This window comes from Puma concolor, chromosome B2, assembly GCF_028749965.1.
Source record: "Puma concolor isolate L17-30 chromosome B2, mPumCon1.1.hap2, whole genome shotgun sequence".
In the NCBI taxonomy this organism is placed as follows: domain Eukaryota; kingdom Metazoa; phylum Chordata; class Mammalia; order Carnivora; family Felidae; genus Puma; species Puma concolor.
Window position 1 is genome coordinate 15361532 of NC_141671.1, and position 287229 is coordinate 15648760.

Genomic DNA, 287229 nt, shown 5'->3' on the forward strand with positions numbered 1-287229 from the left:
GAGACACAAACCCCGCCGTAGCTGGTTTAAACAAAAGCAGTTTGTCGGTTTTTAGAAATAAAAATTTCAGTTTCAGGTTAAGCTAGAACAAGACATTTCTCTTCATCTTGCCGGGATGTTTTCTCCATAAAGGCTTCAGTCACAGGCCACGTGGTAACCCCAAGAGCTCAAGGCTTAAAACATCCTACACCTAGATATCGACAGAAAATAAGACCTTCTCCTTCCCAATAACTCTTAGAGAAATTCTAGTATCGAAGCTCATTGACTCTTAACCGGTGACATGGCCACGCCTATGGCCTGGAGAGAGGTTGGCCTACCCAAACCGCATGGACTGAGCAGGGACCAGCATCACCCCATGGAAAGCTGAGGTGCTGACACCAAACACAAGAAGGTGCTTTGGAAAGCAAGTAACATGTGTCCCTGCTTTATCTAAGGAAAAGTCGTATCCAACCTGTAATTGGTACTGACATTTGCTAGGCTTCAACCCTATACCAGGCACTGTGCTAGGCATTTTACATATACCACTGCATTTAATACTGACAATAACGGTTTTTAAAACAACATGGAAAGGTACTCTCAGGGGCGCCTGGGTGGTTCAGTGGGTTAAGCGTCAGACTCTTGCTTTCCGGCTCAGGTCCTGATGTCATAGTCATGAGATCGAGCCCTGTGTCAGGCTCAGCACTGAATGTGGAGCCTGCTTGTGATTCTCTCCCTCCCTCCCCCTCTGCTTCTCTCCCCCCACTCATTTGCATTTTCTCTCTCTCTCTCTCTGTCTCTCTCTCACTCAAATAATTTTTTTTTTAAAGGTACTTTGGATATCATTATTCATCAAGAAAATGCACATTAAAATCACAATAAGATAGCATTCCATTAAGGACTGAAAATATGAAAAGTTGGCAAGGATATGGAACAACTGAAACTCATCTATTGCTGGTGAGAGTGTAAAGGGGTCTGATTACTCTGGAAAACATTTTGGCATTTTCTGTACAGTTAAATTACACTGAACATATGAATCATCAATTTGACTCCTAGGTTCTTTCCCAAGAGGATGACGAAGATTTTGTCATTAACCAAACCCTACTCAGGTTCCACAGAACTGCTTTCCAACTAGGCCTGACTTTCAGACTTCCCTGTTCCTCTCTGTATGATCCAATTTTAGCAAAACTCCCGATAAATCAATTCAACCAGGACCTCCCATCCTCCATACCTGATCACCCTGATGGGCTGTCGGCAAGAATCCTGTTAGGTTGGTTTAGCCAGAATCCATCTTCTGATGTTTCCTATCCCCACCCTGCTCTGTGGCTATGAATTCCCGTCTGTCCCTGCTGTGTTTGAAGTTGACCCCAATCGCTCTCCCCCACTGCAAAATTCCACAGTAGTGCTCCTTAGACCTATCAAGATAGCCCCCCACCCTTGAATAAAGTTTTCCTTACTGTGCATTAACAAGTGTCATTGAATAACTTTTTTCCTTTAACAAGGGATAAATGCACATATCCACACAAAGATGTATATAAGAATGTTCATAACAGCCGTATTCATAATAGCCAAAAACTGGAAACAAACCACCACATGCTGTCAATTTATGAACATAAAGGCTGTTGATACACTTTGCTAAACTGCTTTCCCTACCAGTTCTACAAATGTGTAACTCCTACTAACTTCTTATGGAAGTGTCAACTTGCACCTTAACATTTTTAGTTATTTGTATTTTGATAGCTACTTAAACCTTCCTTCCACCCCTTTCAACGCCATATGCACTCTCTTCTCTCTTACCAGCACTTTGTAGCTCTTAAGGCTCATTAAACATGCTTTCCTTCCATCATGTATGTGGACGTGTGTAAGAAAACTCCTGGAGGACAAGGACAACTCATTTTTCTTTCTCTCTCCAAGCCTTGAGCTTTGTGCGTTTCATTCCTTCACTCAGGAAACACCGCGTTCACACAACAGACCGACCTGTAACCGAGACAGGTGCGCTAGGCATTCAAAAAGTTCACTGAACTGAACACCACTAGTGTCAGATATCCTACGCCAGTAGCTCTCCGTTAACATACAAACCCCACGTTTTAAATTCCCCAGATTGTGTACTAATCCGAAAACAAAAGCTCTGAAGTTTATCCTTTAAAATGTATTGACTAAGTAAGCGCCGCTCCCTCGGCCCTGTTAATTCCTTAACGTGCACACCACACGCTGGGGGACTTCGACCAGAAAAAATGATCAGGGCAGCCTGGTGGTGCGGGGACTTTTCAAGGGATTCTGAAGGGCGCCAGGGTCATTAATTTCTTTGTAAGGACACCAGAACACTGAATATGCAAATCGTGGCAGCCCGGCAGGCAACCCAGATCCCGTAGCGCCCGCCGCCTCCACCCTACTGAGCTGGTCCGGGGCAAGTCATTCTCGCGGTGCCTGGGACCGTGCCCCGCCCCCGGCCCCGCCCCCTGGCCCCGCCCCTCCTCGGCGCGCGTCGGGAGCCCGGCAGCCCGGCAGCCCGGCAGGAAAGGGCGGGCCGAGGCCTCCGCCCACGCTCGCTCCTGCCGTCTGACACCGGCCGGCGCCGCGCGAGGGGCGACATGAGCGCGCGCCCAGGCCGGTGACCGCCGTGGCGATGGAGTGCGGCTTCGTCGCGGGCGGGAGGCCGAAGCGCCCTACAGGCCGCCGGCGGCTTCTGCTCTTCCTGCCCTCCGGCCGCTGCGGAAGCCCGGGCGGCCGCGGCGTCCCGGCGCGCCACTGCCTGTCCGCGCTGCCGGGGGCTTTGGGGGCGCTGCGGCCCCGCGCCCCGGCGGCCCGCGGCGGAGCGTCACGTGCCTCCCCGCTGCTCCTCCTCCTACTCGTGCCCTCCCCGCGCCTGGCCGCCGCCGCCTCCCCGCGCCGGCCCCTCGCGGAGCGGGAGCGCTCGCGTCCGGGGCCCTCCGTGCCCCCGGCCGGTCGCGGCGGCGCTGGGAGGTGCCCGCGGGGCCTCGCCCCGGGCGTAGCCTCGGCCGCGGGCCTCCTCCACCTGTGCCGCGGCCGGGTGGCCCCCGTCGCTTGCTCCAGGAGAGGTGAGGGCCGCGCGGCCGCGGGATGCGGGAGCAGCTCTGGCTTTAACCTCCCGAGCTGGGGCAGGGGGGAGGCTCGGCCACCCACAGGTCGGGTCTGCCGAGGTCGCCGGGCTCCTCTGGGGCGTGGGGACGAAGGTCTGTGCGGTGCCCTGCCCTGGTGACCCGCGGTCGCCTGGCCTTGGCCAGCCGGGAAGAGCCGAATGACGCGGAGTCCCGGGCACCAGGTGTGTGGCGCGCTGTTGGCTCGGGCTGCAGGGAGGACCGCGCGCTGGGCGGGGAGCCGGTGCTCCGGGATGCGGGGAGCCGCCTCGTGGGCGCCGCTGACTCGTGCGTCCTGTCGCGCCTGGGGTGCGGGCGGCTGCGGGGGTCTGCGAGCTTATTACCATTTTATTTCCGACTCTCATGGATTTTTTTTTTTAGGTTTATTTATTTTTAAGAGAGACAGTGGGCGGGGGAGGGGCAGGGAGCGAGGGAGACAGAGAATCGGACGCAGGCTCCAGGCTCTGAGCTGTCAGCACAGAGCCCGACTCGCAAGGAACTCACAAACGGTGAGATCTGACCTGAGCCACCCAGGCGCCCCCCCCCCCCCGTACCCCCCCTACTCTAACGGATTTATTAACTCCTTAACCACTAGTTGCCTGTTCTATGTTTCGCACTTTTCTGGGTCCTTGGGATGTATCAATTGACAAAATCTCGGATCTTCACTCTAGCAGAGGAGATGATACGGCTTGATAGCTTTAACTTACACATACACATATAATTTACATATACGTACGTAAATACTGTAGGGGAAAAAAAAAACAGAGGTGGTAAGGGTTAGAAGTGAGGGGGGCCTCCAGCTATGGATTTAAATGGGGTTATCAGAATAGGTTTCATTCAGAAGGTGGCATTTGATTAAATTCTGGAAGGTGAGGGCAGTCACTGCCCTGCATAAAGATTAGGGAAGTCCAAAAACAGGCTCAGTTTACTAGACAGCAAATGGTTGCTTACTAGATGCATCATTTGTGGTCATCTTTATTAATTAGCAAAGGGCAAACATATCACTTTGGGTGGGCTGTACGTATGAGTCGGTAGCCATCAGTAACTACACTGATGGGTATTTATTTATTTATTTATTACGCTTTTCTCAGTGGAAGTGCCCTGTGAATGTTGACCGTGTCTAAAATTTGAGAATGCCTGTGGCTGGGGGAAACTGGGAGAGGAAGAAAGTGAAGGGAGGAAGCTTTATGTATAAAGGGTGGAGAAAGAGTCGTGAACTCTGTCAGTGTCCTGCAGTAATTCTGAGTTAGAGATGGCTTTGGTCTTTATTTCAGTGCTTTTGCTACTTGCTTGCTTGCTTGCTTGCTTTTCTTTTCTTTTCTTTTTTTTTTTTTTTTTTTGACAGGCTGGTAACTTGTGATTTATTTTCATTTCATAATTCAAGATGCTGGGGCAAAGGGGAAGAGCCTTTTCTCATCAGTTTTCTGAGCGTGTGTCAAGAAGGAGGTCCTATTGGGTTAGTCTCAAAGGATCTCATTCTTCACAGTGAGAACGGATGCCTAACTATGGGGAAACAGACAGCACACACTTAAGGAGTGTGTGTGCCCATTAACTAGCAGCATAAGTTTTGGTCCTTTTTGCCTCCAGCCTCATGCTGTGTTCAGTACCAGAGCTACTGAGACTTGAGGATGTTACGAATAGGAAGTTTGTGCCTGGCTTCCTCCTCTGTTCAAGGCCAACTTTGGGCTGCTTTTGTATGTATTTTTAATATCCTTTTGATAGCCTGTTGGTGCCTCCAAAGGAGAATTCCACATGACACTTTAGCATAGCTCTCTTTACTTGCTTCCTGGTTATTGGTAGGAGTTCCCAGTTCTTGGGCCTCACTGCGTTGTCACCATAAAGGAGAAAAAATGAGTCAGAGGTATTCCACATGCCAGAATATTGGTCGTCCTCAGGCTCTGCCCTTTGACAGAAGGCAGGACATGCAGCTTCTGTGAGCAGAGGTTGGCCTGCCAAGTGACAAGTGGCCAGTCCTTTTCTCCACTTTTCAGATGGCAGTACATATTTTGCGACCGAAATAAGTTGTTTTTGGACGAGAAAAAAAAAAATCTGCGGTATCGAGGTTTGGAATTAGCTCTTGCTTCGAAAGTAGTTGTGATAGTTTATTGTGTGTGTGTGTGTGTGTGTGTGTGTGTGAGAGAGAGAGAGAGAGAGAGAGAGAGAGGTTTTAAATCACACAAGTGATTATTTTTGTTGGTTAAACAAGAAATTCGATACTAGAAAACTCCATCACTCTTCACAAGCCCCCTCTAGACTCCAGTGTTTTCAACTTGCGACCCATGGGACAGTTCAGCACAGTTGAAAGATGGGTGGGGTAACCTCTAGAGAGCCCCGTAAGAGATTCGGTCATTCATTTGTCCACCCCCACTGTTTCTCGAGCTAGGTCTGTTCTGTGTCAGGCAGACATTCGGGGTCTCTTCTCACGGAGGCCACTTTTATCTCAGGACTGGACAGAAAGGATGAAAAAAGACCAGATTTAACTGAGCAACTTAATGTAAAAAAGAAAGATCATTGGTGAAGAGGTGAAAGGAGTTGATTTCAAATTTTCTTTCTAGACAGTCTCATAATCCAGATCATAGAGTTCCCTTCAAAAATTTCTGGCGGTACCTGGGTGGCTCAGTCGGTTAAAGCATCCAACTCTTAATTTCCATTCAGGTTATGATCTCATGGTTCAGGAGATCGAGCCCCACGTCGGGCTCTGTGCTGACAGTGCAGAGCCTGCTTGGGATTCTTTCTCTCCCTCTCTCTCTGCCCCTCCCCTGCTGACACTCTCTGTCTGTCTCAAATAAACATTAAAAGAAAAAAATTATTTCTGGCCTGCAGCATGCCAGGCCTTCTGCTAGATGCTAACAACGCGAACGTGACTAAGACTGGCTGCTCTTGGGATGTTTGGACTAATGGATGATACAGATGTGGGAATAATACAGGGAGTGCTGTGATCGAGCTGTCTGAACTGGGCTGAGAACGCAGATAAGGAGCAATCAAGGCTGCCCCCTGCCCTGGGTGGAACTAGCAGACAGAACCATACAGAGTAGTGTAATGCTCTGCCCGGAACTTAGTATGTGCTTAGCAGATTGTAAAATTAAATGAAAAAGCGTAAAAAGGTTTCGTAAAATTTACCAGTTGAAAAAGGGGGGCAGAGCAGACTTAAGGTTGGAGTACCAAGGTTATGTAAGTGCAGGAAACGGAATAGCTTAAGTGGCTGGAAAGAAATCTGAAAGGGCAAGTGTGGGCTAAATTAGGACAGGCTCTGTATTTGTATGCTTTGCCAACGCCTTTTTTTTTTAAGTTTATTTATTGAGAGAGAGAAAAAAAATATGAGTGGGGGGGGCAGAGAGAGAGGGGAATACAGCAGGCCCTGTGCTGACAGCAGAGAGCCCAATGCGGGGCTCACACTCATGAACCATGAGATCATGACCTGGGCCGAAGTCAGACACTTAACCAACTGCGCCATCCGGTTGCCCCTTGCCAAGGACCTTATACTGTAGGCTAACAGTTCTCTGAAAGTAAGGGCCTTTTTTTGTTTGTTTAACCCGTAAACTCACACATACATATGATAGCTGTTGCATTTTGTATTTCATCAGTCTGCAAACCGCGCTTGGTACAAAACGATTATTGGATTTCTTGTACCTGATCCCGACTGAGCCTCTTTCCAAGGTGGGAACCACTGCTGTAGCTTACAGACAAGCATCAGATCTGTAGGGTCCTGTCCATGCCACACTTTTGCTTACGTGCAGTTTCCTTTAAAATGTTTGGAGGTGAAGGACTGACTATAGGAGCTGATTAGCTGAACTATCTTTCTAGTCACTTAGGGATCTTACTGAGAAAACCTTTGAACTCTGAGTAGTGACTGTTCTTTCTTCTACCACCCTTCTCCAAACCTGGCATCGTAGAAAAGCAAGGACAAATATGAGGCAATATTTTCATACAGCTATGTTTATTACATTTAAATGAAAGGGTTTTTTTTTTTATAACTTTTTTAACATTTATTTATTTTTAAGAGACAGAGAGAGACAGAGCATGAGCAGGGGAGGGGTAGAAAGAGAGGGAGACACAGAATCCGAAGCAGGCTCCAGGCTCCAAACTGTCAGCACAGAGCCTGACACGGGGCTCAAACTCCAACCGTGAGATCATGACCTGAGCCGAAGTCGGACACTCAACCGATTGAGTCACCCAGGCGCCCCTGAAAGGTTTTTTTTTTATATTGTTCATCTCTTTTTTTTTTTTTTCTTTTGCTGTCAAAGTGTCTTTTATAGTATGATTGTAATAGTAAGGAGCTATTATGTTTAAATGTCCTTTTTGACAGAATTACTCATTGGCATTGCAATTGTTACATATTTTTTAAAACTATTTTTATGGTTCATGAAATACAAAAGCCAGGGAACCTCGAAACAAGTTTACAAAATGGGTTGGATCTGTGGCTAAATGCACAGAAATTCGTAGAAAAGATAATATACAAATTGTTAGGACACCTCTCTCTAAAGATAGGCTTTTACAGAGACATCACAAAGAATGAAAACTATAGACCAATACCTCTTCTGGATAAAGACACAAAAATCCTCAGCAAAATACGCAACAAATCAAATCCAGCACTATGTAAGAAAGGAGTATACATCATGACAAAAGGGGATTCTGTCCCAGGAACTGCAGGTTCATTTAAGATCTGAAAATCAGTTCACGTACTGCACCGTATTAAAAAAATAAAGAAGAGAAACCACATGATCATCTCAAAAGACAAAGAATTTGACAACATTCAGCACCCCTTCAGATAAAAAGGTGAAAGGCATCTGTGAAAAACCCACAGCTAACATCATACTTAATAGTGAAAGACGAATACATTCCCACCAAAGATCAGGAGCAAATCACCATCCATCCAACATTGTACTAGAAATTCTGACCCGGTCAAGACAAAAGGCATCCAGATAAGAAGTAAAACTATCACTCTTCATAGATGACATAAAATCTTGTACATAGAAAACTCTAAGGAATTTGCTAAAAAACCATTAGAGCTAATTAACCAGTTCAGCAAGATTGCAGGATACAAGATCAAAATGAAAAATGTGTAAAAAAAAAAAAAAAAAAAATCAGTTGCACTACTCTACACTAGAATGAACAATCTGAAAAAAATCTAAAAAACAATACCCTTTATAGTAGCATCAAAAAGAATAAAATACTTAGGGATAAATTTAACATAAAAACCCACAAAACTTATATTCCACATGGTTGAAAATCTGTGTTTAACTTCTGACTTCCTGAAACTCTAACTGGTAATAGCTTGGCCAGAAGCTTTACCTAATAGACAGTTGTGTATAATATAATATTTTGTCTATGACATGTGTTCTATTCCATATAATAGTGTAAGCTAGAGAAAAGAAAATGTTATTAAGGAAATCATAAAGATGGGGAAATACATTTACAGTACTGTACTATAAAAAATCTGTGTATAAGCAGACCCATGTGGTTAAAACCTGTGTTCAAGTGTCAGCTCTTTTGTGAAACCTACATAACATTATTAAAAAATTAAAGACATAGGGGCGCCTGGGTGGCTCAGTTGGTTAAGCATCTGACTTTGGCTTAGGTCGTGATCTCACAGTGCGTGGGTCCGAGCCCTGCTTTGGGCTCTATGCTGACAACTCAAAGCCTAGAGCCTGCTTCAGATTCTATGTCTCCCTCTCTCTGCCCCTCTCCCACTCGCGCACTCTGTCTCTGTCTCAAAATAAATAAACAGTAAAACCAAAAAAAAAAAAAAAAAAAGAAATGGAAAGACATCCTATGTTCATGGATTGAATTTGTACTCCCCCAATTAATATATAGATTTAAAACAATCTCTCTCAAAGTTTCACGTGTCTTTGCAGAAATTGGTAAACTGATCCTAAAATTCATATGGAAATACAAGGGACTCAGAATAGCCAAAGCAATCTGGAAAAAGAACAAAACTAGACGACTCTTCCCTGATATAAAAACTTATACTACAGAGCTACAAGTAGTTAAGAAAATGTGGCATTGGTATAAGGACAAATACAAATCAGTGATATATAATGGAGAACCCAGAGATAAGCCGTTGTATTTTCAGCCAATTGATTTTTGACAAATTCCAAGATAATGCTGAAACAACTGGACATCCACACTCAAAAGAAGTTGAACCCTCATCTCACACCACATAAAAGTTAAATGGATCAAAGACCTAAATATGAGAGCTGAAATTATAAAACTTTAGGAAAAAAGTATAGGTGTAAATTTTTGTGTCCTGGAATTAGCCAGTGGTTTCTGAGATATGACACCAAAAACACAAGGAACAAAAAATAAATAAATTGGATTTCATTAAAATAAAAACCTATTGTGCTTCAAAAGTCACCGTCGATAAAGTGAAAGCCAGCCCACAGAATGGGAGAGAATATTTTCAAATCATATAAATAAGGAACTTTTTCTAAAATGTATAAAGAACTCTTAACAACCAACACAATAATAAAAAGATAACCCAATTTTTTTTTAAATGGACATAGATATTTCTCCAAGGAAGATATACAAATGGCCACTAAGCACATGAAAAGATGCTCAACATCAGGCATCAGGGAAGTGCAAATGAAAACTACAATGGACTATCCCTATGTTTATTGCAGCATTAGTTACAACAGCCGAATTACGGAAGCAGCCCAAGGGTCCATCGGCTGATGAATGGATAGAGAAGATGTGGTACAGATATACATCAGAATATTATTTAGTCATATAAAGGATAAAATCTTGCCATTTGCGAAGACATGGATAGAGCTAGAGAGTACAGTGCTAAGCGAAATAAGTCCTATGATTTCTCTCATATTTGGAATTTAAGAAACAAACGGGAAAAAAGGTGAGAGGGATAAGCCAAGAAACAGACTCTTAATCATAGAGAACAAATAAGTAAATACCATAGTTGAAGAGACATCTAAAGAAAATAATAATAAAATTGCAATGGGATACCACTTTATACCCCCTAGGATGATTGTAATAATAATAAAAAAAAAAAAAATTTCACGTATTGAGGATGTAGAGAAATTGTATCTGTCAGACACTGCTGTTGGGAATGAAAAATGGCATAGCCACTTTGGAAAATAGCCTGTCATAACCTCATAAGGTTAAACACAGTCACTATATGATGCAACAGTTTGAATCCTGGATATATACCCACGAGAACTGAAAACTGGTTCACACAAAATCTCATACACTAATGTTCCCAGCAGCATCATTCCTAATAGCCAGGAAGTAGAAACAACTCAAACGTCCTTCAACTGATGAGTAGATAAGAAAAAAATTGGTATATTCGTGAAACACAATGTGATTCAGCAATAAAAAGGTATAAAAAGTGCACGTAATTACAAGGTGGGTGAACCTTGAAAACCTCACCTCAGTGAAGGAAACCAGTCACAAATACCACATCCCTTATGATCTCTTCCTATGAAATGCCCAGAGTAGGCAAATGCGTAGAGACAGAAAGTAGATAAGGCGTTGCGTGGGGGTCAGGGAGTAGGGAGATTGGGGCGTGATACCTAAAGGGTATAGGGTTTCTTTTTCGGATGATGGAAATGTTCTAGAATTAACTGTGGAGAAGGTTGCAGAACTCTGTAATTACAGTAAAAATCGCATTGAACACTTGAAATGGGTGAATTGCATAGTATGTGAATTACATCTCAATAAAGCTGTTTAAAAAAAAGAGGGGTGGGGCGCCTGCGTGGCGCAGTCGGTTAAGCGTCCGACTTCAGCCAGGTCACGATCTCGCGGTCCGTGAGTTCGAGCCCCGCGTCGGGCTCTGGGCTGATGGCTCAGAGCCTGGAGCCTGTTTCCAATTCTGTGTCTCCCTCTCTCTCTGCCCCTCCCCCGTTCATGCTCTGTCTCTCTCTGTCCCAAAAATAAAAATAAAACGTTGAAAAAAAAAAAAATTTAAAAAAAAGAGGGGTGCCTGGCTGGCTCATTCAGAAGAGTGCGCGACTCTTGATCTTGGGGTTGTGGGTTTGAGCCCCACTTTAGGTGTAAAGATTACTTTTAAAAAATAAACGTAAAAAAAACCGGGTAGGCTTTTGAGGTATGCCATGTTCTTTCATGGCTTTCCTTTACCACCAGGTCCTGTTTTGAGCTTTATTGTCCTGTCCTTTCTAGAACTAAGCCTGTCTGCTGGAAGCCTGCAGCTGGAACACAGGAGAGATGTGGAGCACAAAAGGAGGGAGTTCACCTCTTGTGGGAACAGGAAGCTCTACTTCGACACCCATGCCTTAGTGTGTTTACTCGAAGAAAATGGTAATCCTTTTGTGCCAAGCTCAATGCCACAGAAAAAAAACACTGTAAAATATGACTTCTCATGATCTTATCTAATTTCTCATATTACTCTTTGACTTGTAAGTCTACAGGTAATCTTTTGGTCACTCTGTGTTTTTTAAGTTCTTTTTTTTTCAACGTTTTATTTATTTTTGAGACAGAGAGAGACAGAGCATGAACGGGGGAGGGGCAGAGAGAGAGGGAGACACAGAATCGGAAACAGGCTCCAGGCTCTGAGCCATCAGCCCAGAGCCCGACGCGGGGCTCGAACTCACGGACCGCGAGATCGTGACCTGGCTGAAGTCGGACGCTTAACCGACTGCGCCACCCAGGCGCCCCTGTTTTTTAAGTTCTTATTTTTTGCTTAAGGACATTTTCGCTTCATTGGTACAGTTGAGACTTTTCCCACCCATTTTCTCTCTGTCTGAGAGAAGTGTATTTTAAAAAAATTATTTTAATGTTTATTTATTTTTGAGAGAGAGAGAGAGAGACAGTGTGAGCAGGGGAGGGACAGAGAGAAAGGGAGACCCAGAATCCGAAGCAGGCTCCAAGCTCTAAGCTGTCAGCACAGAGCCTGATGTGGGGCTCGAACTCACAAACTGCGAGATCGTGACCTGAGCCGAAGTCGGACGCTTAACTGACCGAGCCACCCAGGCGCCCCAAGAAGTGTATTTTTTATGACATCATTCTAGAAGTACAGCGTTCTAGATAAAAATTTAGACACAAGTTAGCAAAAGTCAGGAATGGTTCCTGTGACAGCTGTCTGTAGCATAGAAGGGGTAGCTTTATTACTGTGCATGATGTGTGCTTTGAAGACTTCTATGAAATTAAAATTTTCCTGAGCAGCAATTGCTAATAATTCTAACTTGTGGCGTTTTTAAGTAGTCTAATATTTTCCCTTCTTGCTGTTCATTAACATGAAAGGTAGCTCTAACATATGTGACATTTACTGAAAGTGCCTTCGGTACATAAGTAACATTCTCTTTTATTTATGTTTTATTATTATTTTTTAAATGTTTATTTTTGAGAGAGAGAGAGAGAGAGAGAATGTAAGTGGAGGAGGGTCAGAGAGAGAGTGGGGACAGAGGATCTGAAGCGGGCTCCAGGCCCTGTGCTGACAGCTGTGAGCCCGACGTGGGGTTCGAACTCACAAACCATGAGATCGTGACCTGGGCTGCAGTCTGACACTTAACTAACTGAGCCACACAGGCGCCCCACATTCTCTTTTTGTCTCATCTAGACGGACACACCAATTCTCATTCTCTGTACTGTGACCCTTTACTACACTGTGTGGCTGTTTCTCCGGGCTACCCTGTGCTTCACTTGCCCAGGACATGCGATGGTGTGAGTTCTGCTGTGCTTGGGCAGGGGAGTTAGAAGTTCTGGGTTCAAGCTCTGCCCGGGGCCCCGCTGCACAGCCAGGCAGCTCTGTCATTCTTCCCAGTTTCCATCTCTTCATCTCATCGGTAGCGTCAGCACAATAAGAATTCCGAAGATCCTTTTGAGAATTAAAGGAAATACTGTGTACTTGAACGCACTTTGGAGAAACGGTCAAGCACTGTATCATAATTTTCACCACTTTGCTTCTCAGAGTTGAAACATTAGGCCTTTCTTTCACCAAAGTGTCTTTCAGCTCAGAATTTGGAAAAGAGCATAAGTGAGAAGAGGGGCATAAGAATTGTCTTGATAAGCAGAAGTCTTCCTACTTTTTCCTTTTTTGGATGGACCTCGTGTTCTTGCATTGAAAGTAACCCAACGTAAAAAGACACGTTCAAGATAATGGGGAGGTTTCGCTCCACGCAGGTGCGTGGGGTTGGTGAGGAAGCGTCACAAATTTTGCTAAGTGGCAGGGTAGCTGCAGTGGCCTCGAGATGGCCTCAGAGCTACGTCCCGCTAACAGGTGCGGTTTATTTCCCCTCCCCCCACATACAAGTCGATTTGGTTAGTTTTGATACATAAAAATTGTTCATGTTTAAAGTGTCTTATTCCGATGGATGTACTTCCTGCTTTTCTTGTTTTCAAACCTTGACCCCTGAGTGTTTGCATCTCTCAAGACCGGTGTTGGGAGGAACCCACTGCAGTGTAGGGCGCGAGGCCTCTTAGAGGAGCGATATGGGTCCCCGATGCCGTAGGGTGAGGCCCAGAAGGACCCGTCCAGGAACACCCCACCCTCTGTCCTCTTCTCCGCGGCTGTGTCTCCTGCTTGAGAGAAGTTCCGTCCGTCTTGCAGCTTCCCTGACCCTGATCGTGTATTGGTCCGTCCTCCTCACAAAACATTGATTTGTACCTGGTAACCCGGCAGGTTTTTAGGCCTAACTTCTGCTTTTTCTTATCCCTTTCTCCTCCCACAGCTGGCTATAAATTATAAGGTTGTGCAGTTGATCATCAGCATAAGTTCTCCTCCGGTTTCTCTTTCTCTTTACTCATCGCTGCCAAACTAATTATATTTAACTGGGAACCTGTCATAAAGTTTCAAAACTTGTGAGACGCATTTTCATTTTCATTTTCAAAAAATGGGGAAGGCAGAAAAGAAACAACAAAAAAACTGTCTTGAATCCCAATACCCCAGAGCTAAACAGCATTAACATTTTGGTGGGTAACCTTTTAGATGATTTTTCTAAATGTGCATGACCCACGTGTTGAAAATTTAAGGATTTCGAGTCAAGTGAAGGGAGTAGGTCTTTGGAGGTCCTTTTTTGTTTCTTTCAAGTCTTTGCCTTTGGTTTTTAAAAATTTTACTCCCATGCTTCGTCTGATCCAAATTGTATCAGTTATAACTTTATTCAGAGTGCCTTTAATTACAATAATCAGTAGATTCTTCCGTAGTTCTTATGGCTGGAAGTGTTTAATAGAAAAAAAATTACTTTCCAGGGACTTGGTTTTAAGCATTTTTATTAGGATTTCCAATGTGAAATGTAAATTACCGTCTACAGTTACTGGAAACAGTAACACTGCTGAGTTGGATGTTTATATAATTTAATTCAGTATCATTTACTGAGTAGCACCTGGCCCCCTCTCCACAAGTAACCCAAGAGACTTGTAGAGGAAACATAAAAGAATGATTTTGTCTTTTTAACATCAAATAAATTAACAGCTGAATTACTAGTTATCTTTATATGGTCAGTGATTTGACGGATTTATGCAGGTTATAAAACAGTTGAACTTTCCTACTTAGGTAAATTATTCTTTACTAACATGTACATTTTAAAATTCAGGAAAACATGTCATTCTAGAAAATGTAGACCACACAGAGAAAAAGAAAAATTACCTAGGGTCTTTGTTAAATTACAAAAGCAGTAAACTGCATCTGTAATTTTGAGTCTTGCTTTCCTTCCCTTGACCCCACACTTCAGGCTTCCTCTTTGTCATGAGACATTCTCTGGAAACATGATTTTTGACAGCTGGGTGGGATGTTAGAGGACACCAGCCCAACCCTTTATCTTACTTGGGGAAATAGACTCCGATGTGTCATGCTTGTCCAGAGTGACAGACACATCACAGCCCAGACTCTGGTCTCCTCACCTCCTGCCACACTGGGCTTTCTGAATTCACTTTCTCCCTTTCTTTGCATTGTCTCCCTTTCTGTGAAGGGTTTCTTTCTGGGTTTTGTTTTGTTTTGTTTTGTTTTCTGACAAACGGAGTCTCCAGAGTGTGACTGTCTGTGTGTGTTCGCTTAGGGTTTACCACCCAGCAAGCAGAAATCACTGTCTCTGCGTTGGTCAAGATCACCGATGCCAATATGGAGATCGTCTACAAGGATATGGTCACCAAGATGCAGCAGGTTAGTTGGGGCACTGTAGCAAATTTAAAGTCTGAAGCTGGGATGTTATTTGTGATATATATTTTTGGATAATATTCTATTGAAAAGCATATGGTACTTTTTTTTTTAATTTCTTTTTTTAATGTTTATTATTTTGAGAGAGGGAGACAGAGCACGAGCGGGGGAAGGGCAGAGAGAGGGAGACACGGAATCGGAAGCAGGCTCCAGGCTCCGAGGGGTCAGCACAGAGCCCGAAACGGGGCTCGAACTCACGAACCATGAGATCGTGACCCGAGCCGAAATCAGTCACCCAACCGACTGAGCCACCCAGGCACCTCTGAAAAGCATATGGTACTTTTAACCAGTAGTTGAGAGGCGAATGATTCCAGTGGCATAAAAGATATTTATTTGAAGCTCTTTTGTCCACTGTTGTAGAATCGTGCTGGAAAACTCACTATGCTTGAAAACAGACTGTTGCAGTCCACCAACCATACGCAACAAATGGCGATCTGGCCAGCACTGTGGCGGCGTGTTCGTGAGCCGCTGGCCCTCAGACTGCCACCCTTCTAACCGTGGCATGCTTGATGATGATACTGGACTTGGTCTTTACCGTTTTCCTTTCCTCATTAATAGAGCATGGCCTCGCTGCACTGCTTTTCTCACGTCCGCGTTCTTCTGGTTTCTCGCAAAGATGATACCAGGTAGGAGGCGGACGTCCTAGGCCTGCCCAGGTTATTGATCTGTTTTGTTTCTCTCTTCCTAGGAGATCACTGTTCAGCAAATCATGTCTCAGATTGCTAATGTGAAAAAAGATATGGTTATTTTGGAGAAGAGTGAATTTTCAGCCCTCAGAGCAGAAAATGAGGTAACACTGAAGAGCCCTTCATCCTTACAAAATAGTATCGAGACGTTGAGACCCAACACGCAGAGACAAAGTGCACGATAGACGTGTCTTCACCAGGTGCCCGCTACCAGTCAGGTCGAGAAGTAGAATGTTACTGGGACCCCAGAAATCTGCTGACCCCCACCCTGCTAGGAAACCACTAGCCTGGCCTGTGGCACCGTTGGCCAGTTTTGCCTTTTCCAGAACCTCATCTGGGGGAAGCATCCATTGTGGCTTGCAGCAGCAGGTTTTGCTCTTGTCCACTGTCTGTAGGGTCATGTGAATGTGCCACATTATTTTCCTGTGACGTACAGGCGATTGACCCCTGAACAACGTGGGTTGGAACTGAAGAGGTCCACTTACACAGTTCAGTGAATGTGTATCCTGTTCCTTAGGATTTTCTTTACAACATTTCCTGTTCTGGGGCACCTGGGGGGCTCAGTCTGTTCAACTTCCGACTTCAGCTCAGGTCATGATCTCACGGCTTGTGAGTGTGAGCCCCATGTCGGGCTCTGTGCTGACGGCCCAGAGCCTGGTGCCTGCTTCCAATTCTGTGTCTCCCTCTCTCTCTGCCCCTCCCCCTGCTCACACTGTTTCTCCCTCTCTCTCTTTCTCTCTTTCTCTCTCTCTCAAAAATAAACATTAAAAGATTTTTAATAACATTACCTTTTCAGTGGCTTACTTTATTGTAAGAAGATAGTATATAATACATATAACGTGCAAAATATGTGTCATGTTATTGGTAAGGCTTCCAGTCAACAGTAGGCTATTAGTTAAGTTTTGGGGGAGTCAGAAGTTATATGCAGATTTTTAACTGTGTGCGGGTCAGCGCCCCTAACGCCTGCGTTGTTCAAGGGTCAAGTGCATATTAAAATTGTTTCCAAATTTGGGTTCTCTTGACCAAGTGGTGCTGTAAAGAATCCCGTGGTTTGTAAAGTGCGGCCCGTGCTGTGTTTGCATCCTTCCTTTTGTTTTCAGTCCTCGTTAGAGTTCCGTAGAGGAAGTCCATTTATTACCGGCTCATCCTAGTCTTGTAAGAAGCCTTCTAGCAAAAGATTCCTTCTTTTGCTAGAAAATGGTAAAGTTTGAAACTCTCACACTTGTCCTTGAAATCAGCTTGTTTGAAGGCAGAATTCGTTCAAAGTTGAAGGAGGTATTAAAGAAAGCAGGGCCTCTGGAGGCAAACATGTATGTTGAAAACAATTGCATTATTGATTTTATGTAACTTTCGAAATGAATTAAAACTGATCTCAAGACAGGCACACGCGTGGTCTTACCCTCCAGGCCTGACAGATTTCTGCTGCGGGGGCTGTGCGGGTCACATTTCATTCTGAATGCGGCGAGGTTCGTGTTCAATGAGAAAAGAATCAGGAAAACTCATGCACATACGTGTCCTGATGTGTGTATTACCAAGTTTTGTGTATTTTTTTTCTAACCTTCTAAGCGTACCCTTGACTTTTTTTTTTTTTTTAATGTGTTTTTAGAAAATAAACCTCGAACTACATCGGTTAAAACAACAAGTAATGGTAAGATCCTCACTCCTGCTTTCTTGTTTGTACTTACATAAATGTAGTAATAAATATAATGTCAGAAGCCCTTTAATTCTATGTTAATTATTTGTGTAATATGTCTCAGAAGTACACATTGGAAGATTTAGCTAAGAACATAGTCACGGAATAAGTTAGCCATGTCTGTAACCAAATTCGTTAAGAAAATTGTGTTCTAGGATGAATCGGATGAGTTAGGTCATTTTTAGGTTAAAAAATTCTTAGGTAGCCATTTGGAACCTCTAGATCCTCTTAGAAGAGACTGGCCTTGGAGAATTACCTGTGGTTTTAAATGCTTACTGTGCCAGCTGTATGATCTTTTTCTTTTTTAAGTGGAAAGGACATGGATGTTAAGGAAGAAAAGGTTCTGGTGAGTGTCAGAAAGAAGGCTTTATTTAAACCAGAATTTAGTATTTTCCTTCTTTGAGCCCAACTCTGCTTTCCAGAGTGGTCCGGGGAATGACTTTTGCCACGAATTCTGTAAAGAGATTACACTGGGAATCTTGAGGTTAAAGGCGACAGTAACCCCCCCTGGACTGACTTGAGCATAAAAGGGGATTGTTTGTGTATACGACTGGGGACTCCCAAGACAGGGCTGAGTGCAGCCATGGCTTGGCCAGGGACGGTCCTCCTGTCTCCGTATCTCTGAGAGCCCCTGGCCCCGCCCCGTGCCTCAGCCTGTTGGCTCAGGAGAGAACCAGCAGGGTCACCATTCTAGGCTTCGCACCCCAAGGTTCCCCTTTCTCACTGTGGACTTCTTTCTTTCTTTCTTTGCCCTCCTCCTAGGATGAAGTGGTCAAGGTCCGGACAGATACCAAACTAGAGTTCAATCTAGAAAAGAGCAGAGTGAAGGAACTGGTATGTCCTTTCTTTAAAAACCGAGTGCGAATTCATTTCTCCGCAGGATGCGTACTTGGTCAGGTCTGAGTTTATTTACAGCTCAGCAGTGCTGTCACACACTTACCCAGGTATTGTTGGTAGGCAGCTTTCGCTTTAATTCTGTTTTTGGCTTACAGCTTAAATTTGATGCTTTCCAAAATGGCATTAAAATGCAAATTTTGGAGGGATGCCTGGCTAGCTCAGTCCGTAGAGCCTGTGACTCTTGATCTCAGGGACACGAGTCCAGGCCCCACATTGTGTGTAGAGATTACTCAAAATCTTTAAAAAATCTTAAAAAAAAATTTTTTTTTAATTAAAATCTTGGTCAAATCAAGTTTGAATCTTATTTCAGAGAGACTAAATTATGTGTTACTTAGATGTTACCAAAGAAACCAAACTCAATCTCGCTCTATTTAATCTGACTTAAACCTCCACGGGTCCTGATTTCTCAAAAGTTAAGTTGATGATCTGTCTTGAATATTAAATTATTAATATCAAATTGTACACTGAAATTCAGGATTAAAAAAATATTCCCATGTAAGCTTTTTTTTTTAAGTTTATTTATTTTTGAGAGAGACAGAGAGATGCAGAATCCAAAGCATAGTCTTTTTTTTTTTTAATAAAGACACCTTAATGACTTTATTGCATTGTTTTGAAATGCAAATTCTAACTGATTCTTTAAGTTATGTTAAATTGAAACTTTTAATTAGGAAAAGTAGTTGTATACATTTGTTACAAAAAAGATACTAGAGTAAGTAAGCCGACTAGTACTCATACAGCAATTTGTGGGATCACATACGGGGACCCAAGAAAACTGGAAATACAGTTCTGCTGCCCTTGCTTTTTTCTTTTTTAAATTTTTTTTTTTTCAACGTTTATTTATTTTTGGGACAGAGAGAGACAGAGCATGAACGGGGGAGGGGCAGAGAGAGAGGGAGACACAGAATCGGAAACAGGCTCCAGGCTCTGAGCCATCAGCCCAGAGCCCGACGCGGGGCTCGAACTCACGGAGTGCGAGATCGTGACCTGGCTGAAGTCGGACGCTTAACCGACTGCGCCACCCAGGCGCCCCAGCCCTTGCTTTTTCCAAACACGATGCAGATAAGTACTTTTTCCCCCCTCAGAACTTTCACAGTAATACTTTTTGAAAAGTTTATTATATTATAATCAACATATACAGCATTATATTCATTTCAGGCATACAAGATAATGATTTCATATTTGTATACATTGCAAAACCATCACCACTGTGAATCTAGTCACCATCTCTCACCATACATTGTTACAAAATTTTTTTCTTGCCATGAGAACTTCTACGATCTGTTCTCTTAGCGACTTTGAAATATACACTATAGTACAATTACCTGTAGTCACCATGCCTTAAGTTACATCCCAGGACTTACAGTGTTTACGACTGTAAGTCTGTACCTTTTGACCCATTTCACCCACCCTGCAGCTCCTACCTGTGGCAGCCACTAATCTGGTCTGTGTATCTGTTAGCTCAGGTTTTGAGGGGTTTCTTTTTGGTTTGGGGGCAGTTTTTTAGATTCCACATGTAAGAGAGATCATACAGTATTTGTCTTTCTCTTATTTAATCACCCGAGGTCCATCCGTGTTGTTCCCAATGGCGGGATTTCCTTCTTTTTATGGCTGAGTAATATTTCATACACACCCATATATACATATACACACACACCACGTTTTCTTTTTTTCTTTTTTCTTTTTTTTTGACGTTTATTTTTGAGAGAGAGAGATTGCACAAGTGGGGGAGAAGCAGAGAGAAAAAGAGGAAGACAGAATCTGAAGCAGGCTCCAGGCTCCAAGCTGTCAACACAGAGCCTGACGTGGGGCTTGAACCCGCGAACTGTGAGATTATGACCTGAGCCAAAGTCAGATGTTCAACCAACTGAGCCACCCAGGCGCCCCATACACACCACATTTTCTTCATTCACCCATCAGCAGACACTTACCTCTTCCACGTCTCAGTGATTGTACATAATGCTTCAGTGAATATGTTCTAATAAAGATACATGTTGAGTTGCCTCTGGCGATTTTTAAACCATCCATCTTCTTCAGGCTTTATTTCAATTTGATAGCAGTAGTTAGATAGTGTCTTTATTCTTAGGATAATGAGAAATAGGGGGTGCAAAGCATTTTTCACAAACGGAACCGGATACACCTGTAGAAACTGAGTATGCATTGGGGCGCCTGGGTGGCGCAGTCGGTTAAGCGTCCGACTTCAGCCAGGTCACGATCTCGCGGTTTGTGAGTTCGAGCCCCACGTCGGGCTCTGGGCTGATGGCTCGGAGCCTGGAGCCTGTTTCCGATTCTGTGTCTCCCTCTCTCTCTGCCCCTCCCCCGTTCATGCTCTGTCTCTCTCTGTCCCAAAAATAAAATTAAAAAAAAAAAAAAAAAAAAAACGTTGAAACTGAGTATGCACATTTGTCCATTGACTTCGTGTTTTTCACAGTCTGTAACCAAAATGTGCTGCAATGATAAATGAAGCCAGCACTCAAATGCAAATAGGTCCTTGACTTTATTTTAGAACTGTGTCTGGATTTCAAGAGTTGAGCTGAGCCTTGTTGTCCAAAATAATTATGAGGCCCATGTCACCTGTCTTTCTTGTCTTAAAAAACACGTCTCAACCATGAAGATTAAATCACCTCCTCCCGCTAAAATAGTTGACAATCATTAGCATACAATTAGTCTCTAGAAGAAGAGAAACTCTTTTAATTACATTTGTCCCTGTGGGTTATGTACCTAGCAGAAAATCGGAATGCACTTGATTTAGCCCATAGCTAACCAGGTGGGGAAGAAATACATCTAGGAGATGGGAAGGTATGGGATTGATAAACATGGGCTAAAGCCAGTGAATTTATGTGATTTATTAGCCCAGCTGAGAAATGGTTCTCAGTAATCCTTAACTTAGAAGACTCTGAAATGCAGGACAACCGTATATACTGTTTCGCAGCTGGCGTGGATTCAGTGTGCGTTGGGGAAGATGAGTTATTTGACCCTCCCTTTCCTCGTTTAATAAAGTTATCATTCTGGGCCGCCTGAATGACTCAGTAGAGCATGCGACCCTTAATCTCAAGGTCATGAGTTTAAGCCCCACATTGGGCGTGGAGCCTACTTAAAAAATAATAGTAATAAAATTAAAGTTATAATGCTGATTCAAAGATATAACTGGTGGCACTTCCAGCCAGTTTCAAAAGCAGTACAGCCTATAAGCTGCTTTAGGGTGGAGGAAGATGGAATCCCATAGAAGTTACTCTAAAATCCATGGCTATGTCAAGATTTAGGCTTTTCTTTTCTGTTTAGTCAAGACTGACTTAGGGAAGACTGGAGCCCAAGGTTTGCAGAAAGATCCAGTCCACCCTGCCCTCTTGTGGTGATTTGATGCATAGCTCTTTCCTTTTCTGAAACCTTGACATACAGAGAGGCGATGAGCAGTCTTTGGTCCTAGGCTATTCCTTGATTTGGGGTTTTGGGTTTTGTTGTTTTTTTGGTTTTTTTTTTTTGTCTTCTTTTTCTTTCCTTTTCTTTCTTTTTTTTTTTTTTTTTTTTTTTTTTTCATTTCTGGGCATCACTGTTTTTATACTCTATCCCCCTGGTATTGCCCGGAGAACATTTTATAGCTAGAACATTTCTAGATACTAGAGCATTGATTTTCTCTCCTATAACAATGTTAATTTAGTGACAAATTAAAAGCTAATTTTTCACTTAAATTATAGGTTTTCATTAATTCAGTTAAATCCTAATGCCCATTGCTAAGGTGGTATGTCTGAATTTGGTCTCAATGACAACAAAATTGCACTAAATCTTTGCATAAGCATTAATAGCCAAAGGCAAGATACCATTTTGATTCTGGGTAGTGCTAGTCTGTTCCTTTATTAACCCTGGATTGTGACAACACCCAAGTGGGTTGTTGTTGTGTAATTAAAACCCAACATGTGATGGTTTGTGCATTTCTTGTATTGATGTACTTAAATTGTATCTTTAGGCAACATGTGCGTCACAGAATAATATTCTTTGAAACTGTTTTTCCCCCAACTTTATAAAATTCCTATCTTTGTCTAAGCCTCAGCTAGTGACCAATTTTGTAATTGTGAAGGGATAGCTCCCAAACTACATCCTTCCCCACTTTTTTCAACCCTCACAACCAAAAGGCATCTGACTCAGCAGCCATGCAGATTGGTCCCCTAGTGGGAGGGGCCTAATGACATCACAGCGAAGCGAGCACAGGAGCAGGGGAGAGAGGTAGGGGGTGACAGGGTGATGAAAGGAATCCAGATACTGGAGCAGTGAGTGGCTAGAAATCAGAAAGTTGAGCAAACGCATCTACAGGAGAGGGGCTAGCAGCAGAGGTGATCTCTAGTGTTCTGTGTTCTTGGAAGTACGGAGAATGCAGAAGGAGGAAAGGGAGAAAGGAATAAATCAGAATCTGACCTGGGTTACATGTTTGTTTCAGTATTCGTTGAATGAAAGGAAGCTGCTGGAAATGAGGACAGAAATGGTGGCATTGGTAAGACATGAGACTTTCCTTGATGGTTGTGTCCACCTTTGCTTCATCCCACGCATGGTTACTGTCATTCGTGATGTGTCATAGGGAGGATGCACGCAGGCTCAGCGTCCTAGGGGTTTTCTTTTCAGTACACATGAAATCACCACCTGAACCACTTCTAAGTGAACAGTTCGATGGCATTAGGTACATTCACATCATGACACAACCATCACTGCCGTCCATCTGCAGAACTCTTGACCACCTGTAGAACTGAAACCACCTGCTACACGCTAGGTCGCCATTCCCTTCTCCCCTGTTCTACTCTCTGTCTCTATGGGTTTGACTACTCTGGGGACCTCATGGAAGTGGAGTCATACGGTGTTTGTCCTTTTGTGACTGGCTGGCTTATTTCACTCAGCACAATGCCCTTAAGTTCATCCGTGTTGTAGCACGTGTCAGAATTGCCCTCCTTTGTAAGGCTGAATAATATCCCATTATATGGACGTGCCACGTTTGGATTATCCTGTCCGTGGACACTTGGGTTGCTGCCGTCTCTTGGCCACTGTGAATAATGCCGCTATGAACGTGGTTGGACACGTACCTGTTGGAGTCCCTGCTTTCAGTTTTTGGGGTATGCACCCAGAAGTGTGGAGCATCCTGGGGATTTTTTTTTTTTTTTTTGCAGTTAATAGAATATTTGATTATCTTAATGAAAGTTTAAATCTCAGTGACTGAAGAATAAGGAATGGAGATTTTTTATTTTTTATTTTGTTTTTGAACTTAGGGCACGCATTACTTTTTTTCCCTCCTATGTTACTTGGGACCTCTGAAACTCACAAGACGCTTCCATCAGAATAGCATATTCCTCCAGAATATTTTCTACTCATCCAGGCATTTATTTCCTTACTCATTCCCTGAATTGTTAGCCATAAGGAACTACAAGTGATCCTTGAACGATAGAGAGATTAGGGACCCTCCCATGCATCAGAACTCTGCATATAACTTGTGACTCCCCGAGCACTTCACCACCAATAGCCTCCTGTTGACCGGAAGCCTTCCCAGTAACATCAGTAGTCAGTACGTATTCTGTGTGTTGTATGTATTGTATACTGTATTCTTACAATAAAGTAACAGGAATATTAAAGGCCCTGATCAGTGCACATAGTGTGAAGATAGAAGAACAGAGACCAAAGCCCAGGTCTCCTCAATCTTACCCCAGCTTTCTCTCCGACTGCACCCTGCTGGGGAGGGTCCCTAGGAGGGAGCCATGGGGACAGAGGTATCCCAGCTGGTCTAATGCTGTGACTCTCTGTTTTAAAAGCATGCCCAGCAAGATCGGGCTGTCACCCAGACCGACAGGAAGATAGACACTGAGGTCGCTGGCCTCAAAACCATGCTGGAGTCGCACAAGCTTGATAACATTAAATATTTAGCAGGTAAGCTATTTTGTGCCGAAGTCGTTCAGAACAGCTGAAAATACATAGAATTTAGAAAATAAGTCAAAGATGCGCACTTTGTTGATTCTAACACATTTTTTTCACATTTTAACGTCTCTGAAATTAGAAGGCACCTTACAATTTCTAATAGATGGATCATCATACCGTAATTGGCCTTTTTTCCCCTTAGTAGCATAGCGACGTGCTTTACGATGGTCAGAATCTTAAATTTTGTAAGTTACTCTCATTGAACAGTCGTTACTTACTTGAAAACTTTTTTAGTGAAATTCAAGATAGAACATTTTATGGATGGAGTAAAAGGCTTTTGAACTGTGATCTCTCTGCTTCAGTTGGTCCCACTCCCTGTGAGGAGCTATTTTGGTTTTTTAATTTTTGAGCCCAAAGAGGAAATGAAGACTCACGTGTGAATATAATTAGCCATCCGTTGCAACTCCTGTTTAACATTTTGGATTAATCAGTATTTCAAGTTTCTAAAGCATTTAGAAGTGGAATTTTGTTCGTGAAGGTTTAAAGGGTGTGTCCCTGTAATATACATGTATTTTGTGACCACAGAATTTCTGTGATTCTCAGCTTTCATTAAAAAGTTTTGTTGAATATGGGATAATTTGTACTTTGAAGATGATTTGAAGGAGTGGAGGGGTTTTTTTTGTTTTTTGTTTAACGTTTTTATATTTATTTTTGAGAGCGTGCAAGGAGGGGAGAGGCAGAGAAAGGGGCGGGGGGCACAGAGGAGCCAAAGCAGGGTCCACACTGACAGGAGTGATCCCAATATGGGGCTCAAACTCACAAACCAGGAGATCCTGACCCGAGCCAAAGGCAGACGCTCAAGCGCCTGAGCCACCCTGGTGCCCCAAGTAGTGGAGTGTTGTCGTGGGCAGGTGTCTCGTGGAATGTGGCACATTAGCAGATGATCTGAGTTTCTTGCGTTTGTTCATTGTTTTGCTTGGTGGGTAGGTGGATAAACAGCTGTGTTTTCTTAATGAAAAGTTGTTCCTTAAGTAACTGTTAACTAATACTATGTTCGATTTTTTTTTTTTTTTCTTACAGGGTCTGTATTTACGTGCCTAACAGTAGCTCTGGGATTTTATCGCCTGTGGATGTAATAAAGTGTCTGTTTAAAGAAATCCTTATCATTCTGCCTTAAGAAAACCAGACTGCTGTCCTTCCCCGCCCCCTCCCCCATTTCCAGATTTTAACCCTGGTTTCGATTTAACATGTATTATTTATTTTATGCAGAGTATGGACATGTGACAAAGGAAAGGAGTCAAGAATTTCATAATTGTTCCTTTCGTCTTTTCTGTCTAGTTGGCTTTGTAACGCTGAGCGGTGGTGGACAAAGCGTGGGAGACCCCGCTCAGCTGGACCAGTGAACTTGGTCTAACCTGTGGGACATATCAACAGTAAATATTTGCGTAATTCTCCACAATTTTAAATCTTTTGTCAGAGGACGTGGGGGTCTCCGCCTCTTCACTAAGTGCTGAAGAATCACCGAAACTGAACCAAGAGCACCAAATCCTCTTTACCTGAGGACCCGGTCCTTCCCGTCAGCCAGTCCCCACATTAGGGTAACTGTGTTTCAGGCCCAGTTGTTTGGGGTGTTAATGATTCCCCTCTCCTGTCCATCCAAAGCAGACTTTTTTCCTCTTCATTTCCATTGTCTTTGTTATTGTCATGGTTATTTTTTACGTGCCTTCCAGCTAGAAAATCTTGTTGCCTAATGAAGTTTTGTAATGGTACTGGGGACTCTCTTTTACCTCCCAGAGTGCTAGGTTTCTCTCCCACCCTCTCACTTAAGTCTCCATGATGTGAGAACTGTAAGGTAACTCCCATTTGTGGCATTGCCTACCTAGAAAACGCGCTAATTCTCGGCATGGAAGTCTAGTTTGTGCAACACGGTCTCCTTCCTTCTGGTCTTCATCTGCTTTGCATGCAAGAGAACCACTCAGTTTTCCTTCTGCAGCAGTATCTAGATCTTTAGATAGCGGATGCACTTTTTACACAAGTCTTTCTTTAATGAATATGCTTGGAAGTTAGAGAACCGTCATGCTGGCTCATCGTCCAAACCTGGGTCTATTCCTTTGGTTGTTCAAGACTTTCTTATACCTACCTTACCTCTGGTTTTTAAAACAAAGAAATGCCTACCGACAGGGTCCTTTTAGAGAAGCACGTTCTCATGTTATTTGAATGACTGATGTGGGAGAGGAGAAGCATTTTTAAAAGGAGGACACGGAGACCATGTTTTCCATCTCTCTCCACACGCGTGTGCACACGACCTGGTACGGTGGAGAAGACAAGTGTCGCTCAAACAGGTGGAATAAATCACCCACCGCCACTGTAGGCAGACAAATTACCTTTGTCCTTTGGATGTCATTTCGAAACTTCCGGAAATGTAAATCGTTGTCTTTTTTCAAAACATAGGTTTAGCACAGAGATTCTGAACTCCAAATAAGCATGAAAATCAAGTACTTTGGCATTGGTGGTATCAGTTTCAAAGTGAATGTAATGTAATCGTTTTCAACTTGATCCAGAATTCTCTCAACTGCTCCATAAACTACCGTGGCAGTACGTTCTTCCCCTTTCAGGGACGGAGCCCCAGAAAATACTGCACATTTAGCAATTGCCTTAATTATTAAAGATTTAAGTAAATGACATCCCATTAAGACCACGTTTGCCACTACTTAATGTAGATACAACTTTCGTTAATAAGAACTTGGAGAGAGGGCCTGGAGCGCAGACACTCCTCCAAAATTAAAAGAATCCCCAAGAGGCACAAGCACTGTAGGCAGTTACGTTTCAGAGCAAACAGTAACTCGTGTAGGTTAAAAACAAGTGAGGCGACCTTACTTCCCGGTAAAATATGTTTTTAAGTGGCATTCAGTGGGGTGACACTCTTTCATCTGCCAGAAAGTACTCCAAGTGCCATCCCCACTGTTTGCAGTAGTGGGCTGCGTCAGGCCCTGGATCCGGGGCCTTGGATTTTGCTCTGCCGTCGTTTGCAGCACAGGACAGCCTCCCCATCCCCGCAACCTTGGGAACAACCAACTCGCCTTTGGGTGGCTCAGGTTGCGTGCGTCTGTGGAGGTTACAAGGGTTCGGGACCGTGTTCTCTTTGTTTGGTCAGAGGTCTTCTATGGGAAAAGCATATGGGCCAGAAATACGAGCATGCCCTCCCCTCTGCTGGCTGGCCCAGGCTTCTGAGAGCAGCGTGACCGTTCCCTGAACTAGCCTGGCTCAGAGGGATTCAGATCACTTGGGGATTTAGGCCTTCGCCTAATTTCTAATCTCAGGAAGGGGGAGGATGCCCGGCCCGACTCGCAGGGAGCCCGTGTCCGGGCCCTGGGGAGTTAACCAGAGCTGAGAGCTGCCAACACGCCCCTGTGGGTACAGGTGCCTGAGCTATGCATGCCCAAGGCAGGGCATCGAACGGACAGGCTCCGTCTCCTTCGAGGCTGCCTCTGCATTCCTGCCTCCTCCCGCCTGCCCTGTTTTTTTTTTTTTTTTTTTTTTTTTTTTTTTTTTTTTAAAGAACCTAAACTCCAAATCGACTCCTTTCCTGCTCCATTAGTAAGCAAAACCTGCCTGTCTCTACGGTTCTTTCCAGGAAACAGCAGTTTGGTCTCGGGGCCGTTCTTACCCCTTCGGCCGGTTTTCCAGCTTCGTCTCTAACAGAACCAAATCCGAATGTATTCATTTTTTCCCTCAAGTACGCCAAGGACCTCAGTTGAGAAGTCAAGTTCGGGAAGAAAGGCTTGACTCAAACCAGACATCTCGCTGGAATTTGTCTCGGGAACACTCTAAAAATAAACACCCTGAGCCACAGCGAGCATGTCCCTGCCTGGGTTGGCCCCGGCTCAGCTCGTGCCCTTCCCTTTGTAGCTGCCCTTAGTGACAGGAGCCTCGCTTCTGTGTCTCTCGGCCTCCTCCCCGTCCCCGCCTCTGCCTGTGCATTAACCATGTCAGCACCGGCCCAGCATTTCTCTTCCGCCCCACCATGCTCCGTCGAACCTGTCGCCGTCCTTTGCGAACAAATCTAGAACCCCCGTCTAGGAAACTTCGGCCTTAACATACGTGTATCAGATTTGCAGCTTTTCTGACGCTAGAGCAAGAACGTGTTAAGCGGAAGCTATTCCTTCTGTAGTCTCTGTGTTTGGGAACGTCGAGCCTTTCGTTGCGCTTCTATTTTGAAAATACCTGTCCTGCTGAAGATTTACACTCCCGTTCCTCTGATTGTAACCCAAATCATTTGTTAACCTTTTCGTCACTTAAGCAAACACTCAATTCCATTTTATTGTAGAGTGGGTATAATATCTTTATTGTCTAAAGTAAAATATGTGATTGTTTCTGTGTGCCTACTTCTCATTCAGATTTTTCAATGAATGGAGAAGAACTAGAGCAGCCTGTGTCTGCACTGTATTTTAACTGTTACTCCCTCCAATTGTATAGGGTAATGGTGTATTACAAGAAAATCTAATACCCCCAAGATTGGGTTTGTATAGATGACAACCTGGGAAGTGCTTATTTGATTTACAAAATAAATTTTTTTATTATTCCAAAGAATCAGCATGCTTGTGTAAAACCCTTTACTTGTTTGAGGGGAAATGAGGTTTTCAAGCTCAAGTTTGAGAAGTATGAGTGTTAGGAATCCAAATCAGGCTAGCCTGAGCAAGAAGGAATCTGCCCTTTTAGCTCACAGAATCAAAGCTCAGGAGGGGCGAGACTCCAATGCCATCCGACCTCCTCTCTGCACCTCTTACCTCCCCTTTCTCTCCAGGTGGGCAAAACTCTCTCAGACCAGCTTCCTGGTGAAGAACCGGAAAGGCCCAGCACACGCCCCGAGGCTTGGTGATTGGAGAGCTCATTCCACTGGGACAAAGCCCGGAAGAACGTATCCAAAGCCTGCGGCCAAGGTGGCAGCCGAGCAGGAGGGTGCAGGGAGGGGTGCTGTGGTTCCTTGGGGCAGCTCCTTCCCTGGAGACCCGCTGGGCAAGCGTCCCAGCTCTGGAAGAGGGAGCTCTTCGCGAGTCACTGTGCAGGCGACCTTCAGTGTAACCGCGTCTGCATGCGAGGAAAGCAGACACCTTGGGAAAGCGGACCACTGAAATAGCTGAGAAATTAATGTTAGGTACCTTTCATGGTCTCCAACCAGAAATCTACCAACGGTAGAGAGTCAAATAAACTGGACTTGAGGATGAGCCTTAAAGTTGCTAAAAGGCCTCCAATGATTTGCAGACTCGGCCTCCGTGTTTACAAAGCAGGTGGGGGGCGTCCATCCACCTGGTCCTGCTCTCACATGCACGCAGTGCGGCAAAACGAAAGCCTTGGCTTTGCCTCCGGACTTTGATGTCCTCCAAAATAATGTTGCGTCGAAGGATGGCATTTTCCAGAAACAGCTTTCTTTCTGGAATCGAAGACTCTGCCTTTCCCCAGCCGAGCTCTGCCACGCATCGTACAGCCAGTGGCGTCTACCTTAATTCCGCAGCTTCCACGCGAGGGTCACAGACTGTGGGAGGCTGGGGAGCTTTCGCAGGGGCCACCGCCACCCACAAGGATGTGGGCATCTGCACCTTAACGTCAACAGCTTTGGGTCGCCTCTTACATGTTACAAGTACGTGCACAACTATTTCTAGGCCAGCACTCTCAGGAGGAAGGAGTTGAGGCTGGGTTGGGTTTTTTTTAATGTTTATTCATTTTTGAGAGACAGAGAGAGACAGAGCATGAGTGGGGAAAGGGCAGAGAGAGGGAGACAGAATCCGAAGCAGGCTCCAGGCTCCGAGCTGTCAGCACAGAGCCCGACACGGGGCTCAAACTCACCGCAAGATCATGACCTGACCAGAAGTCAGATGCTCAACCGACTGAGCCACCCAGTTGCCCCGAGGCCTGGGTATTTTATAAGGTCCTAATTTATATTTTTCTCTCCGTTTCATCCTCCCCGTCCCCTATCAGTTCATGATTTGGAAGCTTAAGATCGGCCCAGGGAGCTGCACTCCCAGTTGTAGTTCGGGCACTTCACTGTCTCTGGAAGATATTACGGTTCTTCCATGGCCAACTGAGAGCCCACGACGTCCGTCCTCCCAGGAGAGAAGAAACAGCTGCTGAGTGGCACCGTGTCCCTTACTGCACGAAAGCCAGCGTCTGTGCCTAACACGGAAGCATTTTTTTATTATTTCTTCTTTATAGTAGTTTGTGGTGTGTGAGCCTCATATCATTCTGAGAGGCGGTGTCTCTGTGGTATCTGTGAAAAAGGGTGATGAGACTTCACGGAGAAAGGATGGAAACCTGCGGGACCAAGGTATTCAGCGAACCCATGAGAGCACTTATGAGTATTATTTTTTTACGTCGTAGCGATCGGGTGCTTTCAACGGCAAGTAACGTAAAACAAACAGTGGCTTATGCCAGATGACTTTTATAGCTTAATTGAGTCTAGAAATACAGGTGATCCTCAGGGTTGGGTTGGCATGTCAGTGTTGCCTTTGAGGATCCAGCTGTTCTCATCTTTGCATTCTTCCCTTCCTCTGTATGTTAGGCCTTCAGCTTCAGCCTTGGGGTTACGTGATCACAATATGGCTGCCACAGCTCCGGGCCTCATATCCGCAGGTGGCAGCATGCAGAACAAGAGAGAGAGCTCCAAAAGGGCTCTTCTCATAGGTGTCTCGCCTTTTAGTCAAGGCGAAAAGTGTTTCGCCTTTGCAGCCCTTCCGGTGGGAGGCGGACAAGGAAGAAGGAGGCTGGCAGTGGTTGTCGGCTTGGCATTCACAGCGTTGGTTAAGCGTGCGAGTGACACGGCCTGCACACTTAAAGAGAAGGAGATAATCGCTTCAAATGGACAAATTCACACGCAGATGTATTTCTCAAAGCTCTTCCCCAATCTGCAGGGTTATAGATCCTCAGCTTTGCGGTATTATTTAGCAAAGCATGGCGTAACCCAGATACCGCTCCCTTCCCCTTAAAAAGAGCAGGGTAGGGGGGCCTGGGTGGCTCAGTCAGTCGGGCGTCAGACTTTTGATTTCGGCTCGGGTCATGACCCCTGGGTCATGGGATCAAGCCCCACATCAGACTCTGTGCTGAGCATGGGGCCTGCTGAAGGTTCTCTCTCTCCTCCGGCCCCTCTCCCCCACTGCTGCCTCTCTCTCTCTCTCAAAATTAGAGGGGCGCTTGAGTGGCTCAGTCAGTTGGACATCCAACTTCAGCTCAAGGCATGGTCCTGCGGCTCACGAGTTCCAGCCCCACGTCAGGCTCGTTGCTGTCAGCGCGGAACCCACGTCAGGTCCTATCTCCCTCTCTCTCTGTCCCTCCCCAGCTCCTGCTTTCTCTCTGTTTAAAAATAAATAAAAGAGGGGCGCCTGGGTGGTGCAGTCGGTTAGGCGTCCGACTTCAGCCAGGTCACGATCTCGCAGTCCGTGAGTTCGAGCCCCACGTCGGGCTCTGGGCTGATGGCTCGGAGCCTGGAGCCTGTTTCCGATTCTGTGTCTCCCTCTCTCTCTGCCCCTCCCCCGTTCATGCTCTGTCTCTCTCTGTCCCAAAAAATAAATAAAAAACGTTGAAAAAAAATTAAAAAAAAAATAAAAATAAAAATAAATAAAAGCATTAAAAAAAACCCTTTTTTTTTTAAGAAAGAAAAGTCCCTTGCATGTTAAAAAAAATTTAAATTAAAATTAGAAACAGAAAGATCAGGGTAGACTTCCAACAGGCATTGGACCCCTGGCGTCCTGAGGTTTATTTTTGCCTCGGTTGCCTTACGCTGCATGGCGAAGGCATGTGTCCCCCACTCCATTTGTCCTCCTCTGTTCCCAGCTTTCTGGCTCCTTCTTTTCTGACTCTCTCCTCTAAGAATAACTCAAAACACATATACTTGATCTGCAATTCGCAGGTTTGAGGGAAACGTGTAAAAAAATCAGCCGACACCCGGTAGAAGTCAGGGTCGGCTATGGCACGCTTGGTGGCCATCAGGCCTGTTAAGGGGGTGGTGGACCCAGAAGGCATCGCCTTCTCCGCTGAACGTGGTGTCCTCTGTGGGATGCTGCAAATCACTGGCGTATCCAGTCCCTTCACTCGGACCCTGGACAGGTGCCCCTGCAGAAAGTCTGCTTCCGAGGTGCGAGTACAATTAAGAAACAAGGTCAGCGTGCGTGAGAACCAAACAGCGGTTGAATGGAGCACGGCCGGCAACTTCCGAGTCTTCACCATTAATATTTATGCGAATGCCTCCCGTTGGTTATGAGCACTGCGCGTGCTAATAGACCAAAGAGTAGCAAGCCCTCAAAGGTTAAGAAAACTCTAAGGGAAAAAGTTTAAGGTTGAGAGAAGTCCATTAACTTCTTCCTGCCAATGAATAAACCCATGATTGTTTTGTTTTGTTTTGTTTTAGCGGCAGAGGATCACGGTGTGGTTGCTCAACACCCGTTTTTCTAAGCAGATAATTTCAAAACCACTAATGAGATGAGTCAGGAGCCCTGGGTTCAGCTCCCCAGCTTGCCACTTGCCATGCTCCTGGGAAAACCATCTAAGCTTGCCAAGCCACGGTTCCCACATTTCTACAGTAACAGCAGGAACAGTAACGGGCATGGGAATGATTATGGAGCATTTGTTTACCATATTCCAGGCACATTTCGAACGTCTTTCCGTGCTCGTTTAGTCTTCATCACGTCCCTATGAAGTAAGCGCTGAAATAATCTCTTTACAGATGAGGAAATCAAGGCAGAGACCGTCGAAGTAATGTGCCCACCAGCGCCCAGCTGAGACGTGGTGACTCCAGGTTCAGACCCAAGCGTTCTGACTCAAAGGAATACCTTTCCCTCGCCATCTCCCCAGAGTGCCAAGACACCAACACATACCAGGACAGGTTTAGTTTTTAATGTTTTATTCTTGTTTTTAAATTTTTTAGTTTCTATTTGAGAGACGGAGAGAGAGCGACAGAGCACCAGCAGGGGAGGGGCAGAGAGCTGGAGACAGAATCCAAAGCAGGCTCCAAGCTGCGAGCCGTCAGCACAGAGCCCGACGTGGGGCTCGAACTCACGAGCAGTCAGATCATGACCTGAGCCAAAGTTGGACGCATAACCGACTGAGCCACCCAGGTGCCCCCCCCAATGTTTTATTTATTTTTGAGAGAGAGCACACGTGAACGGGGGAAGGGCAGAGAGAGAAGGGGACAGAGGATCTGAAGCAGGTTCCACGCTGACAGCACAGAGCCTGGTGTAGGGCTCAGACCCACAAACCATGAGATCGTGACCTGAGCCAAAGTCGGACGCTCAACAGACTGAGCCACTCAGGCACCTGAGTCAGATGAATTTATTGAGAAAGATGCGGGGTCTTAGCAAAAAACAATAATTGCTTGAACAGCTAGGGTATAGATTGTAGAAGGTACGTACATAGATCATAGCAGGAATCCAGAAACTTCAAGGAAATGGGCATAAGCTGTGAAGGATTCTACTCTGCCTGCCCCTCGCATAACTCCCAGAGTGACTGTGAATGTTCCTCATTTTATTTGGGGGTTTTTGTATTAAAGGATTGATGTTGACATGAAGGCCACTGTCTAAGCCTTAGATTTATTCAAAGTTTAGGCCTTAAATAATTACTTACTATTTAGTTTAATGCCCTTTTTTTTGGTGGATCATTAAGTAGGGTATCTCATTTTTTTTTAAGTTTATTTATTTTGAGAGAGATGGCAGGGGCGGGGGGGGCGGGGGGGGGGGCATAGAGATAAGGAAAGAGAGAGTCCCAAGCAGGCTTTGCACCTGCAAAACCGACCTGGGGCTCAGACTCCTAAATCGTGAGATCATGACCTGAGCCGAAATCAAGAGTCAGACGCTCAACCGACTGAGCCACTCAGGAGCCCCATTTTAAGATTTTATTTTTAAGTAACCTCTACGCCCAGTGTGCAGCTCGAAACCATAACCCCAAGATCAAGAGTCGCACGCTCCCCTGACTGAGCCAGCCAGGCACCCCTAGAATATTTTGTTCTTAATCAACGAAGTCAACCATCTATCTGTAGCACTACGTGAGAAAAAAAATATATATTATATAAAATATATAATACATACCATATATATATATATATATATATATATATATATTCAGCCACTTTTTTTTTTTTAATTTTTTTTTCAACGTTTATTTATTTTTGGGACAGAGAGAGACAGAGCATGAACAGGGGAGGGGCAGAGAGGGAGGGAGACACAGAATCCGAAACAGGCTCCAGGCTCTGAGCCATCAGCACAGAGCCTGACTGACGCGGGGCTCGAACTCACGGACCGCGAGATCGTGACCTGGCTGAAGTTGGACGCTTAACCGACTGCGCCACCCAGGCGCCCCTATTCAGCCACTTTTCAAAAGTTTTCCAGAAAGCTGGGCTACCCAAATCCTGACAGGGCCCTTGGAAGCATTCGCCTCTTTTCCAAATTCTGTTTCATTTGCACAAAACCCCTCTTGCCTGCTCTCAGCTTTCCATGGAAACTATGTATCTCCTGCTCTTCTCAAAGCGGGGCCTCAGATCTCAGATCTCAGAGAGATGAGAGGGAGAAGGGGCACACGGGAAGGGCGCACTGGCTTTTCATCCCACCTTCTTGTGGGTTAAAAAAGTTACATTAAGAATAGGGGCGCCTGGGTGGCTCCGTTGGTTATGCAAAAGAAGGACTTCGGCTCAGGTCATGATCTCAGGGCTGGTGAGTTCCAGCCTCGCCTGGAGCTCTGTGCTGACAGCTCAGAGCCTGGAGCCTGCTTCCGATTCTGCGCCGCCCCCCGCCCTTCCCAGCTCACACTGTGTCTCTGTCTCTCTCGAAAATAAATAAACATTTTTTTTAAAGTTATTTAAGCATAAAAGGTGTGCACACACACAGACATTTCACCGGAATAAGCAAATCCATAGAGACAGAACCTAGACTGGGAGTTGCCTAAGGCTGAGGGGTGGGGGTGGGGTGGAAAGGGTGAGTGCGAAGGGTACAAGGTTTCTTTTTGGGGTGATGCAAATGTTCTAAACATGGATTATGGTGATGGCTGCACAACTCTGTGAATATACGGAGGACACACTTTAAATCCGTAAATTGTATGTCGAACTCATTGAAACTGGTTTTTATTTTTAATTTTTTTTTAACATTTATTTATTTTTGAGACAGAGAGAGACGGAACGTGAGCAGGGGGAGGGGCAGAGAGAGAGGGAGACACAGAATCCGAAACAGGCTCCAGGCTCCAAGCGGTCAGCACAGAGCCCGATGCAGGGCTCGAACTCACGGACCGTGAGATCATGACCTGAGCTGAAGTCGGACGCCTAACCGACCAAGCCACCCAGGCGCCCCGAAACTGGTTTTGAAAAAAAAACATGTCCATTCTACCCCTTCAACTTTCGGATGAAGAACCAAAGCCAGAAAATTGTGCAGTCTGCCACGTGGGTCACACGGCTGGTTACTGGAGCTCCTCCCACTCTCACCCCCCCCCCCCCACCGCCACCCAGGGACCCCGCGGGGGCCAAGTCCTCCTGTGGTGCCCTCCCTGTGTGCCACATGACTCCTGATCAGTCTCCCAAGAAGATGCTTTGGTTACCGATAAATCCTAAATTAGGTTTTTTATTAAGGTTCAGTGATAACTAAAACAAACTAACCTAGGGCACCCCTCTACTTCAAGTGTTTTACAAGGGCAGAGCCGCCTCCTGGTCTGCACCGGGAGAGAAACCGAGCTTGTCAGTGGTGAGTGCGTTGGTCTCCCCGGGGCCGCACAGCAGGCACCCCCAGGGAGGGGTCGGGCCTTCTGGCCTCTCATCCCCAGGGGCCAGCGTCGTGCCTGGGGCAGCCCAGGCGGGCGGAGGCCACCCATCCTGAGCACAGGCCTCTCTTCCAGGGAGTGAGTCAGCCTGCGGCCTGAAGGGGGCGCTACGAATGGCCTGAAGGCCCAGAGGGTTAGCCATCCAAGGAGCCTAGACCCCCCCCCCCCCCCCCCCCCCCCCCCCCCGCGCTCCGCAGAAAACTCCTCCCCCGGGACCTCCGCGGTGCTCTCCCCACGCCCCCGACTCTGAACTCATGCCGACCGAGGTAGGCAAGTCAAGATTCCCCAGCCGTGACCCGTCTTCTCAGACTTCCAGTATCTTCTGAGACGGGACGTCCCGTTCTGCTCCTCCTGTCCCTTGTCTGTAACACAAGGAGGGGAAACTAGGAGACTCTCTTCCTCCCCAGACCACAGTCCTGAGGCTACAGCACGTGAGTCCTGGGGCTCAGGGCACACAGGGCCCCAGTACCTGATGCTTGCGGAATGATAAAGGTTAGGGAAGAGGCCTCCCCCGAAGGAGGCCTTAAAACTAAGGAGTCATTAAAACTAAGAGGGTTAGAGGCGCCTGGGTGGTTCAGTCCGTTGAGTGTCCGGCTTCGGCTCAGGTCATGATCTTGCAGTTTGTGAGTTCGGGGCCACATCGGGCTCTCTGCTGCCAGTGCAGAGTCAGCTTCGGATCCTCTCCGCCTCTCTCTCTCAAAATAAATAAATAAACATTTTTTTAAAAAGTAAGACGGGTTAGCAAGAAGGGGAACCAACTGTCTTTTTTTTTTTTTTTTTTTAATCTTGCTCATTCTCACTCACCACCAACGTGGCCCCGAATCTCCATCATTCTTTGTGACCACTTACCTCCTCCAGGAAGCCACCTGGATCGACCCCATTCTTCTTTCTCTGTGTTCCTCGCCATTCGCGTCCTGTGTCAAGGTTGGAAGCACAGCCTCCAGAGCCAGGCTGCTTCCGTTTGAATCCCTTGACGTTGGGGAAATGACCCCAGCTCTCAGGGCCTCAGGTTCCTTATCAGTAAAATAGGGATAATAATAGTACGCAAGTCATAGGGTCATTACGAGGATTAAATCGGTTTACTTGCATCGCCACCCAATGCCTAGAAACCGTTTTGTGAGTCGGTGCATTTTCTCATCTGCATTTCCTGCTTAGTGAACATGTGGACTTACAGTTGTTTCTAAGCGCTTCTGGAAGGACTGTCCCCTAACCGATGTCCTTTCCCAGTGATGAAACGACGCCGTGCACACAGCGGAGTGTTCACTAAACGCTTGCTCTCTGCTTCCCGGCGCAATCTGTTTCAAACGTAGAGAACATTCGCTGGAAATTTTGTCAAGGCGGATCTGCCCGTATTTTAAACCCCGGGTGATTGTTGGAGGCAAGAATCGTCACCTTTTGTGTTTTCCCTCGGAAGTGTCCTTTGCAAGCTGCAGCCACCCTGGTACCTCGGAAGGGCCCCGAACTGGGCTTCAGGGTTACAGGTTAAAATTAGCCACCTCGCTCTCGCAGGGGGTGCCCGGAGATGCAGGGATGGGGCGGGAGTGGATGTAGCTGGCCTTCGATTGGGGACCCCCGCGGAGGGGAATAGAGGCAACAACCTCCCCCCCCCCCCCCCCCGCCCCGCCCCGCCATCAAATGTTGGCATCCCCGAAGGGCGCACAGAGCCTGGGGTTCCCCGAGGTTGTAAAAATCCCAAATCCGTGTCACCACATATGTCTTCTCTGCGAGGTCTGCTGCTGCTACATTTGAGCTGTGTTGACAACTGGAATCTTCCAGATTGTTCCTTTTGTGATTATAAACTGTCTTTGGAGTAGCGCGATGTGGGCGGATGCAGTTTATAGAACTACTTGGACCAATCAGCCTGCTCCCCAAAGGAACACTTGTCTTACCCTCTCCCAGCGTCTTCCTTACAAAACAACACAGCCTGATGATCTGTTTTGGGGGAAAGGAGAGGAGAAAGGACATCATTCAATTTAAGGACATGAGGAAATACCCGAGCACAGACCAGACCTGAGTCGAATTGGGCAGGAATTCTCTTTCATGCGACCCCCCCCCCCCCCCCCGCCCTGGACCTTTCCCCCATTCCATGGTATCTCTTCTTCTGTGAGACGCCCACTGCCTTCGTGTATTCTCAGTGCCCCAACCCACCAAAAATAAACCCAGAAACCTCTCCCCTCGGGAAGAGAGCAAATCTCAGCCCTTCGTTATGAGGGTGGGCTTTGACAGCACAGAGACCTGGGTTCAAACCCCAGCCTTTTCTGCTTCCTAGGGGTCTGAGCTCCTGCAAATCAGCCTGCCTGTCCCACATAAACCACAGATCATAACACTCACGGTGCTTTTAGCCACAAGTAACCAGAAAGCCAACCCAAATGGGTTTAACCAGTGAGGAAATCGATTGACCCCCATCCCGCCCTAATAATGGAAAGTTCAAAGGTGCAACAGGCTGACTGAACCCCGCTATCAGGGACCCAAGGTTCTTTCTGCTTCTCTGCATTCCATCCTCGGGATCAGCCGCATCTTAAACCTGGCTCCCTTCACAGAGTGGCAGCCAGGGCAGAGGAAACCACCCCCTTGACCACGGGCTAATGACTGGCACGAAGGGAATGCTATGCACTGACTGCCTCAGGCCTGGCTCCGTAAACCAGTTACTAGCAAGGCATGGACAGGATTACCATGGTTGGTATGCAGTGGTTGTCAAACTTGAGCGTACATCGGGGTGGCGGGAAGGACTTACAAAAACACAGATAACCGGGCCTCAGTGTCAGCGTTTCTGATTCTGTAGGTCAAGAGAAGAGCCTGAGACTTTGCCTTTCTAACAAGTTGTGGGGTGCCACGGAAGCCTCCAGATCATGCTCTGAAAACCACTAACATAGTCAGAGCAGGGGTACCCCTAGACTCGGGCCAAATGCCCCAGATTGCACGGTAAGGAAGGGGTGACATGGACGTTGGAGAATTAGCTGTGATACTCAGAATCTTGGAGAGTCGGTGTTTCAGTCATCTGTCGCTGAATAACAGACATCCTAAAACTTAGCAGCGTAAAACACCAACTTATTATTATTTTCAATGGTTCTGTGGGTTGAGCAGTCTCGTCTGGGCAATTTTCACTTAGGGTCTCACATGCGTTTGTAATCAGATGTCAGTTGGGGGCCGAATCCTCTGAAAACTATGTTGAGCTGGCATGGAAATGGCTTCTTGGTTCACATGTCTGGAATGTATATGGCTGGGATCGCTGAGGGCTGGCCAGCACCTGTGTCCCCTCCGCCACTCCACGTGACTTGCTTGGGCTTCCTTACAACATGGCTTCCGGAGACTTGGATTTCTCATATGGCGATTGACTTTTCCCAGAATGACCATTCCAAGAGACCAAGGCAGGAGCTGTGAGGCTCCTCCCGATCTAGCCTCAGAGACCACACAGTACACCTTCCTCCCCCCACCAAACCCCCCCCCCCAATTCTACTGGTTACATGGGAGGCACAGAGCCAGCCCAGATTCAAAGGAAGGGCACCACACAAGGGCATGTATATATAGAGGCAGGATCACTGAGGGCTCATCCTGGGGACCAGCTACCACGGGAATTAAAGGAGATCATTCATGGAAAGTCTTGAGTATGAATATAGCATTTACCATCAATAAGAGTTCAGGAAATCAGCATTATAATAATTGCTGTTCCATGCAGGGGGTTCTGCTTATTACACTTTCTATGTTGTTGAGGAATTTAAGGCTTTCTCAACTAGGAAAGGATTTTCAGGCAGTAGCCAGCAGGTGAAGCAGTATTTTCTTGGAGTGTGATCCTTCCAGGTCTCCCGAACCAGACGTACAAAGTCACTATTTCCTTAACCAGGAGAAAGACTACAATCCCAAGTGTATCTGCTATATGATGGAAATGTTCCTTTTCTGTTGGCTTCCATGTGGTTTCTATTTTATTAAAGTTTATTTATTTATTTCGAGAGAGAGAGTGGGGGAGGAGCGGAGAGAGATGGGGAGAGAGAGAATCCCAGGCAGGCTCCACGTGGCCAGCGCGGAGCCTAACGCAGGGCTCGAACTCACGAACCGTGAGATCACAACCTGAGCTGAAACCAAGAGTCGGACGCTTAACTGGCTGAGCCACCCAGGTGCCCCAGGTTCCTATTTAAAAAAATTTTTTTAATGTTTATTTATTTTTGAGACAGAGACAGAGCATGAATGGGGGAGCATCAGAGAGAGAGGGAGACACAGAATCTGAAACAGGCTCCAGGCTCTGAGCTGTCAGCACAGAGCCCAACGTGGGGCTCGGACTCACGGACCGCAAGATCATGACCTGAGCCGAAGTCGGACGCTTAACCGACTGGGCCACCCAGGCGCCCCTCCAGGCTCCTATTTTAGAATGCTGGCTTTCGATGAGAGATTTTTACCCAGGCTCCTGTAGATTGGCTGACTTGACTAAAAATTATGACAGCTCTTGTGTTCTGTATCGGTACTTAGGTAAAACCTAGTCCTCCAGTGTCCCCGTTCCCATGTCACTTATGGAAAGTCACTAGGATGACAACGACTCAAGTCACTCTGTATCACTCCCACCAGCCACCTCTATTCCGAAGCCAAACACGCCTTGCCAATTTGAGTGATTCCGAGCACGACTGAGTTTCAGAATGGCCTCAGAGAGAGGATGGGTTTTCTTATTTCTACCAAAGATGCACACATACGTCTTAGCTTTATACTTGCTGGTGCTTTTTTCCTTTCCTTTGGAGTGAGAGCGAGTTGGGGCTTTACTCAACCGCATGATGGAGAGAAACTTGAGGGGCTTTTGGCTTGTGTGTGTTGGGGGTGGGGAGGAGCTGGTGCATCCCAATCTGGACGAATCTACTGCTGCTGCGGAGAGAGAAGCACGGAGAGCTTCTAGAGTGTCTGTCTGTCGGCCAATGTACCCGAGCAGCCCTGCCAAGGTCTGATGTGTTTGGACTTGAGCTTGACGGGGAAGGTTGCACAAAGGCAAGTTCCTGGGATTTGTTCTGCCGTCTGAGTGGGCTGGGTGTTCTCACGGGGCTATTTCTGTACAAAAAGCTGTCTGGAACCATCTGAGAATCCACTCACCGCCGCGGTTTACTGGAATATACCTTCTAGTCACTCTGTTGCATCATTTCCCCTCCATTTTGTGCTTAAGAGGACGACTGCGTGTGTCCATGTGGATGTCCGTGTGAGTGTGTGTGTTCCAAAGTTATGTTACCATGGAGAGTTATTTGGAAAAGCTATCTTACCAACCGTTTCAGCCGAACGTATGAAAGTGCATTTCAAAAATCAAAGCTCCTCTTAATGTGCATAGACTCTGTTGGGAAGGACACGCAAAAAAAGTGGTAATCTTCGTTGCCGCTGGAGAAGGGAACTGGGGGTGCTGAGGGAGGCTTAGTCTTCATTGTGTGCTAGTTAATTTTATTTTACCATGAGCGTGTAATATTTTTTAAAAATGAACACTAGAGTTGTCGGGGGGTTTTTTCTTCTAATGTTTATTTTATTTTTGAGAGAGAGCTTGCGCGAGGAGGGGAGGGGCAGAGAGAGAGGGCGAGAGAGAATCCCAAGCTGGCTCGTCACTGCCAGCACAGAGCCCGACTCAGGGCCCGACCCCACGCACCGTGAGATCATGACCTGAGCCAAAGTCAGCAGTCCGACGCTTACCTGACTGAGCCACCGAGGCGCCCCGAACGCAAGAGTTAAATGCCAAAGCTTCTCCTGGGAACCATTCGCTGGACTCAATCGTCCCTCTTGACTCCTGCACTCAGCTCCCCAAGAGGAAACTGGGAATCCTTGAGCCATCGTGGGCTGAAGATGAAGAAGGAATCTGCCTTCTTGGATGCACACTGCACATTCTCCAGAACACCCTTCGCCTCTTTAGCCGTTGGAATGGATAAAGTATGTGGAGAGGGCACAATGTCTGCCAGATTCAATAATGACTTCGGACACATTCTGCCTGGCGGTATCCCAGAGAAAACACAGCGGGTGGTGAGTGGGGCAACCCGCTGAGTGCAGGGTGCTAGGCATACCTGGAGTGACCTGCCAGGCCAGCACGAAACAGCTCGTCCAAGTTGTGCAGGGAAGCTCTGTACCTGGTCACATAGAGGAACACTGAACACCTTCATGACGTGTCTACCCACGTTTTGATTCCCTCACAGACGATGGCTCAGGCTTCAGAAGTTATGGCGACCTTACTGTGTATTTTTATATTCTCTTTGCTGAGCTAATGACCTGCTTCCAAGCCAAGAGTACAAATGGCAAGTGGACAGCCCAATATTTCCTCTCCCGTCCTCGCCTTACTGGCAGTCCATTAACATAACGCGTGTCCACACGGCCCCTCTCGTTGGCACCGTGCGTGCGGCTTGGGCTAGCCGAGTCGCACCAGATAGAGCCTGCTCATTGGAAAGCATTAGCCAACTCAAGAGGGAGGAAAAAAGAATAAAAAAGAAAAACACTGCCCATCATAAAAATAACTTGAGAATTGCGCAACCCGCCAGCATGGGTCATTTGTGTTGAACTTGCTTTCAGCGCTCTGTTAAAGGTACCACACCCTGCCAGCGAAGAGATTACTCCCTTCCTTTCGAGCAGCAAAATAATGGGAACTAGAAAAGCTTCTGTGAATTTGGCAAGGCTTCGTATATACAGGTTTCCATGAGGTCGGGCAAGAGCCAGGATGGTGTTCGGTATATGTCAGTGCTCCCTGTTCATTAAAGGCTGCCTTTCGGAGGTAAAGCCACGCTTTCCTAGACGTGAGATTCTTCCCTGACCTGGTGCACTCGGCTGACGGTGTGGATTTTGCAGCGCAGGTTATTGTTGTCTTGTTTCAATATGCTTGAAATCATCATGGCACTTCACGGAGCGCTAATGTTTTCCCAAGGGAAATACTATGTTTTTGCACGCAGAGCTACCCAGACTCAGAGTTTCCTCCCGAGGACATTGTGCTATTCCACGGAACACAATAGGGCAGATGTTTCAGAGGATTTCAGTGCGGTCGGGAGAAGTTTGCTGACTGCCAGCTGCGTGCCAGACATTTTCATATGTCTTCACGTGTTGTTGACAGCCACCAAGCGAGGCTGATGTCACTGTGCTTTCCCGGGTGGGGAAGCTAAAGCACAGAGGAATGAAGGACCAGCACAAGGGTGTCCCGCTGTAAGCGACAGCTGGGATGTACACCCAGACCCTCCCGGCCCCAACGCAAACACCCTTTCCTACGGCAGTGACACTGCCTTTCAATGCCCCCTTTGACGCTGAAGATTAAGGTGTGGCCCAAAGTTTGGACATGGCTTTCAGGGAGGCTCTGCCAGACCACGGGTGGGACGTTGATGAGAATGGGGACTTGGGCTTCCAGGGGGAGGCTCCAGTATTGAACAGCACAAGGGCATCCAGAGAGCGAGAGGAGGGATTCCTGCTAATCGAATAGCAGATATCTAGGGACTAGACTGTAAGGGCAGGATCATATCTCCAGAAGGACTGACGAGGAGATAATGAGGCAGACCCTACGTCGTGCAGGAGACAATGGGAGAGCCACGAAACATCGACTCAGAATCAAAGGGATCAAGGGGGTCAAGATGGAGACCCACCACGCTGGACTTCAGTCCCAGAGGACGTAACAATGGCCAACGACTAGCATCAGACGGTCAGGGCACGACCAGCACCAGCCTGACTTGGTGCCGAGGCTCTACTAGGCGGCAGGGGCCGTGGGAGTAATAGTGGACAAAGTAGGTGGAGTCCCTGCCCCCGTGAGCTGGTGATGGGTGCCCGGGGTCTGTGTTAGGGAGTACTCTTGGGTTCAACTTGTGGAAGGGAAGGGGGGAGGGAGCAAGGCGGGGCGGAAGACGAGCTGTCTCCGGCGGGGAGTTTTGAAGGTAGGACGACCCTCCAGAGCCGCGCACCCTGGGGGAGGCGGCTGGGCCCTGGCACCTCCCCCCGCCAGGTCATTGAGCCTTGGCTGCCCCTGGAAAGGGCTGGGGTGGGCAGCTCTCCTCCCCGGGGCGCCTGAGGGCTATCGACCGGCCCCACTACCTGCCATGAGCCCGTGATGGGAGCAAAGCGAGTGAGAGGGCAGAAAACGAGCTCGGAGAGGCGTCGGGGGCCAGCTGGTGCGGACCTCGGGGACCTTCGTAAAGACGGGCTTTCGTTCCACCATTGGCGGTCTTGAGAAAGGCAGGCCGAGCTCTAATTCACATTTTAACCTGATCGCTCCTGTAGCTAAGGGGAACAGACTGTGGGCAAGCAAAGGGGAAGGAGGAAGACTTGTGTGAGTCTGGAATTCAAAGGAAAGGTCCCAACTGAAACATGAATTTGGTAGCTTTCGTGATGCATTTATTTATTTATGTATTTATTTATTTGAGAGAGAGAGAGAGAGAGCACGCACACGAGCAGGGGAAGGGAGCAGACGGGGAGAGAGAGAGAGAGAGAGAGAGAGAGGCTCCACACGCAACACAGAGCCTGATGTGGGGCTCGGTCCCACGACCCTGGGATCATGACCTGAGCCGAAATCAAGACTCCAACGCTCAACCGACCGAGCCACCCAGGTGCCCCTTTCGTGATGCATTTAAAGCCACGCGACCCCAGCTACCCCTTAGGGAGTGAATGCAGAGAGTGGAGAGAAGAAGTCTGAGGATTGAGTTCCAGAAGATTCTGCTGGCTGGGGGCCGGAGATAGGAGGAGGACTCCGCAAAGAGAGACAAGCGAGGCTGCAGGAACTGCCTGAGGGAGCAGCGGTCCCGAGGCCAAGTAAAGAAAAGGTTCCACGTCGGAGAATAATCAGCTGCTGAGAGGCCAAGTAAAGAAAAGGTTCCAAGGAGCAGGACCCGTTAGACCCGGCGAGCGCCCTGGACAAGAGCAGTTTCAGATGCTCTTGGTGGTGGTGGGGTGAAAGCCTGATTGAACTGCCTTCAGGAGATAACAGGCGGAGGGGAAGTGGACACAACCAGTACAAACAACTTTCTGAAGAGTTCTGTTAGAGGAGCAGAGAGGGGCGCATGGGGGGCTCAGTCAGTTGAGCGTCCAGCTCCTGGTTTCCGCTCGGGTCATGATCTCGTGGTTTGTGGGTTCCCTGCTGACAGCATGGCGCCTGCTCAGGATTCTCTCTCCCTTTCCCTCTGCCCTTCCCCTGCTCATGCTCTCTCTCTCTCTCCCAAAAAAAAAAATAAAAATAAATTTTAAAAGGAAAGAAAGAGAAGCAGAGAAATGGGGCAGTAGCATGGATGCCTTCAGGGTCAGGAGAAGGCCGGTGAGCCTCGGGTCCCCCGAAAACAGTTCCGGAGTCTGGGCCGGGTGGAATCCGTGGGTGAGCACCCAGAGGCCCACCTGAAGGCTGGAGATTACAGGGTTTGGGGCTGAGGAGGCCATGAAAATCCTGATGTGATGAGTAGAGGGAAGGAGAACAGAGCATTTCAGATGTGCCTTTTTCTACACTGTCCTCCTGCGGACGTTGAGAAGTTGGATATGGATTGAACTTTTGGAAAACTTGGTCTTGTTTTAACTACTTGGGGGAAATTACTTAGAGGAAACCAGTGGTGATTTTTTAAAAATGCTGAAAAAATGTTTAGTATTTTTGGGGGAGAGACAGAGTGTAAGCGGGAGAGGGGCAGAGAGAGAGAGAGAGAGAGGCCCAGAATCTGAAGCAGGCTCCAGGCTCTGAGCTGTCAGCACAGAGCCTGACACAGGGCTTGAACCCATGATCCGTGAGATCGTGTCCCGAGCCGAAGTTGGATGCTTAACCGACTGAGCCACCCAGGAGCCCCAGCGGTGATTTCTTCGTGTGAGAAATCCTCTCCGAGTATAACCGTGTTATGAGAATTTCCATGTATCAGTTTTTCCAAAAACTGGGTACACCTATAATCGCACTTTGGGTTCTTGGCTACATCGAGGATGAAACTGAATGTAATTATATCACATTTTCTTCAAAGGCTCTTAAAAAAAAAAAAAAAACTGAGGCTGTCACAATAGGACTGTGAGATTATAGAATAGCATGCAGTTTTTTTTTTTTTAATTTTTTTTTTCAACGTTTATTTATTTTTGGGACAGAGAGAGACAGAGCATGAACGGGGGAGGGGCAGAGAGAGAGGGAGACACAGAATCGGAAACAGGCTCCAGGCTCTGAGCCATCAGCCCAGAGCCTGATGCGGGGCTCGACCTCACGGACCGTGAGATCGTGACCTGGCTGAAGTTGGACGCTTAACCGACTGCGCCACCCAGGCGCCCCTAGTTTTTAAAAACTAAAACAGGGAGCAAGAAAGTTACTTTCCAGATGCCACAGAGTAAGCCTGGCCAAGCCTGTCAGGGGGACAAGAAAACAGCAATTCTGGGCCAGGCCCGTTGTCCTCAGGACCCAAGGGAGATCGGTAGGCATCAGGAGCCACAAGGCTTTAGGGAGGGCTTTAAAAGTTAAAGGACCAGCATCCGATATGAACAGGACCCTGGATAGCAGCACGGGGCAGGGGGACAGAAATTCCCGCCTTGGAAAGGCTGCAGGGCAGGGAAGGGGTAACAGCTCGGGCTCACACCGAGGAGGTGCCCAGCCTGTGTTTGGAGATTCAAGGCTGCAAGGTGTCCCCATGAAGACTCCTCGAAGACGAGCAGGCCCCCTCGGGGCCTTTGCTGTGTGGTCTCTCTGCTTGGAGGACTCGGCCCTCTCCGCCATCCCCAGCCGACTCTTACACAACCTTGAGATCTATCTCATCTGAAACCTGTCGAAGTTTCCTGACTCCCTTCCCCCAACTTTCTTTTGTTTCTTTTCTCGTGCAGCTGTGGTTCCCTGGCTTCCCCTTCGTTGCTAGGTGTTGGTGCACCTGCTGCCCTGCTTCTCTCACTCCCCACCCCCTACCCGGGCTCTGATTTCCTGGTTCTCCTTGGATTAAAAGCAAGCCCAACCCACCCCACCCCCCGGCCCCAACCAGTCTGTTCACACAGTGCGTTCTCCAGCTGCTCTCCTCTGGTTCAGGCTGCCCACGTGAGGTCAGTCCCGCCTGTTTTATGGGACAGGGCTTTTCAGCAAGAGCCATATCCAGTTCTTGAAGAGACGCCCTCCTGCTCGCTAGTCATGCTGGGGAAAATGTTCCGCTCTCCTGACCAAATAGTGACTACCAAAGGTTTTCCTGCAGATAAATATTCTGGATAATCACCGAGCACCACTTTGATTCCCGTAGAATTCGCCGAGACTTCCCATGGCTGCATGGAGATCTTCCTGTGGAGGATTTCAGGAACCCTGTTTTTGTTTTTTGTTTTTTTAATGTTTTATTTATTCTTGAGAGAGAGAGACAGAGCATGAGCGGGGGAGGAGCAGAGCAAGAGAGGGACACAGAATCCGAAGCAGGCTCCAGGCTCTGAGCCATCAGCACAGAGCCCGATGCGGGGCTCGAGCTCACGGACCGTTAGATGACCTGAGCCCAAGTCGGACGCTCAACCGACTGAGCCACCCAGGCGCCCCTCAGGAACCCTGTTTTGATGAGGTCCTTTCTAAAGCACCGGCAGGGAACGAATATAGGAGAGGACTCCATAGTCACACATCATTCACTATTTCAGATATTCAGATGGAAAGGGGAGGACCCCGGATGCTAAGGTGTCCCCGTTCTGAGGCTTCATGCTTTCCCTGTGTGTGATCAGGACAAGATAACAGGCGGTGTACCTTCGTGAGTGTGCCCTTCGTGAGACACCAAGCAAGGGCCCCCAGCTTCCCCTGGGCTCTACACTTCTGTCACGTTTTCCTTCTCCCAAAGACAAATGTGGCTTAGACACTTCAGGCCCTACTCACCAAAGACTTTCTGTGGCTTTGGGTTATGGTCCTGAGGCTGCTTCCTGGAATGCCAAGGAACCCTAGATTGCCCTTACCCACCAAGCCCTCAAGCCCCTGTTTGCTCCCGGGCTCAAAAATGCCAGCTTCCCTCAAGCCATCCTTTGTTTCCTCTTCGAGAACAATACCAGCCACAGGTATAAAAACTGGTGAGGATGCCCTTGCTGTTCCTGGGGAATTAAGACGTCTGACCCTTGCCTCTGTGGATGCAAATTAGACAAATCTTAACCTCTGGTATTCATACACATCTGAGAAAGGACTGCGATCCAGATATATTTCTTTAAAAACTCCTACAAATCGATAAGGCAGACATCCAATTTTTTTTTTAATGGGCAAAAGATTTAAGCAAACATCTCAGAAAAGGAGATGTACAATTAGCACATGAAAAATGCCCAACATTTCTATTTACCGGAGAAAGAAAATTAAAGCCACAATAAGATACCACTACACATCCCCCCTGAAATGGCTACAGTTTTAAAAACTGACACCACCAAATGTCGGCCAGGACGTAGAGCGACCGAACTCTCACACAAGCTCTGGTGGAAAACAAAACAGCACATCCGAGTTGGAAGACCGTTTGGCCATTTTTCACAAAGCTGCCCTAACCACACGACCCAGCAATTCTACTCCTGCTTGGTTTTTCTTACCCAAGAGAATTGAAAGTACATGTCCGCCCAAGGGCTTGTGCCTGAGCGTTTATAGAAGCTTGGTGCATAATAGCAAGGCAAGACGAAGTCGTGCATAACCAAAATGTCTATGCCAGCAAGTGAATAGATAAACAAATTTTGGTCAAGTCACATAACAGAACACCTCTCAGCAATGAAAGGGAACAAATTGGTCGTGTCCATGACGTGGGTGAATTTCAGAAACACGACACTCGGGGAAAGAAACCAAATACCCAAGAACGTATACTGTGTAATGCCATTTTTATGAAATTCTAGAAACGCGGAAGAAACCTATAATGACAGAAACGTTCTCAACCTCATACACAATAAAAAAAAAAAAAAAGCAAAACCACAATGAGGTGTGGTTTTTTTTTTTTTTTTAATTTGCAGGGCTGCAAAAATATGTGCTTTGAGCAAAGTACAAATCTAGATTAAAGGTCAGTGACAGAGTTTGGGGACTGACTGCAAAGGACCACGAGAGAACATTTTGCGGCGTCAGAAATGTTCTATGTTTTGATTAAGGAGTGACTACCCAAGAGGACACGTTTGTCAATATCCCACAAAATGTGCACTTAAAATGGGGATTTTTATTGTATATAAATTATACCTCATCCAAGGGGATAGGGGGTTACCACTTAATAGGTACAGAGTTCCAGTTAGGGATAACGGGGAAGTTCTGCTTTTTCATGGCGGTGATGGATGTCATTTTTAATGTAAATTTTATTTTATTATTTAAAAATTTGTCTTAATGTTTATTTATTTTTGAGAGAGAGAGAGTCAGAGTGTGAGTAGGGAGCGGCAGAGAGAGAGGGAGACACAGGATCTGAAGCAGGCTCCAGGCTGTGAGCTGTGGGCACAGAGCCCGACGCGGGGCTCGAACCCACGTCCCGTGAGATTATGCCCTGAGCCCAGGTCGGACGCTCGACCGCCTGAGCCACCCAGGCGCCCCTCTTCATGTAAACTTTTAAACAACAGTGTGAACATACGTAATGCCATAGGACCATACACTTGAAAATGGTTGCAATGGTGATTTTTTTTGCATTGTGTGTGTTTCACCGCAATAAAAGAATTCTGCCTCGTTAATGTCAATTTTACAAAAACGGAAGAGGGTGTTTCAAAGAGCGGCCTGGAAGTGCACTGTCTGGAAATGGATATGTAAAGTTTGGAAGAGTCTTACAGGACCTACTGGGTGCTAGCCGGATGTGAGATGCCCCTGGGCCGTCAGAGAAGATGGTCGAGGGCGGCCATGGGGCAGAAAAAGAACTGAGATGCAAAGCCAGACCTGTAGCTCCTGCCGGGCTCCCTGTGTGGCCGGAGAGTGTCACTTGTCCTTCTTCAGCTTGGGCCGCCTCCCCCATAAGGCATGGGGGCTGGGCTGGCTTGTGCCCAACGTCCGGCCTGGGGCTGACGCTGTTTTTATAGCCACTAGGGATTTCCTCCCCCTACAGAAGGGGAGATCCATAGCTTAAGTCAGACAGACCTAAACGTGTGCTTTAAAGAAGTGGGCAGTATTCACATTCATAATCATAATTACGATTACATAACATTATACAACAATTATTGTTTGTCTTAAAGAAGTCGTGCCAGCTTTTTTTTTTCCCAATTAACTTTTACTAAGCACTCGCATTTTGTGTCCAGGCCTCTCCCTCCGCGCCCTCCCTCCTTTTCGTTCTCTCTCTGTCTCTCTCTTTCCCTCCCTCCCCCACCCCACCCCTCAGGGCCCTCCCTCCCTTTCTGTCTTTTCCCTTCTTGTGACTCAAAAACCTGCCTATCAACACTCCCCCAAACCTGTTCTACAAAGGTCACGGTGACCTACTTCCTCATTGCTCATTCCAAAACACTCTTAAACCTTCATCCTTCCTGAGCTCTTGGCCAAACTTGACACTGTGGGTCCCTCCCAGCTGAGAGAACTCGGGACCTGTCAGAGCTGCCCCATCCTGCCGCGCGTCCCCAGCCTCCTCTTTTTTTCTCTTTACCCCTTCCGGGACCTGCAGACGTTTTCCTTTCTGCCGAGGGCCAGATAGCAAATACTTCAGGCCTAGCAGGCCATAAGCTCTCTATGGCACATTTTCTGGTTTTGGATTGTTAGTTGGTGTCTTAAAACCCTTTAGAATGTCAAAGCCATGCACCTGTCGCATGGGGTGCCCGCCACCCTGCGTGGGTTTCTGCCCACTGCCCCCACTCCAGCACCCACCTGTAACCCCGTGGCCTCACGTGACGGCCTAGGAGTTCCATCTTTCCCCAAGACGGGGAAGGGGGTTGAGGATGCCCCATTTTCTGCACTCCAAGAAAGCTGGTAGCTGCTGGAGAAAGGGCAAGGTCAAAGGGCCTGCACAGGTGATTTACAAAATCACAACTGTTGATGGCTTTGAAGCATATTAACGTTCTCAACCTCAAACACGATGAAAGAAAGGCAAAGTGAAACCACGACGAGATGTGCATTTTTTAATCCTGTACAACAACACAAATGAAAGAGTAATCACGAACTGTAAGATCATGACCTGAGCTGAAGTCGGACACTCAATGACTGAGCCACCCAGGGGCCCCAAGCATCATCCTTTCGGGTGGGTGATTTAGCCACGCATCGATCAAAATACAAAATGCACTTATCTTTTGACCCAAGAGGTCCATTTATAGATAGTTGCGTGCAAAGGCAGGCTGGAGGGTGTGCTTGTGGTATGTCACTGCCTGTATAAACGGGGCAGGGGTAACGCATGCGTATACGATACGTTGTTGAGATGTTAGAGCTCGGCAGAAAGCAGAAAGCTGGGAGTCAAGGGTGGAGGAGGAACAAACCTTTGCACTGTGTATCTTTTTGTATCATTAGAGTATTTTTATCTTATGCATACAGTATTTTCACCAAAATGAGCCATCATTGCATGATGGATGGATGGATGGATGGATAGGAAGGGAATATCTTATAAACAAAGACAGAGGAATCGTTGAGGTAGAAGGGACCTTAAGGTCATCTACACCAATGCCATCATCTGTTGACGAAGACGCTGAGTGCCGAGCAGGTCTGTGACTCTTCCGAGAGCTCACTGTTGCTGACTGAACTAGAACTTGAGCCCAGGCTGCTGGTTCTCGGTCCAGCACTGGTCCCTTTAGCTACAACACGCTGCATCCCATCTCTTAGATGACACTTTGATGCAGGAAATCTAGCTACATAATTTGAACTTGAGGAAGAAATAACAATATTTATAAAATTGATCATTTGCAACGTATCTTCATGGGGAAGAAAGGGCCCATTCTTGTATTTTAAAATTGCCAAAGTATTAGACGCTTTGGCATCTATAGAACTGGTAGAAAATTTAAATAATGCACACATGTCGTAGGGTTGTTTCCACAACAAACATTCCACCCCTCCCCTGTCATGTGGCAGCCACAAGTGATTTGCATAGGATCAACCCCACTCTCAGCTGCAGGAGACAGCCTCATTGATCTAAGCAGGATTCTTTGCCATAGTGGTTTATTTAGAGAATATAGGCCCAAGCCAATTAGCACTTGCCATTCCTCTGGCCCCAGGGGTTCATTCAGGGTTGATCCAACTGGTATTGAACCTGAAGACTTTTGCTGAGAATTAGGAGACAAGAACACATCTCTGCTTCCAGGTACTGTGGGGATGCATATGTGACGTTTGGACCTGCTGCAGCCTTTTTGCCACCATGAGGGAATCTTGTTTATGAATGCAGCAGACAAAACTGAAAGCAGAGTACAAAGATGGAAAGAAACCAACTCCTTGAAGACGTTATTAAGTTACCAAATCACACCAATCCTGGCCTTGTTAAACCGTCAAATCACACCAGAACTCCGAATTTTCCAGAGGCCTGAGTAAATATTCCCCTGTAATATTCAAGTTAATTGGAGTTAGGCTTTCTGTTACTTATGAAGTGAAGAGACCTGAATGATACATGTTTGTTTGTTTTTTTTCCAACGTTTTTTATTTATTTTTGGGACAGAGAGAGACAGAGCATGAACGGGGGAGGGGCAGAGAGAGAGGGAGACACAGAATCGGAAACAGGCTCCAGGCTCCGAGCCATCAGCCCAGAGCCTGACGCGGGGCTCGAACTCACGGACCGCGAGATCGTGACCTGGCTGAAGTCGGACGCTTAACCCACTGCGCCACCCAGGCGCCCCAGTGAATGATACATGTTTAAAGGAGTCCCCCTACTTCCACATTTAAGGAATAACCAGCATAAACAACCTGTTGTATGTCCTTTGTCTCAAACTGCTCTGCGGGGGCGGCTTGTCGCAGCAGGATATGTCCCTTCCCCCCCCCAACACACACGCGCGTGCGCGCTCACACATATAGTTGGTTTAAAAAAAATCCATTTTATCGCTCATGCTATTTACAACTTGCTTTTTTTCTACTCAATAAAATGACGCGAGAAGTTTCCCTACCCGTACAAACCAAACTACCTGTTTGCTGCAGGGTATCCCATGGTATGGCTGTAACTTACCTATCAAGCCGTCTTTCTAATTTTAGAACCTTAGGTTTAGACTCTATAGCACAATAATGCATCCTCATGCAGGTGTGAGGCACGTTAAAGAGAGTGACTTCATGTATGGGCTCTGGAAGCAGATTGCCCGGATGTAAATCCTGGTTTCGCTAGTTACTCACCGTGAAAACTTACTTTCCCTCAGCCTCAGTTTCTCGGAAAATGGAGGTGATTGTAGGTCATCTTGTGAAGCAAAGGAAGTTGTTCATGTAACGCGCTTGGCATGGGATCTGGCACGCAGCAGGTGCTCACGTAAGGCTAGCTGTTGTCATTGTCACCGGAATGAATCTCTACAATTGCGCTTTCTGGACACAAGCTTAGCTACCTTTTAAATCGTGATAGATGCTGCCAGTTGCACTCCAGAAATAAATCAAGTTCTCCTTTCTCCCACAGTGCCTTTCACCCCCGCCTTGACCAACACTAAATCTTTTTCTTCTTCTTTTAATTTTTGTTTTTACATGTATTTATTTTTGAAAGACAGAGAGAGACAGAGCACGAGCAGGGGGGGGGGACAGAGAGAGAAGGAGACACAGGACCCGAGGCAGGCTCCAGGCTCCGAGCTGTCGGCACAGAGCGCGAGGCTGGGCTCGAATTCACGAACTGTGAGATCATGACCTGAGTGCAAGTCAGACGCTTAACCGACTGAGCCACCCAGGCGGCCCCGCACTGGGTATTTTTCATTTTTGTCAATCCGGTGAGCAAAAAAGTTATTCATTGCTGTTTTAATTTGCACGTCTTGATCAGTAGCAAGCCCTTTCATTGTTTATCAGCCATTTGCATTAATACATGAATTGCTTGCGTATTTAGGATACTAAACCTTAGTCTACTATGCACGATATAAATATTTTATTCTGGTCTGTCCTATGTCTTTTAATATCTTTGGTTTCTTAGAAGTTTATTGTTTTTAAGTTTATTCGGAGAGAGAGAGACACACACACACACACAGCATGAGTAAGGGAGAGGCAGAGAGAGAGAGAGAGAGAGAGAGAGAGAATCCCAAGCAGGCTCCACACTGCCAGTGCAGAGCCCGATGCAGGGCTCGAACTCACCAAACAGTGAGATCATGATCTGAGCCAAAACCAAGAGTTGGACCCTCAACCAACTGAGCCACCCAGGCGCCCCAGAAGTTTATATTTTTTATGTAGTCAAATCTGTCCTTTTTTTTTTTTTTTTTCTTATGGCTTGTGGATTGTGTCTTTTTAGGAAGGTTTTTACTTAGAATTTTTGATACGCATTTGGCTTTTCTATTTAGAGCAGGATAGCATTAGCTTTGGGATTTTTTTTTTTTTTTCCTGGAGAAGATTGGGCCTCTTGGACATTATCATAAACTATTAATTCCTTGGTCTGAGAGAGGCCGTTCAGGACACCCAACCTACAGCAGGCTTTCTGAGCTGAGCAAGGGGGGTCTCTGGCCTTCAGTTCGTTTAATATTTACTGAGCACGGTGGTGAGCGGTGGGATCCCGGAATGGTACAGGATATAGAAATGATATAGTTCCTGCCCTGGAGGTGCCTCCAGGGTGATGGAGGAAAGGGGCATAGAAGCAGATCACTTCAGTCTTTCTCCCATGCTGATCAACAGTCCTCGCCACCCTCACAAAACATTTAAATACAAGCAGTGATACGGACGCTATTGCTTCACTTAGTGTTACGGAATTCTTAAAAAAAAAAAAAAAATGGGGGCCACCTGGGTGGCTCAGTCGGTTGAGCATCCAACTTCGGCTCAGGTCACAATCTCGCGGTCCATGAGTTCGAGCCCCGCGTCGGGCTCTGTGCTGACTGACAGCTCAGAGCCTGGAGCCTGTTTCCGATCTTGTGTCTCCCTCTCTCTCTGACCCTCCCCCGTTCATGCTCTGTCTCTCTCTGTCTCAAAAATAAATGAAAACATTACAAAAAAAATTAAAAAAAAAATGGTTCCAAGAAATTATGATCTAAGATTCCACAACGAGCAAAGCATCACCTTGTACGAGACCCAAATGCAAAAGGCAGGGGTAGGGGAGGCCACGTGAACAAGGATCAGGTCCTCGGACTCTCAGCTGGGCTGTGCAGGGGACATGCCACATGACTCAGAGAACTCCCTACACCTTTGGGCTTGGTTCTTTCCCGGTTGGCTTTTAGGGTCTTGGGGTGAGAAGCGTTTGGGGAAAAGGAGGGCGAGGAAAGGCAGAGGTGCGTAAGGGTTGTTTTGCTGTTGTTTCATTTTGGTTTTAAAATCAAACCTTTAGATGGAAACCCTTCAGATGAAACTTACACTTGGTTTTTACAAAGCGCTTTGCAATCCACTCCAGCCTCATCGTGACTCTCTTCCGCATATGGCCCTGTGCTCTCTAGTCTCTGCAGGGCCTTTGGACATGCCTCGCTGGCCTTCCTCCCATTTCTACTTCGCTCACTGGGATGATTTGTGTCGTAACTTCCAGTACCTTGGAAGGGGACCTTATCTGGAGATAGGGCACTGCCCGTGTCATTAGTTAAATTAGGATGAGGTCATACTGGAGTGGGGTGGCCCCTAAGCCACGAGGACTCAGTCCTTATGGAAAGGGAGAAATTTGGACACAGAGCCGTGAGGAGAGGGCCACGGGAAGACAGAAGTCACAAGCCACGAAAATAACCAGAGACTGCCTGTAAACCCCCTGAAGCTAGGAGAGAGGCGATGCAAAGTGAAAAAACCTGGCTTACAAACTGTCTTCACATGTAATCACTTGAATTAATTTGGATGCCGTTGACATAATGGTAATTTTGTAGACATTCAATTATATATGCATTTGATATTGATATTGTCATTCCCTTTCGATATTTTGGTCATGATACTTTTTTTTCCCCAGAACTCAAACATTTTCGTCGCTCCCGAGAAAGCTTGCAGGCCTGAAGCTCCTGCTTGTGGAACCCAACGAACCCCCCTTAACGTCTGGAGCTTGTTTCAGCCACAGAATCTGGCTCCTGCTGGGTAACTGTTATTCCCTTGTGTTTTTCTTTTCTTTTTTTTTTTTTTTTATGTTTATTTGTTTTTGAGAGAGAAAGAGGGAGCGTGAGCAGGGGAGGGGCAGAGAGAGAGGGAGGCACAGAATCCGAAGCAGGCTCCAGGCTCTGAGCTGTCAGCACAGAGCCCGACACAGGGCTCGAACTCATGGACCACAAGATCATGACCTGAGCCAAAGTCAGGCACCTAACTGACTGAGCCACCCAGGCGCCCCTGCCCTATGTTTTTCTTAAAAGGCTATAAATTCCTCGAGTACCAATCTCTACCTTATTTCTCTTTGTGACTATGTCTAACACGCGGCTTCTGTCCAGCAAGACTCATTTAATGAACAAATAAGCGATTATGTTTACAAATTCCATTTTTAAAACTTACTAAGTGGGGCAGCAATTAGTGTTTCTACTTTATTATTTTTTTAATATTTATTTGTGGGGGGCGGGGCAGAGAGAAAGGGAGAGAGAGAGAATCCCACACAGGCTCCACATGTCAGCGTAGAGCCCAATGCTGGACTCGATCTCACGAACCACAAGATCATGACTTGAGCCGAAATCAAGAGTCAGGATGCTCAACCAACTGAGCCACCCAGACGCCTCTCGTGTTTCTATCTGAAAGCTCAAATGCAAGGAATAGCTAAACATGAAACAAAGAAAAACCCAGGACATTTTTTTTTTTTTATAGTTGAGGATATTTACATATGAGGACATTATGAGGACAAAGCCACATTTTATATCGTGAGGACAAAACCATTGTCATTTTGTTATTCCTAAGGGACAGGAGCGGAGGCTAACTGTTGGCAAGTAATCTAAGTGCGGTTGCAACTCTCTTGGCCTTTCTTGGTTCCAGGAGATGAGTCTTGTCTTGGGTTCAACTCAAGGGTTTAGAGCAGGTGCTAGAGAGAAAATTCCAGACAGGAGAAAATAATGGGCCGACATCATAGGGGTGGGAATGAGTGCCCTCTGGCAAGAAGCGGGCATGTGGGGAAGAGGAAGGCAAAGAAGAAAACGCGGACAGTTGTCTCTGGAATAATAATGACGCTGCTACCGAGACCATAGGCAGGCAGGCAAGCAGGTGTTTGCTGGGCGTTTTCTAGTGCCCAAAACAGTGGGGAGTGCTTGCGGGCCTGGGTCCTTCTACCCTCCTGACCGCTATCATTCTGCCCACTACACTGATAAAGAAACTGAGGTTTAAAAGGGTTAATCTGAGGTGAGGGGGAAGGTCGTACAGTTGGTGATGGCAGAACTGGGATTGAGAGCCCCTGTGGCCCCAGGACCTGACTCCTCCGAACGACCCCGCCTCTGTGTCCATCCATATGTTGTGTGCCCCTGGAGGGCAGAAGTTTTGTTTCCTTCTTGTATGATGGGTGGGTTTTCTGGATTTTCTTAATGGGAGAATATATTAATCACTTACCAAACCAGGGATTTTGATTGAGGAAAGAACGTTATACTCTCCAAGCTCATTTCTCCTGTCGTTCCGTGCAATATTTATTTGAGGGCAATAATCCCTTGAATCAAGACCTATTCTGGGGGCACCTGGGTGACTCAGTGGGTTAAGCGTCTGACTCTTTTTTTTTTTTTTCTCCGTTTTTTATTTATTTTTGGGACAGAGAGAGACAGAGCATGAACGGGGAAGGGGCAGAGAGAGAGGGAGACACAGAATCGGAAACAGGCTCCAGGCTCCGAGCCATCAGCCCAGAGCCCGACGCGGGGCTCGAACTCACGGACCGCGAGATCGTGACCTGGCTGAAGTCGGACGCTCAACCGACTGCGCCACCCAGGCGCCCCAAGCGTCTGACTCTTGATTTCAGCTCAGGTCATGATCTCACGGTTCATGAGTTCAAGCCCCGCATAGGGCTCCATGCCGACAGAGTGGAGCCTGCTTGGGATTCTCATTTTCCCCTCTCTCTGCCCCTCCCCTGCTCTCTCTCTCTCTCTCTCTCTCTCAAAATAAAGAAACATTAAAAAAAAAGACCTATTCTGTTAAAATCATCGAATACTTAAACAGTGTTTCTTTGGCACTTGGCACAATTTCACTTGATCCGTGTCTGTCAGCTCATGTAATCCTCTCTGGAACCCTCCAAGCAGGTCAGCAGCCCACAACCATGCAGGCTGTGACCGGTGCCCCCAACCCTACACAGCTCTCAGCCTGCACAACCTGTGGTGACCCTGCCTATAACCCTTTATATACCCATTTTACAGGTGAAGAAACTGAGGCATGGAGATGTTCAGAGAAACTTTCTTAGTTCAGGGTTTAATCAAACTCACGCTAATTACAGAATACTCTATTCAAAGCTTGATAAGATAAAAATGCATCGATCAACCCAATTGCGAGGTGGGGGGAGTGTGGAATGGGGGTAGAATTTACACGACGTGGCAAGTGTATAAGAGAATCATTTCTAAGAAATTAGATCTCGTGCATTAAATTACATCAAACCAACTAAAGTACTACCAGAAGTCGAGCCAGAAAGCAATCATGTCCCCCTAACGAATCCCGACGTCTCATTTGCAGTCAAGAACCGTTACGGTACTAAAATTCTTAAAATTGAAAAAGAGGCTGGGCTGACTTTATTTAGTCAATGAAGCATGCCCCCTTACGAGCCTATTAACTAGCTAGACAATTTATTTACTAAACAATTTCTTAAATTTCTCCAAGACTTCACCATATTCCAAAAAGAACACAATTGCCTCTCAGAATTGAGTTCAACTTGGTAAGGTTTCACTATACTTTTACTTAGTTAAAGACTGAGTTTGGAAGGTCACAGGCAAGAGTTTCAAGAGAAAAACGTTTCTAAACTGACAAAATAACTCTTAAGCCAATAAGATAGGATGGAACCCGGTTTGTGGCCAATTTAATACAGATTTTTGTGTGTGCCTAGTTTCTAGAATAAACTGCTCCGTTAAAAAAAACAACAACAACAAAGTCCACAGAACTCTAAGTAAAGTTTACCTATGCATATATTAACATTTATTATTGTTATCAAACAGGCACTAAGTGTTGCCTGTAAGTGGTTAGACGTCAGTCCCCTGAGGCTCCGACGTGCCCAAGAACCCTTCCTGGATCTCGGTGCCTTGCAGATCTGATCCATTAGGTCTGGGGTGGGGTCTGTGAACCTGCATATTTAAAATCTCCCAGGTGAAGACGATGCCGAAGAGTCCAGAACTCAGACTTTGGGAGCCAGATAGTTGGAGCTGGGTCCAAATTCTAGCTCTGCCACTTCTTAGATCTGTGTCCTGGGGCGAGGCAACTCACCTCTCTGCGCCTTAGTTTCCTCATCTGCAAAATGGGGCGATGACAACCGTATATACATCATAGGGGTGTGGCAAAAGTAAGATGATCCAGTAAGAGTAAAGCAGAAAAACACGACTGGCGTTATGCTACATGTGTGGTTTACAACTTACTTTTTGTACTGGGCATCTTTTTACGTCAGTAGAATAATAATAGGCTCATCTTTTTACATCTTTTTACCCCATTCTTCCTAACAGTTATATGGTATTTCATGATTGGATGTATCTTGATTTGCTTCATTCCAATGGATTTTTTCCGCCTATTTTTAAAATTGTGGCCAAATATACCTGACAAAATCGACCATTTTAACCATTTTTCAGTGGACATTTCAGGGGTATGAGGTGCAGTCACACGATTGTGCAGCCATCACCACCATCCATCTCCAGAACATTCCATCATCCTACGCCGAAATCCCATATCCATTATCTCCATGATCTCTGGCACCTGACGATCTCTAGTCTACTTTCTCTCTCTATGAAGTTGCCTAATCTAGGTTCCTCACTTAAGTGGAATCATACAATATCTGTCCTTTTGTGTCTCCCGTGGACTTTGAAGGGCAAAAATCTTGCAGTTTGTCCTCTGAATCCTGAGATCTCTGAGCTTCAGGTCATCCCCCTCCACAGCCCAAGCAGGAATTAGGTCGGAGCCGCTGAACTTCTGTGACGTGCAGCCAGCCTCTGGAGGCTTCTGGCTCGGCAACGAACAAAACTCATCGTCACCTTTCTTCTCTCAGGGTCTACCTTGGGCCAGAAAGGTACTGAAGACCGCAGAGTGTCCCGTGGGGTTGGGAACATGCCCCCCCGTTTTGCAGACGCAGAAACGGAAGGTCAGAGAGGCTCCCTGACCCGTCTGTTGCAAGTCGGGGCTGTTTAGGGACAGAAGTGGGTTATAGGTAGGTCTGACTCCACCGTTCGAGCCCTTTCCCACCACCTACCCAGCCCGGCAAGTGAAAAAAGCAATTGTTGGTGGTGGTGTTCAACAACCGTCTGATTAAATGCAGGTGGAACTTAAACGAAGCAAGCCCGATAACTGAGCACGCAGATGTTTAGCCAAAATAACTAGGGGTAGTGGCTCACCGAAAGAATTCGACGCAGAACGTCTCTTGAGCATAAATAAGCTGCCCAGCTTCCCAGGTGGGGAACGTTTCCAACAGGTGTTGAGTTGGCCAGTCGATTTACACCCTCTGCTGCTGTCCAGCTCCCTTTCCGTGGGGTCTCTTCCTAATCCTGAGAGTATGTCGATTTCGAATGGTAGTCTAGTCGCTCAAAGGGCAAGGGCAAGGGCAACCTCAACGGGCCGTTCCTTACAGGGCTAACCCGGGTCCTCAGACACTGCTGCCTTTCCCTTCAGTGTTTCAGGAGAACCAAGAAGCCTCAGAGGCAACCACTGTGGTCCCTGCCACACATAAGGACCTCAAAATGCTCCTTCGATCTCCTCAGCTAGCCCCCTGGCCAACGAAATGGGCCAGCGGTGCAGGTGCGTGTATCCGATTGCTTTCTAGAACGAGACTCAAATGTTCCGCTTAAGAAAAGAAAAACACACCTAATTTTAAGTTTGGTGGGAAAACCCTCTACCAGTGGCCAGAACCACGGCATCTAAACATAGCATCTCTATCTCCTCCGAGGTGTCTCTTGTCCCTTGTTTTTTGCCAAGAAGAAAGAGCGCTGTTTACGTGTCGCCGCACCCTCTTCACGTGCTCCCAGCTGGGGATCCTCTTCACCAGGCTCACATGTTGCTCTGGCAGCCTGCACGCATTCTTTCGTCCTTCCACCCCTTAAAGGAGCCGTGTCCAGCCGAGCGGATCTGGGACTGTCAGCCCAGCGGCGGCGGTGAGGGGCGTACCGCGTGTTGGGATCGCATGAGCTTCCGCTTTGGGGCTGTGTCGCCTCGCTGGGTCTTAGATCAGGGCGATTAGCGAAGGCTTGATGATGCACCACCCCACGATGCACACCCCAAAGCCAGCCACTGGGGTACCTTTCATTGTGCACCCCAGCACGCAAAAAATAAAAAATAAATAAAAACCCACAAATAGATAACAGTAATACCCACGAGGACTCTTGGAAGGGGTACTGGTCAGAAGGCCAAGATTTGCCAGGTCTGATGCTTTTTAGTGACTTTGGTCAAGCTAGTGAACCTTCTGTGATGATGGCTAACATCTACTCCCTCCACAGTTACTAGGGGTTTTATTATCGGACAGACCCTCTGAGTTATGTGATAAATAAGCTTGAAATTTCAGTCACCTGTAGCTGCATCCACTGAGTCGCTCCGAAGGATCTACAAGAAGCAACCCCCTTAAACAACGGGGCCGTGACACAACAGACGGAGGGTACACGTCCCACTCGGAAATTGATCTTACTGCTTTCTTTTGCAGCCGAGGAAGCCGCCTTTCTTAACTCAGACTCTGTATCAGAAGAACATCTCACCCTTTGCTCCCTCTCTTCAACTGGTTCGTGAATATAACTGGGCATCCGCGTTCAGGGAGACTCCTCTAAACTGTGGGGCTTGTGTTACGTACAGGATCCAGAAAAACAGGGGTATAAATAAGCAATGCCTCAGCCTTCATATGGATGTCACTGGCCATCCATTTGGAGTCGGGGAGATACAACGCACATGGCTTCTGGGGCCCGCGTATTCTGGAGAATTGTGGTTACTGTATGCGCTAAGTTATAATTCAGTCCATATTTATTGAACGTTTCAACGCTGAGCGTGCCTTCTACTCAAGACACTGAACTAGACAAGAGGATAAGAGATGAACCACCTAGTGGCTGCTTTTCGAGGTAAGTTCCCATCTGTCCCTTTCCAGCCCAGTTTCTTTTTTTTTTTTTTAATTTTCATAATGTCGATTTTTTAGAGAAAGAGAGACAGAGAGACGCAGAGCTAGCAGGGAAGGAGCAGAGAGAGAGGGAGACACAGAATCTGAAGCAGGCTCCAGGCTTTGAACTGCCAGCACAGAGCCCGATGTGGGGCTTGAACCCACGAACCGCGAGATCATGACCTGAGCCACAGTCGGACACTCAACCGACCAAGCCACCCAGGCGCCCCTCCAGCCTGATTTCATGTGCCTACACAGAGTGGCTGCTTTCAATCACTCACCAAGCATGTGCTAGGCACAGTGAAGTACATCTTTAAGGAACTCACTCTCTAGTTCGGGAGAAAAGACACGTGTACATGAAAGAACTAGCGATCAATACGAGGGCATATAGAATCAAGCGTTAGAATGTGGTGACAAAGACGTGAGTATGGGTTGGAATTTTAAAAGGGGATAAAATGGCTGGAATCCAGTTAGTGAGGGTCTTTGTGGAAGAAGGAAGCTTGGGAGTTGGCCCTCGAGTGAAGAATCGAACTAATGCAAAGGACAGAAAAGTGAGCCTTGCAGACTGGAAAACAGATGAGCTTGAACAAAGCACAGAAGTAGAATGAGAGAGCTGTGCCTGCTTGTTTCTCTTTGTCCTTCCTTTATAGTTTCTTGCTGCCGCTTCGCCCATTAGAGCTCCTTCCACTCCAGCTAATAGGCTGCAAATTTATAGAAGAGTCACTTGCGTCTTACGCCATCTGTTCAGGGAATGTTTTGTACCTACCCTCCCAACTTTGGAAGGAGGGGAGGATGAATTGCATTTCACGAGGAAAAAAATGGAATCATGAAAGGGAAATGTGCTCTTTTTCTTCCTTTCCCTTCCCTTTCATCCCAAATGATTCAGACCTGAAGCGTTGGATGGGGCTGGACATCCATGGTGCGGGGAGAGAGGGTTAGCGGTGGTGTGTCAGATCTTAAGCAAGGTGAAGAGGGCCACCATGCAAAGGGGAGGTAGGGCCTCTGAGGGTGAGAGGGCATCCACATACAGGGTGGCTCCATGTGTGCGTCAGGGTGTGAGCACGATGACAGAGGCATCCTCACGTGAGGGCAGCCGGACACAGGATATCGGGGCCCGAGTAGAGAGGAAAAGCATCTGTAATGGAGAAGGAGTGGCAGAAGAGGTAAGGAACGGATCAAATAAATATATAGAGGTTTCTCACCATCGGGAAAAGAGAGCTACAAATACGGAAAGGAAGAAAACGAAAATGAACGGTGTGATGTTACATTGGAAGTAGGTGAAATAGTATGAAGCATGGTTTGCAAGACAGAATAGGTAGATGGATAGACTAGATGGATGGATGGATAGAGAGATAGATAGAAATATAAACAAAGACGTACATATGCATATACGTACTGTGGCAGATGGACTACAAGATAGCCCCCTTGCCTCTATCACTTAATAAGGTGATCGTAGTAGCAAGCTCTTAAGATAATCCCAAGTGATCCACACTTCCTGGTATTCATGCCTTTGTGTAATTCCCTCCCCTTAAGTGTGGCAGGACCTATGACCTGCTTCTAACCAATTCAATACGGCAAATAGGATGTCGTTTCTGTGCTTATGTTACGTAAGATTGTAATGCCCGTCTTGCTTGGAGACTCTCTCTCCCTTGCTGGCTTTGATGAGGCAAGCGGCTGTGTTTTCAGTGGTTCTGTAGAGAAGCCCACAGGGCAAGGAACTGAGGGCAACCTCCAGCCAACAGCCACTGAGAAACTGAGGCTCTCTGCCACCACATGAGCTGAGAAGGGGGGTCCTTCCCCAACCGAACCTGCAGATAAGATCACAACCCCAAACAGACATTTTGTGACACCCTTAAGCAAAGGAGTTGGCTAATCCATGCCAGGATTCCTGACCTCAGAAACTGTGAGATAATAACTGGGTGTTGGTTTAAGTTGCTAAGTTTGTGAAATTTGTTACGCAGCAATAGATAACTAGTTATGTGTAGTGCATGTACCTTAGCTTTCACTGAGAAGGCTTAAGGACAACTGCACTCCAATAGCAATACATATACCTAGTGCCCAGATTTTCTTCCAACGTCATTTCCAACTACAAGGAACCATGGCTTCTTGGAGAAATGGCTCATTCCAAGGCTGTAGTGTGGAAGGTACAAGACGAGTCTGGAGCATCATCTTGTGCCGGAGAGTAAGAAAATGCTCAAAGAATGACAGAGATGTGTCAAAAGGACCCACTAGCCAAACCACGGGTACTTTGAGCATCAAAATAAATGATAATAGTGGTGATTTATGAACCGATTGAATAAATAGGAAGTCATGTGTTGATAGATACATAAATAACTTTGTGAATTAAAAGTTTGATAAGGAATGAGACATTTAGTTCATTTATTTTTTATTTTTTTTATTGCTGAGTGATGTTCCATGGTATGGATATACTACCTTTGATTTATCTGTTCATCCATTGATGGGCATCTGGGTTGTTTCTACCTTCTGGCTATATTATGAATAATGCTGTATGCATATCTGTGTACAGACTTGTGTGTGGACATGTTTTCATTCCTCTTGGGTGTATACATAGCAGTAGAATCGCTGGGTCATATGGTAACTCTATGCGTAACTAACCTTTTGGGGAACCACCAGACTGTTTTTCACAGGGGCCGCCCCATTTTACATTCCCGCCAGCAGGGTGTGAGGGTTCTGACTTCTCCACGTTCTTGCCAACACTGGCTTTTAGTACATGTAATCTGGGCATCGTAATAAAACTGTGAAAAACTTCCTTCTGAGAATGAAAACCACGAGGTGCTCGTAAAGACCTGGAATCGAAGATTTTGAAACTAGCCCGTGTGTAGCACTGGGAAGTACTTAAGGAGAACATACTGGATGTGGGGCATTATAACAGGAAGTGGGCTCTTTGAAGGGGTTTCTCCTGCTTGTGTTAAGTAAATGGGGCACCTGTGACTCAGATTTCCCTGGCAAGCCAGGAAGTGTATCAGGCTCTTTAGATCTCGTTCTACAGGCAGGGTAGCGTGACTGAAAAAACTAATGTCCCCAATCACCGATGGTAGGTAGGTGGAGGCAAATAACAACACTTTTTGGCTTCTCAGTGAACCAGGCAGATGGGAGACGGCAGAGCACATCCAGGACATCTATAATTGGCCCCGAATGTCTGGCTCTGAGCTCAGGGTTGCCTTTAGGCCACTAACTGGTGACCCACTAACCAGATCTGACCCACAGAGAGATGTTTTGCCTGGCCCTCGTACTGTTTCAAACATTACGATTCGAATTTCTTTACACTCTCCATCTGTGACAGTCCCCACGGCTCCGTATGGTTTTAAACCTAACCTGGGTGACTCTTCTACATGATCCGTCTGGCTCCTGGAGGTATCTGGATGTGCACATCCTGTTTAGATGGTGCCTGAGTCATATGGTTAAAGCCTGGGTAAGTCATTGAGTAAAATATCACTGCCGTCATCACAAAGCAAACAGTCACGTCTCTACAGTGCATCATCAGCAAGAAGTAGTTATTAAGCAGAAAATTGTGCAACACGCGACATAGAGAACAAAAAATAGATGTGACCTGTGTCTACCAGGACCTTACAGACTAAAATAAACCCCTCGGACACAGACGGACATTCATGCGGCCAACAGAGAGTGGAAAAAGGCATGCAGGCCACGAAAATAAACACGGTGTGAGGTCAGCACTGAGCGTGGCAGCACAAACTCACAACTGTGCGGTTGCTCCCACAGGCATCCTAAAAACAGATTTCTCTACAAAACACACTCTTCCTAGATCATTCCTACTGAAAGTTGAAAGTGTTTGCTGATGAGGTCTTCCTCATAGGATTTGCAAGACGTGAATTTCCAGCCTTTCGGGAATGCAAACACGCTTGTTTGTTTGCTTTCTTTCAGCGAGTTCTCTTCTGGCAGGTGTATTCGTTGCAATGATCACCCGTGGGGCGCCTGGGAGACTCAGCCGGTGAAGTGTCTGACTCTTGATTTTGGCCCAGGTCGTGATCTCACGGTCCGTGAGTTCGAGTCCCATGTCAGGCTCTGCACTGACAGTGCAGAGCCTGTTTGGGATTCTCTCCTTCCCTCTCTCTCTCTGCCCCTTCCCTACTCATGCATGCGCTCTCTCTCTCTCTCTCAATAAATAAATAAACATTAAAAAAATGTGGGGCGCCTGGGTGGCTCAGTAGGTTAAGTGTCTGACTTTGGCTCAGGTCACGATGTCACGGTTCATGGGTTCGAGCCCCATGTCGGGCTCTGTGCTGACCGCTCGGAGCCTGGAGCCTGCTTCCGATTCTGTGTCTCCCTCTCTCTCTCTCTGTCCCTCCCTGGCTCATGCTCTGTCTCTCTCTTTCAAAAATAAAATAAACATTAAAAAAAGAAAAGAAATGATCAGTCGTGTGATTAGAAATGTAGCTTGGAGCAGAGCACACACATCCCTAAATGCGATTACTACCCTGACCAGTATCTGTCACCAGCCGGTTCACCCATCTCAGGCTGCTGGGAGCACTAGCTGCCAGTGGTTCACGTTACATCCTTCTCCAGAGAACTGCCCTTGCCTGAAGGGAGTCTCCTAGCCCAGAGATGCCAGGATGTTATGCTCCCCCAGGGAGGGAGGTGGTCAGCTAATGAGGGCTGAATACAAGTTATAAAAGTCCTGGACTCTTGCCCGAGATGGGGCAATCCTGCAGCATCGCACACACTTCAGAGCTCCCTGTGGGGTCAGGCAGAAGCCAGACTTCGCTGGACACTCATCTTTGCCTGGCTTCTTCCCCTGCCCTCTCCCGCTCCCCTTATTCTCTTACAGATGTCACTTGAGAGCACTGTCTCAAAAACCACGTGCATCGGAAATCCCATCTCACCGAACAGAGAGAAAAGAGACTAACATAAGAATAGACTCTTAGATATAAAGAACAGACTGGTGGTTACCAGAGGGGAGGTGGGGGGACCATCGGTGAAATAACGGGGATTAAGAATACACTTATCATGGGGCGCCTGGGTGGCTCGGTCGGTTGGGCATCTGACTTCAGCTCGGGTCATGATCCCACAGTTCGTGAGTTCGAGCCCCACATCGGGCTCTGTGCTGACGGCTCAGAGCCTGGAGCCTGCTTCGGATTCTGTGTCTCCCTCTCTCTCTGCCCCTCCCCTGCTCGCTCTCTGTCTCTCAACAATATATAAATGTTAAAAAAAAAAATTAAAAAAAAAAAGAATACACTTATCATGATGAGCAGTGAGTAGTATATAGAATCGTTGAATCACTACATTGCACATACACCTGAACTAATAGAACACTGTACGTTAATTATACTGGGATTAAAAAAATAAATAAAAAACAAAGAAACCCCATCTCAGGTTCAGCTTCTAGGAAATGTGAAATAGGACAACTGACCTGTCCTACAAAGTTATCCTTATGGGGTCAGATTTTTCAGGAGTCGTTAAAGCGTGATACGCATGACATCAGGCATCTCATGGTTAAAAAGTAACAGCTCTGAGCTGGGGCAGCCAAGGTGACCCTCTAATAGTGTCCTCAAGGCCGTTTTACGGCATTTATGCTTCTGACCCATGGAAGAGCCACTTCAGTTCATACCCCAGCCATAAAATTACTTTTCCATCAAACCAAAGTGCTTATAACCCCTTCCTTTACTGGAACTCAGAACCCGGAGAGAGAGGAGAGAGACAGAGAGAGAGAGAAATGAGGCTAAGCTATAAAATTATGAAGACAAGTAGTGAGCTTAGATTTGCCTTCTGGAGATAGACAATTAACATGACACGTGAGCTCTGAATCGTATGGCAAAGTACATTCCAGTAAGAAGCACTGCGATTTTGATGGGGGAAATGTGTTAATGGATCACTCTGGCTTCCACAGCACCCGGTATACTTAATCTTCTTAATGACTTGGTACAACTTTTCCCCCCAGAACCTAATAAGTTTGAAGTATATGTGTGCATGAGTTTCCTAGGCTGCCGTAACAAATGACTGCAAACTTGGCGTCTTAAAGCAAAAGAAGTTTCTGGGGCGCCTGGGTGTCTCAGTTGGTTAAGTGTCTGACTCTTGATCTCGGCTCAGATCAGGATCTCACAGTTCATGAGTTTGAGTCCTGCGTGGGGCTCTACGCGGGCGGCACGGAGCCTGCTTGGGGTTCTCTCACCCTTTCTCTCTGCCCCTCCCCTACTCGTGCTGTCTCTCTCTCTCTCTGTCTCGCAAAATAAATAAAAATTAAAAAAAAAAAAAAACAAACAACCAAGAGTTTATTCTCTTACAGTTCTGGAGGCCAGAAGTCCAGAGATCAAGGCACGGACAGGGCTGTACTCTGTCCATCTCTGTAAGGGAAGATCCAGGCTTTGCCTGGTGGATGTTGGCATTCCCTTTCCCCTCCTCCATCTTCACATGGCCTTCTGACTGTGTGCGTCTTCTCCTCATGGGTCTGTCTGAAATCTCCCTCTGCTTCTCTCACAAGGACATTTGCCATTGGATTTAGGGCCCTCCATAATAATCCAGGCATTACTTCATTACGTCCTTAATCATATCTGCAAAGAGCCTCTTTCCAAATAAGGTCACGTTCACAGGTTCACAGATGGACATTTTTTGGGGTGCTATTTTGGGGTCAACTACAGAGTGTGTGTTTGTGTGTGCACAGCCGCACCAAGATAGAGAGGGCCGTGCACCGTTGAGGAATCTAACCAGGGCAGCACTTACGCACCGTACTCAACTCTGAACGCCCACAGTCTCGGCTCTTTAGAGGCAGCCCGGAAGACTCTTGACGAAATTCAGGTTCGTAATTTTGCCCAGCACAGATTGCATCACATGTGCGATGAGGTGAGAGCACTACATGGAAATAGGAACTTGGTCATTGAGTAGTCACCCAACACCCACATGTTAGTGCAGCTTTTCTGTGCTCTAACCATGTCGATGATTCTCATTATGCTTAGTGTGTTTTATAGGGTGGCATGCTATGCTACGGTGGGATTTGGAGTGTAAGGATTTAGAAAGGTCTTTGATCTTTTAAGAATGCTGAAGGTCATGGTGCGCCCGGGTGGTTCAGTTGGTGAAGCGTCTGACTTTGGCTCAGGTCATGATCTCGCAGTTTGTGGGTTCGAGCCCCGCGTCGGGCTCTGTGTTGACAGCTCGGAGCCTGGAGCCTGCTTCGCATTCTGCGTCTCCCTCTCTCTCTGTCCCTCCCCTGCTCACACTCTGTTTCTCTGTCTCTCTCTCTCTCAAAAAAAAACAAAACAAAACAAAAAAAAAACCCAAAAGACAAAAAACCAAGCATTTAAAAAAAATGCTGAAGATCAATTGTCTATGGGAAATTTTCGGATAGTGGCACAAAGCATATGTCAGGGGCTGAGACAGTTGGTGACAGCAGGAGACAGGCCAGTAATTCCCAGCTAAGGCCACTCCTTTAAATAACTGCTATCTATTTATATAAGTTAAATATTTGTAAAGTAAACTGATTTCAGCTGAGGCAGAAAACTACTAAAGAAGTATTTGAAACCGTTTACGCTGCTTTTTAAAATACAGATGTTCTATAAAATATTTTAAAAAACGAAAAAGGAAAAAGGGGGCTCCTGGTTGGCTCAGTTGGTAGAGCGTGCGACTCTTGATCTCAGGGTTGTAAGCTCGAGCCCCACAATGGGTGTAGAGATTACTTAAAAATAAAACCCTTAGGGGTGCCTGGGTGGCTCGGTAGGTTGAGTGTCTGACTTTGGCTCAGGCCATGATCTCACGGTTCCTAAGTTCGAGCCCCACACTGGGTCTCTGCCATCAGCCTGTCAGTGCAGAGCCTACTTCGGATCCTCTGTCTCCCCCTGTCTCTCTGTCCCTCCCCTGCTTGTGCTCTCTCTCTCTCTCTCTCAAAAAGTAAATACAACATTAAAAAAGAAATCTTTTGAGAAAATACAGATGTTCTGACATCTTTGAAATATTATGATTTTAAAAAGCCTCACATATTGCCTGGCATATTTTTCCTCGCATATCATTAAAGGCACTTCAGGAAAACAAACAAAAAAGTTTAAGAAATTAATTACTGAGCATAAAGTGATATACAGCCGTGATGAAGGAAACAGTGAATTGCAAAATAAATTGCCTCACTAAATTACTTTCTTCTTGTATTTAGATTGCAAATTACACCTTGCACCTTCTTTGAGGGCCATTACAATAAAAAAAAATATGTGCATTAATTATGTCTGTGTGGTAACCTAGGTACAAAGAAACTTGGATCGAAGAATTAATTCATTTTACTGACAACAATGGGTTGGCTGGAGAATTACTTTTCCTGGGATATTAGAAAAATAGCCATAGTGCTTTCTGTCTCTATTACAGCACTTTTCCTACTCAACCTGAAAAATTGGTTATGTAAAAGCAATGTTCTTTCGCACACAACGACAAACTCCTCGAAGTCAAGGACTTTAAGATTTCTCCCCCACACCTCCCCCCTCCTTTGCTAGAAATGCCCATGTGCTGCTTAGCGCTGTGTATTGTATGTAATAGATACCCAATAAATGATGGCTGCAATGCAGCCCATATCCCAGGAAGATAGGGGGCTAACCCACAGTTGTAGGCAAGTTATAGACCCCAGGGATGTTTGGCACTTTGGGGAACTATCTACCATTGCCCTTTGAGGACCCATCTTTCTTTCTGTCTTTTATTTTTTCCTCGCCTATTTTTTCTGTTTTTGTCTTTTGTCTTCCTTTCACCTGTCTCTTCCCTCCTAACTATTTGCCAAACTCCAGACGTTGAGATTTAAACCCCCAATGTGATGGAATTTGGAGGTGGGGCATTCGGGACATCATTATGTCAGGAGGGTGGAGCCCACGTGAATGGGACCGGGTGCCCTTATAAAAAAGATCCCAGAGCACTCCCTAGCCCTTTCGGCCAGGTGAGGACGCACAGAGAAGATAGCCGTCTATGAACCAGGAAGAGGACCCTGGCCAGCCACTAAATCTTCAGGTGCTTTGATCTTGGACTTCCCCGTCTCCAGAACTGTGATCAGTAGACGTTGGTTGGGTGTTTATAGGCCACCTGGTCTGTGGTATTTTATTCTAGGAGCCCAAACGGACCAAACCAGCATGCCTTGGGCTGCCTGCATGATCTAGCATCCAATAGGCTTTTCCTAGGCTCGCAGGTGCATTGTCTGGACCTCAGGGAAATTCTGGGGCAGGCTTCTCATTTTATGATTCCATCAAGAACCTGATCACCCCTACTCAATAGCACTGAGGGAGACGGTGCAGAGGAAGTAAGTTCCAGATCAGAGCTTTACAGCAAGTTTTGCTCCCTGCTGATATGCCACCTTGCATGTGCTTTTGTGGCACTACCAGGAAATAGAGGGGACGCAGAAATCAACACGGAGGGAAGAGATGCGAGTTTTGACAAAGGAAGGAGGAGCTCCGGGAGACTAGAAAAAGTAGAAGGAAAAATTAAGAGGGAACTCAGATTGATAATAGATTAACTTCTGAGCTCAGCTTCTCTGAGCCAAAATTGCAATTTTTGTTCAAATCCTTCTAGAACCGATTAATAAAACATGTAGTTTCCTCTACATTTAATAACTTTTGGGTTTTCACATTTGTGTTATTAATGAACACTGAATTGTAACTGTTCTAGTCATGCATGAATATGAAATGGTGCATTTGTGTTATTCCAAGTGATTTTGCGGACCCTTTTCACCCCGAACCCTCAGCCGTAGGAATCCTACCTCTGGGTTTGCGATCATAGCCAGCACCACCTTCCTGGACTGGCCAAGACAGCATACAAATCCTCCTCATATTAGGTTTTGTCTACCTCGCCTTGGACTCTGAAGTCTCTGTTCATCCCCTAGAATCATCCCCTCCCCTTGAATGCGGGCTGCACCTAGTGACCTAGAGTGACTTATGTACTTAGCGACTTACTTTGAAAAAATAGATCATGGCAAAAATGATGGGGTGGAACTTCTGTGATTAGGTAGGTGACAAAAGACTGACTTCTGTCTCGCTGCTATCTGCTTTCTTGGCTTGCACACTTTGATGACACAAGCTGTTTTATTGGAGAGGCCCATGGGCCAAGTTACTGAGGGCCACTTCTGGCCAATAGCCAGCAGGGAACTGAGGCTCTTTAGTCCAATGGCCTCAAGGAACTGAATCCTGCCATCAACCAGGTGGGTGAGCTTAGGAGTAGAGCCTTTCCCAGTCAAGCCTTGGGATGAGGGTCGCCCAGCTGACACCTTGACTGCCCCTGAGAGACTCTCACGCAGAGGACTCTGTTAAGTTGGGCCAGATTCCTGACCCACTAAAACTATGTTATATGTTGTTACTTTAAGCCGCGAACTTTGTGGGTAATTTGCCAAGCAGCAGTAGATAACCAGTACAGACCCTGAAGCCATACTCTGGATCTCGGCATACTTGGCCGTCACATTTTCCAGTACCTAGAAGGATACTGTCACGGATATTTCCTGAAACTGGCTGGCCAGTGTCTGACCCTCTTTCCTAGTCCTGGGAAATCTTCAACTCTGGGCATCAGTGGCCCTTTTTCCACTAGGGCAGTGTGTGCTAACGTTTCTCATGTCATGCCAGGCATAGAAAATGAATACAAGAGGCGCCTGGGTGGTTCAGGCGGTTGAGCATCCGACTTTCGCTCAGGTCACGATCTCACAGCTTGTGAGTTCGAGCCCCGTGACGGCTCAGAGCCTAGAGCCTGCTTCCAATCCTGTGTCTCCCTCTCTCCATCCCTTGCTTGCTCACACTCTGTCTCTGTCTCAATAATAAACATTTAACATTTTTTTTAAAAAAAGAAAATGAATATGAGGTGTAAAGTATTCCATGAATGCATGAGGCTGCTCAAGGCCGGGAAAGATCAGCTCTGTGGGCTCCAGGCGTTCAAGGGCTACCCTCTATAACCCACCCATAGAATAAGCTGGGAATCTCTGCTCACAGGGAGCCCCTGGCATGATCATGCCACCTAGGCTTTGCCAACTTTGAAATTTGAGTGAGTGATGAGCAGACCGGAGGTCAGAGAGATGAGAGTCCAGGCAGTGGAAGTGGCATCTGATTGATGGTGGCTGCTGTGACCAGTGGTGGGGCCCTGGCCTGACTACCTTTGGCCTTTGTTTACAGGCTTGTGTCAATGCTGAGAACCATCTGATATCTTTCCAGTAAATTCTTTCTGCTTAAGAGAGACGAACTGGCTCCTATTGTTTGCAACCAAGAACCTCAGCAGAGACACCCACATCAATATTATTGCCATACATGGCAAAGGCTGAAAACAGGGGCCAAACGTGGTGGACAAGTTCAAGGCTAATGGATTTTTACCACATATACCTCTATGTACAAGCCGAATGTTTTCATAATTAAAATTTACTTTTAATCATGTATGATAATTACCCATTACAGAAACATCTTGTGATTTTTTTTTTTTTTTCCTTCAACTCTTTTTGGTAACAATTGGGTCCGGGTATGATTATTGGGTAGTCATTTCCCACGTAGCACATCATAATCTCTTTTCCAGGTCTTCAAAACCATATTTTTAAGGGGCCATATATTTATTTCACACTACGCCCGTGCAAGAGGCCTGGAGGGAGGTCTGAAATTGGGCCCAATATCCACTGACTAAATCAAGAGAACGGAGTGTCTGTTTCTAATTGGTCGGCCTCCTTCTCCAGGCAATTTCCGCTGCCCAGCGGGGTACATTTAAAAAAAAAAAAAAATTCAAACCAACGTGCTAAACACTCTCCTGCAGTCCTACTTCTACGGAGTGGCTTGGAGCGCATTTATTCTACCTTGATTAGCCAACATTTAAATAGAGTGTGGCTTACATTGGACTCGTTGTTACTGTAAATGTAAATGAAAGTTTTAGAACAATTTAAATACAATGACATCCTGTAATTTAAAGTGCATTGGCTTGGAAAAAGTCATCAAACAATAGGTTACAATGATCAGAAATTTTTATTAAAGAACCAGAGGGCATCAAGTTGTCTGGGTAATTGAGGGAGAAATTAGACTTGAGTGACTTTATTCGTTCTGGCCAGACATTAGGGGCCTTCAATTAAATCACCATTTACCTACCCTCTTCGAGACAAAATAAATACTTCTCTATTCAGCAAACTATTCGTTCCTTGCATATTTGGACAAACAATTACCACCACAATATCTTTGCAAGCAAACAAAATACCAGAATTTACATCATGTCGTTTACACGTGTTGAGATCGATTTTGCCAGCTAAGGAAAGGATAACCCAAACAAAGGGAAGCGAGGAAAACAAAATAGTAATGCTAGGATGGGTCAGAGAGCAACACTTGGCAAGTTGTGCCAAATTAGTCGACCAAGCAAAGCACTCTATTGGGAATTGCAAAGTAGGAAGTCCTATTTTCGACTCTGCTGACCTCGGTGAATATTTCCTTGTTTTAAAAATGTGCATAATTCTTTGCTACCTAACAAAGAGGCCTGTTATGAAAATTAACGAGTCTATAAAATGTTTTGACGTCTCTAGAAGCCCTTTCTAAATCCACACTATAATCTTGTATTCATATAGTTCGTGTTCCTGCTCTTTGAAGATATGCCAGTCTTTATTAGTATTCCTGTGCCACCTTCTACCACTCCAAGTTCACTTTAAGTCCTCATAAAATTAATTAATCAAATGACCACTATTTTAAGTGGGAGACTTTGCCTTCAGAAATGGTTTCCAGTCCCCACATGCTAAACGCTGAAGTATTAAGTCCCGTGCAGAATAAAGAGCAAGTAGGTTCACGGGGAGGGAGGCGGCGGACAGGGACCTCGCCCCGTCCGAGGCAAGCTCGGCCGGCAGAGCCCGGGCAGCCCGTGGGCAGTCTCGGGACTGCTCACCTCGGGGACCCAGCGGGGCCCCCGGAGCCCGAGCCTCTCCGTTCGTCCCGGGAGCCCGCGGGCCGGGCTCGCGGCGGCCCCAGCCGGGCTCGATTACTTTCGCCTGGGCGAGAAGCAGCACCGCCGCTCCAGCGGGAACCCTACGGGGGGGGTGGGGGGGGGAGGTGGGGCGACGACAACAAAAAGAAGTAAAGTAGGAGGAGATTCTCCCGGGAGGGCCGGGGCGGAGGGGGGGGGGGGGAGGCGGCGGGCTCGTGGGAGGAGGCAGGGACCGGCAGAGGGACCCCGCGCCGGTAGCCCCGCGCCCCGCCGGGGAGAAGCGCTCTGCCGCCCCCGCCGCGCGCCTCGCCGCCCCCCGGCCTCCCACTCCCGCGGCCCGCGCGCCGGGACCCCCGCGAGCCCGCCCCTCGCCGCCCGCGCTCCCCCCGCCCCTCGCGCCTCCGTCCCCGCCCCCTCGCCCAGCGCCGCCCGCGCGCAGCGTCTCGCGCCGGCCCGGCCCGCCCGCCGGGAAACAGCCGCGAGAGCAGCGGCCGCGGCGGCCGCCACCGCGCTTTCTGCGCCCGCGCTCACGCTTCGCCCCCGCCCTCGGCGCCGCGTCCCGGGCCCGCGCCCCGGCCAACGTTCTCTCGGGGCCTCCCCCGGCCCGCCGCCCGCTCCCCCGCTCCCCCGTCTCCGAGCCCCCCAACCGCCGAGCTCTTCCCTCGGCGCGCGGCCCGCCGCCTGCTTCCGGGGCGGGCGGACTGGGCGCCTGGTGCCGGCGGCCGCAGCGACAGCGCCCCCGGGAAGCAGAGGAGGAAGGAGAGAAGAGGTGGAGGTGGCCGCAGGCTGAGTCGCGGCCGGGATGTCCGGGCAGCCGCCGCCGCCACCGCCGCCGCCGCAACAACAACAGCAGCAGCAGCTGCCGCCGCCACCGCCGGCGGCCGTGGCCCCCGTCTCCGGAGTCGTCCTGCCGGCGCCCCCGGCCGTCAGCGCCGGCTCCTCTCCGGCCGGCTCGCCCGGCGGCGGCGCGGGCGGCGGCGGCGGCTTGGGGGCCGCGGCGGCCGCCCTGCTCCTCCACCCGCCGCCGCCGCCGCCGCCCCCCGCCACCGCGGCCCCGCCGCCGCCGCCGCCGCCCCCGCCGCCTGCCTCGGCGGCCGCCCCCACCAGCGCGCCCCCCGCGCCCCCGGGCCTCGCCGCGGGCCCCGGCCCGGCCGGAGGCGGCCCGGCCGCAGCCCTGGCGGCGGGCAGCAGCGCCGCGGCCCCCTTCCCGCACGGGGACTCGGCCCTGAACGAGCAGGAGAAGGAGCTGCAGCGGCGGCTGAAGCGCCTCTACCCGGCGGTGGACGAGCAGGAGACGCCGCTGCCGCGATCCTGGAGCCCGAAGGACAAGTTCAGCTACATCGGCCTCTCTCAGAACAACCTGCGGGTGCACTACAAAGGTACTGGGCGTGTGTCGTCGTGCGGTGGGAGTGGGGCCGCTGACCCGACGTGTCCTGCCGCCGCCGCAGCCGACTCTCGACCCGCCCCCGACCCCCTCCCGCCCGGGGCCCTCCGAGGTGACTCGCCGCCCGTTCGCGGCTGCGAGGGTGGGACCGGGGTCGCGGGGAACGGGCGAGATTGTTGGGCAAGGCAGGTGAGTAGCGTGTCCCTAGGTGTAATGGAGCCGGTGATCCTAGGCCAGGAGTGGGACACCTTGAGGGAATCCAGGATGACAGGACATAACTCGCTTTCCGATTTCCCTTGAAGATAAATCTTAGGGCTTGGGTGGAGGAATCCACGGACCCGGAGTTGGGTTACATTGTTCTCCAAGTGGTGGTGATGGGGTCAGGCGTTCTCTTCTTACGTGGGGGGGAGGGGGGGTGGACAGGCACGATCCTGAGGTATGATTTCTAATTAAGGGAGATCAGGGATATATAGGGGGAGGGGTAATCAGTGGAGGATTTTGTCCAAAATTAGGCCAGAGCTTGTCTACGGGGACAAAAGGGCAAGGGCCCCAAGTTTGCCATCAGTGTTTCTTACTCAGAGCAACTGGGAGGGGAAGAGGTGAAGCTCAAAAGTAGGTGTTTTCTTAGGGGAGTAGAAACCTACCACTAGTGATTGGAAATGCCCTATATTTATGTGCTCGTGTTATATGAAGTCTAATTGAAGACGGATATTTAAAAATGTTATATAGCATTTTAAAGAAAACGGCTTTACGTTTTACACCTGCAGTTAAAAAAAAAACAAAAAACAACAGCAGCCTTAGGCTTGTCCCCTCCTCCCTCACCTATCTGTTAAAACAAAGCTTTAAGCAGATCAGTTTTATATGAAATTATCAATTGCTCTGACAATTCTTGAAACGTAGCAGCCTAAATGAATAGCATGCGTCAAGTTTACTTGTCGGGAGAAAACAAAACCTAACGTGTGTCTGTCTGGAAGCAAATCCAGTTTTAGGCCCCAAACCTGAAGCAAGAGCTTTTCCATTTCAAAGCAGCCTCGTTTTGATTGGCTACAAAGGAAGGGGCTTCATCAGATCCTAGTGACAGGGGATGTAGAGGGTATAAACAGTTTTTGTGGATAAATTCCCGAAGTACACAGGACTAAAATCGGAGAAGAACCTTGATAAATAAGTTACTGTTTGATCAGAAAGGAGAATGGCGGCAGAAATCTAGCAAATGGTTTGGCTGGAAAGAATCACGCACAAAAATAGGCCTTGTTGCACATTCCTTCTTTTTCTCCATAGATCCACAGAAGTACTTTCCGTTTTAAATATTATGTTCCTTATTCTAAATGGCTGAAAACGACCTTTGCTTTCTTTTTAAGTTAGGACATTTCGTTAATGCTCTGTGACTGTGAAGGCTGTTATTTAATTTTGCGTTTTAATTCGTGTGAGCTGTGCTGTGAAGTGTTTACTTCTGATCTGGCTACCGGAAAGCTTTTTGTTAGACTTGACAAAACTTTATCTTAAATTTATAGTTGATGATTAATAGTTAGCTTATAAAATCAGAGGCAAGCGATATGGAAAATTATTGAACAAAGAATCCTACCTTTCTTGAGTCCCGCAGTTATTTGTGATTTTAGGCATGTTCCAGGACAGGGCCTCAGTTTCTTCCTCTGAGAGTTGAGTGAGTTGAGCTGGATGGTAAGGAAATTTCCAGCTCCGAATTTCCATGAGATCTAGGATTTCTGATTAGAGTCTCTTTAGCACTGTAACATGCCTCGATTAGTTTTACTGACTCCTTTTACGTAAAATTGATGATTTGGGTCAGAGAAAAGTGCATGCTTGTGTGAAATTGGTTGGAGTTTGGAATATTTATGATACTGCTGTCTCCCATTATTTTTCCTGTTGGCCTCTTATTACTTTTTTGTTGTGTAATACTAAGATTCACTTTCTGGAAACTTCACTCTTTTATAAACACAAGGCATTATTTCTGGAAGAACAGATTTTGTTGTTTGTCATCTTTTTTCTTTTCTGTCTCTCTCTCTCTCTCCCCTTTGTCTCTCCCTTCCCCCTTGTCACAATCTACTCCCCCCTTCTACTGCCTCTTCCTCTTGTCTTGTTATTTTAATGTGTGTGAGGTTTTGTGTTGTTTTTTTTGTTTTTTTTTTTTTTCCTGTTGTTTTTCTGTGTGCCTTCTGAGTGGACCACACCAAAGTACTGGGCAACTCTGTCCCAGTAAGAAGGGAAGGGAGCAAAGGGGGAGTGTCATAGGTATGGAGGATAAAATATTGAAGTCACCAAATTGGAAGAGTGAGTTTTATTTGACATATCATTGGGCTGCTTTGATTTGGACCGAAGCATTTTTCGCACCCTTTTAGCATGAAAACCACTGTTGATAAAATATTTTTGCATATAATGGAATTTGAAAAGATGGGTGTTATTTTCCAGAAGGATAAGGATTTTTCTTACCTTTGAAATAGAAATACGTTGGCTTCTTTTGCTCTGAACCATGCTCAGTTTTTAAGATGTTATTCTTCTGAGTCGGAATTACTGTTTTGGAAGCCATATGGTTCCTTAAATGATTTGAAGGGATTCATGTTAAACAATGCCAGACATGCAGACAAAGTTGATCGGATTGCAGTGGAATAGCAGGGTGTGTGTACTGTGTGGTAAAATTTTAAAAAAGACCCTTTGCTTAGCAGTCACACACCAACTGGCGAAACACTCAGGCATAGCCCCTTTTATTTTTAAAACTCTCGTCAGCCTTGAATAAGTACGAATGTGACAAGCTTAGACTCCGTTATAATGAGAACTTTATTCCAACTTAAAGCATTTTAATGCATATGACAATTGGATTCAATTAGTCCTAAATGCTTCAGTTGCAGATTGCATTTTTATATTTGTGAAGTTATCCCATTTGGATACTTTACAAAGCTTTTTAATACACACAAGTGTCTTAGTCGACTTGGACAAGGTAGTGGAATTCTCAATTTCAGATCTGAGAGAGTGGCAGCACCTGGAGGCTAGGTGTTCCCAGGCACAAGTAAGCCAGGCCTGGAAACTAGTTTTCACCAGCTCTAAATTTAGTGCTCTTTCCAACCCTCCAGTATTGCCTCTTTCAATATGTATGAGTTTTAGTTATCTCTAGTAGATATAATCCAGTGATCACGTTTAGAACTTTTTGAGGACTAGTTGACGTTAAAAGTACTTCCTCCAGGGGAAAAAAAAAACGTGGTCTGGAACACACTAATGCCTTGGAAAAGTCCAGATGCTTTGATTATAGCAATTTATGGCAGCTTAGAAGAAACGCAGGATAAGTGAAAGTTGGAAATGATAAGTAGCTATGAACTAGTGAATTGCTCTTTTTGATTGAGGCATTATTAACAGCATCTAATGAAATAGCTTGACTTTCTGGTGTGCCTCCTATCCCTCTCAGTATCCCTGGTCATCAGGCCTTTGACACTTCTGAAATTTAATTACTCACTGAATTCTTTTGTGCTTCTTCAGGTTGAAGAAATATCTTTATGATATTTGCTTGCCTACCAATACGAATGTCTTTCAGGACTTATGGGGATGATAGAAAAATGTTCCCTAATATCAAAGAATTTAAAAACCAAGCTGAGCTTTTCCCAGGGATCTCTTTGCCAGTATTAGGGAAACTGAGCTTTAAAAATGGTAGTTGAGGGGCGCTTGGGTGTCTCAGTCAGTTAAGCGTCCGACTTCGGCTCAGGTCATGATCTCACGGTTCATAAGTTCGAGCCCCACGTTGGGCTCTGTGCTGACAGCTCGGAGCCTGGAGCCTGCTTCAGATTCTGTGTCTTCATCTCTCTCTGCTCCTCCCCTGCTCTCTCTCTTTCTCTCTCTCTCAAAAATAAACATTAAAACAATTTTTTAAAAATGGTAGTTTATAACTACAACAATTAAGTGAACCTAATAATCACACTCATAGAAAAGTAGTAGTAATGGCATTCATTGAGCAGTTCCTATGGTGCAGATATTCTGCTAGACAGTTTGTGTTTATGCCCTGCTCTCTGTTCATTCATTTATTCAACAAGCTTTTATTTATTTATTTATTTATTTATTTATTTATTTATTTATTAAAAAATGTTTTTTAACATTTATTTATTATTGAGAGACAGAGAGAGACAGAGCACGAGCAGGGGAGGGGCAGAGAGAGAGGGAGACACAGAATCCCAAGCAGGCTCCAGGCTCTGAATGGTCAGCACAGAGCCTGACGCAGGGCTCGAACTCACACTGTGAGATCATGACCTGAGCCGAAGTAGGATGCCCAACCAACAAGCTTTTTTTTTTTTTTTTTTTTTTTAAATTTTTTTTTTTCAACGTTTATTTATTTTTGGGACAGAGAGAGACAGAGCATGAACGGGCGAGGGGCAGAGAGAGAGGGAGACACAGAATCGGAAACAGGCTCCAGGCTCTGAGCCATCAGCCCAGAGCCCGACGCGGGGCTCGAACTCACGGACCGCAAGATCGTGACCTGGCTGAAGTCGGACGCTTAACCGACTGCGCCACCCAGGCGCCCCCCAACCAACAAGCTTTTAAGTGAATGTTTACTTTGTACCAAGTTCTAGGCACTCCAAGGTGATAAGATAATGTCTTTGAAAGCACGTGTAAAACACTCAAGGGTAGTAAGGGAAGTGTTAGAGTCCTGTGGAAGAGTGGAGGGGCATCGACCCCTGGCTGATACTGGAAGTGATAAAGTTGGTGAGTCAGGGACAGCTTTTGGGAGGGATGAGGCCAGTGGTCAGTCTGGAAAGATGAGGAAAATAGGAGAAGGGGCGTTAGGAGTGAAAATGCATAACTAAGAGCCCAGAGGAGAGATTTACCCTGTATGTTCGGATTGACCAGCAGGTTTGGTTTGTTGGAATTTAAGAGTGTGTGACAAGTAGCAGCTGGGAAAAGATCATGAGAGGCCTTTGGAATATTTTACCAAGCTTAGATCTTCTTCTCTAGGACATGAGGAATCTTCAAAGGATTTTTTTTTTTAATTTTTTCTTTTAATATCTTTGAGAGAGAGAGAGAAAGAAAGAGAGAAAATGAAAGTGTGGGGGAGTAGGGGCAGAGAGGGAGACACAGAATGCGAAGCAGGCTCCAGGCCCCGAGCTGTCAGCACAGAGCCTGATGCGGGACTCAAACACATGAACTGTGAGATCCGGACCTGGGCTGAAGTCAGACCTTTACCCGACTGAGCCACCCAGGTGCCCTTCAAGGGACTTTATTTATTTATTTTTTTAATGTTTTATTTATTTTTGAGACAGAGAGTGAGCACGGGAGGGGCAGAGAGAGAGGGAGACACAGAATCGGAAGCAGACTCCAGGCTCCGAGCTGTCAGCACAGAGCCCGACGCGGGGCTCGAAATCATGAACCGTGAGATCATGACCCGAGCCGAAGTCGGACGCTTAACCGACTGAGCCACCCAGGCGCCCCAGGGTGCCCTTCAAAGGACTTTAACTAGGAAGTGACTGGCTCATATTTTCATTTTTGTCATACAACCAATTGGAAGATAGATTTAAGGAGTACAGGGCTGAAAAGAGCAAATTCATTTAGATGATTGTTTGGCAGACAGACCATAAGAAAGGCCTAGAACTTGGTCAGTGGTAGGATGGAGGAAGACCAGATTGGTGATATGTTTTAGAGTAACACTGATAGGAAGTGATGGAATGATGGAGACAGAAATCAAGGGTGACACTTGGGTTTCTAGCTCTGTTAGGTTCTTGCAAAGAACCAGGAATCAAATAATGATTGCAAGGAAGTATTGCAGTGTATTTGGAGATAAGTAGGACTGGGAATCTTAGTCATATGATCTGACTTCATGGCAACCAGCAGAACCCAGAGACACCTTACAGAGAGAGCAGGAACAGATCTTCTGGAGTTAAGGTGGCTCCAAGTCACTGCAGTGGCTGGAGTTCATGACTTTTCGTTTTATTCCAGTGCCAAAGAGACTCAGCTACAGTTTCTAGTTTCTGGTTTTCTTCTCTTTTCCCTGCTGACTGGTTTATCCTTTCCTTCCTATTTCAGATTCCTGAGGGACTTAGCAGATTGGCTTAGCTAATTGCCATCATTCTTAGTTGGGCGCAGCTTTTCGTTGCATGCTGTGGTGTGAATGGGTGGCCTTCACGTCAGGTGCTAACCTGTGTTGAGTCAGCTGTAGAGGTGAGAGGGTACTGATGAAATACAGAACACCCTCCGGGCATAAGGAGAGTCAGGGCCCCACTTGCTGTAGGGATGGTGTCTGAGGCCCTTTCTCCTAGGAAGGGTGGACACACGGTAACTGACCTGAGCTTGGGAGAGAGGTCTAGGTCGTGACTGATCTGGGAGTCACCTCTAGGTGGTGGTTGAAACCCAGAGAGGGAGCAGATAAAGTGAAAACAGTGGGCTAAAGATGGAACCCTGAGCAATACCAACATTAAAAGACCGGGTGGAGTCCAAGAAGGAATAGGTGAGAGGTACCTGAACAGGGCAGAGTGTGGTGTCCCAGAAGCCGAGCAGAGGACTATGAGAAATGAGGAAGTGACCTCAAGTGTCAGGTGCAACAGACAGGCTCAGTGAGACAGGCAAAGTTTTCCACTGGATTTGGAAATTAGATCATTGTGACCTGAGGAGAGCAGTTTGAATTTAGTGTTGGGGGGCGACGATCAGAGTAAATAGTAGGGACCAAGCAGAGGGGATAGTGAATATAGATTACTCTTGAGAAAATAAGTGAAGAAACCTGGAGGAGGATGGAGGTTAAGGCAGGATTTTTTGTTGTTGTTGTTTAAATGGTGGATGGTGGAGTTACATCGCGCCTGGTGATTAGTGTCTAACACCAGCATAGAAGATGAAAATCCACATAATCAAAATTATCCCTGAACACTCCATTGGAAGGTACTGTGTTCGAGACTATTGTATCATTTCCAAGTAAGTCTCGTTTTTGCTTGGCGGTGTGGGTAAAACTGAAGTGACGTGAAGTTAGATGAGAGCGTGGCGTTAGTCGAATGTACGGAGTCCCAGTAAATGTCATGTCCAAATTTAATGGACCTTTTGACAAAGTTACTGTCAACGGTACTTGCTTTTATTACCTTAAAAAAAAAAAGTTCATTATACTTACTACCAACCCCAGTGCATTACTGACCATGATGTGGCACCGAAGCACGGGGGATTCTGGGGACACCGCCTTTACAGATTGAGAGGAAGGAGAGTGACGAGGGGAAGGGGGAAGAAGAGCTTGGGAGGCTGACGCCGCTGGGCTGTGGGAAGGAGGGCGGTTCTAGAGCACAGCGTAGTCCCGAAGAAGAGAGGACATCCCACTCCCCTGAGACTCCCCCGATCGGGGGAGAGGTGAGGATTGCTGTGGACGCCGACCAGTTTGTAATAGGAGAGTGGGGACGAGAACATGACCGTGCACTTAGCAGAGTCCCAGTGTACGATAAAGGAGGCCAGGCGATTTGCTCGCCTCGGTAAAGTGGGTGGTGACCTTAAAGTGGGTGATGAGAATGTGGACCGGCCATCGAGGGGAAGGGGGCACGGGCCAACTAAAGCTTTCTCAGTACACCGTAGACAGCGGTGGGAGAGCCCAGCCGACGTCATTCCTTCATAGTGGTGGCTGTGTGCGAGGTTGTTGGACTTGACTTGGTAGAGGCCAACTGCCCCAGGGAGGAGGAGGGAAGTGGATTATAATATTGATCTAAGGCTGTGGTTTTGCTGGTTGCGTGTGGCGGAAGGATAGGCGTGGGAGAGAAATCAACGATATTTGAGAGCTTTTGAGTGATTACCACGTAGCCCGTCCCGGAAGAGGAGAGATGGGGCGGAGCGGAGCGCAGCGGGGGGAGCAGGGCTCAGGGAACGGGAGTTGGGAGTTCCCGTTGATCCCTTGATGTTGAAGAGGAGTGTGGACCAGGAATGTTTAGGAAGGGGAGAGCAGAGGGAGTTGTGTCCTAGAGGAAGATACAGGCATTGCAGCTCCTGTGCCAAAAATGTGTTCCTGGAAAAACCTTAGGTTTTCCACAAAATTGGGCACTGAAGGTAATGGGGCTTATGGGAAAAATAGGGCTGGGTCAGACTACTTGAAACCTATGGAACTTTGTAACCAGAGCCCCACAAAAATAACGGCCTAGTAAAACAGAAGCCCGGTTAAATTTCTGCTGGCGTTTGTGTCCGGCATCACAGGCTGCAGCCTGGAGTCCTTGGGTTTGGGCTTCCTTTTTAGAGAGGTAAGCGCTTGACAGCCGTCCGATCAAAAATAAAAATCTGATTCAGGGTTTAGCTCTTTTCAAATCCCCGCCCCCCCCCCCCCCTTCCAAACAAAGGAAGAACATACAAACTCGAGCTGTTAGGATGGCTGAAGTCCAAAGAAAACCTGACAATGCCAGTTGCTGATGAGGACGCGAGAGCGACGGGGGCTTGCGTCCTGCCGGCCGGGAGCGCGAAGTGATGTGGCCGCTCTGCACAGCGTTGGGTGGTGTCTAACAAAGCTAAATGTAGCTTCACCAGCAGTTGAGCTCCTACCCAGCTGACTTGAAAACTTGGCCCACACAGAAAGCCGCATGTGAACGTTCGAGCGACTTCTCCCATAATTGCCCCAAAGGGGAAGCAGCCAAGAGGTCTTTGAGGAGGTGAATGGGTGAACTGTGGTACATCCATACGATAGAATATTATTCAGTGATAAAAAGAAATGAGCTGTCCTTCCGAGCAAAGGCACATATGGATCTGAAATTCGTATTGCTAAGTGAAAGAGGCCAGTCTGAAAAGATTACGTGCTGTATGATTTCACTTACCTGACCTTCTGGAAAAGGCAGAAGTAAAGAGATAGTAAAAAGATAAGTAAGTGGTTGTCAGGGGTGTGAGGGGAGGGGAGTGGGGGGATGGGCAAAGCACAGGGGGTTTCTAGGGCGGTGAAAGCACGTTACGGTAACGGTGGACACATCACGCTGTGTATTTATCAAACCCACAGAACTTTACGGCCATAAAGAGTGCACTTTAATGTCTGTACATTTCAAAAAAAAAATGTATTAGGAGAGGGGGGAAATCCCAGGATAAAACGCAGAATGTGACAAACCGGTCTAACTGTATTACAAATCCATGGAATAGCCTCGGAGAAGAGGGGGAAAGGAGCTGCCCCAGGTAACTTTGGAAACCGATAGTCTGTAAACGTAAAGGTAAAAGAAACTACAAAAGCACTGAACTTTTACTGATCAAGTTGTGTCCCGTGGGGATATGGATTAACAATTCAGACGCTATTATACATGTACTGGAACTGCACAGTTAAATGGATGGCGGACGGTGGGAGCTAAGTTTCTTACTGTTGGGGTGGAATTTTACAGATGAGCAGAGAGAGAAGGTTGGAATGATCTGTGTGGTAATAAACTTGGAGACCTCAGCGTGACCTCATGTTTGGTTTAATACAAACACAGATGATTACATATAGAAACGTAGATACATGCAGGGTGTGTGTGTGTATGTGTGCATATGTATACATGTACGCATGTACATGTAAGGGTTTAGTATACATCCATATATTTCCCTGCTCTTGTCAACGAGCAAGCCTAAAAGCAGTGACACCCCAGTAACAAGGAGCACACCTGGTAGCTCCATCTTGGGTTCTGATGCTATTTGCCAGTGAAAGGAGCGAGCCCCAGGCCTCCTTGGAGAATGGCTGATTCTAGGACTAGGGTGGGAAATACACAAGATGAGCCGCCAGAGTCTTCTAGGGCCAGAAAATAGCAAACAGCAAGAAGCGACATAATGGAGGTATGTCAGGGGAGCCAAACGAAAAAGCTCCCAGAGGCTGGGCAGTTTGAGCAGCAAAACAAAGTAGTAGTGAATTATAACACAGAGTATAAAGTAAATATGCAAGAGACGCATGAGTCCATACCGATATAAACAAAGAGGGAGTATCTTCGTACTTTTTGATCAGTGTCGCGCTTGAATTTTTCCCCAGATGGCTTAATGCCGTGGCAGGTGTAGCTGTTCCTGAGGCCACTGAACACTGGACACCGTAGGAATGCACTTGTCGAGGGCCCCAGGTTTTTTGACTTAAGAGTTTTTTGCATGTTGCTAGGCTTTGCTCTTTAATTCATTAATGTACTGGGAAAAGCTGTGTTATGAACTAAATGACTTCTTTATTGTGCTGACATCATTCCTGTATTTATCAAGTACGTGTGAGCTAATTTGTATTCAAGAAACGTGTTTTGTAGCAGAACACACGTCATTAGAATTTACTGTTTCTGAGGCGGAATAGTTTCAGGTGCTGTCAGAATCCAGAGTGTGGCTCCAGGAAGGAATGATTGGAGTTAGAGTAGGAGGAGGTCAGTGGAAGTAAAGAGGCCCGGGAATTAAAATGTGAGAACAATAAGATAATCACGAGTAAGTGTGGAGCGTGTAAGTGTATGGGACGAACATGTGTTGCTGGGAGGGCACAGAACAAGGAGGTTAGACCCAGTCAGGCTAGAGGAAGAGTAATTGAGGAAGAAAAAGTTGAGCGGAGAGCTAAGGGGTGAGCTGCTGTAACTAGGTGAGGAGGAAGGGGAGAGCTTTCCAGTTAGGGGGAATGGTTTGGGTGAAGACTGGTCAGGCCAGTGTGGCCGGTGCTGGAAGGCGGTGGAAAGTGCTGGGGGGGGGGGGGGGGCGGGCCAGATCGACAGAGTTTTCAGGCAGTGGTGTATCTTTTTCCTGGCTGAACGGGAGGCTGGTGAGAAGGAGTGTTAGCGGTGTGAGGGGATAGTGGCACTAGGAAGACTGATTGATATTTCCAGAAAGGCAGTTGACTGCACGTTGGGAGAGCGGAGGGGGGTGAGAGGTGGGCTTAATTCAAAACCTTGTCCTTGTAGTTAAAAGGAATCGACAGGTTGTGAAATGAAAGAGCTAACCTTATGGTTTTGAAGCAGTAACTGTACTTTGTCTCTGAATCCTATAGAAAACACGTGACGCTGAAGACTTTGTGGGTTTAAAAGTTTATCCTTTCGTAGTGTGAAGTAGTGTTGTCTGGTCACGACAGAATTTAAGGTAACAAGCTTCCTGCCGATGAGCAATTACTAGAAATAGGCCCTTCGCTATTGATATTACGAGTCTTACCTAGGAGACAGTACGACTCCTTTAGTCTGACGTCGCAACTTTTGCCTAGGTCTTTCCATTTAAGTTTAATTTAATTTAAAAATGAGACCAATCCTTTTAACATTTATGGAATTTTTCTACAGCGTCTAAATAGAACATAATATAATAGAACCTGGAAGATTGATGATTGTGTAGTTTACAGTTATTTTTGTATAAGAGGAAAATGTAGGGCATTTAAAAAAATTTTTTTTTTAACGTTTATTTATTTTTGAGACAGAGAGAGAGAGACAGAGCATGAACGGGGGAGGGGCAGAGAGAGAGGGAGACACATAATTGGAAGCAGGCTCCAGGCTCTGAGCCATCAGCCCAGAGCCCGACACGGGGCTCGAACTCACGGACCACAAGATCGTGACCTGACCTGAAGTCGGACACTTAACCAACTGAGCCACCCAGGCGCCCCAGGGCATTTTAATTCATATATGGATTGAACACACGACTCTACTAATTAGGGGCAAGTTATACAACCTCTGTAAGAGTTTCTCTATTTTTACTTTATGTATGTATGTATGTATGTATGTTTTCGGGGTGGGGGCTGAGAGGGGAGAGAGAGAATCCCAAGCAGGCTTCGTGCTGTCAGCATGTGACAGTGTGGGGCTGGGTCTCATGAACCGTGAGGCCATGACCTGAGCTGAAATCAGGAGTCAGGTGCTCAACTGAATGAGCCACCCAGGTGCCCCACAGTTTCTCCATTTTTAAAGTGAGGTTAAATGATACCTGTTTCACAGATGTTGAAGGAGAAAATCTATACCAAAGCACCTAATTCTTTGGGAGGTTGTTCACCCTCAAAGACTAATTTTCTTTCTCTTTTCCCATAGAAGTAGCAAGAATAGGAGCTAGGAATACAAGTGAAGTGATCCCAGGATGCTCATTGAACCCTTCCTGTGGGTTCGGAGCTCACACTGGATCAGACCTCTTGAATTTAAATCCCAGCACAAATCCTGGTCTGGAATTCTCACACAGCAGTATGATCTTGGGCGAGTTTCTTCATCTTCCCTTAATTTCCTCAACTGTGAAATGATAATAAATAGTACCTACTTCAGAAGTTGTTTTGAACACTAAACGAGTGAACAAATATGGTACTCTTTGAGAAGTGCCTGTCACATAACACTAAATGTATGTTGACTATTGTCATTTATTATCATCATCATCATCATTATTTTTTAAGTTTATTGTGAGACACAGCAGGAGCAGGGGAGGGGCAGAGAGAGAGGGAGAGAGAGGATCCCAAGCAGTCTCCACAGTGTCAGCACAGAGCCCGATATGGAGCTCAAACTCCAGGACCGTGAGGTCACGACCTGAGCCGCAACCAAGAGTGTGATTGCTTAACCGACTGAGTCCCTGATTATTATTATTAAATATATACCTTGCGACTACTTTATCCCTCAAAGTTTTGGTCACTTCTCTTCCAGAAAACCCAAACTAAAAGTAAAAGTTGATTCAGGACTCCAGGGTTAATCAGGGTAGGGTTTCTTTAGATTTTTTTTTTTTTAACTGTCTGAATTTTAAAAGTTCATTTAGTTCACCCTACCATTTCCCAGGCAACTCAATTATTTGAACACATTCTTACTGAAAACCAAGTTTTGCTGAAACCATAATTTATTAAATGTCTCTTTAAGAATTGACTGGTATTCTACAGATTGATGTGTTTTGTTTTGTTTTGTTTTCCTTCTGCCTAGCTCGATGTAAATCTATTAGCTAACATATGTTAAAGCAGTTTTAGGGGCTTCCATTTTTATCTTCCTCACCAATTTTATCACCTCTCAGTGGTCACCACTTTTGCCCATAACGTACATACTTAAGAGATCTGTGGACACAGGTTTTCATGGTAACAGAAAGGAGTGTCTGAGATCACTCAGTTTCTTTTGGGCCATGTGAACACATGCTAGTTTGCTTTGCTAGTGTAAGCTTACCTGTTTAATGATGTAATTTGATTAAGGTGTATGTATGGTAAGGGAAGCTGTCTCATTGGTGCGTGAGGGTTATTGTATAGCTAAGAGAGCATTTTCTATTTGAAGAAGACATTTAGTTTTGAAACATGGTACATTTGAGAACGGGAAGTTTGCAACCCATGAAGGTCATATTATGGTGTGACTAAAGGGTAATGACCTAAGTTTGTGCTGGGGGAAACATATTTAACACCGAAAAAGAATTTAGAGTGTTGTTTCTCAGTCCTTTTGGGGATTGTGGAGAGTTGTTTCACTCTTGAGTACTTTCTGCCATCAGCTTATGTTTTTCTTCTTGTGTGATTTTTTTGGGCATATCTTGCTCAGTTGATTTTGTTCACATGCTAGCTTTAGGCTAATTTGTGTCTTGGGCAAGGGACAGGGGAGGCGATTGTGAGGGAAGGAAATCCTCCTGGATTAGAATCGAGGAATTGCTATTTTAAAGAGTTCAAAAGCCATTAGCTAACAGATTCCCTAAAGATTTCAGCAGTGGTATGGTGTTAGATTCCTTTCTTTAAAAAGAGAGAAAGAAAATACAACTAGAGTTTAGATATACTTCTCAGTAGGCTGTAACTGACCAAAGAAATTTTATGGATCAGACTTTGTATAGAATGAATGGTGAGAGTATGTCAAAGAACAGACTTGTAAATTCTTTTTTTTTTCTTTTTAATGTTTATTTAGAGAGAGAGGACGCATGTGTGCACACATGAAGTGGGGAGCCAGGTAGCGGCAGAGAGAAAATCCCAAGCAGGCTCTCTACGCTCAGTGTGGAGCCCCACACAGGGCTTCATCTCATGACCCATGAGATCATGACCTGAGCTGAAATCAGGAGATCACCCAGGTGCCCAAAACTTGTAAATTCTTCAAATAAGAAAGCTGCTCTGCCAAGTCCAATCTAATTATATAAAACTTCACTTAAAACTAATACTCTGTGAGGGGCTCCTGGGTGGCTCAGTCGGTTAAGTGTCCGACTTCGGCTCAGGTCACGATCTCACAGTCCATGAGTGTGAGCCCTGCATCGAGCTCTGTGCTGACAGCTCAGAGCATGGAACCTACTTCAGATTGTGTCTCCCTCCCTCTCTGCCCCTCCCCTGCTCATGTTCTGTGTGTGTCTCTCTCAATCTGTCTCTCTCTCGTCTCTCAAAAATAAACAAACATTAAAAAAAAAAAAAGAAAATTTAAATAAAATAATACTTCATGATATAGATGCTTCTGGTTTAAAAAATAGACCACTTGACAAAAGAGTGGGAATAGTATAAATTATATGCAATTTGGATCTAATAAAATTTCATCTTTTTCAAATGCAGCCTTTTTTTCCTCTTAAAATATAGTCTACCCTAAAATATTTAGTTTGGTAGGTTCTATGTATTCAGATTCTTAAAGTGTATTAAATCTAGTAATAGTGTGAAAAGTCCCGGGGCTAACTTGGGCTGTTTTGCATATTGCTTTGCGATAATAAATGTTTCACTAAGTCTTTATATGTACTGATGGGAGCAGAAACGTATATATCGTTCTAAAAACTGTATTTTTCCTGAATTGCTTAAGATTTTTGTTGAATATCTCATTTGAGGTGTTTTTCTCCCCCCTTCCTGTGTCCTGTGCAGGTCATGGTAAAACCCCCAAAGATGCAGCATCCGTTCGTGCCACGCACCCAATACCAGCAGCCTGTGGGATCTATTATTTTGAAGTAAAAATTGTCAGTAAGGGAAGAGATGGGTAAGTGTAAATTTTGGTGGGATGAACTGTTGGCTGTTCTTGCATAATTATTTTCCCTTGATTTATAATAATTGTGATGTAACTGGAAAACGGGGATCTTGGAAGTTTTGGTAATCAGTCAAGTAGGATCTGAACGTTCCACTGTAGCAGGTTGGATGTAGTTCTAGTTCTGTTTAAATACTGGTTGAAGCTAATACCTGAGTTGGTGAAATAACAAAGTTTCTCTGGTGGGTTTGTCATTAAGTTGGAGAATTGGAATTAAACGACAGAGAGACAGTGACTCATTTTCCATGCCTTGCCTTACACTGCCTTTGTCTGAATTCTGTTGAGAATTTAAATCTTCCCAGAGCTAGTTAACCAAGGCCAAACGGTGATTCATAGGTATTTTATGGGGGTTAGGAGTTTAACTTTTGGGTTTAGATCAGGGAAGTGTATGTTTATATGCTCTCAGCTGGAGGTGATTGGCAGGGATTAGGATGTGGTGGAACGGCCTCCAAATGAGAACTCCCCGTAGATCCTGGAGGCAACTTTGATAGCATTGCTTTTCAACTTGGGATCAGTGTGTTCTGTGTGTGTATACATTAGAGTCACTTACGGCACTATTGGAAACGTAGTAGCTTGGGCCTTATCCTAAAAGTTCCTAAATCACTATTTTCAGAAGCAGAGCTTAGGCAAGATGGGCATTCTGAGTAAGCTTTGCAGGAAATTTTGGTGCCTATCTCTGATTAAGAACTAATTACCTTGAATTATTGGATCTATCCTCTGGTATTTCCGGATAACTTCATTGTGGTACCAGAGGTCCCTTTTTAAAAAAAAAAAAAGAATTTTTTTTTTTTAATGTTTATTTTTGAGAGAGAGAGAGCATGAGTAGGGAAGGGGCAGAGAGAGAGGGAGACAGAATCTGAAGCAGGCTCCAGGCTCTGAGCTGTCAGCACAGAGCCTGATGCTGGGCTTGAACTCAGGAACTGTGAGATCGTGACCTGAGCTGAAGTCAGACGCTCAAGCTATTTAGCCACCCAGGCACCGCACCCCCCCCCCCCGATTTTTTTTTAAGTGTATTTATTTATTTTGAGAGAGAGAGAAAGCACAAGTGGGGGAGGGGCCCAGAAATCCTTTAAAGCATCCAGAGTCATTTGTCCGACTACCAAGATAAACTTACTAAGTTGACCTGTATTTGAAGTGAATCATTTAACCTCTTAGTGCTTCTTCTGTGTTTAACTGACAAAATAAGTATGTTTAATAGATTATTCCTCTTACTTTATTTGTGGAATAATTTCATTGTCAACAATATGGGAAGTAGAAAGTGAAACTTTGGAATTCATGATAACTTCTTATTTAACTGCCTCAGTTTCCCCAGGGTGATCAGGGCAAAGATAAAATCAGAGAAGCCACAGATAAAGTGGTTGAGAGACCCCAGATTGAAATAGGCACATGATTATAATCATTTTTTACTCGGCTGTTGCATACTCAGTAAGCCAATTCTGTTTTTACTTCATATTATACCATCAACCTCATTAATGCTGGTGTCGCTCACAGTGATTCCCAGGATTCTCTTTACCTTTTTATTTTTTTTATAATTTTTTTTAACATTTATTTATTATTGAGAGACAGAGAGACACAGAATGGGAGCAGGGGAGGGCCAGAAAGAGGGGGAGACACAGAATCCCAAGCAGGCTCCAGGCTCTGAGCTGTCAGCACAGGGCCCAACACGGGGCTCAAATTCATGAGCTGTGAGATCACGACCTGAGCTGAAGTCGGTCGCCTGACCGACTGACCCACCCAGGCGCCCTTCTCTTTACCTTTTCATTCTCCATATTCTGTCTCTTTGCATGATCTTGACCTTATATTTTCATGGCTGCAAGTGCCCTGACGAGTCTCAACTTTAAAGCTGCCCCTCATGTTTTTTTTTCCCTCGAGCCCCAGCCCCATACATCTGACCCGGTGTTTGCATGTGAGTGTCCCACACACATTCCAGGTTAGCTTGGTCAGTGGTGTCACTCGTGCTGGAAACTTGAGAACTTCCTGACTCTTAACTGACTCTGTGCATCTTTACGGCCTCCGCCTTAAGTCAGCTTCCCTCGTTTGTCCCCTAAATTACCGAGGTGGCTTGTTCACCGGTCTTACTTCAGTCTGTGACTGTTGTCAGTGTTCTTTCAGACACAGTTGTGCCTGTCCCCTTTGGGAGATTGTTTGGTGCTCTTGTTCCTTGGAGGATAAAATCTAAAACTTCTTAGCAGGGTCCTTCGTGGTGTGACTTAACTCCTTTTGTAGTTTTTCAGTCTCATCTCTTCGTTGCCGGGATCCTCATTCATTTTTTTTCCTCTCTTTTTAAAATTAGGTGATTTTTACATGTAGTAAAATTGATCATTTTTAGTGTGCACGTCTGTGAATTTTGACAGGTGTGGATAGTCGTGTACCCACCACCACGGTCAATATACAAGTGGCCTTAGAATGACACAGGTTTGACCCGCATGGGTGTACTTTATGTGCGGACATTTTTTATAACTGCAGTATAGTACTGTGAATATACTTTCTCTTAACGATTTTTTTTTTAAGTTTATTTGAGAGAGAAAGCATGAGCGGGGGAGGGGCAGAAGGAAAAGAGAGATTCCCAAGCAGGCTGCGCACCACCAGCGCGGAGCCCGATGCGCGGCTCAAACTCGCAAACCGTGAGATCATGACCTGAGCTAAAGTCAGACATTTTACCGACTGAGCCACCCAGGCTCCCTCTTATGATTTTCTTTTTCTTCCCTCTTAGGCTTTTCTTAATAACATTTTCTTTCCTCTAGTGTACTTTATTGTAAGAATACAGCATATCATACATATACAACATACAAAATATGTGTTAACTGTTTATGTAATCAGTAAGGCTTTCAGGCTACAGCAGGCTGTTACTAGTTAAGTTTTGGACATGTCAAAAGTTACACAGGATTTTCAACTGTGTGGCGGCAGGGGGGGTGGAGGGGGTGGGAGGTTGGTGTTCCAAGGCCACCATAGTTCAAGGATCAGTGATAAAACCATTCCTCCCCCCACCCCGATTCCTTCCTACCCCTTTGTAGACAATTTTTCCCCATCGCCAGCCCCCTGGCAACCACTGATTGATCTTCTGTCTCTCTCGTTTTGCTTTTTCTAGAATGGCATATAAATGGAATCATCGTATGTAGCCTTCTAATTCTGGCATCTTTCACTTAGTATGGTGCATTTGAGATTCATCCCTGTTGTTGCATATACTGGTAGAGCAGTCCTTTTATTGCTGATTGTATGGTTGAGCCAGCCACAGTTTGCTTATCCACTTCTCAGTTGAAGGACATCTGGGTTGCTGCCGTTTTTGGCAATTAGGAATATAGCCGCTGTCAACATTTATGTATAGGTTTTTGTGCAAACTTGAGTTTTCATTTCAGTTGGGTAAATATGTAGGAGTGAGATTGCCGGACGGTGTGTTAGGTGCACTTTTAATTTTATGAGAAACTGCCGAGTTGTTTTTGCAAGGCGGCTGTACTAGTTGGTGTTCCCAGCGGCAGTGTATGAGAGTTCCTGGTGCCTTGCGCCCTCAGGAGCACTCGGTATTGTCAGGTTTTTTTTTTTATTTCAAATTTGTAGCCGTTGTAATAGGTATCTGGTAGTTTCTTGTTGTGGTTTTGATTGGCACTTCCCTAATGACTAATGTTGTTAAAGGATCTTGAGTTCTTATCTGACCCCCCCTTTAACAAACTCCAAAATTACTTGATTTTGATTTTAATCATCTGCCAACCACTGTGGAAGTGGTTAAGAAACGACTTACAAACACACTTAAAAATCCTGAATGATGGCGAAACTGAGTGGAAAGTTTCATAGGGCAGTTTTCATTTTGTCATTCACGCCAGTTAAATTCAAGGTCCTTCTACCTCATCTCTTTTCTGAGCACTGTAAGCTGTACCTGGGGCATCCAGTTAATCTCCATTTCCACCTAATGCAAGCTTAGGTGTGGAGAAATTAGCCCCAGAAAGTAGAAAGTAGGATACGAAACAGAGTGGAGTCAATGTGAAATGACCCCAAAGAGGGATGGAACAAACTGTTTGTTTGTTTTTTTTTTAATGTTTATTTACTTTTGAGAGACAGAGGGAGTGTGAGTGGGGGAGGGGCAGAGAGAGGGGGGACAGAGGATCCGCAGTGGGCTCCACGTTGTCAGCACAGAGCCCTACGTGGGGCTTGAACTCATGAACCGTGAGATCATGACCTGACCCAAAGTCCAGACACTTAACTGACTGGGCCACCCAGGTGCCCGACAAGGACCTGTTTGTAATCAGAATCAGCATCTGTGAAAAATGCATTGGGTAGATAGCAGTGTAGTACTATAGTTTGCTGTGCATGTGGCCAAATATTTCTAGCTCTGTCTGCAGACTCTTCCTTTCTTTTTTTTTTTTTTTCCATAATTTTTTTTCTTAATGTTTGCTTAATTTTGAGAGAGAGAAACAGAGCATGAGCAGGGGAGGGGCAGAGAGGGAGACAGAATTCAAAGCAACTCCAGGCCCTGAGCTGTCAGCACAGAGCCTGACGCGGGGCTCAAACTCAGGAACTATGAGATCGTGATCTCAGCTGACGCCAGACACTTAACCCACTGAGCCACCCAGGGGCCCCTCTTTCCTTCCTTCTTACATTCACCTTCTCTTGTCTCTTTACCATTTGCCCGGCTTAACTAATTACTCTTCAACCCTAGTTTAAAGATTCCTTTTTCGTGGTACTTTCTCCTCCCCCAAATAGGATTATGCCTTTAATAATCTTCATTTACCTTTTGGCCAGACTGTAATTATAATATCCATACTGTTTCACTTCCTACCAGTGGTATAAACTGCAGAATCAAGGGTAAGGGACTATTTTATGTTTCTGTCACTCTAGTACTAGTAACTAATTTATAGCCGGCATTCATATGAATGAATGAGAAACAGTACTTACCTCTTCTTCTTGGACAGATCTGTTGTATCTTTAGGCAGATCTTAGTTATCTTTCTGGTGCACTTTTTGAACAAAATTCTAGGTCTAACTCCATGTTTTTGGCAGGGAAGCATGATTCCTTTACGAAGGAAAGCAAGTGGTATTGCTAACTGGGCAAGTAGTATCTTTCTGGAGATGTATTTAACTGTATCAAGAGAACTAAAAATTCCTAAAATCCCAGCATCTTTGTAAAGATGGACCAGAAAGAGCAGCTGTTACTTTTCATTTGCAGTGATATGTGCTCATCTGAGAGTTTATTATATTTGAAATTTAATTTTCTTTTAAACTGTGTTTATCCAGGATTAGAGCAGGCAAATAAATATTTAGATCCAAGACCTTGTCTTAAGATAAAGTGATAAATGCAGCATGTTTTCTCATGACATAGCATGAGTTGAGTATGAATTACCTCTTAATTTATATGTGATATGCATCATTTCTGGGTCTGCCTTGGAAAATTAGGAATATGACTGTGATAATTGTTACTTGTACTTTATTGCCTAAGGAATAAGGCTTGAAGGAAGCCTTTTATTGAGTGAAAGAAATAATATATTTTGGTTTTTGCCTTAGATTTTCATTTAAACATTTTGTGTATGTCCAGGAAAATAAGCTTATTTATTGGGACACAAGAGCCTAAGTTTTATAGTTAATTTAAAAATAAATTTTGAAAAAAAAATAAAAATAAATTTTGAATACATTTTGTAACAAAAGATTAAATCACCTGTCACCTGCATAGCTTTTTTTAGGAGTTATATAACTTTAATATATTTAAATAAACTTTAAACATATTTAAGGCTATATATTTACTTTGTGGTCTTGTTAATGATTGTTGACTCTCGAGATGAATTTCTCAAAGCTGTGTCTCATGAATGTACATGCAGTGCAGGAATTTCATTCAAGTTTTAGATTATCCATACTAATACAGGCAGTGAACATCCAGTCAGTTTTAAATGTGAGAAGTGATCCATTTTTTATTTGAGTATTTGTAGAATTATAATTTATTATGAGTGGTATTTTTAGCTTTTCAAACGAAATATTGATGCCATTCTGCCAGTGGTTCAAGAGAAGCCAGCAGGTAATCCAGTCTCTGTTCTGTTCCTAAATTCTTCTGCTGATAAGAAAGTGCAGTCCTTAGAGTGTTCCTTCTATGCTCGCTGACTTTCTGGATTATTTCTTGGGAGTGAGGAGAAGAAATAAGTCCTCTCTTCCCATTTAGTTTTAAATGGCTTTAAAAAGTCTTTCCTTCTGTTTTCGATGGGTGATAAGCAGCAAATGGAAACACAGATGGAAAAAGTGAACAAAGGCATCAAGTGACATATTTATTAACTTAGCAAATATATATTGACCACGTGTGACATGTGATGTGTCGTCAGGCATTGTCAGCGGCTGAATATAAAAATGAAATTATCTTATTCATCTCTGTCTTGTCCATAGTTTCTAGAGGACGCTGAGTGAACTAAATGTGGGTCCTTGCCCTCAAAGAATAGTAAATTCATTGGAGAGTACAGTGGGGCAGGGGAAGCGGCAGACATATACAGATCACTCTAAATTAAGATACACTACTCACTTGAAGAGCAAGAGAGTAAATGGGAGAACTGAGGAGAGAGTGATTAATTCTAGCTCAAGGAGACAGATTTATAAAGAAGGTAGTATGGATAGGCTTTACAAAATGAGTAAGAATTGAAGACGCTCTTTTGGGGAAAAATTCTCCCGACTGTGATAGTGGCGGGACTAGTTTCATTGGAGGAGTGGAGCCGTATGGTATCTTTGGCCGAGGTATGTGGCTCAGTATTGCTGGAGACTTAAGGGATTATAGGGAAGAGTTCCCAGAAGTGAAAATGGCAATAGAGAGCACTGCTCTAGAGAGCACTGGGGACAGTTCTCACGTGGAAGGTAGTAGGGAGCCTGGAGTCTTTTTAGTAGGGCAGTGATAGCGATACTGTTTCGAAAGGCAGTGCTAACTGGATGGGGTACGTTGGATATGGTGTGCGGTGGCAGCGTGAAAGGTGGCTACGGTTGGAGTTCGGTTATGAGGCTTGTGCCTTGGGATGGATTATGTTAGCGCTTTAAAAAAACAATGGAGGGGGCCGCCTGGGTGGCTCAGATAGCCGAGCATCCCACTTCAGCTCAGGTCGTGATCTCACGGTTCGTGAGTTTGAGGCCTGTATCAGGCTTGCTGCTCTCAGGGCACAGCCTGCTTTGGATCCTCTGTTCCCCCCCCCCCCCCCGCCCCCACCATCTCTCCCACGCACCCGCTCGCGATCTCTCTCAAAAATAAACATGGAAAAAAATAGAGGGACAGGTGGTGGTTTAATTTTTGGCGTACTTATGTGCTAGGAACCTGGGGTTTATAAAGACGAACGGGGTCCCTGCCCTCCAGAGGTTCGCAGGTAAGAAGGGACACGGACAGGTCAGTGAGTTGTTAAATATAGTATAAAATATATGTAGTAATGGAGGAAGTGACCAACTCTATCAGAGGATAGGGTGGGGAGCCGCTATAGACAGCTTGCTTATAGTTATGGAAGAGGAAGGTTAAATCTAAGTCTCTCACTGTCCCTTAGCCCTCATTTACCCTCCTTAGACTAATTGCCTGGAGATTCCCCCCGTCCCCCCCCCCCCCCCCCCAAGTCTATGAGCAGAGCTTTTAAAGACATAGCTGTTTTATGGGGGGCTTGGGTGGCTTAGTAGGTTGAATGTCTGACTTCGGCTCAGGTCATGATCTCACAGTTCCTGAGTTTGAGCCCCACTCAGGTTCTCTGTTGTCCGCACAGAGCCTCCTTCAGATCCTCTGTCCGCCTCTCTCTTTGCCCCTCCCCACTCACTCTCTTTCTCTCTCAAAAATAAATAATATTAAAAAAAAAAGATGAATAGCTGTTTTAGAAACTGATAAGTGACTTTTGCCAAGAAGTACAGTGTATGTTGGGATCGGACAGACGGAGATTCGAACGTTGGGTCTGCGCATGTAGTTTTGGATGAACTCTGTTGCCTCATCTGTAAAATGGAAATAAGAGTGCCAGCCTCAGAGGATTAGTGACTCGTTGAAAACACTTACTAGAGTGCCTGGTGCACATGCTTGATGCTGCTGTCGCTGGTGGAGAAAGAGCAGCCCCAGGTTTTGTGGGAGGATTGTGTGCAGAGGTGACCTCACATGGACTTCCAGTGCTTATGTGCGTGGCCCTTGGTCATTTAGTGTTAGTTTTAAGCAAGGGAATGATAGCGCTTGGCTTTGCATTTTACGGAGGTTACTCTGATGGTGATACAGAGAGGAGATCTGAGACTGATATGGACGGGACCATTTGGGCTATTGTGATTTTATTTTATTTATTTTTTTTTTTAATTTTTTTTTTCAACGTTTATTTATTTTTGGGACAGAGAGAGACAGAGCATGAACGGGGGAGGGGCAGAGAGAGAGGGAGACACAGAATCGGAAACAGGCTCCAGGCTCTGAGCCGTCAGCCCAGAGCCTGACGCGGGGCTCGAACTCACGGACCGCGAGATCGTGACCTGGCTGAAGTCGGACGCTTAACCGACTGCGCCACCCAGGCGCCCCTGGGCTATTGTGATTTTAAATCGAGGGCTTAATCTGTCCTGGAATGTGTCCTGGAGTTGGTGAGAACCTAGACAGATGTGGTTAGCTATTAGGACACGGAAAAAACAAAAACAACCTTAACTGAGAGAAGGAGGTGGCAAGGGTGGGTTTTGAGAGAGAGAGAGAGAGAGAGAGAGAGAGAGAGAGAGAGAGAGTGAGTTGAGGACACCTTCCAGGTTTCTGGTGACTAAACAAAATAAATACCGGAGGGAAGCTGAGCTTTCAGGTTGCAGATTGGAGCAGCATCTGAACTGCTGTGGGCCAGCCAGATGACTAACGGTAAAGCGGTGGGTTTTTCGGAGGGAGAGCAGAGCTACGGGTGGATTCTGGAGTCCTCAGAATGTACGTTGTTAAAGCCGTAGGGATCGATGTGATCACCCACGTATGTGGCGTAAAGAAAGGCTGGCGATGGGGGCGCCTGGGTGGCTCAGTCGGTTGAGCGTCCGACTTCGGCTCAGGTCACGATCTCACGGTCTGTGAGTTCGAGCCCCGCGTCAGGCTCTGGGCTGATGGCTCGGAGCCTGGAGCCTGCTTCCGATTCTGTGTCTCCCTCTCTCTCTGCCCCTCCCCCGTTCATGCTCTGTCTCTCTCTGTCCCAAAAATAAATAAACGTTAAAAAAAATTGAAAAAAAAAAGGCTGGCGATGGACACTTGAAACGCCACGTTTCTTGGATATATGTATGTATATATACATATATATCTCCTATACATACGGGAGGAAAGAAATCGACTTGAAGAGTCTAGGAAGGAATGGTCAGAGAGAAGGGAGATGGGAGACAGTATTGTGTCAGAAGCCAAGAAAGTCCGTAAAAAGGAGAACTGAAGTGTCCACTGGCTTGAAACAGTTTCCTTGAAGTCAGGACAGAGGCGGGCGCAGTAGGTCAGAGCTCCGAGTTCCGGAGGTGGGGAACGGAAACCACGGAGCCTGCAGACTCCAGGGCTGTGTTGCTGTCGTGGGAAACCATCCTGTCTCCATTCAGCAAAGTAATACGCAGCTATTTGAAAGATTCAGAGAGCACAGAAGAAAAATGAGGAAGAAAATTATAATCTTGTATAATTGCTATTAACAATCCAACTTGTTTCCTTCTAGTTTTTTTTAGATAATGCTCTCTCGTATTTTAAATACGATTATTCTCTACTTACAGATTTTTGCGTCCCGTTTTATTGGCTTACTTGTTTGTATTTATTATTACATATTTTTTACACAGTGACAAGCATTTTCCTATAAGATTAAAAGCCCTGAACATCTTTTTTCTTTCTCCTTTACTTTTTGGCTGCAATGTAGTTTGTCATACCTATATTAAGGCACATCTGTAGCTGTTCTCTTGTTATTTTAGTGAACTCCTTTGACTGTTATAAATAATTTTTAAGCAAGAAACCTATCTCTGTTTCCTAGGGAAAGATCTCTTGAAGTAGAATTATTGGACCAAAGGAAAAGATACACACATTTTTGAGACTTGTGATACAGTAGCCAAATGACTCTCCAGGAAGAGGAGTCCAGCTCCCTTTTAGGTGGGAGAGACTTAGTTATAGAAATCAGTTGATGAGGAGGAGTCCCTGCTGAGTCCAAAGAAGGATCGAGGGAGTGAATTCCTTTGCTAAGTGGATGGAGTTGGGGGTTTTAAATAAATTAGGAACATGGGATGGAATTTGAAATTGATTGGAACGTATATATCTCTGCTTTGGGAAGCCTTTCTTGACAGCCTTTCTTCCTCCCCACTAGGTGAGGCTCCTGTTGCCTGTTCTCATGGTACTTTGTGCTGCCCCTTCCGAGCATTTTCTCGTGTTTATAATTGTTTTTTTAAGGTCTGTCTTCCCTGTGAGAGTGTCTGCTCCATGAGAGCACAGACTTTTTGTCTATGTGTTGTCCCCCGACATACTTTATCAGTAAACAGTCACTGATCAGAGAAGTAAACGTATTGAGGAACTCTTGAGATTTAAAACCAGGAATTTGTGGGGCGCCTGGGTTGCTCTGTTGGTTAAGCATCTGACTTTGGCTCATTTCATTTCACAGTTCTGTGGGTTCGAGCCCTGCATTGGGCTCTGTGCTGACAGCTCAGAGCCTAGAGCCTGCTTTGAATTCTGTATCTCCCTCTCTCTGCGCCTCCCCTGCTTATGTGCGCACGCTCTCTCTCTCACAAATAAACATTAAAAAATAATAATAAAACCAGGAATTTGTTGTGACAGCAGTTTACATACTCACTACCGTTTTCCTCTATGTTCTTAGCTGATTAGGGAGGAAAGTTGAATTGCATGATTGATGCAGGTTGGGAAATGATTAGGTGAATTGGAAGAATAGTTGCAGTAGATTGTGGTTACTGGTGAGGGAATAATTAAACAGCCAGTTTTCGGGGTACCTGACTGGCTCAGTTGGAGCATGTGACTCTTGATCTCAGAGTTGAGAGTTCAGGCCCCACTTTGGGCATGAAGCCCACCTAAACTAAACTAAAATAAGCCAGTTTTAGTTCATGCTGGGTAGTGAAGAAATGAAATGAGTAAGGAACTGATAAACTCCAACAAAATTAAAGAGATGTATAGATTGCTGTCTGTAGTGAGGTTTAAGAAGAAATTTGGTGGGACTTCTGAGCTGGAATTGCTAAAGAGGCAGGTTGGATGTAGCAGTGAAGAACAACTTCCATGAAGAGAAAGCAGAAGGGATTTGGGGTCCGTTCTGCTCACTCCTGTTTTCTCCACAAAATCGGTGCTGGAGGAGTATGTTGACCAAGTGGAGGTAGATAGGGATGTCTTTTCTTCCATATCCCCCCAGCTCTGCCTTGTGCAGAGGGTAGGTATGTATTTAGAATGGATGGAGTGATTTTACCTGCCTTGTGAAAGGATCAGAGATTTTGGGAGCTGTGTTTGTGGTGGGGAGGACAGTGTTTAACAAAGGACCTGGGGAATATGGGAAAAGTGACCTAGAGATACAGCACCATTGTGTTTCTCAAATTATTCGTTTTGGGTTTTTTTTTTAAATTTTGGTTTATATATTTGGTTTATATATTTTATATTTATATATTTATATATTTGGTTTATATATTTGGTTTATAAATTTGGTTTATATATTTGGTTTATATATTTGGTTTATATATATATATATATATATATATATTTTTTTTTTTTTTTTTTTTTCCCCAAACGTTTATTTATTTTTGGGACAGAGAGAGACAGAGCATGAACGGAGGAGGGGCAGAGAGAGAGGGAGACACAGAATCGGAAACAGGCTCCAGGCTCTGAGCCATCAGCCCAGAGCCTGACGCGGGGCTCGAACTCACGGACTGCGAGATGGTGACCTGGCTGAAGTCGGACGCTTAACCGACTGCGCCACCCAGGCGCCCCGGTTTATATATTTTAGAGAGAGAGACAGAATGCAAGCAGGGGAGGGGCAGAGAGAGAGGGAGACACAGAATCCGAAGCAGGCTGCAGGTCCTGAGTTGTTAGCACAGAGCCTGATGCGGGGCTTGAACCCATGAACCATGAGATCATGACCTGAGCCGAAGTCAGACGCTTAACCGACTGAGTCACCCAGGGGCCCCATCTCAAATTATTCTTGAGTTACTATCTTCAGTGTAATGAATCTCAAATTGTCCTTACCCCCTACTCCCATCAGTTATTTTATACCCAGCAAATGCATATGGATTTTTTCAAGAGTCTTTTTTCTTTTTTTTTGAGGTATAAGGTAACACATTCTTAATGTAAAAGAAGTCAGACAAATTCTGTGAAGTAGAAAACAGCATAACTATTTTAAAAAGGATCTGCAGTCCCACCACCCATACATACTAAAGTGCAGTTGACATTTTGTGGTGTTCTCCAGGACTTTTTGTCTCTATTCAAACAAATTTTAACATTACTCTAAAAAAAAGACTTAGGATGTATTTGAATAATGAAATATATTATTCTTGTGTGTACCACTACTTACATTTTCACATTAGGATGAGTTTAATGAAAAATTCAGAGAGAAAACCTCTCTCTAAGAATGTCTTGAAAATACCCATAATCTTTCAATATAACTGCAAGGTTGCATAGCTTTGTCATAATGAAGATCTTACTTGAGGTCGTACTTCACTTTTTCAGAACGAGAAAACCGGTTTGTAACCAGTTTGTTTATGGTGACCTCAGATAGCGTGCTTGCTGTTTGCTGACAGCTAGAATCATTTAGGTGAAATTAAACGAATTTCAAAATAAGGAGAAAGTGGTCTGTTGGTCCTAGACCTTTTGCCTCTTTGTGGCTGACCTGGCGGTTCGGGTGGGTTGTTGAGGAGGAGCGGTCGAAGTGTTTGAAGTGATTACAGAGCAGTCCTTGTTCTCGGATGGAAGCCTGGGCTGGTTAAAAGTTGAGCTTCATCCCAGTCTTTCTCTCTTGGTGATTCAGACAGCGCGCGTTCTAAGCGTTTTCCTCCCCAACGTTTTCAGACACACGCAAGAGTTCAGGGAATACCTGTGTACACAGCACCTAGATTTTAGGGTTGGGACTGATGCATTTGCTTTATCACAGGTCTGTCTAGCCATCATCAGTCTGTCTTATTCAGTGCATTTCAAAGTAAATTGCAGTTTTCAGATCAGTTTTACTTGCATTTTCTAATTTTATACTTGTATCTCTTTTCTTAATCTGAAAATCTTTGCTTCCTACGTTACTGACATTTTTTTCATTTGTTTCATACTACAACATAGCTATATATTTCTTTTTAATTTTTTTTAATGTTTATTTTTGAGAGAGAGTGCACGCGGGCGAGGAGCAGAGGGAGAGGGATACACAGAATCTGAAGCAGGCTCCAGGATCTGAGTGAACAGAACAGAGCAGAGCCGGACATGGGGCTCAAACTCATGAACCGTGAGATCATGACCTGAGCTGAAGTGGGACACTTAACCGACTAAGCCACCCAGGCGCCCCCATAGCTTATATATTTCTAAATTAAAATACCAGTATCGTTACTAAAAAGAATATTACTCTATGATGTGTTTTTAGTTGTTTGTTTTTTTAGAATATATCCTGCTAGGGATAGATATTCAAAATACTGCGCTCTAAAGTCCCTTGAAGTAACTCTTTTCTTTGTGTTACTACAACTAACTTGACATTATTAGTTTCATTTATTTAAGTTTTTTAGGTTTTTAGGGGTTTCTTTCTTTTTGTTTTCTGTAATTATGTAAAACATTTAAACATTTGCATTGTTCCAAAATTAAAACTGTACAAGAAGGTACATCACAGAAGTTTCATTTTAGTGGGTCATCTTCCCCATGCCTACAAGTAATCATTTTTATTAGTTCTTGGTTTACCTTTCCATTATTTCTTTTGAAAATACATTTGACCCTTGAATAGTACAGGGCACTAGGGCTGCTAACTCTCCATGCAGTTGCAAGTACATAATTTTGTTTGTTTTTTGTTTGTTTTTTACCTGATCAAAAGTTACTTTTCGCCTGGAATGTTTGATACATTTGGAGATGACATCTTTTTTTTTTTTTTCCTTGGATGTATACTTGACTCCTGTTATGTTAGTTTCAGGTGTAGACTCTGTACCTTTGGCTATGCCCCCCACAAGCCTAGCTACCATCTTTCACCCAGCTATGCTATTGCAACATTGACTCTATTCCCTATTTCTTATCTTTCATCCCGGTGACTTATGTAACTGGAAGGCTGTAACTTCCAATCTTCTTCACTCATTTTGCCCATCCCTCTGCCCCTCTGCCCTCTGGCACCCATCAGTTTTTTCCTCTGTATTTATGGGTCTGTTTCTGCTTTTTGTTTGTGTGTTCATTTGCTTTTTTTTTTTTTTGTCTGTTTTGTTTTGTTTTTTAGATTCTACATATAAATGAAAGGGTATTTGTCTTTGGCTTATTTCACTTAGCACAATACCTGCTAGGTTCACCCATGTTGCCAAACGGCAAGGTCTCATTTTTTTTTTTTAAATGGCTGAGTAATATTCCACTGTTGTATCCATTCCGTGTGTGTGTATCATATTTTCTTTGCCCGTTCATCTGCCAGCGGACATTTAGGTTGCTTCGGTATCTTGGTCCATGTAAATAATGCTGCAGTTAACATACGGGTGCATGCATCTATTTGAATTAGTGTTTTTGTTTTCTTTGGTAAATATCCATCCATAACTGGGATTATTGGATCACATGGTATTTCTGTTTTTAATTTTTTGAGGAACCTCCATGCTGTTTTCCACAGTGTCTGTACCAATTTGCATTCCCACCAGCAGTGTATGAGGGTTCCATTTTATCTGCATCCTCACCAGTACCTGTTATGTCTTTTTGGTTTTAGCCATTTGGACAGGTGTAAAACGGTATCTTACTGTGGTTTTGGTGTGCGTTTCCCTGATGATGAGTGTTGTCGAGCGTCTTTTCTTGTGTCTGTTGGGACATCTGTAGGTCTTCTTTGGAAAAATGGCTGTTTAGGTCCTCTGCCCAGTTTTTAATTGGATTGTTACCCCCACCGGTGAGTTGTATAAGTTCCTTATATATATTTTTTGAATATTAACCTCTTATCAGATACATTATTTACAGATATCTTCTCCCACTCAGTAGATTGCCCTTTGATTCTGTTGGTGGTTTTCTTTACTATGCAAAAGCCTTTAAGTTTAGTGTAGTCCCAACAGTTTAATTTTGCTTTTGTTTCCCTTGTCTGAGGAGACCTGTCTAGAAAATGTTGCTAAGGCCAATGTCCGAGATTTTTGCCTCTGTTTTCTTCTAGGAGTGTTAAGGTTTCAGGTTTTGCATTTAGGTCTTAACCCATTTTGAATTTATTTTACTTTTTGGTATTAGAAAGTGGTCCACTTTCATTCTTTTACATGTAGGTGTCCAGTTTTCCCAGCACCATTTAATGGAGAAACTATTTTTCCCCATCGTATATTCTTGCCTCCTTTGTCATAGATTGACAATATAAACATGAGTTTGTTTCTGAACCCTGTATTCTGTTTCATTATCTTGTGTCTGGTTTTGTGCTACCATACTGTTTTGGTTACTATCTTTTGTAGTGTGTCTTGAAATCTGGGATTACGATACCTCTAGCTTTGTCCTTCTTTCTCAACATTGCTTTGACTATTTAGGGTCTTTTGTAGTTCCATACAAATTTTAGTACTCTTTACTTGTGTGAAATTGCTGTTGGTATTTTGATAGAGATTACATTGAATCTACAGATTGCTTTGGGTAGTATGGACATTTTAACAATATTCTTTGAATCCATGAGCATGAGCTGTCTTTCCATTTGTTTGTATCATCTTTCTTTCATCAGTGTTTTAGAGTTTTCAAGAGTATAGGTCTTTCACTTCTTTGGTTAAGTTTATTCCTAGATATTTTATTTTTTGATACACTTGTAATTTGAATTTTCTTATTTCTCTGTTACTTTTTTATTAGTGTCTAGAGACAACCGATGGCTGTGTGTTAATTTTGTATCCTTCAACTTTACTCAATTCTTAGAGTTTTTAGGGTTTTTCTATGGATTAGTGTCATGTCATCTGCAAATAGTGACAGTATAACTTCTTTCTTGCTAATTTGGATGCCTTTTATTTTTTATTTTTTTGTGTGTGATTGCTTTGACCAGGTCTTCCAGGACTGTGTTGAATAAGCGTGGCTACACTGGCCATCTTTGTCTTGTTCTTGATCTTACAGAAAAGTACTCAGTTTTTCACCATTGAAAATGATGTTAGCTCTGGGTTTTTCGTATATGGTCTTTCTTATGTTGGTATATCCTCTCTCTGAACTCACTTTGTTGACAGTTCTTACCATAAAAACGTTGAATTATGGCAGGTACTTTTTCTGCTTTTATTGAGAGGATCGTATGGTTTGCGTCCTTTCTCTTGTTAACGTCGTGTGTCGTGTTGGCTTGTGTATGTTGAGCCGTCTTTGTTGCATCCCTGGCATGAATCCCACTTGATCATGGTGAACGATGCCTTTAATGCATTGCTAAATGTGGCTTGCTGATACTTTGTTGAGGAAATTTGCATCTGTGTTCATCGGGGATATTGGCCTGTAGCTTTCTTTTTTTGGTAGTATCTTTGTCTGGCCTTTGGTATCAGAGTCATGCTGGCCGTGTAGAACGTATTTGGAAACTTTCCTTCCTCTTCTAGGTTTTGGAATAGTTTGAGGAAAATAGGCACCAATTCTTTAAATGTTTTGTAGAATTCACCTATGAATCCATCTGGTCTTGGACTTTGGTTTGCCGAGGGTTTTTTGATTACTGATTTAATTTTGTTACCAGTAACTACTCTGTTCAGATTTCCTGTTTCTTCCTGATTCAGTTTTGGAAGATGGTATGTTTCTAGGAATTGATTGATTTTTTTTTATAGGTTGTCCAGTTTGTTGGCATATTGTTTTTTGCAGTACTCTCTTAATAATCCTTTATATTTCTGTAGTGTTGGTTGTTACTTCTCTTTCATTTCTGATTTTATTTGATTCCTTCCTCTTTTTCTTGATGAGACTGCCTGGAAGTTTATCAATTTTGTTTTTCTTTTCAGAGAACCAGCTCTTGGTTTCTTTGATCTTTTCTAGTGTGCGTGCGTGCGTGTGTGTGTGTGTGTGTGTGTGTGTGTATTTTATTTCTGCTTTTCTGATCTTTATTACTTCCTTTCTTATACTAACTTCGGGTGTAAGGTTAGATTGAGATTTTTTGTTTGTTTGTTTCTTAAGGTCGGCCAGTATCACTATAAATTTCCCTCTTTGAATTGCTTTTGCTGTGTCCCAGAGATTTTGGTCTGTTGGGTTCCCATTTTTGTTTCACGTGTCTCCATGTACGTTTTTTATTGCTTCTCTGGTTTCTTTGTTGACCCATTTGTTGTTTAGTAGCATGTTATTTAGCCCCCATGTGTTTGTGTATTTTCCAGTGTTTTTCTTGTGATTGATTTTTGGTTTCATACTGCCATGGTTGGAAAAGATGAATAATATGATTTCAGTATTCTTAAATTTATAGAGACTGTTTTGTGGCCTACCATGGGCTTTATCCTGGAGAATGTTCGATGTGTACTTGAAAAGAATGTGTATTCTGTTGTGTTTGGATGGAAGGTTCTGTATGTATCTAAGTCCATCCTAGTCAATGTGTTACTCAAAGACACTGTTTTCTTACTGATTTTCTGTCTGGATGATCTTTTAGTGTAAGTGGGGTGTTAAAGTGGACTATTGTCCATTTCACCCTTTTTATTCTGTTAACATTTGCTTTATGTATTTAGGTGCTTCAATGTTGGGTGCATAGATATTTACAATTGTTAACATCCTCTTATTGGATTGATACCATTTTTAATAAGTAGTATCCTTCTTTGTCACTTATCACGGTCTTCGTTTTATTTTTTTATTATTTTTTTAATGTTTATTGATTTTTGAGAGACAGAGACAGAGCATGAGTGGGGGAGGGGCAGACAGAGAGGGAGACACAGAATCTGAAGAGGCTTCAGCCTCTGAGCTGTCAGCACAGAGCCTGACATGGGGCTTGAACCCACGAACTGGGAGATCATGACCTGAGCCGAAGTCAGTTGCTTAACTGACTGAGCCACCCAGGCACCCCCACAGTCTTTGTTTTAAAGTCTGTTTTGTCTGATAGAAGTATTGCTACCCCTGCTTTTCTGTGTATAACTTTTGGCTCCCCAGAAACTTAACTACTAATAGCCTACTGTTGACCAGATATGTTACCAGTAACATAAACAGTTGATTGACATATATTTTGTATCTCTATTATATGTTGTATTTATGCACTAAAGGAAACTAGAGAAAAGGAAATGTTAAGAAAATCGTAAGGAAGAGAAAATACACTTACAGTATTGTAATATAAAAAATCCATGTATAAGTGGATCCATGCAGTTCAAACACTTGTTGTTCAAGGGTCAGCTATATAACCGAATATGCCTTAGAACACTCTGAACAAATACCACAAATAAATGGTGACAGCAGTTGCTTCTAGATAGAGGAAGTGGTTAGCTGGAGATAGGAGTGAAAGGAAGCTTGAAACATTTTTGTCACTTCTGAATTTTGTTTTTTATGATACCTATTTTCATTGCTCTCTTTTGGGGGGAAGATTATGTAGTTTTACATTTAGAAAGTTACTTTTATACTAATACCTCTAGTCCCTTCCTTTAAAGAGACTCTCTTTTGTGAGCAATAATGAAATCAGCCAGTAACCTCTTCTTCACTTTACCTCTCTCTTCCCTACTATCTTTTGTTGTTGTTTTTTGGCATTTAAAAATTTATTACTGATTTGCGTGCAGTAAAATCCACTTTTTGGAAAGGGTATATATGGTTCTGTGAGTTTTGACAAATTCATAAAATCATGTAACAACCATTATAATCAAGATACAGAACTCTTCCTCACCTCCCTGAATTCCATCTTACTGCCCCTTTATAATCAAATCTTCCTCCCACCCCTAATTTTTGGCAACCACTGATCTGTTTTCTATGCCTATAATTTTTTTGTATTTGAAACCAGAATGTCTTACAAATGTTACCCTTTGAGTATGACTTTGTTTTCGGTTAGCATGATGCATTTGAGATTCATGTAGGTAGTCCAATGTATATCAATAGTTCATTCTTTTTTTTTTGGCAGACTCCTCCATTTTGTTAGTTTCATTATATCTACATGTTGTAAAAGCACATAATATGTTTGCATCCACAGCTGTGTTACCTCATCTTTTAGTGTTAGTTAAAAATTCAGTGTTTAGTAATTCAGTACCAGACCTTATGCCAAAGCTTCTCTTAGGGTTTTTTGGTTTTTGGTTTTTGGTTTGTTTGTTTTTTTTTTTTCCCGGTTGTCTGAAGATAATTCTTTACTAGAGAACTCAGGAAGAGCTCGTGGGAACAATATTATTTTTAAGTCCTTTTTGGTTCGAAACTGTGACCATTACACTCATTTTATTTGAAGATTTGACTGGATATAAAATCGCTGGCTTATATTTTCTTGAGCTCCACAGTCTTGGATGTGCAGCATCATTGTCACAGTCTTAGGCCATCTTTTTTTCCTTATGAGAAAATTGGTCTTTCACTCGGATGGCCAAAAGATTTTTCTTTGAAGAGCCAGTACTGAATATATCTTGGTGTTAACCTTCCTGTATGGCCTTAAATAATAATTTCAAGCCCTCTTTCGTTTCGGAAAGGTTTAGTGTATGATGATTTTCATTCAGTACTTGTCCTGTTCCATTACATAAGTTTCTTTTTTAAGGACACCAGTCAAGAGGGTGTGTTGGATCTTCTTTGCCTGACTTCTATACCATTTGCTCACAAAACCTTTTACTTTCCTTCTTTGTTTATTTAGAAAATTTCTCTGTTCCATCTTTTTCTTTTTTTTTCTTTTTCAAAGATGTTTTGTTTATTGTTGAGAGAGAGAGAGAGAGCACAAGCTGGGGAAGGGCAGAGAGAGGGGGAGACACAGCATCTGAAGCAGGCTCCGGGCTGTCAGCACGGAACTCAATGCAGGGCTTGAACCCACAAATTGCGAGATCGTGACCTGAGCCGAAGTTGGACGGTTAACCGACTGAGCCACCCAGGTTCTCTTGTTCCATCTTTATCTATGGGGACTGTTCACTCTTGTGTTCTGTTTAGTTTGTCTTCATTTCTGATGCAATTTTTTTCTTCTAATTCTTACATGATGCAGGTAAAAACACTATTCTACTTATGTTTATGAAAAAATTGGGGACTTCCTATTAAAAAGTCTTAAAGATCCAATGTAAATTTTAAGTTCTAACACGTGTGAAGAGAAATGTTATTGCTGAAAAACCGTAAAATACACCACAGTCTGTGTAGTTTTGTAGGTATACCTCGCTTGGTACAATGGATAGTACCTGTAAAGTTCATAAGATTGAAATGTGAAGCCATTTCTTTTTCTTTAAAGATTTTAAGTAATCTCTACAGCCAACATGGGGCTCGAACTCAAAACCGCTGAGGTCAGGTGTTGCATGCTCTACTGACTGAGCCAACCAAGTGCCCCAGATGTGAAGCAATTTCTTATTAACTTATTGGCTTGATTTGGAATTGCTGCTATTTATTGTTTATTTATTGTTTATCTATCAATTTTGTAGGGACATGCTGAAAAATAAGAATTTTATGTATGGAGTACAATAGAAAGAATTGATTTTGTTAGCCAAAGATTTCACTTTATTAGAGTCATAATTTAGTGTCTGTGAGGGGAAAAGATCTCTTTTATACCTAAAATGTGATAAATTATTTTCCTTACTCTCTGTTTAACACTATGACAGGCTACTTTCAAAAGTCAGGAAACCAAGTTACATTTCGTTGTTGTAATTAACTAACTACAGATGAGATTCTTTGACAAAGAATTATTAGAGGAACTCTGAAACTAGTATTCTGCTTTTGTGGGTCATTGAGTTGGATTGTCTTAATTATTACTTAAAAGGCAGGATCAGTGAATACTTGAAGGCCACTCTTTAAGGTATTGTTTATATAGCTCTTTTAGAGGTAATGGGAGAAATCTGCATCTCGAAGTTTGATGTTCATTATGGTGGACTTTCCAGAGGCAAGTAGTAGAGCCTGTTAAGTTTGTTTTTCATGACCCTTCTGCTTTAGGAGGAATGGGGGAAGGGCAGTGCAGTGTAGAGAGAGATCGGTAGCTGCTGTGCTGTCAGTGGAGAATCAGAATTGGAACAACATTTTGCGTCACAGGGTGCGCTAGGTTTGAATAGTAATATTAAGGCTAATTATTTCCATTTTCTTCAGTTAAATTTCTTACCTCAGTCCTATTCTCTCAGATAGTCATCTGGTGATTAGTACTTAATTTGTAATATTTTAGATACGCGTGATCTTGAATTACCTTCGTATAGTAGCAGTGGCTGTTCTAAGAACGCACATGTTGGATACGATGGTAAAGGTGTCACAGCTGCAGGAGGAGACCAGAACAAGGCTTGCGAGGAAGTTTATGACACTCACAGGTCCTAGAGAGGGGAGGTCCCACATGCCACGAGGGGCCCCAGGAGAAGTACCGGGTTGTGGTCAGGGGGCAGAAGACAGGAGTAAGGGGAAGGCCTAGGCCAGAGCCTTTTTTGGGGTTTCCAAGGGAAACGATGCAACAGTTTAGGAGAGGCTTGTTTGAATGATTTTGGTGGGCTTTGGGCCGTTTTGGTGGTCTCCAGTTTTCTGGTGCCTGGCGCTGGGGGGATTTAGGTCAGGGGACGGATTGACGTGAAAATGAGATGACGAGATGGGCTGCAGACCGGGTATTGGCTGGTTTGTGTGTGGGAGACGTGCCCCAGGCCAAGTCCTTTGCCGTCTTGTCCTTGGCCAGCAAGCTCCTTAAGATGTTCAAGACCTCATATAGAATACGGTGAAAAGCATGACTATTTTAGTGGCCAAGTGAAGTTTCATGTTTTTCCTCATAATTTCTGATGTGTTCATAATCTTTCAGGACCGGAGCTCCCTAGACAGTTGCTTTATTTTTCTTTGTTTGCTTTCTTATAAGTTTTTAACTGATTTGGTTAGTAATTGTTTTTGTTTGTCTGGTTTTGGTTTTGGTTTTGGTTTTGTTTTTTTTTAACCCTGAAGCATGCATTTCTTAAAAACCTGATTGAAATATTTTCACGGGAGCATGTGCAACTTTTGATGAAATCTTGTGGTTTAATTTTACAGCACTATATGAGTCACCAGTTGGGTATATGTCTGCAGTTTACTTTTAACAGTTGAAAATAGTTAGATGTTTTCTTTCACATAAAGAAGAAATGGATGTTATATTCATATCTTTTACCCATGTTTTAGATTGGTACTTGTGAGTTGCAGATAAGTGTCCTGAGTTTCTGTATAGAAGGAGATATACATATACCAGTATATCTTGAAGCAGTAATTACTCTCTTTTGGTGTTCTTAAAGTAAGAGTTTTTTCTTTTTTTAAGTTTATTTGTTTTGAGAGAGAGAAAGCATGAGCATAAGTGGAGGAGGGGCAGAGAGAGAATCCCAAGTAGGATCCATGCTGTCAACGTGGAGCCCAACGTGGGGCTTGATCCCACAAACTGTAAGATCATGACCTGAGCCGAAATCAAGTGTTGGATGCTTAACCAGCTCAGCCACCCAGGTGCCCTTAAGAGTCTTATTATATTCATTATGCCTTCAGACAGATATAAGACATTCTAGTTCAAAAGATATTAAGTAATTTTTAAGTCTTGTGAGGCCAAAAGATCCCTTTTGTACCTAGAGTAACATGAAAAAACTATTCAGAATTTGAAATTTTAAAATTCAGCATCGAACAAGGAATTTGCTTGGTTACCATTATACCCACTAGATGAATGCTTAATGAAGAGCTAACATTTAGTGTAATTTGAAATTTTCTTTATTCCTGAGATTTATGAACACTTTTGTTAAGAAATCACAGTGATTTTTGTTAAGAATCACATTGATAAGATTGCTGTTGGTTTCGAACAAGGCGGTGGTTACATGAATTATTGTAATTAAATTAATATTAAATCTTAATTAAGATTAAATTAAAAGCTAACTCCAGCCCACATGACAGAAACATCCAGTTCACCAGTCTTTTTGAGAACTGCCAAAAGTTGAATTGTTTCACTCAAAAGGGCCATAGTTGCCCTTTTGGAAAACACTATCCCTGTACAGTTCCAGCAGATGTGCACACTGGTTCACAACAGGCTCTCCTCCTCCATTATTGTCTGATATCTTTACATTGTATTACATTTTTTTATGGCAGCATTTGCAGTAATCACATGGATTTGTTTCTTTGTAAGGTGTTGGGGAGTCCAGCAGGGCCTGGCCGCAGTTTGCTGACTTGTCAGGTACAGGGCCGTCTCTTCCTCCAGCCATCACGTTGCAGCGTGCAGGGTCCTGGGGGGACCTGCGTGAGATGGGGACTTGTGTGCCGCCTATTTGGAATGTATGCATGTAAAATGATTTATTACTTGTCCTTTATTGTTACCCATGGAGGAGAACGCTGGCTTTCAAATTACCCATTTTTTTGTTACAGTACTTCCTTTTTTAAAATTTATTTTTAGTTAATGTACAGTAAAACTTTTTTTTGTTTGTACAGTTCTCTGAGTTGTGACAAATTCATGGAGTCCTGCAGCCACTACCACAGCCAAGATATAAAACAATTCCATCACTCCCTGAACTTCTTCCCTAAAAGGGAATGATCACTAATCTTCTCTACACTGGTAACTCCTAAGAGCCACTGAACCATTCTCCTCCCTTCATGGTTTTCTTTTTGAAAAATGTGGATGGAATTGTGTCATAGGTAATCTTTGAGACTGACTGATTTCATTTAGCATAGTGCCTTCAAGATTAATCCACACTGATGCCTGTACCAATTCTTTGTTGCTTTTTCTTACTGAGTAGTGTTCCACTGTAAGCGTGCCCCACAATGTATTCATCCGTTCACAGTATGAAGGACTTTGTTAGGAGTACAGCTGCAGAGAGTATCTGCAAATAGGTTTCTTCCTTCACGATATTTTTAAGCACATTCTGTGTTAAGCATAATTCTATATTATGTATGTTGGAATATCACTCCTAACTTGTTTGCCCTTTGTATTGGGTTATGGTGTTTTTCTCCCTAAATGTACCTTCGGGTTTTTGGCCAGTTTTAGGAAATTTTTAGAAATTTAGAAAATTTGTACAGAAAAATTAAGCAGATACTACAAAGAATTCCTGTTTATACCCCTCACTCCCCTGGTTTCTCCCATTAACATCTTGCATGAATGTGGTACTTTTGTTCTAGTTGACAAACCAGGATTGATAGGTTATTACTAACTACAGTCCATAGATTACATTGGGGTTTACTCTTTGTTGTACAGTTCTGTGTGGTTTGGCAAATGCATAATATCTTGGAACCACCTTTACGGTATCCTACAGAATAGTTTCACTGCCCTAAAAATCCCCTCTGGTTCCACCTGTTTGTCCCTCCCCTCTCTGCCCCCCATCTCCAAACTTCCCGGCAACTGCTGATCTTTTTCCTGTCTCCATAATTTTACCTTTTCTCGAGGGTTATAATTGGAATCATACAGTATGTAGCCGTTTCATACTGACTTCTTTCACTTAGCACGCATTTTAAGATTCTTCCATGTCTTTTCGTGGCTTGATAGGTTATTTCTTTCTATCACTGAATGATACTCCATTGTACGGATGTATCACCGTTTGTTTACCTGTTTACCTAATGAGGGACATCTTGGTTACTTCCAGTTTTTGACAGTTTGAACAAAGCTGCCGACACATGCAGGTTTTTGTTTGGACATAAGTTTTCAGCTTATTTGGGTAAAAATACCTAGGAGCACGATTGCTGGAGCAGAAGGTGGTCTGTCTTGGTGAATGTTCTTGTGAGCGTGAGAAGAGTGGGTATTCTGCTGTTAATGGATGAAGTATTGTGTATAAATGTCCATGAAAACCAGTTGATTGATGATGTTTTTGAGTTTGACTACATGCTTGCTTCTTTTCTGTGTCTGCCGGTTACTAATGCATGTTTGTTGACGTCTCTAGTTGTGATAGTGGATTTAACTATTTTTCCTTGGAGTTCCATCAGTTTTTGCCACACATCTTGTGACGTTTTGTTACTGGTGCCTAAACATTAAGGATTATTATATCTTCAAGAATTGGTTCTTTATTGTTATGAAATGCTCTTTAGTTCTGATAGTTTTCCTTGTTAAATCTGCTTTGAAATTAATATAGCTCGTCCTGCTTTCTTCTGATTGGTGTTAGCATGGTATGCCTTTCTCTGTCCCTTTACTTTCCATCTATGTGTGTACCTATATTTAATGTGGGTTTCTTGTAGATGCTATATACTTTGGCCTTGTTTTCTTATCCAAACTGGCAGTTTTCTTAATTGATATATTTCGACTTCTCACATTGAAACTGACTGTTGTAGCTGGATTAGTGTCAGTGCTATTTGTACTTGTCTTCTGTTCATTGCGTTTGTTCCTTGTTGCCTTTATTCAAAAGAAAAATCTGCTTTCTTCCTCCTCCGGTTTTAATTGAGCATTTTTTTATGATTGCATTTCCTCTCCTAGTTGCCTCAGAGTTTGCAGTAGTCATTTTCATGAGTATAAGTCCATTTTCGAAAAACACTTTACCATTTTACAGGTAGTACAGGTTCTTTATTACATTATAACCACTTCCTCCCTCCCATCTCATATAATACTGCTCTCACTCATTTCACTTGTCCATAAACTGTAATTACCCAATTTATTGTTGCTGTTTTTATTTCCAACAGTTAAGATCAATTCAGAATGAGAAGAATGCAAGGTTTTATCATATCTTCATTTATTTCTTGCCTGATTCTTTATGTGGATCTGAGTTTCTCCCCAATACTTTTTCCTTCTCTCCGAAGAACTTTTAATATTTTTTGCAAGGCAAGTCTGTTGGCAGTTCTTGGGAGTTTTTGATTGGCTAATAAAGTATTTGTCCTTAACCTCTTAAGGATAATTTTGCTGGACACCGAATTTTAGGGGAATAGTTTTTTTCTTTCAGCGTTCAGGTATGTCACTACAGTCTCTTCTTGCTTGCATGGTTTCTGAGAATAAGTCATCATGTAATTCTTAATCCTTTTTCCTTACAGGTGAGGTTTTGTTTTGTTGTGCCCTTAGTTTATTTCAAGATTTTCTTTTTTTTTTTTTCTTTTTTTAAAAAAAATTTTTTTTTTCAACGTTTATTTATTTTTTGGGACAGAGAGAGACAGAGCATGAACGGGGGAGGGGCAGAGAGAGAGGGAGACACAGAATGGGAAACAGGCTCCAGGCTCTGAGCCATCAGCCCAGAGCCTGACGCGGGGCTCGAACTCACGGACCGCGAGATCGTGACCTGGCTGAAGTCAGACGCTTAACCGACTGCGCCACCCAGGCGCCCCAAGATTTTCTTTTTTGACTTTCTGAAATTTGAATATAAGCCTGGGTGTTGATGTTTTGGTATTTATCTTGTTTAGTGTTCTGTAACCTTTCTGGAATTTTGGTTTCATGCCGGTCATGAATTTTGGAAAAATTCCCAGCCATTATTACTTAAAATACTCGTTTCTTTCCTCTTCTTTTGGTATCCCCATTATGTGTGTGTTACACCTTTTATATTGGTCCTGCAGTTCTTGTATGTTCTGTTCTGATCTTTTTATTCCTTTTTTTTCTCTTGGCATTTCAGTTTGGGAAGTTCTTAATAACATATCCTTAAGCTCACTGCTGGCTTTCTCAGTTGTGTTTGGTCGAATGATGAACGCATCAAGAGCACTGTTTGTAATAATGTTTTTAACTTCTAGCATTAAAAAAAAATATATTTCTTATAGCCTACAGCCTATTAATCACAGTTATCTTAAATTCTTAGTTTGAAAATTCCCAAATCTCTGCCTTGCCTGAGTTTGATTGTGATACTTGCTTTATTTCTCCAGATTGTATTTTTCTTGCTATTTAACATGCAGTGTGATTTTTGTTGTTGTTGTTGAGAATGTTACATGATTTATTGGTTAATAGAAATTTAGGTAAATAGATCTTTATGTGATGTTTTATACCGTGGCTAGGAGTCAAGTTGTGTTTAATGTTTCCTTGGTGTATGTATTGTTTGTGTCAGGGGCTTCATTTTTCTCTGGTTTCCTTGTTTTTGTTGCCACTCTTATTTGGGGTTTCCCTAGAAACTCCTTAAATAGAGTCTGTGTCTTGCACCTCTGTCAGTTGTAATTGACTGTTACAGTGTTACACTAGAGCCTTGCTGATGTGATAAGGTACCAGGGAAAGGCAGCGGTCTGTGATTTAATGACTAAATCTCAGTTGTTATAGTGGACTAGTGTCCCTTTCCTGTGAATTTCAGAAGAATTTTAGTCTTTTTTTTTTTTTTTTAACCCCTTCTCTTCAGTCAGGAAGGCTAACAAGAACTGGCGTTGTCTAAATGCTCTTTTTCCAATTCAAATAAGGTTCTGATAAAGTAGTTTCTCTTGAAGGCAGGTCTTTGTTAAAGGGGACACACTGCTCTGGGTGTTATCTCTGAATGGTTACTTTTCCCCTTCCCGTGGACAGAACTGAAGAGCTCTTCTTGCTCCTGGGTGATAACCTGGTGACAAGGTAAAACTCATCCAAGTGTGGAGGCTTCTGGAAGACTGGGCCATCAGCAGTTTTAAAGCTTCAAGCTAGTTTATACTCTGCCTTCAGGAATTCATGGTTACCTTTTAGTTTTTGAAAATTTGTTTGTTTTGAGAGAGAGAGAGAGAGTGAGTGTGTGTGTGTGTGTGTGTGTGTGTGTGTGTGTGTGTGTGTGTTGAGGAGGGGAGAGAGAGAATCTCGAGCAGGCTCTGCGCTGTCAGTGAAGAGCCGGACGTGGGGCTCGATCTCAGAAACCATGAGATCATGACCTGAGCTGAAATCAGGAGTCAGACAAACTTAACCAACTGAGCCACCCAGGTGGTATTCGTACCAGTTACCGTTTTCAGAGACTCCTGCTCATGGTAAGCTCTGATTCTCTGTAATCACACAGCGTTGTAGCCTTTTTATTTGTTCACCTTTTTTTTCTTGTTGTGCGGAAGGGAGTGACAAGTTCCAAGCTCTTTACATATTCGCGCTGCAAACAAAAGTCCTCTCGTTTATGTTTTAATGAGAATCTTACTGAGACATTATTCATAGTTATAAAAATTCTCCCTTAAAAGCATGAAGTTAGGTAGTTTTTAGCATATTCACGGAATTGTGCAATCCTCACCACTGTTTAATTTTAGAACATTTTCATGGCGCGAAAAGAAATCCTGTACTCCTCAGCAGTCCCTTCTCCTGATCATAGGCAACCACTTGCCTATTTTGTTTCCACGGATTTACCTACACCCTGGGCGTTTCATATAAACGGAGTCATACAACACGTGACCTTTGTTTCTGGCTTATTTATCTTAACATAATGTTTTCAGAGTTGATTTCTGCTGCAGCATTTGTCAGTATTCCATTCCTTTTTCTTGCCAAATAGTATTCCATTATAAGGATATGTCACATTGTGTTTATTCATCAGTAGGTGGAAACACATTTCTGGCTATTTGGAATGATGCTGTTATGAACATTTGTGTCATGTTTCTGTGTGGATATGTTTTTGTTTCTCCTGGGTAGATAACCAGGAGTTGAATTGCTGGGTCAGAAAGAAACTCAATGATACCCATTTCAAGAAACTTCCAGACAGTTTTCCAAAGTGACTGCACTGTTTTACCTCGTCACCAACTGTGAAAGTTCTAAACGCTCATTCATGATTCTAGTGTATTCTTGATTCTTGTCCTCGTGGGGTGTGTGAAGTGAGATCTCATAATGATTTCGATTTGCATTTCCTTAATGACTAGTGATATGGAGCATCACTTCATGTACTTATTGGCTATTTGTATATTTTCATTGGAGAAATGTCTGTTCAGGTCCTCTGGCCATATTTTAGTTGGGTTTTCTTTTTATTGCTAAGTTGTAAGAGTTGTTTGTGTGTTCTGAATACAAGTCCCTGACAGCTTATTTGCATATATCTTATCCTGTTTTAAATTCCTTAACAATATTCTTCAAAGCACAAAAGTTTTATATTTTTATGAAGTCCAGTTTATCTTTTTGTGGTTGTTACTTGTGTTTTGGTATAATATCTAAGAAACTATTGCCTAATCCGAAGTTATGAAGATTTACTCTGGTGTTTTTGTCTAAGAGTTTTTATGTTCTCTAATTTATTTTGAGTTACATTTTATATATGGTGTCGAGGTATGGCTTTGTTTTCATTCTTTTGCCTAGATGCATCTAGTCCCTGCATCAGTTGTGGAAAGACTATTGTCTTTTCCATCCAATTTCCATTAAATCAAAGACTTGTTTTTTCCATGAAATTGTCTTCTCTCTCTTATCCTAATCACTTGGCCATAAACATAAGGGTTAATTTCTAAACTCTCAGTTCTGTTGCATTAATACATATGTCTGTTCTTAAGCCAGTAATAATACACTGTCCTAAGTACTGTAACTTTATAGCGAGTTCTAACACTGAAGTGTGAGTCCACCAAGTTTTTTTGTTTTGTTTTGTTTTTCCAGATAGATCAGTTCTCCTGGGCCCTGTTGCATTTCCATATGAATTTCAGGATCAGTTTCTCCATTTCTGCTGAAAAGCAAGTTAGAATTTTGATAAGGATTGCCTTGAATCTCTAGATTAATTAGGACAGCATTGCCATCTTACCAGTATTTACAGTATTCTTTCAATCCGTGAATGTGGGTGTCTTTCCATTTATTTAGATATTCTTTAATTTCTTTCAACAACGTTTTGTAGTTTTTGGCGTTCAAGTCTTGCACTTTTTTGTTAATTTTATTTCTAGATATTCTTTGATTCTGTTGTAAATGAAATTGTTTTCTTAAATTTATTTTCAAATTGTTGCTAGAGAGTAGAAATAAAACTGATTTTTGCATATCGAACTTGTATCCTGCAGTATTACTGAACTTGTTTAATAGTTTTTTGGTAAGGATTCTGAGGATTTTTTATGTATAAAATTGTGTTGTATGTGACTAGGGTATGTTTCTTCCTAACTTTACAATACGGATGTCTTTTCTTTTTCTTGCCTTATTGCCCAAGCTAGAACCTCCAGTCCTGTGTTGAATAGAAAGGGTAAAAGGGGTTATCCTTTTCTTGTTCCTGATTTTAAGGGGAAAGCATTTAGCCTTTTACCATTAAGTATGATGTTAGCTGTGGATTTTTTGTAATAGATACTTTTTACTGGGTTAGGAGGTTCCCTTTTATTCCTGACTTGTTGAGTGTTTTTGTAAAGAAGGGATGTTGGATTTTGTCTAATTCTTTTTCTCTGTCAGGGATCAAGTTGTTCTTATTCTCTATTCTGCAAGTATGGTGTATTACATTGATTATGTTTCAAAGCCAACCTGCATTTCTAGGATAAATTTCTCTTGTTCATGATGTACAGTCCTTTTCTGTGTGTTGCCAAATTTGGTTTCCTAGTCGAAGATTTGAGCATCTATATTTGTAAAGGATATTTTCTCTTGTTTTCTTGTGGTATCTGCTTGATTTTGACAACAGGGTAACATTGGCCCTGTAGAATTAGTTAGAAACTGTTACAAATTTGCAGGGAGGAGTCTGAGGATTGGTGATCAGTTTTCTTTATGTTTGGTAGAATTCACCAGTGAGGCCATCTGAGCATGGGCTTTTCTTTGTGGCAAGTTTTAAGATTGCTATTCAGTTTTGGTAGTTTATGACTTTTTAGGGATTTGTCCATTTTAAATAGTTTCCGTAGTATGTTGCTATATAGTTTTTCACAGTATTTTCTTATAATTCTTTTTATTTCCTTAAAATCTTTTGTTACTTTGGTAGTAATTACCGCTCTTTTGTTGCTGCTTTTGTTGAGTCTTTTTCTTTCGTAGTAGAACCACCTTTTGGATTCAGTGATTCTGTTGCTTTTCTGGTCTTTTTTGTGTTTATTTCTGCTCTAATCTTTTAATCCCATTGCTTGCTTGGGTTTGTTAGTTTTGGGGGGTTTTTGTTTTGTTTTAATTTTCTAGTTTCTCAGTGTAGAAAGTTGGATTATTCATTAGATCTATTTCTTTTTTTTTCTCAAGATTTTATTTTTAAGTAAACTCTACACCTAACAAGGAGCTTGAATTTACAACCCCAAGATAAGAGTCGTGCACTCTATCAACTGAGCCAGCCAGGTGCCCTGAGATATTTCTTTTTTTAAAATATAGGAAACTGCAGCTACAAATTTCCTTCCAAGTACTACGTTAGATGCATCCCATAAGTTTTGGTGTATTATGTTTTCATTTTCCTTCATTTCTAAGTATTTTCTAATTTCCATTGTGGTTTCTTTGTGAATTTTTGAAATGTGTTTAGCTTCCACGTATTTGTGTACATTCCAATTTTTATTGTATTTATGAGTTCTTAAATTTTTTTAGTGTTCATTTATTTATTGAGAGAGAGAGAGAGCGAGCATGCGCACGTGTGTGCACTGGGGAGGAACAGAGGGAGAGAGAATCCCAAGCAGCCTCGGTGCTGTCGGTGCAGAGCCGACGGCGGGGCTCTATCTCGTGAAAGGTGAGATCGTAACCTGAGCCAAAATCAAGAGTCAGACACTTAACCAAACTGAGCTACCTAGTACCCCATGTTTGTGATTTCTAATTTAATTTCTTTGTGGTTGGAGAATATGCAGTGTATGATTTCAATTATTTTAAATTTACAGGGGTTTGTTTTAGGGCCTGGAGATTCTTCTGTGTGCTCTTGAGAAGCATGTCTCACCATGGTTGGTGGAGAGTTCTATAGATGTCTGTTGGTTCTGGTTGGTTTACAGTTGTGTTCAAGTTTGCATTTCCTTGTTGATCCTCTGATTGTTCCATCCATCATTCAAAGTGAGTTATTGAAATTTTCAGCCATTATTGTGACTTGTGCATTTCTTTTAATTCTTGGAGTCTTCACTTTAAATAGGGCTCTCTTGGTAGGTTTGTATTTGTGTATAATTGTTATGTTTTCTTGATGTATTAACCCTTTTATCATGATAAAATGTATCCTTTTGTTCCTAGTAGCAGCTTTTGTCTTAAGGTCTATTTTGTCTGGTATTAGTAATAGATTACTTAATGTCTTGTTTGATTACTATTTAGTATGTCTTTTTTCCTTCCTTTTATTTTCATCTTGTGTGTTCAAATCTAAAGTGTTCCCCGTAGACAATATGTCATTGTTTGTTTGTTTTTTTAATGAAAAACACTGTTCTATGAGTCTCTACCTCTTAATTGGATGACTTTATCCATTTGTGTTTCTTATCATTGCTGATAACGTCGGACTTAAGTCTGCCATTTTGATATTTATTACATGTGTTGTATCTTTTTGTTTCTGTGCTCTTCCATTATTGCTTTTGTGTGAATTAGATGTTTTCTAGTATACCTCTCAATTTCATTGTGGTTTCTTTTCTGTAGTTTCTGAGTTATTTTCTTAGTGGTTGCTCTGGAGGATTACTCAGATAATACCTTAACATAAAAATATAATTTGGATTAATACCAACTTAATTCCCATAGTATGTTAAATTTTGCTTCCTAATATATCTAATTTCTTCCTTCTTTTCACTGTTATTGTCTTAAAATTTTATCTGTATGCAATTTAAACCTAAAGAGTTATTGCTTTTATGTTTTTTATGTAGGAGAAGAGAGTTAGAAACAACCATTCATACCTTCTTTTGTATTTACCTATGTAGTTATCTGTATTGATGTCCTTGCTTTGTATGGATTTGAGTTAGTCTCTAGTTTCCTTTCTTTTATCCCTTATCATTTCTTATGCAGGTTTGTTAGTGACAAGCTTCCAGTTTTTGTTTATTTTGGAATATCTCAGTTTCTCTGTTTTTGAAACATAGTTTTGCTCTATATAGAATTCTTGCTTTACAGAGTTTGCTTTTTCAGCATTGCCAAACGTCATCCCACTGCCTCTGGCTTCCATGGTCTCTGATGAGAAGTCTGTTGTGTGTCTAATGAGTTAAGTAGCATTAACTAAACAAAGCAAGAATGGTGCCATTCTTGTGGAGTGAGTGACAAAAATGTGGGAAGAGGTAAACGGGCTTTAAAAGTTTTGTGTTACATTGTCATCATGTAATAAATACACTAATTCAGTCAAGAATATGTGTGTTAAAGATGCATTTCTTAACACATGGTGTTCATTGATACACTATCAAAACATACAGCAGAAAGCTAATAACAAAGGGTAAATATAGAAAAATACAAAGAACGTAGAAAAGGATGAATGGAGAGAACAGATGGGAAATTAACAAGCTAATTGACTTAAACCTTAAACCTATAGTAGGAATATAAACTAATCTTCTTAGTCTCTGTTATTTGATATTTGGTGCAACCATTATTTTTAAAATGTTAATAACTGTATAATTTGAAATTGATATATTGATCTGAAAAATTTTTATAGCCATTTCCTTTGCTAAACACAGAGTATCACAATAATAAATTTCTTATTCATTGGAGCTCCTGGGTGGCTCAGGCAGTTAAACATCTGACTTTGGCTCAGGTCATGATCTCACAATTAGTGAGTTTGAGCCCCACATGGGGCTCTGTGCTGACTGACAGCTCAGAGCGTGGAGTCTGCTTCAGATTCTGTCTCCCTCTCTCTCTCTGCCCCTCCCCGCTCATGTTCTGTCTCTCTCAAAAATAAATATTATTAAAAAATAATAAAAAATAAATTTCTTGTTCATGTACTTTAAAAATCTTGACACTCCCTCATTGCTGTGTAATTCGAACTTGCTTTTATATGTCATGCCACACCTCAAACATCTACCAACTATGTTGGTTCACTGCCTGTTACAAGCCACACCCATCCACATCTGCTGTTACAGATTTGCCCGTCAAAGAACTTTCCTTCCACCACTTCACAATAAACCACAAGCTACGGTCCTGTGCCACCCACTTCCCCAAGTGAACTTCAAGTCTTTTTCAGTGCAGGATGCTATATTTATTGTTGTGTTTATGTATTTTAATCAATTTAGCTTGTGTGAAAATTTTTTTTTGAAAAAAAATTTTTTAATTGGGTTCTTCTCTTTTTTAAATGTGTTACTGCTAGAGTTTTGGAATGCCATGCTCTTACCCCATTTTTTCCCATAAGCCCTGTGGTTTTTATTGCATGATTTTGTATAGTGCAGTGAATTTAAGGAACTTAAATGTGATAATATAATGAGATCCCCTCCCCCAGTTTCTGCATTTATAGGTATTTTACTGTGAAATAAAATTTTCTTATTTTCATGTGAGAAATGCACGAGTATGCAGCTCAGTGTTCCTGTGACAGTAATAGGTTTTGTTTTTTTTTGTTTTTTCTGGCTGCTTTCACTATTTCACTTTGTTCTTCGTTTTCAGTAGTTTGGCTTGTGACTTGTGCATAGGTGTGCTTTTCTTTGTGTTTAACCTGTATTTAACCTGTTGATTATTGAATCTATAAATGCTTTTCCCAGATTTGGGAGATTGTTCTCAGATTTTTAAACCCATTTTCTCTTTCTCCTTGTGGGAATCGGGTTACATGTATGTTAGACCTTTGGATACTGCCTTAGGCAACTCTTTTTTCCCCTCATTTTTTCTCTCTGTTCTTCAGATCGCTCTGTCTTCATGTTTACTTAACTCATTTTGTCATTTCCAGTGTGCCGTTAAGTATGTAAGTGCTTATTTCAGGTATTTTTCAGCTCTAGAATTTTTGGGTTTTTTTTTTTTTATTGTTTCTTCTTCTTTGTTGAAATGATTACAAGCATATTTCCCTTTACATCCTTGAGCATTGTAACAAGAGTTGCTTTAAATTCTTTATATTTTAATTTCAACCACTCCATCATCTCAGGGTCATTCTGTTTTTTGTTTCTTTTCTCTTGAATATGGGTCATGTTTTCCTGTGTCTTTATATGTAAAGTACCATTAATTATATTCTAACGTGTTAGGTATGGATTATAGAATTTTAAAATAATAGTATTTTGAGGAATTATTTTTAGTTACATATGTCATCATTTTTTGTGCTGATTATTGTTTCTTTGACCCTTGCATTTCTTGTTTTTTTTTTTTTTTTTTTACTTTTTCACTTTCTGATAAAGCATATCTTGAAGTAGTTCTTTTGTGAGGGTCTGTGGATAGTAAAACTGTTAGCTTTTTAGTGTCTTTAAATACCTATGTTGCCCTCATTTTCAGTGCAACTTGATCTGGGCATTAAGTTCTAGGTTCTTTACCTTAAGTTCTAGACTGTTCTTTAGTGCTTTGTGCCATTGTTTATTGCCATCAACTGCCGCTGGGGCAAAATCTGCTGTCAGTCTAATGGTCTTTTCTTGGAGGGACATAAGCTGCATCTTCCCTTTGGAAGCTTTTAGGATTAAGTGTTACCGATATGCTGTAGTGTGTCCGCGTGCGGGTTTATTTTTATCTTCTTCAGTGTGTATGCGCTTTCAATTCGACAATAATAGTTTTCAGTTGTGGAAAATTAGCCACCTATCTTAATAAACACTGATGTTCTGCTTTAATTTTCCATGCTAATGGCTCCTTTTTCCTTTTACGTATCCTAAATGTCCTTTTTAAATTGTTCCCTCTGTCTTAATTGTCCACTTATTTGTGTCATCTAGAATGAATTCTTGTTGCAGTTGTATTTATTTCCTTGGCCTATGTTTGGTATATCCTATAGAGTTTTGCTTTTGTAGTCTCATTTTGATTAGAAAATTTAAAGTTTCTCTTCATTTTGTGCATCTTTTTCTATCCTGATTTTCTCCTTATGACAGTTGGTACTTTCTAACCCCTGGGCCCCCAAACAAAAGCAGGGAGAAGAGTCTTCCAGGTCTCTCTTCAGGGGGATTGGCAGCCTGGCAGATTCGGTCCCTGATCATTCAACAGCTTTGTTCAGGTTTAGTCAGGAGGCTACTGCTAGCCTTATCTAGGCCACAGTGTCCAGTAGGCTTAAGCCAAGGCAACAAGTGGTATCAGTATTTTCTTCTCTTCCTTTCAGGAGCGGAAGCCTGTTCCAGTCTTTGGTCTTAAGCAGTGAGCACGGCTGATGTGCCTCCTGGGGAGCATTTTTAGTCGTCGTTTTCCCAGAAGGGGAAACTCGTAGCCATTAATGGGTGCTCCTAGACCCAGAACCTTGCAGGTCTGCCGTCGTGTCCCTGCTCGCAGCTTCGTGTTTCTTCTCAAACACTTAAGTCTTGTACTTTATTAAGTCTTTTATTTCTCCCAATACTTACATTGCATGTAAAATACGTGCAATACTCTCAAAATCATTCTAGTTTTGAAAATCCATTGGGAATCTTTCTTAAATCTTATTACATGTATATATTAATTTTAGAAACATAGTCTTTTTTTGTACTGTCAGGCTATCCAAATACATAGTATATCCATGTATTTATAGCTTTTATTTTAATATATTGTTTTCATGCCGTGGGACTCCTGTTTTACGATTTCTGTAGTTTTGTGACTGTATATTTACACACACCACTTTTTTTTCTCTGGTTACTACTAAAAGAGAAATGTAAATGTTGGTCTCATATCTAGTCACTTTGCCAAAATAATTATAGTTGACCTCTGAACAACACGGGTTTGAAACTGCATGGGTACACATATGCAGATATTTTTCAATAAATGCAGCACGGTAGATGTATTTTTTCTTCCTTATGATTTCCTTGACATTTTCTTTCTTTAGACACTTACAACTGTATTGTAAGAGTACGGTGTATAATGCACATAGCATACAAAATATGTGTCAGCTGACCGTTCATGTTATTGATAAGGCTTCTCTGGTCCATAGCAGACAATTAGTTAGGGAGAATCAAGTTATACTTGGATATTTGACTGCATGGGGGTCAGTATTGCAACCCCCTGCATTGTTCAAGGGTCAGCTGTAATTCTAAAAGCTTTTAGTAGACTCTGTGGTTTTCTATGTATATAATCATAGCAACTACAGGTAAAGATTATATCTTTTAATATTATACTAGTTTTTTTTTATTATTTTTATTAAATCATCTGAAAACTTCAAAACCGTGTTTAACAGTTGTAGACAACTCCATGTCCTGATTTTAATGGAAATGGCTTCAGGGTTTACTGTTGAATATCTTCCTGTATTAGAGTTGGGCGGGGGGTGGAGTGGGGGGGGGGAGTGTGTCATATTTCAGTTTCCTTATACTCTTATTTTGCTTGAGTTTTTATTAGAAATGTAGCTAAAATTGGTCAAATGACATTTTATTTTAATGTTTATTTTTGAGAGAGAGCAGGAGCCGGTGAGGTGCAGAGAATGAGGGAGTGGTGGGGGAAGGGGTGGGACATACAGATTTTGAAGCAGGCTCCAGGCTCTGAGCTGTCAGCACAGAGCCCAACGCAGGGCTTGAACTTACCAACCGTGAGATCATGACCTGAGCCGAAGTCGGATGCTTAACCGACTGAGCCACCCAAGGCATCCTGTCAAATGCCATTTTAAATCCTGGTGCAATCATAGTCAGTTAGCCTTTTAACAAACTGGATTCAGTTTACTGTTTTATTTAGTTGTTGGGTTTTTTTGTGTCCGTATTTACAGGTGTATTGCTTTATACTTTTCCACTTTTCTCCTGTCTTTATAGGTTTTATTAATATTTCATAAGCTTTTAAAAATGCTTTTAAGTGTACTTTTATTAAATATTTCAGATGTTTTTATATGAATTTGACATCCTTTTTTTTGTGGTCTAGATCTTTACTGTGTCTTTTCAGAAATATATTTGTTTCCTAATTATTGTTTTCTTTTTCTTCCACAAGTCCCCCTACACTTTTTATTAGAAGTCTTAATCCTAAATATTTGTGTGGATAAGTTGAAAGGTTTTTCTAGTTGTTAGTAGAGTGCATAATTATTTCTAATAGTTGGGGTGTCTTTATGAATGAGTACTGTAGGAATTTACTGTGAATCTGGGTTTTATTGTGCTTAATATTGTCCTTTTTGCCATTTAATGAATTGTAATAACTTTTGTAGCTGTCCTAGGAGTTTCAACTTGGGCTGGGTTCTGGTGTTTCAGGGTGTTGGGTAATTTTTTTACATATATGGTTATAATAACATGCTTTTCTCCCCCCTCCCCCCCTTTTTTAACAGTTACATGGGAATTGGTCTTTCTGCTCAAGGTGTGAACATGAATAGACTACCAGGTACTTGTGATTGAATTATAGTACTGTCTTACAACTACTTCTTTCTGGTTAAATTTGAAGTAATAATTTGAAATCGTTAAATACTGATTTTTCTGTGTTTTTAATCACGTGTGTTACGAGTTCAAAGTGGAAGCCGAGAGGTTTTAAAAAATTCAAATTTTATGTTATTTAGTAAAACTTACGTGTACTATGCATGTTTTTTGTTTTTTTGTTTTTTGGTTTTTTTGCTTGTTTTGTTTTGGTATTTTAACTTCCAGTATATAGCCATATCAACTACTTTAACTATTTTCATGTGATTGGTTGGTTCTCTTTGCTACCCAGCACATTCCTGGCTTTTAACCTGTTGTCATTTGTTTAATGTTCTGGGAATGTAGGCTAATAGGAAAAGTAAACTAAGGAAGGTGTGAAAGTGATTCTTGGATTATATTTTCTGGTATCCCACTTACCAATGTTAAAAAATTAATTTGGGGGGAAACTTTTTGAAAATAGAAAAATCTTATATTTTATACTAAATGCTGTGTGTGTGTGTGTGTGTGTGTGTGTGTGTGTCTAAGCCAAATCAAAGCAAAATTCCTTTGGTCTGTTAGCAAAGGAAATATGCACGGAAAATGTGACTTTTTTTTTTAATGGTAGGAGTCGTGTTTAATGCATGTTTTAGTCTTCTGTGTGGCATATTTTCCTTAGTGTTGTGAGCAGTATTTTAATGTAGAAATCATGTGGTGTAATTGTTGAGAATTTAAATGTACATTTGGGAATTTATCTTTGTGCTCTTGTTTGTTGTACCATTCTTGCTTGTCGTAATCTTAGTGAATAGCTGTCATACAGACGAACCTGACTTTTCATTGTAAATGTACTGGAACTTTCTCTTTAGGCTGGGATAAACATTCATATGGTTATCATGGGGATGATGGACATTCATTTTGTTCTTCTGGAACGGGACAACCTTATGGACCAACTTTTACGACTGGTGATGTCATTGGCTGTTGTGTTAACCTTATCAACAATACCTGCTTCTACACCAAGAATGGACATAGTTTAGGTACTAAGATAATGTATTGCATGTAAAATAACCGAATATTGTGATTATTGTACTTAATAGCATGGTAGTCACATTTATTATGTAGTTCTCTATTATAAATAGTTGCCCGTGGACATTATTTCTTTGTTCCTTACAGGTGGAGGTTGAGGAAACGGTGAAAATTTGTATTCTGTGAAGGCCACATTGTATCACATGTACGGGAATAACTGTGAAAATAATCCCCGGGGCTCACGTGTTTATTCTAGTAATAGAAGTAAATGCTAAGTGTTCTCTGCTTTGCTTTGAGTAAAACACTTTGTAGCATGACTGAAGTCTCTAGGTAACAGGTGCTAAGGGGAAGAGAAGGGCTGTCAGTTGGTAGTGTAGTATGGGGGAATAATGAAGGAAAAGATTGGTACTATCAAGCAAACCAAAGGCCGTGACCTACTGAAAGGTCAAGCCTGCTAACAGTGTGATGACTGCAGGATGATGGCTACAAGTTAGTTCTGCAGAAAGGAGCAGAACTGAAAGGAAAAAAATAGCAGGATTTCTACGGATAAAAGACAGATGGCAAATACACAATAAACAGGTTAATGGAAACACGAAGAAGCCTGTCCATTGTAAGACGAGTAGGAAATTAGGCTTTTTTAGTTGCGAATGCACCCACGGCACTTCAAATTCCGAATCGTATGCGGTTGTTACACTCGCTTTTCTTAGAAGTCTTTTTGCTTTCGTTTTTATACAGAAAGTATAAGGAAAGAATGGTAAGACTGATGCTTTTACAAATAAAATGGTTTCACATTATTTGAAAAATCCTTGGCTCAAAGCAAATTATTTCTGATGAGGTAAAGCGTAAGGAAGCAAAAAGTAATAAGTAGCTTCAGAAGGCAGAAATTTCAGTTGGCTCATAAACAGTATTGAAAAATTAGACTGCAAATAGTGTCCGTAGGCAAATAAGAGATGTTCTTTGATAGAACACAAAAGCTGTTGTGTCTTTCGTTTCATCGTGGGAAATTCTAAGTGTTTTGCTACGTTGGTAATAGCTATTTCTTTCTAGTGCCTCAGCATCTTCGTGGTATGCAGTTAATGTCTTCACATTTATATATGGCTTCAATCTTTTCCTTCCAATTCTTAATATTGATCCTGAAGCCCTGTGTTACCTGACTAAAAGGTCATTCCAAGTCCATACTAGACCCTTATATGGTCCTTGGTACAGGAACGTTGATTCAGGACGCCAGGCAAAATGTGCGTGTTTAAGGTTGGGTTGCTGTGGCCAGCCCGTTTCCAGAAGGATGCAGCCTCTTCAGCTTCTTTGTTAATAACTGCTTTGGCTCTGACTTATCAAAGCAGTTAACTGGGATGGTCTCAGTGGCCTTGCTCGCGTCAGATATTTGGTCTTAAGTTAGGAGAAATCTGCTTTGAGGTATGACTTTCGATTCAAAGATGCAAAGGAACACGTGTTTTTAAAACTTTATTCCAGAGAAAAAAATTCTATTTTGGGCAGTGGAAAGATCATAGGTGATGTGCCAGTTTCCTGTTCGAGTTTCACAAACATTTATGTTGAGGTTTTCTCTTGAATAAGAAACAGTTTTTAAAATGTGAGATGCTTTTTAGGAAAAGGGTACTTCAGTGATGGGATCACATTCTAATTTTAAGTAAATTTGAGACATTTGTCATGATTCGTTTCTAAAAGTAATGGTTATTAGGCCCACAGAGAGGCAGTATAAGAGCGATTGAAATGGGTTCTTTCGTTGCCTGCGTTTGTCTCCTGGCTTAGGCCTTGTGACCTTAGCAGGTTAGTGTTTGTGTGCCTCAATTTGTAAAACAGGATTACTGTAATACCCACCTTTTTTTGGTTGTTCAAGTCGACTGAAATGACGCATGCGAAGTTCTGAGGTGATTGCCTGGCACATAGTGAGGATGCACTAAATGTTGTTTATTATCATTGTTTGCCAGGGTCTGGGCTAGATGCTGGAAGTCCAGTGGTAAAAAATGACTCCTCTAGGACAGAGGTCAGCAGACCATGGCTCATGGTCCAGATTGGTCTCCTGTCCTTTTTTTTTTTTTTTTTTTTTTTAAGTAAAGTTTCATTGGAACATAGCCACACCCATTCATTTGTGTAATGTGTATGGTTGCTTTCCCTGTTTCGGTGGCAGAATTGAGCAGTTGTGACAGAGGCCATACGGCCTGGAGAGCAGAACATACGTACTGTCTTTACAGAAGTGTGCTTACGTAACTTTGATCCGAATACTGGCATCTAGAAAATAAAATGTTATTTCCACAGTGTCGTTGTGTACTTCCTGGAGTGGATAATTACTACCCAAAAGCTGATACGTCTTTAGTTTCTGTTTCGTGAAGGTTTTCAAAACTGGATATTTACTGATCATAGAAATAGAAATGGAGAAGTTTTTATTTGAGGAAATAGGTAAAGGAGAAACAGTTCGGTATGCAGGTTAACTTAATTGGGAAAGTTTTTTACTTGTTTTATTGAATATTATCAACTGAAGATCACTTTTTGGAAAACCTCTTGCCAAGTCACAAAATGAGAAATATTAAAAAAGTGTCTTCTGTGTGAAATTTCAATAATTATACTAGTTACAGTGGCATCTTCCTGTGGTCTGGATGTGTACAGGTTGTGGTAGCTGGGTTTGGCCACGTTCAAAATGTTCATGTGTGGAATTGGGTTTTTCCATTAGAGTTTTTGGTAAAGACTGAAGATTTCGGTAATAACAAAAAGGAACTTTTGCTGAAACTATAAAAGTAGACAGACAGTCTTTGCTATAATAGACATCTTTGAGGAAAATAATTTATCAGGCTGCTAATTTATGGCAAATGGTAAAGATATGAATGGCAACTAAAATATTCTCTGATGTTTTCCGTATCCTGTTTAGTTTTCTGAAAATTTTAGAATAAATTTTCATATTTGGCCTGTAGTCCCTTTGCTTTCCATTTATTAATGAAGCCAAAAATGATCAGGATGTTTTACAGGGGACTTGGGGGAACCTCCAGCTTTGTTTGCCTTTTGACAAGCCAACATGAATTTACTAGTTTTTAAAAGTCATAAAAATAAGACTTTGACTACAAAACACTATTTCTACACATTTACTAAAAACCATCGAGTAGAGATGTATATAGTCTTTCCGTTTTATTACTTTAATATCAGATAATTGTGTTTTCTGATGGTATAGCACAATTACAGAGCCATAAAATCTCACGTGGGGAGAGACCATAAAGATAATTTAACAGAAACGCCCTCAATTTTTAGATGATGATCAGTCCCAGAGAGGTCATGGTATTGGTGTGGGTTTTTGTTTTGTTTTGGTTTGGTTTGGTTTGGGTTTTTTTTGCTTTGTTTTAATGTGTATTTAGACTGGAAGAACTGGGATTAACTGACTAGCCAACAACATCTCCTCCTCTTTTTGTAGAGCTCATTTTTTTAAACCTATCAGTGAGACCCTACAGAAATGTTTGTGGTTTATTTATTATTTTATTTTCCGCCGAGTAATGTATTTAAATACCTGAAGAGAGATTATTAAGTCATCACTTCGGGATGCCAGTAGACTTACTCCAGTGACGTCACGTTATTCAAGTATATTTGGAACATGACTATGTTCAAACTACTGCCAGGACATTCATGAGAAGTTCTCAACCGTGTAAATCTTGATTCTTTGAATGGGGAATTGACTTTTGTCACAGAATAGTCAAGTTATTTAAGAATGTACTTTCATGGGAAACGTTTTTTTTTTTTTTTTTAAGGAAACACAAATACTGTATTTTGCATTGTTCACTTTTCTTTTTCTTGGGAACAAAAGAAATCTCCGCGCCCCTCCCCTCCCCCCTCGAATTACTGAAAAACTAAACCCAGGTGAGGAAGATTAAGTGATAAGACTGCATAGAGCAGCTTGGGTGTTGGTCAAAAATCAGATGTCACTGTCATGCAACCAGTATTCTTGCAAGGGTCCTCACATAGCCTAGGAGATATATCTAAAACCATTTTTCAAAATGGTACCCCGTAAACAAACTTGGTGTGTGACTAAGAAGGATGTGGACTTTGAGAGGAGATAGCATTCACTCCAACCTCTGTTGGTGTTATTGAGAAAAATGCTGGTCTCATTATTTTATATTTAGCCTTTAAATTTTTCCTTTCCTTCCTTTGCCATTCCTTCCCTTGTTTTCAGTTACAAATTCAGTTCAGCTTTGTCACTGTTGTCTGCCTTTGAAAAACCATTTCTAATGCCACTTTTTTTGGTTTTTGTTTGTTTGTTTTTTAGGTATTGCTTTCACCGACCTACCGGTAAGACATAATTTCTTTTACAAGCAGTCTTGCATTTTTAATTAAAAGAATTTAAACTAGTATTAAGCATGTGTGGAATTCAGTCTTACTGATAATTATTAATTTTAGAATATCATGCGTACAATAGAGATCCTTTCTGTAGCCACCGCTGTTGTGCACTTTAGAAATTAAACTCCCAAGTTGCTCTGGGTGCCACGGCACAAGGGAACTTTGTTGTAGCTAAAAAAAAATAAATCAGGATTGATTCTTAGACTACACCTTGTAATGTCACTGCATTCACTTGGTATCCCTGAACTTTTCAGCAGGTGGCTGTGCCACAGTTCTGGTCATTTATTAATGCAGTTGTATATTGAGTGCCTGCTTGTGACAGGTTCTGTGCTTGGGATACGTCATTCATCAAAACAGGTGGAGGTCTCTCTCCTCTTGAAGCATTCACACTGGGGAATAGAGAATAAACAATTCATTAAAAACAAGTAAATTATAACCTATTTTAAGTACTTTTTAAAGAAAGAAAATGTGGGCATAGCAAAGACAAGAGGAGCTGTACGGTTTGCTCACCTTTGCTCAGGGTAAGTCTCGAGCAGAGACTTGTGGCGAAGTGAGGGAGTCAACTGAATGGGTATGTAGAGAAGGGCACAGGCAGAGGGCACAGTCAGGGGAGCCATACTGAGGCAGGAGCACAGAGAGTGCTAGGTGAGTCAGAGGTCATGGTGGGAGAGGACGAGCTAGATCACAGAGGCCTTGAGGGCCATTGTAGGGACTCGGCGTTTACTGTGAGTGGAAGGCAGAGACCCTGCAGGGTTTGAGGTATAACTTAAGTTTTAAAGGGTCACTGACTGCTGGTTGAGACCTAGACAGGGACAGGGAGGAAGGGTAGAAGCAAGCAGACCTGTGAGGAGGCCATTGAGAAATTGAGGCAGGAGATGATGGTGACTCCCCTCATTAGAGATGTGAGAACTGGTGTGATTCTAGATACATTGTCGAGTCAGAGGCTGTCCATTGTCATGTGCATCATGTATATATAACACTACAGTAAGGGAAAAAACCTAACAAACAACGACACGATGCTTTCTTGTCACTTAGAATTTTTATTGTGTATTTATTGAATTATCTATTAGCGTATTTAAATAGATGCTTTTAATCCATATCACTCGTTGCACACTTAAAAACAATAAGATCTGCAATATAGATTGAGGTATTCCCCAAACTTAGTGGCAAGAGTCCAACCTTTGAAATCACTTTTTTAGGGCGCCTGGGTGGCGCAGTCGGTTAAGCGTCCGACTTCAGCCAGGTCACGATCTCGCGGTCCGTGAGTTCGAGCCCCGCGTCGGGCTCTGGGCTGGTGGCTCGGAGCCTGGAGCCTGTTTCCGATTCTGTGTCTCCCTCTCTCTCTAACCCCTCCCCCATTCATGCTCTGTCTCTGTCCCAAAAATAAAATAAAAACGTTGAAAAAAAAAGAAAGAAAAAAAAAATTTGAAATCACTTTTTTAGAGTTGACATCTGGTTGTCTACATGATGGGGCTTCTGGGCCATCAAGAACATTTCTTAAGAGCTGTCCATTACGTCTCTGGCATTTTCTGCTAAGCTCCTGGTGCCATTGTGCAGGCTCTGATGACAGCCCTTTTTAATATTACCAAAAGGTACTAACCAGAGGTTTTCTGACAACAGTCAGGACTCTGATACTTCTTTCTTTGTTGGTCCATTCATGACTTGTTGACTAAAATTGCAGTTATCCATGTTTCACCAGGAAAAACATTGTTTTAACAAATTCACACTCTTGCGGGCACAGCGACAGCTGCCTGACCGGACACATGTAAGGTGCCACCGATGACAAGACACGTTCCAGTTTCCGAGAAGTTTTGGGAAAAGTGGCAGGAGAATCGGCAGAGAGCAGTCATCTGACCCGTAGATTGTTAATATTCCTGAAGAAGATTTTAGGGGAGGAAAAAACCCAGAAAGAAACCGAAGTTATAATAGAAAACAACTCCGCTAAGCCAAGGAGAATTTGGAGTCTAAAATCAACATGCTCGCCAGGAAGCATTATTTAATAATAAGCAGTGATGGAACAGGTGTTTCTTTTTTTTTTATTATTATTATTTTTTTTAACGTTTTATTTATTTTTGAGACAGGGAGAGACAGAGCATGAACAGGGGAGGGTCAGAAAGAGGGAGACACAGAATCTGAAACAGGCTCCAGGCTCTGAGCTGTCAGCACAGAGTCCGACGCGGGGCTCAAACTCACGGACCGCGAGATCATGACCTGAGCCGAAGTCGGCCGCTCAACCGACTGAGCCACCCAGGCGCCCCAAGGTGTTTCTTTTTTTGAAAAAACATGTCATCTTGGGGTTTTGTCTTGTGTTTGTTACAAAGTAAGTTCCAGGTAAAGAGTTAAATTAAAAAACAGAAATCAATATGATTGAACAAAACCCCAACTGAGAGCCAGAGGCAAGAGAATTTTCTGATGGATTGGATGTGAACATATGAGAAAGAGGATAGGACTTGGAGATTCTTGGCCCGAGGAACGGAAAGGATGGCGATGTCACTTACTGATAGAGGGCTGTGTGTAAGGGAAGCAGGCTTTGAGTGGGGGTAGATCTGGCGTTCAGTTTTGGAAAAGTGAAATGGACTTGCCAGGTATACAGCATTCGAGAGCATGATCTGAGCTGGAGACGAAAACTTGGGAGTCTTTGGCATTTCAGTATGTAAATTTAAAGTCACGAGACTGTGACGTCAACAAGGGAGTGTGTGTAGGCAGAGAAGAAGGGGCATGCGTGTTTGGGAGAAGAGATGGGAGCAGCAAAGGGAGATTGAGACGGAGCAACGGGTGAGGTAGGAGGAAGACTTAGAAGCGAGTGTGTCCACAAAGCCACGTGAAGAAAACCTCTCTAGAAGGAAGGAGTTAGCAGCTGTGTCAGATGTCCGTGTGATAGATCCCATAAGCTAAGGACTGAGAATTGACCGGCGGATTTAAGCGGAGTGGAGGTAGCTGGTGACTTTGACAAAGTTTCAGCCAACTGAGTGACGGGGAAATCCTCATTGGAAAGGGTTTAAGAGAGAATAGGAGGAGGGGAATCACAGAGTACAGACAACCTGGTGGAGAATTTGACTGCACTAGGGAGGAAACAAGTGGGCTGTCGTGGCTGGTGGCAGAAGTGGCAGCAGTGACAGATTTTTTTGATTTACTAGGATGTTTATTTGCTGGTGAGAATGATTCAGGAACAGCCAAACAAGCTAACGTAAAGGGAGAGGTACACCGTGAGTGGACAAGTTGGGGATCACATGACTCGTGGAGGGGAGGCTTCAGAGAAGAGCATCTGTGGAGGGGCCAGGGGTGGGGTGCAGCTGTGGATGCTGGCACGTAGGTCAGTGTGGTACAGAACCATCGCAGAGGCTTCGGGCAACACTTGAGTTTCATTTGCAGTTGGCCAAAGGGTTTCGCTGGTTGGGTGTTTGGGGGCGTTTTTTCCTCTTTTTGTGACCCAAAGTAAGTAGAACCAACTTGTCAGAACAAGCAGATGTTTTAAGAGCTCTTGTTCCTCACTTTCATGAGTGGTGACAATTTGGAAAAGACTCGCCGGTTGTAGACATGTTGACTATTTTTGTGTTGCCTTCTGGTTATTTTTGTCCCATTTTAGAATCACTGGTTATGTTTCTTGCCTTGTCTATAATTAGCTGGTGGTAACTTTTTACCAACAGCGGGTAAAGTGGTAGTTAGGGTAGTGTTACAAGTTTTGTTTTGTTTTGTTTTGTTTTGTTTTGTTTTGTTTTGTTTTGTTTTGTTTCAATATAGTGGTTCTGAGAGCTTTTTATTCTTAGGATTCTGAGATCTGCTGGGACTTCCACATGCAGCACAGCATTCCATTCCACTCCTTGAAAAGGAAAGGGAAAGTGAATCTTTCCCCTAAGGGCCCCACCAAAGAAGTGTTTCTGTGTTCTCTACCTGTGATCTCTCACTGGCCAGCTGTAGCATTAAATCCTGGTAGAGAGTGTATTTACAGAAAAAAAAAGTTTAGACTATATTCCATTTATCACGGAACCTAGGGTGTTTACATGGCTCTGAAAACCCTACATTACATCTTTTCCAGAATAATCTTTCTTCCCCAGCTCACCTCACCAGTTGGAGAAATATCCATCTATAAACTAATTCACTTTGGGATTACATAAATTCTTTCTTTTTTGTTATAGAAGCTGTCCTCATTTAAAATGATGCTATTTTCCAGCTCTTTAGGCTGATTTGAAATCTACTTTTTATAGATAACATTATTCTTTTCATTTCTTTTCATTTCATTTCATTTCTTTTCATTAGAAAACATCTTTAGAACAAGATTATGCTACTGAATTTGATTTTGTGTGTGTATTTAGTTTCTGAATATTATTTTTAATATCTTTATCTTTAATAGGTTAATAGAAATTATGAGATCTGTGTTTCTCTTCATAGAGACTTATTTTCATTTTTGTCTGATTCTACATGAGAAGGGGTGATCTTTTTTTTTTTTTTTAATTTATTAAGTTTCCCAGAAAACATTGTTTTACATAAATCCACAACCTAGATTCATGCCGTATCACGGAAGAACCTTGAAAGCATTTTGCTAAATGAGCGAAGACGGTCACAAAAGACCACATATTGTATGAATCCTGTTTGTGTGAAACATCCAGAATGGGCAGCTGCATAGGGTCAGAAAGTAGATGAGTGGCGGTCAGGGGTTACAGGATGGGGAGCAGGAGGTGACTGCTAGTGATAAAAATGTCATAAAATTAAGTAGTGGTGATGGTTGCACAGCTCAGTGACCATACTGAAAACTGTTGTGTTGCTATATTCTGTTTCTAGAAACCTGTAGTCCAGCAAGTTAGTCTATTAGATTTTTTTTTTTTTATAATGTATAGTTTAGCCACTTAAGCCATTCCTTTCTCCTCAATTCTTCAGGTTTGAAGTTGAGTAAGTGGTATAAAAAATACTGTTACTTTTCATTGAATCCAACTGACTTTACCACTTCTAGTTTTTTATCACGTCCTGATTACAGAAGTAATACACAGTGTTAAGTATTTGAATAATAAATGTTTGTAAATACAGAAAGGTACAAAAGAGAAGTTTCTCGAAATTCCAGCCTGTTTAGACATGATGGCTGCATTGAATATATATCCTTCCAGGTCTGTTTCTGAATTTAGGTTAGCCAGTATGTCCATTATTTAAATGTTTACAGCAGAGGTGAGGTCATAGTTTATGTACTAGTCTCTAGCTTGCTTTTCTGCATTTAGGAATATAACATCTTTCTGTGTCAGCATACAAATTTTTTACTCTTGTTTTTTGCTTGCTTTTGATATCTTATTGTATGATGCGCTACCACAATTTCTGAGATGCACATATTTTCATATTTTGACACTTATTTTTTTAAGTTTGTTTCTTTTTGAGAGGGAGAATGAGTGGGGGAGGGGCAGAGAGAGAGAGAATCCCAAGTAGGCTCCGCACGTCAACGCAGAGCCCAGTGTGGGGCTCGAGCTCACGAACCTGTGAGATCATGACCTGAGCCGAAGTCAGATGCTTAACTGACTGAGCCACCCAGGCACCCTTCTGTTTTGACTTTTATAAAATGTGGGTGCATCTTAGAATCTGTGGCCTCCCACATTTAATTGGAAGTATTTTTTCTTAGACGTAAAATGATGGTATGTCTTACAATTATTGGAGTCTGAGTTTCGATGAATGTGGTATGTAATACCACTTGTGAATGGACATTCTTTTTCATATTTTTCCATTAAAATAATGCTTCAGGACATTATGTTTGTTTCTCTGTAGGATTTAATTCTTACAAGTGAAATTGCTCTGTCAGTTTTAATAGATTTTGCCAAATTTCTTTCTTAAAAGATGATATCCGTTTACATTGCTGTGCACAGTGGATGAGAGGGTTTACTGTCTCAACCTTCATCAACATTGGGTATTCTTAGCTTTTAAAATCTTAATCTAATGTGCAAAAAATTCTTCTTGTTTTAATTTGTATCTTAGGAAGGCCAGTGAGGTTAAGTGTCTCTTCATATTTTCATTGTTATTTTACATTTCTTCTGCAAATTGCGCGTATAGCTGTCACCACTTTAAAAACAATTGAGTTGGCCTTTTAATCTTTGTCCTGTATCTTGAGAATATTGTTTACATTGGGAATGTTGATTCTTACATGTGTAGCAGATTTTTTTTCCCCATAAAGTCCATTGTCTTGACGTTTATGGCATGTTTTGTCATAGGGAAGTCTTAATCTGTGTTATGGCACAGTTTTATCAGAGTATTTCTGAATGTTGATTTTCTTTTCTAGTGTTGATATGATTATTTTCCCGAGTTCGCCAGGAAAATTTAGATTAGCACACCCTTTTTAAAGCGTCTCTGGGCAGTGCTGAATGTCAGAATCACATTCTGCTTGACAAATGGGATTGCCTTTCACTCTGTTGTTGCCTGTATGAACAGTCTTTGGCTTTATATACTTTTGTTTTAAGGTATGTCAAAGTTTGGTTCTGGAGTTCAGTGGAAAGAATCATGGGCCAAAAGTGGAGAGGCTTGCGTCCCTTCTTTCATGTGTCTCATTCAGAGATGTGTGCTGCCACTCCCTGGGTCTCAGTTTTCTGGGGGGTGAAATGAGAGGGCTGGAACAACTATCTCCCTTATCTCTGGCTTAAAATTGTAAACACTTGCTAGTTTGGTTGATCTGGAATCCGGGCATTTGCGTACATCGCATCACCATTTATTTCCTGAATCCAGTGCAATTCTGTTCCTCAGTATTTTGACACAGTATTCCCTTTGTTTCTGATTTTGGTTGCTTGATCATCGATGAGTTGTTGTTAAATACATCCTCTCAGCTTTTTGCTGTGAAATATATCTAAGCATCTCATATTCACGTCCAATTATCCACTCTTAATCTTTACCCAATTTTGTAGTGAAAATATCTGTGATAACCATTAAAGCACAGAAATGAGGCATAAATACAGAGAATAAAGATGAAGTAAGCCTTGGAGTTAAAACTAAAGTAAAACTAAACGTGGATTTGTTGTCAGATTAATCTGTGTTCCAGTCCCTCCTGTGTCGTGATGCATACCATGAGCAAGTTAATTTACCCCAAACCTCACTTGCTTTATCTTTGTAATGCAAATAATAATTATTTCACAGGATTATTATTGCGCTTAAACCCTGCTATTTAGTAGACATTCAGTAATTCATCCGCCCTTTAGGTAGAACAACTAGTGATAGACCCAAAAGGATTCCTGTATTTTTTGCATACTCGAAGCTATTAAACTTGATTGTTTAGCTTCAGAATCTTGGAATAGATCTAAATGCATTTCTCTGTGAATTTGATTATTGAAATCCCTTTCCACTCCCGGAACGTGTGCATTTGAGTCTTTTATTTTTATACACAGACCCCACTCTTAATGGCACTGTGTGTTTTGCTTATAATTAAGTTCTTACCACCGTCCCTTTATAATGGCATGCCAAATGCACAGAGAAATGAAATCAGTAAACTTAAAGTGGCGCCTGCCCAGATAGAGTTGTACAGTAACTAGTCTTCTCATGAAGTCTCTAGAAAATGCATCAGACATATCATATATGAAAGCATAAATCCGAATTAATGTGTTTACACTTGAATTAACATGTAACTAGTATGTGACATGTTCTTAAGAGCAAGACTTATGTTTTTGCTTATTAGAAGTATAATGCCACATGGTCTCTGAATAAAACAGGTGGTTTAGGTGGCTTTAGACTTTTTCTTGATGATTAGATTATAGGAAGTGCTACTTTTTGTCGAGCATATGGTCTCACCTAGATTATTTGCTTACCTTTATTTGTCTTTAGCTAATTTTCTTTCTCTGCTGGTTTTGATTGAGATTTTAAACTATTCAAGAAGTAAAATTCTGAAAGGTAGCATTTGAAAGAATGACTGAGTCTTTAAAACAGTTAGATAGACGCTAGTGAAATGTGTTGTCTTACAGCCAAATTTATATCCCACCGTGGGGCTCCAAACACCAGGAGAAGTCGTGGATGCCAATTTCGGGCAGCATCCTTTCGTGTTTGATATAGAAGACTATATGCGAGAGTGGAGAACCAAAATCCAGGCACAGATAGACCGGTTTCCTATTGGAGATCGGGAAGGCGAATGGCAGACCATGATACAAAAGTAAGTGAGGAAGTTTGAATGGACGTTATTCAAAAATATATATATATTTTTATGAAACATTCTTCTAGTATGAAAGAATATTTATTGAAGCATTTTAATCTAATTTCTATCCTAATAATTTTAGCGTATCATTGATTACATTTAAGTCTCTATAAAAAGTAATTTACTCTTCTTAAACAATTAAAACTAATTTTTATATATCCTAATAATTTTAATGTAGTGATGATATTTTAATCTCTATAAAAAGTAATTCACTCTGCTTAAGCGATTAAAAATAATTTCGTATCTGGTCTTACTGATTTGGAGGACAAAATAAAGTGACACTAGATAGCTTGGGTTCATTCATTTGCTATCCTTAGTAATAGGATTTAACGATTTCCATAGGCTGCTTGATTCTGTTGTTAATAGTGCCAACGCAAAAGACAAATTCAGGAAGATAATTTAGGTTGTATAATTCGTGGTTTTGGACATGAACTTGGCTGTGTCCAGTTCGCATATTTATGGGGCTAAAAAAAATAATCCAGTTAAAATAATGGTATAGTTAATGTACTGGAATACACATTTGGGATGTACATTTTGTATTTCAAGTTTTGACTAAATTTTTCCAGTGTGTGGGTTACTCTGTCAGAAAAATACCAGCTACTTTTGCTTACTAGGATTCCTGTTGTGCTAAATATTTACTATTTTTCGTGGAGATTCAGGGAGGCTATAATTGCCTCTGTTCTAAATAGGAAAATCTGACCAAAAGCATTCTATGGCAGGAATTCTTAAGAATCACTAATTATTTTTAATGTAATTTACTTTTATATGTTCTCATTAGACATTTAAGAGGAAGCAAAAAGAATGAAGATCAAAGAGTTAAGAATATGGAGTGAGGATTCCTAAATGCAGGATTAATACTTAGGATTTAGGATGATAACAGAATGGGTAGCAGCAAACAATGGGTGTCAGTAAAAGTACTCCAAACTGAACAACCTTTATCTTAACTCCTTTATGAAAAAATAGAATTTCATTATGGAAGTCAGCAGGAAAATGCAAGTCCTGTGACAGTCAACTTTGTAGACTATACCTTTGCGAAAAGGCTAGAGATGACACCTGGGTGTCAGTAGCACTAAACAGTAGCTCTGAAAGCTTGAAATGGTACAGACTTAAAAACTAAGTACCAGTGAATTTAAATAGTCATTTTCACTGCTGTCATCTCACCCAAGAAAATAGCAAAGGCTTGGAGATACCATCTATCCGACAGTGTGTCTTAAATGTCTGTGTAATTGCTTTGAACAGTTGTAAACTTAAAGATACAATAAAATTTTGTGTGTGTGTTTTTTGGAGGAGATAGTGATTGGAAGACATGATGGTAATTTGGAAAACATGCTTCTTCCTTGGAGCCGTTATCATCTGGTATCACAGAAGCTCTCCACCGGTAGTCTTTGCCGGCACACTTGACCCAGCGGTGAAGTCTGGCTGAACGTCTCGTGGTCACCATGAGTTAGAGCTCAGATAGGTTGCTGTCCCGGGGTCACCTCCCTTTCATGCTTTAAAAATGGGTGCCGCTGAGCATCCTTGCAGGGGAGTAGTAGCGGAAACCTCGTTTATCTTAATTCTGTGGTCAGAGTCCGGGGAGGACCCTCGCCGCCACCACGTCCTTTACAAAAGTGACACTCACCATGACCTCCTAGGGGGTCCATTTAAAACAGTTCTTCCCTACCCTTTTAAATTAATTTGACCAATTAGATGAAATAAAATGAAAAATCTTGTTTCTTGGAGATTTGCCCCTCTGCCCCCCAGTCCCTCCTTCCGGAACCACAGCTTCCTTCCCCATTTTGATAGGGCCTCAGTAGTGCCAGATGGAGGCAGGTTTAGGAGTTGAATACTTGGATATATTGGTTATTTGGGTTAATATTGTTGAGTTGAGTTTTTGTAACCTTTTGTGATTAGATGTAAATGTGTTTTGACCGCTTGATGGCCTTTTAAAAAGTACACTTGTTCTTTGGAAGTATGGCACTTCCATGTAAATCACAGCTGAGTCAGTTTTTTGTGTGTACAGTCATACTAATAGATTTAGATTAGAAGGGCAGTTTCTCATTGATTAGTAGAATTGCCCTCAGAGACTTTGTTCTGGAAGATTCTCAGGTTCACCTTAGCGTTTCTTGTGTTCACCTCCTGTGACCCCATCTCTTGTAACTGAGGAGCAGAGAAAGGAGTCGAGCTCCACACGACACAAAGAGTTAATCTGTTATTTAAAAATTACTGTATTGTATAAAATGCTGACACTTCACTGGGATAAGCCATGCAGTAAAGATGAAACCGAAATTACGGTTAGTGGGATTGAATATAAGGATGGGAATAGTAGGAAAGGCCCCGGGGATAACGGGGAGCCAAGAATCAAGAGCTGTATAATGTCCTTGCCTCTCTAGTGGTAGTTACTCCTAGGGAGAGCACTCTTCACATGGGATTTGCAGCTGCCTTGTTGGAAATATGACATGAATAGAACAAAATGATTTTTTTTTTTTTTAACTTTAAAGTTGAGGTTCTTAAAGCCTGGTTTCAAGGGAATAGGTTGGTTTTGTAACATCAGAGTAGATCTTGTTTTATATAACTTGTAGTATGAAGCCTGTATTCTCTTGACTAAAAGATGTGTGTTTCTTCTTTTTATTTTAAGAATGGTTTCATCTTATTTAGTCCACCATGGGTACTGTGCCACAGCAGAGGCCTTTGCCAGATCTACAGACCAGACCGTTCTAGAAGAATTAGCTTCCATTAAGAATAGACAAAGTAAGGACCCTGTGGTGCATGGATAACACTTGTTTTCAGATTATAGGTTTGGTTATATCAATTTTTAGAAATTTTATTTTTTAAACTAAGATCTTTTCAAATATATTAACTTAAAATGGATGCCTCTGAAATTTATTTTCACTGACATTTTTGAAGACCACCTTAAAAAACACTCACGTAAGACTGGGTTAGCGTTCCGGATGTAGAAAGAATTTTGGAGAAAGTTTTATAAGGAATGTTTACCATTTTTTCTTAAAAAATGTTTGCTTTAGCTTTTAGGAAGTAAACATTAAACAAAAAAAAAAAAATTTTTTTTTTTTTTTTTTTGTAGTTGGTAAAGTAATCCCATGATTAGAGACTAGCAGAGATAATATGTACAAAGCAATGTAAACCTTTGCATTCAAATCGCTCGCTAACCTTAAGGTAGTATTGGTCTTCCGTTGTACTGCCCGGGTCCCGGTGCTGTGGCCAGAGCTGTCGGCCCGGGCTACCAGGGGCACGTCAGTGTGTCGCTCCCACAGTTAGCCTCCTAAGTGACAGTGGTGCAGCTAAGTCCACCAGGGAGGGGGTGGCTTGACGAGACCCTAGGCATCGAAACAACGTGATGGGTGAAAGCGATGTTTTTATAGGTCGCGCTGCTATAAGAACACTTACTCCGTTGTGTTGTCACCAACTGTAGGCTTGTCTGTCTTTCTCGCTGTGTTTAAGCTCTGGCAAACCGGAGATGATCACTTTTTTTGTGTGCCCATCATGTAATTGAACAGCTTACCTGACAGCGGGGAACACTCAGTGAATGTTGAATTCAGACTTTACTCCAAGGCTACCCATTCTCTCAGTACTGGATTCAAAAGGTTACCATGTTTGATAAGGCATTTTGAATATTACCTCTTTAATGTTTGCTATGGTCTTTAAAAAAAAAAAACACAACACTCTACTGAGATATGATTGGCATATTAGATAGAAGCTGACGTATTTAGTGTGTAAGTTGAAGAGTTGGGGCTTAAGGATTCCGTGAAGCCAGCACCACACTGTATGCCGTAAACACGTCCCTGCTTTTAATCTTCGTGTTTAAAACTTCAGTAATGCTTCACAGATGTTTTTCTGTATTACTTGTATATTAATTCATGATTTTTAGAAATAGTTTATGAAAGTACTTGTTTTTCTAATTTTTTAATGTGTCTGAAATTGTTCCTTGATTGCCTGATAGAAAGTATGATTTAAAACAAAAAAAGAAATGGAAGTTAATCACCGTAATTTAAATACTTTTTTTGACTAACTCTTTTTTTGACGGTCCACTAAGTTTATGTTTCTACTCTTAAAAAATTAATCTTTTGCCTTCTTTTTCTAAATAGGAATTCAGAAATTGGTGTTAGCAGGAAGAATGGGAGAAGCCATTGAAACAACACAACAGTTATACCCAAGTTTACTTGAAAGAAATCCTAATCTCCTTTTCACGTTAAAGTGAGTTTGTTTAACAAAACGTTATTGTGTGTGTGTGTGTGTGTGTGTGTTATGTATAATCAGAATTGTTTTCATGTTTTAATAGTTTTTGTTTCACCTCGTGTCAGGTATTTACATATAATTCTGTGATACAGCACATCTCCATAACAGTTTGTAAAAAACACTTTTGTGGTAGGATTATAAGCAGATGGCATCTCTTGCCATGTTTCTGCTCTTCTGTGGTGCTAGCTATATGTTTAAAAATGTTAAAATTGTAGTTAGAAGGTGGATATCTGTTTTTCTTCCTGCAGAGTACCTTATTGTAAGTCTGTGTCATTTTGAAAGCTGTGGTAAAATATACGTAACGTTTGCCATTTTTGCACGTGCACTTCTGTAGTCTTTTTGTTTTAAGTTTATTTTGAGAGAGCACGCACGTGCACCAGTGGGGGTGGGCGGCGGAAGGAGTGGGGGAGAGAGAATCCCAAGCAGGCTCCGCCCTGTCAGTGCAGAGCCCGACGCAGGGCTCGTGTTCACGAACTGTGAGATCATGACCTGAGCCAGAATCGAAAGCCCGGCGCTCAACCGTCGGAGCCACCCAGGCACCCCGTGCTCTTGCGTAGTATTAAGTGGAGTCACATTGTTCTCATCGTCACCCATCATCCACCTCTAGAACTTTTTTCATTCTCCCAAATGGAAACTTGAAGTCCCCATTTCTCCCTTCCCTGCCTCCCAGCAACCGCCATTTTACTTTCTGTTTCTGTGAATTTAAATTCGGCTGCTCTGGGCGCCTCAGATAAAAGAAAGCGTAACAGTGTCTGTTCCTGTAACTGGCTCATTTCTCCCAGCGTATTGTCCTCAAAACCCATCCATGTTATATAGCATGTGTCAGTTTCCCTCCTTTTGAAGCTGAACAATTGATAGACATTTGGGTCGCTTCCACTTTGGTTCTTGTGAATGACGCTGCTGTGAACAGGGGTGGTGTATGAATATCTGTGCGGGGTCCCTGCTTCCAGCTCTTTGGGGTATATACCCAGAAGTGGGATTGTTGAACCTGTGGTAAATCTGTTTCACTTTTGGAGGAGATTAATCCTTAGAGCTCTGTAGCCCTGCACCATTTTACAGCCTCAGCCAGTGGTATGCAAGAGTCCTGGTGTCCCCACATCCTGCCGACACTTCGTTTCTGCAGCTTTTGTTTCAATAGCCATCATAATTTGGCGTTTCTTTTTTATTGGTGTTATGAATCTTTGTTCTTTTAAAATTCAGGTGTTATGAAGCCTAATATTTCAACTCTCTACGTACCAGACGCCCTTTGTGTTTGCTTTTCTTTTTTTTTTGAGAGAGAGAGTGAGCCGGTGGCGGGGGCGGGGGGGCAGAGGGAGAGAGAGAATTCCAAGCAGGCTCCGTGCCCAGCACAGAGCCCGACCTTTGCAGGCTTCGATCCCATGACCCTGAGATCATGACCTGAGCCAAAATCAGGAGTCGGACATTTAACCGACTGAGCTGCCCAGGCGCCCCACCAGAAACCCTTCCTTTGTAAGCCACTGTCAGAATGGTTTTTGCTTAAGAGTAAAATTTTAAGTGTGGCACATTTTGGTTAAGAGGTTGCAGATGGGAGTTGCAGTCAGGAAGAGCGTGGAGCAAGGCGCTTCGTCTACGTGACGTGTACACGAAAGCTGTACACGAAAGCGTATCGTGTTCTTGCACGCCATCGGACTTGCCGCCAAATGCAAATATTATTTGATTAAACTATTTTTAGCTTCAAAAATGAAGTCTTCTGATTTTAAGCTATGGATTCCTTCATTTTCTTAGTGAATCTTTTTTTTTTTTTAATTTTTTTAATGTCTGTTTAGTTTAGAGAGAGTGCAAGCAGGAGAGGGGCAGTGAGAGAGGGAGACACAGAATCCGAAGCAGGTTCCAGGCTCCGAGCCGTCAGCACAGAGCCCGACGCGGGGCTCGAACTCACAGACTGTGAGATCATGACCTGAGCCGAAGTCGGACGCTTAACCGACTGAACCACCCAGGCGTCCCTCTTAGTAAATCTTAATTAAAGGAGAGATAGTGTGTTTTGCTTTATACTCTGGTTTTTCCGGAAATTTTTAAATTATTCTAAGCAGTACAGTGTATGAAACTACATGTAGTGTTTTTAGCACACTATCTAAAGACCACACTTACTGATAGATACAAGTCCCTAAGGTATTTCCTTTCAGAGATCTGTTGTTGCTACTAAATAAACTGCTCTTTGAAAATGACCTAAGTAGGGGCGCCTGGGTGGCTCAGTCAGTTGAGCGTCTGGCTTCGGCTCAGGTCATGATCTCGTGGTCTGTGAGTTCGAGCCCTGTGTCAGGCTCTGTGCTGACAGCTCGGAGCCTGGAGCCTGCTGCGGATTCTGTGTCTCCCTCTCCCTCTGCCCCTCCCCTGCTTGTGCTCTGTCTCTCTCTGTCTTTCAAAAATGAATAAACATAAAAAAAATTTGAAAATGACCTAAGTAAATTTGTCTCTTATCTTTCTAGAGTGCGTCAGTTTATAGAAATGGTGAATGGTACAGATAGTGAAGTACGATGTCTGGGAGGCCGGAGTCCAAAATCTCAGGACAGTTACCCTGTCAGCCCTCGACCTTTCAGTAGCCCGAGCATGAGCCCCAGTCACGGATCGAGCATCCACAGCTTAGCACCAGGCAAAGGAAGCAGCGCCCATTTTTCTGGTGAGACTCAGTCTTATGACGTTACTTTGAAGTGTTTGCCCTTCTTTGTAGTTTTGAACCAAAATGAAAATTTTTTGAAACGTGGACGTTTCCACATAGCTGTTTTGCACACGCACATACTTGACCTCAGCGCTGCTCTGGAAGGAAAATTGTAAGTGGATCGGACTCGTGTGTTTTTAGTACCAGAAGGTAACTTGAAGCAGAGCTGTTTCTGAGAATGGATTATTAGCAGATCTTCATAAGCAAAAGTCGACATTCGAGCTGTCTCTAGAAAGTAAATCAGTAGATATTTGGTAAAGGTAAAAGGTAACCCGTGTGTTCTAATCCCATATAAATGTGAAGGCGGTGCCGTGGCCGTGGCGGCTTCGGCCACCGACCCCCACGCTAGCTGGGCCGGCTGCTTTCTCTTTCTTTCCCCACCGGGCCTCTGCTCTGCCCGCTTCATTTTCTCATGTCCCTCTCTGGGCTCACCGGTCATAGTCTCTCAGGCTTTTGGTGTTCTAGGAACTAAAATTCTCTCCTTTCCTGCCTTTGAGGACATCACTTCTACAGGTTTATTTCCAGCCTTCCTTAGTCTTCCTCTGCTGGTCTCTCTCATTCTGTTCTTCCCAACGTGTTCTCTTTCCTCTGTACATTTAACCTTCTAAAGCAAAAGTCACATCCTCTTTCCTTTCATAGAGTAACACCTTTGCTCTTCCTCAGTCGGCATGCACCTTTCTACATTACCACCTCTCGGTTTATTTACATCGCCATCCTGTGCACTGCATGTGATTCTCACGTTTGTCCCCTTCGCCACCTCCCCTCTTGAATTTCATACATTCACTCGGGCCCAGACGACTTCTTGGCCTCAGTGTATTCGTGCATTAAATGGGAGCGATGAGAACACAGGCCTCATGGGGGAGCTTGGGGGATTAAATAAGATCCATAATTAAGCCTTCAGTAAATGTTAGAGGAGATGATAATTACAGCCCACAATTAATATCCGTCTGTCCTTTCAGAGAAGTTATGTTTCTTGTTTAAGCAATGCATGGACTCTGCCACGTTATAAAAGTTTTAAATGCAAGATCAGAATATGGGCATATAGTCGTTACAACTGACCAGTAAGTTGGTGTTTGTTTCTGTTTTCATGCCTCTTTTTCTTGTTTTTCCCCAGGTTTTGAAAGTTGTAGTAATGGTGTGATCTCAAATAAAGCACATCAATCCTATTGCCATAGTAAACACCAGTCATCCAACTTGAATGTACCAGAACTGAACAGTATAAACATGTCACGATCACAGCAAGTTAATAACTTCACCAGGTGTGTGGTCTCCCCAGCTTTTACATTACTATAAGCAGCCTAATTATTAGCGTCGTCATTTTTAATCATTTGGAGAACTTGAATTAGATCGTCCATAGGGGGTGTGGGTGCTCCCAGGTCCTCAGAGAACAAAAGGGTGAGGAGTGAGTCCCAAACTCTCCGGGATCCCGGCGGCCGGCAGCCTCTTTTCCTCTGCTCCTTCGTCGTGCTCCGCATCACCTTTTCCCTCTGCCGGGCTGTAAGCATACACACCGGACTCCTTGCCTCTGGGCTTCCTGTGGGCAGCGGCCTGTACACATGGTCACGTAATGCTGTGCCTGTATTTCCAGGTTAAGTCCCAGTCGTTCATTTACTCTGTAGAAGTAACGTAGGGTACGTTTACAACCGTCTTTTTCTCTCTGTGTGGGTTTTTTTTGTGTAGATGTGCATCAGGTTTTCTGAATTCCAGGTAACTAACTTGACAAAGAATCTTTTTTGAAAGCCTGACTTTAGGGGGCGGGGCTTGCTTGTAGCAGCAGAGGGACCTTCGGCCATTTAGTAAGCGTACCATGAGCCCAGTGCGAGGACCCGTCGGATGTCAGACATTCTGCCGGGCCTGGTCTCCGGCTTCAGAGAGCTGGGAGAGAAGAGATGTGTGTGTCACCGTCCTGTCACATATATTCGGGTTGAATATTCACGAACCTCGAGGTTCACGAAATGTAATCGTTTGAATACGAGTTCTTATGAAATCAGCCTGCCCAGATCATCTAGTATCTGAATTCACTTTGGTTCAGGACTAGTGGCATGATAAAAAAAATAATACACGTGAAAAATGATGTGTAGATTTTATCAACTTGAGGTTGGTTTGGTCTTACAACATGAATGGTTTGGTCACACCCCATCTGGGAGGGGGAATAATGTTCATCAGTGCAAAACTTTCTCACTGAAGGAGAAAGGATGGGATCTGACTTTTGACATGGGAAATAGGATTCTGGAGAAAAGCGTATGTGTGAGAATCAGTATTGCAAATCAGGAGAGTAACGAGAGTATCAAGATGATCTGTCCCAAGCGCCAGCCTGCCGAAGTAATGGCGTGTGGTATATACAGGTTATAATGGTGGTCCACAAAAGTGGTGGGAGAAGAGTAGGAAAAAACGCCGTCTTGTACGGAGGAGATTTGGGTTGTCTTTCACGGTAGAAATGACATAGTGGAAAGTAGGTTAGAGGACTGTGTCGTGCTGAAAATTCTGTATGGAATATGGGCGTGTGCGTGCGTATGTGCTTTATATATAGCATGTTAGCACTTTGTTCTTGGTAGAGGCTTCTGCCATTGTTTGTGGCAGGACTGGGGGCAATTCGGGCAGTTTGTGGGTTTTTGTCTGAAATACCTCCTCATGGCAAAGAAGTTGCTAAAGAGACCTGTTGTTACCTGCGTTCAGGGAAGCAAGCTCACCGGAAGGGTTTGGCGACAGCATCTTCTGTGTGCCGCACGGACGAAGAAAGGGAGCTTGTGAAGTGCCCGGAACCGTTACACGGTAGCAGTTACTTTGTAGTTGCTGGAGGCTTTCCTTACAGCCCTACTGCGAAGTAGCGAGGGTGGTACTAACTATTAAAACATTGTACAGATGGAGAGCCAAAACCAGAAAAGTAAGCGATACTTTGTTGTTGTCAACAATACACGTCAATAATTCGTGGCTCGTAAGTTGCAGAACAGTGACTGCGTCCCAGGATTCCTGACTTCCAGTCGTGTGCTTTTTCTATTAGCACCCCCCTCCCCTGCTGCCCCATCTGCAACACTGCTCCCTCCGCCCTCCCTCATCCCCTCCTCTCAGTCGGCTGTAAAACTGAGTTCACTTGTCACTTTCCAGGATGATTTCCTTGTTACATCCCCAGCAAAGGTGGTGGCTCCCTCCCAGTGGGTCCTCTGTTGGCCCCTGGAGGGCGGAGGCCGTCTCATTGTAACCTTAGCCCGCAACACACAGTGTGGGCTCAGGGGCTCTTAAGTGTGTGTTGAATGAAAGAATCCCTCCCAAATACCGAATTGAATTGTCAAAAAAAAAAAAAAAAAAAAAAAGAAAGAAAGAAACAAGTGTTAGTATATTAAGATCACTAAGAGCTATGATCTCAACAATTTGCATTACATTAAACATTATTTTTTAAAGTTTGATTTTTCTTCTCATTGTCAAAGCTCATCAAGATATAGTCAGCGAGCTTTTCTGCCTGATGGAGTCATCCTGGGGCCCTTGCCCCCTCCTTCCTAGATCTGTGTCTTTTTGCCTCACACGTCTCACCGATGGAAGCAGTGCTCTCACACGCACACACTTAAACTCACGCACTCACCCCAAGGTGCTACCAGCGGTTACCTCTGGTGGTGTGTGTGCAGAGCGCGTTTTGCTTGTCTGCGTTCAGTGTTGGTTTTTTCCTACGAATGAATATAGGTTGCTTTTTTAATGAGAAAAGTGTATTTTCATTTAAATATTTCCTACACTGTCATCACGCGTTCCTTCTGGGCCGTATAATCCCTGCCTGGATCTTCACTGGAGAAGTCTTCAAGAGGAGGCGTTTGTCGTTTGTAGAGCGAGTGCGCGCGCCCACAAGTTCAGTGTGTGTCCAGACGCAGTTACTGGCACGGGGCTGTTCTTCAGTAAATGTGACCTGCGGGAAAATGAGGAGCAACCTAAATACCCAAAATCACATTTTTAAAATGAGGATATAGCAGTGCTTTTTAGATTCTGTAGCCAGCGAGAAAGCCTGCGAGAGAAAAATCACGGTGGGGGCTGGCCGGGGTGTGAGAGGGCGAGCCAGAGTGGTCTTCCAGATCACCGTTCACCTTGGTGGGAGGCGGTGTTTCTGAGTGGTGAGGACGGATGCCACCCCGTCCAGGCCATTTAAAGAAAACCTCGTTCCAGAAGGGATGAAGATGAGGGCACGAGAAAGGTGAAGTGGGATCCGGGAATGGTTTGTTTCGACGGGGTAGTTTTCCCCTTCTGTGCCCTGACTGCTCGAAATGCGTGTGGTGTGAGGCTGGGGCACCCGGGGGCAAGAGCTGATGAACACAGAACCAAGTGCAGATCTGACCTGGAAACACGGTGAGACGTATGTGAAAAGGAGTTTGTCCATACGGATATAGAGTCAGGAAACCGCTGCCTTTTAGGACGTACGCTGTTTTCCTCCTTCCAGGAGTACGACTTTGTTGCGAGTCGGCTACCTACTGGCTTTGAAGACATTCAGGATAGAACCAAATACCTTGTTTTTGCAGACTGTGTTGCCCTATGAAGTCAGTCTATGAGGAGGCTAGGAGTAGGAGTTTATTTTAAACTACGCTGCGAGGATGTGATTTCTAAAGTTAGGTGTTTCTTCTTTATTTCCAGTAATGATGTGGATATGGAGACAGAGCACTACTCCAATGGGGTTGGAGAGACTTCATCCAACGGCTTCCTAAATGGTAGCTCTAAACATGACCACGAAATGGAAGACTGTGACACCGAAATGGGTCTGCAGTGATATTTCTTACGTTTTTAATAAAAAATGGTGACTACAAGGTTATGCTTTTACTTCTATCGATTCACAGCTGATGAGCATAAATCACGTTTAGCGATGTATGTGCCATGGGATTTGACAAGAGCACATATCCCGTAAACTGCCTCGTGAGCGCGGGCTGCTGCAGGGTGCGGTGCTTTCCAGTGCCTTCTGAAGTTAAGTTCCAGCCGGTTTTCTGTGCCGGACTGTCTTCGGCTCAACTTGGTGCTGGCGTTGATGCAGCCGTACTCTTACTAGCGTTAACTGTCTTTTAGGACACTTGGGGTTGGGGAAATGAACGTTTTTACGCTGGCTTCAGTATAGCCAGTGAAGGCCAGATGGGTACAGCTGATTTTATAAATTCGAATCAATTTCTTAAGTTCATTTAATGTGAATATCTGTGACTATGCATAGTTCAGTGCCTGGCACATAGTAGGTGCTTCAGTATGACCCCCCCCTTCCCTCTCCCTCCCCCAGGCCCCCCCAAAATTATGTGGCTGAAAGGTACATTAGCACGCATAGTTTTGTTTTGTTGGTAACTTGCATAGTAAATTGTACCCTAATGTTAAACCATCAGCAAACTTTCCCATCGATTGGAGAATGAAAATGATTGGAGCTTAAAAATTCTTTTTTGCCTGAATTCGATGGCAACATTAGATTTCTGAGTATTTGGGAGTTAAAGGGTCCTTATTGAGGACTGTTGTTGAGGATTATGTGTTCAGTGTAAAATCCATTTTTCCAGCAAGGGGTATAGTTGAGAAGGCAGCCTAGTTTTCTTCTATCAGATACCAGCACCCTCAACATTCAGAGTATAATCGGAGCTTGGTGATTGAGAGTTCTGGAGCCAGATGACCTGGATTTGAATTCTGCAACTGCCATTTACAAGCTGTGTGACCTTGCTCAAGTTACTTAAGAGCACAGTGCCTCAGTTTCTTCATTTGTAAAATGGGTGTGGTAATAATAGCAACCGCCTCATAGGCCACTGTGAAGCTTAAATGGGCTAATTTGTGAAAAGCTAGTAGGCATAAAGGAAGTGCTTAGTAAATGTGAAGGATCGTCATCGTTAGGAATTTATATGTTATTAGGGATTCATACAGTTACGTTATTGATCAGCGGTTATTGTCAACCAAGATATATACTAAACAATTATTTTCTCAACGTGTGTAATTAATCCTGCCATTCCCTGGTGTCTTCTGTGTTTTTATTGGAGTCATTTAGCTTTTCACCTGGAGGAGTCCTTTTTTTCCGTCTCTGCTCTGTGTCAGAGTAGCTGGAGTGGCAGTGCTGTTTTCTCCTTAATGCTGCTTAATGTAGTTTTAGAGAACTGTCCTTAACTTCTTCTACACTTTTCCCTGATATACCAGGGGCATCCTAAATGGAGGCGATTTCAGCGGACTTTGACCTGCGTGCTGGAGAGTAGAGCCTAGATTCTTGAGACCTAGATAAAGTATACCTTTTAGCTGCAATGTTTCCTATTAAGTGAAAAAGAAAACCGCATATTTAAATAAACTATTAGGTAGTAATTACTAAATGAAACGTACAAAATGTTGTAAGCAACTGATGTTCATTTCTCCCTGGCACTCCATTTAATAAGAAAGTAAAATACTCGTTTGTTTTGCTTACAGAAGTTGATTCGAGTCAGTTAAGACGCCAGTTGTGTGGAGGAAGTCAAGCCGCCATAGAAAGAATGATTCACTTTGGAAGAGAGCTACAAGCCATGAGTGAACAGCTGAGGAGAGAATGTGGCAAGAACACAGCAAATAAAAAAATGTTGAAGGTAGATTTGTTTGTCCTTGAAAAATTATTGATGTGTCAGAGGAACTAAAATTTAATTTTGTAAAGCACTGAGCGCTAGGAATTCTTGTTGGGCTTCAGGTAAAAAGAATGGATCCAGGGCACCTGGGTGGCTCAGCTAAGCATCCGACTCTTTATCTCAGCTCAGCTCTTGATCTCAGGGTCGTGAGTTCAAGCCCCGCGTTGGACTCTGTGCTGGGCATGAAGGCTAGTTAAAAAAATAAATCAGTAAAGGTAGGGATTCAATCCCAGTTCTGCCGCCTGTCAGCGTTTTATGCCCTTTGTCGACTTACTGTAATTTTCTTAGCTGTAAAATTGGCAGACTTATTAGGAGACATGCGGGTTTGCTGATAAAACTATAAGTCTGCGATATTTTTATTTCCATAAACATTGCTCAGGGCTGCAGCAGATTGAACGTGTACTACGTGGCTTTCATTTTGACAGTGATTGCTGAGGCACTTTCACAACCCCAGATAGATAAAATACATTTTCAGATCTCTTCTGGATTGATGCGCATGACAGATGGTAAGATGGCTAGGACTTCAGCGGTTTAGTACGGTGGTCACAAGTTTGCGTGTCAGTTGCGGATGGAGTTCTTCCCTCCCTTAAGTCGCCGTTGCTGTTAGTTGTAGAGATGTTAAGACTCCAAGAGGGTTTTTTTTTGTACTCGCGTAAGTCCCAACAGCCCTGTAAGTCTATGACATGTTAACCTAGCTGTTGCATTTTTTTTGTAATCCTGCATCAGCTTGGGCTCAGAGGTGATTCATTAGCAACATTTTCTCCTGCGTGTTTAAAAGGAGAGACGCGTGTGCTGTGGCCCTGAGACCGATGCTGGGGTGCAGTGGCAGGAGCAAGGCTTCTGCCAGCCCTTCCTGACCCAAACTGAGCCTCAGCGCCACAGTCAGCACCACCTAGCAGCACCAAACGCGGCCTAAAAGCAGCCAAAACTCAAACAGCTACCTGCACCGGAGCCTCCGTACGGTGCCTGTGTAGACGGAACACCACCTGCTCAGCCTAGGATGGTGGGTGAAGGAACCACCCACGTACATCGCCAGTTATGGCGTGCGGTCTTGTAGCGTCGGGGGCTGCGACGGGAGCAGCGGTGTATTTGCTCTACGCGGTACTTCACCCGCTGGATCGCATAACTGCGGTTTCTGGTGGCGACCCTGAGCTATCCAAAAAAAAAAAAAAGGAAGTTAATTATGATTTTTATGCTAAATAAAATTGGTGGAATATGTAATTTAAACAGTTTTTCATTTAAAATGTCAAATCGCTTCGTGGGACCACAAACTGGTGCAGCCACTGTGAAAACGGTTTGGAGATCTCCCAAAAAATTAAAAATAGAATTACCATGTGATTCAGTAATTCCACTCCTGGGTATTTACCCAAAGAATATGAAAACAGTAATTCTAAAAGATCCATGCACCCCTGTGTTTATAGCAGCAGCATTGTCTACAACAGCCAAATTAGGGAAGCAGCCCGTGTCCACCGACCGGTGAATGGATAAAGAAGTGGGAGACACACACACACACACACACACACACACACACACACACACACACACACACACACGAATGTTCCTCAGCCATAAAAAAGAACGAAATCTTGTCATTTGTGACAACGTGGATGGACTTCGTATTCTGCTAAGTGAAATAAGTTGGAGAAAGACAAATACCACACAATTTCACACATATGTGGAATTTAAGAAATAAAGAAAACTGACCAGAAAAAGACTCTTAACTCTAGAGAACACACTGCTGGTTGCCAGAGGGGAGGTGGCTGGGGAATGGGTGAAACAGGTGATGGGATCAAGGAGCGCACTTGTGAGGAGCGCTGGGTAATGTGTAGAATTGTTGAATCACCATATTGTGCACCTGAAACTATTCTAATGCCGTGTGTTAATTATACTGAAGTTTAAAAAAAAAAAAAAATAAAGCCAGACACTGACCTATTAGGAATATGGCTGCCCACGTTTGCCCTATAAGGTGAAGAATTCCTTGAGGTCAGACTAGGTCTTTACTTAACTCCGCCCCCTTCAAATATATCCAGTGCGCATGGCACCTCGCTATTCATGAATGTTTATCAAGAGTTTTGTTTATATGGGTTCTGTTTATTGATACTTACCATACTAGAAATTAAAACAAATGATTAATCTCCTGACCAATAATCCTGGATCCATTGAATATTTTTACGAAAAATAACTTCCAGAAACTTTGGAAGAATGGCATCGCTTTACATTTGCCAGGCTTAATGGAGGGGAAGTTGGATTCTCGTCCCTACCTGTGCACTCGATGTGCTGTGCTGTCACTGTCACCGGCCCCGTGGCCCCTGGAAACCCCGCTGTGTGGCCGGGAGAGAATGAGAGTGAGGGTGAGGCGAGAGAGAGTTTTCTCAGTTTTATTACGAAAACAGTGTTGACGTTCCGGGACCTCCTGCAAGGATCTTAGATTGAACCCCGTGTTTCTGGACTGTACTTTGAGAACTGCTGTTTTAGGGGATATTTGGGGATACGGAATGTTTCTAAGAATTCATGTGCTTTTTGACGCTAGGTCATCTTGACTGTTTTCTTGTTAAAACTGTATGCTAATTGTGCATGATGAAGGAATGTGATTTATGTAGTGCCTTTCAGAATGTAAGATTTCACTTAATCAGCTTACTGTCTTTGATGCTGATGTGCATAAGCTGAGAAAATGGCATTGATGTGGCCTCTTCTCAAAGATAGTCCTTGATTATATATTGAATTATGTGAAGATGTAATTCATCTTCCTCATCTAAAGAGTGTGGATGGCTTTGATTTTGCACTTCTGACTTCTAAGCACATGCCAACTACTACTTTAAGAGACTTTCTTAATATTCTGAACTCCTTCCTTCCCATTCCCCAAACTTATCTTGATCCACGTGGGGACAAGATGACTGACTGATCCAAGTTACAAGTCCCCGAAGAACAGCTGGAGGATTTGAGGACAACATGAAGAGGTGGTTTTTTTTTTTGTCATCGTTGAGAAGATTTAGAAATCATCCCCTTTCATTTTTCATTTCAGGGCACGTGTGATTGTAGTGGGTAATTTTTATCTTTAATTTTGTGTGGATCCGCGTAAGCATCTGAATCACACAGGCATCTGTAGAGAGAAAGATTCCTTTAAATGTGAAGCTAAGAGTTCCCTAAATGCTTTACTGTCTTCTGCTTCCCAGGGTCCTGGGGAGCAGGCCTCGTGCAGAGCCTGGGGTGGCCCGTGTGCGGTAAAAATGGGTGGGAGGGGCAGGGCGTCCTGCAGCGCCCGTTTCCCTTGACCTTTCCCGGTTCTCTGTCTTCCTTTCCTCTTCTCCTGTTCTCTGTTCCTCACCTCCCTACGCCTGCCAGTGGCTTGTCAGACAGCTACCTGAGTTTGTTCAGGAGCTGCGTCCTGAGGCTCTGGCCGGAGGGACCGGAGGGACCGTGGAGTCGCACACGAAGCAGCAGCCCCGGCTGGCAATTGAAGCCAAAACAGAACGACTTAAGACCAGCCCTGTTTAGAAACTGCTGCAGACTTTAAGCCAACTACAAGTACAGTTTGAGAATCCTACCTAAATGACGTCACGTTTGCCTCAGAAGTTATTCCCGCTGAGATCTGTTTGTTTTTAAGTGAAAAGTAACCCACGATCCCACGCCTCAGAGTTTGAGTTTTGTGCCTTAAATACCCCGTGTGTATATTTTACATAGTAAGTATACCATTTTGTGGTGTTGTCATTGTCCTAAAAATGTACTCCCAGTTTCTGTGCATCCGTTCTTTTTAAATGGCTACATGCTACTCTCTTGAGTTGCTGTGTCAGTTCATTTAAGCGTTGCTTTATTCAATTTTTTGCTTTTATTCAGATGCTTTAGTGAATGCCTTTATACATGCGTCTTTGTTCCTTAAAATTACAACACGGGATAGAGTCCTGGAAAGAGAATGATTGAGTCAAAGCTTGGGATTACTGTGGCTTTTCCTATATATTGCTATACTGTTTTCCAGAAACCTTCCCCCAGCTTACAGCAGTAGTAAAGGAAAGTGCCAGAAGTACTCCTGTGTTAGTCTGTTTTAGTGACTTCAAGCTCAGACCTTAAAATCGCTTGTTTGCATTTCTTTGGTCACCACCATCAGTTAGGTTTTACTGCAGGATTTAAAACATTAATGTTGCTGCCCTAATTTCACTCCCTTTGGAAAGGAAAATTGTAGATATTCAGGGAACCTGGTGGCATAAGCCTTTTTTTTTTTCTTGTTCTTCTTCTTTTAAGGTTTTCTTAGTTTTCTTGCTTATAGCTTCACCTGACTTCCAAGCCTGTACCATTGTGCTGCGATGGGATCCTGCTGAAGTCAAGTCTTACCCACATCAGTCCTCCATTTAAAACTCCATTGTTGTATTGGAAAAAAAAAATGTAAGCCTTTGGGGACATTTTAGGATCTAACCCCCCTTACTTCTGGCTCCGTCCGTGCCTTTCTTTCTCTCAGCCCGTTTGCACGTAGTTTGGGTCTCTCTGGGACTGTGACATGTGACACAAAATACTGCATGTTCATAAGCAGTGCCCTGTCCATTGTTTATTTACATGTCTGACTTCGCCGTAAGACCACGTGGGTTCTTGGCACAATGACTAGGTCCTGGTGATTGCTCTCTGTGTCCTCAGGGTCTGGCAGCTGTGTGCAATAATAATTGTTTTGAAAATATTAGAGCTAAATTTTAGACTTTCTTCATCTTGATATTTAGATTGGCAGTTAAAAGAAGCTGCATCTTATTAAAAGAGGTTCTGTACTAACTGTGTGCCCTTAAGCTCTCACTGCCTCAGTTTGCTTCTCCGTAAGATGGGCATAACAGTATCCGTCTCCTAAGGTTATTGTGAGGATAAAATGAGATTCTCCACGTTAGGGCTCGAAACATTGCTTCACCCAGTATTAGTGCACGATAAATTATTACCATCATTACCTTTTTTTCCATGAGGTTTTGGTGAAATACTAGAAGAAGGTGTTAACAGAAGAACGGTCTGCCTTGAGATCTGGGACCGCAACCTTTCTCGTTTTTGGTTGGGTGTCCGGATGTATAGACCCAAGAGGACGGTTTTGTGCTTAGAGGTTTTTAGGTACCAGTTGTTCCTTGAACACTTCTTCGGTATACTTCGGGTAGCTTTCTGTAGCATGGGGATGGTACCTCACTAGGTGGCTGTGGGGTAAATTAAGTCTTGAGCGAAGATCAGTGACTAGAGTTAGCTTCCCAGGATACAGGACGTTAATGCTCTTTCCATCAGTAAATTCGGATGGCGGGGGAGGGGGAGCCAGGAAATAGAACGGGGTGGCTCGGTGCGATGCACTGGAAGAAGCAGGTCCTGTGATGGGCGGGTGTGTGAAGCTGCTTCCCTGTTCCCAGCGTCTGTGAGTAGCTGCAGGGGACTCAAAATAGTGGAAGAAAGAAATTTTCCTTTCAGAGACCTTTCATTATAAAAACTGGGGCGAGCCGTCTACCACCCATGAAATATTCAGCAGCGGAAGGAAGACCGTGGACCAGCCGCACGCGTTTTCTTTGAGAGGCGCGTGTATTCCCCGCCCGGTAGCCTCAGGCCACGCGGCTCCGGCTGTGTGGACAGCCCTCCTCCAGGCTCCCCGGTGTGCAGGCCGCGTGGGGTGAGAAAGGGCCAGAGCACAGCTGACCGGCAAGCCCGGCCTCCGAGGCCGCTCTGAGCAGCGGTGAGTTGAGCGGAGGAACGTCCGGGCAGCTGGACCTGGGATCCTTTCCTTCAGAAAGTCCAGTCTCCCACGTGTCCGTAATCCTCATTTTGAAAGTGGCACTGACCGAATTCATTGACGCTTTCCTAAGCACTGTCCTACGTAGGCCTTCTGAATCGGGAAGGCGTCCTGTCATTCGCCTCTCTCGGGAACACCGCCCCGGATTAGGGCATGGACTTTGGGCAAAAGAGGACGACCTCCTGTACCGAGAGGTTAGAACGAACGGACGCTGCCAGTGTCCCGGAGCGGTTAGTGCTTACTGACTGAGAGTCACTGACTGAGAAGACCGCGTGTCCGTCCCTTTAGGAAGGGTGGCTCGAGGATGGTTGGAACCACTGAATGTTCCTGAAGGGCAGCCAGTTTACCTTGTTGGTCCTGAGGTTGAGAAAATGACATCCAGGGAGATGGATCTCGGCCCCACATCTGTTTAAGAAAATAAATAGGCTCTGTCCTTTTAATGTCAGATTCATACCAGTGGCGATAAATTATAGAGCATCTGAATGTTTTTGTCTTCCTCTTTAATTAGCCCGTTCCACCAGAATTTAATTTTGCCGTTGTGTATGTGTTGTAGGGATGGGGGAAGATTCAGATTCAGATTGGCTGTTTACAGTAAAGAAGGAAGACCCATTAGGCTTTGTTGTATAATCTTGTTAAAAATATATATCATCATTGGGGTAAATGGGTTTGAGTGTTACCGTAGCCTTGTGCCGGAAAGCTGTGTATTTTACTCGTCTCTCAACTTTGTAGCCGTGGGGAGGACGGTAGCTGAAGCGTTTGAATTAAAAACCAAACTGCTGTGTTTTCAACAGGATGCATTCAGTTTACTCGCTTACTCGGATCCTTGGAACAGCCCGGTTGGAAATCAGCTTGACCCAATTCAGAGAGAACCTGTGTGCTCAGCCCTTAACAGTGCAATACTAGGTGAGTGAAGCGTCACTGCAGCCAGAGTGTCTGCATATTTGAGACGGGATTCGTATTTTGGTAAACTCTTCACGTAGAAACCATTTCTACATTTTAAAAAAGGTAAACTTACTTCAAAATACAGAAGCCTTCCCCTCCACCATCTCAATTCCAAAATTAAATGGATTCAAATAGAATAATAAAAAAAAAACCACAACGGTATATTGGGATCATACCCCGGGAAGTCTGGAAAATGGAAGTCTTTGTGTGCATGTTGTGTAAGCGTTTTTGGGCTGAGCCACACATACCGCAGCTTCCGCTGTGCTTAAGATACGGACACGAGGGACTTCCGGGTGACGTGTGACTGCCCTGCCAGCACCAGCCCTTGGAGTAGCACCGTATTTGCAGGAAAGTTCAGCATATTCAGCCGTATTATGCCCTTACCGGATAAAAAGCGAGGGGCGGGGGAAGAGAGCAGCAGTTTCGGTAGTGAGACTTCGCTAGAGGCGAGCACGGAGGGAGACCGGTTTGCCCGTCCCCTGGTCGGTTGCTGTCCCTGTAAGCAACTCACTACAGAGTATGCTTACAGGACTCCTGTCCCGAACAAATACTTTTTCTGTGAATGCTGTAACATTCTGTGCATTTATGTATAAACCGTACAGGGCGGTTTACGTGAAACTATGATCTTCTCTCGGAGATTCTTTTCAAAGGTAACTTAAAGAAGAGTGGCTTTTGACCAGACTTTACAGGCTAAATCCCCAGGTAAAATGAGGCTCCCACTCCTGCTCGGCCCTGTTACGTTTGGGAGCTTTATAGCAACACGTTTCAGACCATTTCAGGTGCGCGAGAGCATTGCCACGAAGAGCAGGGAGACCTGCAGCGGGCCAGGGACCGTATGGCTAGAATGTGAAGGGAGCAGGTGTTCCTACATGAGCCTTATCTGCTCTTACAAAGTTCATTACAGTTGACGCTGGAACCGAGTGGGGGTTGGGACACCAACCCCCCAGCACAAAAATCCGCGTGTAACTTTTGACTCCCCTAAAACTTAACCGCTGCTGGCGGGAAGCCCTGCCAAGAACGGGAGCCCTTGATAGACACAGATCTGGTATGTGACGCGTGTTGTGTTCTGGATTCTTACAATAAAGCTGGAGGTGAAGAAAACCGGAAGGGAAGAGCCGGCTACATCCCTGTACCGTATCAAAAACCGCAGCTGGAAGCGGGTCTGTGTAGTTCAAACTGGTGTTTCTCAGGGGTGAACTGTGAATTCTTTGTGTTAAAGTAGAACAGTGGGGGGGTTTGCAATAACGGTAAGGAAAAAAAAAGCGTCTTTGGTGGGGTTTCTATAAATTTAGAATCTGTATATAATAAATCACGTGAATTTTCTCTGGTTAACGTGTTGTATTCTCTTTGGTTATATGAAATCCACTTAGCTCTATTGGTAAAAACGGAACTCAGTAGTAATGCTGAGATTGTAGGGCAAATTACGGTTTACTGCAATGGTCTTTTTGAAATCACAGCCTTCATATTTAAGGATCAGATTTGTGAAGAATATTTGAAGTAACCAGTTTTCTTAGAATAGTTTGTGTCGAGTTCTTTAAGGTAATTCAGTGATTAAATATGAAATTTTGTAGGGCCATTAAAGATCTGTGTACTCTCACTGTGCTACCTGGTAGACAGGTTCAGCTGCACCTAGTGCTTAAGTTTATATTCATAGGATTCCTGCAAAATTAATGACAGGCTTATTAATATAAATTGCTGTAGATGAATATGTGAATATTTATAAATACCATGCTATTTTATGTAGTACCATCTGTAATTAGTGCTTAAAGTTGTTACATATTAATTGTATGTTAGTTCTTGTCAGTTCCAGATCCAAAAAGAATTTAAAGGTGCTTATAACCACATGCCTCCTGATGCTTATCTTCCAGCAAGGTTACTTCCCTGTGAACCATCAGACATTTTGGGAAAAAAAAGCTTCCTTTTCCATTTTTTATTCCTTTTCATGTTGATTTTGTGTAAAACTGAAATTGTTCTGGACTCAAGACAGAACTGTAAAGTCCGTCCTGCTTAGAGCTGGCAAAAACTGTAGCACCATCAAAGTTTAGCTAAACAGTGTCTCGCCAAAGAATAGCCAGGACTTTATTAATCCTAACCCGCAGACCATTTTTCAAACCATACTTTCTCACTGATCTGTGTACCTTTTCTTACAGATTTCCATTCTTAAATTCTTGATCCTATTTTGTGTTCTTTTGTACCTTTAAATCCTGAATTTGCTTCCTTTATTTTTTGGTGCCATTCTTTACGGAACGTTCTCCCACCCCACTGCAACCTTGGAATCAAAAGTAGAATTAAATTGGGGCACCTGGTGGCTCAGTCGTTTGAGCGTCCAACTCCTTGATTTCAGCTCAGGTCATGATCCCAGGGTCGTGGGGTCGTGCCCTGTGTCGGGCTCTGGGCTGAGCGTGGCACCTGCTTCAGATCCTCTCTCTCTGCCTCTGTCCCCTCCCCCACTCACGTGCATGCGCTCTCCCTCTAAAATAATAAAAATAGGATAGTATGGAGTGTGGCCTTACCTGCCAGTATCATGGTCTTTGCCCTTTGTTGTCCGCTATGCCTACAAAGGACTGAGGAGTGATTTTATTAATTGGGAATCTAATCAACTTAAAACTTGGACATCTCCACCCAGGGAGAGATCATTAGGAACTTGGCCAGTTTCACCAGTAGTTCATTTTTTCATTTCTGGCACAGAACTTGCAGACTTCTGGTATGTAGGACACGGAGAACAAATTTATCGGCAATTTAAAAAATATCTACCAACTGTAAGTCAACTCCCTCCAACGTTGTAGGGTGGTTTTGCTTTTGTCTTGCCTCACGGCCACCGTCACCATTTGCTCCCTAGAAGCCCAGGCAACATTCACCAATATGCCTTGGAGACAATTAGCCTCTGGTGGGTTCTATCCCCAGAAGGGGAGGAGTTTATCGGTGAAACTTTTACTTTAAGCCTGAGGCCTTTTCCTGTTAGGTCAAGTGACTTAAGTCAAAGAGAAATACTAAATAGTCCTTACTCCCCACTGTAAGTATCAGGTAAGACCGGACCTCTTTCCCATCATAGTTAATGTGGAAGTTTTTAAGTGTCGAATTCTGCAAGAATTTTCCTTCAGAGTCGAATACTCAGTAGCCATAGCACCTAGTCCGAGTAGCAGGGCCAAGACATTAATGACTGGCTTAGAAATGACCATTGCTAGTGAGGGAATTAAGAACAGTATAGGCAGGGGTACGTTTTCAAGTAATGCAGTATTTTCCCCGTTGAGAAGTTCTTGGGAAATGTCTTGCTAATTGCTGTTTCCATTTTTAATCATTTTTCCTCAGAAACCCACAATCTGCCAAAGCAACCTCCACTCGCCCTAGCAATGGGCCAGGCCACACAATGTCTAGGACTGATGGCTCGGTCAGGAATCGGATCCTGTGCGTTTGCCACAGTGGAAGACTACCTACACTAGCTATGCATTTAAGGAGCTCACGTGTACATTGTGGCATATAGTCAACCTGGAAGTAGACCAGCTCTGCTGATTTGAAATTTAGATTTTTTAATTATGTACTGGGGACAGGTTTTTGTCGCTTTACATTGCTTCCTAGTTTACAGCATGATGCAAATGATTTTCTAACTTGGTGTTAGGAGAAATTATTTTCCATCTTTAACCTCTTAGTTGTCTAAGAGTTCAATATTACTGAATTTCAGACGTTCAAATTGATCATCACAAATCCTTTAAAACAATTACCTAAAAGAAACCAAAAAATCCTGCCGCCTTTGTTTGGGGGAGAGGGGGGAAGGAAACGGAACCAGTTGTGTTTGTGTTAGCATGTGGGTGATGTAAACTTCAATTTGGGAGATGCTCCGACCCCCGCTCCCATATAAGCATTCAATCAGTGTAACTTGCAAAACGCATAAATATCCGACAGTTTGAATTTATAGTGTTGATGGAAGAAATCATTTTTAATGTGTACTGTAAAACTTGAAATACTCAGGAGCTGAGTGAATATGTTTGTTGCTACTTACAATCCCGACCTGTTAGTCCCAGTAGTTTTGTTTTAACATGGTCTTTTTCAACTTTGTTTCCTGTTTAACTACAGACGACTTCTGTTGTAGACTCACAAGTTTAACTGTTGTATTATAACAGTATTACATGTCAACAGTGTGGTTATGACCTTTATTTATATAAAAACCAAATATTTAGTCAATTTACCGTGTCTTAATTTAATCTTTGTACACCTTCCATTTTTAAGTGCTTAAATGAGTACTATATTGCAATAAAAATGTAGTGATATAATTAACCAGCCATTAAAAATTTACTATTACAGATACTAGAGTGTCAATTGAATTTATATATTAGGTGCCTGCACACTTCTAATACAGAATTAGAGCAATCCTCTAAATCCGAGTTCTGCGACGCAAGACTGCCTTCGGCTTACTGGCCTCCCTAGAGTAGGGTCAGGCCTGATGCTGTGGGTGCTGCCGCAAGAAAACAGGCAATTCATCTCCTGTTTCTGTAACTACAGTAGGAACGATGGCACGTGGCCTGCCACCAAAGCACACCCGCCCAACCTGGTTAGAAGTAACACTTAACCAAGATCACCAAATCCTCCGGCTAATGAACTCTGCACGGAGGCTTCCATCTTCCTCGAGAAGAAATACTTACTGCACTGAGATACTGAGCTTTCAGCTACTTCCTTCCTGTTCCATAGCCTGGGAAACAAATGCCCCTCAGAGCACCAAAACCTCTGCGAGACCAAGGCAGCTGAGAGCTGCAGCTGAAAACACCCCAGGGCCCACTTCTCTCGCCCTGCTGTGCACCCAACACCGCAGGTGGAAGACGAGCTTTCAATTAAATGCGCAAACGCTCATAAAAAAGGGAAACCATTCTTTTGAACCGGTTTGTCTTCCAACGTCGTTCTCAGAAACTACGAGGCAGGACTGTCCTGAAGGATGAGAGGTGATGGGGTACTTCCCCCAACAGACCTACGAGTTTTGCAGTAACCCTTCAAAACTCTTTATAAATCATTTATTAGATCTTTTTAAGAGCATTTTCTAACCCAAATAACTGAGTCCTATACATACAAGTTCTCATCCTTCATTTACTTCATTTGATTTACTTCTTAGAAGTTTTCATCTTTCTGACCATCCACCGTCTTTTAAACCTCTTGGCATTTTGTTTTTTCTGAGTTCCTAGAATAGAAAATTTTATACAGTAAGAATATTGGATACGAAATTCGCAAGAAACAATTCCAAAGTTTTCAAGATTCTATGAATGTAAACACTAATCAAATTGTACAGTAGATATACCACGCTGAGCTATGTTTTAGAAGCAACTAATACAGAAGCCACTGTAAGGAAAAAATGGATATCTCACGATTAAGTATTTACTACCTCCTTAAAAGAAAGTGTGCAATATATAAAAAGCTGAGGGAGCGGAGCTGGATCTTACCCCAAGCATTATTCAGAAACTGGGCTGCAGCCTTTTTCACTGGTAACCTCTTATGTTCAAGAGACAGGAACTTATTTACTAGAAAAGAGAATTATCTATCACTTCTTTGTTTAATTTGCAGTAAAAAGTGAGACAGACGGTCTGTAAAGAAATTACCAGTAGTTCTGTTGGTTCCTGGACCATATAAAGAATTCTGTACAAAGGCTTCTGCTGCCTGCTGTCTTGAATCTCGCAGATCTTGACCTTTTAGCCTTAGAGCCAAGTAGCTTTTATCCTGGCTGGTGACAAACACAAAAGGTCAAAATGAGCAAATCTGAGAACATGCTGAGTTTGAAAATAAAAAGTGTTTTGTTAGCTGCTTAAAGTGAAAAGGGGCGCCTGGGTGGCTCAGTCGGTTAAGTGTCTGGCTTTGGCTCGGGTCATGATCTCACCGCTCGTGAGTTCGAGCCCCGCGTCGGGCTTGTGCTGACAGCTCGGAACCCGGAGCCCGCTTCGGATTCTGTGTCTCCCTCTCTCTCTTCCCCTAACCCACTCACATTCTGTCTCTGTCTCTCTCAAAAATAAACATTAAAAAAAAAGAAAAAATTAAAAAAAACCCCAAATCCTAATTTTCTGTAAGTGCAGATCGTGAATAAAATGACATCCCTGGGCTATTTTACTACACACAAATAGACTAACGTTTCCATTTTAGGAGGCAGAGGTCTTATTTTTATGCAAATATCAGAACTGGTTTTCCCATAGAGAAGGTAATCTGAAACTACTATAATGAAACTATTTCCCCCCCCCCCCCCCCCCAGGCCAATACTCTCTCTCAGGTCAGCTTCCCATTCTCTGAAAAGAAGAAAGACCCTCCTTACCCGACAGACTGTACTTTTTGTACTTTAGCTTTCTTGGAATCACTTCCTTTGTCACAGTCTTCATTTTCCTTCTGCAAATTCGCTAAAAAATTGAGTTTATGTATGTAAAACAAAGCAGGAACATTTACTGGACTGTACTTTAAACATCCACTAGTACCAATCTGGGTGCAATCTTTATTTGTAAGAAATAGAGACAACGGGCCAAGCTACGCTTGGCCGGGCCTATTCCCACACTCTCTCCGGGCCAAACATTTGGCTGCAAATATCTGCAAATGTACCCGACACTTACAAGAGAAGTTATTTAAATGAGAATAGTTCATACCTTCTTTCAACTTTCCTGATGATTTCTTGATGCTAAGGAAGAACAATAAAAACACTGATTGGTAAGGCAGATAGCAAAGATGACCCCACTGGTTAACACAATTTCATCTGCTTTTACAAAGATCTCCCCTTTGCATTACCACCGCCCTCGGTTTTTACTCAGGGGTTTTTACTCAGGATCATTAATCAGTTTTGGAAGCAAAAGCCCTCCCCAGGGCACTGCTACCAATTCCCAAACTAGTAATACGCTAGGGAGGGAGTATCTTCTCAGAAGTGAAGATCTCAAAGCCTATGAGCAAACTTCAGCAGAAGCAGATTGCTGTGGTTAACAGTGAAGTGAAAGACTTCAGGAAAAACGAGTTCTGTAACACAGTATTCAAAATACAAAGTGAAAAAGTGGTAAGACCGCCTCGTTTTACTCGGAGGAATCACAAAGGGTTAATTCAGCAGTTCAGACACAAAGACAAGGATGGAGACCAGGACTAGCCTGGAAGAGCAGTGGTCTAACGAGAGACCAATGTGAACTGACAAAACACAACAGGAGACTCCCATGTGGAAACACCAGCACAGGAGAAAAGCTACACTAAGGATCTGAGCTTGGTTTTTAAGGAGGAAAGGGGAATGTGCCCCAGGTAACAATTGTTAGTATGTTTCCTGGTAGTGTTTACAGAACTTGAATAGCTCTTTGGAAAAGCCTTTTACTGAAAATTTTGAGAACCGCTGGCCTAGGCAAGAAATACAGGACTAGGGGTGTCTGGGTGGCTGTCCACTAAGCGAGCGGCTCAGGTCATGATCCCAGGGTCGTGGGATTGAGTCCCAGCTCGGGCTCCTGGGATTCTCTCTCTCCCTTTCCCTCCCCCTCCCCTCCCCTGTCTGCACGCTCTCTTAAATATTAAAAAAAGAAAAAACTACAGGACTAAACTTCTGAACTTAATAAAGCAGTCAGGAGAGGCCAGGAGAATATGAAAAAATTGCCAAATATCTGGCAGTCTAAATTTATTAAGGTTTGATTTCGAGGGCTAGAGGACGACGAGAACTACTGCACTGGCCTTTACACATTCGGCACAGGGCACAGCTGCTAAATGAGAGGAATGAAACAGAAGCCGGGGAGCAGCCAAGGCAAGCTGTCGAGGGACAAGAGGAGCCTCAGAGCCTGCGGATGTGCCTGCTACTCCACTAGCCGATACAGTTCAAGACATCATTTTACTCACCACCGTCTCCCCTGCCCTTAGTACAATGACAGGAGCACAACCGTCCCCTGACTGAACACACTGGAATCAGTAACTCGGAGGCTAGAGTTTGCTGTGGGAATGAACACAAAGTGGTGGGGCACCTGGGTGGTTCATCCGACTTCGGCTCAGGTCACGATCTCGCGGCCCGTGGGTTCGAGCCCCGTGTCGGGCTCTGTGCTGACCGCTCGGAGCCTGCTTCGGATTCTGCGTCTCCCTCTCTCTCTCTGCCCCTCCCCCGCTTGCTCTCTCAAAAATAAACATCAAATTTTTTTTTTAAAAAGTGGCAGAAGACTGAAAAGTGGAGTTAATTCCCTCCACCTTTCCCACCAAATCCAACCACCTACTGTGTAGCTTTCTGTCTTATTCTCTTTATTATTATGTGGATTCAAACAAAACGTGTATACCCGTATAGCATCCAAAGACAGGTGTCTAAGCAAGGCGTATATAACAAGATCTATTACTTACTTAGTCTGTCCGGCTGTAGTTAACTTCTCTAGAATGTTATCCGGAAGGAGTTTCCTTTTCTTAGATTAAAACATTTAAAAATTAATCAGAGGTGAGATACATGACACACCCTGGGCTGCTTCTCAAGTTTCTGGCTCTAAGGACACAGCTTTACACCTAGAGCAAGAAATGAATTAGGCTGAACCCTCCCTGCCCCTGCGATCTCTACGCTGTGGAAGGAGTGGGCCCAGGAAGCTCAGAACCTGTAACGCATTCTTGGGAAGACTGAGCCAAGCCTGGGAAGGCTGGCCCCTGTATTCCACCCCAGAGGTCACTGTTCTGCGATGAGCGCAGTCAAGTCACGTCCCTCTGAGCGGGCTGTCTGTGGCCAATCTGCCAAACGTCAGACAGCAAAGCAAAGATACTCCAGGTACAGCCTTCACTTTGCAAAGTACCTCAGCAACCCAATTTCGGGTAAAGAAACGACCTCCGCGAGACTAAACGACCAGGCTCGTCACGGTGAGCCGGTACAAGGGGGAGAACCCCATGATCTCAAACTCCCGCCTCTTCCCACTCCCGTTTTCAATCGGTGGACAGCAAAGAGCACGAGCGCCTTGGCTTTCGCCGCTGTCCCCAGAAATATTAGCGACTCTCCCTGCCAAACCCGGGAATTCTGCCCCGGCCGGGGTGCCTTTGAAACGGAGACGCCTCCCCCAGCCTCTAACCTTTTGTTCGATGAACAGCTCCTCGCGTCGCTTCCTCTTCTCCTTCAGGAGCGTTTTGTCCCTGAGAGAAAGAGTGACAAGTCAGTGCGGGGCGACACGCGCGGGCCGGGGTTGGGGGGGTGGGGGGCGGCTTCTCCCGGCCGGCTGCGGGCTCCGGACCTGCGCACCGACTCCCGAACCCGCCGCTCCTCCTCTCGTGCTTCCGCCTGGGCGCTGGCGAAAGTCAGCTCCTCCGGGGCCTCGTCGTCGTCCTCGTCGTCCCCTTCCTCGTCGTCTTCCTCCAGCGGCTCCGCGGCCGCGCCGCTGCTGGGCTGCCCGAGCAACAGGCCGTGCTCCGCCTCCTCCTCCTCCTCGGAGGCTGGCTGGCCCTCGTCCACCATCGCCGACGGCGGGACGCGGGACGCGCGCGGCCGCAGCTGCACCATGGCCCACACAGCGCCCGGCCGTCCGGCCTCTGACCCGGAAGCAACGCGCAAGCGCCGCGTGACGCAAAGAAAGAGCGACGCGAGTTAGGCCGCCCCCTGCAGGTGCAGATGCGAAGACGGCCGCGCGCCAGCAGAGGCGCGGGCGCAGAAGGAGGAAGGGCGTGGCCTAAAGAGAGCCGGCCGTGTTTCTTTCCTCTCTGTATGTAGGATGTTTTCCTCGCCTGGGATCCCACCTGGATTCCTCTCCGCCCCGCGGCAGTGGCTCGCGCTCCGGCTGCGAGAGCGGGCAGGGATGGGGCTCGTTTCCAGGAGGGGAAGAGCCATCGTGAGACGTCCTCCGCTGGGAGGCTGGCAGAAGGATTGGCTGGCTCCCCCCTCCCCCCACCTCCGGTCCAGTGGCCAGCTATGCCAGCCAGTGCCCAGAAACCTGTGACCGCAAGCCCCGGCGGCCCTAACCTACCACGGGGATCCGCTTGGTCCTGTTAATCTGAAAAAATAACACTGCCGGTTGTTTTACCAGCGAAAAATGGGTTTATTCAGGAATCGTAGAGAGTCGCAACCCCCAGCAAACAGGCGGTAGGCAAAACCACAGCAAGTACCCCCAAAAGCGTGGATCGCTCTTTATAAAGGAAAGGGAACCTTTGGGTGGGGCTGTTACAAACTAAAAGGCCATTGGAGTAAACTGGGAGTTCAAACTATAGTGGCTTCTCATTGGGCGAGTTGTCACGCTGTCATTGGCTGGGCTGTTGCTGGGGGAAGAGAAAAGCCTCTCTCCCTCCTGTGGGCTTTAATAAAGCTGTCTACACCTGCCAGGTCCACTGTTGGATTTGCAAGTAAGGGCAAGTGGTAGAGCGTGAGACCGCCCTTGCCCAACTTCCCAGCTCCATTTTAGTGAGGTTTCTCTTTATTAATTTTCACAGTCTAATTAATCAGTATTTGTAGAGTCAGCTCCCTTCACTCCCTGCAACCCAAAGAAGTGGCATTTCGAAGGGAAGAATTGTAGCAATAGGACCTCCATGCCTTCCAGTCCTCCTGTCGCCAACAGGAACAAGTTGACAGATGCAGGTTTCAATCAATCCTCAGCACCGAACATGTGCTTGGCAACCTCAGCCACCAGGCTCCCCTGACCACCTGCCCCCTGGACTGTCCACGCCTCTGTTCATCGTTGTTCCTCAACACCACTTCTGACAGCTGATCATCGGACACCCCTATTAGGATGTAAGCAATGTGAGAATAGGGTCCTGGTCGGGTTCCCTGCTTTAACCCCAGGAGCCTTGAAGAGTGGCGGGTGGTCGCAAATCCTGAATCTGGTAGAAGAATAACTTCACCGTTACTTAGTGAACGCAACCCGAGTGTTGTTTATATTCTCCGCCTCCGGGTATATTTTGTCTCTTGGCGCACAGGGCCCTTCCTGATCTCTGTGCTTATCTTCTCCCACCCATTGCACAGCACTAAGTGATTGGTCACTCTGAACAAACCAAGCTGTTGCACACTTGCTATGCATTTGTACACGCTGTTTCCTTTTCTGATACTCCTCCACGTGGAACTATTTATACTTCAAACATTGCCACCAAGGCTGACTTCCTCTTAGATCTTTGTTTTAACGTTTATTTATTTCTGAGGCAGAGAGAGACAGAGCATCAACGGGGGAGGGTCAGAGAGAGAGGGAGACACAGAATCCAAAACAGGCTCCAGGCTCTGAGCTGTCAGCACAGAGCCCCACGCGGGGCTCGAACCCACGAACCAGGAGATCATGACCTGAGCCGAAGTCGGAGGCTTAACCGACTGAGCCACCCAGGCACCCCAAGGCTGACTTCCTCTTAAAGTGCCTTAATATCTACCCTATCCCCTCTCCACCCATCTCTAATTGCATTCTTCCCTGAATCTTGGGCATATTACTTCACTGTAGTTGCCACACTGTAAAATAGTTTACGTAACAGTTGTCCCAACCATTCTGTGAACTCCTGGAGGGTAAGGTCCATATCTTGCCGATCATCTTATTTCCAGTGTCTATCATATGGGAGCCATTCAGTAAACATTAAATTGAATTAAATAATGCTACCTCACATACATTTTGTATTTTCAACTCTTTTTTTCCATCTTCTCTAACAAAACCAAAACGTGAACAAAAATGAAAAAACACGAATCAAACTAAAAACTAAAAATAAAAAAAGCCACTGGTGCCAAAGGCCCAGGATGAGAAGAGTTGCAAAGAACAGTTCCGAAATACGTGGGCTTTGGTCAGATAGAAATTACAGGTTAAAAATGTAATCAGACTCGCGGGGCATGCCTGAGTGGCTCAGTCAGTTAAGTGTCTGACTTTGGCTCAGGTCACAAGCTCATGGTTCATGGTTTCGAGCCCTGCATCAGGTTCTGCGCTGGTGGCATGGAGCCTGGTTGGGATTCTCCCTCCCTCCCTCTCTGTCCCTCCCCCACTTGCACATGTGCGCACTCTCTCTCTCTCGCAAAAAAAACTTGAAAAAATATATATAATCAGACTCACTGAGACAGTATGCTGACTTCTGACATCGCTAACCCTAGGAAAATGTATGCATTTAACTTTGAGAAGCCCAACAACAAAACTATTAAAAGTGAATGATGAAAAGTGGGAATCGAGCCCTCAAGATGCTTGGCTGGTCTTTCAGACTCCTTGTAGGTTATGAACACCCCTCTTGCCCAAGCAAAGAACCTCTGGGATTTATGAAAAGCTATGACTTGCAAATGCAGTACAAAGTTTTATGTGACCGTGTCTTGTCTATTTCTACGAGAGCCAACAGTGTAACATTAGATGTGGTTTTGTAAGGGGCTGAGGCAACGTGGCCCAAGTGTGTGATCACCCAGGGAACCCACCTCATCTAAGGGACCCAGGTAGGGCTGACTTCCCTCCACTGTTTCCTAAAGACCACTCTTCCCGGTCAGGCCAGACAGCAGGCATTCTGGGACCCTGGGTGTGGCATTAGATGGTGAGGCTTGAGCGGGAGCTGTATTTTTACTACTTTACTCCAAGGTAGAATGGGCATAATTTTTTTAAAGTCCACAGGGAAAAAAAAAAAAGCTTCAGAATTCAGTGTCTGGGAAAGCTTGGTGGACTTTTCCACCATACACAGACCATTTGCTTCTGTGTTTATGTTATTGAGAAACAGCGATCACGTCCCCCTTTCCTCCTTGGCTGCTAAGAAGGCCAGCGCTCGACTTTAGGCAGCTGTGTTTGCCCTTGGAGTCCATATATTTGCATCGTTTATTTTTTTTTTAATCCGGATTTTCTATCTTTTTAGAAAAATTTTTTAACATTTTTTATCTTATTTGTTTTTGAGAGACAGAGACAAAGCGTGAGCAGGGAAGGGGTAGAGAGGGAGGAAGACACAGAATCTGAAGCAGGCTCCAGGCTCTGAGCTGTCAGCACAGAGCCCGACGCGGGGTTCGAACTCGTGAATTGCGAGATCACGACCTGAGCCGAAGTCAGACGCTCAACCGACTAAGCCACCCAAGCGCCCCCTGATTTTCTGTCTTGTGCTACTTTTCTCTTCCTTCCTTGCATGACTTTTTGTTGTGGGGTTATCCCCCGCACTGTGAGGTAAGACAGACAAACGAGGAAAACACCGAAAAGGAAAATCCCCCAACAAAGACATCTCTTGGGGTAGCATCTTTATACAATAAATCACCTACCGTAGAGAGGGAGTTTATTTTCCACCAAAACTTGACAAAAATTAGAAATACCAAGGTTTGACCCCTCTACTCCTATCTTTGCCCAGATAGCAACAATAAAATCAGCACAACTGCTTCTTTAAAAGAAAATCTAATCACAAAAATATCCCCTTCCAATAACCAACCAAACACATCAGAGATATCCTGTGTTTAAGTTCACACAAAATAACACTGCATCAACTCCACTGTTCATTGACTTCTCCCTCTAACCACGTTTGCGATTGCTCCTTCCAAACTGCCATCACTTATCATCCGGTGGGATTCCAGCCAGGGAATTGGAGGTTATTTCTAGATTTTCTAACATTTAGCTCACCATCCCCATGATTGTTTCGCCTCTGTTTGTGGCCCGGTACTTAGATGTGCCACAATTTCTTCTTTCCCCGGGACAATTAAGACACGTTTTCAGTTTCATGAGGAGCAAGGGCTTCAGGAAGAGTGGTACCGCAAGGCCCCTGGAAGTGAAACCTGAAACAGGACAAATACAGCAGAGTTAGGAGCAAAATGAACATACGACTTCAGCTGCTCACACACTGCGTGGTTGTATCCAAAGTAAAATCCCAAATCTCACAAATAACGGTATTGTGAACTTTGTCGCCACTCTTGGCAAACTAGCTTCTGACAATTCTAGATGTAGACATTTCATTACAGGTCGGCCACAGAAATCAAGGGGATTTAGTTAGGAAAGGAACAGCCTAGAATTCAGGTGCTATAAACACGAATTTTATTTTACGGGGTAGGGGAGACATAATTGTAAAGTGCATTTTATGACCGTATTGCCAACCTCATAACTGAAACTTGAGTTTTACAAAATCTATATACTACATTAAAAGAGCATTTTCGTGCACTAAAGACAAGAGAAGGGCGCCTGGGGGGCTCAGTTGGTTAAGCTTCCAACTTCGGCTCAGGTCATGACCTCACGGTTTGTGAGTTCGAGCCCTGCGTCGGGCTTGTGCTGACAGCTCGGAACCTGGAGCCCGCTTCGGATTCTGTGTCTCCCTCTCTCTCTGCCCCTCCCCTGCTCACGCTCTGTCTCAAACAAACAAACATTAAAAAAAAAAAAAAAGACTAAAGAAAAATAACCTCATGGACCACACAGACCATGAACATTTTAGCTGAACAGGCCCCTCAAGCGATCCACTGGACTTCACGACTAACTGACGTATATACAGTCAGAAAGGAGAAAGAAACAAACATAAAGAGCAAACAGCAGGGACAAAGAAGAAAAATTAATGATTTCGGCTTCCTTTGAGGAAAAACACAAAAAATAAGCCCAACTCTGAATGCAGGATTAGGAGAATCCTGTAAAAGTAGGATTTTCTAGTATGTTAATAAGCAAGCCAACTGAGCACAACTAAAAATGGAAAAAGCACATGTTCAATGTAATTCACCATTCATGCTGTATTTTTTAAAAACTGTTTAAAATGTTTACTTATTTATTTAGAGAGAGAGGGACAGAGAGACAGACAGGAGAGGGGCAGAGAGAGAGAGAGAGAGAGAGAAAATCCCGAGCAGGCTCCATGCTGCCAGCGCAGAACCCAACGCGGGGCTCGATCTCCCGAATTGTGAGATTACGACGTGAGCTGAAACCAAGAGTTGGATGCTTAGTTGACTGAGCCACCCACACGCCCCATATCGTTTATTATTGACACAACACAAATTGTGGACGCCTCAGACCTCAAACAGTCTTGTCTCTGGACAGAGTGCTGCTAACGGATGTCCCCACCCAGTGACACCTCCACTCCTTCCGGCCACCTACAGTATGTTGAACACTGGCTGCCAGAAAGCTCCTCACCTGCACGGTTGAAGCCCCTTGAGGACCTTCCAAAAATGCCAGCCAGGCACGGAGAACTTACAGGGAATCCCCGCAGCCTCAACGGCTGAGAAAGTGACCTTTCACCTGCCCCTTGCCCCGTTCAGTTTAGAAGGAACACTTTCCAAGAGCAAGCCGAGCCCCTCACCCGCCTGGAGCCTTGCCACGATGCCTTATCACAGAACGTGCAAACTTTCGAGGGGCCAGATAAAGGGGCGTTTGAAATGTTGGTGTGCATCTCAGAAAACAAACGGTTTCCGGAGACGGGGTGACGACACATCCTTAGGCAAGTAGGGGCCACTCCGCTCCTGTCTTCGATAAAACCGGATAGAGCATCTGGCCCGATAGGGCCGTCGACGAGATCACTAAATGCGATTCAGTAAAAGTGTGCCCTCCCAGCCCTCAGACTAGAGAGAACAAGAGACGCAGAGAAAGCCAAGTGCAAAGAGAAAACGGTATTTTTTCCCAGGAGGAGCTGCAAAGGATCCTGACAACCCCCCTTCTCTGCGTGACTGCTGCTTTTTGTTGTTGTTGTTACTCAGGGAGGAACTTTGTTCTCTAAAATCATAAACTGCCCAAAACTGCTGTTGGAAATCACAGCGGTAAAGGGTAAGTATGCTCAGAGGATCTAAGTTACCGTGCCACTGACCAGCAGCCTTGACTTCCAATCCCGGAGCAGACCTTCAGATAAAGGGCATCCGGACACAGCCTTCCACGTCTACCTTCACTTTGCAGGCTCTAGGGAAACAGGACCCTGTGCCCACGCTGCCTGCCAGACTGCACCTGACCCCCTTCCACACAGCCCTGCTTGCCGTTCCGTCTCCCCAAAACAGCTTTATTTAAATTTCACCTAAGCTCTACCCTCCCTCCAAATCCTGTAGTCACGGCACCTTTTCCTTCGCATGGGGACACGCACCATGTCCCCCTGGGATGCGGTCTCCCTCATTTGCAGAGAACCAGTAAACTTGATCTGACTACAGATTTGTTTCTGGTGACTGCCGGTGGATTGGGCAGGAACAACATAAACTGTCTCCTTCTAACACTTAGCCAGGGACACGGGAACTAATCCAAAAAGTTTGTGGCCCATGCATCTATTAAGAGATGCGTTTTGGGGCACCCGGGTAGCTCAGTCAGTTAAGCATCCGACTCCGGCTCAGGTCATGAGCTCACAGTTCGTGAGTTCGAGCCCCGCGTCGGGCTCTGTGCTGACAGCTCAGAGCCTGGAGCCGGCTTCAGATTCTATGTCTCCTTCTCTCTGACCCTGCCCCGCTCCTGCTCTGTCTCTCTCTGTATCTCAAAAATAAATAAAACATTAAAAGATGCGTTTCCAATTAAATTTCACTTTTATGGAATTATTAGTCAAAATTTATTATTTATGTGTTGTTTTCAACAGCTATACCACAAATTGTTGTAGCGATGATTCAATCTGGAGAAATTTTTCAATAGGACAGTCTTTAAGTTTTAAGGAAACGGAAAATAAAAGATTCATATCATATTGTGCTACAGAAATAGAGTAGTTAACAAAAAATATTTTTAAGCATAAAAATATATTACATTAATATGAATTTATATAGTGAAAGAACGGAAATAAAAGTTCATCCCTTCTCGGCCTTTTGGCTAAGATCAAGTGTGGAAATAAAAGTTCAAAGAGAAGAAGAAAAAACGTGAAGACTGTGGAAAAAGGGGGCAACCTGAGCATCTCAGTCAGCGAAGCATCTGACCTTGATTATGGCTCAGGTCATGATCTCACGGTTCATGAGATCGAGCCCCACTTTGGGCTCTATGCTGACAGAAGGGAGCCTGCCTGGGATTCTCTCTCTCGCTTTCTCTCTGCTCCCCCCGCCCCCCACCCTGCCGCTCATACTCTCTCTTTCGCTCTCTCTCTCTCAAGAAAAAAAAATTTAAAGGAAAGGGCTTGTATATCTATTTTGTAAATAGATGATGGTGAGTATCAAGCAGTTGTGACACTGAGACTGGATACATTTAAAATCATGAAGGGGCGCCTGGGTGGCTCAGTTGGTTAAGTGACTGACTTTGGCTCAAGTCATGGTCTCGCAGCTCGTGAGTTCCAGCCCCGCGTCGGGCTCTGGTGCTGACAGCTCAGAGCCTGGAGCCTTCTTCGGATTCCGTGTCTCCCTCTCTCTCTCTGTCCCTCCCCCGCTCTCTGTCTCTATCTCTGTCTCTCTCTCAAAAATAAACATTAAAAAAATAAAAAATAAAACCATGATAATGGCTGATTTGCTTATAATGCATTTTTATTATAAAATTTCAGTATTTTATTTCTAATACACCTAGAATCACATGGTTTTCAACTCCAGTAAAACCTTGGTTTGCGAGCATAATTCGTTCTGGAAAGATGCTTGTAATCCAAAGCACTCGTATATCAAAGTGAATCTCAAGAACCATTGGCTCAGTTGCGATCATGTGACGTTCGGCTTCACCTACTACTCGTGTTGCGAGACATTGCTCGTTCATCAAGTTAACGTTTATTAGAAATGTTTGCTCGTTTTGCAGAACGCTGGCAGAACAAGTTACTCGCAATCCAGGGTTTTACTGCATTCCGATACAGAATGTTAGATGTCAAGTTTAAAAAAATACAAAAGTGCTTGAAGACTTGTGTTGTAGCAGCCCCGTGCACCACCCCGCCTCCCCCCCAGCAGCGGGCGACCAGGTCCACTGTGTTTGTTCTGGAATCTGTTCATGCCACTTCTAACGGTTACTGTGATTATCTACGTCAAGTAAAAATTGTGTAATAAATCCCCAAAATATAGTTGTGAAGAGAGGGTTATTCCTAGGAAAATTTGTTGTTAGGCTTTGGAAAGGCACAGCAGGTCACTGAAAGTAATTCTGTTAAATTAGCATAGGTGGCAAAGACTAGGGAGGAAGCCTGCTTCACAAATTTCTTTTCTGTTAGTTCCGAAATTTCTTTTCTGTTAGTTTTCCCCTTCTAAAAAGGAAAAAAAAAAAGGCAGAAAAATACCTAAACCAGAGGCTGTAATCCGGTGTCTTCTAAGACTCCCTGATGAGAACAGTCACCTGGGCTGCTGGTCAAATAAACAAATAGTCCTCTCGCCACGGAAAGTCTGATTCAGGAAGTCTAGACCAGATCCTTGGGATCGGACTGTTTTTTTGGTGGTCTGTTTTGTTTTACAAAATAAGGGTTAGGGTGACTTAAAAAAAATTTTTTTTTTGAATGTTTTTATTTATTCTTGAGAGAGAGAGAGAGAGAGACAGAATGTGAGCAGGGGAGGGGCAGAGAGAGAGAGGGAGACACAGAATCTGAAGCAGGCTCCAGGCTCTGAGCTGTCAGCACCAAGCCCGGCACGGGGCTCGAACTCAACGAACCACGAGATCATGACCTGAGCCGAAGTCAGATGCTTAAACAACTGAGCCACCCAGGCGCTCGATTTTTTTTTAATGTTTATTTATTTTTGAGAGAGACAGAGGCAGAATGCGAGTGGGTTAGGGGCAGAGAGAGATGAAAACACAGAATCCAAAGCAGACTCCAGGCTCCGAGCTGTCAGCACAGAGCCCGACGCGGGGCTCGAACCCACGAGTTGTGAGTTCATGACCTGAGCCGAAGTCGGACGCTCCACTGACTGAGCCACCCAGGCGCCCCAAGGGTTAGGGTGATTTTTATCTGCAGGGGCTTGGGGGGGCGGGGGCCACTGGGAGGATTAAGAGCATGATTCATGCAAGAAAGGCGACTGCATGATCAGCAGGTCCCTGCTCAGAGAAATGGCCTCCAGCTCCGTCAAGCAAAGCGAAACCAACCAAATGAATGCACAGCGTTTTGCTCTAAATGAAAATATTTTTAATTCAATAAAATTAAATCTCGTTAGGTATCTTTAAGTATGCTTTATTAAGGCATATATGTGTGCCTTTTAAATTGTTCTTACTCTCAGTGACTTTTTGATGAACAGACCAACAAGGAGCCGAACTGCCTGAACCAAGCTTAGGGCCCTTCCTACCCACCCTCAGTGCAGCCAGGGGGAGCACCGGACTTCCTACCCACTGTGGCCAACCGTAATTTAAAAGTACATTCTTTATACTCTTGCTGAGCAAATACATAATTAAAGCAATTTAGAAAACCGGTTTCAAAAAAACCACTTTTTTTTTTTTTAACATTTATTCATTTTTGAGAGTGAGACAGAGCACGAGCAGGGGAGGGGCAGAGAGAGAGGGAGACACAGAATCCATAGCAGGCTGAGCTGTCAGCATAGAGCCCGACGTGGGGCTCGATCTCACGGACCGCGAGATCGTGACCTGACCCGAAGTCAGACGCTCCACCGACTGAGCCACCCAGGCACCCTTATAAAACCATCTTCTAGGGGCGCCTGGGTGGCTCAGTCGGTAAAGCGTCCGACTTCGGCTCAGGTCACGATCTCGCGGTCCGTGAGTTCGAGCCCCGCGTCGGGCTCGGTGCTGACGGCTCAGAGCCTGGAGCCTGCTTCGGATTCTGTGCCTCCCCCTCCCTCTCTGCCCCTCCCATGCTCGTGCTCTGTCTCTGTCTCTCGATATTAAATGTTAAAAAAAAAAAAACAAAACATTTTCTAGCTAAGAACTCAGACTTATAAACTGTACTGGCAGTTTGCTTTCTTTCTCCCCTCCCCTCGCCCCCCCAAAACAAGTTCCTTCCTGACCTTCCTGACCACCTCTTCGCCCTCCCTCCCCCTACTCCGGCCACACTGACCTCAGTGCTGGTCCTCACACCTCCCAGGCGTGCTTTGTCCTGGGGGGGGGGGGGGGGGGCTCTGCTCCAGGTGGTCCCGTGTCTGGAAAGCTCTTAGCCAGACAGTCCCCTTAGCTCACTCTCTCATCGCCTCCGAGCCCGCGCAGATGTCTTCTCAGTGCGGCCTGCCCCGACTACCCAGCTGAATCCTGCAACCTGTCTGCTCCATTCCAATTCGACTTTTGCTGTCTGCCACAGCCTCCGGCCCAGCTGCTCACCGGCTACAGTCTTTGCACGTTTATTCTGCTTTACTGCTTACCGTCTGCCTCCACCACGAGAGGGTCATGTTCACACAAGAGATTTTTTTGCTTGGTGTCCTGACGCATCCCGGCCTGAGCCCCTAGGGCCGTGTCTAGGGCATTATAGGTGCTTAGTAAATGAACACCTGTGGACTTCAACTAAATTCCAAAGTTTAGAGAAATTCCAAGATGAACGACATGGTGATCACAGGGCACGGGGGTGGGGGGAGAGGACCAGGGCACTTGGACGGCCCAACGCATCAGCCTCCTGACAAGCAAACCTCATTTCTGCCTCAGCAAGTGCACAGACCCTCACGTGCCAAGGACCCCGGCGCTGAGTGAACAGCCAAGAACCCACAAGCCGAAGCTGAAAGTGGCTCATGTCTACACTAACCGTAATGGCTTGTCAGAAATCATCCGCGACCACCAGCGGGGATGGGACCAATGACAAAAACAAAACCGGAACTGATGAACACCCTGAGGACATTAATACATTTCAGTGGGAGGCAAATTCTGTGACTTTGTCTCTACGTGAGAATTGGGGCAAAGAATCTAATCGACGTGTGCTCGGTCTAAGACGTCCTGTGAGATCCACGTTCAAAGTGTGGCCCGCGTTCCTGCCCCGCCTATTTGGGCAATAAGGAAAATTAGGCTAAAAGGAGACATTATCCCAGCTTTTGTTTCTCTCATTCACCTACAGTAGTTGTTGGCAAAGCCTTTCTCTGTGAAGAGCCAGAGAAGGCATATTTTAGGCCAGACGGTCTCTGTTGCAACGACCCAGTTCTGTTGCTGTAAACACAGGGCCACGGCCGAGTGCCAATAAAACTTTATTTACAAACACAGATGGCCGGTGAATTTGGCCTGCGGGAGGCAGTTTGCGGAGCACCGACCCAGAGTCAAATCCAACCAAAATCTATCACGCGTGAGCTGTTAAGAGAAAATCCTGCCCTTGTCGAGCTGTGTGTTCAAACACTCGATCGCCCCAGCCCTGGTTCCCCGTTTGAAAAGCTGAGAAGGGGTGAGAAGGTCACCTACGTCTCTCCCAAATGCCACCTTTGAGGACTCCTAGATAAAAGCACGACTGTCTTCGCCCGTCAGCTACACCCATCTGGGAAAATTTCCAGACTTGGTGGTACGGCCAGCCTCAGCTGCCAGACAAACGAACGAACAGCAGGCGGTTCTTCAACGTTTATTTATTTTTTGGGACAGAGAGAGACAGAGCATGAACGGGGGAGGGGCAGAGAGAGAGAGGGAGACACAGAATCGGAAACAGGCTCCAGGCTCCGAGCCATCAGCCCAGAGCCCGACGCGGGGCTCGAACTCCCGGACCGCGAGATCGTGACCTGGCTGAAGTCGGACGCTTAACCGACTGCGCCACCCAGGCGCCCCAACAGGCGGTTCTTGTGGTAGGTGCTGGTCACTGGGTAGCTTGTCAGACTTGGTCAAGGCTTCCAAGATTTTGGCCGAGACGGAGCAGCGGCGGAACCGGGTCTGTCGTGTTAGGAGGCCCCGCTTATGCAATGATATCATGATACGCCACGATTCTCTTGTCAACCTGCAGGGACAACTGGCAGGTTCAATTTCCTCTCACACGAAGACACACACAATGCCTGCCAGTCCCTGCCGGTCAGTCCGGGGCATGAAAGGTAGAGGCCAGCCCTTGGCTTGTGCAAACACTCTCCTTTTATTGTCTTCTTTTCTCCCCCACCCCCGCCATCTGCATTTTGTTACCTTCCTACCATGATGGTTTTGTTTTCAGTCTTTATACTTCGTAGAGGTGAGCCGGAGATCATAGGACTGAAAATAAACCACATTACAAGAAAGGGACTAGGGACGGAGCTCACTTCCTCCTGCAGAAAGTTTATCCCAGGGCACCCGGCTGGCTCAGTGGGGTAAGGTCTTGATTTGGGCTCAGGTCATGATCTCGCAATTCGTGGGATCAAGCCCCGAGTCAGGCTCCGTGCTGATGGCGCAGAGCCTGCTTGGGATTCTCTCTCATTCTCTCTCTGCCCTTCCCCACCCCCACCTCAAAAAAATAAATAAGTTTTTTAAAAAAAGAAGGAAACAAAGTTTGTCCTTTCCCATTCTTGGAGAATACTGATGTTCTTTTTTTTTTTTTTTTAATGTTTATTTATTTTTGAGAGAGAGAGAGAGAGAGACAGAATGCGAGTGGGGGAGGGGCAGAGAGAGGGAGACAGAATCTGAAGCAGGCTCCAGGCTCCGAGCTGTCGGCACAGAGCCCGACGCAGGACTTGAACTGGTGAACCGTGAGGTCATGACCGGAGCCGAAGTTGGACACCTAAGCCACCGAGCCACCCTGATGTTCTTTCGAGCAGACAAGAGGCCTGAGCTGCCTGCTCCGACATTTCTTAGAATGCTGCAGGCTAGTACAGCTGCTACCTGTGTATGCCACAACATGTGTTAGAGGTCCAATGTCTACTTTTCGGGGCATACATTAGAAGATAACTTAATTCTGAGCAGCATAGCTTAACTGAGATATCACTCACGTATAAGCTGTTTAAAACATATAATTTAAGGGGCGCCTGGGTGGCTCAGTCGGTTAAGCGTCCGACTTCAGCCAGGTCACGATCTCGCGGTCCGTGAGTTCGAGCCCCGTGTCAGGCTCTGGGCTGATGGCTCGGAGCCTGGAGCCTGTTTCCGATTCTGTGTCTCCCTCTCTCTCTGACCCTCCCCCGTTCATGCTCTGTCTCTCTCTGTCTCAAAAATAAACGTTAAAAAAAAAATTTAAAAAAAAAACATATAATGTGGTTTTTTTTTTTTCAGTATATTCACAGAATTATATGACCATCACCACAATCCACATTAGACAACTTTTTCTAATCCCAAAAGGAAACGTGTCTCCATTTATAGTTACTTCGCATTCCTCCCTGCCCTAACCCTAGACAACCACTCATCGACCTCCAGTCTCGGTTGATTTCTAGGTATCTCATATAAACAGAATCATATGATGTGTGGTCTTGTGTGTCTGGCTTCTTTCACCCACTAGAATGTTTCAAAGGTCATTCATGTTGTAACACAGATCAGCATTTCATTTCTTTTCATGGCTGCATAATATTCCCTGATATGTATGTACCAAATTATGTTTCTCCACTAATCAGTTGAGGACCAGAAGGACATTTGGATCATTCTTGCTTTTTCTTTTTTTTTTAATTTATTTTGGGAGAGACAGAGACAGCACGAGTGGGAGACGGGCAGAGAGAGGGGGAGACTGAGAATCCCAGGCTGGCTCTGTGCTGTCAGCACAGAGCCTGACGTAGTGTTCAAACTCACGAAACCATGAGATCATGACCTGAGCCAAAACCAAGAGCTGAATGCTTAACCGAGTGAGTCACCCAGGTACCCCTTTTTTCCCTAATGTTTATTTACTTTTGAGAGAGAGAGAGCGCGAGAACAGGGGAGGGGCAGAGAGAGAGGGAGGCAGAGGATCTGAAGCAGGCTCTGCACTGACAGCACAGAGCCCAATGCAGGGCTTAAACCCACAAACTATGAGATCATGACCTGAGCCGAAATTGGACGCTTAACCGACTGAGCCACCCAGGCGCCCCAGTAGATGTATGTTTTCATTTCTCTCGGCTATCTACCTAAGAGAATTGCTGGATCATATGTTCACTCTGTATATAACCTTTCGAGGAACTGCCAGACTGGTTTCTGAAGCAGGTGCACTATTGTCCATTTCTACCGGCAACAGGTGAGAGGTCCACTTTCTTCAACACCTGTTACTTTATTATATATATATATATATATATATATATATATATATATATATATATATTTTGTATTATTATACCCATGCTAGTGGTTGTTAAGTGGTATCTCATGGTGGTTTTAATTTGCATTTCCCTAATTTTAATAACGTTCAGCATATTTCAATATGCTTATCGGCCATGTGTACATATTTGGAGAAACGTCTACTCAAATCTTTGGTCCATTTCTAAATTGGACTGTTTGTCTTTTTATTATTGAATTGTGAGAGCTCTTTATATATGCTGGATGCAAGTCCCATATCAAATATTAGACCTGCAAATATTCTCTCCCATTCTGTACGTTGTCTTTTTCACTTTGCAGATGGGGTCCATTGAAGTACAGAGGTTTTTAATCTTGATGGAGTCCAATTTATCCATTTTTTTTAAAAAGTTTATTTATTTATTTATTCTGACAGAGGAGAGAAAGAGAGGCAAGGAGAGAGGGAGAAAGAGAATCCCAAGCAGGCTCCACACTGTCAGCACAGAGCCCAATGTGGGGCAATGCAGGGCTCAAACTCATGAACCGTGAGATCATGACCTGAGCCAAAACGAAGAGTTGGATGTTTGACTGAGCCACCCAGGCGCCCCTGATTTATCCATCTTTCTTGTGTTACTTGTGCTTTTGAAGTCATATCACGGAGGCTTTGACTAACTTGAGGTCAAAAAGACTTACTCCTATATTTTCATTTAAGTATTTTACATTTTTAGCTTTTATGTTTAGGTCTATGACCCATTTGGGCTAATTTTTGCAGGTGGTGTGATGAAAGAGTCCCAGTCCCTTCTTTTGCAGGTGGCTCTCCAGCTGTTCCAGCACCACTTGTTAAAAAGACTGTCCTTTCCTTGAGTTGTCTTCATACCCTTTCCAGAAATCGGTTGGCCATACGCTGACTGGACTCTCGATTCTTTTCCGTTAACCTACGTGTATTTCTGGACTCGCGATTCTGTCCCGCTAACCTACGTGTATTTCTGGACTCGCGATTCTGTCCCGCTAACCTATGTGTATTTCTGGACTCGCGATTCTGTCCCGCTAACCTACGTGTATTTCTGGACTCGCGATTCTGTCCCGCTAACCTATGTGCCCATCTGCAGGCCAGCGCCACGCAGTCTGCGTAACTGTAACTTCATGGTAACTTTCCAAACTGCAAAGTGTGAGTTTTTCAACTTCATTCTTTTTGTTTCGGCTATTCTGGGTCCCTTACATTTCCGTATGAATTTTGGGACCAACTTGCCAATTTTAGCAAACAGGCCAGCAGCAATTTCGATAGAGACTAGCGGTATCTGTAATCAGGGTGGGAAGCACTGCCATAGTAACAATATTAACTTGTCTGGTCCATGAACATGAATGTCCTTCCACATATTCTCATCTTCTATATTTCTTCTCCTGGGGAGTTTTCAAAGAATCAGTTTTATAATCGAAGGCAGTTTTTTAAAGGGACGTCTTCCTCGTTCCTACCACTTACGCACAAATGAAGAGGTGGACTGAGGACACAAACCATAGCCGATTAAAAAGACGTGGAGGAAACTAGATTCGGCCAAGTCACCTGAAGACAGTCACACAGTCTGTGGCACATTTTTATCCCAGTGAAGACTCAGAATGCTGGTTCTCACCGTGGCTGCACATTAGAATCATCTAGGAAGCTGATAAAAATCACGATGCCCAGGCTACACCTCAGGCCAATTACATCAGAACCTCCTGGGTGGTACCCACACGTTGGTTTTTTTTTTTTTAATTTTTTTAACGTTTATTTATTTTTGAGACAGAGACAGAATGCAAGTGGGTTGGGGCAGAGAGAGGGAGGCACAGAATCTGAAGCAGGCTCCAGGCTCCGAGCTGTCAGCACAGAGCCTGATGCAGGGCTCGAACTCACGAACTGTGAGATCATGACCGGAGATGAATTTGGACGCTCAACCAACTGAGCCACCCAGGCGCCCCCGTCGGTATTTTTAAAATATGTTGTTGAGGTGAAAACTGCTGAAGTAATGATAAGAAGTTTCAGGGACGCCTGGGTGGCTCGGTCAGTTAAGCGTCTGACTTCGTCTCAGGTCATGATCTCGCAGTTCGTGGGTTCAAGCCCCGCGTCAGGCTCTTTGCTGATGGAGCCTGCTTCAGATTCTGTCTCCCTCTCTCTCTGCCCCTTCCCCATTCATTCTCTCTCTCTCTCTCTCAAAATAAATAAACATTAAACACTTAAAAAAAAAAAAGAGAAGTTTCAGTGAAGTTTTCCATTTGTTCATATTTCTTTAAGAGTTTTTCATGTTCTACCTTATTCTAGAAAGGAATTAAGCAGACTGATAAAAATGTATAAACTAAGGGAAGACACAACAGCCAGGGTGAAAAAAGAAAGCAAAAGGAAGGTGAGGACAAAACAGAACCCCCAAAACGCATACTCTGATGGTCTCCACTTTCCACAGTGTGGAAGAAGGGATCAGTATCGTGGCATGGCCCCAAGTACTGATATTGAGGATATGTGGCAACTTGGCAATTATTTGGCAATGAGACCAAAGAGGAGCTCACCCAGGACGCCGCGCAGTGAGAACAGAGTGATGAGGGTGTACGGGCATCTCCCCGGCTGTGCTGGGCATTCAACTCGCCTACACCGAAATGCCATTACTAAATCTCACATAAACACACGAATGACAGCAAAGCCTAGGGAATCAAAGAACTTTCAAAACGCTAATCAAAGAAGAACTTTCAAAATGTGAACCCCAAAAGCCCTAAGGCAAATTCCCTGTAAAAAGACATAGCTACCTTGGTCTACAGTGAAGATTTTGTTCTTCCGTCAAAGCAATGACCGACCAAATTAGAAAACATATACTCTGTGTGTCTCCATCTCTCTCTCTCTCTCTCTCTCTTTTTTTTCTAATTAGAACCAAAGGTGACATCTGTTTAGATAACGTGTCTAAACGTGCTCAGCACCGTCCATCTCCCACCTGGTCCCTGTACCTGAATCTGTTCGTGGCTGGGGTGGTTTCCATGTTGAATTCGGCCACTGGCACTCCGCGGGCAGACACCTGGGGGGCAAACATGGCGGCAGGATAAACCACGGAGGAAGTTCCCACCTACAAAGCAAACAAATGGAAACGGACAAATGACCACGCTACGGGGAGAGGAAACATTCTTCCAGAAAACCTTACACAAACTCAGGCCAGTTTAGGGTTGCAAGATGTGAGGAAAGCTAGCTGGATGAAACAGATGGAGAGCTTCCAAGGGACAGATGGGGAGTTAAGAGGCATCCTGTCGGTTGATCACTAGAAGAATGTGCTAGGGAAAAGGGAGCACAAACGGAGAGAACGGCAGATCAAGGGCTCGGTTTTGTCTCTGCTCTGTGAAGTAATGCCAATAATCCATGTTCGTTTTTTTCTTTTCTTTTTTAACATTAGAAAACGCAAAGAAAAAATATACTCACGTTATTCATACTCCCGCTACCCTGTGATAACCACTGTTATACATCCTTTCAGGTTTTTCCCCATAGATGCATATGTTTAAGTGTGCTTTACAAGAATGGAAAGGCCAGAACATGTTGTACAAACCAGGTTTTCTCATTTAAGCACTGGTGATGAACAGACACTGAAACACTGGGGTGCACTCAATAAATACTGGCTGAATGAATGTGTACCCATGAGAAAGTGCTTCTGCTTTTAAAGATGTGTTAAGAAAACTCTGAAATATGCACACCCTCTGTCTAATTCATTCCATTTCTAGGAAATATGTCCCAAGGAAATGATTTGAAGAGTATGCAAGGAGTTATGTCTAAGAATAGTCACTACAGGGGCGCCTGGGGGGTTCAGTCGGTTAAGTGTCTGACTTCGGCTCAGGTCATGATCTCGCAGTTCGTGAGTTCGAGCCCTGCATCGGGCTCCGTGCTGACAGCTCGGAGTCTGGAGCCTGCTTCAGATCCTGCCCCTCCCCCACGCACGCTCTCTCTGTCTCTCAAAAATGAGTAAGCGTTAAAAAAAAATTAACAACAGGGGCGCCTGGGTGGCTCAGTCGGCTGAGCGTCCAAGTTCGGCTCAGGTCATGATCTCGCAGTTCGTGGGTTCAAGCCCCGCATCAGGCTCTGTGCTGATGGCTCAGAGCCTGGAGCCTGCTTCGGATTCGGTGTCTCCCTCTCTCCCTGCCCCTTCCCCACTCATGCTCTGTCTCTCTCTGTCTCTCAAAAATGAATAAACGTTAAAAAAAAATTTTTTTTTAAATTAACAACAAAAAAAGAATATTCACTACAGCATTATTTAAAATATCAAAATGTGAAATGGCCTAAATGTCCAACAATGGAGGATTGGTTAAATACATCCTTGTATATCCATGCAACAGAACACCATGCCACCAATGAAAAGATGATACAGATTTGTGGATGTACTGACACAGAATATGCCCGGTGAATCACTACATGAATAAAGTTGTTTCAAAGCAGAACATACAGTATGAACCCACTTTTGAATTTTTAACCATATGTATACATCTGCACAATAAAAGGTCTAGACCAGGAGTAAGGAAATGTTTTTCTGGAAAGGGCCATATAGTAATATTTTTAGGATTTATAAGCCATACAGTCTCCATCACAAATAGTCAACTCTGCCATTGGAGTGTGAAAGCAGCCATACACGATACATAGAAGAATGGGCATGGTTGTGTTCCAATAAAACTTTATTTACAAAAACAAGTGGCAGCCTAGATCTGGCCCACCGGCCACAGTTTCTCACCTCTGATCTAGGAAAAAATACACTAAAATGAACAGTGGCTATTTTTGGGTGGTAGAATCATTGGTGATTTCTAATTTCCTCCTTATAATTTTACACTTTTTTGTGTTTTCTCAAATGTAATAATGAACATGTATTACTTTCAAAATCAGAATCAATAACATGCTCTTTTCATTATTTTTGGCAGGAGGGGAGTGTCTTTGCAAAGCCCAAGACACGGTCTTCCGCAGTTTCACATTTACGATCAATTCGTATTCGTTGTTTCTTAATTCTTCTGTAGGGTACAAAACCTCTCAACACACACAGTAGGAAGAGGAGGAAGGAAGGAAAGGGAAGAGAGAGGGAAGGAAGGAAACATAAAAAAACACAACAAACTCCACCCCAGTCCTGGTGTTCCGGAAAATCTCGAGGATCAGGGGAGGGCATGACTTACCACTAGACATAAGTCACAGAGGGTCAGCTCTCTGTCAACCTCCTCCAGAATGGCAGGATCCAGGTTTTCGCCAAACCACACCACGTGGGGTCGCAGCAGGCCCTCGCACCCCGCCTCTTCACACCTGTGGGAACATTATCCTTCACCCAACCCCAACACCTGCCCTGCAAGAAGATCTGCCCCACTGGATCAGAGGAAGGCTAGGGGCTACCCCAAATCAAGTCTGTCGCCCTCTTCCTTGTTATCCTCCCTCCCTCCCCTTCCAGACCATGTGAGCTTATTCTGAATATTCAGGCCCTTCTAAAGCTTTCATTTTGTCCGGATGCACTGGGCTGATATGTTGACAGCTGTGTTTCAGCCAACCTTACCATTCTCTTTCTAAACCGTGTTAAAAAAGAGAGACCACAGGCCCAAAATGGAGTCCCATGGGCTAAGCCCCATATCAGCAAACCAAGACTTAGTACCTAACCTAGCTGTATATCCAGCCTCTCCAGGGCCTGTGGTCTTTAACCAGTCAATCTGGAGCCACTTGGTCAGCACTAGTGGGGTAACCCGCCTGAAACACCCCTTGGGTCCCCAGAAGGAAGGTGACCTTGCCCGAAACAATTCCCTCTTTGCCCGAAGAACTTCCTCGCCCTGCCTCTTCCACCTATAAACGTCTTCCATTGTGTGCAGCTCCTTGGAGCTTCTGTCTGCTACGTGGGGTGCTGTCCGGTCCATGAATCTCGGATGAAGCCAACTGATCGACATGGACTCGGCTGGATGTGGGGTTTTAACCACAGCTTTCCCTTTCCCAGCTACGCCATCGCACTCTTCGGCATGGCAGCCGGGAGGAACCAGGCTCAGCCCTGCCTCGAACACACCAGCCACCTGCTAGTCGCATCTGTGTCCCCCTTTCACTTTCCCTCAGATTCACCGTTCTCTTGCCCTGGGCACGGCCAAGTTCGCCATCTTCCTCTTCTCCCACTCCCCACTGCCTGTGGGTCATCTTACGTAGACCTTCTACAACAACCTCCCAAACCTCACTTTCATCATAAATAATCTTCTCAAGAACTGCCCACGATTCCCTATTGTTTTAGATCAAACTTTAGGATTCAGTAATAAAAACCCTTATTAAGAATAATAAATAGGGCTCTGGGGCGCCTGGGTGGCTCAGTCGGTTGAGCACCCAGCTCTTGATTTCAGCTCAGGTAGGTCATCATCTCAGGGCCATGGCATCGAGCCCCGCGTCAGGCTCCACACTAAGAGCACAGAGCCTGCTTGGGATCCTCTTTCTCCCTCTCTTTCTGCCCCTCCCCCACTCGCTCTCATCCTTTCTCTGTCTTCTCAAAATAAGTAAATAAAACACTTAAATTAAAAAACGTTGAAAAGAATAATAAATAGGGTTCTGTGGTTAAATAAACTAGTGAAATATTCACAAATTATAACTGTTCTTTAAAGAACAGTGTACTCTGGTGTATTAAATGCTCTGAGAAGTCCTGCAGTAAAGCAAACATACTTCAAATTTGTTTACTCTACGGTTTCCATATTTATTTGAACACATAACATCATTTCTTAAGTAACGTCCATCAACATCACATGGGTCGAGTGTTCTAAGAACACTTTGGGAAATGGCGTTGTAACGTCTGCTTTTGAAAAACCGACACAAAAATCTTTCTCTAGGGCTTTTCTTATATATTTTTTTTTTATCTGCAAAAATCCTGTTTGGTCCTATAATTTCGCTTTTGCAAGACCTTTTACTGCCTCCTTTGCCCTGGGCTAATAACACACAACAAGGAGGAGAATGAAGATGATACCAGCTAACATTTTCACAAGACGTCCGCCTCTACGCTTCGTAAGCACCAGGTAAGCAGTTGGGGCATAACAGCTCCAGAAACTTTCCAGGACTCAAATTATCCCACCACAGTGCAAAGCAAAAAGGGACAGTGCAAAGCAAAAAGGGACGGGAAGGCAGTGGTTCTCCTCGCCCTGGGGTGGTTCACCTTCAACCTTTGGCCCCTGTCCGTCTGCATTTGTGCACTTAAGAGGCATCTCAGCAAATGAACTTAGATTTTGATTGTTTGTTTTTTTTTCCATCTGGAAAACCAAATACGGATCAGGGATTTTTACCCACCGGGGAAGTTTCTCCACTGGGATTCTGGCATCCTGAGCTTCAGGTTCTGGAGCCCTGGAGTAAGTGATGTTAGTAAAGAAACAATGACATTGGTATAATCAAAGAACAGAGAGAAAACATAACGTAAGTCTGTATATTCGCCTGGCGGTATACAGCTCCCAAACTCATAGTCAATACAAGCTGACTTAGAAGGGTACTGGAAGGGCAGACACCACACAGTTAACAACCAGTGATTTTATGTCAGAAAAGGGAATTTGCATGTGGGGAAGGGGCGGAGCCACCAGGATGTTAAGGGGGAGCTTCCTGATATGCACTGTATACATCATCATTGGAATCTTCTGCGAGGATACTGGATTCATATATTACCTATATAATTTATCCTAATTTAAAATGGCCAGGTAAGGGGCATCTGGGTGGCTCAGTTGGTGAAGCGTCCAACTTCAGCTCAGGTCATGATCTTAAGGCTTGTGAGTTTGAGCCCCGTATCAGGCTCTGTGCTGACAGCTCAGAGCCCGGAGCCTGCTTTGGATTCTGTGTCTCCCTCTCTCTGCCCCTCCCCTGCTCACACCTCTGTCTCTCTCTCTCAAAAGTAAATAAACATTAAAAACATTTAAAAAAAATTTTTTTAAATGGCCAGGTAAATTTTTTCTCAATATTTCGAGTCTACTCTTATTTTTTTCCCTAGTTATAACAGTACATGCTCATCACAGAAATGTTAGAAAAACTCCAGAAAGATATAAAGAACTAATCAAAATTACCCATAACCCCACTATTCTTGATAATCACTGTTAATATTTTGTTGTCTTTTCTTCTGGTCTGTTATCTCTATATACCAGGTATACCAACATGGGGTGTGCGTGTGTTTGTATGAGTGTGTGTGTGTGTGTGTGTGTGTGCACGTGCATGTGTTTAAATATGAAGTTTGGATCGTATTAGATAAGAGTTAGGTCCTGTGGTTTTCACTTGGCATTGTAAATTTTGAGCAAAATAGTTCTTTTATCCTATGGCTGTACTGTAATCTAGTCTCATTTCTCCTAACTATCCACAGGAATCTTAGGCTACTGTTCAATTTCCTTCCGTTTATGTTCAACTTAAAAGAGAAAACAAAGTAGAGCAGTGTCATTACCCTTTTCCCAATAAAGCTGGACAAATGGGACTCTTGTAATTCTCCACCACAACTCCACAAGAGGTACATCGGGTTTTAAATAAGCTACCTGAAAAACACAAGTTAAACAAGACCAGAATTTAGCATAATTAGAAGGAACTGTCTCCATGTCTAAAGGGGTACAACAGAATTTAGTTTTTATTCGTTCATTTCAACAAACGGGCCTGCCCTAGGTGTCAAGGGAAATCCAAAGGCACACAGTTCTACTGAGCCACGGACATCTGCCTCCTGGATTTTGTAATCTGGAAGGGAGAGAGACAGATAAAATGACTTACGGCATGATTAAGGAGCTCTCAAATGATCCTGATGTTGAGGCGGACTTGAAGGTGGTTAGTAGGGTACATGAAGCCAGCGTAAACCCAAGGGCGTGGTTTACTAGGTACATGACTGACGAAGGCTCAAAACGTTGGATGTATTGGCAAAATCCTACCGTCGACTCAACAAATCTTGAGTCTTTCTACAAAAGCAGCTCAGTAAATACATGAGCAACTAACAAATGAAGCAAGTAATTGTTAAAACTAGCAACCCATTTATTGAGCTAAAGCAACGACGGTGACCACGATTCACTAAATGTTCACCACGCGCCAGAGTGGACGTCCACTGCTCCATTCTGCCCAGTATTCCTTCCTCGGGGAGCCATCTCTCCTCTATCCCGAGTGGGTGGAGCTGTCAATCCCATCCCCAAATACAAGCTTAGGCTCACGCCCCCGACTGGTCCAATCACGGTACCGTAATCCTCTGGTAATGGCCTTCGGTCACAGGGAGGTATGTGACCCAAGCAAGGTGCCCAGAGCGGCCAACAGCTCCCTTCACTGGCCTGGCGCACGGAGGCAGACCGCATGCACGGGGGGAAGTGAGGTTTTATTCAAAGAGTCAACAAAGCTGGGGTGGGGGGCAGAGCAAGAAGAGACTGTTGCTCACGACATCAGCTCCAACCCGGGACTCCCGGGTTCTGTGAGACAACATCCCTACTTTGTCAGTTTCGGCAAGGCCATTCTCCCCCACGTTAGTATCTCTGAAATCGCATGTGTCCTACGACCGCTACCCGGCGGGAGGACGGATGTGAGGCGGCCGTCAGAGCCTGTTACAGGAGAACAGAGCCTGTTACAGGCCGTCAGAGCTGGCACACCTGTTACAGGAGAACGATGATGGCTGAAATGTGTGGGGACATGGCTGTTATTCCCCAGGGACTGCTGGGGCAAGGGCCAGCCCTGGATGTTTCAGCCCACAAACCAGCAAAGGGCCATTTGGGGGAAGAAAACGAGTTCGGGTTGTTGTCTAGAACATTCCCCCCGACACCTGTTGGTGTCGATCCAGGAAGGCCCAATATCAGACTTCCAGGATGTGTGTCAGCAGCTTGGAGGGGAACCCGGAGACGAGCGGGGAGCAGCCTTTTAGGAAATGCATGGAAAACACGCCTGGAAAACACTGACGCCTTGGAGTCATTCAGAAGTGATTCGAAAGAGTCGGAACGTGAGAAGTATCTTAACCACTTTATTTCACTCATTTTCATATGTGCATTTTTATATTTCACTGTTTTTTATATGTGCAAGGGTGATACAGTTTCTAAAAATCTGTGTCTATGTAAGTTTTAGTAGGCCATTTCGGTAAGTGCAAAATAACAATGCTCAGGGATAATAAAATATGATGGCTTAGGCAGACTATTTCCTTTGCGAGGGTCACACTGAAAACACGATACATGTTAAAAATTGGTGGCATCTTTAGTTTGATGAAAGAAGGGGCTTTCTTTTTTTTTTTTACCTAAATCAGAATTTTTTTTGAATGTTTATTTTTGAGAGAGAGAGAGAGGCAGAGAGAGAGAGAAAGAGACAGAGTGTGAGCAGGGAAGGGGCAGAGAGAGAAGGGAGACCCAGAATCCAAAGCAGGCTCCGGGCTCTGAATGGTCAGCACAGAGCCCAACGCAGGGCTCGAACTCATGAACCGTGAGATCATCACCTGAGCCGAAGTTGGCTGCTCAACCAACTGAGCCACCCAGGCGCACCTGTTTTTACCTAAATTAGAAGAGAGTTCTTATCGCTTGCAACCCCGTAAGTCCCAACTAATAATATGTACATATCGTCTTATTTAATCCTTCAAACAACCAAGACAGGTGTTAACACCCCCATCTGACACATTTCTACATGGCAAGAGACACCGCCTGCATTCTGATAGTGTAAAGAAACCAGAGGAGCCACGTGGACAGTGGCCCAGACCCAGCAGGAGAAGGTGCCAACAAGACACTGGGTCAGCAAGTGGCTGACTATGGCTAGGGCACAAAAGAGGGACGGGACCCAAGTGAACAGTGCTCGGTTTCCTTATCCCAGGCAAAAACAGGCAACTTCACTGCATACCCAAGGAAACCAGCCACATTCCCCCCTGGGTCACCACTGCTGGAAATTCCACAATTAGCAATGCGTTGCTTGGGATGGAAGTTTTGTAGACTCTTAAATACAAATGCCCTTGGGATTATGCTCTTGTATGAATGAATGTGAAACTGTATGAGTTTACGAGATTTTTGGTGAGCTCAAAGGAGGGAGAGGATTAAAGAGGACGTGAGGGAGACGGTGTCATCAAGGGCAGAGGGAAGCCAGCGGGACGTAAGACAAACTCCACAGGTGTCACAAACCTGGCGGGCTTGGTCACTGATCTGTTGAGAGCTGGGCAGAGGCTCAGCCTCAGGGGACAGGCCAGCTGGGGAGGCGGGGAAAGGAAACGGCCACCCCCAGGAATGCCAGAGTCTTCCCGGGCGGCTCCTGCCAAAGCTGTAAGTTGTTCGATGGCCCATACTTCCCTCTTCCCACCAGCCTCCCTAGGCACTCGCGTCTCTGCCGTGTGACCCGCACACCAGACGCCTGGGTGTCCTGTCAAAGTGCAGACTGTGGTTCGGTGGGTCCAGGTGGGAAATGGCAGGACACGTGTTTTGAAGTCTGGTTCCCCTCCCCACGCGAGGGCGCCTCACCGTGGATTTCCAGAAGGTTCTTGGTGCCAGCCTTGCGGTGCAGCTCATCGATGTTTTGAGTGATGACCACAAGCCGGCGGCCCTGCCCACGCAGCCGGGCCTCACATTCAGCGATGGCGAGGTGCCCGGGGTTCGGTTCCTTGCTCAGCATCACCTCCCGCCGGTAGTGGTAGAACTCCCACACCAGGGATGGGTTTCGCGCAAAGGCCTGAGGGGTGGCCAGGTCCTGGGGGTGAGACAGGAGACACGAGTCAGAGAAGGAAGGGTGCACTAAGGCTCTGGAACGTGGAGGCAGGCGGATTCCGGGGGGAGCGAGCTGGAACACATCCGCCTTAGGCCCACGCGGTGTGGCGGACGGGGCACAGGGGCCTGGGCACCAGCCTCCATCCTAATCCTGGGACCAACAAGGGACCTTGGAGAAACTGCTTTTCATTTCCCCACTTCCAAGGCAGGGATAATGCAACCTGTCCCATTTTCCACTCGAGTAAATTATGACCAGGAAGTAAAGCAATATTATGCAAGAAAGTAATTCAGGTTGAATCTACTCTTTTCATGGAGTCCCAAAACATATGAGGTCCCTTTCATTGATGCAGGAAAAAAAGTGAAATACAAAATGCCCGATTGATCATGGCCACAGTTGACAAACTCAGTTTTTTATAACTATAATTATGGCTCCGCACACACACACACAACTACACACAGAAAGAACAGGGGCGCCTCGGGGGCTCAGTTGGTCAAGCATCTGATGGTTGGTTTCGGCTCAGGTCACCATCTCATGATCGCAGGTTCATGAGCTCGAGCCCTGCATCGGGCTCTGGGCTGACAATGCAGGGCCTGCTTGGGATTCTCTCCTTCTCTCTCTTCCTCCCTCATTCTCCCACTCTCACTCTCCAAATAAATAAACTTAAAAAAAAAAACAAAAAACAGTGCACATATTAACAGAATATATAAAAATATATAAATATTTTTTTAACGTTTATTTCTTATTTTGGGGACAGAGAGAGACAGAGCATGAACGGGGGAGGGGCAGAGAGAGAGGGAGACACAGAATCGGAAACAGGCTCCAGGCTCCGAGCCATCAGCCCAGAGCCCGACGCGGGGCTCGAACTCACGGACCGCGAGATCGCGAGATCCCGCGAGATCGCGAGATCGTGACCTGGCTGAAGTCGGACGCTTAACCGACTGCGCCACCCAGGCGCCCCAAAAATATATTTTTAAAGTACGATTCCTCTTCTAGGAGAGAAAAGTCTCATCTACCGTGAAAGAGAGAAGGGCAGTCGTTGTCTGGGGCTGCGAGCCTATGAGGAAAGGGCAAAAGGGAGCCTCTGGCAATGACCGAAACATTCTAGATCTTCACTGCGGTGGTGGTGGTGTTCTGCCTTTCGTTTTACCTTCGAAGGTCACTCTTCCACCTGCTAATAGTGTCAGCCTTCACTTGGGGAGTGAATGGGGAACAAACATCTACGCCGTGGATCATCGACATCCACCCTGTACTTCCCCACAAACCCTGAGCTGTTTTGACACTTCTGACTATCCTCTCCTCTCAAAGCACCCCCCGAGACCCTCCGAGCCCCCCCCACCCCCTGCCTCTCTGCTTCAGCGGCTGCTTTCTGAGCCTCCTCTTTCTCCCGGGACCCTAATGGCCCTCTGCCCTCCTTCCCCCACTCCTTCATCCTTAAGGCAACGATCCCCACAGCTACAGCCACAGGCTCACCTGGAGGGCAGAAGAGAGGTGACAGAACATCCTGAACATCTGCCAGCCGGGGGCATGTGATAGGGCAGGAAAGGCAGCTTCATCAGCCCTTCATTTAACAAGAAACTACCGGGGCGCCTGGATGGCGCAGTCGGTTAAGCGTCCGACTTCAGCCAGGTCACGATCTCGCAGTCCGTGAGTTCGAGCCCCGCGTCGGGCTCTGGGCTGATGGCTCAGAGTCTGGAGCCTGTTTCCGATTCTGTGTCTCCCTCTCTCTCTGCCCCTCCCCCGTTCATGCTATGTCTCTCTCTGTCCCAAAAATAAATAAACGTTGAAAAAAAAAAAAAAAAAAAAAAAAACAACAAGAAACTACCTACGAAATGTGGAATTCGTGCATTGAAGTAACTATGCACGATGGCCTCCATTCACCCAACGGAAGTCTATCAAGCACTCACGTGTGCCAGAGTCCCGGGAGCTGGGGATACAGCAATGCATAAACCAGACAGGGTGCCTGGGGGGCTCAGTCTGAACCTGAACCTGGGGGGTTCAGCGTCTGATTTCAGCTCAGGTCATGATCTCAAGGTTCGTGAGTTTGAGCCCCCTGCGTTGGGCTCTCTGCTGTCAGCGGGGAGCCTGCTTCAGAGCCTCTGTCTCCACCCACCACTGCCCCCCACCTTGTGTTCTCTAGCTCTCTGCCCCTCCCCCACTCACACTCTCCCTCTCTCTCTCAAAATAAATAAATAAATAAACATTAAAAAAAAAAAAAAAAAAAGGGCAGACAAAACTTCCTGCCCTCCAAAACTTGGGATTTCCTGAGCCAGGGGGAGAGCAGGAGGCTGACTGCAAAAGGCCTGAAGTTATATTCCGGGCCCATGATCATGGTCATGGCTACGCTACGGGACACACTTGCCAAAACTCATTAAATGGCACGCTTTCAAACTGGTGAATTTTATTGTATGTACAGTTGACCCCTGAACAATGTGGGGTAAAGGGCAGCGACCTCTGTGCAGTAAAAAATCTTGCGTATAACTTTTGATTCCCCCAAACTTAACTACTAACAGCCTACTGTTGACTGGAAGCCTTACTGATAAAATAAACAGGCAATTAACACACATTCTGCATGTTACATGTATTGCATAAGGTATTCTTACAAGAAGGTATGCTAGAAAAAAGAAAATGCTATTAAGAAAATCCTAAGGGAGAGCAAATACATTTACAGTACTGTACGTATCGATACCCAAAGTACATTGTCCATTCACAACATGAATCACCTGTCATTATCTACATCAATATTCTTATATATGATACAAAACACTGTAGATGCTCTACATATTACTAACGGTAGACTTCAAAAAATAAAAGAGGGGCACTGGGGCGGCTCAGTTGGTTAAGGCATCAGACTCTTGATCTGAGCTCAGGTCATGATCTCATGGTCCTGAGATGGAGCCCTACACTGGACTCCATGCTGGGCGTGAAGCCTGCTTGAGATTCTCTCCCCTTCCCCTGCTCGTGTGCACACACACTCTCTCTCTCTCTCTCTCTCTCAAAATGGATAAACATTAAAAAACACGTAAAAGGCAATGTGAAAAGTTCGTATTTATTCACACATAACACAATTCATACGTCAGTAATGAAGCAGCAACAATGACTGAAATGGATACGATTGCTCCGCGGTAGCTAGCCCATACACTGGGTAAGTAGTTATAACATCTTTATGGCATACGGTATCACAATCATATTCATAACACAGTGTTAGAAACACTTTAAAAAAAACAAACCACTTGCCTGTGGCGATAGGTTGATAAACGGTTTCTCAAATTGTAAGAGACGCTCACTGTAGTGTACTGTAATTCTTTGAAAGCAACGTTCGAGAACCGTGAGAAAACTAACACCTTATGAACCTCATGTTAACTATCACTCACTTTATGCCTCCGTACGGGTGGGCGATGCACTTCCATGCAGGTGAACACAGGAAGCCGTACACAATGAATTCTTGGGTGATAATGGGGATGACACAAGACACTTCCTATGGTCTGAGCCCTACGGTTATGAGGTTCTCACACGAAGACACACGCATGCATGATGGGCCGGCTTATCAACTGTGTGGCGCCATGATTATTATTCCCTAAGTGGAAGCGGGTCATCATAAAGTCTCCATCCTCATTGCCTTCCAGAAGGCTGGGGCGGGGGAGGAGGACGGGGTGAGGGGTCTTGCTGTCCCAGCGGCATCAGGGGAGGGAGCGGTGGGGGAGGTGGAAGGGGAGGCTGGAGAGGCAGGCACACTGGGTGTGAGTTCATAGAAATACATCGTAATCTCTGCCCAATTTTTTTGCCTTTTCATTTCTCTCAAAATGGTTCCATACAGAACCAATTCTTCCTCCACCATTCGCTTTAGGGACAGTGCCCAAGTCCGTCTTGTAAAAGACGTCAAGGGGCGCCTGGGTAGCTCAGCTGGTAGAGCGTCCAACTCGTGATCTCAGCTCAGGTCATGGTCTCATGGTTGGTGAGTTCAAGTCCCACATCTGGCTCGATGCTGATGGTGCTGAGCCTGCTTGGGATCCTCCCTCTCCCTCTCTCCGCCCCTCGCCAAGTTGTGTTCTCTCTCTTTCTCTCTCTCAAAACAAATAAACTTAAAGCAATTTTTAAAAAGCAGTCTTGAATCATCGGAACGCTTTTGCCAGACTGTCTAACATCAGTTTGTCTCCTGTGCTCCTTTTGAATCTTCTTCCTCACTGTCTGGCACTGGTTCCAAGGCTCTCATCTCCATCACGTCGACTCCTGTGGGTGCCTCTGGGTGTGTCTGTTAGCGCTCGAATTTCTCCAAGATCCAGATCTTAAAACCCTTTATCTCCCTCCCGCCTCTCCGCCATTTTTGCCAGACCCATAATCTTTCTCATGGTTTCCCCGAGGGGCTGTGTGATAAATCCCAAGAAGTCACACACAACGTCTGGACTTTTCTCCAACAGGAATTTATTGTTTCGGGCTTGGTGGCTCTCGCGGCTTTTTTCTGTAACGACGATGGCACCTTCACTGGTGAAATCCTTCCAGACTTCTGTGACGCTCTCTGTTGGGGTTCCCTTCCACAGCGTTGACAATCCTTTCCATAGGACACCGTGTGTAGTGAGCATTAAAGGTCCTTCTGACCCCTGATCTAGAGGCTAAATTAGAGACGCTGTGTTTGGAGGTGAGGAGATCAGTTTGAAGCCTTCGGTGTTGAACTCACAGGGTTCTGGGATGGGGTACTGTCTGAAATCAAAGATACTTCATCAGGGACCCACCCAGAAAAAGGATTCTTGGTGTCCAGGCCTTCTTCTTGTACAAGATAAAGACAAAAAAATATTTATATTCTCCCTTCAGAACTTGGGGGTTAGCGGCTCTCTAGAGAAGGGCTGTCTGATCAGAAACCCGACTGCGTTTGTACAAAACCATAGAGTTAGCTTATCCCTTCTGGCCTTAAATCCTGGCGATCACTTCTCTTTCCTACTAGTAAATGTTTTTTGTAGCATTTTTTCCCCTAGAATAGGGCACTTTCGTCTATGTTAAAAACCTGTTTGGGCAGACATCCTTTCTCCTCAATGATTCTCTTAACGGCATCTGGGAACTTGTCTCCTGCCTCTTGGTTGACAGAAGCTGCTTCCGTTAATTTATTTTTGAGAGAGAGACAGAATGTGAGCGGGGAGGGGCAGAGAGAGAGGGAGACAGAATCCAAAGCAGGCTCCAGTCTCTGAGCTGTCAGCACAGAGCCTGACGCAGGGCTCGAACTCATGAACCCTGAGACCATGACATAGGCCCAAGCTGGACGCTCAACCGAGCCACCCAGGCACCCCGACCTTGGCATTTTTTAAAGCCAAACCTCTTTCTGAGGTTATCAAACCATCTCCTGCACTAAAGTCTCCAGCTTTAGGTCCTTTGCTTTCTTTGTGCTCTAAGTTGTCATAGAATGATGTCACTTTCTCCCGAATCAGCTTAGTCCACAGGTATGCCTTTCTTACGGCAATCCTGAAACCGTATAGAAGCTGCGTTTCCTTTTTTTTTTTTTTTTAATGTTTATGTATTTATTTTTGAGAGCGAGCAAGCACGAGCGGGTGAGGGGCAGAGAGAGGGGGAGAGAGAGAGAGAATCCGAAGCAGGCTTCGCACTGTCAGCGTGGAGCCCGATGGCGGGGCTCAAACCCACAAACTGTGAGATCATGACCTAGCTGAGATCAAGAGTCAGAGGCTTAACTGACTGAGCCACCCAGGCGCCCTAAAGCTGTATTTTCAATACGAGATACAAACATATTTCATCCAAAGTGCAAGGTTTTTGCGTCTGCTGGTATAGCTACAGCAATGGCTTCATGATTTATTTTTTCTTTTCTTTAAAAATTTTTTAATGTTTTATTTACTTTTGATACAGGGAGAGACAGAGCATGAGTGGGGGAGGGGCAGAGAAAGAGAGAGAGAGAGTCCCAAGCAGGCTCCGTGCCGTCGGTGCAGAGCCCAACAGGGGGCTCGAATCCACGAACTGTGAGATCGTGACCTGAGCCAAAATCAAGAGTTGATCACTTAACCAACTGGGCCCCCCAGACATCCTGTGTCACACCATATTTTAAGCAGATACTCGCAACACGTGAGCTCACGGCAGCAGCCACAGGAGGTGGCTACGAAATCACTACAGAGGTATCGTGTGCACTGCAGTTTTACGTAGTTATGATTTAACACTGTATCTTCACATGTGTTTACGTTGCTCTAGACTACGAATGGCACCATACAGGCTCTGCATTTGTGTGCCTAAGTGCTGGCAAATTTTAACTTTTTGCAATAAATTTGCATGGTAGTAAATGATAAAAGACAGACTAGTATCCACATGTATTTTATGCATTCACGACATGCCTAACTTTATCTTCGATTTTTAGAAATTTCTAGAAATTTCGGGGCTCATGTGAGAGTTTTTTCAAACTGTCGCAAATCTCTAAAAAGTTTTACACTATGTATAAAAAAAATCCGCACGTAGGTGGATCTGCACAATTCAAATCTGTGTGGTTTGAGGGTCATCTGTATATTATACCATAATACAAGTCTGTTTTTATTTTTTTTTATTTTTTTTTTTTTTATTTTTTTAAAATTTTTTTTTTCAACATTTTATTTATTTTTGGACAGAGAGAGACAGAGCATGAACGGGGGAGGGGCAGAGAGAGAGGGAGACACAGAATCGGAAACAGGCTCCAGGCTCCGAGACATCAGCCCAGAGCCTGACGCGGGGCTCGAACTCACGGACCGCGAGATCGTGACCTGGCTGAAGTCGGACGCTTAACCGACTGCGCCACCCAGGCGCCCCTCAAGTCTGTTTTTAAAAAGTCCATGCCCATAGAGTTTCCATTCTAATGGCCTTCATATAAAGTTTTTTTTTTTTTTTTTAATGTTTTTATTTATTTTCGAGACAGAGAGAGACAGAGCATGAACGGTGGAGGGGCAGAGAGAGAGGGAGACACAGAATTGGAAGCAGGCTCCAGGCTCCGAGCCATCAGCCCAGAGGCCAACACGGGGCTCGAACTCACGGACCACGAGATCGTGACCTGAGCTGAAGTCGGACGCTTAACCGACTGAGCCACCCAGGCGCCCCCGTATAAAGTTTTTAAACGTCGAGCCCTAAGCCTTCAAAACTGCAACTTTGGTTTCAAACATGAAAGTTCACAGGAACTTTAAAAATTTGTAATACTTGGGGTGCCTCAGTGGCTCAGTCAGTTAAGCATCTGACTCTTGGTTTCAGCTCAAGTCATGATCTCACGGCTTGTGAGTTCCAGCCCCACGTCGGGTTATGAACTGACAGTGCGGAGCCTGCTTTGGATTCTCTCTCTCCCCTTCTTTCCTTGCCCCTCCCCCACTCGTGCTGCCTCTGTCTCTCTCAAAATAAATAAATACACTTAAGAACTGTGTTAATACTTAATTTCAAGATCTATAGAAAAGTAATGAGCTATGCTTAGCACGACTTTTCTGATTCCACTTTAAGTTAGAGAAGAAATCGAAATTGTTACACGAATAAATGCGATCTGTACATATCTAGAAAGTAAGGAAAGTGGCTGCTTTGCTTATGCCTGAGACCTTAATCATACAGACTTTGTGTTGAGGCCAAAACGAATAAGGACAAGAGTCATGGTCAATTTTGAATCTTTTTTCCCTCTGGGCCAGGCATCAGGCTCTGAGTCAAACTGTGCTTCCTTCAGTAGAACCTCTCGGCATTCTGGAAACATCACTCACCTGAGCTTGCCATGTTCTCCAATAGCCCCCAGCTCCTCTGAAGGTCGGAACCCCACTCTCAGCACTAACACCAGCCCCCGAAATGATGACTATGTGCTTTGCTTTTGCAAAGAACTTCCGAAAATCAGCCATACCTAAAGAGAGCATAAAATCTTTATAAATCCACCGTACCGTTTGGACATTTATATTCTGTATCAATCGTTCATATTTTGACTTGACCTTGCGTGAAATTATATTTTAGGATACCCAAATAAAAATCATTCCGATGCCACGAAGATGCCACCCGTGTGGCCTGATGTGAGACCGTATAGCGTCTTAAGAAAGAAGCAGGGGGGCGCCTGGGTGGCGCAGTTGGTTAAGCGTCCGACTTCAGCCAGGTCACGATCTCACGGTCCGTGAGTTCGAGCCCCGCGTCACGCTCTGGGCTGATGGCTCAGACCCTGGAGCCTGTTTCTGATTCTGTGTCTCCCTCTCTCTCTGCCCCTCCCCCGTTCATGCTCTGTCTCTCTCTGTCCCAAAAATAAATAAAAACGTGGAAAAAAAATTTAAAAAAAAAAAAAGAAAGAAGCAGGAACAGGAGCCTGGGTGGCTCAGCCGGTTGAGCGTCCGACTCTTGATTTTGGCTCAGGGCAGGATCTCACGGGTTCGTGGGTTCCAGCCCTGCATCAGGCTCTGCATTGTCTGCTCGGATTCTCTCTCTCCTTCGCTCTCTCTCTGCCCCTCCCCCACAGGCATGCTCTGTCTCTCTCCAAGTAGATAAACTTAAGGAAAAAAAAAGTAGGGGCTTCAGGCACATGACACTGGCTTCCGATCTCAGCTCTGCCTCCCATCCATCCACCTGTGAGATCCGATGCAAACAAGTGGCCTCTGCGGCCCTAGCTGTTTGATGTGCACAGTACTGCCTTCCCCAGAGCAGGCTCTCGCAGGGGTTTTTAGCAGCTAACGGATGGGACGCATCCTCCTTCCTAACAGTAAAAACAAGCTAGTGTAGGAGGGTTCACCTCAGGCCCACTGGACCCCTTCCTCCCCAAATCCCCTTCCCTTTGGGGTTCTTGCTAATTGCAGCGTCCCCTCGGCATCATTACAAGCTGAGGGTTGAGGCTCCCTCCCCTGTGAACAGATGCTCAGCTCCAAACCTGGACAACGTTCTTTACAACTCGAGCAACAGTTGGATCTTTCAGCAAGACATCACCAGGGACTTGGGGTCACAAAAAGCAGGTGAACCCGGAGCATAACCGGAGAGCAGGTCACAGACTACAGCTGGCTCGCTGTCTGGGATGGGGGGCCTTGTTCTGTACCTCCAGGCCTTCTCTCTCTCCAGCTCTGACCAACAGAGGCAGCAGCAACCGTCCTTCAGTGAGGGCGCGCCACGCCCCAGGCTCCGCACCAAGCACCGTGCGTGGACCACAAGGGAGAGTCCGCCCTTGCAATAATGTCCTCGACCCTGGTTAAGAATGACTTGGTGACGCCATTGAGTGGTGCTGGGGCCCCCGGAGGCCGGGCCCAAGCGGTGCAGAGCTGAGCACAAGCTGTCAGGAGAAGAGAAACTCCCCCTTCTGCCCTCCCGCTGGAGAGGCAAAAGCCGGACCAACACCGCTTGTGGCCCCTTGACACTGACGTCTTCTGGGAGTGGCTAACCTGGGCTCCTGCTCTGCAGATTCTCGCAAAAGAGCAGACGAGTTCTTCAGCGGATGCAGACAGAAGGTTTTCTGGTCTCCTGCTGGAGGCAGTGGTGACCAAGGTTGACCCCTGGACGGGATGAGCATCCCCTGAGAGATGGCGCCCATGGCCGGAGGATGGGAGAAAGGATAGCAGGATGGGGGCGGAGAGACAATGAACTTAGGCATGAAAGGAATGTGACTTCATTCTGTGCCCCAGGCTGGGAAGCCAGATCCTGCTGGTTTCTCATACATCCACGACGCCTCCCTTCCAAGCCCAGAGTCACCTCCACGCCTGGCCCAGGGTGAGAATCTCGATAAAGACCCAACCTGCCCTCCCCGTCCCTTCCTCTCCGGCTGCTGGTAAGAATGCACAGGGAGCGAAAACAGACTCTCAGAAGCAAAGACGCAAGAGGCTCACTACTCCCTCTCCCGCCACATTCCTGAAGCTTCTCCGGGACCACGTTTCTGGCAGCACAGAGCTCAAAGGACTGACCATGGTGCTGGCACACTGTTCCTGGGGTATAACCAGCCCAACCACTTGCCAACCACACCAAAGCTCAGCCCACGCTCACGTCCCTTTCGGAGATAGACCACCGTGAGAAATGAAGCCCACGAAAGCTGACCAACCAGGAGAAAAGGAACCCCGTCTGGGTAGATTCGGGTTTGCAGTCTGATCTAATCCCCTGAAAGAACAAGATGCTTCATAAGAAAACGGGCAAGTATTTTACTCGGGGCCATTTGTGCGACTCCTGGGTTCAAACCCTACAAAGATCCTCAAGGACTTCAAAGTTCGCCCATAAAACTTTCCCCAGCCCTAAGAGTCTTTTTCACCTGAAATGTAAACTCTTGTCATCCCACTGATGAAAAGATCCCAGGTCCAAGTGACTCCTTTAAAAGGTCCCACTTTAGGGGGCGCCTGGGTGGCGCAGTCGGTTACGCGTCCGACTTCAGCCAGGTCACGATCTCGCGGTCCGTGAGTTCGAGCCCCGCGTCGGGCTCTGGGCTGATGGCTCAGAGCCTGGAGCCTGTTTCCAATTCTGTGTCTCCCTCTCTCTCTGCCCCTCCCCCGTTCATGCTCTGTCTCTCTCTGTCCCAAAAATAAATAAACGTTGAAAAAAAAAAAAATTTAAAAAAATAAATAAATAAATAAAAGGTCCCACTTTAAAAGCAATGTCTAGAAACAAAAAGGGCAACTTAGGTTTGGTTCTTGGAAAACAGGATGTAAGATATAATACTGTTAATGTGGTGCGAAATCCTAAAAGAAGAAAAAGGAAGAGGAGAAAAGAAAAGAAAAAAGAAAAGAAGAGAAGAGAAGAGAAGAGAAGAGAAAAGAAAAGAAAAGAAAAGAAAAGAAAAGAAAAGAAAAGAAAAGAAAAGAAGACAAGAAAAGAACATTTCCTAACTACCATAGGAAAACACAGCAGGACACTTTGCACTTCCAAACCCAGACGGCCCGCTCTGGGCAGAAGCCAGGCACAACCGTGGGTCTCACTACAGCCTCTAGCAGCCTGCCCTGTTCTCCACAGCCAGGAGCACCAAGGGATTGGGTTTTTCTTTTTTTTTTTATTTCTGAGGGTGGGCAAACAGAAGCAGGGGCCGTTATGTCTGAGCACACTTGCAGGATTAGAAAAATCCAGAAGTTGAAAATGAGGCAAAAAGAGGTCAGCTTGGCCTTTCAATGCCACCCTGGATTCAGCACTCTTGAACAGGCCCATCCAAGGTCCTTTTAGTATATAAATCTGTTAGACTCTATACTCCCTGCAGACAAATCCTACCTCGGGGCGCCTGGGTGGCTCACTTGGTTAAGCGTCCAACTCTTGATTTCAACTCAGGCCATGATCTCACAGTTCATGAGATGGTGCCCCACATCGGGCTCTGTGCTGCCATCACGGAGCCTGCCTGTAACTCTCTCCCTCTCTCTCTCTCTCTCTCTCTCTCTCTCTGTCTGCCCCTCCCCAGCTTGCTCTCTCTCTCAAAATAAATAAGTAAACTTAAAAAAAAGTCGTTATCAAGGGGTGCCTGGGTGGCTGAGTCGGTTGAGTGTCCGACTTCCGCTCAGGTCATGATCTCATGGTTCGTGGGTTTGAGCCCCGCATCAGGCTCTGTGCCGACAGCTGGGAGCCTGGAGCCTGCTTGGGATTCTGTGTCTCCCTCTCTCTCTGCCCCTCCCCCACGTGCACTCTCCCTCTCTCTCTCTCTCTCTCTCAAAAATACACATTAAAAAAAATTTTTTTTTTTAATCTATGTCTGAAGTAGAAAATCTACTCCACATTACCCTGTAGGACAGTCTCCTGCTTTCCCCTCCTGCTGAGAGGTGAGGATTTTAAAGTACAAATCAGGGCGCCCGGGTGGCTCAGTTAGTTGAGCATATGACTTCAGCTCAAGTCACGATCTCACAGTTTGTGGGTTTGAGCCCCACGTCGGGCTTTGCGCTGACAGCTGGGAGCCTGCTTAGGATTCTCTCTGTCTCTCTCTCTCTGCCTCTCCCCTCCCCTCTCTCTCAAAAATAAACATTTAAAAACAATTTAAATGCAAATCTTATGTGAGAAGCTTGGATGCAAACATTCTGGGAGAAGCAATAAAATGTCTTCAATGGGCTTGCACTTGACCTACTAAGAGATGATCCCAGATCCTGACCTGCAGGGGGCTTGCCTGAGGGCAGGAGGGCAGTGTGGCTTTCTCCAAAATCTTGCCCAGCACCCACTCCACTACAGACATTACCCCCTCAAAGTGTAGGAACGTTCAGGTACTTTAAATTCCACCGGAGAGAAAGGAGTGGCAGGCTGAGAAAGACCTACTTGAACTTGGTCGAGCCATCGTCGGGCAAATCCGGGTTCTGGTGGAGACTGGAGACTTCAGTCCACTATACAGCCAGGAGAGTAATCGACAGGGGACAATCTGAAGAGGTTGCATCAGGTTTTCTTTGTAGTCCTAACTCCAGAGATGAGCTTCAGAAAAAAAACACAGACACAAACAGAAACAGTCAACTTCTATTTCCACACATGTATATAAAAGTAAGAAGGCCCTTGACAAAAATCATTAGTAACAGATCTTGAGGGCAATGCATCCTCTAAAGCAACGGTTTTCAGTCTGTGTTTTCAAGCTGTTCCAGGTGCCCTGGAGCAGTGGTTCTCAAAGACAGGTCCCCAGACCAGCAGCAGCACCTGAGATCTTACTAGAAATTGCAAAGTCAGGGGCTCCACCGCAGATCCACTGATTCAGAAACTTTGCAGGTGGGGCCCCCGTCTGTCTCCAAGTGATTCTGATGAATGTTCAGGTTTGAGAACCGCTGCCCTAGAGGCTTGGGAAGGGGTAAGATGTGAGAATTCGTTCAGAAAACAAGTTCTTCTGCTTTTTAAAACGTATGAAAAGGTAAGAAAAAGGTGTGTCTTCTCAACTTTGGGTCAAAAGACAGTTTCTATGAGAAGGTAAACTCTAACTGAGAACAGAACGAGGCAGGGAAGACACATACTATGACAACGAATGGGATCAAGATGACATCAGGTCAAAGGAACTTGTGACTTAAAGCACAGTTAGTAAATTCTTATCCATCCCTGAGGAAACGTAAAAAAGGGAAACAGACACAGAGAAAGACAATATTTAGATCAATGACATCAAAAGGGTAGTTGGCAGGGCTGACTTCTATCTAGAGGGCAAACTGTTGGACAGACTCAGAATGAAAAAGTCTGTAGATCCAGAAAATAGAAAAAGAACACATTTACCAAAACTTCATAATCCCTTTGGAAGGCAACCTATCAAGATTACAGACGCTGGGAAGGCAAGCTGGTGCAGCCACTCAGGAAAACAGTCTGGAGGTTCCTCAAAAAACTAAAACCTTACAACCCAGCAATTGCACTACTAGGCATTTCTGCACGGGATGCAGGTGTGCTGTTTCGAAGGGACACATGCACCCCGATGTTTATAGCAGCACTATCAACAACAGCCAAAGGATGGAAAGAGCCCGAATGTCCAATGGATGAATGGATAAAGAAGATGTGGTATATAGATACAATGGAGTATTACTCGGCCATCAGAAAGAATGAAATCTTGCCATTTGCAGCTACATGGATGGAACTGGAGGGTATTATGCTAAGCGAAATCAGTCAGTCAGAGAAAGACAAAAATCATATGACTTCACTCACATGAGGACTTTAAGAGACAAAACAGATGAACATAAGGGAAGGGAAACAAAAATAACATAAAAACAGGGAGGGGGACAAAGCATAAGAGACTCATAAATATGGAGAACCAAGAGGGTTACTGGAGGGGGTGTAGGAGGGGGGATGGGCTAAATGGGTCAGGGGCACTAAGGAATCTACTCCTGAAATCATGATTGCACTATATGCTAATTTGGATGTAAATTTTAAAAAATAAAAGATAAAATATAAAAAAAAAAAAAGATTACAAGTGCATTTTTCCCTTTGCCCTAGCAATCCCAAGTGAGGAAATTTGTAAAACAGTGAGACTTGCCCACATCCAAAATGATGAATCTGTAGGGTTGTTCTTTAGATCAGTTTGACTAACAGCAGGAGACTGGAAACAACCTAACTGTCCACCTATGGGGGATGAGTTCAGTAAACACAATGGCACAGTCACAACATGCAGCTTGACAAAAAAGAAGGTATGTACGATTCTACCAATATGACATTTTGGAAGGGACAAAACTATGGGGACAGAAAATATGTCATGGTCACCTGAGCCGGGAGGAGTGAATACACAAAGGGGCGCAAGGGGATTTTGGGGGGTGATAGAATTGTCCTACAAGTTGATTATGGTGGCGGTTACGATTGTTGTCTGTCAAAACCCACAGAACACTACACGAAAAAGGGTTCATTTTCCTGTATGTGAACTATAAAATAGTTTAAAAATAAAAGTAACGGGTATAGGGTTTCAGTTTTGTAAGATAAAGAGAGTTCTGGAGATTGGTTATGTAACAACGTGAATGTACTTACTTAACACTATTGAACTGTACCCTTAAAAATGGCCAAGATGCTAAATGTTATGTGTCGTTTCCTATAATTTTTTTTTTAAAACAACAAATGGAGGCGCCTGGGGGGCTCAGTCGGCTGAACGTCCGACTTCAGCTTAGGTCATAATCTCACAGTCTGTGAGTTCGAGCTCCACGTCAGGCTCTGTGCTGACAGCTCGGAGCCTGGAGCCTGCTTCGGATTCTGTGTCTCCCTCTCTCTCTCTGCTCCTCCCCTGCTCATGCTCGGTCTCTCTGTGTCTCAAAAATAAATTAAAACATTTAAAAAAATTTTAAAAACACACAAATGAACCAAGTGATCACAGGTGATTTGCTGGCTGATTCCGTATTTAGAAGCAGACAGCTCCCTGACTTCAGAGTGAGGGCCGGTATCAGCGGAGCAGAGGATGTTCGGAGAGGTTAAAAATAAATGTCTGGAAGATGAGGCTCAAAACTCTGTTAGTGCCAAATCAGACTATTTAATTCCACAACTCAGTCCGGTATGCAGATGTCCCATGTTAAAAAAAAAAAAAAAAAAAGAAGAAAGACATTGTCTCTAACCTTTTTTTTTTTTTTTTTTTAACGTAAGCACTATACCCAATGTGGGGCTTGAATTCACAGCCTGGGTTCAACAGTTGGATGCTCTACCGACTGACCCAACCAGATGCCCCAAGACAGCCTCTCTAACCTGGAGAGACGTCTCCAGAATATAAATACTGTTTTGTAAAAGAAAGGGGATAGGAGGTACCATAGTACTACGGGACCACAGTACTCGTTGGCATTTGCGTTAAAAACGTGGAAGAGGGGCGCCTGGGTGGCGCAGTCGGTTAAGCGTCCGACTTCAGCCAGGTCACGATCTCGCGGTCCGTGAGTTCGAGCCCCACGTCGGGCTCTGGGCTGATGGCTCAGAGCCTGGAGCCTGTTTCCGATTCTGTGTCTCCCTCTCTCTCTGCCCCTCCCCCGTTCATGCTCTGTCTCTCTCTGTCCCAAAAATAAATAAACGTTGAAAAAAAAAAATTAAAAAAAAAAAGTCACTAGGAATTTGAGGCGCCCGGGGGGCTTAATCGGTTAAACGTCCAACTGTGGGTTTCGGCTTGCTTCACGATCTCACGGTTGGTGGAACGGGGTCCTGTGTCGGGAGGGCTCTGTGCTGACCGTGGGGAGCCTGCTTGGGATTCTCTCTCTTTCTCAAAATAAATAAACATTGTTAAAAGTCATTAAGCATTGTAAAGAATTTAAGGAAATAAGATCCAAGCAACAGAGGCATCAACCTAAAGCAGCTGGGAATACTGCTTTGTCCGTAGCTCTTTTGCACAAGGGTCTCAATGATGAGTCTTCTACTAAATAGCTATGAAATGAAAACAAATCTTTTTTTTTCCCCTATTTTTTCTTAAAAAAAAAATGTTTATTCATTTTGAGAGAGAAATAGAGAGAGCCCGAGTGAGCAGGGGAGGGTCGGAAGGGGAGAATCTTGATTTCTGCTCAGGTCATGATCCCAGAGTCCTGGGATCCAGTCCCGGGTTGAGTTCCACATGGAACGTGGAGCTTGCTTGGGATTCTCTCTCTCTCTCTCAAATAATAATCATCATAAAGTAGAAAAAAGTTTTACTTGATCATATTTCAATATTTCCAAAAATCACTAGTTTCTATTTTCTTTGCCCAGGAAATGCAATCAGCAAGTACTTCTTGGGAAGATAGCTTTAGTTCTTAGGTGAATTATGCCAAATGTCCCCGCCACATATATATGCATGTATACATACACTCAAGGACTATAATACAATTAAAATACTTTCTAAACATCTATATTCTTTGTATTGCAAATCTTTTATCGTACTAACTTCTCAATTTATTAGTAAAGTCTAAGTTTTCCTTTTTTTAAACGTTTATTTTGAGAGAGAGAGAGAGGGAGAGAACTAGCAGGCGAGGGACAGAGAAAGTGGGAGAGAGTATCCGAAGCTGATAGCACAGAACCTGACATGGGGCTCGAACTCACAAACCGTGAGATCATGACCTGAGCCAAAATCAAGAGTCGGACGCTTAGCCAACTGAGCCATCCAGGCGTCTCAGAATGCAAGTTTTTCATTGTCTATCTGAAGTAGTCAATCAGTGAGATAATTTCTGGTCTCACAAAACCCACTCCGCTTCCTGTTTTATTGGTGAACATCTCACATGATGTTTTTAATGAGTGGAGGAACCATTTTGCTAAGTTTTCTGTTAATTTAAAAGATGTTCTGCAAATCTTTCAGTGAATGTGCAGACTAGAGATTAAATACAGCAGTGCCACCTGAAATTTACTTCCAAGATTGGAAATGCTCAGAACACATGACTATTTTCAAGATACTCCCACAAAGTATTTATTGGAAACATCTTCTGTGCCAACATTTATCTGCTTTTCGGGGGGGGGGGGCTGGTCGGAGTGGTTTACCTTCTACAAGCTTACGACCCTGTTCAAGTGTAAAAGCAAATTCCTCTAAGCAGCACAGGCCACGGCCAGCCGTGCTGAGTCGGAGAATGGAGAACTCCATTACTCTGCCTTTTATCTTCAGGGTGGGAGACAGACCACAGGGGAGAAAATAAACTAACTCATCAAACAGTCATTGGGAGATTTCTGGGTGCAGGACTGGTTCCCCAAACACTGACATTCCTCTGGGTGAATGGCAGTTCCCTGTTTAACCAGACTTTTGAAATCACCTACTGAATTAGAAGAAAAGGACAACGTCTCTCTGTTCCCTGTGTATTTTTCAATGCTGAAAAATACTATAAATGAAAGGCTCCATCAGGAAGTCAAGAGAAAAACACTGATTTAAAATACGTAAGTATATTGCAAAGGAACTGCAAAAACCGACACAAATAATTTCTGAAACCCTAGGAGTTAAGTGCAATGTACCAGCCCCACTAGCACACTTATTCCCTCACCCCTCTACCAATTGCTCTTGTCAAGGCCACCAGTGACCTCCATCCACCTTGCTAAACCCAATGGTCGTCCGGATCCTCCTACTTGGCCACGTCCAGCCTCTGACCCATTTGATCACTTCTACAGGAAACATTTGCTTCTTCTGGTTTCCAGGCACCACACTTTCCAGATTTTTCTCCTACCTCTCTGGGTCTCCCATCCGCCCCTCCAATGTCCAACGGGCACTCCCACCTCACACAGCCCCGCCTGAGCTCCAGAACCTTCCCCACACCTTCTCCGCGCAAAGCCTTAAGGCATCGGCTCCTTGAACCTGACCTCTCCCTTTCACATCTCACACCCCAGTCTGGCCCAGGCCACCATCATCGGCGACCCGGGCTGCTGCAGTGGCCACACTGGCTCCACTCGGAGCCCCCCTGCGGCTCCCCCTACAGAGGGGCCCGCCAGGCCCACCTGATCCGGCCGAGTGACTTTGAACCTCGCTTCCTGCCCCCTCCCTCGTCTCTCGGGCGGCAGGTGCCCGCGAGCTGTGCCACCACCGGGCTCGGGGCTCCGCACGGGGCGCGGCCCCGCTCGGGGAGCCTCCTGGGGTCCTCCCGCAGAAGCGAGCTCCGCTCCCCTCCCCCTCGCCCTCCCGCCCGTCGTGGGCCCCGGAAGAGGGGAGCGCGCATGCGCCCGCCGGCACCGCCCCCCGGCCCGCCGCGGCCGGGGGAGCTTCGAGTCCGCTCCGGTCGGTGCTGGGTTGGGACCCCCGGCGGGGAGCGGAGGACGGGCCGCCGAGCCCGCAGGCCGCGCGGAGACGCACCTGCCGGAGGCGGGAACGGCGGCGGCGGCGGCGGCGGCCCTGACGCGGGGGGCGGGCCGTGGAGGCCGCGGGGCGGGCCGGCCACCTGCCCCGCTGCAGCGGCCCCTGCCGGACACCCAGCCTGGCCGCGCTCGCGAACGGCGGGGGCCACCCCCGCTCCTGTCTGTCCGCCAGCAACCGCGGAGCGGAGCAGGGGGCGGTGTCTTGCCGCGTCTTTGCGCGCTTCCCCGAGGTGTCGTGAATTACTACCTGCTTTCCTCCGGCCGGATCACGCCGCTTCCGGACAGAGCACTTCAAACACTAGAAAACGCAATCTCCAAAGATGGTTAGTCGGGTTTCCAGGCAGCGACCCCTGAGATTTTTACCTGGGTGTCCCAAGGAAACAGTTTGAGGGTCTCTAGGGCAGGGTGTCCCAAATGGCTCCACGTGTCTGATTGCCCTTAAAATCGCCCAGGTTTCTTCCTTTTGATTCAGGCTGACCACCAGCACTAGCCTTCCTGCAGTAGAACTGCCTACGGGTGTGCCCGTGGATCTGAACCGGAAGTGGCGTGAGAACCTGGGTGCAAAAAACGTTACCTTGACATTTGTTTTCTGGTGTCAGACCTCAACCACTTCCTAGTTTGGCTGGAAATTCAGCCCGCTTTGGAAGCCTCTCTTGCTCCTGTAGGCTCTTGCAGCCCCTCAGGGGCTTAGGGAATCCAAGGATATGGGAGGAGGGCCTCACATCTAACTATTTCCCTCCCCCCGCTCCCCCTCCACGTGTATGTGGCACTCACTTTGTGACGGACACTTGTAAGCGCTTAACATACCTTAGCCAGTTTCTTTTTTTTTTTAGTTTATTTATTTTGAGACAGAGAGAGAATGCATGGGAGGGGCAGAGAGAGAGGAAGAGAGAGAACTCCAAGCAGGCTCTGTGCTGCCAAATACAGAACCGGTCACAGGGCTTGAACTCACGAACTGGGAGATGGCTGACCTCAGCCAAAAGCAAGAGCCAGGATGCTTAACCTACTGAGGCGCCCAGCCTTAACCACTTTAAATCTTCCCTGTTATCCCTACTTCACTGGTGGGGAAACGGAAACCCAGGGAAGTGATGCCCGAGGCAGAAAGGCTGTTGATAGAGCTAAGATTCGAACCTAAGTGCTTTAGCTCCAGATAACAAAGGTCGGGGCTTCCACACACACTTTCTCTTATTACAGTGTTGTTCCATGGTTTCGTGTGCATGTGAGATTAGCCTTTGAGTGTTCATCCTTTCCTACATTCAGATACTGGGTGCAGGGAGCTGGGGTGGGGGAGCGGGGTGCAGTGCCCCTCGCTGCAACCTTTCATGGTTTCAAGGCCCAACATGTAGCCCTCTGCCTCCGCCCACATATTCACCCACCTCTGGGGCGTGGCCGTCCGTCAAGGTCCAGGAGTCTCCTCCCTACAGCAACCCTCCCTACCAACCCCTCAAGGCCATCCCTTCTTCCAGACTTGGATGAGCTGACTGTTCCTCCTGAAGCATCATTAGCTACCGTCCTTGGCATCGTTCAAGCAACTCCCGCTGAATCTCCCGATGGCCTTGTTCTTTTCAAAACAAAGACTGTCCCCTCTTCCTGAAATGTTCTTTCCCTATTCCCTCAAGAGTAACTCCTCTCAACCTTCCCGGCTCCCCTCAATCGTAACTTCCTCAAGGAAGCCTTCTCTGACCCCAGCTCTCCCCCCACGATGTGTGAGATCCCTTGTTCCTGATCCAGACTCTTACAGCAATTATCCCAGTGAAGGTTTCAAATGCACTGCTGTTTATTGGATTCCATTGTCTCCCCTCCACCAGGCTGTAAGCATCCCTGAAGATGACCTTTTTGTCTTTCTTTGCTCACAGTGGTATTTCCAGTGCCTCACAGGGCCTGACAGTGGATACTCAATTTATTAATTCAATTAATATGTGTCACACGAGTAAATGAGCAACCTCACAGGAAAAGCAGCCTAGCATTGAGAGGAGAATGGCTTGGCTGTCTTTACCAAAATGAAGAAGTAAATTACTTTTTCCTTTCACGTTGCTTATGAGTCCCGAGCAGCACAAAACAAAGCAAAAGTAAACAAGCAAAAGCAGTTTATCGATTAACTACCTATTTGCAGAGGTTTTCCTGGCATAATGAAGGTGATATAAGAGTTTAGGAGTACATACGCTAGGCAGTAGAATCTTGCCTCCTCCCTTTAGTGAAATTCAGACATGCCACACTTTCCCTCTGGGAAGAAAATCTACCCCCCCCCCCCCCACTCTGACATTTTTTAAATGTTTATTTACTTTGAGAGAGAGAGAGAGATTACGCATGCGTGACCAGGGGAGGGGCAGAGAGAGAGGGAGAAAGAATCCCAAGGAGGCTCTGCACTGTGAGATCATAACCAGAGCCAAAATCAAGGGTCACCTGGGTGGCTCAGTTTGTGAGATTGAGCCCCAAGTTGGGCTCTGTGCTGACAGCATGAAGCCTGCTTGGGATTCTCTCTTTCTGCCCCACCCCCTGCATGTGCGAGCTATCTCTATCTCCCCCTGCCCACCTCAAATTAAATAAATAAACATTTTAGGAAAAAGAGAGAAATCAAGCCTTGGACACTTAACCAACTGAGCCACCCCAGGCACCCCATGTATATTCTCTCCGAGTCACTCACTTTGCTGATTGCCATGCTGCCTCTTAAGGGTGGACTGTCCTCTTTAAGCTCTGGTGCAAATGTAAACATGGATGTAAACATCTAGACTTGGCGTCCTTCATCGATTGACTGATTTTGACATGCTTAGGAGAAAGCTACAAGTTTCGAAGGGTTTTACTCAGTAGTAAGGGAGAACAACAAGAAAATCGACATCAAGACCGCAAAACTAGAAGAGATATAAACACCATCCAGAAATGGTGCAAAACCCCAGCCGCGGAGATGATACATTTCCCAGCTCTAGTCTGTATCCCCCCATCTACCCCCAGGCATCTTGGGCCCTGTGTGGAGAAAGGCAAGAGAGCAAGAACGTGTCTGCACAGCCCCTCAGGTTCTTCAGGTTTTGGTATGAGGCCCGAGGAGTGGTTAGCACAAAGAATGGCCTTGCCCTCGGAGGGTTCCCGCGCACACAGCATCCAGGGCTTCGGCTTTCACTTAAGTCAGCTGGTCAGTCCATCTGCATACAATACAGCCGCATAGGATATAGCAAGAATGCCTGCAGCTCACACTCAAGAAATAAAATGAACACACATGCACAAAAACAGCTGTGAGTGGAGGAAGGCAGGAAATGAGGGGTGCAGGTGTTTGCATGCTCTGTGGTGCGGGAAGCCAGGTTATGAGGAAATGGTTATATCAGACAGCAATCTGGAACAACGAGGGCACAATCGTCTAGTAGTTGGATGGCGAGGTGTAGGGGAGTCAGTGCCCTTATTCCTAATGTCTGTGATAATTAATAAAGGGAAACTTCACTAAAGTCCAGAGGGCAGAAGGGGAACCCTTATCACTCAACATCAATTACAAGAATTGTCAATTTCAGGTCCCAACAAAGAGTGGCCAATAGGGAAGAGTCCTCAATTACAGGCGCCAACAGGGAAAAGATGTGCATTGCACCTCTACTCCTTCAACCCAGCCAATGAGAAACCTTCATCACCCTGAACTCTGGCCTTTGTCCAGTGGACTTTCATTCAAAACAGAACCTTCCAGGGCACCTGGATGGCTCAGTCTGTTAAGCCTCTGACTCTTGATTTCGTCTCGGATCATGATCTCGCAGTTCATGAGTTTGAGCCCCGCATTGGGCTCTGCACTGACAGTGTGGAGCCTGCTTGGGATTCACTCTCTCTCCCTCTCTTTCTGCCCCTCCCCCACTCGTGCACGTGCTCGCTCGCTCTCTCAAAGTAAATAAATAAACGTTAAAAAAAAAAAACCAACCACTTCCAACTTCCTCCTTCTTCTCCATAAAATAACATTTCTTTCCTCTCTTTTGTTGGACGTGCCTGTGGTTTGCTGCAGATTGCTGTGTCAAATTGCAATTCTCCACTTCGATTCCAGAATAAACCCATTTTTGCTGGTTTAAAATAACTTTCGTTTTTAAGGTTAATGTATCCAAGAGCCCTGTTCTTTCTTTTCATGTTTAGAACATCCATGTTTTGGGGCGCCTGGGTGACTCAGTCAGTTAAGCGTCTGACTTCGGCTCGGGTAATGATCTCATGGTTCGTGAGTTCTGGCCCCGAGTCCGGCTCTGTGCTGACAGCTCAGAGCCCGGAGCCTGCTTCGGATTCTGCGTCTCCCTCTTTCTCTCTGACCCTCCCCCATTCATGCTCTGTCTCTCTCTATCAAAAATAAATAAACATTAAAAACATTTTTTAAAAAACCTGCCCATTTCTGAAAGCCAAATTCCATTGGTATTTTTTAAGGGATCAAGTTAAATTTATAAACTAACATGGGGGGAATTGACAGATACTTACGATACTGAGTTTTCCTCCTCAAAAACAGTATCTAGTTAATTTGAAAACATATATGTGCCCTTATGTTTATTGCAGCATTATTTACAATGGCCAAGATATGGAAGCAGCCCAAATGTCCATGGATAAATGAATTTCTACATATAGAAATATTACCTAGCCATAAAAAAAGAATAAAATGTTGCCACTTGCAACAACAAGAAGTACCTAGAGGTTGTTATGTTAAATGAAGTAAGTCAGACAAAGAAAAACATGGGTACCGCCATCATGCCAGGGAGAGTGGAGCTCCGCAGTCTGGGGGATCCGAAAGGGTAGGAGGTGAAAGTCGGTGCTCAAAGCTGAGGCTCATCACTATGGAGTTCAGCGTGATAAGCCTAACAATGAGTTCATGCTGTGCCACTGGAAAGAGAGACTCCAGGCAGTGTTTAGAGGAACGTGAGATCATCAACAAATGTGCTCTGGACTTCTTCAAGCAGATCAAGCTTCACTGTGTAGAGCCTTTTACAGAAGCTTAAACTAGAGGCACCTGGGTGGCTCAGTCAGCTGAATGTCTAACTTCAGCTCAGGTCATGATCTCACAGTTGATGGGTTCAAGCCCCGCATCAGACTCTGTGCTGACAGCTCGGAGACTAGACCCTCCTTCAGATTCTGTGGCTCCCTCTCTCTCTGCCCCTCCCACCCCAAAAGTAAATGCACATGAAAAGAAATAAAAAACAAATAAAAGTAAGAAGCTTAAACTTGCATTGATTATTCCAGCCTGCATTTAACTCTGCTGGTGTTGCAAACAGCAGACCAAGTTTGACAAGCCTGTGCCGGACAAACTGGGCTGGGTGTGACATGACCCGAAAGAGCGGTCAAAGTCACCAAAGTGAAAACAGATCAACCTTTCCCAGAGAATGTCAAGACCAAGAGCAGAGCCCAGCCCCGAGGTGGAAGGAGAACGGAAGCCTGCCAAATATGGCAGCCGCCATGTTTTCTGGACCAGGTAGAGAGGGGTCCATGGCCTGCACTCAGTGGTCCAGACGACCACTGATGACACTCCCATGCTGTTTGCATCGACCAATAGAGTGTCCTTTCTGGGATTATAACCTTTAAAAAGTTAATTCATGTGACTTGGCAGTTATTCTATACCATTTCCCGGCCATTAAAAATTTTAAAGGGAAAAAAAACCAAAAACCAGAAACAGACTCATAAATACAGAGGACAAACTGGTAGTTGCCAAGGGTGGGGTAGAAGAAGTCCGAAATGGGTGAAGGGGACGAAGATTACAAACATCCAGTTAGTTATAAAATAAGTCATGGGGATGAAAGGTAAAGTAGAGGGAATATAGTCAATAATATTGTAATAACTTTCCATGGTGACAGATGGTAAGCAGACCTATCGTGGTGAGCATTTCAAAATGCATACAATTGTTGAATCGCTATGTTATCACCTGAAACTAATATAATATCGTATGTCAATTGCACTTCAACTAAAAAAAAAACATATATGCCTTTTCATTTATTCAAGGCATCTTTTAAATCTCCCAAGAGCCCTTACATTTTTCTTCATATATAGGTTTCCCACATTTCTTGTTAAATTATTCCTATTTTATCTTGAAATTCTGTTATTGGAGTTAACCGTTCAAAAAGCCCTCTCACTGCAGAAAGTCCTCTTTACACGAAGAATCCAACCAAAGAAGTACCAAGACAATAGGAGGTTAAAAGCTAAGGAAAGTGGGAATAAAAAGGAAGTGTCCTATATTCTCCCACTTTAAATTGACTGGGCAAGTTTGACCTCCCCGATTTAGTCTCCTCCATCCACCCATTGGCACATCCATCCATCCATCCATCCACTTATTCATTTATCAGTCGTGTGCCAAACATGGCTAGGCCTTCAATCAGAGCAGTGGATAAGAATTAACAGCACCAGCAGAGATAACTATGCACGGATCAAATAATAAAATTCTGCCATCAAACATATACTGTGTTGTATCTTTGGCCCTCGGCCTTTCTCACATTAAGCACTAAAATTTAGAATCTGCTTTTCTTTATTTAATTTTTTTGACCTCCAATAAATAGCTGTGCTGGGTACTTAGTATAAAAGTCAACATTCTCTCAGAGCATGAAGAATTTTGTAATAACCTGCCATCAGGTGTTTGACAAGTTTACTGTGAGATGTCAAGGCAAGTCGAGGCAAACCACCTCTAACTACCATACTTCTAGATTAACTAGATTGGGGGGAAGCAAAAACATCCTCAAGAAACAAAGAGAAAAGGTCTTGTGGTTTCCATGTAATCTGACATATGCCTGTCCATTTTTTTGTTATGTAGTTTGCAGATATTTATTTTAAGAACCTATTTGATCACTCGTACCGCCCGGTTTGTGATCATCACTGGTGTGTGTATGTAAGTTTGTTGTAGGCAATTCTACAAGGCTTAAGAATCCAGGGTCCATAGCTTCTGTTCTAGCGTCTTGAGTCTCAGATTTTTTTACCTTTTAGATGGGACTAACAATGCCCCTTCTTACTAGATTGTTGTTAGGAGCAAGTGAAATAATGTCTACAGAGGATTTAACACAGTGCCTGCTGTAGCTACACCCAATAAGCAGTTGCCCAGTTGCTATTAATTTACTACTTTCCAGAACCAGTTTATGGAATCACCTTCTAGATTGTATTTTGAAAGCATATCCACGTCATCATTACCAGCGCTTGACCCCTTTATTTGTGCTGTGTCATCAACCTCCTTGAAAGAGATACAGCACCTCAACCCTCTTGGAAAGGTATGAACCAAACATTAATCAGATTCTGAATTTTGCTTTATGGAAAATAGGTGTGGTTATGGGAACAGCGGCCTCAACAACACCTGGGAGCTTGTTAGAAATGCAGAAACTCGAACCCTATCCCAGACCTCTCAGTCAGAATCTGCATTGTAAGAAGATCCCTGGGTTGATTTCCAGAAACTTCAGAGTTTGAGAGGCCCTGACATTGTTTACCTACCAGTGGAGACAAAGTTATTATAAACAGCTGCTGCCCCTAGAGCAGGGGTAACGCGGTGTTATATAAGAAAGTCACAGCATCCTTGTTCCTGCCCAGTGGAAGGCTGATCTGTTTTTTTGCTGGAACTCCAAACCAGAAATTATATTTCTCACCAAAAAGAGCAAATGAAACACCCATCCTGTAGTTCAGCGCATGCAAGGGATACAGAATGCTAAACTACAGGGGGAGGAAAGCTGAATGCAGAGCAAACCAAGGCACTTGACCTTGGACGTTAAGGAATCAGTGGCTGACATTGATGAAGTTTCCTTGGAAATGTAATTGATCAAACTCCAATAGAAAGAGCTCTGGATTATTTTTTTAATGTCTGCACATTCCAGCAGTATGTGAGGAGTTCATTTACTCCACGTTGTCTCCTGTGCTTAGTATTGTCAGCAGTTTCAAAGGCATCCTATTAAGCGTAAGGTGGCATCAAATTGTGATTTCCATTTCTCTAACGAATAACCATCCTGAGCATCTCTCCACGTAGTCATTTTCTGTCCACTTTTGGTGAAGTGTCCATTCAAATATTTTGCCTCTTGTAAAAAATTAGGTCGTGACATTAAATTAAAATTAAGTTTAATTCAAAATTTTAAATTTAATTATTTTTTACAAGAGGCAAAATATTTCATTAATAATTAAGTTGTGACATTCTTTAGCCAGATATTTGTTTATAAGTATATTCTCTGCTGCTCATCTTCCATTATCTTACACGCATCTTTCAAGGAGCAGACATTTTTTCAATTTTGACGAAGTCCAATTTATCAACAAATTTCGATGGCTTATGGCTTGTTTTGTGTCCCCTAAGTAATCTTTGCCTCAGCCCAAATCACAAAGATGCTTTTCTATGCTTTCTTCTGGAAGGGCATTGGCTTCCATGGTAGCCGCTAGTCAAATGTCAAATTTAAATTTAAATTAATTAAAATCTAATTAAATAAAATGACCAATTCAGTTTCTTAGTCACATTAGCCACATTTCAAGTGCGCAAGAGCCACTTGTGGCTATTGGCTATTGTATTGAACACCACAGGATAAGAAAACATTTTCAGCATTACAAATGTTGCTGTAGAAGACTAATGGGTTTGGGTTTTACAATCAGATCTGTGATCCATTTTGAGCCAGCAATCTCACTCCTGGGTATTTCAAGAGAAATGGAAAATACATCCACAGAAACATCTCTAGACTAATGTTTAAAGCAGCTGTATTTTTTTTGTTAATGTTTATTTTTGAGAGAGACAGAGAGCACAAGCAAGGGAAGGGCAGAGAGAGAGAGGGAGACGCAGAATCCAAAGCAGGCTCCAGGACCTGAGCTGTCAGCACAGAGCCTGGCGCGGGGCTCGAACTCATAAGCTGTGAGATCATGACCTGAGCTGAACTCGGACGCTTAACCAACTATGCCCCCCAGGTGCCCCACAGCAGCTGTATTCTTAAAAATTGTTTTTAAATGTTGATTTATTTTTGAGAGAGCACGAGTGGGGGAGGGGCAGAGAGAGAGAGAGAGAGAGAGAGAGAGAGAGAGAGACACAGAATCTGAAGCAGGCTTCAGGCTCCAGGCTTCAAGCTGTCAGCACAGAGCCCGATGCAGGGCTTGGTTCAGGGTTCCATGCAGGGTTCGAACTCACGAACCGTGAGGTCATGACCTGAACTGAAGCTGAACACTCAACCGACTGAGTGTTCGACCCACTGTAGGCTCCCCTACAGCAGCTGTATTCTTAATTGCCAAAACCCGGAAACAATCCACATAACCATCAACTGTGAATGGATAAACAAATCCGTGGTGCAGCCTTGCAAGGAGATCGTAGGCAGCAATAAAGAAGAACAAATGAATAACATAGGTAACAATGGGGGTGACTCTCAAAAGCATATGTTAAATGAAAAAAGCCAAACTCAAAAGGCTACTACTTACTCTGTGGTTCTATTCAGATCGTACTCTGGAAAAGGCAAAACTCTCGGCATAAAAATTAGATCAGTTGCCAGGGGACTGGGGTGGAGTAAGAGATTGATTATACAGAGGCACGAGAACATTTTGCATTTTGGCGACAGAGAAATATTCCAGATCTTCATTGTAGTGGGGATTATACGACCACATATGTTTGTCAAAATTCCTAAAACTGTTCACTTGAAAAGGGTCAATTTCACTGGAAGCGTTTATTATCCCACAGTTTCTAGAGGTTAGGGATTTGGGAGCAGTTTAGTTGTGTGGTTGTGGCTTTGATCTCCCGGCTCAAATGTCATCTGGGGTTGCTGTCATGTGAAGGCTTCACCAGGGCTTGTGGATCTTCATGTTAAGCTGTTCCTGTATGCTTTTTTTTTTTTTTTTAATTTTATTTTGTATTTTTTAAAATTGACATCCAAATTAGTTAGCATCTAGTGCAACCATGATTTCAGGAGCAGATTCCTTAGTGCCCCTTCCCTGTTTAGCCCATCCCCCCTCCCACACCCCCTCCAGCAACCCTCAGTTTGTTCTCCATATTTATGAGTCTCTTCTGTCCCCCCCCCCCGTTTTTATTTTATTTTTGCTTCCCTTCCCTTATGTTCATCTGTTTTGTCTCTTAAATTCCTCATATGAGTGAAGTCATATGATATTTGTCTTTCTCTGACTAATTTCACTCAGTATAATACCCTCTAGTTCCATCCACGTAGTTGCAAATGGCAAGATTTCATTCTTTTTGATTGCCGAGTAATACTCCATTGTGTGTGTGTGTGTGTGTGTGTGTGTGTGCGTGTGTGTATATATCCCACATCTTCTTTATCCATTCATCCATAGATGGACATTTGGGCTTTTTCCAAACTTTGGCTATTGTTGATAGTGCTGCTATAAACATGGGGGTGTATGTGTCCTTTCGAAACAGCACACCTGTATCCCGTGGAGAAATGCCTAGTAGTGCAATTGCTTGGTCGTAGGGTAGTTTTATTTTTAGTTTTTTGAGGAACCTCCATACTGTTTTCCAGAGTGGCTGCACCAGCTTGCATTCCCAAAGCTGTTCCTGTATTCTTGATCTACAGAGACTGTGGGATAATGAATGCTTTCTTTCTTTTTTCTTTCTTTTTTTCAAAAATTTTTTTAATGTTTTTTTATTTTATTTTTGAGACAGAGAGAGACAGAGCATGTGCAGGGGAGGGTTAGAGAGAGAGGGAAACACAGAATCCGAAGCAGGCTCCAGGCTCTGAGCTGTCAGCACAGAGCCCGACGCGGGGCTTGAACTCACAGACAGTGAGATCGTGACCTGAGCCAAAGTCGGAAGCTCAACCAACTGAGCCACCCAGGCGCCCCGTGAATGCTTTGTTTCAAGCCACTATGTTTTGGGTTAATTTGTTACACAAAGGTAGGCAAGTAATATAACTATCAATGACAGAGAGAAAATGGGAAGGGCCCAAATCAAGAGAAATAATGTAGTGCCACTAGGGTTTGGGTAGGAGAGGCAGCCTCTGACCCTCTGAGCTCAGCTGGGTATCTCTACGGCAGGGGACAAGGTATTCAACTAGGCAGGGTTAAAGAGGAGTTCCTCTAATGTTTTGGGGAACAGGGAAGGAGAATTAGGCATAAGATAAGAAGAAAATAATCGTCACTCTTGCCACTTTCCATGCGTCCAGGCTTGGTGCAGGTGCAGGGGTCTTTGAACTTGCTCATTTGCTCCATAATGGATGTGCATGGTAGAAGGAGGAATGTACCACCAAGAAAGTCATATCTGGTGAACTGGACGGGGACTGGGAGCTCAAAAGAAGAAAGAGCAATAAACACAGAGCCTCTGAGAGTGAATTCATTCTAAGGGAAGACAAAGTCAGGCACCCTGAACCAGCCTTAGCAACAAGACTAAGGTTTGGAGGAGGGCAGAAGTTTCACGTAGAACCCAGTGGCCATTACCTGAGTCTGCCTCAGCCAGTCCTCTTGACAACCTAGGAACTCTAAAGAGGAAAAAGCTTGTGTAAAATGAAAGCATTCAGATCATCAAACTCTGTAATGCCTGGGGGCAGCAGGTCTCTCCTGGGGGCCTGGAAGGACATAAGCCAAGGACAGCAGTGTTTACAAGTCATTGCCCATTACATGGGAGAAATGACGTGCCAACGATGAACAAGTAGGCTATTAAGTGGCGGGTGGGGCTGATCATCTTGCTGAAATGGGCAGTGGCAGGAAGGAGCTTGGAGATGTCTACAAATATAAAAAGGAAGGCAAGGGGTGCCTGAGTGGCTCAGTTGGTTGAGCGTCTACCTCTTGGTTTTGGCTCAGGTCATGATCTCATAGTCAGTGGGTTCAAGCCCCTCATTGGGATCTGCGCTGACAGCGCGGAGCCTGCTTGGGATTCTCTCCTCTCTCCCTCTCTCTGCACCTCCTTTGCTCACTGACTCTCTCTCCCAAAATAAATAAATAAACATTTTTTTAAAAAATTATAAAAAAGAAGACAAATACTTGGGAAAAAAACAACAAGAATACTGGGATGCTATAGTTATATAAGTGTGGGCTTATAAGTGTGACTAACAAAATATGTCTAAATAGTAAAGTGACCTGATTTGTACCCTCAGTTGGTGAGGTCTAGGGACATTCCAGGTATAGAAAAATAGTGGTCTGGTTCTTCATTGCGAGCCACAGAAACCAGTTCTGGCTAGTTGAATTAGAAAAAAAAAATATTTTATTAGAAAAGATAATTAGATAAATATAACTACAATAATGTGTTAATGATTAACAAGATAACGAGATGCAAGTTGTGACATCAAAAACACAAAACATGGGAAGGAAGAGAGTAAAAATGTAGAGCTCTAGCATCCATTTGGACAAGTTGTTATTCACTTAAAATAGACTGTTATAAATATAAGTTGCTTTATGTAAGCCTCTGGCAACCACAAAGCAAAAATCTACAGCAGATATGCAAAGGATAAAGAGAAAGGAATCTAAGCATACCACTACAGAAAAGCATCAATTCACAAAGGAGGGGAGCATGACACACAGAAAGGAACAAAAGCACAAAACAGCCAGAAAACACTTAGCAAAATAGTAATAAGCCCATACCTATCAACAATTACTTTCCTTTTTTTTTTTTTTTTTTTTTTTAAGTAGGCTCCAAATCCAGCATGGAGCCCAAAGTGAGGTTTGAACTCATTACCCCAAGATCAAGACCCAAGCTGAGATCAAGGGTCAGATGCTTAACCCACTGACCCATCCCGGTGCCCCTCAACAACTACTTTAAGTGTAAGTGGACTAAATTCCCCAATCAAAAGACATAGAGTGGCTGAATGGATAAAAATTTTAAAAAATAAAAAAACAAGACTCAACTATATGCTGCCTGTAAGAGACCCACTTCAGCTTTAAGGACACACATAGACTGAAAGTGAAGGGGTGGAAAAGATATTCCATGCAAATGGAAGCCAAAAGAAAGCTGGAGCAGCTATGTCTATGTGGGATGAAACAGAATTTAAACCAAAGACTGTAACAGGAGACGAAGAAGGGCATTATATAATGATAAAGGTGTTAATCTAACAAGAGGATATACCATTTGTAAATATTGACGCACCCAATATAAGAGCACCTAAATATATAAATCAAATACTAACCGACCTAAAGGGAGAAATAGACAGCAAAACAATAATAACAGGGGACTTTAATACCCTGCTTTCTTCATCCAGACAGAAAATCAATAAGGGAGCATCAGACTTAAATGACAAATTGGACCAGACGGACTTAACAGGCATATACCAAACATTACATTCAAAATCAGCAAAATACACATTCTTCTCAAGTGTACATGGAACATTCTCCTGATAGATCTTACAGTAGGCCACAAAACAAGTCTTAAGAAATTTAAGAATACTGAAATCATACTAAGCTTTTTTTCTTTTCTGACCACAGCAGTGTGAAACTAGAAATCCATTATAAGAAGAAAACTGGAAAATTCACAAATACGTGGTGATCAAGCAACATGCTATTAAACAACCAATGGACCAAAGGGAAAATAAAAAGAGAAATAAAAAAAAACTCAAGACAAAGGAAAGTGGAAACACAAGATACCAAAATTTATGGGATGCAGTAAATGCAGTTCTAAGGCAGGAAGTTCATAGCAATAAATGCCTATATATAGAGATAAGAAAGATCTCAAATAAACAACCTAACTTTATACCTGAAGGAATTAGAAGAACAAACTAAGCCCAAAGTTAGTAGAAGGAAGGAAATACCATAGATCAGAGTAAAAATAAATGAAATAGAGATTAAAAAAAAAACAATAGAAAGGATCAATGAAACTAAGAGCTGTTTTTTTTTTTTTTTTTTTTTAAAGATAAACAAAATAGACAAACCTTTGGCCAGACTCACCAAGAAGAGAGGGGATGCAAATAAGATCAGAAATAAAAAAGGAGATGTTACAAATGGTACCACAGAAATACAAAGGATCATGCATCTACTATGAACGGTTATATATCAACAAATTGGACAACCTAGAAGAAACAGATAAATTCCTAAAAACATACAATGTATCAACACTGAACCATCAAGAAATATAAAATCTGGGGTGCCTGGCTTGCTCGGTTGGTGGAGTGTGGAACTTGGTATCTGGGTTGTAGGTTTGAGCCCCACATTGGGTGTGGAGATTACTTTAAAAATAGATAAAATCTTAAAACAAACAAACAAAAAAAGAAATACAAAATCTGAACAGACCAATTGCTGGTAAAGAGATTGAATTAGGAATTAGAAACCTCCCAACAAATGAGGCATCTGGACGGCTCAGTTGGTTAAATGTCTGACTCTCACTTTCAGCTCAAGTCATTATCTCACAGATCGTGAGTTAGAACCCCATGTCAGGCTCTATGCTGACCACACCTAGCCTGCTTGGGACTTCTCTCTCCCTCTCTCTCTACCTTTCTCTGCTTGCTCTCTCTTTTGTTCAATAAATAAATAAATAAGGGGCGCCTGGGTGGCTCAGTCGGTTAAGCGTCCGACTTCGGCTCAGGTCACGATCTCGCGGTCCGTGAGTTCGAGCCCCGCGTCGGGCTCTGGGCTGATGGCTCAGAGCCTGGAGCCTGCTTCCCATTCTGTGTCTCCCTCTCTCTCTGCCCCTCCCCCGTTCATGCTCTGTCTCTCTCTGTCTCAAAAATAAATAAAAAACATTAAAAAAAATTTAAAAAAATAATAAATAAATAAATAAATAAATAAACAAACAAACAAACATTAAAAAAAAACCCTCCCAACAAACAAAAGTTTAGGGCCGGATGGATACACTCACTGGTGCATTCTACCAACCATTTAAAGAATTAATACCAATCCTTCTCAAATGCTTCCAAAAAATAGAAGAGGAGGGAATACCCCCAAACTCATTTTATGAGGCCAGCATTACACTGAGACCAAAATCAGACAAGGACACTATAGGGAAAGAAAATTACTGGCCAATATCCCTAATGAATATAATTGCAAAAATCTCAAAAAAAAGTATTAGCACACTGAATTCAATGACACATTAAAAGGATCATATACCACGATCAAGCGAGATTTATTCCAAGGATTCAGGGATGGCTCAACACCCACAAGTCAATCAATGTGACCCACCACATTAACAAAATGAAGGATGCAATCCTATGATCATCTCAATAAATGCAGAAAAGCATTTGACAAAATTCAATGTCTATTCATGATAAAACTCTCAATAAAGTGGGTACAGAGGGAACATGTCTCAACATAATAAAGGCCATAAAAGACAAGCCCACAGCTAATATCATACTCACCAGTGAAAAGTGAAAGCTTTTCCTCTAAGATCAGGAACAAGACAAGGATGCCCACTAATGCCACTTTTATTTAACATGGTGCTAGGAGTCGTAGCCAGAGCAATTAGGCAAGAAAAATAAAAGGCATCAAGATCAGAATGAAAGCAGCAAACCTGTCTCCATTTACAGATAAAAGGATATTATAGACAGAAAACCTTAAAGACTCCATTAAAAAAATTGATACAAGAATTTAGTAAAGTTGTAGGATACAAAATCAATATACAAAGCTCAGTTGCATTTCTATACATTAATAATTAACTAACAAAAAGAGGGATGAGAAAACAGTACTATTTACTATCGCCTCAAAAAGAATAAAATACCTAGGAATAAATTTAACCAAAGAGGTGAAAAATCTGTACACTGATGACAGAAACTGAGGAAGACACAAGCAAAGGGAAATATATTCTATACTCATGCATTGGAAGAACTGATAATGTTGAAAATGTCCATCTACTCAAAGCCAAAGCAATTTACAAAAACAATGCAAGCCCTATCAAAATACCAACATTTTTACGGAAAGAGAACAATCCTAAAATTCACACGGAACCACAAAAGACCGCAAAACAGCCAAAGCAATCTGGATAAAAAAGAACAAAGCTGGAGACATCACACTTCCTGATTTCAATCTATATGACAAAGCTATCATAATCAAAACAGTATGGTACCGGCATAAAAACGGATACTAGATCAACGGAATGGACTAGAGAGCCCACTAATAAACTCACACATATGTGGTCAATTATATGTGACAAGAGTCACAAATGTACAAGGGGGAAAGAACAGTCTTTTCAATAAATGGTGCTGGGAAAACTGGATAGCCACATGCAAAAGAATGAAGCTGGACCCCAATCTTACGCCACACACACCAATCAACTCCCACTGGATGAATGACTTGAATGTAAGGCTTGAAATCACAAAACTCCAGAAGAAAACTTAGGAGGTAGGGTTCCTGACACTGGTTTTGGTGTTGATTTTTTGGATTTGACACCAAAAGCGAAGGCCACAAAAGCACAAATAAACGAGGGAGACTACATCCAACAAAGAAGCCTCAGTGCAGCAAAGGAAACCATAAGCAAAATAGAAAGATAACCTATGGAATGGGAACAAAAATTTGCAAATCATATAAGGAACCATATCTAAAATATATCTAAATTTAAATATCTAAATAGATATATATCTAAATATATCTAAATTTATCTAATATCTAAAATATACAAAAACTCCAATAAGTGATGATGGTAGATGAAAGATGTAATATAAATGTGTGCATGTAGGGGGCGCCTGGATGGCTCAGTTGGTTAAGTGACCGACTTCGGCTCAGGTCATGATCTCACAGTCTATGAGTTCGAGCCCAGCAACGGGCTCTGTGCTGACAGCTCAGAGCCCAGGGCCTGCTTTGGATTCTGTTTCTCCTCTCTCTGCCCCTCCCCCACTCATGCTCAATCTCTCTCTGTCTCTCAAAAATAAATAAACGTTAAAAAAAATCTTTTTTAATGTGCGTATGTATTTGTGCGTCTACGTACATATTTCCCCTAGTTCTGTTCGCTGAAAGATTGGGAGCAGCAATACCCAGTATCAGTTGACGCATTTGGCACAGGAAAGAGGAAGGTGATCCTGGAACATTCTGTGGTTCCAGAAAGCAAGAACATGCCCCAAGAACGATGGGGACATCAGAAGGACACAGAGCTAATAATTACAACTTATTAAATAACACTGGAAACCATGGGAACATAGATACATGGTATGTATATTTAAATGTACACATTTATTTTATATGCATTCTGTGTGTGTGTGTGTGTGTGTGTGCGCGCGCGCGCGTGTGTGTGCATGTGTGCGCACATGTGATACAGAACAGGGTACCAAGATAGTTTCCAAATACCACCCTACAAAATATTTGTCCAACCTGGAATTTTCCACCTAATTAAGGGATCAAAGTGGATATCATCAGTAAGGAGACAAATGGAAATTATAGGACGCAATCACTTCCAACAATGATAGTATTAATCTAATCTCAAGGAAACACCAGTTAGGCCAGATTGGAGGATAATCTACAGAAGAACTGCACCGTTAATTATGAAAGTGTCAAGGTCATAAAAGCCTCTGAAAGATTGAGGAAGTCTTCCAGACAGAGACTCAAGAACCATGGGAGCTAAATACTCCATGTGATCGTGACCTGGATACTTTTGCTAAACAACTCACTCTTGGGTCAACTGAACACACTTGAATGGCTCCGGGGATTAGGTGGTAGTGATGTATCAAGGCGGGTTTCCTGACTTTGACTGTTGTACTGTGGTTATGTAGGAGAATGTTCTTGTGTGCAGAAAATACATTAGATTATCAACTGCTCACAAATCGTTTAGAGAAAAAACACTATTTATATAGTATCCCCAATTTTATTAATAAGTCATGATTATTCCAAAGTAAAGCAATTTTTTAAAACGTAAAAAAAAGATATTTAAAATAGAGAAAGATATTTCTCCCCCAACACCAAAAAACCTCAGAAACGACGCAAATGCCCCTCAAAAGGTGAATGGGATACACAAACTGTGGTCCAGCTGTCAACATAATGCCACTCAGCAAAAAGGGATAGACTATTATCACATGCAACAACTTGGGTGACTCCCAAAAGCATCATGCAAAGACGCAAGAGACTACCTACTGTAGAATTCCATTTATATGACATTCTGGAAAAGAGAATTCTAGAGGTGGAGAACAGATTAGTGGTTGCTTCATCTGTATCCTGACCGTGGGGTGGTTAAATCCATACCTGGGTCAGAATTCCTAGAACTACATACTAAAACAAAACAAAAATGTGACTAGATTGTGGTGGCAATTGTATAGCACTATAAATTTACGAAAGCCCATTGCATTGTCCAACCACAATGTGTGAATGTTATGGTAAATTAGTTGTACCAAGAGGAGTGGAGGGTGGGGAGAGGAGAGGTTTGTGCATGTTTGTACAACAACAAACACAGATGCAAAATATGAATATTTTTCATTTTAACCAGTTACTAACAACGAAAGAGTTCTGGGTATCTCACAGTAGCCCTGGGACCAGGGCTGGGACCTCCAGCCAGGAACAGTGCTCAAAATCCCAGTGTAGAACTTCAGCAGAAAGAAGATGTCTGAAGCTGGGACCACATCTGAACTTGAACCACAGACTGCTAATTCTGGATCCAGACATGGCCAACTCACAACTCCCTCTGCTTCCCGAGGAGGTGGGCTCCCGCATCCGTTGCCACGGTCACAGTCACGTAGAGATCTTCTGGTCCTTTCTTTGTGTTACTAGTTCTGTTTTCAAAGTCCCCAACAGGTGTCTCTGTCTGGCAGGACTTTGTCCTGTGGCTGTGCCCTGGGAAAGCAGGTAACTTGCATTTTTACCTTCTATCGTGGAAAGCAGACCCTGCCTCCCACCAATATCCCTTAAGTGAGAGAATTCCCCAATACTGGAAGGGGGTACCTGTGCTGAGCAGCCAAGGAGAAGGACAATGTCCACCCAACAGCAAGCTCCGTTCTCTTTAAAGTATTGTTGGGGTGCCTGGGAGACTCGGGAGTCGGTTAAGCGCCGGACTGCAGCTCAGGTCACGATCTCACGGTTGGTGGGTTTGAGCCCAGCATCAGGCTCTGTGCTGACAGCTCGGAGCCTGGAGCCTGCTTCTGATTCTGTGTCTACCTCTCCCTGCCCCTCCCCTGCTCATGCTTGTCTCTCTCTGTCTCTCAAAAATAAATAAATGTAAAAAAAATTTAAAAAAATGTTTAAGTACTGTCTTAAATTGGCTCCTTTTGGTCTAGCAATGCTTCACATGACAGTAAAGCACCTACACATTTTTCTTTTCTTTTTTTTTTTTTTTTTAAATTTTTTTTTTCAACGTTTATTTATTTATTTTTGGGACAGAGAGAGACAGAGCATGAACGGGGGAGGGGCAGAGAGAGAGGGAGACACAGAATCGGAAACAGGCTCCAGGCTCTGAGCCATCAGCCCAGAGCCTGACGCGGGGCTCGAACTCACGGACCGCGAGATCGTGACCTGGCTGAAGTCGGACGCTTAACCGACTGCGCCACCCAGGCGCCCCATCTACACATTTTTCAAAACACTAAGATGTTTGACAAGGTTCACCTGCCACTTGCCTGTCTCTTCTTCCACATTCTCCAACACGGTCTCTAGACAGACCCTTACGAACTCCAAACCTGTTAGCATTTTCCGCTAACATGTTTAGCAACACAAGCTTTGCTTTCTATTTTCTAGGTCAAAGGAGGCCAAAGGTAATGAGGACACTCCAAGCTTTTTGACCTATGAAGACAGCTTTGAATCACATCAAATTGTTACACTACGGCCACAAGAAAATAACTAGAAGGCGGGTTCGCAAGTGTTCACCTACTTTGGCAAAAACCTTCTGGTGGAAAGGGATAGCCTCCTTTGCTTAATTGCACAGAACACCAGAATGGCGCCTACGTGGTTCATTTCCACTATGGTGATTGGCTATCGCACTTCCCTTATGTTACCCGTACGTTATTGCAGGAGGGATTTTTATGGAGCTTTATAGGTCTTAAGTGCTTTCAAATCATTAATAACTTATTTGTCCCTGAATCTTCAGGTCAATGTTAACATCTTCTTTTTTAAGTGCAGCCACCTGGATATAGAGGGTAAGTGGCTGGTCCAAGGTCAGGGGTGAGTCACTGTCAAACCTGGGATTGTATAATTCAGTAGAAAAAGAAAATTCCACCGGGGTAGCATGCATTGGAAGAAGGCTGCTCTTGATCAAGGCCACTTTAAAAGTCAAAGGAAAGAGAAGGATTGATTAAGTGCTGAGCTGGTTTGTTTCAAAGCTTGGCTTAGGCGAGTGCCGGCCAGGGAAGGGTCAATAACCTTGCCACAATGGGACTTCTAAATCAATCCAGGTCATCGCTTTAACCACAGACACTAAAACTGTCACTTGAGATATTTCTCCCTGTGTTTTATATATTCACACTCATGTTCTAAAAATGACCTTCTGAGGGATTAAGGGAAGAGGTGATTTAGACCCAAGGTCACCAAAATGGATATTAAAGAGAAAGAATTTTAGCTTAATGTAGTAGCCATTGCTTAAAAGCAATTGGTAGCTAATGTTCCTTTATTCTTTTCTTAATAGTAGAGTCGGTTTAAAATACAGGTGGTGTCGTAGACTCTAGGTCTGGAGTTCTCTCTTGTCCAGGACAAGAAAGTGGGACACAGGATTAAAAATGTGAGAGAGGCTAATGTCTGGGAGGAGACAAGAGCCCCGAGTAAGGGTCCTTGCTCCGTTTTTATTAGGATCAGAAGGCTTACAAACCTGGTGATGGGCGCGCACAAAGAGAATGAAATTGTGAGGTTTTGAAGATACGCGGTGTTAGGGGTTTGGGTTAATATAAAACAAAATCCTGGCGCCCAGGTGGAAGGTGGTTTTCAGCCAACGTGAGGCACCACCTCTGTTTACCTAGTCTAGGGGACAAGAAAGACAGAGCTTGCTACCTCAGGGTCAACAAGGCTCCTTTCTTTTGCTAATTAGATCTGCTCTGGGCAACTTCGCTCTGCAGCGGTCTATAGCCCTGTTTACCTATTCACCTAATTTGGCCCTTCCTTCCTGTGCAAGCAGCTTTCTTGCTATTGTACTAAGTTGGGTGGTATTTCCGCCCTGAATACCTAATCTTGTTTACCTCATCTTGGATATTTTCATCCTGAGATTCCCTATTCCTACACCTTTGTCCTATACTGGGAGCCTTTGCCCCATTTACCTATAAGGTGGCAAAAATACTACGCCTTTTTTGTAGGACACTCAAGCGAGGAAATGTAAAAAAACACTAGAAGGAACCCTGGGCACAATAGCGGCGACCTCTGGGCATTAGCATGAGAATAGTGCTTGTCTTCTAATGTCTCTTCTTAGCATCAGAAAGGCTGAAAAAAAGCTCTGGAAGGGAATTCAAAGTCAGTTTCCTTTGCCTTCCAGAGAACCCTGTAATTAAGTAATAGTGATTTAATGAGAGAATCTAAGAAAATGGATCATTCTGCGATCCAAGTAGACAAGCTCCTGACTAAAGCAAATTCTTTGCTCACTCTTGCATTCTACCCTCACGGCATCAACCGTCTAAGGTCTTCGTTGTTTATCTCTGGGGCAGCATAAAGCAATATCCTAGAGAAGACAAGCATTCGGTTATCTGACACAGAGCAGGTAGGAACAGAGCTTGTTAAGTGTGGAGGAACAAAACCCATCAGCTAAAGGGCTGAAAGGGCATTTTTCCTTTTTTAATTTTTTTAATCTTTATTCATTTTTGAGAGAGAGAGACAGAGCACGAGCTGGGGAGGGGCAGAGAGAGGGAGACACAGAATCTGAAGCAGGCTCCAGACTCTGAGCTGTCAGCACAGAGCCCTCCGTGGGGCTGGAACTCACGAACTGCGAAATCATGATCTGAGCGCAAAGTCGGAGGCTTAACGGTCCGAGCCACCCAGGCACCCCAGGGTGTTCCAGATTTAAAGATGTACACAAAGATGACAAAACAGAAGCCCCAGAAAGCAGTGTAAGATGGAGATTCTCTCTTCTGGGGCGACTCTATTTAGCATCCAATGAAGGTGATGGTGGAGCGTTTAATCAGGCCATTAACTCCTTCCCCAGCGACAAAAATTAAATGGGAGGTGAGGAGGGGGATGGGCAATGTATTTCTCTTTAAGCCAAATAAGTAAAACAAAAGAGAATAGTTCCTTTTTTTTACATAATGGCTTTCACCCGTAAATGAGGCTTCTGCACAGCCTCGGAGTCCTAACATCATTCTTTGTCAATTCAATTTTAGTAACAACTAAGGTTGTGAAACACTGGAAAGAGAAACTTCTGATGATGTAAAATTCAAACCCCGTACAAAGTAAGAAAGTGTCCATCGAGGCCTCCCCCTTTTCCTGGCTGTAACTCCTTCACTCCAGAGTAATAAGGATGTCCTCTGCTGTCCGATTACCCAGATATAAGGTGGCACAGAAATAGGGCTTATAGCGCGATTTTTTTTATTAGTCTGGTTTTTTCCTGAGGGTATTTTAAAGACTGGGCAATGTAGGCTGTTCTCAGGAAAAAAAAAAAAAATCTCAATCATTTTGAGAGTTATGTATAACACATATAAAACTATCTGTTGACTTTAATATAGCCTCTCGTGTCGATGATAAATATTTCCATTACCTATGACAACTTGTTTTGGTTGAAACCGGTTAATCTTCAATCTAACGTCAGCTTGTGAGCCCCTTAGTTATTACTAAGGTGCCCCTGGACCTGGGAGCTGGTTCTATCCCAGCCAGCTCTCACCGCCGTTATGGCTTCCTCTCATCTGTATCTATTTCAGGGAGAACACCCCTGGTAAAGGCCACCTCTGGGTAGGAGGGTTGGGGGGGACAGCCTGGGTGCTCACACCGTGGGAGAGTGGTGGGGCAGGAGTGACCGGAGGACACAGACTTCGCATCCCAACTTGGAGAATGGGCTTCAGGATGACCGACAAGTTAGAGGCACGGAGATGTTCCAAAGCGTAAACAAAACAAAAACAAAAAACAACAAACAGACAAACAACAACAAACCAAAACCAAAACCAAAAACCAAAAAACAAAGTTGTTAGCTTATTCGACTTTGAGAAAGAAAGCCCGAGAATAGATCTAATTAGAGATTTTTCAATATCAACTTTAATCCAGAAATATTCATTGAGAGCCCACCATGCACTGGGGGAGTGTTACCCCCCAAGAAATAATCTCCTGGGGAACAATGCCTAGCTGTTAGGTCTCTGCTGGGAATGGAACAAAGGCAAATGGCTCTGCATAGCAGAAGAGGCTCAAATTAGCTGTAATGGAGAATTTTCAACATCACAAAGTGAGGGCTGTTAAATACCAGGATGGCTTGCCAAGGGGATCTAGCGAGCCCTGGGGCTGGCTTGCACAAATCAGTTCTGGGTGGTTTCAGACCGGTAGCTTACAGCAATCAATTGTTCCAGTAAAGCTGGGGGTTGAGAAAGGGTATGCTGTTTGTGTGTTATTTTGAACCTTGCTTTTTATAAATATCACTGAGAAATCTCTCAGGAGTGCTAAACACAGGTTACACCCGGAGGAAGGAGAAGGGAGTAGCTGAGCAACGCAAAATCATATTCAAACCACTTACTATAAATTTCTTTCTAAAAAAATCAACAGGTTATTTTTTCAATAGTAACTTTTATTGCTGATGAACATACAGGAAAAGAGGACTATTCGGACATCAATGATTCTCTACATATAAAACTCCTTAAAAACATTCCATTTTCTTTTCTAGTCTTTTTTTTTTTTTTTAATGTTAATGTATTTATTTTGAGACAGAGAGAGACAGAGAGAGACGGGGAGGGGCAGAGAGAGAGGGAGACACAGAATCCAAAGCAGGCTCCAGGCTCTGAGCTGTCGGCATAGAGCCTGACACAGGGCTCAAACTCATAAACCATGAGATCATGAGCTGAGCTGAGCTGAGCTGAATTCAGATGCTTAACTGACAGATGCTTAACTGACTGAGCCACCCAAGCACCCCAAAAAACATTCCATTTTCTTAGAGGAAAAGCTCTCAGTTTTTCACCATTGAATATGATGATTAGCTGTGGGTGTTTTTCATATATGGCCTTTATTATGTTGAGGTATGTTCCCTGTAAATCTACTCTGTTGCGAGTTTTTATTATGAACGGATGTTGTATTTTGTCAAATGCTTTTTCTGCCTCTATTGAGTTGAGATGATCATATGTTCTTTGTTTTTTTTATCCCTTCTCTTATTAACATGATGTATCAGGTTGACTGATTTGTGAATATTGAACCACCCTTGCATCCCTGGAATAAATCCCACTTGATCGTGGCAAACAATTTTTTTTTTTTTTAAATTTTTTTTTTTCAACGTTTATTTATTTTTGGGACAGAGAGAGACAGAGCATGAACGGGGGAGGGGCAGAGAGAGAGGGAGACACAGAATCCGAAACAGGCTCCAGGCTCCGAGCCATCAGCCCAGAGCCCGATGCGGGGCTCGAACTCCCGGACCGCGAGATCGTGACCTAGCTGAAGTCGGACGCTTAACCGACTGCGCCACCCAGGCGCCCCAAACAATTTTTTAATGTATTGTTGAATGAGGCTTACTAATATATTTTGAGGATTTTTGCATTTATGTTAGTCAGAGATGTTGTCCTGTAGTTTTCTTTTCTTGTGATGTCTTTATCTGGTTTTGATTTTATTTATTGAATCCCCTCTCTCTCTTGCTCTCTCTCTCGCTCTCTCTCTCTCTCTCTCTCTTTTCTTTTTTTTTTTTTTTTTGATGAGTCTAGCTAAAGTTTGGTTTATCAACTTTTCAAACCTTTTTTTCAAACTCCTGGTTTCATTGATCTATTGAGGATTTTTTTTCAGTCTCTATTTCAACTTTTTCTGCTCTAATCTTTATTAGGGTTTAAGGATGTCCGCTCTTACCTCTTTTATTCAACATAGTACTGGAAGTCCTAGCCATAGCAATCAGACAAGTAAAAGAAATAAAAGGCTTCTTAATCAGTAAGGAAGAAGTCAAACTTTCACTATTGGCTGATGACATGATACTATATATAAAAAACCCTGAAATACTCCACCAAAAAACTATTAGAACTGATAAATGAATTTGGTAAAGTTACAGGACACAAAATTAATATACAGAAACGTGTTGCATTTATGTATACTAATAACGAAGTAGTAGAAAGCGAAATTAAGGAAACAATCCCATTTACAATTGCACCCACACACACACAAATACCTAAGAATAAACTTAACCAAGGAGGTGAAAGATCTGTACTCCCGAAACCATAAAACACTGATGAAAGAAATTGAAGATGACACACATAAATGAAAGGTATTCCATGCTCATGAACTGGAAGATATGGTATTGTTAAAGCGTCCATACTACCCAAAGCACTCTACAGATTTAAGGCAATCCCTATCAAAATAGCAATAGCATTTTTCACAGAAATAGGACAAATAATCCTAACATTTGTATGGAACCAAAAAAGACCTCAAATAGCCAAAGGAATCTTGAAAAAGAACAAAGCTAAAGATATCACAATCCCAGATTTCGAGATATATTTCAAAACTCTGGTAATTAAAACAGTATGGTACTGGCACAAAAAAGAGACACATAGACCAATAGAACAAAATAGAGGGTTCAGAAATAAACCCATGATTATATAGTCCATCAATCTTTGACAAAGGAGAAAAGACTATAAAATGGAAAAAGGACTGTCTCTTGAACAAATACTGTTGGGAAAACTGGACAGATACACTCAAAAGAATGAAACTGGACCATTTTTTAACACTGAATACAAAGATAAGCTCAAAATGAATTATTAAAGACTTGTAAGTTCTGAAACCATAAAACTCTTCAAAGAAAAACATAAACGGTAATTTCTTTGACATCAGCCACAGAAACATTTTTCTAGATATGAAGGGAAACAAGGGCAAAATTAAATTTGTTGGGCTACACCAAAATAAAAAGCTTTTGAACAGTGAAGGAAATAATCAACAAAATAAAAAGGCAACCTACTGAATGGGAGAAGATGTTTGTAAATGATATATCCAATAAGGGGTTAATATCCAAGATATATAAAGAATTTATAGAACCCAACACCAAAAAACCCCAAATAATCCACTTAAAAACTGGGGAGAGCACCTGAATATACATTTTTCCAAAGAAGACATACAGATGGCCAACAGATATATGAAAAGATGCTCAACATCCCTAATCATCAGGGAAATGCAAATGAAAACCACAATGACGTATCGCTTCACACCTATCAGAATGGCCATATCAAAAAGACAAGAAATAACAAGAGTTGGCAAAGACGTGGAGAAAAGGGAACCCTTGTGCATTCTTGGTGGGAATGCAAATTGGTGTGCTCTGTGGAAAACATTGTGGAGGTTCCTCAAAAGATTAAAAATAGAAATATCCTATGACCCCATAATTTCACTACTAGGTCTTTACCCAAAGAAAAGGAAAACACTAACTCAAAAATATATATGCGCCCCTATGGTTATTGTGGCATTATTTACAATAGCCAAGACTTGGAACAAACCCAAGTGTCCATCAATAGATGAATGGATAAAGAAGATGTGAGATATATATATATATATATACACACACACACACACACACATATATGTATATATATACATACATATATGTATATATACATATATATGTATATTAATATATACATATATACATATATATGTAAGATATATATATCTATCATATATATGTATATATATCATTCTTTCTATAGCTGAGTAATGTTCCATATTAGTAATGTTCATATATATATATATATATATATATATATATATATTCCATTATATATATAATGGAACATTACTCAGCTATAGAGAGAATGAAATCTTGCCATTGGCAATAACACAGATGGAACTAGAGAGTATAATGCTAAGTGAAATAAGTCAGTCAGAGAAAGATGAACACCATACGCTTTCACTCATATGTGGAATTTAATTAACAAAACAAATGAACAAACGGAAAAAAAGAGAGAGAGATAGAAAGAAACTATAAAACAGACACTGAACTATGGAGAAGAAACTAATGGTTACCAGAGGGGAGGTGGATGGGGTATGGGTGAAACAGGTGGGGAGGATTAAGAGCACACTTTTCACCGAGCACTAAGTATATAGAATTGTTGAATCACTATATTGTACACCTGAAACCAATATAACATTTTATGTTAATTATACTTCAATAATAATAAAAAAAAAAAAAACAAAGACAATAAAAGACAACAACATTCCATTTTCACTTTTGGAAATCTATCCTTACAAATCCCTAAATCCGAAAATAATTTTGCTCAGAGACGCTCATTCTGCTGTTTGTAATCATAAGTAAAGAAAGTCTAACATGGTCCACAACCATAAGAAACTGGAAGTAACCCCAGTGTCCAGTGCTAGGTAAAAAATTCTGAGAGAGCAACTCAAAATATTGGACCATTACAATGATGTTAGAGTTACAACATGGAAAAGGTCGTGTTCAATATTAAGTGAAAAAAGTAGAATATGCCTCGTTCTCCCACTTACTAACTCTGTGCCAAGTAAGAAACTCCATTGCTCGTATTTAAAATGGGAAGTCACGACAGTATCTTCCCCACATCAGGCTGTTGGATCATTAATTGGAACTATGTACGTGCTGTGCAGTGTGTTTGTCAAATGGCACATGGCTTTTAAAAAGTCACCCCGGGGGCCCCTGGGTGGCTTAGTCGGTTAAGCGGCTGACTTCGGCTCCTGTCCTGATCTCACGGTTTGTGAGTTCGAGCTCTGCGTGGGGCTCTCTGCTGTCATATCCTCTGCTTCATATCCTCTGTCTCCCTCTCTCTGCACCTCCCCTGCTCTCACTCTCTCTCTTTCTCTCTCAAAAATAAACACTAAAAATAAATAAATAAATAAATAAATAAATAAATAAATAAATAAATAAATAAAAAGTCACCACAACACTTCAATCCATAAACGAAGCTTAGAGAAAACCCTGGAAAGAAATAGAACAAGGACGGGGCCATCTCTGGATATTCAACTATGGGTTCAAACAGGGTTCAATGATTATTTTCTCTGTTTTTTATTTTTCTGTTTTTTTGGTACTTTCTGAGTTGTTGTTTTTTTTTCTTTTCCCTTGGATATCTCTACGGCCCTTACAATGCATGATAAACTCAAGGTCTTTTTCTTTTTTAATATATTTCGGTTTAGCTTACAATACTTTCCAAAAACGAGAGAAACGGATTAAGTCACTAAAGTTGAGATGGAAATGACAACCATTAATTAGCACTATACCCAGTGACTTTACTGGACCCACAAATGACACATGGTCACGGAGAAGGGAGGGGGTGGCCAATCCCCCACCTCTAGCCCCTCACCCCTGACCCACTCAGGTTTATTATCTAGCCGGTGCAGGGCTGTAGCTGAGCCTAAAAGGGACTTTTCCAGTGTTGATGAGGCTGTCCGTCCAGCCCCTCTTATGATCTATGCATTCTTTTCTCCAGCAAGCAGCAAACTGCAGCGACAGATCTCCCAGAAAAAGCCGAGCTTTTATATAACCCAAAGCCTGATTCATCTTGCTTGACTTAATGAATGCCTGAACGGATTTTTATTTTTAAATTCTCAAAAAAAAACAAAAAAAAAAAAACCCTCAAACAAACAAACCCAAAAAACCCTTTAATCTCTATCCTGGAGTCAGCAGTTAATGGGTGAAAAAAAAAAAAGTTTTTTATTCGTTATTTTAAGAATTAATACAATAAAGGGAGACATTTCTTTCTTCCTAAGGGACCTCAAGGTGTATCGACTGGACGGGTAACAGTCTATGTGGGTCATTCTGTTTGCACATACACCAACATGTGTGAGACACAGGGGTCTGCCGGGGGGGGGGGGGGGGGAAGGAAATGGGGCCCGATGGTTGCAGGAAGAGGAGCGATTACCCCTGAATTCTAATGCTCTGGTATTCATTTCAAGGACAACTGTGAATAGGGCTTGGCTAAATATCCTCAAATAACCTCCCGCGAATTTATACACATCTCATAACCAGAAAACACTCAGCGCCTTCCCCACCCCTTCGCTTCCTTCCTCCCCTGTTCTCTGAAAAATTGTTTGATTAACAGTCATGTCACACTTTCCCCTTCTGTCCCCTGCTCCCCTCCCATCCCTGGGGCTGCAAAGAAAGCGTCTCTTCATGAGAAGTGCAGCTGTGTGTGGGTTGCATCCCTCCCTTCACAGCCAGGAAGGTGGAAGCCCACCCCCACCCCACTCCTCCCCACCCCTGCCTGAAAGAGCCAGCCAAGCGCCCCCCCATCACCCCCCTCCCCCCCACCCCAGCTCCTCAGGGCTGCTTTGTGGGGCTGCGGCTGAACGTGGTCTTTCCCAGGAAAAGACTCCAGGGGTACCTGCAGGCTGGCCCTCGTGGTCCTGAACATAATATAGACACTGTCTTCTTCTTGGCCAGCGCTTCCTTGGGTTGCTTATTACCTATAAAAGAAAACGAAGAAGAAGACAGAACGTTTGAGTCTCTAATGCGGCCACGAAAAATAGATCGTGCTAAGATTTCAAAAACAGATGAATGGGCCCCACCCTGGGCACATAATGTCAGGCAAGAGTCTGGAGCCTCCGTCTCTGGAGAAGCTGAAAGGAAAAGGCTTTGCTTTAGAGCAATTTTTCTCGACCTCGGTGCTATTGACATTTTAGACCAGATAATTCTTTGTGGTGGGGGACTGTCCTCGGGCATGGCAGGATGCCTAACGGCATCCTTGGCCCCTACCCACTCCTGGAATTGTAACAACCAGAAAAGTCTCTAGGTGTTGCCAAATATCCCCTGGGTACCTTCAACTTGCCAGAAAAAAAAATATCAGATGCCCGGTTAAATGTGAAGTTCAGATAAATGATGCGAGTTTTGGAACACACTTACACTAGCAAATTATCCATTGTTTATCTGAAATTCGCATTTAACTGGGCACCCTGTCCATTTATTTGCCAAGTTTGGCAACCCTACCTGAGGAACAAAATGGCTCCCAGTTGAAAACCACTGCCTTAAAGATAATAGGAACCCGAGGATGGTCTTGAGGCTTGGGGCTGTCGTCAGGAGGATTGATTGCCTGGGAATGGACTGGTCTGACCGCCAACTCCCTTCTCTGGCACCCACCCCTAGCCACCCTGGCTCCAAGGCAGACCTCTATAGAAGGCTTCTCTCCTGGAGGAACTGAATGGGGCCACAGACTCCACCACACCATACTGGTAATTGAGGTTCTGCAAAAGAAGGTCTGAGTCTCTGGCTAATCATTCTAGCATGAGGCCTGCCCCACAATAAGCCTCCCCCCAATGTCTTGAATAGAACCCTAAATTTATTCAAGTTGGTAGTAATGTGCCCAGTTCCAGATGATGACTCATCAATTGTCCAAGCCATTGGTTGGCTCCCTCTTTGGGGAGCCAAAAGACCTGGTGTAGGGAAGTCTGTAAGGGGAGGTTTCTAGAAAAGTCTTGCTTTGTTGATGGAATCCTCAGGAATATAAGAAATGACCTATTCTATCCTTTTTTTCTTGCTGTGAAAGTAGATGGGAAGTTTGGATTTGGGGCCACAGTCTGATGGTCATGAGGGAAAGGCCAAAAGAACTGTAAGGATGCCCGCCCTAACTAATGTCCAGCATCCGCTTATCACCATATTTCTTGTTACCTGGGAAAATGAACTGCTTTTTATTGTTTTGTTGCTTGTAGCTGAAAGCATTCCTCACCGATACAGAGACCAAAGTTAATAATTCAGGAAACAGAATAACAAACAAAAAATTCCTAAGTCACTCAAATCTATTTGATATCCTTAGAGAAATTGAACACTGGCTAATGATTCCTCCCCCCAAAAATATTTTTATTACTTTTTTATTTATATTTCCAGTGTTGTTCTCTACAACTGATACAACTGATATTTTTATTCCACTAAGTGTAGCATACTGTTTACATTCCATCAAATAGTATTCTACCTACACCGTCCTTTTCATGTTTTAATGGTGTAGCTATAGATAGATCTCTTCACTTCAGTAGGGATTTTCCACATTCCTTTTTTATAGCTGCCTGTTATTCCATTGAATTGGTGTGCCTTCGTTTTTTGAATTAGTATTTAACTGCTAAATACATTGGTTAAATTTTAAATTTGTTTATTTTTGAGAGAGAGAGAGAGAGAGAGAGAGAATGGGGGAGGGGCAGAGAGAGAGGAAGACACAGAATCTGAAGCAGGCTCCAGGCTCTGAGCTGTCAGCACAGAGCTCAATGCAGGGCTCGAACTCATGAACTGAGAGATCATGACCTGTGCCGAAGTTGGATACTCAACAGACTGAGCCACCGAGGTGCCCCAATACATGGGTTAAATTTAAAAAATTACACCACAATCAATAAACTTGTACATGTGTTCTTGCATTACTATGAAGAAGATTGTATAGCATATATTCCCAGATGAGTGGATTGTTGTGTCCAAAGGAAAATGTATCTGTAATTTTGGAAAACATCACCAGATTCCCCACCATAAGGGGTTGTATGGCTTTGCACCAATAAAATATGGAATTGCATATTTCTTCTGAGCCTTTCCAACAAAGTATAATAGCACATTTTTAGATTTTTTGGGGAGGGGGAATAATCTGATAGGTGAAAAATGGAATTCTGGTAGTTTCCATTTATATTTTTCTCATTAAAGTGAAGTTGTTTCTTTTTTTTTTTTTTAATTTTTTTTTTCAACGTTTATTTATTTTTGGGACAGAGAGAGACAGAGTATGAACGGGGGAGGGGCAGAGAGAGAGGGAGTCACAGAATCGGAAACAGGCTCCAGGCTCCCAGCCATCAGCCCAGAGCCTGACGCGGGGCTCCAACTCACGGACCGCGAGATCGTGACCTAGCTGAAGTCGGACGCTTAACCGACTGCGCCACCCAGGCGCCCCAAAGTGAAGTTGTTTCTATGTTTAAGGATTATTTACAGTTCTTTCTTCCATGAACTCCCTGTCTTCTTTGCCCTTTGTTTTGTTTTGCTTTCTAGAAATAGATAGACAGATAGATGATAAAGCATGGGTCAAATGGGTACCCAGTCACTGCGGTATCTTTTACTAAAAAGTTCATCTTTACTCCACGGATTCAAGATGCTACTTTTGTCATACATGAAACTGATCCATAATCTGTTGAATCTATTTCTGGACTTTCTGTTCTGCTCCAAGGATCCATATGTCTCAGTGTCTTTTCAGGCATAATACCACATTGTTCTTATTACTAAGGCTTTGTAAATGTGTTAACATCTGATAGGGCTTTGTTCCTTCACAGTGTACTTCCTCTTAGAAGTTTTATGGCCTTTTTTGTTTATTTTCCCATGTAAACGTCAAAATCAGCTTGCGTACTTCCAGAGAAAAGGTTTTGCTATGTTTGTTGAAATAGCGTTCAAAAGAAATTAAGTAGGTTGACTGAAGTAAGAAATTGGGTGATGAGGTTGGAGAACAGTCAAAGACATCTTCCAGGAGAAAGAAAATAGAAACCCTGAGAGCGAGAAAAAATTACCCGAAGGCTCAGTTCGGGAGGTCGGGTAAAGCAGTAGGAGTCCCAGAAAATGAACACAGAGAAAGTGAAGGGAAGGAAATTAATGAGAAAATAATTTTTAAATGTCTGATGTGAGTCTCCTGACTAAACGGTATATTCCAACACATTCAGAGGAGAAAGTAGGTTCCCATGGAAGGACTAAGACTTAGAATGGCATGAGGCTTCTTAATAGCTCCACAGGATTCTCTGAGAGTCAGAAGCGCCAGGATTCCCGAACAATGCCCACGGTTCCGAAGGGTCATTATTTTCCACATAAACTTCTCTGTGCAGGCAAACCGTGAGCTCATTAGTTCATGTAGTGAACTCCTGGTTCATCCAATTAGTGACATTTCAAGCATTTCAAGACTCAGAAAACTTACATCTATGCACCTCTCTTAAGAGGCCACTGGAAGGTACGTCTCATCAACATGAGGAAGCCAAAGAATAGTGGAGGTTGGGGTGATCGGTGGCTGCAGCAGGTCCCAGCAGGCCACACGGTTCTTGACCCTGGCTGTGCACTCAATCTTCCCCTAGTCCCCTATCCCTTTACCCGTCTGCGTCGCCCCCAATTCTGATTTAATTTTCCTGGGGTGGAGCTCAGCGAGTAGTTTTTTATTTTTATTTTTAAGTTTATTTATTTTGAGAGAGAGACAGAGAGAGCGAGAGGGGGAGGGGCAGGGAGGGAAGGGGAGAGAGAACCGCAAGCAGGTTCCAGGCTGTCGGCGCGGAGCCCGACTCGGGGCTCGAATCCAGGAACTGTGAGATCATGACCCGAGCCGAGATCAAGAGTCAGACGCTTAACAGACTGAGCCACCCAGGGGCCCCTCAGTGAGTAGTTTTTTTAGAGAAGCTTCCCAGGCGATTCTATTGTGCAACAAAGGTGAGGGACACCAATTATGAAGGAAAGAACTTTTTTTTTTTTTAAGAAAAGAACTTTTGATCATTACGGTCAGAGCAAGCATTTGCTACCTTTTACTTGTGTGTGTGTGTGTGTGTGTGTGTGTGTGTGTGTGTGTGTTTTCCAGTCAGATCGGCAGGTTGAAATTTTCAACTAGGAGAGAATTCTACTCTGCAAGTGTTACAGAGTATTTGTTTTTTAGCCTCTGGCTTTAAATGATTAAGACTCCAAGAGGAAATCGAGTTTTTGAGCTCTTCAATACGCAGGGACAGGGGGAGGGGGTGAGAACCAACAGAGGAAGATGTGACAATTAGGCAGTTGCAAATTTCTAAATTATGCAAGAAAGTGGAGATGATTTTAATGCTCCTCCTTGGAAGGACAGTGGACATAGCGTGGAGCACCCCCGCCCCCTGGGCTGCAGTGGTGAAGCATCCCTGACTTCTTGCTAGGAACTGTCTCCCAAAGAAACATAGGTGCCCAACTCATGGGTTGTAGATAACTGGGATTAACTAGTTCTTCCCTGGGAAAGCTGGCACAGAGACTTCCTCTGCCCTCTCTCCCTCCATGAAGCTGTGGGTCAAGGTGTTGGCTTCTGGAACATAATTTTCAGAGAACTTGGATGACTGTACTAAAAACAAGAATTTGGCTTTTGTTTGTTTGTTTGTTTTTGTTTTTCCAGTGAGTAGGTGTGGGGCCAGGGCCACCCAAAGCCTCGTCTCTTGTTGCATACTATGGACTTTCTGGAAAGTAGTGTGATGGGTGACATTTTGGATGTCCTGGAGGAACACGGTTATTTCAGGCTGGATCTCCCAGAGGAGCCCCTCCAGCCACCCAGGCTCCAAGAACCCCTGTGGGTAGAACAGACTAGAAGAAATTGGGAAGACTGTTAATTTCTTTTAAAATTATCCTAAGGAATTGGAACTTTAGGCTTTCACACATAAGAGTGAAAATATTAGATTAATTCCTTTGGACTTGAACTTAAAAATTCAGGAATTCAACCTCTCTGGGATTTTCATCTTTGAGCTTTCAATCCGCAGTGAACATCCTGACAGGAAGGATGTGCTGTTAGCATTTTGTTACCATTATGACGCCACCTAAGCTCATTGCAGAACCCCTGGTAGGCTATGCTGGACAACGTGACTGGCCTAATTTAGAATGGGACATTGCATCAGGAGCGGGTTTTGAGCTTTTTCGTACCTCAGTTCATTGGGACGGAGAATGGCTCTGGGTTTTGTGAGGCCTGATGCTTATACAATATGCCGGGACGCTCTTAAGAACAAAATTATGACCACAAAATTAAATATAAATTTTGTAAATATAAATATAAATATAAATATAAATATAAATATACATATAAATATAAATATTATGACCACAATATTTAGGGGCACCTGGGTGGCTCAGTCTGTTAAGTAACCGATCCCTGATTTTGGCTCAGGCCATGATCTCGTGGTTATGGGAACGAGCCCCACGTCGCGTTCCGCGCTGAGTGTGGAACCTGCTTGAGATTCTCTCTCCCCCCTCTGCCCCTTCCCCCATCACGTGTTCTCTCTAAAATAAAAATAAAAAATTTTTTTTAAATAGGTAAATATTTAGAATGAGAAAAGAAATTGCAACAAATTACAATTCTATAAAGCTGACAGATACTACAAATCTAGAAAGTAACATGACTTTTTCTTTTTTCAAATAAATTTCTTGATACTCCTCTACCTTTTTTTTGGCTGCCGCCTATTCTTTGATTTCCTCTTCACAAAAGAGTGGTTTTACAACATCACTTTATGTAAGAGGAAGATAGGCCAGGCTTTCTTCTCACACGGTCGGTTGGGATTTTCTTCAACTGCACAACATTTTTCCTCAGCGATGAAACTTTGCTTCACGATATAGAGCTTGAACTTAAATTGTATCTTGAAAGGACAGTGCTTTCTGCACCACTCAGTTTCCCAAAGAGAAAAGTCACAAGAGGATTACTTGTCCCAAAGTCACCAACCTGACGAGAGGCTTGTTCCTCCCCCTGGGCGTGGACGAGGGTGGGTGCGGAAAGACCCTTTAGAGGAAAATCTCTCTTCCTAGAACCAGAAAGGTGGGGGATGAGCATTCTTCCCTACCTTGTCCAGCTTTTTGGTCCCATACGATATTGGGTTTAACCGTTAAATCCATAGTCAGAAAGAGTAGGGTTGCCTCCCGTGGGAAAGAAAGCCCACAGCTGATCAAGGAAATCCTACTCTCATGTTCCTTCAAAATCAATCCCTCCTCCTCTGTAGCTCCTCTTGGCAATGCTGGCCCACAGCACTGATTTCGTCCTCAGCAAAATTCCCAGGTGGCTCAGACGCCCAGAGGACAGTTTACCTTGAAGCTACTGACATTTAAGCTCCAGGGCCCATCAGGTCAGCCATTTCTAAAACTGACAAAGATCTGGGCCTCCTTTTCCTCGAAGCATCCTTCTGCCTGGAAGGGGAATGGAATTGGTAACAGAAAGAACGCCAGAAGAAAAATAATACTCTGCCGCTGATATGCAAGATAGGACTAGGCAGCAAAATTTCAGCCCTGAGTCAGAGGTTCGGGTCTTAAAGGGGGGTTTTCTCTTCCCTTATCTACTACCCCTCCCTCATCCTGGGACCAAGCATGTTTTTTTCCTGATCAATTCCTGCTGCCTCCATAGCTCCTGAGGCACACTCAACCAAAGCCCAACTGTGCACCAGAACATACTATCAAGAGAAAGAAAAGATCTCACAGACTGGGAGAAAATATTTGCAAATCATACATCTGTTAAGGGATTAAGATCCAGAATGTATAAAGATCTCCCACAACACAAAACAAAACAATCCCCCTGCCCCCAAATAACCCAATTCAAAAATGGCCAAAGGACTTGAATAGACATTTCTCCAAAGAAGATCTCCCAATGGCCAAAAAGCCCATGAAAGTGTGCTCGACACCACCAGCCATTAGGGAAACACAAATCAAAAGTTCAAGACACCCATTCACACCCATCAGGATAACTATTATAAAAAACAAAATAGCGGCACCTGGGTGGCTCCCAGTCGGCTAAGCGTCCGACTTCGGCTCAGGTCATGGTCTCCTAGTTCGTGAGTTCAAGCCCCGCATCAGGATCCGCGCTGATCTTCTGACTCCCTCTCTCTCTGTCCCTCCTTCTCTCTCCTCCCTCCCGACTCTCAAAAATAAGTACACATTAAAAAAAATTTTTTTTTTCAACGTTTTTTTTTTTTTTTTTTTTTTTTTGGGGACAGAGAGAGACAGAGCATGAACGGGGGAGGGGCAGAGAGAGAGGGAGACACAGAATCGGAAACAGGCTCCAGGCTCTGAGCCATCAGCCCAGAGCCCGACGCGGGGCTCGAACTCACGGACCGCGAGATCGTGACCTGGCTGAAGTCGGACGCTTAACCGACTGCGCCACCCAGGCACCCCAAAAAAAAATTTTTTTTTTTAAACAAAATAATAAATGTTGATTTGGATGAGGAGAAACTGGGGCAGCCACAATGAAAAACAAGGCTGGCAGGTCCTCAAAGAGCTGAACAGGATTACCACGCGATCCAAAGATTCCACTTCTGGGTATATACCCCAAAGAATCAAAAGCAGGGACTCAAACAGGTACTTGTTCACCAGTGTCCCCTGCAGCATTCTTCACGATGGCAAAGGATGGAAACGACCCAAGCATCCGTTAGTGGATGAAGAGATAAACGATACCGCGGGATATCACTCGGCCGCGAAAAGCAGTGGACTTCTGACACGGGCTACATCAGTGATGAACCGTGAAAACGTAAAGCTGAGTGAAAGGAGCCAGACACAAAGGTCAAATAACCTATGAATCCACTTATAGAAAGTGTCCGCGATAGGCAAACTCATGGAGATTATTAGGGGCAGGGGAATGGGAAGTTATTGTGTTGTTGTTGTTGTTTTTAAAATGTTTATTTATTTACTTTGAGAGAGAGTGAGAGAACGGGGTGGGGGGGGCAGAGAGAGGGAGAGAGAGAATCTCAAGCAGGCTCCATGCTGCCAGCGCAGAGCCTGATGTGAGGCTCGGTCTCACTCATGACTGTGGAGATCGTGACCTGAGCTGAAATCAGGAGTCGGATGCTCAACCGACTGAGCCCCCCCCAGCCGCTGCCCCCCCGCCTCCCCAGCCAGAAGGTTATTCTTTAGCGGGTATACAGTCTCTGGGAAGATGAGAAAGTTCTAGAGAAGGATGGCAGTGATGGTTTCCCAGCCGTGCGAATGTACTTAATGCCACAGAACCGAACGCTTAAAAACGGCTAACATGGTAAATTTATTTTTTTTATTTTTTATTTAAAAAAAAAATTTTTTTTTTCAACGTTTATTTATTTTTGGGACAGAGACAGAGCATGAACGGGGGAGGGGCAGAGAGAGAGGGAGACACAGAATCGGAAACAGGCTCCAGGCTCTGAGCCATCAGCCCAGAGCCCGACGCGGGGCTCGAACTCACGGACCGCGAGATTGTGACCTGGCTGAAGTCGGACGCTTAACCGACTGCGCCACCCAGGCGCCCCTAACATGGTAAATTTAATATTGTGTATATTTTACGGGGAGGCCAGCCAAAGATAAAGAGTCCAGTCCTGTCGATTCTGCTTCTGCGTCTCCCAGATGTGGTCTCCCCACCGGACTGATGCTACACGGCTAGTCCAGCCCCCCCCAACACATTTTTCTAAGTTTACTTATTTATTTTTATTTTTTAATTTTTAAAGAATCTTTATTGGTTTTTGAGAGAGACAGAGAGACAGAGAGACAGAGCATGAGCGGGGGAGGGGCAGAGAGGGAGAGGGAGACACAGAATCCGAAGCAGGCTCCAGGCTCTGGGCTGTCAGCACAGAGCCCGACGGGGCTGGGAGGGATGGGTCTCGAACTCACGAGAGGTGAGTTCACGGCCTCAGCCGAAGTCGATGCTTCACCGAATGAGTCACCCAAGCGCCTCCAATGTATTTATTTTTTAGGAGAGAGAGAGAGAGAGAGAGAGAGAGAGAGAGAGCGCGAGCACAAGTGGGGGAGGGGCAGAGAGAGAGGGAGACAGAGGGTCCAAAGCAGGCTCCGGGCTGAAAGCAGGGAGGCTGATGTGGGGCTCAAACTCACGAACCTAGAGATCATGACCTGAGCCGAAGCCAGACACTTAACCAACTGAGCCGCCCAGGCACCCCGAAGCCCACCCCCATCACATTTACCTGGGTCACCGCAGGGGCCCCTTCATCTGTCCGCAGGTGTTCATCCTTAATGTTCTCCATCTCTTCTCCACAGACAGCCCAGAGGGGACCTCCGAAAGCTTAAACCCGATCCGGTCAAACCTCTGTCCACTAAGAAAGTGCACTGGGGAACGTCAGAGGATTTCAAGCACCGAAGACCCACAACTGGATTTACACCGATCAAAAAACACGGGCTTCTGTAGGGAAGCCAGATTTGTAAGGAGATAAGAGAAGGAGTTCTCAAATTTCAGTGCTATCAGCTGGAGAGCTTGTTAATAATCCACGTTGCTGGGCCCCACCCTCTGAGTTTCCGGTTCCCTCGATTAGGGGTGGGGCCTTCTGGAATGGAGTAGACAGTTTGCCTTATTTTAAAATTTGTTTATTTATTTTGCCAGAGAGAGAGAGAGAAAGCACGCATGAAGGGCAGAGAGGGAAGGAGGGAGAGAATACAGAGCAGGTTCCATGAGGTCAGTGCACAGCCCAATGCGGTCTTGAACCCATGAACCCTGAAATCATGACCTGAGCTGCAATCAGGAATTGGACACTCAACCAGCTGAGCCACCCAGCTGCCCCCAAAATTTGTATTTCTAACATGCTCTCATCTGGGTTGCTTCTGGCTGCCTCTGATCCGGGGACCACACTGTGGGATCCGCTGGCCTAGAGCGGAAGTAGGGAGAACAACGGTCTTTGGTCTTCGTGGCCTGACCCCACTTTTGTAATTCTCACCCCTTCCCCCTCCAGGAAAACATTTGCCAGCCACATCAAAATTCTTTTGTTTTCTCGAATGCTTTATGTTCCCCAGACCTTCGTGCAAACAGTTCCTTCAGCCTGGGACTGTCTTCCTTTTCTCTCCTTCCCTGCTCCCTCCTTCCAGTGGCCTCCCTACCCCCACTTTCTGCCTGGTGACCTGTCACCCACCCTCAAGGGATCTGCTTGTATGGTGTGTGTGTGTGTGTGTGTGTGTGTGTGTGTGTGTGTGTCCTTTTTAAAAATAGCTCTATTGAGACATAATTCACATACCACACAACTCATTGTTCAAAACACACAGTTCAGGGGGCACCTGAGTGGCTCAGTCGGTTAAGCGTCCGATTGGGCTCAGGTCATGATGTGAGCTCAGGTCTGTGAGTTCGAGCCCCACATCGGACTCTGTGCTGAGAGCTCGGAGACTGGAGCCTGCTTCGGATACTGTGTCTCCCTCTCTCTCTGTCCCTCCCCTGCTCATGCTCTGTCTCTCTCTCAAAAATAAATAAACATTAGAAAAAGAGCACACAGTTCTGTGGGCTTTAGTATGATCACAGAGACGTGCAACTATTACCACAGTCAACTGGGGACCGTTTTCATAACCTCGAATAAATTCTGCACCCTTTAGCCATCACTCACTCTCTCCCCTCCTGCACTCCCACCTTCAGCCCTGACCATGCTGAGCACCTTGTCATGTGCTTCTTGGCCGTCTGCATATCTTCTTTCGAGAAATCTCTGTTCATTTTTACATTAGATTATCTTTTAATTTTTGAGTTGTGAGAGTTCTTTACATATTCCAGATTCAATTCCCTTACCAGAGATATGATTTTCAAGTATTTTCTCCCATTCCGAGGAGAAAAGTTTTTAATTTTGATGAAATCTAATCCACTTTTGTTGCTTGTGCTTTTGATGTTGTGTAAGAATCCTTTGCCAATTCGAAGATCACGAAGACTCATCGCTATCTTTTCATCGAAAAGTTTTATAGTTGTTATGGGGCACCTGGGTGGCTCAGTCAGTTAGGCGTCTGTCTTCGGCTCCTGTCATGATCTCGTGGTTGGTGAGTTTGAGCCCCGCATTGGACTCTCTTCTGTCAGCATAGAGCCTGCTTCAGAGCCTCTGTCGTCTGATCTCTCTCTGCCTCTCCCCCACTCTCTCTCTGTCTCTCTCTCTCAAAAACAAAGAAACGTTAAAAAAAATTAAAATAATGGGGAGTAATTTAAAAAATAAAAATAAAGTTTCATAGTTGTTGCTTTTACACTTGGTCTTTGATCCACTTGGAGTAAATTAAAAAAAAAATTTTTTTTTAACGTTTATTCACTTTTTGAGAGACAGAGAGAGAGCAGAGCATGAGGAAGGGAGGGGCAGAGAGAGAAGGAAACACAGAATCCAAAGCAGGCTCCAAGCTCTGAGCTGTCAGCACAGAGCCTGATGCAGGGCTTACACCCACCAACTGTGAGATCTTGGCCTAAAGTTGGACACTTAACCGACTGAGCCACCCAGGTGCCCTGAGACAATTTTTTATATATGGTATGGGATGGGGTCTAACTTCATTCTTTTCCATGGTTTATCCCAGCACTGTTTGTTGAAAAGACCATCCTTTCCCCCATTGAATGGTTTTAACACTCTTGTTGAAGATCAGTTGAGCACAGACGTGGATCCTTTTCCAGACTCTCAATTCTAATCCATTGAACTATGTCTATCTTTGTGCCAGGACGGAATTGTCTTGATTACTGTGTCTGCTTAAATGTTGTTACGGTATTTCACGTGGGGCGCCCGGGTGGCTCTGTCCATTGAGCATCCGACTCTTGATATCAGCTGAGGTCATGATCTCACCATCGCGAGATCGAGCCCAGAGTTGGGCTCCACACCGAGTGTGGAGCCTGCTTGGAATTCTCTCCCTCTGCCCCTCTCTCCTGCCTGTGCTCTCTCTCTCCCTCTGTCTCTCTAAATAAATAAACATTCAGAAAACAAATGTTGTCACAGTATTTCATCAAATGCATTTTGATTTTGGAGATATTAAAAGGTAGAAAATAGTCAGTGTTTACAACCTCAGAGATGTTAAGGTCCTAGTATTGACTGAATCTGCTGTGTCTGGGGAAACTTCTATCCCCATAGACTGCCTATCATAGCACTCATACTATTAGGACCCCTGTTCTCTTAGAGCAGCAGTTCTCAAAGTAGGGTTCCCAGGCCAGCATCATCATCCATCAACACCATCATCTGGGAACTTAGAAATGCCAGGTATCAGGCCCAACCTTAGACCTACTGAATCAGAAACTCTGGGGGTGGGGCCCAGCAACCGTTTTTAACAAGACTTATGGGTGATTCTGATGCACATCAGGTTTGAGATTCTCTCAGTGTATAAGGTCCGTGAAGGCAGGAACCATACCTGTCTTGTCACTATTGTGTCCCTAGTACCCAGGAAGGGGGGTGGAAGTGGAGGGTTGGTGACCGGCATGGATTAATGATCAAGGAGATTTTGTTGAATAAATAAATAAATGAGGTTACGTGACTTACCCAAGGTCACCAGTAGGTGAATGTTGAGAGCTAAGTTACCTCTTTCTGCCTTAGTTGCCTGGTTTCTGGCATGAGGTTTGTAAGAATATCAACAAACAACTGTTGAGGAATTATTATGTGCCCATTATCTTTCAAAATTTGGCCAGATGTTCTAGCTTTGGTAATAACCGATGAGGCGTCCATGGGTAGATTTTTAGGATGATTAAAAGCACTTAAGAGTTTGGATACTAGCCCTTTGTCTGATATGTCATTTGCAAATATCTTTTCCCATTCCGTTGGTTGCCTTTAGTTTTGTTGATTGTTTCCTTTGCAGTGCAGAAGCTTTTTATCTTCGTGAGGTCCCAATAGTTCATTTTTGCTTTTAACTCCCTTGCCTTTGGGGATGTGTCAAGTAAGAAATTGCTGCAGCTGAGGTCAAATAGGTGTTTTCCTGCTTTCTTCTCTAGGGTTTTGATGGTTTCCTGTCTCACATTCAGGTCCTTTATCCATTTTGAGTTTATTTTTGTGAATGGTATAAGAGAGTGGTCTAGTTTCATTCTTCTGCATGTTGCTGTCCAGATCTCCCAGCACCATTTGTTAAAGAGACTGTCTTTTTTCCATTGGATATTCTTCCCTTTGTCAAAGATGAGATGGCCATACATTTGTGGGTCCAATTCTGGAGTCTCTATTCTATTCCATTGGTCTATGTGTCTGTTTTTGGGCCAACACCATGCTGTCTTGATGATTACAGCTTTGTAGTAGAGGCTGAAGTCTGGGATTGTGATGCCTCCCGCTTTGGTCTTCTTCTTCAATATTACTTTGGCTATTTGGGATCTTTTGTGGTTCCATACAAATATTAGGATTGCTTGTTCTAGCTTCGAGAAGAATGCTGGTGCAATTTTGGTTGGGATTGCATTGAATGTGTAGATAGCTTTGGGGTAGTATTGACATTTTAACAATATTTATTCTTCCAATCCATGAGCACGGAATGTTTTTCCATTTCTTTGTATCTTCTTCAATTTCCTTCATAAGCTTTCTATAGTTTTCAGCATACAGGTCTTTTACATCGTTGGTTAGGTTTGTTCCTAGGTATTTTATGTTTCTTGTACCACCTCACACCAGTCAGAGTGGCGAAAATGAACAAATCAGGAGACTATAGATGCTGGAGAGGATGGGGAGAAACGGGAACCCTCTTGTACTCTTGGTGGGAATGCCGACTGGTGCAGCTGCTCTGGAAAACAGTGTGGAGGCGCCTCAAAAAATTACAAATAGACCTACCCTATGGCCCAGCAATAGCACTGCTAGGAATTTCCCCAAGGGATACAGGAGTGCTGATGCAGAGGGGCACTTGTACCCCAATGTTTATAGCAGCACTTTCAACAATAGCCAAATTATGGAAGGAGCCTAAGTGTCCATCAACTGATGAATGGATAAAGAAATTGTGGTTTATATACCCAATGGAATACTACGTGACAATGAGAAAGAATGAAATCTGGCCTTTTGTAGCAACGTGGATGGAACCGGAGAGTGTTATGCTAAGTGAAATAAGTCATACAGAGAAAGACAGATACCACATGCTTTCACTCTTAGGTGGATCCTGAGAAACTTAACAGAAGACCGTGGGGGAGGGGAAGAAAAAAAAAAAAAAAAAGAAAGGTTAGAGAGGGAGGGAGCCAAAGAGACTCTTAAAAACTGAGAATAAACTGAAGGTTGATGAGGGGTAGGAGGGAGGGGAAAGAGGGTGATGGGCATTGAAGAAGGCACCTGTTGGGATGAGCACTGGGTGTTGTATGGAAACCAATTGGACAAGAAATTTCATGTTAAAAAAAAAAAAAGCACTTAGAAGTCCAAAAGAATTGGGTAAAGTTGAACTTTATGAAACACCAGGGGGAGCCTTGTGAAGAAGAAAGTAGCAGACTTGTAGGGCAAGCCAACCCAGCATAAGGGCACTTCCTTCCTTCCTTCCTTCCTTCCTTCCTTCCTTCCTTCCTTCCTTCCTTCCTTCCTTCCTTCCTTCCTTCCTTTTCTTTCTTTCCTCTTTTCCCTTAAAGGAGGCTTCATGACATCCAGGTGTCCCTTTTTTTTTTTTTTTAAGAACTAATTTGTTCAGGGGCACCTGGGTGTCTCAGTCAGTTAAGCATCGAACTTAATTTCAGCTCAGGTCATGATCTCACGGTTTGTGAGATTGGGCCCCACGTATGGCTTGCTCTGACGGCTCGGAGCCTGCTTGGGATTCCCTCTCTCCCTGTCTCTCTCTGCCCCTTCCTTGCATGTGCTCTTTCTCTCTCAAAATAAATAAACGTTAAAAAAAATTTAGTTCAAAGTTGCCCATAGAATGAATTTCTACAGATAAACCATTCTTTCCATTGGATTTCATTACCTCGATATTTTCATTACCCAAGCATAATAAAATTACTCTTAAGATAGCATCATATTTTTAAAAAGCACATTTATGTGTACACAACGGTCAATTTTTTTAAGTTTATTTATTTTGAGAGAGAGAGAGCACCAGTAGGGGATGGGCAGAGTGAGAAGGAGAGAGAATCTCAAACGGGCTCTGAGTTATCATCAAGGAGCCCAACGACACGGGACTCAAACTCACGAACGATGAAATCATGATCTGAGCCAAAATCAGGAGTCGGTGGCTTAACTGACTGAGCCACCCAGGAACCCCTGGATAAACAGCAGTCAATTTTTGTCTGTTTCCAAAACCCCAAACTTAAATCCTGAAAATTAAATTAGAAAAAAATTGTCTTATTTTCTGAAATAATAAACGTCAGTTAATCACAAAATAGATGCCTGACAGCTAGGGCGATTTGTGTGCTTTATGCAATGGTCTTAAGTTTTAAAGGGGGAAAGGTGAAAGGCTAATTAATCACTAAACACTAGAACGCATTGTATTTCCCGCGTTTTGAATGACTGCGCTTTCTATTTCAATGATTGTTAGAACACCGGGGCTTTCCTGGTAAATCACGGAGAGCATTTAAAGTGTATCCTAAAATGGATCAGGCACAGTAGTAGGAGACCAGTCCTGTGAATTTCATTATCAGATTCCTCTAGGAAGGCAAAGGTTATCATTCCAGGGGAAAATGAGTCACGCGGGAGGCAGAACACATTGTTTATGGCCAAACTCTGCATCTACATATGGAAGCTCATTACTGAGGGCAACCTTCCGCGGTCATCTGACTCTAATTTTACAACACGGCTTTAGAAGTTCACAGGCTGCTCTGCTTTCTCAGAAGTGGGTCTAATTCTGGTAAAGTGCCAGCCCTTCGTGGGTGTTCAACAAGCAGCAAATGAATGAATTGAATCAACCATGAGTTTCCCCTTGAATTTCCTAAGACTTCTAAAGGCGCTCAGAGGGGAGAAGCTGCGGCTGTTTTCTGTGGATGGGCTGCCACTAAATTAAGACAGAGAACACCAGAGAAAAGGCATATTTAAAGCTCCAAAGCCGAAACTTTCAGATCAAAGCCCCGTGCCTCCCAGTCATGCTGGAAATATTCTTCAATAAGAAAGAAAAATTCTTCTCTAAAAAATGTCAGCTGTCAGATTTTAACTGCAACGGAGACTGAACCAAATGAATGGACTTAGGTCTTTTCAGGAATGTTACTGAATCCCTCCATGCCTCAGTTTCCTCATTTGGAGAATGGAGGTATTACTAGCACTTATCTTGCCAAGTTATTGTTAGGGTTATGCGTGTCCAGAGCTTTGCCTAGTGTCTCAATTCACTCCATATTTATCAGCCAATGAAAGTTTGTTACTACATACATACATTTCTTTCCTCTGATGTTCATCTTCACAATTTCTTTGTATTTATTTTTTTGAGACAGAGAGAGAGAGAGAAGGGAAGGGGCAGAAAGAGAGGGAGAGAGAACGAATCCCAAGTGGGCTCCACATTGTCAGCACAGAGCTGGACGTGGGGCTCAAACTCATAAACTGCGAGATCGTGACCTGAGCTGAGATCAAGGGTCAGACACTCAACGGACTGAGCACCCCGATCTCGGTGACGATTTTTTTTGATCTGCAACTCCCAAAACCTTAGAAGTTCAGAAAACCCTAAATTTGGTGGTATGGTTTGTACTGAATTGATGAAAGTCTGATCTGAGGCTTCTCGACCCCTTTCGTGAAAACACTAACATGATTTGCTGCAGAAATATTAATTTATATACCTTCCTAAAACCCCCCAAACTCTAAATTCCAGAGTACTCTTGTCCCAGAGGTTTCAAATAAACTGACTGTGGACCTATGTCAACATGATGCCAACACAAGTCAGAGAAAAATAAACCACTTTGGATTCTTGGACACCTGGCTTTGAATCCAGGCCTGGCCCTCCACTTTGTGGGCCGCAGGAAAGTGACTGAAGTTCTCTACACAGCTCAGGTGGTTGATAGATCATTCCCTATACTGCCCAGGTGTGAGCGTCCTCAAATTCTCAAATTCTGCAACCCCCCCCCCATGTATCTTTTCCTTCATTCATCCACCTGTCGTTTTTGGAGACTGCTCCATGCCTGAATTGTTCAGGCCACTGTACCACAGGCGGATGGTGAGTGAGCCAAATGGGAGGTTCTATGGAATTCTCAGAATTGACAGGCCTAGAATATATTTGGCCTATGGCATGATGGGGCATCAGGATTTTTAAGACTCCCGAGTTCAGATGAAGGAATAGGTTGATTTGAAGTTACCCTATTTGCCTTTCTCCACACTTCCTTTTTTTTTTTTTTAAGTTTTTAACATTTTTATTTATATTTGAGAGAGAGAGAGAGAGAGAGAGCATTAGCAGGGGAGGGGCAGAGAGAGAGGAAGACACAGACTGTGAAGCAGACTCCAGGCTCTGAGCTGTCAGCACAGAGCCTGACATGGGGCTCAAACCCATGAACCATGAGATCGTGACCTGTGCTGATGTCGGGCACTTAACCGACTGAGCCACCCAGGCACCCCCCTTTCTCTGCACTTCTGATGGTCAGCAGCAATCCAATGAGTGAGCTTTCCAAAGGGCTGCTGCCCCAAAGGTAAGAAAGGTACAAATGCACAAAGGTATACATGACTGACAGCGTAAGATTGTGCTGATTTCAATCCACATATAAATTCAAAGGGAAAAAACTAGTTTCACCCTACCCTATCATGCTTGACTACAGAAAGCAGCAGTAAAAACAAGCAAACAAACAAAAAACCTGGAGGATGTAGGGAAGATTCAAGATTGGTTCACTGGTCTGGACTGATTTAATTAAGGAAGCAGCATTAGGCCAGAGCTTCTCAATCCCGGCCGCACGGTAGACTCACCTGTGTATCTTAAAAATCCGCATCTCCTCTGTAGATCAGTTGGGTCAGAATCCTTGGGGAGGGGGCCCAGCATTAATATTTTTAAAAAAGCTCTCCAGGTGATCCTATATTTGGGGGTTGTTCCAGGTTATCTGTGGAGACACCTGGGAGCTTTAAAACTGTTGACGCCCAGGCCCCACCCCCAGAAATTCTAATTCAATTGGCCTGGAATATAATTGACTTACAGTGTGATGGAGAATCCGGATTTTTCAGTTTCCTGAATCATAATAACGAGATCCAGGCTCTCTCCAAATGCGCAGTATCCCTTTCTCCCTAAAAAGAGGTTTTCTGGAGTTTTTGTCATGGGACCACGAACCACTTTCCAATTCCATCTCGGCTGCTCACGGCTCAAAAATCAATACTCAAGAGACAAGCGATGGTGGGAAAGGTAAGTTTGCTTTACCCAGGAAGCCAGCAACCTGGGAAGAAGGTAGACTAATGTCTCAAAGACCACCTTCCCTGTCCAGGGGGAGCGGGGGGTGGGGTGGGTAGGGGTTTAGAAAGCATGGGGAGAGGGAGGGGGCTATGCGCACGAGAAGCAGGTGCCCGGACAGTTAGTCACCTGTTGACATGACCATGAACAGACTTGCTGGCACCTGCCATGGCTATTTTCTAATGTAGTCAGGCCATCTCTTCTGAGAAAGTCTGGTCCTTCATTCCTCAGGGCCAGTGGTCTGCAAATCTCAAAAGAAACTTAGTTCTGCTACAGATCAAAAGGACTTAAGTCAGCCAGCAAGGTGTGCATGAGCTTGAAACAAGTTCACCCTTAAGATTGGTTGGGGTGCTATTACATTTTTGAGAATTTCAGATACCCTAGCAATAATTTCCAATAATATAATTTACATGCTCACTTGGCTCTTTACTGAACATTCATGTTTTCAGGAATGGATTCCAACTTGGAAGAGCCTAAAAGAATAGGTTGGGAGTATTTCAGTGAGAATCTCAAGCATAACTCACAGCCATTGAATCGATTACCTGGTCGGAAATTTTTCCTGTTGTTAAACCTCACCGTTATCGGATGAATTATTACCTCGATGCTAAAAAGGAATGGAAAGAATGGGGAATAGGGAATATGTAGTACTAATGGCTTTTAAAAAATGATTAATGGTCATTTGTCATAAATCTGTGAAGTTGGTACAGATCACAGACATAATCTATTTCCACATACTGCTGCGCGGTCGATATTTAAGGAATGTGTTGTTTTTCACTAGCAGCCAAGCAGTTTACTGGGGTCCCTGACTTCATAGCACTTTACCCCTCACCTGAGAGTCTAGAACAGGTGTGATGAACCTGGCCTCTCAGCGAGGAGCAGTGACTGAGCAGGGAGACAGAACTCATGGCTAATGAGCCTGATGATTGCATGTGTCAGTTGTTGAACATCTGACTTTGGCTCAGGTCCATGATCTCATGGTTCTTGAGTTCAAGTCCTGCATCGGGCTCTGTGCTGATAGCTTAGAGCCTGGAGCCTGCTTCGGATTCTGTGTCTCCCTCGCTCTCTGTTCCTCCCCCACTCATACTCTGTCTCTCTCTCTCTCAAAAATAAGTAAAGATTAAAAAAAAAATTTTTTTTAATAGAGATAAGGAGGGGCACCTGGGTGGCTCAGTCAGTTAAGCGATCGATTTCGGCTCAGGTCATGATCTCTGCATTCGTGAGTTCGAGCCCCACGTTGTGGTCTGTGCTGATAGGTCAGAAACTGAAGCCTGCTTTAGATTCTGTGTCTCCCTCTCTTTCTGCCCTTCCCCCACTCATGCTCGCTCGCTCTCTCTCTCAAAAATAAACATTAAAAAATTAAAAAAAAAATAGAGATTAAAAAAAAAACCCGAAGGGACAGGAGGGGGCTACCTTATAGAGTGACATTTGAGCTAGGAGATCTGAGCAATGAGTCAGCCAACCCAACAGCTGGGCAAAGAGAGTTCTGGAATTGATTCTCTAACATTTCTAGAGGGCTGGGTTGAAACAACCTTTCCCCCTCCCAGCCAAGTCCCTTAGTACACACCTGAGGGAGCTCTAGGCCAGCAGACTTCTCCCTTGCCTAACCGTGGCCCTCCGGAACTAGCTGGCCAGGTCACCCACTATTACTCCTCCGCAGGTGACATGAGGAAATGACATCGTGCTAACCAGAGAGGCAAGACGGTGCCCGCTTCACTCCAAATCTTCCCGTGAGCCCCCATGGGTGCGGCACCCTTGGTCGGTGGCCTGAAAACACGTGCCTCCCCGGGATCCCCTGACCGCGTGGATGCCGCCACGCGGGCTGGAAGACGCGTACTCGCTACTCGCTGTAGGTGCGCAAAGGAGACCAGTCAGGAGGCTTTGCTCTTCCTCTTTGAAGTTGTCACAGCCCATTTAGTCATTAACTCGCCCAATCTTCAGAACAAACAGCTAGACCGGACTTGTTTAAGCCGAGTCTTGGAGCGTAGTTAAGCCTCGGAATTTCAAGGCGAGCAGGTCTGGCTCATAATCTTGGTTCCGGAACTTGCTAGCGTGTGACAGCTGATCAATTCCTTCATCTCGTTGAAGTCGGTTTCCTTGTGGGTTCAGGGGAGGCCTCCTATCCATCGCATAGGTTGTTGGGAGGGGAAATGGGTCAAACGTTTAGGAAAGCACCTGGTGTATAGGTAGTGTCTCATGAATGTATTTGTTGCCACTGGGTGAGGGACGGGCATCACGACGTGTCCACCCACGAACTTCACAGCCAGCCTCTGCCGGTGTGGGCTGGACTTCTCAGACCTCTCTCTCTGTTACTCCTGAGAAGGCAAACGCCAGTGCTGTACTTATCGGGTATCCCTTGACTTCCCCAAAATGCACTGGATTTTGTTCCCTTCTGGACCGCGGGACAACACCCAGCTGTTGCAGGTTTGGGGTAACAGGGCCTGTTAACAACAGCAATCATTGAAAAATGGTTGTCAGTATTTACAGCCAGTTTCTAGAGAGAATAAATTATCCCCTAAAGAGATTAGTGGTTGTGTCAACATGCCCCATGAGGACCCATTAGGGACGACTCTGTGGCCATTTGGATCAGAAGGTACTCTTTGATAGTCTTGGTTTAGAAACAATTCCCTTCATGCTTGTAGGGTCTTCGTGCCACAGAGAGAGCAGAAGTGACAGGAGCACCCTGGCCAGGGACAGTAGTTTAGGGGGACCTGATGCCTCCCTAGAGCCGTTCAGACCACTAGTTGGGAGATCGCCCTGTACAGCAAGACAGTCAGTCCTCCCTAAGCGTTTCCAGTAACCAAGATTCGAGTGAATTCTCCTAATATCTCTGGAAGCAGCATGATTCCTGCTAGTTTCCTCTGGCTGGTCTGGGTTTCAAATAAGAATGGAACTTCCTGGGGCGCCTGGGTGGCGCAGTCGGTTAAGCGTCGACTTCAGCCAGGTCACGATCTCGCGGTCCGTGAGTTCGAGCCCCGCGTCGGGCTCTGGGCTGATGGCTCAGAGCCTGGAGCCTGTTTCCGATTCTGTGTCTCCCTCTCTCTCTGCCCCTCCCCCGTTCATGCTCTGTCTCTCTCTGTCCCAAAAATAAATAAAAAAACGTTGAAAAAAAGAATGGAACTTCCTGTTTCCTTCTTCTTTTTTTTTTAAGTTAAATTTATTTTTTATTTTATTATTTTTTAATATATTTTTAAAGTTTATTTCATTTTAATTTTGGGGGAGAGATAGAAAGCAAGTGGGGGAGGGGCAGAGAGACGGAGACAGGCTCCCAAGCAGGATCCACACTGTCGGCACAGAGCCCGATGCGGGGCTCAAACTCACAAACCGCGAGATCATGACCGGAGCGGAAGTCAAGAGTCGGATGCTTAACCGAAGGAGCCACCCAGGCGCCCCGCCCCCCCCCCCCCCCCGACTTGTCTCCTTGTGGTAGCTCTGTTGTTTCGAGTCTCTTGACCCTAGACTTGCCGATCTTCCCTCCTCCCTGCCTTTCTCCGAAGGTCGGGAGCAGAGTGCTCCTTCAGCCAGAGTGCTCTCTCTCCTCTTTTCTTACAGCCAAGCTTCTCAGAAGCAGCACCCCCTGAATCCACCTCCGCTTACTCACCTCCCATTCACTCTCTAAGACCTTAAGATTTGATTCTGCCCCCACAACAGGGTGGGGAGAGATCACCGACATCCTCCTGGTCCCCGGGTCCAGTGGGATTTTCTCAGCCCTTCTCCTTCTTGCCCCCGGTAGCACCTGACTGCGTTGACAGGTGCTTTGACTGTCTCCTCCCCCTTGTTTTCCGGCTCCTGGACCCTCCTGGTTTTCCTTCCCCCTTTAGGAGCACCCCTCCCGCTGCTTACCCACTAAAGGTTGCCATTTGTGGCCGCCCCCTCCCTTGGTTTTCCTAAAGCCTGCCACACCCCTACCTCCAGCCTGGGTGTCTGCCCCACCCTCTGAGGCCCTTGCCCTAACTTCCGCACTAGATGGGCTGGATGATGTCTAAGATAGGACCCACAGTATGTCCAGGTGTTGTCATTGTGTTTCAGCAAGCCATAGCACAGTTTGTATGGACTCAGAGCTTCATGTTGGCGGAAAAAAGTCTAACCTTGGAAAATCGCCAATGCTTTGCCATGCTAGGGCTTTTGGCTTCTCTCGGGGATATCGTACCAGCAGGGTTAAGTGTGATGCATCATTCACACGTCCCTGTCAATATCTGTCAACACGTCTGCTGGGGAAGTAAGAACTAAAGCCCCGGTCCCTCTGTCATCCAACAAAGTATACACGGGTTTGCTTAGGGGAGCCCTGGTTTGTAGTGACTTATGTTGGTAGCTTTCCTACTGCAGGAGGGTTCTCCGTTTATTTAGTTCATAAAAACATCATTCAGAATATCAGGCAGGCCCTTCGAGGAACCCCTCACTGATTCAACTCATTGGTAAAAAATCACATAGTGGAAATAAATATGCCCTTTGGGGTGAGAAGTCATTCTGCCTCTTATTTACAAGACTTAATTAGCTAGAATCAGAAGCATAAAATTGCTTTACCTCTAGGTTTCCTTTCTAGCTGGTGAAAATGATAATTCTCAGTGAGTGACCACCGTGAATTTTGAGAGGGAAAGTCATTGAGAAGACAAAGAATTGGCCTGATACAGGGGTGCGGGCATGGTGCTGTGCTCGGCCTTAGGAGATCTGGTTTGGAAATGATTTCTCACCCCCTCTTCCTCCCTCTTTTCTCCTAGACTTTCTGTGACCTGTCTGCCTGCTAGGCCAGGCTCCAAAGTCCCCAGAGATTACTTTCTTTTAAAAATGAAACACTGGTATTCGAGAGGCAGTACGGTGTGGTGGTAAGTACACAGGCTTGAACCCCGACAGTTTGAAAGCCTGGTTCTGGTACTTTCTAGGTCTGTGATGTACACGTTTCTTTTTGCCCCAGTATGGGTGGGGGTGGGGAGAGTGTTCAACATAAGCTTCTAACTCTGAGCTCTAATGAACTGGATGTTCGCAAGCTAGGGCGTAGTTAAAAGTTCGTCACCCTGGGTTGCAAAATCTTTCCTTCTGTGCCTCACCCATCACAGCCCTGTCCCTGGGAGTCAGGGCATAACTGTGTGCTCACTCTGTTCTAGAACCTAGCTTCGGCCCTGAAACTCACTTCCTTTCTCACTTGGAGATTTAGCTGGGAAACCAGAGCAGCCCAAGAGGGTCACTTGCCTGCCTCTTATTCAGATCCCTCTTGGTTCTTGAAAGTATCTAAGGTGTCCCAAACCCCCAAACGTCCTCCTACCCCAAGACAGATTTCTCAGAACTACTGCCAAGAGCCCCTTTTCCTTATAATTATATCTCTCCTTGCAAATACCTTACCCCCAGCTGATTCCTTTATTCAACCAACCAACCCACAAACCGATCAACCGATCAACTAGTTTTCCTGAGCTCCCTGCGCTCTGTGGGAAGCCTTTCCCATCTAGAGTTACAAGTGATAACTTGGTAGTGAGCCCTGTGACATGGGCTCACAGAGCAGGGACACCTAGTTCCGCTGAAGGGTACGTCCGGGGGTGAAAGAGTAGGGTAAGAATGCTGTTGTGGAAAACTTTTCAAGAGGTCACTGTGAGCTAGGTCCCAAGGTTAAGTGGCAATTAGCCATGTGAGGGGCTGGTTATGCAAGAAAGGCCTTCCAGGTGAAAGACACAACAAGCAGATTGGGAAGTAGGGTGTGACTCCTTCTGGGAACTCCAGAGCTTGGGTTCAAACCTTGACTCCTCTACTTCCTGGTCATCTGACCTTGGGAGTGGTAGCCAGGATACAGGCTACCTAAACACGTCCCTGTCCTAAGACCCGTATCCCGTGACAAAAGGGACTTACGTGGCGAAAGAGACTTTGCCAACGTGATCAAGTTAAGGATCTTGAGATGGGGAGATTATCCTGGGTTACTCAAGTGAGCCCAAGGTAATCACAATGTCTTTATGAGAGGAGGCAGGAGATCAAAGAGAAGGAGTCTGGAAGCATAGGTTGAGTGATATGGACACACAGCCAAAAACACAGGCCACCTCAAGTAGGTGGAAGAGGTAAGAACATAGATTGGCCCCTGGAGTCTCCCGAAGGTATACAGCTCTCCAGACATCTTGATTTTGATGCTGGTTTGGGACTGCTGACCTCCAACTATAACATAATATGTTTGTGTTGTTTTAAACCACTACGTGTGTAGTGACGTGTTACGGCGATGATAGGAAAGTACTACTGCGGGGACAAATTATTTAACATCTCAGTTCCTGATCGTCTCATTTATACAGTGGGGCTATGAGAGCATTTCCATCTAGCAAAGTTATAGTGCTTTGCATGGGCGAAGTACTCAGTCATCACATCATGCTAAAAGGTTCGTCTCTTTATTGCATATGAACTAAGGAGCGACAGGAACATTTTCAGCAAGAAGACAACATGAGCAGATATGTATTTTAGGCAGATCCACTGGGGCAAAATGAAAAATGGGTTTATTGAGTGGGGGAGGGAATGTTGGAGGCTGGAAGACCAATTAGGTAGCTGCTGTCATAACTCCAGGCAGTGACAATGGGGACAAGGTCAAGAGCAGCCTTTCCTGACCCCTCTGTCTCCTTAGTCCATCTTATTTTTAATGCTTTTTAAATATTTTGTCAACACTGTTGGCCGCCAAGCCAGAGCTGGTTCCCCTCCCTTTCCTTCTTAACGAAACCCTGGCTTCGGCCGGATGTCACCCTCCCACAAACCCCGTTGGGGAAGAGTCTCCATCTTGTTTGATCCAACGGTAATCTCACACCCTCTGCTAGTTCGGGGTTCTAGAATGGGCAAGTGACCCAGTTCCAGAGGGAGAGACATGAGGGGAAGGCTGTGAGGGCTGCCAGGGAAAGATCCCTCTGTCCTTGGAGAGCCACAGGCAGAGAAGCCCTCTCCTCCCTCTGGCCTTGGTGTCATCTCAGCGCGATGCCTGGAATTGCGGCAGCCATCTTGTTTCGAGCTATACGTTCATGCGAAACAAGAACAGGGCAGAGAGCTGGAAGGGACTGGGTCCTTGATGACAGTGCTTCAACCGCTGATCACAGACCCTTGAAGTCTTTTCCACAACTGGAATTAAGCCAGTTTCACTTACCTAGCCGACGAAAGCAACCTAACACACAACCGGAGATGCTTTTGTTTGTTCATCTGTTTGTTGCTATCTCACCAGGTAGAATTATAAGCTCCTCGGCCATGAGGTCCTTATGCTGGTAATCTCTCTGGACCTGAACTTTGCTTAGCATATCGTAGATACACAGTCTGTATATTTAATTCCAGTTTTTGGCCAGACCTGATGACCGCTGGGATGCGGACGGTGGAGGAGGGGGAAGAGCCCAAAACAACCTCAAGACAACTTCCTGGTTCAGGGCCCCAGTGACCAGGTTGATGGGTGTGACGTGAATAGAAATACTGAAGAGCCCACATGTTCGATACCACTGGGCATTTTCCTGCTAACCTTTTGGCTCCCATCTCCACTGTGTCCCCAGTTGCTACCATGGACCCTTTGCAAAAACAGAGAGTGAGGGAGAGCACGTGGGACCCCAAAGACCAGAGCTAAGAGGCACGGGTTGAGTCACTTACAATTCCTCACTCTGCCTCTCCCCCAGCCCAGTGTATTTGTGACTCGCTTGTCTCTCAGTGTGGACCTCTTCCCAGTTTGCCATCCTACATAATCGTTCTGCACTTGAGAGCAGTTCTTGTCAAACAACATCAGGATTCTGATCTTACAGGTGTCTTTGGAGATGAAGCCGAGTGACAAGTCTAACAGGTGGGAAGAAAGCCCCCCCACTCACTTTTCATTATTTAAATAAGATCCATTTTTATCACTGAAAAGAGATTCAATATGAAAACTCCTCTTTTAATCTTCCCCCACATTCCTTGGTTACGGAGCAGTTATATCACCTGAGCTTTGAGATTCTGAGTCTTCTAAGTGGCCGTCCAGGCTGCTTCAGGCCCCAGGGTCTGGCCCCACTCAGTCCCCCCACTGTGGGTATTTTGTTTTCAGGCCTTGGAGGCTGATTTTGTTTTGAGGTTCACTTCTTTTTTATTTAAAAAAAAATGTTTTTAATGTTTATTTCTTTTTGAGAGAGAGAGAGGGAGACAGAGTGCGAGCAGGGGAGGAGCAGAGAAAAGGAGACACAGAATCTGAAGCCCAGAGCCCGATGTGGGGCTCGAACCCACGGACTGCGAGATCATGACCTGAGCTGAAGTCGGATGCTTAACCGACTGAGCCACCCAGCTGCCCCTTTTTTATTTTTTTTAAATGTTTATTTTTTTTTAAATGTTTATTTTTTTTTAACATTTTTTTTTTAACGTTTCTTTATTTTTGGGACAGAGAGAGACAGAGCATGAACGGGGGAGGGGCAGAGAGAGAGAGGGAGACACAGAATCGGAAACAGGCTCCGAGCCATCAGCCCAGAGCCCGACGCGGGGCTCGAACTCCCGGACCGCGAGATCGTGACCTGGCTGAAGTCGGACGCTTAACCGACTGCGCCACCCAGGCGCCCCTTAAATGTTTATTTTTGAAAGAGAGAGAGAAAGAGAGAGAGCATGAGCCAGATTGGGGCAGAGAGAGAGGGAGATGCAGAATCCGAAGCAGGCTCCCTGCTCTGAGCTGTCAGCCCAGAGTCCGACGTGGGGCTGGAACTCAGGAACCGTGAGATCACGACCTGAGCCGAAGTGGAACGCTCAAGCAACTGTATTTGGTCCACTGAACACAGTCGCACTTTTGGAGAAAGCAGGGGGCAGGGCGCGTCGACTCTGTGACAGGCAATTGGCGCTCAAACGCTGTGGCCTGCGGCTCTCGTCGAAGCTCTTGCGTGGGCAGCGTCAGGACGGCAAGTGTCGGTCACGTGCTGGCTGTTCCCCACTTGCTCCCCTCGCCCCTTTCTTCTCTGCCCTTCTCCACCTTGACTGTGGCCCAGGAGCCGTCTCTGGACCGCGTGGCCGAGGCCCTCTGCCTGCTAACCTTGCGGGGGGGGAGGGCGGGTGGCACCTGCAGCAAACGGAAGGGTGACAGGGCAGTCCTGCGAGTGGCTGCGACCCACATCTCCCAGCAAGCCGTTCCTCCCCTGGGGACAGCCCCAGGGGTCACTGTTCTGGTGACACATTCCCTCCCTCTGCCCTTGCGGTCCCAGGTGGTAAGAACTTCCGGCATTTGTTCTTTCTGGGGGCCTCCTCACCCCTTGTTGCTTCCTCTCATTCTGCCCACCCTTCTGTAAACAGCGTCTTTGCTAAGCTCTCCTCCGTTAAACGCTCCGCCGTGCACGCCATCTGCTTCCTGCCCGCGCCCTGGCCGACGCTGCCACTGAACCTGCTTTTCGTTTAGGCTCCAAATAAGTCGGTGCTGTCTGCCTACCCAGATTTAGCAGCAAACGCGTCCAGGTCCACTGCTTGCGGGCTGAGCTTTCGGATGAGCGCCCCCTGTCGGGGTTCTGACTGTTGGCTCCGTATTTCGCAAACCGTCTATTTGGGTCCTTTTCTCTTTATTGTTTCGATTCCTAGCCTGGGTTCCCGATTCGTAGTGAAACAGGAACAGCAGAGTTCAAGGCAGGTGTAGAATGGCGAGGAATAGCTGTGTGTCCTCAGGCCATTACACAACATCCGCGTGCCTCAGTTTTCCTCATCCCCAAAATGGGTATAATGATAGCAGTCCCTTATCTGAGGGGCTTTCCTGAGGCTTAACTAGATTTATTTATTTTTTACCTTTTTTTAACATTTATTTAGTTTTGAGAGACAGAGCACAAGTGGGGGAGGGCAGACAGAGAAGGAGACACAGAATCCGAAGCAGGCTCCAGGCTCCGAGCTGTCGGCACAGACCCCGATGCAGGGCTCGAACTCACGAGCTGTGAGATCATGACCTGAGTTGAAGTTGGACACTCAACCAACTGAGCCACCCAGGCGCCCGAGGTTTAACTACATTTAAATGTGTAAGGCACATAGGATAGGGCATGAAGCATAGCATATCTAAATAAATGGTAGCTATTATTATTTTATTGGAGAAAGGGTTTTACTTGGAATTAAACGCCCAGGCTTGAATTCTAGCTCTTAAAAAAAAAAAAAAGAGTGTATTTGTTCTTTTGAGAGACAGAGGGAGAGCAGGGGAGGGGACAGAGAGAGAATCCCAAGCAGACTCTCCACTGTCAGCACAGAGCCTAATGAGGGGCTTGATCCCATGAACTAGGAGATCACGACCTGAGCTGAAATTAAGAGTCGGACACTTAACTGACTGAGCCACCCAGGTGCCCCTTGAATTCTAGTTCTGCCATCGAGCAACTGGGTGCCCTTGGAACTATCGCTTCGGCTTTTCGTGTTGACGGTTCTACATTCTCAGCCTGGGATTGGTAATACTTGCCTCACTCAGCGATTGCCAGGCCGAGACGTGACAACGGGTCAGAAAGGTCGTCATAAATTCTACAGCACTCTACACGTATTAGGTAGTGTGGCCCACTCTGTGGCGGAAAGTTCCTTCCTGTCTTATGTGGGTCTCTGCTCTGGTTTACCGCTTACCCTCTCCCTAGGAGGGTCCCGAGGAGACACGGGCCTTCGTTCCCCATCAGACACTTGTGGGGAACATACTTTTATCCAGGGAAGAGAAGAGAAAGGGAGGGTGCTGGGCTACGGAAGGAAGGCGAGGCAGGGGAGGGGATTTTTTCCAGCTTTCTGGAAGTGTGATGCTCTCCAGAGGCCCCAGGCCAGCACTGCTTGGCTGACTGAGGGTGTGCCTGGACACCTGGGTGACAAGGAAGGGCAAAGCCCGGAGCAGACCAGGAATACTCATCTGTCGGGAGGGAGAGAGAGAGCACAGCCTGGTGGGACCGGATGGAGAGCCGGAGGGGGCTACAGAGACCCCTGCTGGTTACGGGAAGGGCCCAGCCCACGTGGGCCCCTGAGCCCCTGCGGGAGCCTAAGGCTGTCACCCCATAGTTGTGTTTGCATTTCCTCTACAGTGGGCCTCTCCCAGCGACATTTGGGATGCCGCCTAGCCTAGCGCGTAGAGTCTCCACCCCCTCCCCAACATGGCCCTTCTTCCAGGGGCGTTTCTGGTAACAAGGTGCAGAGTGATGATTCCCGGTATTTTGTCTCACATACGCTCTGAACTCTGCAGGCCCACCATCCGTAGGTAATGCACCCAGTTCTCCTCGCTCTGTGTGATTTCTGGAAAATCCTGCGGGCTCAGCATTGGTGGGGCCCATGTGGCTCCTCTGTGAACTTGCTGAGTTCTGATAGCATGGCCCGAGGCCCACGGACTCTCGGGGCTCAAAGCTGGCCTCTTTGGCCTGATGCAAAGGCCGCCCCTTGGCAATCAACCAGAGGCTGTTTACGGGACTCTCCCAGCATCTGTCTGCTAAGGGCTATGGTGCCAGCCTTCCAGTCACCCAAATACAGATTTTCTGGGTCTCCAAGCTCTCTTCCCCTCGCCAGCTTGCCCTCTTCTTTTTCTGGCCAAACATATTCTTCTGTGGCTTTCCTGGGACTGCCCTGGGGTGATGGGATGTTTTTCTGCTCCTTCCTGGGTATTTTTAGACGCTGACAGACGAACCCACTCCCCCTTCCCAGGAGGTTTTGTTTTTGTTTCATTCAGTTGGCAGAAACACCTGCAGACACTGCCTTGTCCAGTCGGCCCCACCTGTCACACGGCCGCGGTTGATCAACACGGTTCTGGACTCGGCTGCTCTCAGGCCTGGAAGACGCGGGGTGGGGGGGCGGCTCCTCCCGGAAGCCCAGGCAGGGTTGACTGTCCAGCCCACACCTCTCAGAACAGAAAAGGACAGTCAGAGGTCTGGAATCGTGCACCGAAATGTCACATCAGGGCGCCAGGACGGCAAGGCTCTCTCATTTACACGGGTCAAGATTTCCCAGCAAACAACTCCCCTAAAAACCCGATTTCCGTTTTCACTTAGAAACAATTATGCTGATTATGGAAAGAGCCTCAATGTCCATCAACTGATGAATGGATAAAGAAATGGTGGTTTATATACACAATGGAGTACTACATGGCAATGAGAAAGAACGAAATATGGCCCTTTGTAGCAACGTGGATGGAACTGGAGAGTGTGATACTAAGTGAAATAAGCCATACAGAGAAAGACAGATACCATATGTTTTCACTCTTATGTGGATCCCGAGAAACTTAACAGAAGACCAGGGGGCAGGGGAAGGAAAACAAAGAGGTTAGAGTGGGAGAGAGCCAAAGCATAAGAGACTCCTAAAAACTGAGAACAAACTGAGGGTTGATGGGGGGTGGGTGATGGGCATTGAGGAGGGCACCTGTTGGGATGAGCACTGGGTATTGTATGGAAACCAATGTGACAATAAATTTCATATTAAAAAAAAAAGAAACAATTATGCTGAGTCCCAATTTTCAAGCCCGTTTGGGCCCCACTGATGAGTTATCCAGGGGACAGAGCAGCTAGGAGGCCCTTCCTCTCCGTCCACTTCAACAGGTTCTCTGACCCAGTTCTGCTTGTGCTGGAAAATTTTAATGATATTTTCTTTAACTTGCACATTTCCATACAGAAATCTGAAAATACCTATTCTTAAAGTAATACAAACGCTTTAACCTTCAAGAGTGCATTTTCTTAAAAAAAAAAAAAAAATCAGGGGCGCCTGGGTGGCGCAGTCGGTTAAGCGTCCGACTTCAGCCAGGTCACGATCTCGCGGTCCGTGAGTTCGAGCCCCGCGTCAGGCTCTGGGTTGATGGCTCGGAGCCTGGAGCCTGTTTCCGATTCTGTGTCTCCCTCTCTCTCTGCCCCTCCCCCATTCATGCTCTGTCTCTCTCTGTCCCAAAAATAAATAAACGTTGAAAAAAAAAAATTTAAAAAAAAAAAAAAAAATCAAAGATCCTTAATAACCACTTTGGTTCTGGTGGTTTTTCACTGATGACACCACTGAGCATTCACCTAGCTAAAACAGAAATGTTGTAATAGGAAGCTGGATCGGGATATTCGCATGAATATTCAGTTTTGGAAGAAAATAGTCTAAGCTCCCTCCCCAGGCCAAGTATGAGAACCGTGGAAGTAAAGCAGTTTGCATTTTGAATCTCTGTGTAGGGGCTTACATGATAATTCGACGCGTTTATCTCGATCTCAAACACCCTTATCATCTCTTGTGGTTTCTGCTGTGGAAAACCCTTTCGCTCTGCCCAAGACACGGAATTTTTTTTTTTTTTTTTTTTTCAACGTTTATTTATTTTGGGGACAGAGAGAGACAGAGCATGAACGGGTGAGGAGCAGAGAGAGAGGGAGACACAGAAACGGAAACAGGCTCCAGGCTCTGAGCCATCAGCCCAGAGCCTGACGCGGGGCTCGAACTCACAGACCGCGAGATCGTGACCTGGCTGAAGTCGGACGCTTAACCGACTGCGCCACCCAGGCGCCCCGACACGGAATTTTTTTTAACCGTATTCTTCCCTCTACGTGATACGATGATCATTTTAATGGGCTCTATGTCCTTGAGTTACACCTTGATCGGGACCTGCTGGTTGAAAACGAAAAGGAAAGCTACACATCAGAGTTGAACAAAAAAAGTACTTAAAGAATTTCATCATTAAAACATTCGTCTTCGAAGTGTGAAGAGGCTGTGTGAATGCTTCCTGTCATTCTTGGGTTGCAACACGAGAGTCTCATGAATATGTCTTACCCCCGGTTTATGATAGAAAATTTCAGCTAAAAATGTAGTGAGACCCCATCTATCCATCATTTTTAATGATTATCAACACGTTGCCGATCATGTTTCATCTATCCTCCTTGTTTACTTTTATTTACACTTTTTTTTTTAGCATCTTAAAGCAAATTCTAGATAATATAAATGCTTGCATGATGGCTAATTTCATGTGTTAATTTGTCTGGGCCACTGTATTAGTCAGCCTGGGCTGTCATAACAAAATACCACAGACGGGCTTGAACAGCAGAAATCTATTTCTCGCAGTTCTGGAAATTGGAAGTCAGAGATCAAGGTGCCAGGTAGGTTTCATTCTGAGCCCTTGCCTCTTGGCTTGTAGGTAGCCACCATCTTGCTCTGTGGGCCCCACCCTTATGACCTTATTTAACCTGAATTACATCCTAAAGGTTTTATCTCCAAAAACAGTCATATGGCAGGGGTGGTTAGGGTTTCAACATACAAATCTGGTGCAGGGATTTGGGGGACACAATTCAGTCCATAGCTTCCATGATGTCCAGATATTTGGTCAAGTATTATTCTGGACGTTTTTGTGAAGGTCTTTTTTCTTTTTCTTTTTCTCTTTCTTTCTTTCTCTCCCTTCCTTCCTTCCTTCCTTCCTTCCTTCCTTCCTTCCTTCCTTCCTTCCTTCCTTCCTTCCTTTCTTTCTTTCTTTCTTTCTTTCTTTCTTTCTTTCTTTCTTTCTTTCTTTCTTTCTTTCACATTTAAATCTCCAGACTCTGAGCAAAGCAGATTGCACACCATAACGTGGGTGGGCCTCACCCAATCAGTTGAAGACCTTAATAGAACAAAGACTAAGAAAAAGGGAATTCTGCCAGCACGTAGAATCTGTTTAGATTCAAACTGCAGCTCTTCTTTGGATCTCTAGACTGCCAGCCTACCTTGCAGATTTTGGAGTCACCAGCCTCTATAATCATGTGACCCAATTCCTTGAAAGAAGTATCTGTCTGTATCTGTATCTGTATCTATATCTATATCTGGCTCTGTTTCTCTGGACTTCCCTAACTAATACAGCCTATAAATGCTTCAATACATATCTCTAACAGTAAGGACCTTACAAAATAAAAAACTCACCATCACACACAACAAAGTTGACAATAATTTGTAATATCACCTAACACACACTTCATGGTCAATTTGCTTCAATTGTCTCAAAACATCTTCTTAATCACTTGGTGTGTTTGAATAAGGGTTAAACAATATCTATACATTGTGCATGGCTGATAATGTTTCCTGAGTCTCTCTCCCTCTCTCTTTTATATTAAAAATACTTTTTCTTGTGGGGCGTCGGGGTGGCTCAATCAGTTAAGTGTCCAACTCTTGGTTTCAGTTCAGGTCATGATCTCACGGTTTCATGAGTTTGAGCCCTGTGTTGGGTTCTGCCCAACCAGTGAGGAGCCTGCTTGGGATCCTCTCTCTCCCTCTCTCTCTCTCTTCCACTCGCACTGTTTCTGTCTCTTTCAAAATAAATAAACTTACAAAAATATATTTTGTATTGTTATGAAAAATCTTTACACAAATGTAGAGAGAATAGTATAGTAACACCCTGAATGCCCATCACCCAGCTCCGACAGTAAAGTAATTGATATATGCATGATCTTGGGGGGTGGGGGGGATGGGTGGGTTAAATGGGTGATGGGCGTTAAGGAGGGCACTCTTCTGGATGAACACTGGGTGTTATATGTAAGAGATGAATCACTGGGTTCTACTCCTGAAGCCAACACTACACTCTATGTTAACTAACTTAAGAATTGAAAGAAAAAAGAAAAAAGAAAAAACAAAGAACCATAGTTTACTGAATAGAATACCCAAATAAACTCACTTATATAACAATAACCATAAAGAAAACCCCACAACTTCTTTGTCACATGTACAAAAATTAACAATAGTTCCTTAACATCATCTGGTATCCAACAGGTGATTTTAAAACTTCTCTGTCCCATAAATGTGTTTTACAGTTGGTGAGTTGCAATCAGGATTCAAAGAAAGTCTATGCATGGTATCTAGTTGATATGAGCTATGGAATGAATTGTGTGCCCCCAGCTCTACTCCCCAGAGCAGCTATATTTGGAGGTAGGGCCTTTAGGAGGCATTTAAGGTTAAATGAGGTCCTAAAGGTGGGGTCCCAATCCAACTGATAGATTGTAAGATTTATAAGAAGAGCATCCATGGGCACTCACTAAGGAAAGGCATATGAACTCACAGCAAAAAGGCCAGGAAGAGCGTTCTCACCAGAATCCAGCCATGCTTGAACCCCTGAACTTGGACCTCCCGCCTTCAGAACCTTGAGAAAAATAGGTTTCCATCGATTATGCCACTCAGTCGATGACATTTTATTATGGCGGCCTGAGTTGGCTAATACAATATGTCCCTTAAGTTTCTTACATTCCCCCACGAGCTCCTCCTTTTTATGCCATGCGTTTGTCAAAGAAACTGGGTCAATTTGTTCCATAAAAACTCTCCCATTCCAGATGTGACTGACTGTTTTCTCCTGGCATCATTGAACACATCTCTCTGCCCCCGTATTGTCTGCAAACAGGTAGTTAAGAGCAGAGTCTTGACTAGATTCATGGTAGTGCAGAGTGTATTTCTACTACATCACATCAGGAGAAATATGATGTCTGCTATTTCCATCTTTAGTGATGTTAAATTGACTGGTGGTTCTAGATATCGTCAGCCTGATACGTCTATAGCACAGGTCCCCATGAACCTTCCGTTTAATGGTTTTCATACCCATCGATGTCCGTGACCTAGATCCATGAACTCAATAGGGATTTGAAAATGATCATGTTCTAATTATGTCATTCCTTCTGCTTTTATTAGCTGTGCTCTTTCTACAAAGAAGGTATTTCCCATATCGACAACTCGGTTACCCTGACATACAGGTTACTCAGAAAAAGCAGGAAAAGATCCGTTCCTTTTATTTAACAGCCTGTCTGGAGTTGGTCTCCTAGCAACCTCCAAAGGAGATCACCAATTTGTTTTAAAATTATCATTATATGAGCAATGTGATTTTTACATATTTGACGTGTTTCAGTCTTTTATGAGTATTGTTTTGGTATTCAACCTGACCCAACTATGGCCGGAGAGAGGGCCCCTTCAAGTTAGTTTCTGTATCCGTTTGCCATGACCCAGGAGTCTTTGATGACAGCTTTGATTTCAGGCATAGCAACATGTTGCAGCCTTATCTTGAACAATTCCTGCCCCAGATCCTGAATCAGTTGTTTTGCCAAGGAGCCCTGGTTTCTTTTAGTAAGAAATGGTATTTAGAAACTACATCTGGTGCGAGGGTTGTTCATTGCCACTGAACTGTCATTGCTTCTTGGTCTGATGCATCATATTGAAGAACGGAAACTGTCTTACATAATGAAGGAAGCCATAAATATCGCTTAAATTACTCAGACATTTATTTCATTATTTTAAAAAAAGTTTAAACTTTTTTTATCTATTTATTGTGAGAGACAGAGAGAGCACAAGCAGGGGAGGGGCAGAGAGAGAGAGGAAGAATCCCAAGCAGGCTCCGCACTGTCAGGGCAGAGTTTGAGGCAGGGCTCGAACTCGCGAACCCTGAGATCATGACCTGAGCCGGAATCAAGAGTCAGACGCTTAACCGACTGAGCCACCTTGGAGCCCCATTACTCAGACTTTTAAAAAGATTTTTCATTGCGAGAAAAAATAATAATTGAGAAAACTGAGAATTAGTTTAATTACCTGCTGATGCTTATTTTCTGCTATCAACTTGGATACATAAATGTTTTATAAAAGTGATGACACAAATATTTAATTATATATTATATATTTTTCTCAGTGTTGTATTTTATTTTCATGTTATTGTAGTCTTTCTAGTAATGGTGGTTTCTTCAATTTGTAACAAAATATTATTTACATTAATTATTAAAAAAATTTTTTTTTACATTTATTTATTTTTGAGAGACAGAGAGAGACAAAGCACAAGTGGGAGAGGGGCAGAGAGAGAAGGAGACACAGAATCCAAAGCAGGATCCAGGCTCTGAGCTGTCAGCACAGAGCCTGACGAGGGGCTCGAACCCACAAACCGTGAGATCATGACCTGAGCTGAAGTCGGAAGCCCAACCGACTGAGCCACCCAGGTGCCCCTTATTTACATTAATTATTAAATAATAATATATTATGACGTTGATTATATAATTACTTAATTACATTATTAAAAAATTTTTAATGTGGGGCACCTGGGCGACTCAGTCGGTTAAGCCTCCGACTTCGGCTCAGGTCATAATCTCGTGGTCCGTGAGTTCAAGCCCCACATTGGGCTCTGTGCTGACAGCTCAGGGCCTGGAGCCTGCTTCGGATTCTGTGTCTACCTCTCTCTGCCCCTCCCCCGCTCACGCTCTGTCTCTCTCTCTCTCAAAAATAAGTAAACATTACAATTTTAAAAATTAATTATTTCATGTTATTATTTTTTAGGAAAGAGCCATTAAAGACAGCTAAATGAACTAATGCCACAAATCAGGTTAGAGTTCCTTGTTAAGCTCTGTGTTCTGATTTGGAGCTCAGAAAATTTGCGTACCTCTAGCAGAAAATGGAGCATCGAATGGTCACGGCTGGATTGGTTGACCGGTAGGCTTTGTTCGAGCTCCGGCTCCCCCATTAACCTTCTGACCAGCGTTTGCTTTCCTCAGTGGGCTACTTTTTTTTTTTTTTTTTAATTTTTTTTTCAACATTTATTTATTTTAGGGACAGAGAGAGACAGAGCATGAACGGGGGAGGAGCAGAGAGAGAGGGAGACACAGAATTGGAAACAGGCTCCAGGCTCTGAGCCATCAGCCCAGAGCCTGACGCGGGGCTCGAACCCACTGACCGCGAGATCGTGACCTGGCTGAAGTCGGAGGCTTAACCGACTGCGCCACCCAGGCGCCCCTCAGTGGGCTACTTTAAAGGGAAGGAAGTGCACTGACCAAGAGACATGGATATCTCAGTTTGCTAGGCGTTGCATTTAAAAAAAATTTTTTTAATGTTTATTTATTTTTGAGAAAGAGACAGCATGAGCAGGGGAGGGGCAGCGAGAGGGGGAGACACAGAATTCAAAGCAGGCTGCAGCCTCCGAGCTGTCAGCACAGAGCCCAACGAGGGGCTCAAACTCACGAACCATGAGGTCATGACCTGAGCCAACATCAAGAGTTAGACGCTTAATCAACCGAGCCACCCAGGTGCCTCTAGGCAGTGCATTTTTTTTTTTATGGGAAAATTATACGGAGGCATTTTCATTTATAGATCTGGTTTCCATGACTTTGGTCAATGTGAATCAGCCCCCTGAATCTGACTGATCTGATGAACTGGAAAAACTGAATTGCAGGACATTCTCAGCTCAAACTCTGGACTGACCCCCTCCACCGAGATTCCACCACCGGGAAGGAGGCCTTGACTGCAAAGCCAGCCTACCTCTCTTTTTGAGGAAGTACATCGTTTTTGTCCTCTTGGGAGGCGAACCTTTCACCACTGAGAACATTGGATGGAGCATTAGATTTATTTTCTTTGTTTCTTATCACTTTGCCTATTTCAAAAAATGGTTCGGGGCGCCTGGGTGGCTCAGTCATTTAAGCCTCGGCCTCTTGATTTCTGCTCAGGTCATGATCTCACCGTTCCTGAGTTCGAGCCCTGCATCAGGCTCTGTGCTGGCGGCACTGAGCCTGCTTGGGATTCTCTCTCTTTCTCTTTCTCTCTGCCCCTCCCCTGTGCTCACGCACACTCGCTGTCTCGAAATAAACTTAAAGGGCAAATAGGGCTCAATCGCCTGATCTCCGGCGCTGCATTCCTGTTCCACCTCCTTCCGCCCCGGTTCTCCCTCAGGGTCTTTGCCCTGCAGCTCCCCCAGTCTGGAAGCGCCTACCTAGCTCCGTGTGCGCACACGCGGGAACATGGTTACTTCTGGTTCACTCTTGGCGTCTTAGCTCAGGGGTCTCCTTCCCCAGCCCTCAGGTTAGCACATGTCCCCCTGTCACACGCTCTCGTGGCCCGGCGCCCCTCCCCGCTCCGCTCCTGTCACACTTCGTAATTAAACATTTATCCGTGAGATGACGAGGTCACGCGGGACCGGGACCGCCTCTGCGGGGCTCCCCGTCGCACCCCCTGTGCCCGTCCCGGGACCTGTCGTAGCAGCAGGTGCCGATTCCTGACACCAGGAACGAAACGCGTGGCTGACGTCTCCCCGCGACGCGACAGTGGACGCCGCACGCTGGACACCTGCTGGCGTGCGCCCACGCGATGGATAGACGTCCAGACCCCTCCTTCCTCCACCTGCAGCTCAGCGCCCCGCAAGCCCGGGGCCGAACCAGAGGTTCATTAGCGTCCTCAGATGCGCCAGCGGCCTCGTCCACGCAAGGTGGGCTTTCCTCCGGGTTGGTCCACGCGCCGTGGGCCGGCATCGCGCGTGCTGTGGGTCCCCACCCTCAGCGCTCTTCTGGGGTCTGATCGGCCTTCCTCCTAAAACTCCAGTTTTCTCCTGCGACGGGGACTCGGCCCCCAAGGCCAGCGCCCTTGCTGTCCTGCTCAGCATCTGTTCTGCCCCACCGTCACGTGACTGGGGTTCCTGCCTGTCACTTCTTTGCTGCGTGATCTTGAACACGCCACATCAGTGCTTTGGGCCTTCATTTCCTTACTTAAGATAGAGAGGGGCGCCTGGGTGGCTCCCTCGGTTAAGCGTCCGACTTGGGCTCGGGCCACAGCTCAGGATCTGGAGCCTGGAGCCCGCTTTGGATTCTGTGTCTCCCTCTCTCTCTCAAAAATAAATACACACTAAGGAAAAATAGCTTATGGCACGCTCTTTTGCTACCACGCCAGAGTGCCTGAGGAACTGATGGGAGAACACAGAGAGCAGCGCTTCGCTGAAAGTGAAAAAAAGAGAAACTGACAAGCCTACGTTTGGAGAAACATCCCTAAAAAGGTCACATTAGAGGTGAGATCTGAAGGACTAATGGGAGAGCGATTTCGAAAGTCGTAAGAGGACGATGATGGCAACAGGTGGTTTATGGGGCAACCAATGTGTATCCAGATTTGGCTTGTTAAGTTGGCGGAATGCAAAAAGACATAATATATTCCTGGCCTCGTACTGCTGACAACTGAGTTCTAGAGATCACGTATGTACATGGATCAGTGGTTCTCAACCACAGGTGGTTTTTCTCCCCTGCGAGGAAAATCTGGAGGCGTTCTTAGTTGTCATAACTGGGAGAGAGGGGTGTGCTATTGGCATCTAGTGGGTACAGATCAAGGATGCTGCTCTCAAGAATTAACAGACATTAAAAAAATTTAAAACAGACGCCTGGGTGGCTCAGTCGGTTGAGCATCGGATTTTGGCTCAGGTTGGGATCTCGCGGTTCATGGGTTTGAGCCCCACATCGGGCTCTGTGCTGTCAGCACGGAGCCTGCTTTGGATCCTCTGACCCCTCTCTCTGCCCCTCCCCCCGCTTGTGCGCGCGCGCTCTCGCTCTTTCAAAAATAAACGTTAAAAAAAATTTAAAAAAAGAAAAAAGGATGCTGCTACTTCTCTTCCACCGCATAGGACGGCCACCACAACGAATGTTACCAGTGTTGAGTTTGAGAAGCCCCGACCCAGCCAGACCCATTGGCCAAAACACAATCCTGGGCACTGAATGCCAGAATGAAGACTGCAGATATTTCTACTCCTTAATACCCGACTTCTTTTTCAAGATTCTTCTTACAACTTTTCTCACCCTGAAGCCGTCCCCAGGCGCCCCTACCCAGGCTTACCGCGGCCAGTTGCTTAAGAGCATGGACCACGGAGGCAGGCACACCTGGGTCCACACCCCAGCTGCACAGCTGGTTGGCGGGGTGACTTTGGGCAGGTGTTCTCACCTCTCTAGGTCTCTGCTTGCCCATACATAAAACCAAGGAATACGTGACAATGCTTGCCCTTTCTTTCTTCCCTCTTTTTCTTTCTTTCTTTCTTTCTTTCTTTCTTTCTTTCTTTCTTTCTTTCTTTCTTTCTTTCTTTCTTTCTCTCTTTCTTTCTCTCTCTTTCTTTCTCTCTTTCTCTCTCTCTCTTTCTTTTCTTTTCTTTTCTTTTCTTTTCTTTTCTTTTCTTTTCTTTTCTTTTCTTTTCTTTTCTTTCTTTTTCAGTAGGCTTCACGCCCAGCACAGAGCCCAACATGGGGCTTGAACTCACCACCCTGAGATCAAGTCCCGAACTGAGATCAAAAGTCAGACATTCAGCCAACTGCGCCACCCAAGAATCCCAGGTGACAATTTTCTCCTTCGCACCCACGGTGGTTTTGTTGCTAAGCTGCCCGGCTAATTTGGCTATTTTTTCCCCTGGACTAGGTATGTCTACTTCTACTATGTACTAGGTATTACTTGAGGCGCTTAACATATTTCAGTTCACTTAATTCTCATAACAACTCTTATGGGCTGAACGGTTGTGTCCTCCCCAAATTCATATGTTGAAGCCCGACCTCCCAATGTCATGGTGTCAGGAGGTGGGGCCGTTGGGAGGTAATTTGGTTTAGATGAGGTCATGAGTGAGGGTGGAGCCCCCACGAGGGACTGGTACCCTTAGAAGAAGAGGAAGAGGTGAGAGAGCTCCCTCTCTTTCCCCCAAGTTAGGCTAGAGCGAGAAGCCGGCCGTCTGCAAGCCTCATCAGAGGCTGAATCTGCTGGTACCTTGATCTTGGACTTCCAGCCTCCAGAACTGTGATAAATAAATGTTGCTTACGCCATCCAGTCTATGGTATTTTGTTTTAGTAGCCTGAATGAGGGGAATAACCTTATGAAATGGGGCTGATTTTATATCCTTTTTTTTTTTTAATGCTTATTTATTTTTGAGAGAGAACATGAGCAGGGGAGGGGCGGAGGGAGAGGGAGACAAGAGGATCCGAAGCAGGTTCTGCGATGACAGCAGAGAGCCCCATGCGGGGCTTGAACTCACAAACTATGAGACCATGCCCTGAGCTGAAACCAAGAGTCCCACGCTTGACTGACTGAGCCACCCGGGGTACCCCGGTAATCTTTTTAAGTACTTATTGTTTCTTGGGCACTTTGCTGAGGACTGGGGATATCCAGCCAGATAAACCTCTCCAAGTTTGCCTCAACCATCAAGTCCGGGGAGACAGGCAAATGAGTCAGTGATTACAGGACCGGCTGATGCATTCAAAGACCCAGCAGCACAGGGAGCTATGGGATAACAGTGCAGGGAGATTCGGGACAGAGTGTGGGACGTGGAACAATTAGGAGGCAAAACCCGACTTCGATTCCCAGCTCTGCCATTTCTGAGCACTTTGACCTCAAGCAAACCCCTGAACCTCTTTAGGCCTTGGTTTCCTTGACTGAGAAAAGAGGATAGCACCGACTGGCCACTTTGAAGATTAAATGTAAGTGTGTATGTGGAAGAGACTCCCTAAAATGAGAGAGAGAGCCCTGTGGGCTCAGAGCGCTGGGAAGGCTTCCTGGAGGTGGTGGCGTGTGTGTGTTTGGTTTGGGGTGAGGAGGGAGCATTCCAAGCTGTGATAACAGCACCTGGGGAGACATGCGGTTCATCAGGGTTTAATCACTGAAGAGTAAGCCCGGATTGAACTGACCTCTTATGAATGGACATTGTCTGATGTGGCCCCTTCTGGAGCTCACAGGTAGGCAAGCCTCTACAGCACATCCGAATTTTTAAAAAATATTTTTTTTTTTTTTGAGAGAGAGAGAGAGAGAGACAGACAGAGTTGGGGGGGGGTGGGCAGAGAGAGAGGGAGACCCAGAATCCGACGCAGGCTCCAGGTTCTGAGCTGTCGGCACAGACCCCAACGCGGGGCTCGAACTCGTGAACCTCGAGATCATGCCCTGAGCTGAAGTCGGACGCCCAACCGACCGAACCACCCGGGTGCCCCCAGCATATCTGAATTTCATCCCAAGCCTACATTGCCTCTGCTGCGCAGCAGTGGTGAGCCAGGACAACCTCCTAAATGGCTAGGTGACAAGGACCAAGGTAGCACATCGTTGGCCTGAACCTGAGCCGGGGCCGGGAAGCCTGGACCCCACCCCTCCACCCGGGTGCCCACTCCTCAGACTGCACACTGGCCTCTGGTGCACGGCCTTCTGAGTCTGGCCCCCTTCCAGGCTTGCCTGGCTG

At 44.5% G+C, this 287229-nt stretch overlaps 5 protein-coding genes, 2 long non-coding RNA genes and 1 pseudogene across 21 annotated transcripts; 6 read left to right on the top strand and 2 right to left on the bottom strand.

The window, feature by feature from the left end:
- The first annotated feature begins 2452 nt into the window (after positions 1–2452).
- On the top strand, positions 2453–31724 carry MCUR1 (mitochondrial calcium uniporter regulator 1). Of its 8 annotated transcripts, none has more exons than XM_086706230.1 (9): positions 2458–3035; positions 11205–11342; positions 15038–15141; positions 15884–15985; positions 17488–17529; positions 18337–18408; positions 22901–22954; positions 24255–24369; positions 25696–28947. In XM_086706230.1, exons 1-9 carry the CDS (start codon positions 2603–2605, stop codon positions 25758–25760), a joined length of 1125 nt encoding a protein of 374 aa, XP_086562356.1. In that variant the 5' UTR covers positions 2458–2602; the 3' UTR covers positions 25761–28947. The 8 variants fall into 8 exon arrangements, with proteins under 8 accessions (XP_086562362.1, XP_086562359.1, XP_086562361.1 ...); XM_086706232.1 differs by lacking the exon at positions 25696–28947 and adding an exon at positions 29162–31724 and having other exon boundaries at positions 2459–3035; XM_086706231.1 differs by having other exon boundaries at positions 2461–3035; positions 25438–28947.
- LOC147580753 (uncharacterized) lies at positions 11350–13863 on the top strand. The gene is made up of 2 exons (XR_015251054.1): positions 11350–11463; positions 11693–13863. It is a non-coding gene; the product is annotated as an uncharacterized LOC147580753 (long non-coding RNA).
- On the top strand, positions 18415–20493 carry LOC147580754 (uncharacterized). The gene is made up of 2 exons (XR_015251053.1): positions 18415–19254; positions 19495–20493. It is a non-coding gene; the product is annotated as an uncharacterized LOC147580754 (long non-coding RNA).
- A 43795-nt stretch (positions 31725–75519) lies between the features above and the next one.
- On the top strand, positions 75520–167095 carry RANBP9 (RAN binding protein 9). The gene is made up of 14 exons (XM_086706239.1): positions 75520–76375; positions 91010–91121; positions 129089–129141; positions 130013–130180; positions 134431–134453; positions 142415–142599; positions 145259–145371; positions 146724–146832; positions 149322–149512; positions 150666–150810; positions 154160–154281; positions 155933–156084; positions 162643–162754; positions 166103–167095. The coding sequence occupies exons 1-14, from the start codon at positions 75799–75801 to the stop codon at positions 166231–166233; spliced, it is 2193 nt and encodes a 730-aa protein (XP_086562365.1). The 5' UTR covers positions 75520–75798; the 3' UTR covers positions 166234–167095.
- A 684-nt stretch (positions 167096–167779) lies between these two features.
- On the bottom strand, positions 167780–172241 carry NOL7 (nucleolar protein 7). Its single transcript, XM_025917230.2, has 8 exons — positions 171955–172241; positions 171796–171856; positions 171092–171150; positions 169396–169427; positions 169074–169155; positions 168373–168494; positions 168217–168294; positions 167780–167957 (listed from the first exon to the last, which is right to left on the bottom strand). Exons 1-8 carry the CDS (start codon positions 172218–172220, stop codon positions 167881–167883), a joined length of 777 nt encoding a protein of 258 aa, XP_025773015.1. The 5' UTR covers positions 172221–172241; the 3' UTR covers positions 167780–167880.
- Positions 172242–175883: 3642 nt separating this feature from the next.
- SIRT5 (sirtuin 5) lies at positions 175884–216622 on the bottom strand. 8 transcript variants are annotated; one of them, XM_086706243.1, is made up of 9 exons: positions 216476–216622; positions 210227–210376; positions 205768–205901; positions 197839–198064; positions 194841–194928; positions 193715–193768; positions 191602–191725; positions 189415–189530; positions 175884–176390 (listed from the first exon to the last, which is right to left on the bottom strand). In XM_086706243.1, exons 2-9 carry the CDS (start codon positions 210339–210341, stop codon positions 176315–176317), a joined length of 933 nt encoding a protein of 310 aa, XP_086562369.1. In that variant the 5' UTR covers positions 210342–210376; positions 216476–216622; the 3' UTR covers positions 175884–176314. The 8 variants fall into 8 exon arrangements, with proteins under 8 accessions (XP_086562369.1, XP_086562368.1, XP_086562372.1 ...); XM_086706242.1 differs by lacking the exon at positions 216476–216622 and adding an exon at positions 216111–216250; XM_086706246.1 differs by lacking the exon at positions 216476–216622 and adding an exon at positions 215759–215894 and having other exon boundaries at positions 189415–189482.
- Positions 214873–217905, top strand: LOC147580755 (uncharacterized). The gene is made up of 2 exons (XM_086706240.1): positions 214873–216435; positions 216585–217905. The coding sequence occupies exons 1-2, from the start codon at positions 215519–215521 to the stop codon at positions 216727–216729; spliced, it is 1062 nt and encodes a 353-aa protein (XP_086562366.1). The 5' UTR covers positions 214873–215518; the 3' UTR covers positions 216730–217905.
- A 2727-nt stretch (positions 217906–220632) lies between these two features.
- LOC112853551 (NADH dehydrogenase [ubiquinone] 1 alpha subcomplex subunit 8 pseudogene) lies at positions 220633–223446 on the top strand (annotated as a pseudogene).
- The last annotated feature ends 63783 nt before the right edge of the window (positions 223447–287229 follow it).

Excerpts from the sequence above, each read along its gene's own strand:
- SIRT5 (XM_086706243.1), bottom strand. The coding sequence starts at position 210,341 with ATGCAACCTCTTCAGATTGTCCCCTGTCGATTACTCTCCTGGCTGTAT. Across the intron at positions 198,065-205,767 it reads GGAGAACATGGCAAGCTCAG|GACCTGGCCACCCCTCAGGC; the intron begins GTGAGTGATGTT and ends TCTCACCCCCAG. Across the intron at positions 176,391-189,414 it reads CCAGCCACGAACAGATTCAG|GTTTCACTTCCAGGGGCCTT; the intron begins GTACAGGGACCA and ends GTCCTGTTTCAG.
- NOL7 (XM_025917230.2), bottom strand. The coding sequence starts at position 172,220 with ATGGTGCAGCTGCGGCCGCGCGCGTCCCGCGTCCCGCCGTCGGCGATG. Across the intron at positions 169,428-171,091 it reads ACTACAGCCGGACAGACTAA|CATCAAGAAATCATCAGGAA; the intron begins GTAAGTAATAGA and ends GTTCTTCCTTAG. Across the intron at positions 168,495-169,073 it reads CAAAAAGTACAGTCTGTCGG|CCAGGATAAAAGCTACTTGG; the intron begins GTAAGGAGGGTC and ends GTTTGTCACCAG.
- MCUR1 (XM_086706230.1), top strand. The coding sequence starts at position 2,603 with ATGGAGTGCGGCTTCGTCGCGGGCGGGAGGCCGAAGCGCCCTACAGGC. Across the intron at positions 22,955-24,254 it reads GGACAGAAATGGTGGCATTG|CATGCCCAGCAAGATCGGGC; the intron begins GTAAGACATGAG and ends CTGTTTTAAAAG. Across the intron at positions 24,370-25,695 it reads TAACATTAAATATTTAGCAG|TTGGCTTTGTAACGCTGAGC; the intron begins GTAAGCTATTTT and ends TTTTCTGTCTAG.
- RANBP9 (XM_086706239.1), top strand. The coding sequence starts at position 75,799 with ATGTCCGGGCAGCCGCCGCCGCCACCGCCGCCGCCGCAACAACAACAG. Across the intron at positions 76,376-91,009 it reads CCTGCGGGTGCACTACAAAG|GTCATGGTAAAACCCCCAAA; the intron begins GTACTGGGCGTG and ends TGTCCTGTGCAG. Across the intron at positions 156,085-162,642 it reads CAAATAAAAAAATGTTGAAG|GATGCATTCAGTTTACTCGC; the intron begins GTAGATTTGTTT and ends TGTTTTCAACAG.
- LOC147580755 (XM_086706240.1), top strand. The coding sequence starts at position 215,519 with ATGTCCAACGGGCACTCCCACCTCACACAGCCCCGCCTGAGCTCCAGA. Across the intron at positions 216,436-216,584 it reads AAACGCAATCTCCAAAGATG|GCTGACCACCAGCACTAGCC; the intron begins GTTAGTCGGGTT and ends CTTTTGATTCAG.